The 256873-nt window shown below is 38.6% G+C and overlaps 2 protein-coding genes and 1 non-coding gene across 6 annotated transcripts in view; all 3 read left to right on the forward strand.

Moving 5' to 3' along the window:
* The window catches only part of RFX7 (regulatory factor X7), a 141072-nt gene extending 98462 nt beyond the window's left edge, over positions 1–42610 (forward strand). For 2 of the 3 annotated variants that reach the window (XM_043471879.1, XM_043471880.1), the window contains exons 6-10: positions 29160–29276; positions 30573–30657; positions 31767–31974; positions 34911–35206; positions 36407–42610. In XM_043471879.1, the coding sequence (XP_043327814.1) occupies positions 29160–29276; positions 30573–30657; positions 31767–31974; positions 34911–35206; positions 36407–39691 (3991 nt within the window). In that variant the 3' untranslated portion in view covers positions 39692–42610. Of the gene's footprint in view, positions 1–16226; positions 16514–29159; positions 29277–30572; positions 30658–31766; positions 31975–34910; positions 35207–36406 lie in introns of those variants that run through there. The other variant, XM_043471882.1, reaches the window with a different exon arrangement.
* A 54216-nt stretch (positions 42611–96826) lies between these two features.
* NEDD4 (NEDD4 E3 ubiquitin protein ligase) lies at positions 96827–229434 on the forward strand. 2 transcript variants are annotated; one of them, XM_043471894.1, is made up of 29 exons: positions 96827–96975; positions 112312–112385; positions 118543–118621; positions 118714–118752; positions 133550–133603; positions 177875–177925; positions 179566–179627; positions 182383–182485; positions 187226–187392; positions 189869–189986; positions 190073–190240; positions 194825–194890; positions 197978–198097; positions 199583–199786; positions 201238–201318; positions 201545–201599; positions 201699–201757; positions 202789–202854; positions 207303–207532; positions 208251–208372; positions 216057–216127; positions 217612–217707; positions 218090–218163; positions 218436–218496; positions 222118–222177; positions 222258–222365; positions 223087–223183; positions 225794–225866; positions 226449–229434. In XM_043471894.1, the coding sequence occupies exons 1-29, from the start codon at positions 96931–96933 to the stop codon at positions 226549–226551; spliced, it is 2706 nt and encodes a 901-aa protein (XP_043327829.1). In that variant the 5' UTR covers positions 96827–96930; the 3' UTR covers positions 226552–229434. The 2 variants fall into 2 exon arrangements, with proteins under 2 accessions (XP_043327829.1, XP_043327828.1); XM_043471893.1 differs by lacking the exons at positions 96827–96975; positions 112312–112385; positions 118543–118621; positions 118714–118752; positions 133550–133603 and adding an exon at positions 142132–144302.
* On the forward strand, positions 152709–152840 carry LOC122444445. Its single transcript, XR_006270278.1, has one exon. It is a non-coding gene; the product is annotated as a small nucleolar RNA SNORA72 (small nucleolar RNA).
* Positions 229435–256873: the final 27439 nt, after the last annotated feature.

Below are 256873 nucleotides of genomic sequence, written 5' to 3' on the forward strand. Positions count from 1 at the left end.
GGGTTCTTCATTTCTTCCTTTTCTAGTTGCTTTAGGTGTAGTATTAGGTTATTTATTTGACTTTTTTCTTGTTTCTTGAGGTAAGCCTGTAATGCTATGAACCTTCCCTTAGCACTGCTTTTACAGTGTCCCATAGGTTTTGGGTTGTTGTGTTTTCATTTTCATTCATTTCTATACATATTTTGATTTCTTTTTTGATATCTTCTATGACTTGTGGGTTATTCAGAAGCGTGTTATTTAGCCTCCATATGTTTGAATTTTTAACAATTTTTTTTCCTGTAGTTGAGATCTAATCTTACTGCACTGTGGTCAGAAAAGATGACTGGAATGATTTCAATTTTTTTTTAATTTTCCAAGACCAGATTTATGGCCCAGGATGTGATCTATTCTGGAGAATGTTCCGTGTGCACTTGAGAAAAAGGTGAAGTTGATTGTTTTGGGGTAAAATGTCCTATAGATATCAATTAGGTCTAGCTGGTCCATTGTGTCATTTAAGGTTTGTGTTTCCTTGTTAATTTTCTGTTTAGTTGATCTATCCATAGTTGTAAGTTGGTGGTATTAAAGTCTCCCACTATATGTGTACTATTGAATTTCCTCTTTCATACTCGTTTAGTGTTTGCCGTACATATTGCGGTGCTCCTATGTTGGGTGCGATATATATTTTATAATTGTTATATCTTCTTCTTGATATCCTGATCAGTATGTAGTGTCCTTCCTTGTCTCTTTTCACATCCTTGTATTTGAAAGTATATTTTATCTGATATGAGTATGCGACTCCTGCTTTCTTTGGTCTCCGTTTGCATGAAATAATTTTTTTCAACAGCCCCTTCACTTTTAGTCTGTAATGTGTCTTTGTTTGGGTGGGTCTCCCTGTAGAACAGCATTATAGGGCCTTGTTGTTTGTATCCCATTCAGCCAATCCTTTGTCTTTTGGTTGGGCATTCAAACCCATTTACATTTAGTAAATTATTATAGTTGTGGTCTCCTTGCCATTTACTTTGTTGTTTTGGTCCACGTTTATACAACCTCTGCAATTTCCTGTCTAGAGAAGATCCTTTAGCATTTTGAAGAGCTGGTTTGGTGGTGCTGATCTCTCAGCTTTTGCATTATCTGTAAAGCTTTGATTCTTCCTTTGCATTATCGAATGAGTTCCTGTGGGTTATTCCACTTTCATTACTTTCAGTAAACTCTGCCATTCCCTTTGGCCTGGAAGGGTTCTACTATTGAATAGATCAGCTGTTATCCTTATGGGAATCCCTTTGTGTGTTATTGGTTGTTTCTCCCTTGCTGCTTCTTCCCTTGCTTTGCTGTTTAAATTTGTTCTTGTTTGATCTTTGTTAATTTGATTAATATGTGTCTTGGGGTGTTTCGCCTTGGGTTTATCCTGTTTGGACTCTCTGGGTTTCTTGGACTTGGGTGGCTATTTCCTTCCCCATTTTAGGGAAGTTTTCAGCTATTATCCTCGAGTATTTTCTCATGGCCTTTCTTTTGTCTTCTTCTTCTGGAACTCCTATGATTCGAATGTTGGTTTCACAGTGTCCCATAGGTCCCTGAGGTTGTCCTCATTTCTTTTGATCCTTTTTTCTTTTCCTCTCTGCTTCATTTATTTCCACCATTTTATCTTCTACCTCACTTATCCTATCTTCTGCCTCCGTTATTCTACTCTTGGTTCCCTCCAAAGTGTTCTGATCTCATTCATTGCATTATTCATTTTTAATTGACTCTTTTTTATTTCTTCTAGGTCTTTATTAAACAGTTCTTGAATCTTTTCAATCTTTGTTTCCAGGCTATTTATCTGTAACTCCATTTTGTTTTCAAGATTTTGGATCATTTTTATTATCATTATTCTAAATTCTTTTTCAGGTAGATTCCCTATCTCCTCCTCTTTTGTTTGACTTGGTGGGCATTTTTCATGTTCCTTTACCTGTTGGGTATTTCTTTGCCTTTTCATCTTGTTTAGATTGCTGTATCTGGAGTGGGCTTTCTGTATTCTGGAGGTCTGTGGTTCCTTTTTGTTGTGGAGGATTAACCCAGTGGGTGGGGTTCGACAATTGGCTTGTCAAGATTTCCTGGTTAGGGAAGCGTGCGTCAGTGTTCTGGTGCGTGGAACTTGATTTCTTCTCTTTGGAGAGCAATGGAGTGCCCAGTAATGAGTTTTGAGATGGGTCTATGTGTTAGGTGTGTCCTTGGGCAGCCTGTATGTTGACGTTCACGGCTATGTTCCTACGTTGCTGGAGAATTTGTGTGGTATGTCTTGCTCTAAAACTTATTGGCTCTTGGGTGGTGGTTGGTTTCAGTGTAGGTATGGAGGCTTTTGGACAGTCACTTATTACTTAAAATTCCATGTAGTCAGGAGTTTTCTGGTGTTCTCGGGTTTGGGGCTTAAGTCTCCTGCCTCTGGATTTTAGTTTTATTCTTCCTGTAGTCTCAGGACTTCTCCAACTATACAGCACTGATAATAAAACTTCTAGGTTAATGGCGAAAAGATTCTCCCCCGTTAGGGACACCCAGAGAGGTTCACAGAGTTACATGAAGAAGAGGAGAGGGAGGAGGGAGATAGAGATGAGCAGGAGGAGAAAAGGGGGGACTCAAGAGGGGAGAGACAGATCTACGCAGCTGTCTGTTCCCAGAGTGTTCTCCGTAGCCCAGTCACCTACAAAGATTCATAGAATTGGATTGGGAAGAGAAGGGGAAAGGAGGAAATAGAGGTGTTCTGAGGTAGAAAACAGAGAGTCAAGATTGGGAGAGAATAATCTTCGGTTTAAAAATAGGGCTTCTCTTCTTTTTTTTTTTTGGTAAGGTTATAGTGCATTGAAAATGAAAATTAAGGAGTAGTAGAGGAGTACTAGAGGACTTTAAAAGAAATAAGAGAAAAAGAAAAATAGAAAATAGAAGAGAAAAAGGAAAGAAAAAAAAAAGAAAAAAAGAAAAAAAATTTTTTTTTTCCCCCTAATTAAAAAATCGTAGAAGTCTATGGAAATGAAAGTTAAGGAGTAATGGGGGAGTAATAGGGGATTTTAAAGGAAAATAAAAGAGAAAAAATAAAAAATAAAAAAAGGAAAAAAAAGAGAAAAAAAAGGGGGGGGGGGAATGTAAAATTGTATCTAGGAGTTTCTCTGGAGCTGCTGCGGTCAGTGTGGGTTCGGCTGAGTTTCAGATAGCTCCTCGTTCCAGCTTACACTTCTCGATATCTACAGGCCTCTTCCGGTGTAGTCAATGTTTCCTAGAGGGATTTTAATCTGTTGCACCAGTCCCTTCTGAAGCGGTTCCCTTTGTTTATTTGGCTTCTGTTTGCGGTCTCTTCAGAGCCTCATTTCCGCCCTGACACAGGCGGGCGGAGGTGGACTCTCACCCAGGTAGCCAGTTCCGTCGCGCTGCCGGGAGGGGCCGGCGCTGCCGGAAGTGGCCGGCGCTATGGGGACGGGCTTGGGCTGCGGGGTCGGGCTGGTGCTGCCGGGAGGGGCTGACGCTGCTCTCTCCGTCTGCGCTGCTCAGGCTCCCGGCTGCTCTATATGGAGCGCGCCCCGCGCTGCGCGAGGCTCCAGCCCTCGGGTGTTCCACAAAAGCGCGGAGCGAAAAGCTGCGCCTGCTCTCTGTGCCTTTCCCGTCAGAGCGGTCCAGGCAGCCAGGGGCTTGGTGGGCGCACTCTCCCCAGGTGTGGCGCGCCCCCTCCCTTCCACGGACACAGTTTCAGTTTCCTCTGGCGCCAGTCGGGTGCGCGCGCCTTCTGCCCTCCGCGTCCCCAGCCCCAGTCCCCGCCCGCGCCGGTCGGGTGCCTGCGCCCTGTGTCTCGCCGCGACCTTCCCCTACCCCCTGCCTCCTGCCTCCGGCGGGGCTGGGCCGGTCCGCAGCCTGCGAGCTCCTCTCTGGACCCTCTCGATCTCTTTGTTCTGCAAGCGGCCGGCAGTGTGTTTGGGCCGGTTAATTTACTCTCTCTCTTTTGGTCTCCCACAGTTCAAGTTGGCAACTCACAGAAGCTCCCTCCGATTGTCCTCAGGGCACTCAGGCCCGGACCCTACCCCAAGCAATGCCGCCCAAGAGTTCCCGGGACGGATCTCCGTCCTTAGCTCTTTTGTCTCACTTTTTATCTTTTATATTTTGTCCTACCTCCTTTCGAAGACAATGGGCTGCTTTTCTGGGCGCCTGATGACCTCAGCTAGCGATCAGAAGTTGTTTCGCGAAGTTTGCTCTGTGTTCAGTTATTCTTTTGATGAATTTGTAGGAGAGAAAGTGATCTCCCCGTCCTCCTCCTCCGCCATCTTGGCTCCTCTCCTCAAGGACATTTTTATCTATGAATATGTCTCATATTTCTGGCTATATTCCTTAGGTATGGATACGGTTGTTACATTTACCATTACTTTTTAATAGTGTGCAATTATAGCTTTGATTACTCCTTTGTCCCAAAATACTTAGGAACATTTTATGTGCTTGAGGGAGTTGGACTTTTTTTCTCCGTTTTTGCACTTAATTTCTAGTTATATTACCGGGTTGGCTGAAAAGTTCATTTGGGTTTTTCCGTAACATCTTACCCAATATATTGTAGTCAAAGAATGTGGCTCATTCAGTTTTTTATTTTTTATAATTGTTGAGGTTTACTTTCAGCCTAACACATTATCAGTTTTTATAAATATTTCTGGACATTCTCTTTTTTTACACTGTATATTAGCTTGTATTGATACACACTAAATCTACTTTGCTGTAATATTCAAATTCTGCAAAAAAATGCTTGCTCTTTTGTTTGTTTAATTAGTTGAGCACAAGTAGCGTGTAAATCTCTTACAAAAGTAATGTTTCTCACAATTTCTTATACTATTTTTAATGGGTTTTTGCTTCTGTCTCTTCAAGACAGAAAACATTCATGATTGTGTATCTTTATGAGAGTTAAAACCTGTTCTCAACCAAAAAAAGATCCTTTGTCATATTAAAAATGCATGTTGTGTTAAATTCTCTGATATCAATATTTGTAACCCATCCTGGATATCGGTCTAATATAAGTGTATATTTGTCCATCCTTTTGGTTTCACCATTTATATCATTTGGTTTTAGGCAGTTCACATTATTACATTTCTTAAAAGTTATAATCTAACATTGTCTGTGGTCTTAAAATCTGACTGATAGAAGAAGCTGGTGAATGAATCAGTCTCAGAACACTGGTGTTTGCACACAACTAGCAACAGAGATGGCAGCAACCACAGTTCCTGCTGCTTTTTCCTCCTGCATGATAGAGAAACACAAGGATTAACCTTAAGTACATTTCTTACAAAATAATATGCAGCCTGTTTTAGCATTTCTGAAAATCTGTTTGCTTTCATTCTGGGTAGAATCACAAATGTTCAGATTTATAAACTTGACAACTTTGGCTACAGTATTTTCTGGGACACAAATGTCCAAATCCTTTTTTTATATATATATATTTAATATTTTAAGGAACATGATTGTTTTGCTTTTCAGTTTGTATATAGTCATTAATGTTGTGATTCTTTTGTACTTACGCATCTAAGTTTGTAATTTCTATTGTATTAATCAGTGTAATTTAAATTCTGAGGACAACCTTGAAGTTAGATTCTAATAACATATTTAAGAGCTTTAAATAGTGAACATTTCATGAGTTAAATGGCATATAAATGTTCTCCACCTGCTTAAAATCTAGCTCAGACCTAAACATGTGGGCAGAATTTATAAATTTCTTAAATATATATTGTTTAATGTTAGATCATCAGTATAAAGTAAATGAAAGCAGATATTATTACTGCTTTATAGCTGAGGTCCTTATGATTCAGAAGTAATTGTTCTGGACAAATCTAACCAGGATTTCTGACCTCAAAGGTGAACTCTTTTTACATTAATCCCTATTAACTCTAGAAACTTGTCCCAAATGCTGTTCTGTTTAAAATTAAAAATTTTGGAGTAGCATTTTCCAAGCCGTAATTGTATTTTAAATATATTTAACTAATTAGAAATAGTAAACTAAAATGTAAAAGTGATCAGTTTCAACATTATTAAATGATGTTCTTATTTGACAGCTGAATATGTATATTAAATATACCTAAGACATAGACTGGCAAAAGATTTTTACCATTTAAATTTACATTAATAGTTGTAGTGTCTGAGTTGTTAACCTAAGTACATTGTCTAGCCTTTAAGTTACAACTTTTCAGGTGCAGTTTTATTTCATGCTTCCTTGGTGTGGCCTGTTTCACAGAGGAAGCCTTATCCTGGTTTTCTCCTTTCCCTATGTTTCCAGTGACTTGATTCTCAAGGGGCTAGTTGATAATGTGTCTTTCCTCTCCTTCTCTATGTTTCACAGCACTAGTCCTTTCACAGAGTGCTTATTTTTCCCTTCTCAACTTTTTACAGTAATAAGAGAAAGCAGTAATAGTACAGTGGCAGAATAAAGCTAGAATTATAAATACTATATCAGAAAAGGAGTTAGTTCTCTTATTTGATGCATTTGTAGAGAAGGCTGACTGGTCCAAAATTACGCCAACTGTACTAACACATGTTATAGTCATAACAAACAAAATCTCCTAATTTAAAATCAGTCCTTTCCAGTAACCATCCCCCTCCCCCGCCCCACCCATGGAAACTGCATGTTTATGAGCCCAGCTGTTCCATATCTTGAATCTTTTAATTATCAATTCATCACTGCTCTTACTACCTTAACTTTATCTGCTCCCAACATACATTGCATTTGTTAGGCACTGATTGCTTTTCTTTTAGCTAACACTATTAAGACTTCAACTTTACTACTCCTAAGGACAAATTAAAATAAAGTTTTTTAAAATAAATTAATTTGAGTACATTAATTCACCAAGCATTATATACACACAATCCCTACTGTCAAATAAGAGAAACAGACCAGTAAAGAAATGGGTGCAAAGAAAGAGTTACTAGTTCATCTTGGTGAATTGAAATCAGACATCACAGAAGAGGTGACTTGTATAAAAACTGAGATGTTTACCAAGTGGACTAGGGATTCAGAAAGGGCATTCTAGGTGGAACGTACAGTACTTAATGCACAGAGGCTTATGATCAGAGTTCAGGAGAAGATATCGGAGACCAGGCCAAAAAAGCTAGACTACTTCCACATGTAGGTCATACAGGGTCACTGAAAACTTAAGCAGTAAAAACAACATCAGCAGGAAGTGAGAAACCATAAAGTTAAGGAGAGAATTGGTATTTAGGAGTTAGGAATAAGAGCCCTCCAAAAATGAGGTACAATTTAAAAGAGAAACAAGAAACCATGTTGTGTGATAATGTAAGAAAAGAGAGAATTTTGAGAACGGAATTCACTCCAGTCTCCTGTGCCTCAGGCAGCTCAAATGAGAGGGAGACAAGAAAAAGTCAGTTAATAGGCCCACTCTTGCCAGAGCAGTTTCCGTATCTAGGGAATGAAGCCTGATTTCAGTGTCATGAAAGGTAAACAGATGGTAAGTAAAGAACTTGAGTAGAGACTTGTTTTTAAAGGGTTAGAGAAAGAAAAAGTAGAACTAGAGGCCTAAGGTAGTGAGAGCAGTTTCTTTTTAGGTCTCATCCATTAGGTATCAAGTTAATGTGCATATAGCACTATCCAGTGAACAGCAGTTGCAACAAGAAGAAGGAAGTCAATTTTTCTCCCGTCAGCTCTGTGATATCAGTAGGGATCCAGGCTTCTAAGTCCCCACTCCACCACCCGTAATCTTTAGTCTGGTTTTACTTGTGTTATATGCTGTGCTTAGTCACTCAGTCTTGTCTGACTCTTTGCGACCTCATGGATGGTAGCCTGTAGGCTCCTATGTCCATAGGGATTCTCCAGGCAAGAACACTGGAGTAGGTTGCCATGCCCTCCTCCAGGGCATCTTCCCAACCGAAGGATCGAACCCAGGTCTGCCACATTGCAGGTGGATTCTTTACTGCCTGAGTCACCAGGGAAGCCCAAGAATACTGGAGTGGGCAGCCTCTCCATCCTCCAGAGGGTCTTCCAAACCCAGGATTTGATCCCAGGTCTCCCGCATTGAAGGCAGAGTCTTTACTATTTGAGCCACCAGGGAAGCCCCTGGTTTTACTTACTGCCATCCAAAACGAGCTACTGTAGCTGAGGGGAGAGCTAAGAAATTTAGAATTTAGATGCACTGAGGAAGGGAGGAAAAGGTTGAAAATCACTGATTTATGTTGTTACTTACTTAAAATTAATCATCCTGTCTTCTGCTGGCTTTCTAAGTTACCATTTAAACATAGTGTTTTTCTCCCTCTTCCCAAATAGATACTTAAACAAAACTTTGCACTAGTCCTTGCTTATTATAAAACCACACTAATTCATTTATTTTTATTTGTAATAAAATACACACATAAAATTTACCATTTTTAAGTTCATAGTGTGGTCTTATTAAGTACAGTCACATTGTTGTTCTACCACACCACCATACATTCAGGGAACTCTGCTTGCAAAACTGAAACTCTTGCCCATTAAACGAAAGCTCACCGTTCCCTCTTCCTCCAGCCCCTGGCTGCCACCATTCTACTTTTCTGTCTGTGCGTTTGAAGCAGAATCCTACAGTATGCTCCTTTTGGAATAGCTTATTTCAATCAGCATAATGTCCTCAAGGTTCATCCATGTTGTAACATGTGTCAGAATATTCCATTATGTGTACTCACCATTTTGTTTTTCCTTTCATCTGCTGATGGGTACTTAGGTTGCTCTTCTACATTTTGGCTGTGATGAGTAATGCTTCTGTGAACATGGCTGTGCAGAATCTGTTCGGGGTCTACTTGCAGTTATTTGGGGTATATGCCCAAAAGTGGAATTTCTGGATCATATGGTTCAGTTCAGTTCAGTTCAGTTGCTCAGTTGTGTCTGACTCTTTGCGACCCCATGGACTGCAGCATGCTAGGCTTTCCTGTCCATCACTAACTCCCGGAGCTTACTCAAACTCATGTCCATAGAGTTGGTGATGCCATCCAATCATCCCATCCTCTGTTGTCCCCTTCTCCTCCTACCTTCAGTCTTTCCCAGCATTCAGGGTCTTTTCCATATGGTAATTCTATTTTAATTTTATGAGGAACTGTCATACTGTTTTTCATAATGACCACACCATTTTTTAGCTTCAGAATCAGTGCATAAATTTCCCCATACCTTGTCAACCATTACTATTTTCTGGAGGTTTTGATAGTGGCCATTTTAGTGGATGTGAGGTGCTATCACATTGTGGGTTTTATTTGCATTTCCTGAATGATCAGTGGTATTGAGTATATCTTCATATGCTTTAGAACTATTGCATATCTTCTCTGGCGAAATGTATTCAAATTCTTTTACTATTTATGAATTGAGTTATTTTTATGTTGTTGAGTTCTAGGAGTTCTCTATATATTGTGAATATTAACCTCTTATCAGATATTTTTTGATTCTGCAAATAGTATACAGTATGTGTTGATTATAACAAATTAAAACAGTCTGAAAATGAAGCATCAAATTAAAATATTTCTTTATTCACCCCTCATCTCACTATCTTCTTGAGATTTAAGTATTCCTAAAGCTTAAGTATTTAAGCTTTATCTTTCTATTCTCTTTTTCTGTATACATGAGTCCTATCAGTTATTCATAAGGTTTTAAGATTCAAATGAAACTATACTGTATATATTGTTCTTACTTTTTTATCACTAAGCATATATCTTAGGTAGCTCTCCTTGTCTATATATGTAGAGTTATTATGGTTTTTTTTTAACTGCTGCACAGTATTTCATAATATAAATATTCCATGGTTTGTGTCTGTGTCTGTGTGTATGTGTGTTTAGGCCTTTTATTGGTGGGCCTTTAGGTAATTCTGGACTTTTCTACTATTAAAAATGTACTCAATAGCCTAGAATTCAGTGTCTCTGAACTTGTGTATTTCTGTACTTCTATTGAAGTATAAACTATGATTGAGTCCTGAACATTGCAGGGGTTAGTAATGCGGACCCCAAGCAGCCAACAATCTGCTATAAATTTACACTTGGTCCTTCATATCCTTGGTTGTACATCTGGGAATTTAACCATCCAAGGATACTATAGTACTGTAGTAGTATTTATTTGAAAAATTATGCATGTAAGTGAATCCATGTAGTTTAGACTCAGGTTGTTCAAGGGTCAAAGGTACTTATAAGGGTCAAAAGTACTTACAAGCGTCAAAAGCTATAGTTTATGGATTTTAATTTAATTTTTGAATGATTACAATCATGATTATAAACCATAAAGCATAAAAAGTATACAAAGAAGAAATTCCATCTCATCTTTATCTTTCAGCCATCCACTTTCTATCCCTGTAGGCAACAAATCATGTTAGTTTCTTTTCTGTCATTCGAGCAATATTTTGTGATAGTGTACAGGTAAGCACTATTACAGATTTTTATTTCTGTTTTCTTTACATACCATCTACACGGTTTTTTACTTTGCAGTTGTTCACCCAGCAACATATCTGGAGATCTTTCCATAACAAAACATTAATTATTGTTTTAATACACTGGCATTTCTTTTTCTTGGGGATGGTTTTAATCACTGTACAATGTTACAAACCTCTGTCCATAGTTCTCTTGTCAAAACTCCAAGAGCCAGTGCTTTCTCTTGACAAAACTCTGTTACTCTTTGCCCTGCTTCGTTTTGTACTACAAGGCCAACCTTGCCTGTTATTCCAGTTATGTCTTGACTTCCTATTTTTGCATTCTAGTCCCCTATGATGAAAAGGATGTCTTTTTTTGGTGTTAGTTCTAGAAAGTCTTGTAGGTCTTCATACAACCATTCAACTTAGCTTCTTCAGCATTAGTAGTTGGGTAATGTACTTGGATTACTGTGATATTGAATGACTTGCTTTGGAAATGAACAAAGATCATTCTGTCATTCTTGAGATTGCAGCTAAGTACTGCATTTCAGACTCTTGTTGACTATGAGGACTACTTCATTTCTTCTAAGGGATTCTTGCCCACCGTAGAAGATATAATGGTCATATGAATTAAATTTACCCATTCCAGTCCATTTTAGTTCACTAATTCCTAAAATGTCAATGTTCACTCTTGCCATCTCCTGTTTGACTAATTTCAGTTTACCTATTATACAGAGTGAAGGCTCTTATAATAGGCTCTAAGTTAATCCACCTCATGAGAACTAACTCAAATGCATTCCTTTTTATAGCTGAGTAATATTCCATTGTGTATATGTACCACAACTTCCTTATCCATTTATCTGCTGGTGGGCATCTAGGTTGCTTCCATGTCCTAGTTATTATAAATAGTGCTGCAGTGAACCTTGGGGTACATGTGTCTATAATTTTTTTTTAATAACTTCTCTCTTCCACTCTTCCATCCTCACGAAGGAGAAAGCTTTTCTTTTTTCAAGGGGCAAGTTCCAACACAGGTCAAATACAGCCAGTAGGTGGGGTACACGTAGGACCACCACACAATACAAATAATGAGTCTTTGGGATGAGGCTTTGAGAGAGCTCTAGTTGTGTTGTATTTCTTCTGGCGGTCACCAGGCTGAACTACGTGTATGGTCTGTCAATTTTCAAGGCTACTGCTGGAGAATGGAGTATCAAACTAGGGTAAGTTAAAATTGATACAAAGCTGTTTCTCCATTGCTGTCTTGTAAATAAATTCTGAGTACCATTTTTCTAGATTCCGTATGTATGCATTAGAATAGGGTATTTATCTTTCTCTTTCTGACTTACTTCACTCTGTATAATAGGTTCTAGGTTCATCCATCTCATTAGGACTGACTCAAATGCTTTCCTTTTTATGGCTGAGTAGAGCGTGAGATGTTTGGAAAAAGTAACATGGAAACTTATATTACCATATGTAAAATAGATAGCCAATGGGAATTTGCTGTATGGCTCCGGAAACTCAAACAGGGGATCTGTATCAACCTAGAGGGATGGAATGGGGAGCAAGATGGGAGGGAGATTCAAAAGGGAGGAGATGTATGTATATCTATGGTTGATTCATGTGAGGTTTGAGAGAAAACAACAAAATTCTGTAAAGCAATTATCCTTCAATAAAAAAAATAAGAATGAAACAAAACTGTTTTGCTGAAAAATCAGCCATTTTTCTTGGATACGTACTTATCCATTTTCTACTATTAATGTTTATCACAATGCCTAGATCATAGGCAGCCCTCAGTATGTGGCAACAGTTGTTATTCAGAGTCTTCCACAATCCAGCATTTTGGCCTACTTAGTATAATCTCTATTTTGTATAAACGTCTCCCTCCTTTTTCCCCCTGTTCATCCTGCATCTTAGCTTTTTTTAACTTACTGAGATTTTAGGAGCATACCCTGCTCTTTTCAGGTTTTGTTCACACTCCTCTATGTGAAGTAACTGTGCCTCACCCCCCTCCCACACTAACATGCATATGATTAAATCTACTTGTTTTTTAAGGCCCAGTTTCAATCCACTTTTTTTCATATACCGTTATTTCTTCAGTGACCTAAGTTAAAATTACTCTTTGATCACATGACACCTTTTTTTGTATCTCTGTTATAGCATTCATTTACAGTGTTTTATGTAACTTTTAAAACATCTGCTTCATCGGCTATGCTGAAGTCTTTGACTTTGTAGATCACAACAAACTATGGAAAATTCAGACCACCTCAATTTTCTCCTGCGAAACCTATATATGCAGGTCAAGAAGCAACAGTCAGAATCGGACATGGAACAACAGACTGGTTCCAAACTGGGAAAGGAGTAAGTCAAGGCTGTATATTATCACCCTGCTTATATGCAGAGAGCATCATGTGAAATGCCCGACTGGATGAAGCACAAGCTGGCATGAAGATTGCCAGGAGAAGTATCAATAATCTCAGATATGCAGATGAAACCACCCTTATGGCAGAAAGAGAAGTGGAACTAAAGAGACTCTTGATGAGGTGAAAGAGGATTGGTGAAAAAGCTGGCTGAAAACTCAGCATTCAAAAAATGAAAATCATGGCATCCAGTCCCATCACTTCATGCCAAATAGATGGGGGAAACAATGCAAACACTGACAGACTTTATTTTCTTGGGCTCCAAAATCACAGCATGTGGTGACTGCAGCCATGAAATTAAAAGATGCTTGCCCTTTGGAAGAAAAGCTATGACAAACCTAGACAGCATATTAAAAGAAGAGACTTGACTTTGCAGACAAAGGTCTGTATAGTCAAAGCTTTGGTTTTTCCAGTAGTTATGTATGGATATGAGAGTTGGACCATAAAGAAGACTGAGCACCAAAGAATTGATGCTTTCAAACTGTGGTGTTGGAGAAAACTCTTGAGAGTCCCTTAGACTGCAGGGAGATCAAACCAGTCAATCCTAAAGGAAATCAATCCTGAATATTCATCGAAGGGACTGAAGCTGAAGCTCCAGTACTTTGGCCACCTGATGCGAAGAGCCAACTCATTGGAAAAGACTCTGATTCTGGGAAAGATTGAAGGCAGGAGGAGAAGGGGACAACAGAGGATGAGCTGGTTGGATGGCATCATCAACTCAGTGGACATGAGTTTGAGCAAGCTCCAGGAGATGGTGAAGGACACGGAAGTCTGGTATGCTGCAGTCCAGAGGGTGTCCAGAGGACTCGCAAAGAGTCAGACAAGACTGAGCAGCTGAACAACAACAACAAATGTAACTTGCATTGAGGTCTAACATTCACATAGGAAAGTACACAACTTGTAAGTATATAGCTAGATAAATTTTCCCATAGTAAGTATGTTCCTATTACTCGCTTCCCTATGAAGAAACTGAGCATCACCATCATCCCAGAGGCCCCTTGTGTCCCCTTGCAGTCACTACCCTTCCCACCATCTCACCCCAGCCATGCCAAGAGTAACTGCTCTCCTGTCTTCTGACACCGTGGTTTAGCTTTGCTTGTTTTAGAACATTATATGAATGAAATTATATAATGATCAACATTATATTTGTAAGATTCAGTCATTTTGCTTTCTGTAGTTTTGGTTCATTCATTTTAATTGCTGTTTGGAATTCTGTTTATGAATATCACAATTTCTTTTCCCATTCTACTTTGTATAGACATTTTTTTTAGTCACTAAGTCATGCCCAACTCTTTTTGTGACCCCACGGACTTCAGCCTGCCAGGGACCTCTATCCATGGGACTTCCCAGGAGTAGGTTGTCATTTCCTTCTCCAGAGAATCTTCTCAGCCCAGGGATCGAACCTGCATCTCTTACCTTGGTAGGCGGGTTCTGTATCACTGAGCCATCAGGGAAACCTGTGTATGGATGTTAGGTTTTTTATTTGCCTTTCCTTGATGACTAATAAAGTTGAGTGACTTTTTAATTTTTTTTTTCTTTTTGGCCCATTGGATATCCTTATTTGTGAAGAATCTATTTAAATCTTTATTTTTCTCTTCTATGTAATCATCAAAGGCAAGTAAATATATCATACCTCATTTTCTACTGACATGGTTTCTAGAAGAATGCCATACTGTTTACATCATAGCTATATATATTTTTTTAATTTGAGACTTTATGAAGCAGATTAAATCAGGAACTGATCAATGTTTTTCAGAAGGATAATGATGTACTGCTACCCATCAACATATATGTATTGAATACCCATTGTGTAAAACTCTACTTGCCTCATTGATGATACAAAGAACCACTCACTAATGTACTTACAAATCATCATCTCTATTCCTTAGTTTCTTCATCTATAAAATGGTGTGATGTTGGAGTTGTTTGGGTATTTTAAATATATACAACCTTGCTCCTATCTGAACTTACCCTTTTACTAAAATGATTTCAGACATATTTGAAACTATTGAAGAAAATTGTGATAAAATCGATTTGAGCAGAATAGTTAATAGTTAATAGTAATAGTTAATCAAGAATTAATTGAATCAAATCCCACTGCTTTAGTTTTTTTGTTCATTCTTAATCTGTATGCAGAAACTATATTTATATAATCTGAACATTTTATGTGAAATTAATTTAAAATTTAAAACCGAGACAATCTAGAGATAAAAGTAAGCACACCAATATAGTATGTACTTATACAAAGTGATATGTGTTATTTTGTAATTTAAAAAAAATTACAGTTTAATTTGACCAAAAGGATAATTGTTTTAAATAGCTGCTTTATGAACAGTAGTGAGAAATCAAGTCTTTCTTAAGAAATAATAAAAGCAGAAATATTTACTTTTTATTATTTAAAAAGTGACACAAATTTTTTTCTCAAACTTATTCAGGATTTATCAGTGAGTACCCTGAAGTTTATATTTTTTGTTAGTAATTTTAAAACTTCAGGATAATATCCTTAACATATCAATCATGATTCATCATGACTGAATCTTTTTCATGGGATTAATACCTAAAGTCATTTCAGCCTAAAGTCATTTCAATCAGTTCATGAAAAAGGAAAGGCAAGTTAGAAGGTAAGACCTGGTTAGTAAGGTCATACATGATCGTTCATTTATATATAAATATGATATATGTTTATATATCATATATATATGTTAATTTAACTCTTCTTTAAATTAGTTTTGTTGTTTTCAAACTGATATTTTAGAAAAATTGTTTATTATGTAGTTGACACAAAAATAAGATTTATCGGCTGAATTTCAAAGGTGATATTTGATCTTAGTCTAAGCTCAACTTAGTAATACTGTTTAACAGCTCTTAATTTCTCTCCAGGATCTAGACTAAAAGACAGTATAAGTAACCAGAGACTTATGCCTTGCTTTTCCAACTGTTCTATTCTCTGGGACACCAAATCATCATGTACTTTACACTCTGTACTTCTGCAGTGTTCTACGAGTGTTCATACTAAATGCCAGAGCCTGGTGGACTTTAGCCATGCCTCAGGCTCAGCTGTTTATCATTGTTCTGCCCAGAAAATAAAACAATAAGAAAAATAAAATCTGTTTATGATCAAGATTAGGCCCTTTCAAAGAGTTTTCTTTGTAGAGATCTAATTGCACCTTAAAATTACTGGAGGATTTCAACAACTATAAAACTTTCAAAGGCTCAGGCTAATTAGATGTTTGACCATATTACTTTTGCCTTATTTATGTGTTAGCTAGCAAATATATCATTTTCTTAATACTTGTAAGGGAGTATAATGCTACTATGACTTTGGGACCTTTCTAAATTTCCATATCTTTTATTGTCATCTGTAATACATAAATGTTAATAATACTATAGGTCTTGGTAAGGAAAAGGCTTTTAATAGAAATTAATACTTTTTAATAAATTCTTCTTTATAAATATTAGAAAATTTTCAGTGATATAATTTTGGTTGCTTTCCAAGCATTCAGTTTGCTTATACTCAGTAGTTAGTAATAAAAGCTTTTATCTGTAAGATGAATGGATTAGGCTGGATAACCAAATTCCAGATTCACCTCTGTATGCAAGTTTCTCATCTATGAAATGTGTGTAATAAAAAATACCTGGGAAATAGTTCAAGATGGTGAGGTGTAAGGTCTTGAACTCACCTCCTCCCATGGACATATTGAGTCTACAGTCTAAATGGAATAATTTCCTCTTTAAAAAACCTAAAGACTGGCTGAGTGATGACTACAAGTCACACAAATAGGAAGAAAACCACAGGGAAGTAGGTTGGAGAGGCTCGTAAACCCCACCAACCTTCAATATGGAGGGAACTCAAAACCTAGAGGTTCTCATAAGAAACAAGGGTTTCTTGTTAAGAAAGGGTTTCTTATAAAAAAGGGTTCAAACCCACATTGGGAAGCCCATGTTTTAAGACCTGCACCCTTAAGAGACAAGCCCTCAAAACATCTAACTTTGAAAGCGAATGGGGCTCACATCCTGAGACCCATAAGACTGTAAGGTTCTGAGTAATGGCTATTGGAGGGCCCACACACTTGGACTCACCCGCCCCAGGGTTCAGCTCAGAGGCAGTCTGTCTTGACTTAAGTGAAAGAGGGTCACCTACTTACATTAAAGTATCAGCCTGGGGGCCAGACATCCAGTTGAAGACACATGTAGGAGACAGCTGGAACACTCTCTGAGGACGGAGACTGGCATGTGCTATCTTTGCCCTCTCCCTTTGGTCTGTTCCAGAATACCAGTTATCTCCCAGAAGGAAGCTGCTACATGTATCTGGTTCCCTGATTTTTGTGACTTCTGCCCAGGAGACACACTTCTTAATCGCCTACCTCTGGAGGCAAAGGGGAGCTTGTGTTCCTGGTCCAATGGAACTATAACAGTCATCCAAAATGGAGATTATACACTTGTCTGGCACCCTGATTTTTATAGCTGCTGCCGGAGGAAACATCTACATAGCATGGGATGGGTGTCAGTGGGGCTTCCAGTCCTGGGTCCCACAGAACTGTAACCGACAGAGAAAGAGTGCTTTCATAGCTCCCACCTCCAGGCACAACAACAGTCACAGACCCAAGAGCTCGGTTTTTCTGTGAAAGAGACCTGTTACCCGGCTGTGATGGCTGCAGCCTGAAGGTGTAGGCTTCTAAGTAAGTGTGCATCTGGGGACTGATTGTAATCCTTTTCAGAGACATCAGAGCGCTGGTGCTGTCTTCGTGCTCTCCCTCTTCCACACTCCTGAGTGCCAGTATGCCCCCAAGGGGGGGTTTACTCACATCTAGCAGCCTGGGTTTTGTAGCTCCTGCCTAGGGAATGCTGCTAAATCAACTGGCTCTGGTAGTCAGAGGGGCTTGCATTCCTGGGCTATTTCAATGGAATATGGCAGTTGGAATGATAATTCTTGGTGAAGTACCACCCCCAAGACACTGCACAGCCAGCAGACTTGGGCACAGCCCCCCAGTTTTTCTGTGAAGGAGGCTTTTTTGCTCTGGCCCAGGGGGCAGGCCTCAGGTTTGGCGTATGTCTAGTGGCCTACAGAGCTACCCAAAAGGAACAGAGGTAATCTCACCTCTTTCCCTCTGTCTTGCTCCAGCTCACCAGTGTCTCACAGAAGAGTGCTTATACTCTTGTCAGGAGCCCTGATTTTTACAACTGCCCAGGGGACACCTCCAGATTGCTTGGCTCTGGTGCCAACAGGGCTTATGCTTGTGGTCACACTGGACTGTATATACCTGCATACTTTTAAAAGCTGCTTCTGAGGGTCTGACTTCCAGCCAGCCTGATTTTAGGTGCTGATATCCTCCCCTGTGGGGCCCTGATAGGTCTTGGTACATACTTAAGTAGTGGGAGTTATTAAAAAATATAATAGACCACTTGGACAAGTACAAAAGTTTAAGGGCCAAACCAAGACCTAGGACAGGGTTGAACAAGTTTCATCTCCTGTACTCCTTCAAGACTGGGCGGATGGTGGTTTCATCTACTGCATAGAAACCATCACAGAGTCAAGCAAAATAAAGAAGCAAAGGAATATGTTCCAAATAAAGCATTAGGTAAAACCTCAGCAAAAAACCTTAATAAAATGGAGATAAGACACATTAAAATGTCAAAAGTTAAATACAAGGAGAAAATCTTAAAAGCGGCAAGAAAAAGCAACCAGTTACGAATAAGCAGACCCCATAAGATTATCTGCAGACTTGTCAGCAGAAACTTTATAAGCCAGATGGGACTGGCACATTATATTCAAAATGCTGAAAGGGGAAAATTGCCAATAAAGAGTACTTTACTCAGCAGAGTTAGAGAGGAAAGTTCGTGGTGATAAATGCCTACCTCAAGAAACAACAGAAGCCTCAAAAAACCTTACTTTTCACCTCAAGAGACTAGTTAAAGAAGAACAAAGCCCAAAGTCAGTAGAAGGAAGAAAATAACAAAGATTAGAGCAGAAAAACTGTTAGCTAGAGTCACCAAGAGAAAAAAAGAGGAGTCAAATAAATGACAGCAGAAATGAAGGGGAGATAGTACAACTGATACCACAGAAATACAAAGGATCTTAAGAGACTTAAAAAAAAAAAAAAGAGACTACTTTAGACAGTGACATGCCAACATATTGAACAACCTAGAAGAAATGGATAAATTCCTATGAACATACAACCTACCAAGGCTGTGATCATAAAGAAATAGAAGATTTGAACCAACTAATTACTAGTTAAGGAGATTGAATCAGTAATCAAAAACCTCCCAAATGTTCTACCAAACATCTAAAGAAGAATTACTACCTATCTTTGTCAAACTCTTTGAAAAAATAGAAGAGGTGGGTAGAAACTTCCAAATTCATTTCATGAAGCCAACATTACCCTGATCCCAAAACCAGACAAGGATGCCACAAGAAAAGAAAATTACGGACAATATTTCTGTTGAATATAGATGTAAAAATTCTCAAAAAATATTAGCAAACTGAATTCAACAATGTATTAAAAGGATCATACATGATCAAGTGGGATTTATTCTAGAGATAAATGTTGCAGGGTCAACATTCACAAATCAATCAATGTAATACAACACAAAGTGAAGGATAAAAATCATATGATTATCTCAGTAGCTACAGGAAAAGCATTTGACAAAAATCAACATTCATTTATGATGAAAAAACTCAACAAAGCAACGGTGAAGGAAATGTACCTCAACATAACAGAAGCCATATACAACAAGCCCACACCAATGTCATACTCAAAAGCTGCCCACTCTTGCCACTTTTATTCACCATTGTACTGGGAGTCTTAGCCCATGCAAGTAGGCAAGAAAAAGAAATAAAAGGCATCCCTATTGGAAAGGAGAAAGAAAACTGTCAACGATTTGCAGGTGAAGTGATATTATATATAGAAAACCCCAAAGAGTCCAACAAAAAACAATTAAAACTAATAAACAAATTGAGTAATGTTGCAGGGTTCAAATGAATACACAAAAATCTTTTACATTTCTACACACTATCAGGGCTTCCCTGGTGGTTGAGTGGTAAAGAATCTATCAGCCAGTGCGGGAGACACAGGTTTGATACATGATCTGGGAAGATCCCATATGCCACAGAGCAACTAAGCCTATGCCCCGCAACTGTTGAACCTGTGCTGTAGAGCCTGGGAGCCACAACTCCAGAAGCCCACATGCCCCAGAGCCTGTGCTCCACAACAACAGAAGCCGCTGCAGTGAGAAACCTGTGCACCACAGCTAGAGAGTAGCCCCCGTTGACTGCAACTAGAGAAAAGCCAGTGCAGCAACAAAGACCCAGCACAGCCAAAAATAAATAAAGTTACTGTATTTTAAAAAAAGCTATCAGAAAGCAAAATTAAAAAAACAATCCCATTTACAGTTGTATCAAAAAAGAGTAAAATATTTAGGATTACATTTAACCACCAGTGTTCAGGACCTGTACACTGAAAGCTACAAGACATCAAGGAAAGTAATTGAAGAAAACACAAGTAAATGGAGAGATAGTTTGTCCTCATGGGTTGGAAGAATTAATAGTGTTAAATGTCTGTACTAATCAAAGCAGTCCACAGATTAAATACAATCCCAATCAAAATTCCAATAGCATTTTTCATAGAAATGGAACGAGGAATTCTAAAATTTGTGTGGGACCAAAAAACACCTCAAGCAGCCAAAGCAATCTTGAGAAAGAAGAACAAACCTTCAGGCATCATACCCCCTGATTTCAAACTCTATTTTGTAACAATATGGTATTGTCACGAAAACATATAGTTGAATGAAGCTGAATAGAGAGCCCAGAAATAAACCCACACATATATGGTCAATTAATTTACAACAAAGAAGCCAAAATTATGCAATGGGATAAGGACAGTCTCTTCAATAAATGGTGTTGGGGAAACTGGAGAGCCTCATGCAGAAGAATGAAACTGGTATTTTATACCACACAACAAATTTCCTCAAACTGGATTAAAGGCTTGAACACAAGACCTAAAATCATGAACTCCTAGAAGAAAAGATAGGTAGCAAGACCCACTACTTCTTTTTTTTTTTTCAATGTATATATGTACCACATCTTTTAATTAATTTTTTTTACTGAAGGATAATTGCTTTACAGAATTTTGTTGTTTTCTGTCAAACCTCAGTATGAATCAGCCATAGGTATACACATATCCCCTCGCTTTTGAACCTCCCTCCCCATCCCACCCCTCTAGGCTGATACAGAGCCCCTGTTTGAGTTTCCTGAGCCATACAGCAAGTTCCCATTGGCTATCTATTTTACATATGGTAATGTAAGTTTCCATGTTACTCTTTCCATACATCTCACCCTCTCCTCCCCTCTCCCCATGTCCATAAGTCAATTCTCTATGTCTGTTTCTCCATTGCTGCCCTGTAAGTAAATACTAGAGTACCATTTTTCTAGATTCCATATATATGCATTAGAATATGTTATTTATCTTTCTCATTCTGACTCACTTCACTCTGTATGATAGGTTCTAGGTTCATTCACCTCATTAGAACTGACTCAAATATGTTCCTTTTTATGGCTGAGTAATAGTCCATTGTGTATATGTACCACAACTTCTTTATCCATTCATCTGTCGATGGACATCTAGATTGCTTCCATGTTCTAGCTATTGTAAATAGTGCTGCAATGAACAATGGGATACATGTGTCTTTTTCAATTTTGGCTTCCTCGGGGTATATGCCTAGGAGTGGGATTATGGTGGTTTTATTCCTAGTTTTATTTTTTTTTTTTTCCTAGTTTTAATTTTAAGGAATCTCCATACTGTCTTCCATAGTGGCCGTATCAATGTACATTCCCACCAACAGTGCAAGAGCATTCCCTTTTCTCCATACCCTCTCCAGCATTTATTGTTTGTAGACTTTTTGATGATCGTCATTCTGACTGGTGTGAGGTGATATCTCATTGTAGTTTTGATTTGCATTTCTCTAATAATGAATGATGTTGAGCATCTTTTCATGTGTTTGTTAGCCATCTGTATGTCTTCTTTGGAGACATGTCTGTTTATGTCTTTTCCCCACTTTTTGATTGGGTTGTTTGTTTTTCTGATATTGAGTTGCATGAGCTGCTTGTATATTTTGGAAATTAATCCTTTATCAGTTGTTTCATTTGCTATTATTTTCTCCCATTCTGAGGGTTGTCTTTTCACCTTGCTTATAGTTTCCTTTGCTGTGCAAAAGCTTTTAAGTTTAATCAGGTCTCACTTGATTACTTTTGTTTTTATTTCTGTTACTCTAGGAGGTGGGTCATAGAGCATCTTGCTTTGACTTATGTCATCGAGTGTTCTGCCTCTGTTTTCCTCTGAGAATTTTATAGTTTCTGGTCTTACATTTAGGTCTTTAATCCATTTTGAATTTATCTTTGTGTATGGTGTTAGGAAGTGTTTTAATTTCATTCTTTTACATGTAGCTGTCCAGTTTTCCCAGCACCATTTATTGAAGAGGCTGTCTTTGCCCCATTATATATTCTTGCTTCCTTTTTCAAAAATAAGGTACCCATAGGTGCATAGGTTTATTTCCAGGCTTTCTGTCTTGTTCCATTGGTCTATATTTCTGCTTATGTGCCAGTACCATACTGTCTTGATGACTATAGCTTTGTAGTATAATCTGAAGTCAGGAAGGTTGATTCCTCCAGCTCCATTCTTCTTTCTCAAGACTGCTTTGGCTATTCAGGGTCTTTTGTGTTTCCATATGAATTGTGAAATTTTTTGTTCTAGTTCTGTGAAAAATGCCATTGGTAATTTGATATAGGTCACATTGAATCTGTAGATTGCATTTGATAGTATAGTCCTTTTCACAATATTGATTCTTCCTGCTCAGGAACATGGGATATCTCTCCATCTGTTCATGTCATCTTGTCATCTTTGATTTCTTTCATCAGTGTCTTACAATTTTCTGTGTACAGTTCTTTCGTCTCCTTAGGTAAGTTTATTCCTAGATATTTAATTCTTTTTGTTGCAGTGGTGAATGGGATTGATTCCTTAATTTCTCTTTCTGATTTTTCATTGTTAGTATATAGAAATGCAAGTGATTTCTGTGTATCCTGAATCACTTGTGTGTACAAGTGATTTTGTATCCTGCAACTTTGCTAAATTCACTGATTAGCTCTAGTAATTTACTGATACTATCTTTAGGGTTTTCTATGTACAGTATCATGTCATCTGCAAACAGTGAGAGCTTTACTTCTTCTTTTCCAATCTGGATTCCTTTTATTTCTTTTTCCTCTCTGATTGCTGTAGCTAGAACTTCCAGAACTATGTTGAATAATAGTGGTGAAAGTGGACACCCTTGTCTTGTTCCTGATCTTAGGAGGAATGCTTTCTGTTTTTCACCATTGAGAATAATGCTTGCTATAGGCTTATCATATGCAGTTTACTATGTTGAGGTAGATTCCTTCTGTGCCCATTTTCTTAAGAGATTTAATCATAAATGGGTGCTGAATTTTGTAAAAAGCTTTTTCTGCATCTATTGAGATTATATGGTTTTTATCTTTCAGTTTGTTAATATGGTGTATCACATTGATTGATTTGCATATATTGAAGAATCATTGCATTCCTGGAATAAACCCAACTTGGTCATGGTGTATGAGCTTTTTGATGTGTTGCTGAATTCTGTTTACCAAAATTTTGTTGAGGATTTTTGCATCTATGTTCATCAGTGATATTGGCCTGTAGTTTTCTTTTATTGTGTTGTCTTTGTCTGGTTTTTGTATCAGGGTGATGGTGGCCTTGTGGAATGAGTTTGGAAGTGTTCCTTCCTCTGCAAGTTTTTGAAAGAGTTTTAGAAGGATAGGCATTAGCTCTTCTCTAAATGATTGATAAAATTCTCCTGTGAAGCCGTCTGGTCCTGGGCTTTTGTTTTTTGGGAGATTTTTGATCACAGCTTCAATTTGAGTGTTTGTAATTGGGTTGTTCATAATTTCTGTGTCTTCCTGGTTCAGTCTTGGAAGATTAAACTTTTCTAAGAATCTGTCCATTTCTTCCAGGTTATCCATTTTATTGCCATAGAGTTGTTCGTAATAGTCTCTTATAATCCTTTGTATTTCTACATTGTCTGTTGTAACCTCTCCTTTTTCATTTCTGATTTTGTTGAGTTGATTCTTCTCCCTTTTTTTCTTGATGAGTCTGGCTAAAGATTTGTCAATTTTGTTTATCTTCTCAAAAGACCAGCTTTTAGTTTTATTAATCTTTACTATTGTTTCTTTCATTTCTTTTTCATTTATTTCTGTCAGATCTTTGTGATTTTTTCCTTCTATTAACTTTAAGGGTTTTTTGTTCTTCTTTTTCCAGTTGTTTTAGGTGTGAAGTTAAGTTGTCTATTCAGTGTTTTTCTTGTTTCTTCAGGTAGAATTGTATTGCTATAAACTTCCCTCTTAGAACTGCTTTTGCTGCATCCCATAGGTTTGGAGTTGTTGTGTTTTCATTGTAATTTATTTCTAGAAATTTTTTTATTTCCTTTTTGATACCTTCAGTAACCTGTTGGTTATTTAGAAATGTGTTGTTTAATCTCCACGTGTTTGTGTTTCTTACAGTTTTTTTGTTGTTGTTGTAATTGATATCTAGTCTCATAGTGTTGTGGTCGGAGAAGATGCTCAATATGATTTAAGTTTTCTTAAATTTACTGAGGTTTGATTTGTGTCCCAAAATGTGGTCTATCATTTGGATAAGACCCACCTCTTGATGTGGGTCTTGGTGATGATTTTTTTTAATTTGACAGCAAAGATAGAATTTTTTAAAATCAAAGATAAACAAATAGAACTACATTAAACCAAACAGCTTCTGCACAACAAGGAAACTATCAGCCAAATAAAAAGGCAGCCTAGTGAGTTGCAAGTCATATATCTGTTAAGGGGTTAATATTCAAAGTGTATAAAAAATCATTCAACTCAACAACAACAAAAATAATTTGATTTTTCAATTGGGTAGAAGATATAAATAGACATTTTCCAAAAGAGACATCAAGATGAACAAGAGGTATATGAAAAGATGCTCAGCATCACTAATCATCAGGGAAATGCAAATCAAAACCATAATTAACTATCACCTCACACCTATCAGAGTGACTGTTAGCAAAAAGACAACAAATAACAAGCATTGGTGAGGATGACAAGAAAATTGAACCCTTGTGTGCTATTGGTGGGAATATAAATTGCTGCAGCCACTATGAAAAACAGTATGGAGGTTCTTGAGAAATTAAAAATAGAACTACCATGTGATCCAACAATTCTGCTTCTGGCTATATATCTGAAAAATGAAAACACTAACTTGAAAATGTGTGCACTGCCATGTTCACTGCAGCACTGTTTGTAACAGCCAAGATATGGAAACAGCCTAAGTGTCCATCAGTGAGTGAATGGATAAAGAAATTGTGCATATACACAGCAGAATATCATTCAGCCTTAGAATGAAATCTTAGCATTTGCAGCAACATGGATAGACCTCAAGAACATTATGCTAAGTGAAGTAAATCAGACAGAGAAAGACAAATACAATGTGATCTCCCATACATGTTGCAACTAAAAATTCTTTTTAAAAAAGCTAACAGATAGAGATAATTTATTGTTGCTTGCAAAAAGGATGTTCGTAAAGGCTGAGAAAGATGAGTAAAGTGGGTCAAAGGATTGGAAAAAAAAAAAGGCATTTTGAAATCATGCATTAAGTCAGAAGTAGATGCCTTGAATTTGTAGGAGTCCATAACCCAATTAGAACTTTTGGTACACAAATTGAAAGCATGTTCTTATGAAGAAAAACAGTTGGACTTTATACCATTTCATAAACCTGTAATGGTATTCTCCTTTATTTTCTACATAATAATATACAGATTATCCTTTCATCAGTCTTTTTATAGGTAGAAATGTGTCATTGCAATGAGACAGCTTAATTGTACTCTCGGGGCTATTGTCACCATCCTCATTAACTGGCATTTAGGCAGCGGTGGCTTAGCTGGTGAAGAATCCACCTGCAGTGCAGGAGACATGGCTTTGATCCCTGGGTGGAAGATTCCCTGGAGAAGGGAAAGGCTTCCCACTCCACTATTCTGGCTTGGAGAATTCTTTGCAACCCCATGGACTGTATAGTCCATGGAATTCTCCAGGCCAGAATACTTTATGTATCCTATGACTGTATTTTGCCACAAGTCTTTTATGATTTTCACATATATTTTTGTACCTTTAAACAATGTTTACTGTTAACTTACATAGTTTATTTGTAAATGGTATGAATAAACTTTAAAGATAGACTTGCTACTGAATATTTTGAGTGACATGTTGGCCATATTAAATGTTAGGCTTAATTTCAAAGTCTGTAAACCATACTTTAAAAAAAACGGTAAAACAAAAAGAAAAATCTGATTTCAAGAATGGCATTAGACTGTAGTTATCCTGTGAATAGGACATTCTCTGTGCCTTCCCCGTTTTTTGAGTCCTGCATAAATATAATCTGATGCTGAGTTAGGTGTTAATTGACACCATATCTTGCTTGATCAAACTGCAGTTAGTTATGAAGCAGGAAAACAAGATATAAACTAACCAAGATCTTGACATGGCCTAGAATGACCTATGGTGTGTTATATAGCCCTGGTTTCAAAACTGAATAAGTAGGATAGCCTGTAAATGGCTCAGACAGCAAAGAATCTGCCTGTAATGCAGGAGGTCCAGGTTTGATCCCTAGGTCAGGGAGAACCCCTGGAGAAGGGAATGGCTACCCAGCCCAGTATTCTTGCTGGGAGATTTCTCTGGACAGAGGAGCCTATAAATACTTAATTATTGATATATTAAAGAGTCGTTGAATATCTGGAACTTCTCAGTAGGGAAGAGGCTGTAATAATGAAATTCTTTTTCTTTGGTAATTAGAACCACTGAAGATTGGTTAGACCACCCCACAATCTAAAGCTCTCTCTCTCTCAGGCAAAGTGCTCAGATACCCATTTGAGGATAGCAGTTTCCATACCTGGCAGGAAGTTGAACTATGCAACCGTTTGAACTCACTTCACAAAGAAATTGATGACCTGTTCAGGTGTTGTTATTGTTACTTTCAAATTGAGGCACTCTGTTTTCTCTTTGATGTGTAAGATTTCAAAATGTAGTGTTGAATCATAAGTAGTTTTATACCCAACATTGCCTTCTGTTTGATTCAGAAGGTATAATTTGAGCTGTTTATATGTCTCCAAAGTACGTTTTACATTTATCTGCTAAACAGTATTTTAAAGGTAAGTTCATTGTTTTAAAATTTTATTCTCCCAATGAATTCCCCTCTTCTAGTGGCATAAATAAGAGTCAAAAACCAGATGAAACTGGATGGTCACATTCTGAAATCATAGTCAGGATTAGTTCAATTTGACAAGCAAATTTTGCATCGGCCATCCTGACACTTAGTTTTGCCAACCTTCTGCCAAAGTAAAAAACTTTAGTGTACTAATACAGTGGAAAAAACATCAAAACCTCAGTCACAAAAGGAGGATAGAATGGATATTATATATCTCATTAGACTCATTTCTTTCTCTTTATATGGTTTCAGGTTTTTTAGGCCCACCTGCCAGTGCTGTCATAGGAGCCAGTGGGCACTGTTTTCTTTTTTTGCTTCATTTGCACATTGCCTTAATGTGTTTTTTTAAGGTTTCTTGTCATTTTAAATATGACATACTTACTAAGTCATATTTAAAGTCATATCAAGTTATATGTCATATTAAGGTTTAATGTGACTCTTCAGTCTTGTTCCTTGTTCTAAGAATACAGTGGTGAACCAGATAGACATGGTCACTGCCCTGGTTGAACTTACAGTCTAATGGAGGAGACAAACAACAAATAAACTAGCTGTTACATAATTGAAAGCTAGGAGAATAAAAGATACAAAGTACACAGATAAGGAAGGTGGTGAGGGCAAGGCAGGAGAGCGCTGCTTTGGATAGGGGAGACAGAAGAGACCCTTTCAAAGTCATACCAGTCTGGAACTTGAAGGGTAAGAAAATATTCCAGGTAGAGGAAACAAGTATCAAGGCCCTCAGTTGTAAAAGAGCTCATTCACATTTTCTTTCTGTTCTCGTTTAAATCATAAAGATGACTGATTTAATTTGCTAGTGAAATGGTTATGATTTGATGCAATTCATTTATCTAAATTGTCAGCTCCCCAAAAGAGTCATTGCTTCACTTTGCGCTTTAAACCTTGGCCCCTGAACCACTTGGAGCATCACATTTAGTCTCAGCTTAAATATGATGTGTCTAGTATTCCTTATAGAGGGAATTCGCAGTACCTGTCAGCTCCTTTCCCTTCTCCCTGCTCCTCAGCGTTGTTGAGAATGCATCTGCTAGGCACCTCCGCTCCTTCCCCTAGCCCCACCCACTACAGGAGTGGGCGGTGCTCGGTGCTGCAACAGGGAGGGTGCAAGCAAGAAAAACACCAGTCTTCAGACCTACCCATTCTCTCTGTTGAGGCTCCCACCCTTCTCCTGAGTCTCTACCAATTTGACTTCAAGTTCAGGTCACTTCAAAGATGTTGCCAGCATACTCAGCCATGCGCTACAAGAACTCAAGTCCCAGTTACCACTATATGCTGCCCAATCTAGTGGATCTTCTTGTTTATCCTAAACGTCTCTCCTTGGATCTCTACCACGTGACTTCTTCATCAAGAAGATATATTGGTTGATTCTGAAATGGGGAGTGAGCAGGGAGATTTAACTGAGTTCTTTTGCAATTCCTCTGACTCCCTTTTTGGTATGCCTTTGGTAGCGGTTCTCCCAAAGGCCAACAGGAAATGACCTTTTCCTGCTGCTGATCTGGTGAAGGAGGAATTGGTCTTCTACCTAGGACTGGCAGCTGTAGAGAAAGACAGAGTACCTGATTCTAGTAGTAGTTAAGACTTGACTTGTTTCCCTGGTCCCAACTTGAAGTTACTGCCTTATTAAGTACATTTTTCTTGGCATTAATAGGGGTGGTAGGGATGAGAACACTGTGCCTTCATTTTTTCCCTTATTGATAAAATGAGAGTGTTGGTATAGATGATCCCTAAGGTTCCTTTAGTCATAATATATCATGTTTGTAATATAAACCATATAGTAGTAGTCTTGTCTCTGTCTGACACCCATAATGTTTACATTGGAAATTATTCCAGTATATGAGCTTGAGACATATGTGGAAACACAGAGCCCAACTGGTTGAGTGTTAGTTTCTGCAGTTAAAAGCAGTAATACTGTATGCCCTGAGGATGAAACAAACTAACTAAGCCTGAGTTAGTCTTTAAAGAAGGATGAACATGAGTCATTCACTGTAGTGAATGACTTGAAGATGTGTTTCTTCACTTTGGCATAAGGGTCAGATTTGACTGAAATGACACTGTGCTAATATTATCCTGAGTTCTGTTGCTCTCTAAATTGATCCCTCCTTCTCTTGCAGGAGCTATTGTGACAATCTTGGTTACCATCCATTAAGTGCTGCTGACTTCGGGAAGATCATGAAAAATGTCTTTCCAAACATGAAGGCACGTCGTCTGGGCACAAGAGGCAAATCTAAATATCCTTTACCAGTTTGATTTTCAGTGATCTCTTTAAGTTCTCACTTATTACTGAACATCTGCTGTTGTAGTTCAACTAGCAACTATATTTAGAAATAAATTTAAGTCAACAAATATAAACAACTCAAAAGTACTTAAAATAATTGTAAATGTTATTCTCCCAGCTATTTATCACACTGCAATAACAAATGGTGGTTATTAGGATTGTGATAGATCTCACCTTTCTCTGTCACTGTAATGTGTCCTTAATGGTTTGATCTTTTTTCCTTAGTAGTGAGGATTATCAAGGTATACCATAGGACATTGAAAATTATATCAATAAAAGTGGAAAAAGATGTTAGCTTATCATCTTTCCTTCCTCTACCTTAGAAACATAGGGCTCTTCCTGGCGATATATACAACATTCAAAAAAATTTCTTGTGGAACTTGGACTGGAGGATTAGTATTATCTTTAAACTGTTTTTCATACAGTCATCTAAAGGCTGTTTTAAAATTAAAATCAGGGCATAGAAAAGGCACCATAGGAGCAAAGAGAAGTAAGGAAATTAAAATTAAGACTTTATTATAAAGTTCTTCTTACCCTTGGAAGAAGATTGTCACATAGAGGGTTAGAAATCCTATTAGAAATACATCATTTCTCTCTGCTTAGCTGTGGGCCTCTTTCAAAGCATGAAAATTCTTCTGTGGAGGAGATGAGAAGGGGAAGGGGAGAGGCTGCTTTTCTAAAATGACTCCAGGCAGGTGCTCTTTACACGACCTGCTCTTTACACGACCTGCTTGTTACACGACCTAGTCTTGTTTCCTGAGTGCAAACAAAAGTGTCTTGGTGTGTCATTGGCATGTTACAGGTGATAATCCTGTGTGTTTCAGTGGAAAAAGAGAAGTGAAAAGGTTAAAGCCCTTGTGACACTCTTAAGAGTTGTTTTTGTCCCTGTGCCCTGGCTAGAGTTTCCCTTCTCTCTGCCAGGTTTCCATCTGGATATTCCTTTCCTTCTGACCTGTTTGTTACTGGTGGCTGGCACAGCTTATTAGGAACATTTATTCATAAAATTTATACCAGATGAGAACCATTTTGTTTCCTTTAAGATGGCAATATTCTATAAGAACTGTTGCAGTTTCAAAAGAGTAAAGGTTTCCTGAGTTTCTAATATTAAAGTCTCTTCCTGAAGAACTCAGAAAGTAGATGGTGTCTCGGGCTGATTTTATTCTCATTTCATATATGATTGCTTTCCAAGTGCTAACTATATAAACAGTTCATTTAATGTAGAGTACTTTAGACCTTGACCATTTATTACATATTGCTACAGTGGACTAAGAAAAAAAGCTTTTGTTCATATGCCAACACTGCCCAATCTTGATTTTCACAAAACTGGAGATGGGGTAAGAATTTCTGCCTTTTATTTTTAATAAGTAAAATTGTACCTTATTATCAACATCGAAATGCATACTGCATAGTCTCATTTGAATAAACAAACAGCGGTCATGTGTTTGGACTATTTGGTGCATGGAATTCTCCAGGCCAGAATACAGGAGTGGGTAAACTGTTCCCTTCTCCAGGGCATTGTCCCAATCCTGAAATTGAACCCAGGTCTCCTACACTGCAGGTGGATTCTTCACCAGCTGAGCCACCAGGGAATCCCAAGTAAAATTGTACCTTAATTATCAACATTGAAATGCATACTACCTAGTCTCATTTGGATTAAACCAGGGACCAGGAACTGCACCTTTTACTAAATAAACAAGTCAAAAAACTCAACAATGGCTGGAAACTATTAGCGTACATTACTTATTTCACATGTACTTACATTACTTATTTCTTGAAATTAAGGGGAAAAAAGATGGATCTAAAGTTACTGATTTGTAGATCTATCCATGGTGTATATTGTCAAATGGAGCTACAGAGTAACGTGTATAGAATGAATGTTTTCAGAGGAGAAAATATAGTTCATGGATAGTTTGTTTTCCTGATGTTAGAAAAGGCTTTTAGAAAAATTCAGATCTGTTATTCTTCATGTATGTTTAACAACATATGTTTAGATGTTATATTCACAATGCTGCTAATGGCTATGCACCAGTAGGTACAGGCATAGGACTCATATTTGCAAGGATCTACTTTTCTGCCTGCCAACACCAGTCACTTAGTACTGCTTTGACCTGACAGATTTAGATTATATCTTCTGATTAAGGGGCTTCACTGGTGGTTTATACAGTAAAGAATCAGCCTACAATGCAGGAGACCCAGGTTTACTCCCTGGGTCAAGAAGATCCCCTGGAGAAGGAAATGGCAACCCACTCCAGTATTCTTGCCTGAAGAGTTCCATGGACAGAGGAATCTGGTGAGCTACAGTCCTTGGGGTCACAAAAGTCAGACACAACTGAGTGACTTTCACTCACTCACTTCCTATGTATCTTGAGTGTGCTTCAATTTAATTTCTCTGAACTTTCTTTTTAAAAGCCTTTTTTTTTTCCCCCCTTTTTCTTCTGTTTAGTTGGAAGGCGCTGAACCTTCTGGGCAGCTTCAGAACATTGATGAAGAAGTTATCTCTTCTGCTTGCCGTCTTGTGTGTGAGTGGGCCCAGAAGGTGTTAAGCCAGCCATTTGACACGGTCTTGGAATTAGCCCGCTTCCTTGTAAAAAGTCACTATATAGGCACCAAGTCGATGGCAGCGCTTACTGTAATGGCAGCAGCACCACCAGGTACAAAGTTATTAACAAGCTGAAACTGACAGGGCGTTACTACATCTAGAGTTGGTGGTAAAAGAAGAGTTTAGCCATAAAACTTCTTTCTCTTTTTAGTATTTGTATATGTTCACTCTTCATTTAATACTAAATTCAGATGGGCTTATTGAGCTACCGAAAATAATAATAATAGTTTTTTCATGATACATTTTAAGTTACAGCTTTGTATGTTGATCTGCTTAACTATGAAACCATTATGCTTTGCCAGTTGTTATTTCATTCACTTTTCCATTGCTATTTTAAAGTTTAAAGAATATATGTATGTGCACTTTTAAGTATATATGTGTTTCTAAATTAATAAATATTACAAGTAAATAGTAAGGTTAAGTTTTTAAATTACTTGCTGAGACTCCTGTCCCCAAAACTAATACTTATAAATGAAATGATCTTTGGACAATGTGAAAGGTACCTAGTCTAACAAAAAGTAAATCAAGTGAATGAAGCATTATTATGAAATAACAAGAGTGACTTTTTAAATATGCATTCAAATGGCTGTTTTTATTCAGATAGGAACTCTAGAATTGACAGTTTGAGGACTGGCAGTATCATTAGAATAATGACTCCCTTGTAAGTTAATAGCTGTATAAAGTACCTGTTTTCATGAAATTTTTTAAATGTCTTATTTTGGTCATACTTTAATAACCTAAGAAAGAGTGAATAAATTTTGTTACTACTCTAGGAAATTATAACTTCTTTTAAAAAAATTTATTAATGTGAAACAGTAGATTTATCACAGTGAGGACTATAATTATACTCTTGAATAACTTTACTTTTTTATCTTAACTTCATTATTTTAGTAAGGAATCCTTTTCCTCTATGTTTAAGAAGCTTTAAGCATTTGTGGTATGTGTGTGAGATTGTTCTGTTCTGTCATTTTTTTTTGTCATTTGAGGACCATCAGTATGACCAAAATAGCCTTTTACAAGAGCCTCATAATTTTTCCTATCTCAGTTAAACCGGATGACTCAAATTGAAGAGTGCATGAGCAGCCTTATGTAGCTAGTTAGTTCACATCTGTTACCTCATTTATTCCCACGGCAGTCCTGTAAGATACATGATATTTATTCCCATTTTAAAGATCAGAAAAAGACTAACACTAAGGGAAGTTAAGTCCATCTGACTATTTGTCCACAGTCAGATGAGTTGTGGAGCCAGAATTTGAATCCTGATTTGTCTGTCTCCAAAACCAAGGTTACTCCTTTCCATAAGACTGTTCCTAGCTTCTGGCAAAACAGGTTCAAAAAAGATATGGGCCCTTCAACTTTCAGTGTCCCCTTTCTCCTACCCTACTGACACCCAGAAGAGGAACACGTTGAGGATTTAGGAGATATCATAGGGTAAAGAAACGTCTGTCTTCTTATTTCCCTCATTATTCACATAGGCTGACTGAAAAAAGAATGTTGAATTAATGGATTTTTAAGGTGTAAATGTGAAGAAAGGTATATTCTATAAATGAAAACACTGACAATCATATAAATAAACATTTGTATAAATAAATAATATATAATTTAGACATTTGTAATTTTTTGAAAGTAGCTTGGGAGGCTGTTCTGTTTAACAGCTGTGTCGTTACTCAGTATTTTAGAATCTCGCAATTTTGTTCTCAGCCACTGCCACTTTTAAAAATACCTTTTGTAGTGAATAATCTTCATCCTTTGAAGGTGAGTCTGGTTTTTTATAGTCTCCATATTAAGAACAGGTTGTATTACAGATGTCCTTTTTTAAGTCAGCTGCTTGGAACCCGTTCCTGCCCAGAAGCCCTGGCAGGAGGCGTCAGACAGAGAGCTTCGGGCGGTTGGCAGAGGCTCTTGGGGCGCAGGTGCTGAGCAGCCGGAGCCGAGGCTGCGGGTTGCATGGGAGCGGTGCGATTTGAGTTGGATTTGAGGGGAAAAATAGTACTTAGGTGATTAAAGGGGCGGTCAGAAAATGAGAGATTGTTGAGAAATGAGTGTGTGGGTGAGAGTTTACAGCCACTTTCTCTCCTTCCCGTCTCCCACTCACCAGGCTGTTGCTGTCCACAGGATGAAAAGCAGAACGTCTGGGGAAGGGAAGGGCAGGGCGTGCCCTCAGGACGGGGTGTCCTCCCCTGGCCTCCCTCCACTCTTCTTACTGACTCTGCTCCCTTTCTCTTGATCTTAGTGCCACTCCCTAGATGTGAAATGAGCTTTTGAAAAATTAAATTTATTACATAATCAGTTTTTCTTAAATTAAAATTTATCCCGCGCTTATTTTATCATTCCTTTTTCTCAGTGTTTCATCTTAACTACTGCTTGAAAAAGTTTCCTCGGAGACCCTTTTTTTAGACTTTATTAACCTCAGTCTTACTAAGACATTCTGCTTAATTTCTCCTAAGTCATACTGATATAATTGTATGAGTTAAAACTGTAGTACCTATTTTTATGAAATTCTTGTGGAATTAAAGACTTGTTTTCCCCGTGCATTTTTTCCTAAGATATAGATGGTTTCTGCAAATATGTATTGAGTGCCCCTTGTGGGCTGAATATTAAAATCATAAAAATACATGAATTTCTTAATTAGAGAAGAGGGGAAGGAGATTTTCTGACATCCACTGATAAAATGTAAAACATGTTAGCCTGGCACTGACTTGTCTTAACTTCTGCACATTAGTGATATAACTACTATTCTTTTCAAAATCTTCATCTGTTACTGCTGATTTAACTACCAAGCTGAGCCATATTTTAAGGTTCAGTTAAAACCATATTGGCAAATATTTATAAACTGTAAGTGTAATGTTAATGCTTTGTAAAGAAATTGTGAGTTAAAATGTCCTGGGTTTGTTGCTTTGTCCAGTAGATGGCTACATAATCAAAGAAATTGAACTGTAACTGCCTTATCTAAAGAGTATTTACGCTCTCCCTTCTGTTTATTTTCAGGAATTAAAGGAATTACCCAGCCTTCTGCTTTTATACCTACTGCTGAAAGTAATTCCTTTCAGCCTCAAGTGAAGACTCTGCCATCTCCTATTGACGCTAAACAGCAACTGCAACGGAAAATCCAGAAGAAACAGCAAGAACAGAAACTACAATCCCCTTTGCCAGGAGAATCCTCAGCAAAAAAATCAGAAGGCGCGGCAAGCAATGGAGTGACTAATCTCTCTAATGGGAACCCTGCAATCCTCTCTCCTCAACCTATCGGTATCGTCGTGGCAGCTGTCCCTAGTCCCATTCCGGTAATATCATTAAACAGCATTTGGCCTGACTGGGATGGTGGGAAGTCCGTTGTTTAATTAAAAGTAGCACAGGAGGAGGAGGCAAGCAGAGGTATAAATTCAGGTATAAACTGAGTTTGTGACCACACAAAGATTTCACTTCAATCGGTTGTCTTTTATTCAGGATATACGTTGTTGTCTACAAAATAAGCTATAAACAGAAGTGAAATTACAAGACACATAAGTTTGCACATAATCAGTCAGAGATATAAGATAGGAGATAAGTCATTTTCAGAGTTGTTTCATCTCTCGCTCAGCAAAGATGACACAAATGCAGGCTTTTTTTTTTTTTTTTGGTTTAATTTTTTTTTTTTCTTTTTATCATTCAGATGGAACAAAATTGTAATGTGTAGCGGTAAAACATTAATATAGTCCCATCTCTGGCTTGCTGAACACGGGACCTCGGGCAAGTCTCTTAGTTACTCTGAGTCTCTCTTATCAACAAATCGAGGTCTTGGTATACTCCTTGCCTGTCCCACACAACTGAGGTTATGACGAACAGGCTTTTAATATGAGAGTGTATCGTGCTAAAGCAAGATGGTATTTTAGGTTGTTATTTGTGATACTATTAGAAAGATATTGTATCTTATTTTTTTCTTGTTCTTATCATTATCATCGTCATCATCCTGTCATTAAAGCATGGAGTACCTGGGAACCATTCTCTTGCACTGATCATTATACAGCGAACTGGGGAAGGCGGTAGTTTTATCTGAGACCTTATCCACAGTGGTTTGTTAGTAATGTCCAAGGTCAGTCTACATATAAGATAGTCTCCCCTGTGAGTGAGTCATCTTGGCACAAATTCCAGTTAGTTACCTCTATATTAAATAGTTGTGATAGTTCTTCAGATTTTATCTCTGCTCCCTATAACCTCCTTAAAAAAATCATTGTTTTAGCAATGTGAAGTTTTTTACTGACATCTTAATATTCTTCTTACATATCATTGTATTTGTTAACTATATTACACTGTGTTGCATATAGTGTTTATTTATCTGGTCTAAAAGAATTCTTGTCTAACATAGGAACTGTTTTTTTTTTTTGTTTTTTTTTTCTTTTTAGTGTTACATGTATAAAACGCCTCGATACTAATGAATTATATGAATTGCTGTTTATACTCTGGACTTGATAAATCTGGTATTTTTGTTTTCCACCTTTTAACAGGTCCAACGGACCAGGCAATTGGTAACTTCACCAAGTCCAATGAGTTCTTCTGATGGCAAAGTTCTTCCCCTCAATGTACAGGTGGTCACTCAGCATATGCAGTCTGTGAAACAGACACCAAAGACTCCTCAGAACGTCCCGGCCAGCCCTGGCGGGGATCGTTCTGCCCGGCACCGCTACCCTCAGATCTTACCCAAGCCAGCCAGCACCAGTGCACTCACCATCCGCTCTCCGACTACTGTCCTCTTCACTAGTAGTCCCATCAAAACCGCCGTTGTGCCCACCTCACACATGAGTTCTCTAAATGTGGTGAAAATGACAGCGATATCCCTCACACCCAGCAGCAGCAGTGCCCCTCTGAAACATTCTGCCTCAGCAAACAGTGCTACAGGGACAACAGAAGAAGCGCGGACCATCCCACAGATCAAGAATGGTTCTGTTGTTTCACTTCAGTCTCCCGGATCCAAGACCAGCAGCACCGGGGGACCCTCTGCCGTGGAAGTCAAAATGGAGCCTGAGACGTCATCAGATGAGCCTCCGATACAGTGCCAAGAGAACTCTGACGGGACCGACATGCCCAAAACAACACCTGGTGCCCTCTCGGGACAGAAAAGTAATACAGATGGAGCAGTACAAAAACCTTCCAATGAAGGTGTCATTGAAATAAAAGCAACTAAGGTCTGTGACCAGAGGACCAAATGCAAAAATCGCTGTAATGAAATTCTACCAGGCTCTTCAACAGGCAATAATCAGAACACTGTCACTCTCTCAGTTGCCACCCAGAACTTCACTTTCACCAGCACCAGCTCACCGTCTAATGGTGACTCAATAAATAAAGACCCTAAATTATGCACTAAAAGTCCAAGAAAGCGGCTCTCTTCTTCACTGCAAGAGTCCCAGGTGCCTCCTATAAAGAAACCAATTGTGGAACAGCTGTCTGCAGTTATCCCAGAAGGTCAGAAACCAGGCAATGTTAAAAAGGACCAAAAGGTTCCACATTCAGGGAAAACAGAGAGCTCAGCAGCAGGTGCTCAGATTTCCAGCAAGGTCTCAACACATGTCAACTCACACATAGTGTCAAGTCAGCCCGTGGATTCCTCTGCTCTTGTTACCAGCGATTCAGCTTTAGAACAGCAAGCCACACCATCATCATCTCCAGATATCAAAGTAAAGCTGGAAGGCAGTGTCTTTCTCTTGGACAATGATTCAAAATCAGATGGCAGCTTTAATCCAAATGAGTGGCAACAGGTCACTAAGGATTCTGAGTTTATATCTGCCGGCTGTGAACAACAGCAAGATATCAGTGTTATGACAATTCCCGAGCACTCTGATATCAATGACTTAGAGAAGTCTGTTTGGGAATTAGAAGGAATGCCACAGGACACATATTCCCAGCAGCTGCATGGCCAGATCCAAGAATCTTCTTTGAATCAAATACAAGCACAGTCTTCAGATCAGTTACCTCTACAGTCCGAACTGAAGGAGTTTGAGCCTTCTGTTTCCCAAACAAATGAAAGCTACTTTCCTTTTGACGATGAGCTTACACAGGATAGTATTGTAGAAGAGCTGGTGCTCATGGAGCAGCAGATGTCGATGAACAACTCTCATTCTTATGGTAACTGTTTGGGAATGACCCTGCAGAGTCAGTCCGTGACTCCAGGAGCTCCAATGTCGTCTCACGCCTCCAGCACCCACTTCTATCATCCAATTCATAGCAATGGCACTCCAATCCACACCCCCACCCCCACCCCCACCCCCACCCCCACTCCCACCCCCACCCCCACCCCGACCCCCACATCTGAAATGATTGCTGGGTCGCAGAGTCTGTCACGGGAGAGCCCTTGCTCCAGGCTGGCCCAAACGACACCTGTGGATAGTGCTTTGGGAAGTAGCCGACACACACCCATCGGTACGCCACACTCTAACTGCAGCAGCAGTGTCCCTCCCAGCCCCGTGGAATGCAGGAATCCTTTTGCATTTACCCCAATAAGCTCCAGTATGGCATATCATGATGCCAGCATTGTCTCAAGTAGTCCTGTGAAGCCAATGCAAAGACCCATGGCCACACACCCTGACAAAACCAAGCTTGAATGGATGAATAATGGGTATAGTGGGGTTGGTAATTCATCTGTTTCTGGCCATGGCATTCTCCCAAGCTATCAGGAACTCGTGGAGGACCGTTTCAGGAAACCTCACGCTTTCGCTGTGCCTGGGCAGTCCTACCAGTCTCAGTCCAGACATCATGACGGTCATTTCGGTCGTTTGACTCCTGTCTCTCCTGTGCAGCATCAAGGTGCCACTGTAAATCACACCAACAAACAGGAGGGTTTTGCAGTCCCTGCCCCTCTTGATAATAAAGGAACTAATTCATCTGCCAGCAGCAACTTCAGGTGCCGGAGTGTGAGCCCTGCTGTTCATCGCCAGCGTAATCTTAGTGGAAGCACCCTCTACCCAGTATCTAATATCCCCCGATCCAATGTGACCCCCTTTGGAAGTCCAATAACCCCCGAAGTTCATGTTTTCACAAATGTCCACACAGATGCATGTGCCAACAACATAGCTCAAAGAAGTCAATCAGTTCCATTGACAGTCATGATGCAAACAGCCTTCCCAAACGCTCTTCAAAAGCAAACGAACAGTAAGAAAATAACCAATGTTTTGTTGAGTAAACTTGATTCTGACAATGATGATGCTGTGAGAGGTTTGGGCATGAACAATCTGCCCTCCAATTACACCGCCCGGATGAATCTCACTCAGATTTTGGAAACATCCACTGTCTTTCCGAGTGCCAATCCGCAGAATATGATCGATTCCAGCACTTCTATTTATGAATTCCAAGCACCATCTTACCTCACCAAAAGTAATAGCACCGATCAGATCAGTTTTTCTCCTGGGGATAATCAAGCACAATCAGAAATTGGAGAGCAACAGTTAGATTTCAGCAGCACTGTTAAAGACCTGTTGAGTGGAGACAGCTTGCAGACCAGCCAGCAGCTAGTAGGTCAGGTAGCATCTGACCTCACTAATCCTGCGTCTGACTTCTCTAGCGACATCAGGTTGTCTTCTGAGCTCTCAGGCAGCATCAACGATTTGAACACTCTAGACCCAAATCTACTGTTTGATCCAGGTCGTCAGCAGGGACAAGATGATGAACCTACACTGGAAGAATTAAAGAATGACCCCTTGTTTCAACAAATTTGCAGTGACTCCATGAGCTCTATGACTTCATCAGGTTTTGAATGGATAGAAAGCAAGGACCATCCTACTGTTGAAATGTTGGGTTAAATTGTGTTTTATAATATGTAGCACACTGTAACTAAAGACATATGTATTGTATTTGTCTTAATGGAAGTGCCTCCCGCAGCAGAAACACTTACTATTAATTGTGACATTTTAAAAAGAGTTTGCTGCCGAAGTGGTTTCTTCTTCAGTAGGAAATGGTTAGACTCGCCTCAGTTCTTACCAAGTTTCTGAAAAGAGTAGGCTGTAGAAAAACAAATATTAGGTTTTAAATTTTGTAATGTTCCCCATTTAATCACATTGTTTGTTAGTCAACAAAAGAATAACCAGCTTTTACAAGAGCAGTCTAGATCTTTATTTTGTATAAGTTCATTTTATTTCATCGGTTGATCTGCACAGATTTTAGAGGAAACTGTTGATTTTTAGGTATAGGATATTTTGTTGTTGTTGGCATTATCTTTTTAAGTATGAAATCATAGCTAAGGTGAACTGTAGACAAGAAGGTCTTCCTTGAAACAGGGATAATATTCAGGTTATTATAAGTATTTAGGCTTGAAGCATAGAGCTACTGTAGAATGAAAAAATAAAATCTCTGTAGGACTTTCTGGGACTTCAGTACCATTTGCACCGCAACGAAGGGCTTAAATAGGAGGAAATAATGGAAAATTAAATATTAATATAAGGAAAGCAAAAGCTGCACTAAAATTATTAAAAGGAAAAACTAGTAGCCATTTTTGTTTGTGACCTTGCGTTAGTCTTCTTTTAAATGTTAGTTTTAATGTGGAGCTACCACAGAGACACGCACCCATGCAGGCACGTGTGCGCACACACACACACACACACACACACGTAAACAAAGCAAGTAAGTAATGCGAAGTGTTATAATTTAATAGAATAAATGCAAGCATGTTAGAAGAATATCTTGTTTTATTATCTGGTTAGTTGAGATAGGAAAATTTAGAAGGAAACTAAAAAGCATTTTCTTAGTTTCATCACAATATGTCTATATGCACATATTAAATTCTATTTAAGATTTATTTTGAAGGTTTGTATTTATAGTATTCTTAAGTCCTCAATTTAGTGACTGGCTCCTTCACTCCTCCTGAATATAGAAATGCAGTTTGATCATGGGATCCCTTTGAAACACAAGCAAGCAGGAGAGAGATGACACAAAAAACTGAAAAAACAATAATATTTCACCACCCAAGGTCCGAAGTCACAAATCTTTATCTCTGATAAAACAAAGGGGGGATATCTAATAGTACTTGAAGAAGAGGAGCATTTTATAACATGCTTAATTTATTTATTGTGATAACCACAATTGCAAAAAGAAGCACTCAGGATTTGTTTTAGAATGTTTCTCTCTTATAGCTCCCATTTTGTTTTGTGAATAATTATTTATGAATTTCATGCTGACACAAGTCTTCTCACTAGTTGACAGCTCCATTTAAGTGAGTTTCAAGGTTAGTTTCAAATAGACTTAAAAATTTGCCATTAAATTTTTAAAGTTGTCCTTAAACCATTGCTCTGCTACCTTGAACCTAACTAAGCTTTCCTTTACCTTAATTAATTAGTAAGCCAATCAAAAGACTACAATCAATGAATATTTAACAAATGTGATGAAGAGTTTAATTTAATAAGGTTTCATTGTTCAAATAAATTTGCAAGGTAGGATATTAACATTTTGATAAATAAATGGTGCTAGGGTTGGCTCAGAGGTTTATATATTGATATGTCCTAGTTACTGACATTTGTGTGTTTGCTGTTATCTTGATTTAATGATCTGTTAGATATTTTTTCTTGATGCTAGTTATTTCTTCACTGTACATTGAGACACAGCACTACTGCACACCAAAGTATGCAATGCCCAAAGGAAACTGTGTGATTTCTTTTAACAAATGATGGGAGCCTTTCTATATGAGATACTCTGAAAAGGAGATTTTGAGGCCATTCTAATCCCTTGTTTACATTATTAGCTTCCTACTAATATAAAAAATAATGGGAATCTTTTTTGATAAAAATATAAAGACTGGAGGATTTTTAACCCCCTGTACAGTATTGCAGCAAACACTTTAAATTTGGTTGAATTCGTCCAGCAAACTTTCTGGGGTTCATATATTGCACTAAATTTGTTGAACCTGTGGTAGGCACATCTCTTAGGATAAATGCAACCAATACAGTCCACAGATTAAACTTTTTAAATGTGTTTCATTATGAAAAGACAAAATGTCATCAAAGTGACAGATAAAATTGTCTTATGTAGCAATGTGCATTAATCTCAATGAGATATTTCTATTTCTTATTCTCTTACATGAGAATATTACAGCAGGAAGAATTAAGTTTAGTTTGCTTCACCATGTTAATACATGATCACAAAATGTGCATGAGTGTTATTGACTTATCTTGTACAGTACTAGGTATTCCTGTAACCACTTTTTTTTTTTCTTGGCTGTATTGAAACTGGTTCAGTGTTAACCAGACAAACATAGTTATTCACAAGTTATTTACTTTTTTATGTTTGCTAATTCTGCTTAGTTATTGTTGAATATGTTCTTTTCTCAGATTATTTTCATTGTTTTGACGTTTTAAACATTTTGCATACTGTTTATCATGATAAGACTTCATGAAGTAAATAATTTTGCATATAATTGCAATAAGCACTGACTTTTGAACTGAAAAGAAGGAAAGTGTTTTTTTGTGCAGTGCATCAGAGGTTCATATAAGAGTCTTGTACTATAATGTGCTTTACTACACCATAAATGACAAAAACAAGCCCTGTTTCATGTTTTCATTTAGTGCAAAAAGTCAAGATTTCCCCAGTGTTTTGTTGTCTGTTGTACCTGCTGAAACTACAGTAGTTGAATATTGCAGTAGCATTTCAGTTCTCTTTTTTTATTGAAAGTGCTCAAAAATTGTTTTTTAAATGTTTTCAAAAACAATTAAAAACATTTTATATTAAACTGACTGGATTTTAAAGTGGTTTATGGAATCTATTTTATGTAGAGCGCATGTCATTTTGTAAACAGGCCTGAAGCACTTCTTCCTTTGATCTCCTGAAAGTTGAGGAAATTGGTGGGGGGGGGGGGGGTGGAATCAGCATAAGGAGGAGCAGTGCTGCCAATATAGTCTCTCTCATTAATCCAGAAGGCTATATGGATCTTATCTTGTTCATCCAAACTCTGCTGTTCACTTACGATTTTTTACTGATGAATGATACATGACAGAGTTTTATGTTGTAACAACAAGAACAACAAATCTTTCCTTTTGTTCATTGACATAAAATGTTTGCTTTAAAATGTTAGTCTGTGGTATACCTAAATATAGGTATTTGGGGATCTTTGAATTGAAAAATAATAGAAAATTGAGAAAATTTTAAAGCACATCTGTGTCCAAAAGCATTATAGGCATTTTGGTCAACCAGAAATACAAAGTGATAAGTGCACTGAACTTGTAAGCCAGAACTTGAGCTCTAGGTCTGGAAGCAAGAAAGACCACCCATAAATTTCAAATCTAAAAGAATAAGAAGCCACCATCTGACTTGAAGTTTCCTAACTTTTGAAACTAAGATGCAGTTTAGATGCACTAACAACCAGTGCCTAGGACTGTAACTTATACTGTAGCCAGGTCTTGCCTGAGCCAGAGCCTCCTTCTTTGTGAAACAGATCTGTGTAGGTCTTCAGTAGCCCCACTCTCACCACAGGACCAGAGCCCTGAGTGTGGACAGGTGGCAGAAGCACCTGTCATAAAAGGCAAGAAGAGAGTGGAGATTGGGAAGGGAAGAGGAGAAGAGCAGGAAGACTCATAGGAGCCTGCAAACCAAAATTCTAAAGTACTTGAAGAAAATGAAAAATCCTAAGGAAGACAGCAATCACTCAAGGTAAAATAAAAGTAATGTACTCTCTGTATAGTTAAGTATTTAGGATTCTCAGTAATAAAGGGGGGTGGTATAATTTTTGTATGATCAAGAATAGGCAAACAAAACAGGAACCAGTGGCTATAATAAACCAGTGAGGCATTCTGGAGGAAAAAGTGTTACGTAGTACTTGAGGTGCTTTTGGCTACAAGTGAGAGAAAACCTAACAGTGGATTAAGCCATCAAGACATTTATCTTCAGCTTAATAAGAATTTTGGTGATAGGAGGTGCTGAAGGTTCATTCAGTGACTTGTTTTTCTTCTGTGTTCCATCAGCTTCAGCGTTGCTCTTCTGTGTTTGTTGCCTCATGGTCACAAGATGGGCTACCACAGCTCCAAATATTTTACCTTCATACATCCCAAACAAGGTGGTAAGGGCAGCTCTCAGCCTTTTATCAGAGAGAAAAAGAAAAACTATTTCCCAGGCTCTCCCATTACTCCCTCCCACTCTATCCCCAACTTAGTCTTATTAGAAAAAAAAAAAAGGTCAGAGACCTACCCTAAAACTAACTAGCTAAGATTCTTGATTCATTTTTTATAGCTATGGGAGGGGCCTATTTTCAGGAGCATGTGATCATCCACCTAAAATAAGTCCCATAACCTAGAGAAGATACAAGGGACTTGCGATCTAGTGCCCACTCTTGAGAGAAGCTCACAGTCTTGTGAAGAACTAATTGTGTGTTCTTTGAGAAGTGCCAAATAGAAGTATATGTGACATTCTATCTGGAAGGAAAATGGGGAGAATTCATACTCTGAGGATCCAAGAGCTGGGCAAAAGAAGGTCCTTCCTGTTAACTAGGGCAAAATGTTAACCTGTGGTTTGCCTTCCCCCTTAGAGAAAAATCAGGTATTATTGAATATCATAAATGCAAATTGCCTCAGTACCTGCTACTGTCATAGAAGACCAAAATTTTGATTTTTGTTAAAGACTATAGAGATTTATTTTGACATATATTGCTATAAATGAGTTTTAAACAATTAGAATTACAGATTTTGTGGATGGGATAATTTATCAATAGTATATAATCTGAAATTTTTAAAAAATATGTGTATGACCAGCCCTGGAGCTGTAATCTGCTCATAAGTTTAGAAAGGGAAAAACAAAAAGACTATGATTTTCTAGATCTTATGTCTAAGAAGTACTTGATTTGGGAGAGAAAGGAAAATAATTTTGTAAATGAAATACATCATGAGAATGGTATTACTACCATATATAGAATATTTTCTTGCACTAAACTGTGTGCTAAATACTTCATGAATATTTTGGTTTTCTCACTGTAACAATTCTGAAAGAATATTGTTTTTTGAGTGAGAAAATTTTAGCTCAGAGATCAACTGGTAGGAGTAATAGCTAATAATAGGAAAAAATGTAATTAACTTGGTTCCAAAGCCTAGTTCTTAACTATGACACTATAGCCAAAGATACTTCTTCAAATTACCTGCTGTAGTAGTTTGATTTGCTGGCTTCTTTGAAATGTTCTTTCTGGCTTAAAACTAAGGTTGATTTTTGTTGGAATTTTCTTTCTATGTAACTTATCCTTATATTTCTTATACTTCCTTTGCATTTTTGTTTTGGGATTTTGCTGTATTTTGTGACTTTCCTCTAAACAACGAGTTCCTTTCCCTTCTCTCTATCCTTGGAAATACATGCCTTCATGTATTGGAAATCAAGGGAGAAGTAAGATTTAAATAGAAAATTTTATTTTGCACATAACCTTTCTAGCATGTCTTACCAGGTATACCTAATCATATCTACTTTAAAATCACTTTTTAAATGTCACCAGGAAATAAAAACTAGACAAAAAATGTTTTGTTGAACAAATGATAAATTGCCTAAAGTATGTCAGTGTCTGTGCTGGGAGTTAGAGAAAACGTCTGCCATTTTGAAATTTTATAGTTTGATGAGGAAAAGATGCACAGTGAACAGGGTTGCAGGATGCAGTCACTGTAGCAGAGACTGCTATCTGCCACTAGCACATTCTCCTAGCCATCTGCACAAAAGACATTTACCAGCTTCCCTCATAGCTAAGTGGAGCCACTTACCAAGTACTCAGCCAAAAAGATAGCATCAAAAGGTTTGCCTGTTTCTTTGAAGTGTTCCTGCCCTCCTTCCTCTCAGCTGGCTGGAGTGTAGATAGGATGACTCCAGTAGATAGAATTCCAGTATCTGCAATAAAGCCACGTGGGAAGATGATGGAGCAACAAGATAGAAAGAGCCTGAGTCCCTGATGACTCAGGTATCTGCTCTGCTAATCCTGACTGTTGGCTCTGGGTGTGTGTTATGTGAGGGAGAAGTTTCTTTCTGAATTTTCTGTCACACAATGTAAATGCAAATTCTTACCAACAAAGCCACTAGAGGATTTTAATGAGCAGCAGTGGGGAACGTTAGATTAGCATGGAAATCACTACACCATCTTGGGTTCCCCTGCAGAATGGGTTCCCCTTGCATCTCCTTTTCACTGGAAATGGTAATTCAGCAGAGAAAGAATACCCTGGTTTAGCACAGATTTGAATATTGTTTCATAACTGTACAAAAAAGAATAAATCTAGGTGGATTCTAAGCTGCTTAAACAGCTAAAGAAAATTAATGGGTTGAACTGAAAGGCAATATAGCTTTCTGGTTATTAGTGTTAGACCTAGGTTTAAGTCTCAGTTCTGGCAATTATATCCATAACCCTAGCAAGTTATACGAATACTAGTGATGATATCCATCTGGAGAGCATTTTCTAGTGGTGTGCCACGTGGTTCTGGCCTGTTTGCTGTTTTTGGCAACATCTTGAATGAAGACAAAAGTTTTACCCTGGCAAATACTGTGGAACAGCTTGCTAAATGTATGTTCCAACCTCTTCCTCTTATGCAGATCCTAGAAAAGCCCAAAACATTTTCTAGGCTTCCTCACAGCTTGGGCTTTGGATATGAATTGCATTCCTTCTATTAGAGGCAGACTTGCAAGATTTGGAGGATAAAAATGAAACAGAAGCAATCCTCCTACCCATCTTTGGTGGTTTTCTTGCAAGCAAGCTTGTAGTAACAAAATCTTTTAAGAGCAGTGTTCTAGAGTCCTTTCTTGAGATTCTTCAGTTCAGTTCAGTTCAGTCCCTCAGTCGTGTCCGACTCTTTGTGACCCCACGAATCACAGCACGCCAGGCCTCCCTGTCCATCACCAACTCCTGGAGTTTACTCAAACCCATGTCCATCGAGTCATTGATGCCATCCAGCCATCTCATCCTCTGTCGTCCCCTTCTCCTCCTGCCCCTAGTCCCTCCCAGCATCAGGGTCTTTTCCCATGTGTCAGCTCAGCTCTTCACATGAGGTGGCCAAAGTGTTGGAGTTTCAGCTTCAGCATCAGTCCTTCCAATGAGCACCCAGAACTGATCTCCTTTAGGATGGACTGGTTGGATCTCCTTGCAGTCCAAGGGACCCTCAAGAGTCTTCGCCAACACACAGTTCAAAAGCATTAATTTTTTGGCATTCAGTTTTCTTCACAGTCCAACTCTCACATCCATACATGACCACTGGAAAAACCATAGCCTTGACTAGACAGACCTTTGTTGACAAAGTGATGTCTCTGCTTTTTAATATGCTATCTAGATTGGTCATAACTTTCCTTCCAAGGAGTAAGCTTGAGATTCTTAGATATCAAGAATACTTAGGTATCATGTTCCAATGCCAAGTCACAAGTTCTGTGAACATCAAGATGCAGTCAAGTGGTGGCAGTGATGGTAACAGTGTCAGTATCAGCAACTTCCTGGTCTGGCTTCCTGATCTCCAGTGATTCCAGGTATGAACTCGTTTCCCCAGTGGTCCCCTCTACCATGTTCTGAGAATCATTTCTGGAGACACAATCTAAAGCTTGTTCTTTCATTTACATAGAAACACCAAATTCCCTGCATTAAATAGTTTTCTGCTTAAAATACCTAGAATAAACATTTCCTACACTTAGCCTTGACTCATAAGCCTATAGGCTAAGAGTCATGAACACTGAGATCGAGATCTAGTTCTGTCGTTCTTTCCCCTCTTTGCACTTGATGAAGAATAATGAGCCTCATCCTGGTATTTCCCAGAATCTTTTGTGAAGTTCAGTGAGATATGACAAATGTCTTGTAAACACTAAATATAAGCTATTATGATTGTTATAAATGCCTACATAAAAGAACAGATGTTTACCTAGGAGTGGGGAAAGTTCTTGTCCTTTTTAGCACTAAAATGCTATGTTTTACTTGAGCGCACACACATCACATCTGTCAGGAGGTAAAATAAGAATGTATATCCAGGCAAAGGGCTGAACTTTGAATTAGGTTATGTGTTGTAAGAAATAACCATTAACTTAATTTAAACCAAGTTGTTGTCACTGGAGCATGTTTAATTGATACCTACTTTAAATCACGATACCTTATATTTAGATTTCATGTGTTTGAAAAACACAGAGTGTAAATGTCCTACACAAATTCACCCCTAGTCAATATAATCTCTTTACTTAATCTTTCATAATTTTACATTACCCTTACAACAGTTCTGAAATGGCTGTCTCAAAAATTACTAGTGATTTCATAATTGGTAAATCCTGCAGCATTGTTCTTTGGTTTCTATGATTTTATAATTCTTATTCACTTCCTACCCAGAACCCCCAGCTGCCCATCTCGCTCAAGAATCAGCTTCCTCTGCCTATTGGTTAGGAATAGGAAACCTTCCATGTTCTATCATAGACTTTTCTTGTCATTTCAAGCCTTCCTACAGCTTTTCCAGATAGCTTCCAAATTTAAATTTTCAGATTTGACCTCTCCCCGACTTCAGTCTTAAAATTCAATACCCAAAATTGAAATTCACTCTCTTTTCCCCAGCCCTTTCCTCCTAGCATGTTAACAACATTACCATCATTGCAGTCACCCAGTTGAAAGTTCATGTGCCCTTTCAAATTAGTTTCCAAGTTCTATACCTTTGAGTTTCCTATCTCCTTGTTCTTTCCTTTCCCTCCTGATCCTGCTGTGGTACATGGATTCATTTCTCACTTGAAATACTTAATTATCTTTCACTTTTCTAATAATTTCTGTACTGTATCACCTTTGAAATCCTTAACTAAGCCCTTGATATTCAGAAATCAGTATTCTTCACATATATAAACAATAAGCAGCTAGAAGATATGATGCAAGAGGAAAACTTTGTTTGTTTGTTTTTTTCCATTTATTTTTGTTAGTTGAAAGCTAATTACTTTACAATATTGTAGTGGTTTTTGCCATACATTGACATGAATCAGCCATGGACTTACATGTGTTCCCCATCCTGATCCCCCCTCCCGCCTCCGTCCCCATCCCATCCCTCTGGGTCTTCCCAGTGCACTGCTAGCAACATAAAAGGTAAAATATCAAGTCAAGAACCTAATGGGAAACATGCAAAATTTATATAGAGAAAATTTTGAAAACACTTTCACTGAAAGACACAAGATAGACTACAGCAAATGAAAAGAGAAAACCATGTTCTTAGATAGAAAAACTCAACATCATGAAGATAACTGATAAACTTAACATGATCCCAACAAAAATGTCAATCTCCTTTTTCTAGAGTTAGATACTTTGAATATATACTTAAAATAAGAGTGTAAGTAATTATACCCCCCTAAAATCTTTAAAGAAGCAATGTTTGAGGGGTTGACCCTCCTAGGTATTAAATATAGAGTCACATTCTTGACTGATTGAATATGTATATGGATTTCCCATCTGGTACAGTGGTAAAGAATTCACCTGCCAGAGCAGAAGCCGCAGGAAACAAGATCACCTGGAGGAGGAAATGGTAAACCACTCCAGTATTCTTGCTGGGATAATCCCCTGGACAAAGGAGACTGATGAGCTATCCGTCCATGGGGTCACAAAGAGTTGGACACAACCACATGCACATAGGAATTTCCTAAATCCCTGTAAGTAAAGTCAAACAATAAATGACAAAGTAGGAAGAGATATTTATAACCCATACCACATACAAAGGAGTAATGACCCCAATATGGAAATAACTAAAAATGGGGGAAGAAGGAAAGCCAACAACCACATAGAAAAATGGACAAAAGATATGACTAGACAGCTCACAGAAGGAAGAAATGGTCCTTAACACTAAAAAAAAAACAAAACAAAAAATTATCAAACTGATTCATACTCCAAGAAATGCAAATTAAAACTATGCCAAATTACCCTTTCTACATTTGAGGCCATCCTCTTTCAGAAACATAGTGGGGGCACAGGCATTCAATATTGTTTTCTTGCACTTTTTTGTAAAATATCTACTAGAGAATGAACTTCAAATGTCCAAAGGACTAGAGATGTCAGCCTAAGGACTGGTGGTGAGCATTAAATACCTATTTACTTGTAAAAGAGGGTTAAAGAAGAAAGCATATACTATATACTGCCTATACACTCTGAAAATGTCAAAAGAAAATGGAGAGAATGCATATAAACTATTTTTAAGCTGTTTCAGTAATACTGGTGGGGGTAGAATGGGTGATTTTGCTGAGACTGTTGTGGGTATAATACATGACCATGAAAACTGTAATTATGTGATATTCTGTCATTCTCTGGTCTCTAAGAACTTGAATTCTCAGAAGAAAGGCTATACCAAGGTAAGATAGAAGATGTTAAGTAGAAACAATGCAGTCCTGACTTGCGTTGGAAATACCAGTGTGAACTCATGGAATATCTTGCCATGTGAGAGCAAGGAAATTATCAAATGCTGCTGAGGTCATGTCAAAAGGACAGAGAGCCAAATTAAAGAAGCTGCCACTGCCAAAGATGGAACAATTTCAGCTCAATAAGGATAGTAACGTCAGTGAATTGACACACTTAAGATGTTTAAATCCGTGAGATTTAATGATCCTAAAAAACTAATTGGTCACCTTTTGAGGGTGATAGGCAAGCAACTTACTATTTTAAAAATTGAATAGAGGGAAAGAATCTTTATCCTGTCCTTCCTGTGTGAGCTCTTTTATTGTTCAGTCGCATCTGACTCTGTGACCCCATGGACTACAGCATGCCAGACTTCCCTATCCTTCACCATCTCCCGAAGCTTGCTCAAACTCATGTCCATTGAGTCAGTGATGGCATTCAACCATCTCATCTTCTGTCATCCCCTTCTCCTCCTGCCTTCAATCTTTCCCGTCATCAGGGTCTTTTCCAATGAGTCGACTCTTTGCTTCAGGAGGCCAAAGTATTGGAGCTTCAGCTTCAACATCAGTCCTTCCAATGACTATTCAGGATTGATTTCCTTTAGGATCGACTGGTTTGCTTTTCTTGCAGTCCAAGGGACTCTCGAGAGCCTGGATAATCAAATAAAAATGAGAGGGGGCTACTCTATACAGAAATATTCTAGATAATAAATGAAAGAGCAATAAAATTGGAATATCATCATTTTGCAATCCCTAATGAATGGATCTCGACAGTGGGCATTGACAGCTACTAGTATCACAAAGAGAGAAATTAATAGACATCAAGAGGAGAAGGGGGCAGCAGAGGATGAGATGGTTGGATGGTATCACTGATTCAGTGGACGTCAGTTTGAGCAAACTCTAGGAGATGGTTAAGGACAGGGAAGCCTGGCATGCTGGAATTCATGGGGTCACAAGGAGTCGGACACAACTGAGTGACTGAACAATAACAAGATGTGCCCAAATACAGAACACTATCCAGGAGAAGGCAATGGCACCCCACTCCAGTACTCTTGCCTGGAAAGTCCCATGGACGGAGGAGCCTGGTAGGCTGCAGTCCATGGGGTCGCTAAGAGTTGGACACGACTAAGCGGCCTCACTTTCACTTTTCACTTTCATGCATTGGAGAAGGAAATGGCAACCCACTCCGGTGTTCTTGCCTGGAGAATCCCAGGGACGGGGGAGCCTGGTGGGCTGCCATCTATGGGGTCGCACAGAGTCAGACACAACTGAAGTGACTTAGCAGGAGCAGCAGCAACATCCACAATTAAGTAGCCTTGCCTCCAAAAATTAAACTGAAATTTAATTCTCAGTAATTAATCTAATTATCTCTAAGTCTCTGTACCCAGTTACCAATTTACAGGAAATACATAGATCATGAAACACTGCATCATGGGAATACAATCATTAAAATCCAGAGTCTGGGACACTACAGATGAAACAGTTGAGTTTCTTTAACAAATAACTTTAAAGGGGAAAAAAAAAATCCACAATTGATTAAAAGAGACTATAGATTAAAAGATTTTTTTAAAGTCATATTAAAGTTCAGAGTAAATTTTAAAAATAGAAGAAAGTTAACAATAGTGTTTAGGGATACACATTTGGGTGGTAAAAGTAAAGAAAAACAAATGATTATCATAAAAATGAGAATAAGTGAAAATATAAGTGGATGGCTTCTGGGTAGCTGCCAAAGTTTTATTTCCTCACATAGGTAGTCATTAAAAATTATTGCTTATAATAATTTATGAAGGTATTATTTATTTTATGTGGCTTTCTGTATTTATTTTGCACTTTTTAAAGTTATTTTTTAAATACTAGTTTGAAAATTGACAATTATAAGGAAATTTGCCTTTCCTATGTCAGCTGTATTTATGATAACCAAATTGTCCAGGGACACAAGGAAATTTTTACCTTAGTAAAAACAAGTTTGCCTATAATTGTTCAGTCTGGGTATGAGGTTTATAGAGATTCATCGTTTTGTTTGGTTTTTGGTATATGAACATTTTTCCATTTAAAATTTTTTTCATGACTCTCTCTTGTATTAAATAGGAAATTTAAAATATAGAACTCAAAGCCCAAGCTCTTTTGGATGGCATTCATGGCATTGCACAATCAGCTCCTTCAAATCTCATGAGCTTAAAAGAGGTCTGACGTAGATTCCCAAGGGAAAATTAGGGTGCTGTTTCCAGAAGAAGGAGAATCAAAGCAGGCAAAACACAGAACACATGCCCACCGCTGTTCCCACTACTTTTTGAGCTTCATCTTCCAAAATGCATGTAGCCAAACAGAACCACGTGCTGTTTCCTGAGTTGAGCGCATTCCTATACCTCTTAATCTTGCTCAGGCTTATGTCTGTATTTTTTTTTAACTGAGTCGTACTTTCCTTCAAAATGCTTCACAACTGCCATCATAGAGGAAACCTTTGCACACATGCCTTTAAAATAAGAAGACTCTGGTGCTGGATTCATCCTCTGTGACAGTATTCTACTTTGTGTGGGCAAATGTGTGTGTATCCATGTGTGCATGCGTGCTCATTCATGTCCGTCCCTTTGCAACCCCACGGACTGTAGCCCACGAGGCTCCTCTGTCCATAGAATTTTCCAGCAAGAATACTGGAATGGGTTGCCATTTCCTCCCCTAGGTGATCTTTCTGACTCAGGGATCAAACCCATATCTACATCTCTTGCATGGGCAGGCAAAATTCTCTACCACTGAGCCACCTGAGAAGTCCATGTATATCCATAGCCCCCACTAAATTGGAAGCTCCCTGAATGACCCTTTCACTGTATGTCTCAAAGCATGGAGCCCAGTGACCTGTCTATACCAAGGGATCAAACCTTGTTGCCTAACTGAATGGACACTAGTGATTTTCAGATTGAGTTTCTCAACAAGGCACAAAGTGTTAGTAAGCTAATCTGTCTAGTGAAAGCTATGTTTTTCCAGTAGTCATGTATGGATGTGAGAGTTGGACCATAAAGAAAGCTAAGCACTGAAGAATTGATGGTTTTGATCTGTGGCACTGGAGAAGACTCTTGAGAGTTCCTTGGACAACAAGGAGATCAAACCAGTCAATCCTAAAGGAAATCAACCCTAAATATTCATTGGAAGGACTGTAGTTGAAGCTCCAATACTTTGGCCTCCTGATGTGAAGAGCTGACTCATTAGAAATGACCCTGATGCTCGGAAACATTGAAGACAGGAGGAGAAGGGGACAACAGAGGACGATATGGTTGAATGGCATCACTGACTCAATGAATATGAGTTTGAGCAAACTCTGGGAGATGGTGAAGGACCCGGAAGCCTGGTGTGCTGCAGTCCATGGGGTCGCAAAGAGTCAGACACGATTGACCAGCTGAACAACAATAACAAAAAAGAAACCATCATCCTTTACAACAGCAAATAAATGGAAAATTAATTATCTAATATTTCCTGCCTATTTAAAGACATTGGATATTGTTTTAGTTGAAGTACCAGATAGTAGATCCAAACTGTCTATAGCCAAGATGCCTGCTTTGAGGTCTTCAGGGGTAGACTGAGATGTATTTGCTTTTGAAATATGTTAATTTCTTTGCCAACCACAGCAGATGGTCACTCTTACTGCTTATAACAGAAATTTAACTGATTTGACAATAGCCTTATGGTCTTTCTGGTAGGACTCCAAATATTTGCGTTAAATGAATCTTTGGTTAAACTGTTTTATCATGTGAGTCTGTATGGTAACATCCTCAAATCTACTGAATTTAAATAAGAATATAGCATTTTTATAATTTCATTTATATTTTTATGATTGGAGTCTACTATAGTCTTTGTGAAATTACGCTACACAAATATAAAATTTCTTAAATTTAATAATCCCTTTTTAAATGAAAGTCTTGGCATAGGCTTGTGTCTGCATTTACAAATCAGAATTGCTTCTCTCTCTTGTCCAGGTGAGGTGGTCCTACATATGGAAGGACCTTTCACCTATGGGAAAGAAGCAGGCAGCACATTCACTGAGTACTATGGCAGATACCTTCATTTAACTTATTCCAAGAAAGACAATATCAGTTTGGGGCTTTGAATATAACTGCAAAGTGAGAAACTAGCTCCTCCTGCTTGTCCATGACCTACTAGCCACCCACAAGAACTGCATACCCAGTATTCCTGACCTTCAGATCCTGATATCGCAGAGAAGTTAGACCATTCCCTCCTTGTTCAGATGGCAAAACAGGGTTTGGAAGGGTGGGAGAAAAGTGATGAGTCAAGATTAGAACTCAGGCTACCTGGCCCTTGACCCAGTGCTTTTTCCACAGGGCCCCTTTGAGAATACGAAGCTGCCTGGGGAGGTAAGACTGGTTGAGTTAACCCACACTTACAGTTCACTGTTACTTGCAGCTAAAAGCACCCTAAACCAACATGCTTCTCTTACCCCAGGTCTCTTTCCTCCACACAACTCTATTTCTGTATTTCGACCTTTCTCCAACCATCTTTGTAATTAGTATTAAATGTAGAGAATGTGTAAACTGTGAGTGAGGACAAATCCTCCAGCAAAGTGACTTCTGTTAAAACAAACTCACACTTGTTTCCTTACCTCTGTCCCAGAGGCAGAGATACCCAGCAGGATGGTCTTCCTGAATGGATTTGCCTGGCTGTAATAAATCTGGGGGTCTCTAGGACTGGGAGACCCTACAGCTCTGCCTTGACAAAAGCCTCCTGGTCCCCTGCCCCAACAACCACATCATTGATTCCATTGCTCACTGATGAGTAGGCTTTGTGCTGAATGATTTTGGCCTCCTGGCTCTGATTCCATAAATGAATGCCGTGGATATGACAGCCCCAAACACATAATAGTCTTCTTTGAGTTTTGGATAGAAAATATCATACATTGCTTTAAGTTTGGACTTGTTCCTAAACCTTCTAAATCTTCAGGCTCCTTGATACCAGGAACAAAACCATATTTCTTCTATATTCCCCCAAAGTATTTCTCACATGGAAGATATATAATAATTTAAAGTCCCATTAATTAAATTCTGCCAACAGATGAGCAGCTCCCCAGACTGATAACAAAGCCAGGCAAAGTGCTGTCAGCATTTCCCAACTCCTGCCTTGAGCTATAATTAGCAGGGAAATCAACAGGAGGTATGAGAGCATGTTTTCAAAGCTGAATGGAAATCAATGGGGAAATGACTGGCTTTACAGAAATCTGTTCCACATACAAAGTTCCAGGAATATCTTAAACTAAGGTCTGCTGCAAGTTAAATGCAGCATCTAAATAACCTTCAGATTATCTAGCCAATGACATTTCTAGATGATCTTTAAAATGCCTCCCATCATATCTCTTTCTAAAAGATGTAGGAAAAGTAACAATAGATTAGTTCATAGTTGTGAATATTTCTCAGTCTTTCCAATGCTCTTCAGTCCCTCAATAATCTACATGTAATTTTAAACTTTTTATTATGGAAATTTCAAAGTAAGTAAAGAGAACAGTGCAATGAACCTTCACATACCCTCAGCCCAACTTAAATAAGTATCAGTTAATAGTCTGTTTCATTTTATTTGTCCTCTGGCCCATTCCCCCATATTTCCAGATTATCTTGAAGCAAATCTCAAGTATATCATTTATTTTAAATATTTCAGCATTCTGTAACCATTGTTAAGTCCAGTTCTCAAAAAAACTTTTCTGGATCACTCATGAATTTTAGTAGTCAATAGTTGTTCAAAACCTTGACACAGTTTCTGTAAAAATAAACATATTTACTTATAAATTTTTTACACTTGATTTAGTTAGGGCATCCATTTTTCCATACATTTGTTCATTTGTCATGCATTCAGAAATGTTGTTGGGAATTCCCTGACATTCCAGTGCCTAGGACCCTGTGCTTCCACTGCTGGGGCCACAGGTTTGACCCCTGGTCAGGAAACTAATATCTCGCATGTCACATGGTGCTGCCGGGGGGCGGGGGGGAAATGTTCATTAAGTATTTAGTATGTATTGGATCTATTTGGAATTTTGGGAATACAACTATGAACAAAGCAGACCAGAATTAGAAAATTCGTAAACAAGATTATTTCAAATGTCAAGAAAGAAAGGAACAAGGTAATGTGATAGTAATATGATTGGATGGGGGCGAGGGGAGGTGTGACATTTTGGCTGAAACCTGAAGAATAGAAAAGAACAACGGTTTGAAGACTGGATATAGAATGATCCAGACAGAGGTTTAAAAAAATACAACGAAACAGGCAAGGAAGAGATTTCTGTGTCAGGGAACAGCAAGGAACACAGTGTAAATTCAGCACAGTAAGCAAGGGAGAAATTGGTCAGACATAAAGAGTGTGGTAGACAGTGACCCCCAACCAGTCACCTCTTCCATTGTTCATGGCCTTGGAGTCCACTCCCACGTAGACTCCAGACTTGACCCTGTGCTTTGCTTTGGCCAATGGGACATTAGCAAGCATGATAGGCGGACACTGGACAAGCACCTGCCCACTGGGGCTCGTCCCCTGGGAACCCTCTGGAAGCTAGCCACCATTGCTGAAAAGTGACTTGAACTAGACCAGCAAGTGATGAGAAGCCACATGGAGACACATGCTGGAGGATTTGTGTTCCCCTTGGACAGTGCAGTCCCAGTGGGCTCCTAAAGGAATGTGATCACATTCCTGCAGGCAACCCACAAAGTCAAGAGAAAAAATCATTGTATTTAGTTCTTATATTTGAGGGTGGTGATTTACATGGCAATAGAAAGCTGAAACGGAAAGTAGTACCTGGAAGTGGGGTGCTGTGGTAACAGAAACCTATAGAAGAGGTGATTTTGAGAGTGAGCCGCGGAGGAAGACTGGAAGGGTGGCCGAGGCAGTGAGGAAACTTAAGGCTGGAAAGATGATCATCTGTGTTGTCAAGAAGGGGAACAGTTGGTAAAACTGATGCCTATGCTAACATTTAAGAGAGAAAATGTTCTTAATGAGCTTGTGGGTGTGGACAAAGGAAGCTTCCAAGCAGAATGCCCAAGGGGCGAGCTTGCTTCTTCTAGCTAGCTGCCTGTCATAAAATATGGGAAGGAGGAATGAATGAGCAGTTCAGTTTTCAAGCAGAATTTAGAGAAAATATGACCTCAGGCTTGCTGGTTTGGAAAATAAGTTCTTTCTCTATCCCAGACTCTCCTGACCCCGAGCATTCTCAAAGTAATAAATGGCCTTTGGATACTGCCAGCAAAATGTGATCTTAGTTGAGATCAAGTTGAGGGTGTAGCTGTAAGACCTATTTTAAGACATCAGAGCCCAAAGTGGGGAAAACCCATCCCCAAGAGAGCTGTGGTGTGGACCAGAGTGTGACTCTGCTCTAATGGAGTAGATTATAATTTAATATACAGAACATCCACAAGAGTTTTAAAGGAATTGTACACACTTGGGCTAAAGAAACAAAAACAATTCAAAATGAAGAGAAAGAGATCTCTGGGACTTGGTGAGACCTCTGGTGGTCCAGTGATTAAGAATTCGCCTTCCAGTGCAGGGGACATGGGTTCAATTCCTGGTCAGGGAACTAAGATCCCACATGCCACAAGGTAACTAAACCCGTTCCCCTCAGCTGCAGACCCCATGCTCTCTGGAGTCCTCACACCATAACTAGAGAGAAGCCCGTGTGCCACAACTAAGACCTTATGCAGCCAAAAATAAATGAATAATTTTTTTTTTTTTTTAAGAAAGAGACCTCTGGGCACCCACCTTTCCACGAACAAGAAGCAGACTGAAAAATCAGCCTCAAAGATGAACCATTTCTCATGGAAAAGGAAAAAAGTTCTCAGAGGGCAGAGCCAACAGCCAAGAACAGTGGATTAGGGGAAAAGTGAACCCATTAGAGAGTTCACAAACAAGATCAATTCAAATGGTAAGGGAAAAAAGAGAACAAGGTGATGTGATGATAATTTGATGGGGTGTGGTGGAAGAGGGAGCAGAAACAGGCCCCAGTCAGGAGACAGTCCCTTCTTCTGGAGCCAGGGAAACTGCTAACATAGGCACAGTCAGCTTAGAATTGCTAAGGACCTGTGCAGGCTACGTGCCCTCCTGCTGAGAACGAGAGCATCTGCTGTTGTTATCTTATCCCTGTCTCACCAATTTGGGGTTGGTGGGGAAGGGTTGGTGATGGAGGCAGACAACTTGAATTTTCAGCTCACAGGTCTCCAGACTGAGGAAAGCCACACCCAAGCAACCTCATCAAATCCAGACCTGACCCAAGTGATGATATTCTGAACCCTGAGCAGCTGCCATCCTGGGTGAGACTCCAGGAGGTACTGGAAGAGATAAATGTGTTTTGCATAAGGGAGAAATGCAGATGATTTATGGCCAGAAGGTAGACGCTTAAAGATGGCCACAAAATCTTTTCTGTTCTTACATGGAGACTGGGCATGTGTTTCTCCTCCGCTTGAGTCTGGGCTGGTTTTGTGAGCGGTTGCGACAACTAGAATGAAGAAGTGATACTGGGCCAGGTCCTACAAGTCTGTGCAGCTTTCACTTTGCCCTCTTAGAGTCCCAAGACACATGGAAAGAGGTTCAGCCTCCCAGATGGGGATACTGAAAGGGGCCTGGCTAAAAGAAAACAGTTTCTCTACTCACAGCACGTATGATACAAAGTGTGTAGGTTTTCCACACCAAGCAGTTCTCCCGCTCTCTGTGGACACCAGTTGGTGTCCCACAGTTTAATTCAATTCTGACACTAGTAATCCAGAGTTAGCTTACAGGTTAAGGGATCAGTCCTACGAGGCTCCCCCCACCTTCAGGTGCAGATAGTGGGTCCCTGGGTTACCCACACTTCTGTCCAACTTGGATATGAATCAGGAGTTCCCACAACCTTCTCCTTGGGTTTGATAAGTTGCTGTAATGGCTCAGAACTCAGGGAAACACTCTGTTTATGATTATTGGCTTATTATCAAGGATATTGTAAAGGATACAGATGAACAGCCAAAGGAAGAGGTACTTGGGGTGGGGTCTGGAAGAGTCTTGGATACAGGAGCTTCTTTCCTATGAATTTGGGGTGTGCACCCTGCTGATATATGGGGGTATTCACCAGCCTAGACATTATCTCAACACTCTATATAGCTTGGTCATTTTATGAAGGTCCCATTTTATAGGTATAATTGATTAAATCACTGGTCACTGGTGAATAACTCAGTCTCCAGCTTCTGTCCTCTCCATGGAGGCTGGAGGATGAGACTGAAAGTTCCAGTCCTCTAGTCACATGGTTCCTCTGGTGACCAGCTCCTATCCTGGGGCTTTTGGCCACCAGTCATCTCATTAACATCAACTCAAGCATGGTTGCAAGGGTTTTCTTATGATTAACAAAAGACCCTTTTCTCACCACATCACTCAGGAAATCACAAAACTTTTAGGAGCTCTGTGACAGAAACTGGGACAAAGAACAAATTTAAGTCTTATTTTATCACAGTGTCACACTGGCCAAGTCTTTGATGCTCCAGCTGTCACAGTGAGATACCACACTTGTGGGAAAACTTGTCTTGAATTCCCAGCCATAGGCAAAGAACTGTCCTACTAAGTCCAGTGAACCCAAATTGTTCAACTTTGAGTCAGTGCACAGAGGCTCTTTTAAACCACTAAGTCTTAGGATAGCTAGTCACAAAGCAATAGATGGATGCAACAGAAATATAGTGATGATAAAAATAGAGTTACCGTATGACCCAGCAGTCCCACTCCTGGGCACATAACTAACCATAATTCAAAAAGATATGTATACCCTGATGTTCATTGCTGCACTGCTTACAGTAGCCAGGGCAGGGAAGCAACCCAGATGTCCATCAACAGAGGAATGGATAAAGAAGGTGTGGTACGTATATACAATAGGGTATTACTCAGCCATAAAAAGAAATTATACCCTTTGCAGAGACGTGGATGGACCTAAAGATGTTCATGCAGAGTGAAGTAAGTCAGAGAAAAACAAATACTGCGTATTAATGCATATATGTGGAATCTAGAAAAACGGTACAGATGAACCTATTTGCAAAGCAGAAAAAAGACACAGACCTAGTGAACAAATGTAGGACTATCAAGGGGGAGGACGGGGAATGAAATAAATTGGGAGATGGGGGTTAACATATCTACACTACTACGTATAAAACATGAAAACCTACTACATAGCACAGGGAACTCAATGCTCTGTGGTGAGTTAAATGAGAAGGAAATGTTTTTTAAGTCACAGCTGGTAAGTATAGCTTTCCCCTGCTGTAGAGTAGCAGCTAGCACACATTGTAACGCAGCTGTTCTCCAATAAAAGGTTTTTAAAAAAGAAATATAGTGATGAACTAAAGATAGCTCAGGTTCTTGAGGGCTCCTCCTTCAAAAGCTGGAGGTTTCGCCTGGGCTAGCTCACAGGACTGCGTTCAGCAGGAGGGTCAGCTGGGCTGGAAGGTCCGAGACGGCCTCACTAACAGGACTGGCCGTTGGCTCTCCTCCCTACGTTCTCCCTTCTTCAGTAGGCTAGCCCAGTCTCCTTACATGGTGGTCTCAGGGCAATGTTCCCAGAAGGAAAAGCCAGGAGCTGCAAGGCTCCCTGAAGGGGAGTCTCTAAGGACTTGCAGAGTGTCACTTCTACCACATTCTATTGGTCAAAGCAAGTCCAACAGTCAACTCAGATTTAAGAGATGGGAGAGAACTGAGCACTTTCTTTTCTCACCTTACTGATGTGAAGAACTGCAAAGTATTGTGGTCAAGTTTTTCAGTCTATCATCATATCATAAAAATTTTAATCAAATGCTGGCTATTTGTGCTTAGGAACAGAACTAGCATGACTGTATACAAAATAACATAGATGACATTTTAAAATTAATCCTATGAAAGCCTTATCATTATATTTTACTTTAGCCCTCATGTCAAAACCATTTTAACTTTCTTTTTTTATTTTTAGAAAGCCAATTAAAAACAAAAAAGATACCCAGTACTAAAATAGGGTCTCCAAATTGTTCTGTGAGTTACCAAACATTTCCTCAGGTTGTCTTGAAATCATCCTGCATGGACCCCATCACTGATGAGGGCTGTTCTCCCTATGAAACCCTTTTAAGCCCAGGGGAAAGAGAATAAGAAGAAAGTGGAATGTTAAAGCAGCCATTAGTTCAAAATTCTGTCAGGTAAGATCTCTAGAGCATTGGGTAGGTCCTGATCTACCAGAAATCCTATTCTAAGAACTTCTGTTAAAAACCTACATTTCAGTGTTAAGCTTAGCTTTTCTGGACTTGCCCATGAGTATTAATAGTGAGAAGCAAATCTTGTAAAGAATCCTTTAGTTCACAAATTCCACAAATATGGGTTTGCTAAACTAGAAGAATCAGAGAACATCTGCATTTATTCCAAGATATTTAGGTCATGGGTGAGAAAGCAATCATGACACTTATCTAAGCCTGATAAAGGAAACTTACCTGTTTACATGAATCTATATGTTTGTAGCATCTTTTATCATCCAGAGAAGTTTATTGGGCAAAGGGTTTTGATCAAAAAATGCTACAAGAGAGTGCCATGTCTCCCTAAGAAGTAATACCGTGCATTCCTCAACAGAGATTAAAGTTGAAGCAAGTTGTGGTATCGATGAAGCAGTCTTTTTTGGTAAAATAATTTAGAGAAGGCAAAAGTTGCATGCAGCTTTTTAGTTCTACCACTAGATGGAGAACTTGTCTTCTTAGCAACACAGGACAGCCCTCTCCAGTGCCTTGTGCAAAGCCGATGTTAGGCCCTCCAGATGATCAAAAATAAGATATAGTTGATGTTCTAAATGTCCTAGTAGTCTGACAGGGATAAGACAAGAACTCGAGTCTGTATTTCAAAGCAGAATATAAATGTCAAAACACAAATGAGAAGTTCGATGTAAAGGCAAAACAAAGTTAAAAAACATTAGCAGAAGATTTTTGGGTGAGGTAGCATTTGAATTTTAAAGTTCAAGTAGCCTTTCTACTAACTGAGGTGGAGAATGCTGGATAAACAAATACAGAGGTGGAAAAGCATGATAATGTGTTCTTGGAACACCAAGAGATAAGACCTGAGAGGTAGTGTAGGGCTTGAAGCGTGTGCTCAGTCGTGTCCGACTCTTTGCGACTGCGGTCCGCCAGACTCCTTTCTGTCCAAGCAATTCTCCAGGCAAGAATACTGGAGTGGGTTGCCATGCCTTTATCCAGGGGATCATCCCTAGGGATTGAATCTGGGCCTCCTGCATCAACAGGAAGATTCTTTACCATCTGAGGGTAAAGGGAAGCCTGGGGGTTATATTGCTTTAATGCAAAGTGGAAGAGATTACAATTAATTTAACCAGTGTTAGAGATGCCCCAGGTTCTCTCCAGTGGCTCAGATGGTGAAGAATCCACCTGCAATGCAGGAGACTCGGGTTTGGTCCCTGGGGTGAGAAGATCCCCTGGAGAAGAAAACGGCAACGCACCACAGTATTCTTGTCTGGAAAGCCCCATGAACAGAGAAGCCTGGAAGGCTACAGTCCATGGGGTCGCTAAGGGTCAGACACGACTGAGCAGCTAAACAGCGGCAAGGTTCCCTGAGGCGTGAACCAATGAACCAGGCTCTGCTCTTCCACATTCCTTCCTTTGGGTGGAGTCAGGACTCGCTTTCTCCCACACCTACAGACCTCCTACCTACTCGAATATACATCAACAAATGTGTTTGGTGGTACTGAAAGTGAGAGAGAAAAAAATAAACCCAAATTCATTTTTCCTGTTTTTCCTCTGTTTACTAAAGAAATTCATGTTATTATTATTTTGGCTTTTTTTCCCTTTAATTTGGCTTTCCACTAAAGAATGTATCCCCTCATGGCTCAGACAGTAAAGTATCTGCCTGCAATGCAGGAGACCCAGGTTGGATTCCTGGGTCAGTAAGATCCTCTGGAGAAGGGAATGTCTACCCATTCCAGTATTCTTGCCTGAAGAATTCCATGGTCAGAGGAGCCCGGCAGGCTACAGTCCATGGGGTCGCAGAGAGTCTGACAGCGACTAACACTTTCACTTTTCAAAGAATATATATTTCATGTGATGAAAATACTCAAAAGAATAGCTCACTTTATGAAGGTAACTAAAAATATCCACAAATGTTACTTAGTTGAGGTAGATTATTTGAAAACAGTATATACTGCTCCAAAGTATAATACCCACTTAGGACAGAGATTGCAAACTGGTGAATTGGAGTTCTATCTAACCCAAGATATATTTTGTTACATTTGCAGAACAGTTACTTTTTTTTAGTTAGTTGATATTATTTTACAAATCATGAGGTTTTCATATACAATCTTGATTCCTAGCTTCTCTTCAAATATTGTAACATTTCACAGCAAGGAGTCCCCATTCTCACAGGGCAGTCACTGGAGCTGGGCAAAAACCACCTCTCCACTCAGTAACACATTCCTTTCTAGTTTCCAGGTATCCTCCTCCCTTCTGTAATACACAGGATCTTCTTCCCCTTTTATGTTACCAGTTTGGCCCCATAGATACTTGATCTGTGTAATCTCTAGGTCTGCCCATTTGGATCTGCACATTTTAGTATTTTTGTTGGATCTGTCATTACCAGTCATTATACACTGATATTCTCAAAACTCTTTCCTGCATCTACATTTTGGCCAGTGTATAAAATTTATTTTATTACAACTGAGCATATTTGCCATCACTTCATTAAGCTGAGTAGGTTGTGTGACTTGATATTGAATGGAGTACAGTCTTTAAGAAAGAGGTAAGAGACAATGTGTAGGATCCAGAAAGATCACATAATTAATGAAACAGCTGAGAACTTTGCCCCAAGAATACATAAGGGCAGCAAAAAATGTCTATTCAAGTAGCAATACAATGAATTTAATAACTGTGGATGCCTTGGTGGTGAGACATTTTGAAATATATTAATGTGTTACTTAATTCTGTACTTCTTTGGCTATGCCTTTTCCTCTAATTTAGACTTCATTTCCTTGAGAAAGATTAAGATTTTTTTTTTTTTGGAATGCGAAGTCATTGTTCAATCTTGAAGCCCATTTCAGAAGCAAGAGTCTCGAAAGCCAGGTGTGCAGTCAGGTTCTAAACAGGAAAACAGAAACCCTTTTAAGAACTTACAGTAGAAAAAAAATTGACTTAAGTAATTGGGTTCACAGGAAATGGAGTAGGGGAGAAGCCAAGGCTAGATGGTGAAGTCACCCAGATATGAGCAACATCAGCAAGACTGGAGGGACAAAGAGAGGCAATGGTCACAGTAGGAACCTGGCTCCTCAGTGTCCACACACCAGTTATGAAGGCCAGCCGCTGGGCTAGAACAGGGTTTTGCACAGTTTCATTTTCATCTTTCAAAACATTCTCTTTAAAGCTCTAGACCCAGAGCATGGAGGGCTAAGTTTGGAGTTTTTAATATAAACCGTAGGTTTTAGGACACGAGGTGATAGCAATTTCCTGTCACACAAAAAGGCAATAAAAACCCTTCCTGGCTTGAGAGGAGCTTGGAGAAAAGACCAAGGAACGCAGGATTCTCGAGCTCTGTGAATGGGAACAGGTTGGGATAAAGAACCTCAACTTGAAATTCCTAGAGCTGTGGGTGCTCACGCACTATTGTCTGTCTGGAAGCTTAGAAGGACACCCCCTTACAGGATACCCGACACTAACAATAGGGTAGCAATGTGGGGGTGGGGTGTTTAGGCAGAAAAATAGCCCGAGGTCGTGGTTTTCTGTGAGTTTTCTAGAGTTATGTGTGTCCTGGACAAGATTCAGAGTCCACATGCCTCCACGCAGGATGTAGCAGCTGAGAGGGGCAAGACTAGATCCCACAGCCCTCGAGGAGGGAGGCCAGGGCGAGTCCCACAGGTTTCCAAGCAGGTGGTGGAAGGACCACAGACGAGGGGCTCCAAGAAGTAGGTGGCTAGCAGTGCACCCAGCAGAGAACAAGACACCTTAGCTGAGCAAGGTGTCATCTTGGGCCAACAAGGGGCAGAAGTGGGCAGGTCTGCAGGTCGGTCAGACACTCCTCTCCAGAGCACGGTGCTGCCCCATGAACCTGCCCCCTGTCTGCAGAGCACAGGGCAGAGGGCTTTGAAAAGCCTAGATATGGAGTTTGACTTTGAATGAACTAAATTTAAATTTTGAATTGTTTATGTAGGGAGAAAAAAATATAATTTTCCTTCTAAGTTCTCAGTGGGGCCCTTATAACAAAAGATAGATTAACAAGAGAAAACAAACAAGTTTATTAATGTGTATATCATACATATAACACATGGGAGACCCCAGGGATGAGAAACTCACAGGTTTGATTAGAACTTTAGTTTATGTAATATCTTAGCAAAGGAGCAACCACTTTTAGAGAAATGACAAGAAAAAGAAGAAGGACCTAGAATCTCTAGAGGTGGCAAATTGTAGGAAGGCAAGTACACAGGAAACTAATGAGGCTTGGGAGTGAAGTTACCACGTGGATGACCCTGGTGTCTCCTCCAGGCTGACAGGGTCTGAAGTCTCCAGTGATTAGCATTTGTCCTTCCTGATAGAGAGGGGAGGAGGGACACCTGGATAAATTTATGTCCTGCTTGTCGGCAGATAGGAAGAGGGCAGGGAGCTTTTTTTCTTTCTTTCTTTTTCTTTTTTAAAAAGAAACTATTTCATAGACAAATAGCATTTAAAATTTTTTTTTGAGGTATGTTGTTGTTCACCACTCTGTCACATCTGACTCTTTGTGACCCCATGGACTGCAGCACGCCAGGCTTCCCTGTCTTTCACCATCTCCTGGAGTTTGTTCAAACTCATGTCCATTGAGTTGATGATACCATCCAACCATCTCATCCTCTGTCACCCCCTTCTCTTCTTGCCTTCAATCTTTCCCAGCATCAGGGTCTTCACCAATGAGCTGGTTCTTTGGAGTGTCAAGTGGCCAAAGTATTGGAGCTTCAGCTTTAGCATTAGTCCTTCCAACAAATATTCAAGGTTGATTTCTTAGGGATTGACTGGTTTGATCTCCTTGCATTCCAAGGGACTCTCAAGAGTCTTCTCCAGCACCACAATTTGAATGCATCAATTCTTCTGCACTCAGCTTTCTTTATGGTCCAGCTCTCACATCTGTACGTAACTACTGGAAAAATAACTGACATTTTAGTTTCATAGCAATGATTACAATATTTATATATACTGAAAAATGATTATCACTCTAAATTCACTTAACATCTATCCCCATGCACAGTTACAAAGTTTTTTCTCTCATGCCTCAAACTTCCAAGATCCTTGCTGTATAGTATATCCTCAGGACTTTCCTTTTAGCTCATACATCTCAGTTGCCGTTAGCTCAAATAGTCCTAATGTCTATGTGTCATATTTGGAGGTGGCATATCCTGCCATATTCAATTATTTTTCCAAAAGAGATGAGATTTTAAACTGGAGATATCTGAGTTACCTTAAAGGGGTAACTTAGGATGCAATGTTTTTCCACCATTTGTAGAAATGAGGGGCTCTTTCTATTTTTATTTATTTATTTATTTAAAAATTTTTTTTCTTTCTATTTTTAATGACAAATAAAGAAGATTACATTTATTTGTATATGAGTCATGATAACCATAAACTTCAAACCTATTGTGAAGTGTTTCAGGCAATTTTTCTGCTCTGGAGTTTAACTGCACAGACTACACATACACACGTGCACACACAGACATGCACACATGCGCACGCACCCCTTTGCAGTCCTTCTATGGCCTTCTTTGTTCTAGCTGAATCGGCCTTTCCCCAAAGCAGGGAATACCGTTCAAATGGATGGAGAATCACTGGGCAACAAGTGTCAGTTTTGGAAAGAAAACAAATCCTGATAAAAAATTTCCAAGTATCATTCAACATTTCAAATCGTATCTTCTAGTGAATTAACCATGGCCCTCACAAAGACATTTATCCTCATCTGAATGTCCCCACTTCAGAAAGTTGCTGTGTAGATCCTGTTTCATCTCTCTTCAAAGCCCTCTAGGTTTACCTGGGTGGACTTGGTCTTAAATAAAATCCTCATATTCCTTCACCAGTGGCTTCTTTTCTTACTCCCACTGACCCCACCTTGTAGGAAGTTTTGGCCATGATGTGCGCAGAGCCTCCTCTGATGGGGGATAAGCTTCAGACAGGTTTTGAACAAGGTACCAAGTGCAGTAGTGCAGGATGTGCATTTTTGTCCTTGTCTGAATGTCTGGCATCCCCTGTAGGGTTGTACATAGTGGTCCTCGCTTTCACATCAATGAAGGTAAGTGGTTATCTTTTCTTAGAAGCAACCCCAGTCCCTCTTCTCCTTGCTGGGGGTTGTGTCTTCCTTGGCTTGTGGCTGAGAAAGGACTGTGGGTGTTTTCCTGAGCCAAGACTTTGCACACATCAGTATACCCCTGCTCTTGTCTCCTCTCTGTCTTCCCAGCACCTCCCAGGTCTGCTCAGCTCTTATGGGTAGCTTGTCTCTTTCTCCAAAGCCTAGTATTTCCAGATATCCCAAGTCTCCATACTTAGGGACTGAGTTGCTTTGTGATTTTATTTGGTGCTTCATGTCTTTATCTCTCTGAAAAGAGGCTCTGTTCTCAGGATTCAGAGTCCAAGAAAGAAGCTTTAAAGATAGTATCCCACCTTTTTTTTTGTTTTCTTCTTCCACCAGTTATCCTGTATCTGCCCTCACTTAACTCACCTGGCCTGTCACCCTGGGCCCAAGGAACTCAGGGATCTTGTCCAGATGATGGGGAGCCAGAGATTCAAATACATCATTTACATTCAAATACATCATTCAAATGATGTATTTACATTCAAATACATGTATTTGATGTATTTACATTTACAAATGATGTATTTACATTCAAATACATCAAATACATTCAAATACATCATTTATGCTCTACTGAGGCCACCCACAGTGGTGTGAGGCACTCTGCAGGGGTGTCCTCCACGGGTCCCATGTGAAAAGTGGGGTACAGGCTCCTGCTGTGACTACTGAACCAGACTTGGCCAACTTGCCCATCCTTGCACGTCTGATTGCTCCCCTAGGGACTGCTTTCTAGTAACCCCATTCAGGCACTTTAGTTTCTTTCTCTCCTCTTCTTTCTCTGATTCCTCTCTCCCACCCCTGGAAAAATTTCTTTGATTGCCCTGCCCAGGAGGTGGGGAAATGCCCAGGAGTCAGAGTGTTTGCTCCTACTTTATAGTTACTTTTTATAAAGCCTAAACTCTAGTCCCTGGTCACATTCCTAATTTGGAACCAAAAACCATTTTTCTGTCAGAAGCTTGGCTCATACAAATCCAAAATACTGTGCTTTCAGACTTTTACCAGGTGTGAACTTAAAAATTCTTTCTGTCCCTCAATTAAATTACTTGGATTATTTCTTTGCAGGGAACATCTGCCCTCATCAAACAGTGAATGCCATTATCCAACAGTGGAAAACTATAAAATAATTTTAGGAGCAAAAAAGTCCAAGGTTAATATCTCTAAACTCTTGTCTCAGTACAATGTTACAGATAAGCTGAGACTTCATTATACTTTGTAATTATTGCTGATTGTATGGTTTTGTTTTGACTCTGTATTTCTTCAAGAATGCCATCAATGGCTTTAAAAATATTTGATGAATCACTTCTTTACTGGTGTGTCTTGCAAGGCACTGTGGAAAGATGGATGTTAAATGGAGTCAAGGTCTAAAGGCTTTATCAAAATTTCTGAACTTAGAGAATTACTGATCATAAGTGGTTATTTCTTCTGATATATTTAACATCTCTTTATAATCTAATACTTAGTAAGAGAGAATCCTTACTTAAACTAGGAGATGATTTGCATAGGAAAAGACATGAATTCATTAATTATTGAATTAAAACTTGTTTTGGTAAATTTATGAGGTAATAGGATAAATTTAAGACTTTATTTAGTAGTCTGGTTTTTTCAGATTTTCATTTTGGCCATAATAGTTACTCATTGAGAAGAAGATTCTAGAAAGAACTATCAGTTTTTCTTCAAAAGGGTCTTTCAATAATCCATATAACCCTTTGTTTAATTAACTGGATAATTAAGCCTTGATGCATGTCTCCTGACCCTGTAGATTTTCCCCATTTAGTATCTGTGGCTGGTCTTGATTTCTTTCTGGGGCATGACCTAATGTTGATGAAGAGATAATGTGCCCTTAAAGTGTCTTTTCACCCTTGACAATTAATGAGAAAAATGATGTATTTACCAGATGCTTGCAAATTTTTTATGCATATTCCATTGTTTTCAAGCGATCATCTCAAACTGTGGCTCAACAACATTGTTAAATAGTGAAATATTTGAATTTCTGGGTAGATAATAGCCATTTATCGCAAAGATATCAAGGCTAGTTTAGGAAGAAAGAGTAACACACCTACTGAAAGACTGTTTTCTACTTCCCTTCTCTAGGTTCTAATGTCTTCATGGAATTATGTTATTGGGGAAATCTCTTTGTCTGTCATTAAGGAATTAGCTCCTGTATGGGAATTATTCTTGTTTAAAAATTGAAGCATAGTTGATTTACAATATTGTGTTAGTTTCAGGTATACACCAAAGTGATTCAGTTATACATACATTTTTTTCATATTCTGTCCATTATAGGTTATTATAAGATGTTGAGTATTGTTCCTTGTGCTATATAGTAAATCCTTGTTTGTCTATTTTATATATAGCAGGCTGTATCTGTTAATCCCATACTCCTAATTTATGCCTCTCCTTCTCCTTCGGTACCTGGAAATTTGTTTTCAATGTCTGTGAGTCTGTTTCGGTTTTGTAAATAAGTTCATTAGTATCACTTTAAAAATCCCACATAAAAGTGATCCCATATAATATTTCTCTTTCTCTGTCTGACTTAATTTACTCAGTATGATGATCTCTAGGCCCATCCTTGTTGCTGCAAATGGCAATTATATCATTCTTTTTTATGGCCGAGTAATACTCCACTGTATATACATACTGTGTCTTCTTATCCATTTATCATTGATGACATTTAGGTTGCTTCCATGTCTTGGCTATTGTAAATAGTGCTGAACTTTGGGGTGCATGTATCTTTTCAAAGTAGAGTTTTTGTCTTATCTGGCTATATGCCCAGGAGTGGGATTGCTGGATCGTATGGTATTTCTATTTTTACATTTTTAAGGAATTTCCATATTATTTTCCATAGTGGCTGCACCAGTTTGCATTTCTACCAAGTGTAAGAAGGTTCCTGTATGGCAATTATTCTTAGAGAGAGAACAATCTAGTTCCTTCTAGAAAGGAACAGGGTTACTTTTGGTATGGACTTTTCTTTTTCTGTAACAAGTAATGCTTCTTTGAGATATATATGTGTATGTGTGTGTATCTTTATATATTTGGGAGAATATTTCTATAGATTAATTCATAAAGAAAAACTTCTGTGCTGGGTAGTAAGCAGATTTTTTAATTTGATAGATGCTGTGAAATCTCCACAAAGCTCTGTGCCATTGGCAGTCCCAACACGAGTGTATGAGTGGCATTCCATTAAGGTGTGCCCTCTTTAAATTATTCACTGATAAAAAATAATACAATTTACTGTTAGCTGTGTATTATATCGCTTTCACCAAAGTAATATTAGTCCATAGTTTTAAAGTATCACATAACTATTGAAGGCATGTACCAAAACACAGTAGTCTCCTGCCCCTTCTCATCTTCTTCTTCTGTGCCTTACATGCAACTACTTAGGTGCGGGTGCATGCTCAGTCGCGGAGTCATGTCCCGACTCTGCGACACCATTAACTGTGGCCTGCAAACTTCCTCTGTCCATTCTCCAGGCAAGAATCATGGAGTGGGTTGTCATTTCCTCCTCTAGGGAATCTTCCTGACCCAGGGATTGAAACTGCATTTCCTGTATCTCCTGCATTGCGGCAGATTCTTTACCACTGAGCCACCAAGAAAGCCCACTTAGGTGTGTATCCATACACATATGGATGTATGTGCAGATATGTATATATATATATTATATATATATATGTTTTTTCACATATATAACTCAGATACTATGAATGAACAGTGCTTGTTGGTTGGTAGTCTTTACTTTAGAGCAAACAGGTGGCCAGCTGCCTTTATTATCATGTAGCCCCAAGGGTCAGTACCTATAGACATTTTTTTTCCTGAGGCTGTCCATCTTGCCATTTTCTGCCTGTGTTTATAAGACTGGTTATTGTTACTCTGAAACTTGGTAAGAAAGGAGAGCTTGATTTTCAGTACCTGGTGCCTCAGATGATAAAGAATCTGCCTTCAATGCAGGAGACCTGGGTTCAATCCCTGTGTTGGGGAGATACCCTAAAGAAGGGAATAGCAAACCACTCCAGTATTCTTGCCTGGAAAACTCCATGGACAGAGGAGCTACAATCCATGGGGTTGCAAAGAGTTGGACACAACTGAAGCATGTGTCCTAGCATGCAAGGATTAAAACACATTTATAGTTTCCTCTATTCCTATACGATATAAGAAATGGAGGATATGTGGATTTTGAATCGTGTGACACCCTGGGATAATCATCAAACCAACATATACTTTACCTGTTTTCTCTTCTGATCTCTTATTTATATAAATAGTATTATTAAATCCAGAACAAAATAATGAACTGTAAAAGATTTTTAAGACTTGATTATTTGATTTTATCTAAAAATAATCTTAAAATCCCAAATAATTAAGTAAATCCCATTCTTTAAATCCTAAAATGGTGAGGGGAGATCTTAGATGGTAACTCTTTTCTAGAAAAACACTGAAGACAGAGCAATCTGAAACAATTGCAGAAAAATAAAATTCTAATATAGTTAAAGGAAAACATCAGTTTCAGGATTAGAAATGGATGACCAGAGTTCTGAATTTACTGAGGTGTCAACCTCCTCTTTGTCACAGGTCACATTAGGCATGGTCTTTTCAAGAGTGAGACTTCCTGGAAGACTCGGGCGTGACCTAAGCACTGAAGGCAGATCCCTCATATATGGGTCTCAAAGAGAAGAGTCTCACATTTTTGCTTGTGTGAACTAAAGCAGTTACCTAGGATTTTTGCATCTGAGTTGCCTTGTCTGTAAAATGGGATGATTACCGTGTGGGAGGATTGTGAAGGTTAAAAGAATTAAACAGAGGAGTGCCCGGGCACTCCCCTAATCGTTAGCAATGATCACCTAGCACATAAGAAAACATGGAAACAGAAAAATACTTTTAAAAGGAGGGGGAGGACAGAATTAGCTAAAGGCCAAAAAGTCCAGAGTCCCTTCCTCTGGTTCTAAATTGTATTTCAATTCAGGAAATTCCAGGATTACATCAGCCCAATGAGATAAGCAGCCTGTCACCTTACACTGTTGGCCAGCACGTGATACTCTTTTTAATATTAGGTTGCTGTTCCAATATGAGTCACACATGTGAGCTCCAGCTACTTCTACAGATGGAATGGTGTTACGTCAAGGTACAGGAAATGAACTTTCTCCTTTTTTTCTCACCTTTAACCCAAAAATCATGTGGTATTTATTTCCTTAGTATTAACTCTACAATTAACTCTAAATTACCCGTGCTAGTAAACAGAAAGAATGATATGAATGTTTATGTGCTTCAAAAATCCCTTATAACTTATGACTTTTGTGTTTAGAATATTATATTTGAGAACTTGTATCTAAATGTTGTGGAAACAATGTGTCAAGCAAAACAACTCTTTCTGGAGGACTGATCTTAGAGAAGTCAGAAAATTGAATCCATTCTCCATCCCATAATCTGGTACAAAACCATGCTGTTTTCCTCTTCTGAGCTAGGATGCACTGTAGCATCTGAATGGACAAAACCAAAAGCCTAACTTGCAAGGTCCACTGTTTGGTTCACACCCTTCCTGGGGATAAGGAAGGATGTTTCATCATTTCTGACAGTTGAACCTAATGGTGAATAGAGCCTCTGTCTCCTTATTCTGGAAGAGTGTGTATAATAGAAAGAACTAACGAAGAAAACAATGCATTATCTATGAGTTTAAATTGCTTTTTTAGATGCACAAGTTGTATGCTTCATGTAATATGAAGAAATCAGCTCTTTGACAATCTAGCCCTGTGCGAACTCATTGAGGAGATGAATCCCCCTTCATTTTTCTGACAAAAAGAGGAAGGGAGGAAGCAAAGAATTACTTTAAATCAATGATATTTAAATACACACACACACACATATAGTTTTACGGAGTTGTAACATTTTTATTGAATGAAGGCATCTTTTAAATTCTTCAGTGCTTTAAATTTTCAAATTTCACACACACACGATTTCATATAATCCCATAAAACCCTACCCCCCACCTTGCCCCTCCACCCTTCCCTTGCGTCACTGGTAACCACTAGTTTATTCTCTGTATTAGAGAATCTGTTTATTTTTTGTTTTATTCACTAGTTTGTTTTATTTTTTAGAATCCATATTCTCAGATTGGGGTGGGGGATTAGTAGCCCACAGTAATTCTACAAAATAGAATTCAACAAATGCTGCTAGGCTTAGAAGGACAATTTTTAAAGTTTCTTTATAACACCTGTGTAGTAAAAGTTCTAGACTTTGGTGGGTATTTAAAGCTACTTATTTCAGCTTCATATTCTAGATGGGGACTCTTTTCTCTTGAACTTTAATAATAGCATAGATACTCCTGTACCAACTTTGAGTTGATTATATGCTGAGCATAACATTCTTCTTGCTCATTGATCACTGACAGAGAAGTGGGTGCTTCTGCCAAGAAAAAGATTGTTGTTCTAAGGTGTGACGACAGATCTGTAAAATCACAGTCCTTCAGTTAGATGGTTAATGGTCCAGAGGGCCTAGTTCTTCTAGACTTACTGGTCCTGCCCAATCATAGTGAAACCAGCAGAGGGGGGCTTTTACTCCAATAGCCACATGAGGCTAACCCTCAATAGCCAGGTGGTTCCTCTCGCCCTCCTGAGTGAGAGGAATGGAAAGCTGACCTCTGACAAGTGGGCAGACCCTGTAAGCCTCCCCTAGAGCCCTGCTGTAAGCTTCGACTGTCGAGGCAGGATCCAGAGAAAAGAGCACCTGTCAGGAACACAGTACAGCTGAGAGTCTGGCAAAACGCCTGCCACTTCTGCTGCATCCTGGGAGTGGCCTTGAAGACTATTGATACTGAATCACGAGTTGCTGGGAGTTGTCACTGCCCTCCAGGCAAAGTGCTTCCGGAGCACCCCTGCAGTTGAATGGTTGGGTTTATTGCACCTGCACAGGAGGAGACAACATCCCACGGCATGCGCCTCAGGTCTCAGTAACCAGGGGGCTTGAAGAGGCTTACTATAGGATTGGGGCTCAAGTTAGTTTATTTAAAAGAGAGTTTAGAGCTTGCTTTGGGTTAGAAAGGGCTGTAGGGAAGCAAGAGTAACTCTGTGACCGGAGATCTTAATAAATCATATCTGGAAGGAAGCAGGACTAGCATCAAGCTAAAGCCTTAATTGGTGAACAAGCAGCAGCCAGTCCTGTGAGGCAGGTTAGGGCATGTTTGGGTTGTCAGTTTTGTAGTTCGGACATGATATGGAGTGGACTTGTTTCTGCCTTGACCCACCTTGGTAGCCGGGGCCTGGTCTGATGTTTGTTCTGTGAAATTCTGTATGTTCAACAGGAGAACGCCAAGGCCAGCTGTGAGTGCCCAGCGTCAGGGGCTTCTCACCCCCTCCTCCCAGTCAGTCTGCAGTGAGCAGCGGAGTTCTGCAAGATCACGTGGGGTGACAGAAGAACAGGACTGTGGCTGGAAGGAGTGCCGGGCAGCAGGAGGGAGGCAGGAAATGACAGACAGGCCGCAGCCTGCCTGGAGGATGCACACGTCCAGGAGTGAGCTTGAGCCGGTACTGGAGACCTCAGACAAAGCGGGAAGGTGTATGTAAGGAAGATTCTGAGAGAATCAGCAGGAACTAGGGAAGGAGTGAATTCTTAGGCAGATATACTGAGGAATGAATTCTTAGGCAGGTATAACTAAGGATTAGGCTTTTTAGGATAGCTGAATTGGCATGATCAGTTCAATAAAAGTGTGTAATTGATTTGAAGGTGGAGATTTGAGCCTTCTGGTCTGATCTTTTATATCCTAGAAAATGTAGACTGCAGACCACTGAATGCTTTAAAAGATGTATTTGTTATTACTTTGCTGGTCTCAAAAACTTCATCTCCATTAGCCAGCTCATTAATCGTGAACTAGGTGTGTCACTCAGACCAGAAAATAAAACCACTGGGTAAACGGTGGGAGTGCCAGGTTTAGGAAAATACTAGAAATACACACATGCACATATAGTTGTAGATGGATATAGGTATAGATATAGAAATAGATCTCCAGTTAAAATTTGTATTTCAGATAAACAATGAAGATGCAATACTTAGGAATACTTATACTAGAATAAGTTACTAGTTGCTTACCTGAAATGCACACTTGACTGTGCTTTTCCTGTGTTTGATACGGCAACCCTAACTTAGGGAGGTTTGAACGACAAAACAGTTTAGCTTAGAAATGAGCTGGTGTCACCCAAATGGAACCAGTTGTGTGCGGCACGAACACCTGACTGAGGATTGCCATGAGCCAATCACTCACCTGACAGAATGGGGTTACCGAAGGACAAGGGAAGTTTTGATCCAGTAAAGCTAATTAGGATTATTAGCATCATTATTCAGACTTATTTTTTTGATATCTTTTATAACTTTCCATCAGTATGTTATTTTGATTTTCTTTCTTAGTTTGTTATCATCTTCTTAAATAATCCAATACGTATTAGCCATGCTAAGGTGCTAAGACATTTGTAAAATTAGTCTAAGTCCCAACTAGATCTAATTAAAAAGCATTACAATAAAGGTAGGTTTGAGTAGAATGACATATCATCTTCTGGGATATAAATGATTAATATAGTGGGGAACATAATATTCTTCCTAATGTAGTCATAGATTTAATATACTATAATTAAAATATCAATGGAAACCTCTATAGAAAATAGGAAACCACTTACAGAAAAAATAAATGGTAAGAATTCCAGAAACTATCTGTAGTGGAAAAGCAGTATCTTTAAAAATATAAAGTAAATATGTATTTTTAAAAATTTAACAAGCGTGAATAAAGGTTAATGATACAGAAAATGTAAAAATAGAACTAAACAATTCAAAGTTTTATGTAAGTGGCTGGATTTGACTCTCTTTTTCTTCTTTATAGCCCCATTTCCATTTCACGCCTCCACTTCTGAAAGCTAAGTTGTATGTCAAATTCTTTGTAACCCCATGGACTGTAGCCCGCCAGGCTCCTCTGTCCATGGATTTCTTCAGGCTTCTTGCTGGAGTGGGTGCCAATTCCTTCTCCAGGGGATCAAATTTGCGTCTCCTACACTGCAGGCAGGTTCTTTACCACTGAGCCACCAGGGAAGCCCTCACACATCAAAATGGAAAGAAATCCTTGGTAAGGCTTTGTACCAAAAATTGGCTGTGAGAAGCGCTCACCATCTGCAAAGAAAAACTTTGTCACTTAGATGCTTCATTGGCCAGAATCTGAAGGAGTGACACCTTCTCCCAAGATGTGAAGACCCTCAACAGACACCTCTGCTCCAGGGGTTGGTTACACAAGACCTCAGGGGTCTGACTCCAGCCTCTAGGACACAGCCAGGAAGGAGAAAAAGACCAGGACCCTAAGTGCAGGAGTAGGAGGCCCATGAGAGAAGAAAGAAAGTCCTAGATGTCCACCTAAGGGAGACCTGGATGAAAAGGTGACTCAGTAGGAAAAGCAAAGAAATATTCTGCATAATCTCTTGCACCACAGACTTGTGCCTCACACACAAGGTAGCATAAAACACTACTGTTCACACACACATGCTATCAAGAAAATGAAAATTAAAATGTGATCCTGCTATATTTACACATACCTTTTACACGTATTAGAATGGCCAAAATCCAGAACACTGACACAGCTGATGCTGAGGAGGATGTGGAAAACAGGAACCCTCATTCATTGCTGGTGGGACTGCTAAGTAGTATAGTGCAGTAATTTGGAAAACAGTTGGCATTTTCTTACAAAACAAAACATACTCCTACCATTAGATCCAGTAGTTGTGTTCCTTGGTGTCTACCCAAAGGAATTGAAACCTTACGTTCATGAAAAAACCTGCATGAGGATGTTTATAGCAGCGTTATTCACAATTGCCAGAACTTGGAATCAACCAAGATGTCCTTCAGTAAGTGAATGGATAGGTAAACTAAGGTATATGTCCCCTGGAGAAGGGAATGGCAACCCACTCCAGTATTCTTGCCTGAAGAATCCCATGGACAGAGAAGCCTGGCAGGCTACAGTCCATGGGGTCTCAAAGAGCTGGACATGACTGAGCAACTAACACATACAGACAATGAAATATTATTGGTGCTAACAGGAAATGGTTATCAAGCCATGAAAAGACTGGGAGGAAACTTAAATGCATATTAGTAAGTGAAGGAAGCTGATATGAAAATACTGCATACTCTATGATTCCAAGTATATGGCCTTCTGGAAAAGGCAGAACTACGTGTTTCCCCTGTGGCTCAGCTGGTAAAGAATCTGCCTGCAATGCGGTAGACCTGGGTTCGATCCCTAGGTTGAGAAAATCCTCTGGAGAAGAGAAAGGCTACCCTACCCACTCTAGTATTCTGGGCTGGAGCATTCCATTGACTGTGTAGTCCATGGGGTTGCAAAGAGTCGGACATAACTGAGCAACTTTCACTTCATTTCATGGAGACAGTAAAAAGATCAATGGTTGGTAGAGGTTGTGGTGAGGGAGGGAGGAATAAGCAGGACACAGAGAATTTTTAAGGCAGAAAAGCTATTTTATATGATACTCTAATGGTAGATATATGTCACTGTGTATTTGTCCAAATTCACTGAAGGTGTAACACCAAGAGTGAGCTCTAATGCTAACTATGGACTTTGCCTAATAATGATGCATCAATGTATATTTGTCAATTGTAATAAATGCATTGCTCTCATGGGGAATGTTGATCATAGGAAAGGATATGCATGTGTCAGGAAAAGGAATATACAAGAATCTCTACCTTCTGTTCAATTTTGCTGTAACTCTAAAACTGTTCTTAAAAAATAGTCTATTAAAAATAAATAAAGAAAAAAAGGAGGGAAAGAAAGAAGGTGGGAAGGAAGAGAAAGAAAGCAGGAATTTGGTAATAAGTCCATGGGCTAAAAGCCCCTACTTTAGGTCCAAAGATGATCATAGTAACAGAAACAAAAATAATATTTTAACAATACTAACAATGGGAATAAGCAGCATTTATTCAGAACTTACTGTACACCAGGTTCTAGTCACAACATTCTTCATGGGTTAATTCATTTTAAAGGATAAGAACTAACAGCTTGTTACAAAGAGAAACATAAAGAGCAAGCCAGGGAAATATTCACATTTTTAGTAAGTAAATAATACAAGTTAAAATAATTGTTTCTTTATGCCTAGTAATGTAGCAAAAGCAAATAAAATACCAAAGGTGGTATGGGGAAATAGGCACTGATAAATGGAGCAGCCTTTCTGACACTGGTGCTGTGCAACAGCTGAGGGCTGTCCTGTTGCAGGACTCCAGAGAGGACCACCTTTTCTACATCTCATGAGAACGGTGCCTCCTAGAACTGGGCATCAAAGCAGTCCTCGGCAAAACATATGCTCATTCAGATCTCTTTCTTTTTTTTAAATTAAATTTTATTATTATTTTTTTTAACACCAAAGACATTTTGTATCGGGGTATAGCTGATTAACAGTGTTGTGATAGTTTCAGCTGAACAGTGAAGGGACTCAGCCGTACATATACATGTCTCCATTCTCCCCCAAACCCCCCTCTCATCCAGGCTGGCACATAACATCTGAGCAGAGCGCCACGGGCTATACAATAAGTTTTTTTGTTGGTTATCCATTTTAAATATAGCAGTGTGCACATGACCCTCCCAAATCCTTAACTATCCCTTCCCCCGGAGAAACCATGAGTTCTGTCCTCTAAATCTGTGAGTCTCTTTCTGTTTCCCAAGTACATTCATTCGTATCATTCAGATCTCTTTTATTCTGGCAAGCTTCCTTTCAGGAATATGTTCAAGGGACATGTCTCAACAGAGGACAAAAATTTAACTGTGGGGGAAAAAAATGTATTCATAGTGGAGAAAGTCCAGAAATAACACAAGGGTAAAACAAACTGAGAAATATCAAATGGCTTATTCAAAATTAATGTTGGAGTGCTCCATAGATGAGTTATAAAGAGAAAAAGCATAAGGGAGCTAATAATAAATTTTAATTGTTAGCTTAGGTGGGTGATTTTAGAATAAGAGGAAAAATGTTTCTATACATAAAATTGATCCAAAAAGCTCAATGTGGCAAAAGAACATTATTTTTAAAGTCAGTATTTCTGTATTTATTCTGCAATAAACATTACTTTTGTCCTTCAACATCTGCTAGCCACATACAACAAGGGACATGCCCTCTTGCTCTAAAATTCTGTGATTCTATATGTATTTCTAGTAAGAGATACCAAGTTGTTTTTGTACTTTGACTAGACAGGTATAGTGTTTTAACCTCAAAAATATCTCCTTAGAAGACGTGACTTTATATTTGGCCTCAAAAATGAGTCAAGAGGAGGAGGAAGAGTTCAGATGCAACAAATTTATTTAACAACTTGCTTGCAAATTATTTATCTGCACTTGAATCTCTTCTCTATCTTTATTGAAAGATAAGCAAGTTTGTGCAGGTAGATAAGACCTTTAGCTTAATTTATAAGTGGTTTCTTGCAAACCCCTCAAGCCATTCATGCTTTCATTCACCATCTCTTAATAACTAAAGTGGAATGTTAATCTATATTTGGTAACACAATGAGAATTTTCTCAATGGTTTAGACATTTCAGGCCATTGTGCAACTCAGAAATAACTTCTTTGCCTTAGAAATGTGGCATCAAGAGAGAGAAGATAACATTACACACACTTGTACATAAACAAGCACACCACCATGCATTACCTATAGCATAATCTTCACTTTTTAAATAAAATATTGACCTTCTAATTGTTTTCCAACTTGTCTTCTTGGGTTTATATGGAGATAATGTTAATATTATTGAGGGAAGGAGGAGAAGGAGGCGACAGAGGAAGAGATGATTGGATGGCATCACTGAGTCATGGACATGAGTTTGAGCAAACTCTGAGAGACAATGAAGGGCAGGGAAACCTGGTGTGCTGCAGTCCATGAAGTCACAAAGAGTCAGAGATGACTGAAGACTGAACAACAACAAATGTTATTTTTATTCACATATTTGAGTAATTTCAAGTTGTAGTGTAGAAATCCTCATTTATAATAACTTTTACTCTATGTGTTATAATAAAGTAGAAGTAATTTCTTAACTGTCTAACTCAAATTCAATTTAAGGGATAGATTCTCTAATTCAGACTTAGAAATAGTTACGGTAAAATAATACACAGATACAACGTCCTTTATTTTTCCAGGGTACAATATAAAACATTTGGAGTTCAAATTGTTACCTTTCTATCTTTTTGGTAATCAGGCAAATATCACTTATAATCGTAAATGCTATTCTTATTAAGTAAAAACAAGTCATTGTAGGAAGACCATATTTTTATAGTAATCATTAATATTTTTTTCCAATCTTCACATTTTCACTTTATTACTCAAAAATACTTAATAACTAGAACTGAATGTTCTTTGGGTTTCCAGGTGGCACTAGTGGGGCTTCCCTGGTGGCTCAGAGGGTAAAGCGTCTGCCTACAATGTGGGAGACCTGAGTTCAATCCCTGGGTCGGGAAGATACCTTGGAGAAGGAAATGGCAACCCACTCCAGTACTCTTGCCTGGAAAATCCCATGAACGGAGAAGTCTGGTAGGCTACAGTCCACAGGGTTGCAAAGAGTCAGACATAACTGAGCTATTTCACTTTTCACTAGTGGTAAAGAACCCACCTGCCAGTGCAGGAGAGCTAAGAGATGAGGGTTCGATCCTTGGGTTGGGAAGATCCTCTGGAGAATGGCATGGCAATCCACTCTAATTTTCTTGTCTAGAAAATCCCATGGACTGAGGAACCTGATGGACTACAGTCCACGGGGTTGCAAAGGGTCAGACACAATTGAAGCAGCTTAGCACGCATGTACCTATGTTCTTTGTAAGTTTATTTTGAATTTGGGAGTGAAAACAAGCAATAGCATTTGCTCACAGGTTTTGTATTACAGAGTATTGGTAATGGCTTAGATATGGCTTATTTATTTGTGGAGCTGAGTCATATGTAAGGAGAAAACAACATAAAATTCATTAGTATAAAAATGTTATAAGGTAAAAATATGAGTGTTACATATGAACTTTCCTCCATTGTTGGGAAATATCTTTCATTCATTTAACACATAACTGTTGACTGGCTACAATATGTCCAGGGATATAATAATATACACAATTCCCATATTCAAAGAATTTCTATGTTAATTCAGGGAGAACTATAAGGTAATTTATAAGACAATGTGTTAGGTGCTGTAAAAGAGGTATGAATAGGTTTTTAAAAGAATGAAAGCCAACTGAAGTTAAAAAAAAAACAGGAAAAAATTGAGATCTGTGATTACACTGAAAAGATTGCAACTAAATTTGCATGGGGGAATTGTGATATGTGAGCTGGATCTTAAAAAATGAGTAACTACTTTCCAGTCAAAGAAAAGTGAGGCAGAAGGGCACAGCAGGCAGAAACACAGTGGGTAGCGTTACAGAATGGCAAAAGTCAGAAATCTTCCATGGCAGTGTTTAAAGAGTATCTCCTGCAGCTTTAAGGCAGGTTGTGATGAAAACAAGTCCAAGCTTTAAAGGCAAGAGTGGCAGCGCCACACAGGAGACTGAACACAGTCTCAACAGGTTGGTCATGCGAAAGTTAGGACTTAATGGAGAAGATGCTGGACTCAATTCTGTAAACGTTAGAAGGGGACATTTGGTTGGAAGAGTCTGAGAAATCTGAAACCCCATTATATTAAACCGAGTAATGGCTACCTGAAGATAGCAAGCCCTAATCCTTGGAATTTGTAATTGCATTACCTTATCTTGATGAAAGTGAAAGAAGAGAGTAAAAAAGTTGGCCGAAAACTCACCATTCAGAAAACTAATATCATGGCATCCGGTCCCATCACTTCATGGCAAATAGATGGGGAAACAGTGGAAACAGTGGTAGACTTTATTTTCTTGGGCTCCAAAATCACTGCAGATGGTGATTGCAGCCATGAATATAAAAGACGCTTACTCCTTGGAAGGAAAACTATAACCAACCTAGACAGCATATTAAAAAGCAGAGACATTACTTTGCCAACAAAGGTCTATCTAGTCAAGGCTATGGTTTTTTCAGTAGTCATATATGGATATGAGAGTTGGACTATAAAGAAAGCTGAGCGCTGAAGAATTGATGCTTTTGAACTGTGGTGTTGGAGAAGACTCTTGAGAGTCCCTTGGACTGCAAGGAGATCCAACCAGTCCATCCTAAAGGAGATCAGTCCTGGGTGTTCATTGGAAGGACTGATGCTGAAGCTGAAGCTCCACTACTGTGGCCACCTGCTGCAAAGAGCTGACTCATTTGAAAAGACCCTGATGCTGGGACAGATTGAAGGCAGGAGGAGAAGGGGACGGTAGAGGATGAGATGGTTGGATGGCATCACCAACTCAATGGACATGAGTTTGAGTAAACTCTGGGAGTTGGTGATGGACAGGGAGGCCTGGCGTGCTGCAATCCATGGGGTTGCAAAGAATCAGACATGACTGAGTGACTGAACTGATTGACTAATTTGGAAAAAGGGTCTTTGCAGTTGTGGTCAAGGATCTTGCAATAAGGAGATTACTCTGGATTATCCAGGTGAGCCCTAAATGCCATCACAAGAGAGAGAGGGTCAGAGGGAGATAACAGAGACACACAGAGGAGGCAACATAAAGATAGAACAGAGGGACGAGGCTTGAACCAAAGAATGCCAACAGCTGCCAGAAGCTGGAAGAAGCAAGGAACCAATTCTCCTCTGGAACCTCCAGTGGGCATGCAACCCTGCCAACACCTGGATTTTGGACTTCTGGTCTCCAGAACTGTGAGAAAATAATTTTATGTTACTTAAGCCCACCAGTTTGTGGTCATTTGCTATGGCATCCCTAGGAAATGAATTCACCTTGATTTCCCTGAACTCTCGGGACTGGCAGGTGCACTTCCCTTGCCCTTGCTAGAGGCCCCTCACCCAGAGGCCCTGCAAAGATGTTATGTGAGTCAGGTGCCTCTCAAGAAGATGTGTCTCCTATTCAAGATCCTAGTCCATCAATTCCTCCAGAAATACAAAGGATGGATTTTTGGGTTAGGTCGCAGCACAGTGTAAATAAGGAAATATAATCCCTGGAGGGGGAAAATACTATACACATTATCGTACCTCAAAGAAGCCAAGAGAGCATAAGCAATAATAGATCTTGAAGGTGTTGACTACAAAGGGTAGACTGTGAAGGCTGGGTGAGGAGAATTTATTAACATGCGCATGTTCTCCCCTTGCTCAGAGTTTAGAGTCCTGGATGTACCTGGTCCAGTCTTAATATGCTACTGAGATTGTTCGTTGGGATTTAAGCATGACTGTAGCATGACAGCAAATGAAAAAGAGGAGTCCAGATAGTCTTGGCAGACTTATTGAAGGCTCAGGGAGGGAGGAATATTAGAATTGATTTATAATTAATAAACTCACCAGAGAACTCACCACCCAACTGTATTCCCTAAGAGGACACAGAAGACCCATCACTAAGGCAATAAGGAATGCACTGGAAAGGGGGCTCCTGATGACTTTCGGTTCATTGGCTAACCTCCGTAGGGCAGGGATGGCAATCATAGGCATTATCATGAACTCTTATATGTTGTAAGAGTAGGGTTCTGGAAGAGCAGAGACCTGTGGACATTACTACAATGGGCAGCAAGGCAGCTGACCTATAGTGTTGTGTCTCTAAGAGTTAGACCCTCAGATCTGTGACCCAAAGGGTGGAAATGGGCTGGGCTCTCTAACCATTGTCTAAGTGACTCATTCGCAGAATTTGTGCTCCCTGCTCCCACAATTTAGGCTTTGCTGTATTCAAAGTCCTAGTTCCCATTATGGGGTATGAGGATGCTTCCTTGAGGAGACAGTAATAGGTTCCACTATCCCTGAAGCTATTACTGTCAATCACTTGGTCATTTTGAGCTTGTCATGCTAGTAGACAGATAAGGAAGTTATCATATAGGGCATGGTGGAGGGGTCAACTTTGATTGTTATGAAGAGCTGGTTTGGGGCTCTCCAAGAAAGAATATGTATAGAACTCAGGGATTTTACTGCAGCGTATCTTAGTACTTGCATGTCCAATGATAACTGTAAGCAGTCTGTTATAGCAACCTTGGCCTGATAAGGTTAACACAACTGATGGTTCACAGCCCTCGGGAATAAAAACCTGAGTCACCACCAGGCAACAACCCAGACTTGCTGAAGTGCCGGCCAAGCTTGGGGGAAATTAGACTGGGTGGAGAGAGATGATGAATATTAATTACAACCCTGAGCCAGGTTACCACAGTGGGCACTGCAGCTTATCCTACTAAGCCTTGTAGATTTCTTTTGCATGCCCTCATGTCCTCTGAACTAGTGTTTACTTCAGTCCCGCTGCAGCCACCAGCTGGGTGGTGACGTCATTGGGCAGTAATGCCCTTTGGTTGTTTAGCAGGCCTCTCCTGGAAATGGCAACCCACTCCAGTATTCTTGCCTGGAAAATCCCATGGATAGAGGAGCCTGGGAGGCTGCAGTCCATAGGGTTGCAAAGAGTTGGACACGCCTGAGTGACTTCACTTTCACTTTCCTTTTCTGCACCTGGGCTTCATTGCCACTCTTGCTCAAGATGTCACCTGGGGCCTACTCAGCCATCCTACATGCAAGCAAATCTGGAAAAGTAGGAGAGGTGACATCCTGCAAGACAACCCCTGTCCAGTGGGGAATGGATAAAAACTCCTTTCTTGGGAAGATAATTCTGAGTTATGGGAATTCCTTGGTGGTTAGGACTTTGTGCTTCTACTGCAAGGAACCCAGTTCAATCCCTGGTCAGGAACTAAGATCCTATAAGTAGGGCAGCACAGCCAAAAAAAGAAATTCTTAAGTATATTCTACATGGCTCTATGGCTCTTAGGGGGCCTTAGTGAGGCTGAGCCCCAAATCAACCAATAATAGTGATCAAGCTCAGTAACTAAAAAACCAGTGCATTGGTTTTACCTGCTTCCCTGTTTTACACTTCTCTGACCCTCACTTATGTTCCCTATGGTTCAGAAGTATGCTGGTCAATGTTTTTTTCTGGCTTTCTAGGGGGAAAAAAATTACCCTGGTTTGTAGCATTTGCTAGTTTCTATAGCTGGATAGGGACTTGCACAGTTGGTCCTTGGGAGCATGACCCCAAATAAACTACCTGCATACAAATCTTTGTCTCAGAAGACAAAGGTGGCTCCAGAAGGATGAAGAGTTACCTACCTGTCTGAGCCAATAGGCAGAGAATGGTTGGTACACTGACATGAGCCATGAATACTAATAAGACAACATATTAAAATGAGATTGGAGAGAGAAGAGTTCTATTAACTAACAAATTAGTGGTAGGAAAAGTGGTAGGGGGTAAGAATTTGAGGATACTCAGAAGTTTCTATTCTTTGATGCTGGGTAGATAGTAATGCAATTTCCAGACACAGAGAATATAGGGCAATGGCGAGTTCAGCTTTGTATCTATTAAATGTAAGAGTGTTTAAAGATATTCAACTAGAGTTAGCTGGTGAGAAGCACATGTGTGAAGCTTAGGAAAGAGCTAAGGGTGTGGAAGCTGTGCACAGTATTATTTTGAAATGTTATTGTTGATAATTACTTGTTATTCCTGGAATATCCTGCCTCCCCCTCTCTCTCCCAACCCAGGCAGCAGTAAGCAGCGCTTTCAGTATTTACTGCCCCCAGGGGAGGGCTGTTACTCCAGAAATGAAAAGAAAAAGATGAGTCAATGTTCAGTTTATAAGTTTCAAAATAAAGCTTTGAATCTCTTAGTAGAAAAAAAAAATAGACTGAGAAAAAAAGGTTTTTTGAGTCTCAAAAGCATGGAGTTTGAGTACCACTAGCTGAAGTTGATGACATTAGTGCCCAATATTGGTAAGAAAAAAATGATAAAAGAGCCAGTTTTCCTAACCTGAAGAGAAAGTTGATGATAAAAACAAGATATAGACTTAGAGTGTCTCTGAGAAAGGACCCTTTCCCTGGCTTGTATCCTCGCTGCTGAGCTATCTGTGGAGGCAAGGATAGAATTTCCTAGTAATGGTAGAGGCTGAGAGGCAATGTGTGCCCCACTTCCTGTCAGGACCCCTGTGGGATGGTCCCCCAGGCAGTTCTCATTGGGGAGCACAGCCTAGCGGCAAACAATAGCTGAAGTAGAAACGATAGCGTGTGATCTGAAAATATGCTGGAGTCCAGCCGCCAAGATTTGTCTCTCTAAAGTAGTAGGGGATAGCACGCAGAAGTTTCCACAACCCTAAAAGAGGGTGGAAAGTGATTGCAAGAGGGCCAGTGAACCAGAAGAGCTCTGAGAGCTGGGGCAAGAGCCAGGAATGATGGGTGACCACACACCAGCTAGAATTACAATACAAAGGGCTGGCATGAGAAAAACCAGACACCCTCCTGAGTGGCCACGGGCCACATGGAAGCTCCTCAAACTTAGATTCCACTCATGAGAGAATGGGGAGAAAAGAAAAATAATTATTTGATTGAGTTAAAACCTGAAAAGATTGGAGAAATCTGGAATGACTATATCTTTACACCTAAAATTTACTATAACTAATTACTGTAACTTAACCAAAATTTACCACAGTAGAAGATGAAAAGAAAAAAGAAAGTGTTAGTAATTCAGTCGTGTCTGACTCTTTGCAACCCCATGAACTTAGCCCACCAGTCTCCTCTGTCCATGGGATTTTCTAGGCAAGAATGCTAGAGTGAGTTGCCATGCTCTCCTCCAGGGGATCTTCCCCACCCAGGGATTGAACCCAGGTCTCCTACATCACAGGCAGATTCTTTACCATCTGAGCCACCAGGGAAGTCACACACACCCACAAAAAAGATGCTCTCAAAAGATACAAGTGAGATACAGAATACATTGTTCAGTAAAATCTAATGTTCATTTATGACCAATAATCTTAGTGAACTAGGAATAGAAGTGAGCTCCTTAACCAAATAAAGGCTAGGAAAAAAGATAAACCCCAAATGAAAACAAAACCTAAAACCCTGAAACAAGTATCATTCTCTTTGAAGCCAGGAATAAGACAATTAACGCCTGTTATCACCACATCTATTTGCTAGACAGAAATAAGATAAGAAAGAGTAAGATAAGATAAGAAAAAGTAATGCAAGTTGAGAGGAATGGAAAGGAATAAGCAAAACTGTCCTTCAAAGATGCTAATAAATGCCTATGTGAAAGTGAAAAGAATTATTTTAGATATAATAAAGTTGAAGAAGGTTGTTGAATACCAAAGTAAACATATAAAACTAAGTTCATTTCTGTACACCATCAATAAATAATTAGGGTGTGTAATAATAATATAAAAAGACACTACATTTACAAAAGCAAGGAAAACATAAAGTATGTTGGAATAAATGTGGTAAAATATATGCAAGACCATTGTGGAGAAAGCTGTAAAACTTTTTTTTTTTTTTTTTTTGTAAAACTTTTTGAAGGACATTAAGATTTAATTATTCTTTAAACTTTAGTTTTTAGAACTATTCAGATTTACAGAAAAACTGAAGACAGTGCAGAGAGTTCCTATCCATCCTATAGTCAGTTTCTCCTGTTACTACCATCTTGCGTTAGTATATTTAGTATATTTGTTACAATTAATAAACAAATCTTGGTGCATTATTATGAGAAAATAGAATATACGTCTCTGCCCCCAGTTCCTAGCACAGAGCTCCTAAAACTCATGTTATTTCATAAGTGATAAGAACACTAGGAACATCTCTTGTTCTAATATTGATCTTTGATCTCTGTTTCTGACACAAAGCTCCCGAAACCCTTGTGATTTCCTAATAGGAAATAGGGTAATAGGAGTATCTTTTGGAGAAGGAAATGGCAACCCACTCCAGTATTCTTACCTGGAGAATCCCATGGACAGAGGAGCCTGGCAGGCCACAGTCCATGGGGTCACAAGAATTGGACACAACTTAGCGACTAAAGAGAGAGAGAGAGAGGAATATCTTTTATTCTAATGATCCAACTCTGTGTGGGCTCCTGGATGAGGGCTGGGAGAAGGAAGAACGGCTGAACATGGAGCTAATGATACCATCACCAACTCAATGAACATGAACTTGAGCAAACTCCAGGAGAGAATGAAGGACAGAGGAGCCTGGTGTGCTGCAGTCCATGGGGTCGCAAAGAGTCAGATACGACTTAGCAACTGAGCAATAGGAGCAGCAATGCCTCTGTGGTGAAGCCTCCATAAAATTCCAAAAGCAGGGGGTTTGAAGAACTTCTAAGTTTGTGAATGCATCCGTGCTGGGAGGAGTCCCAGCTCCACAGGAACAGAAGCTCCTGTGCTTGGGACCCTTCCAGACCTCTCTTCATCTGGCTATTCATCTGTATCCTTGATCATCTCCAATAATAAACTGGTTAACATAATGTTGCCCTGAATTCTGTGAGCTGCTCTAGCAAATTAGTCAAGCCCAAGGAGGGGGTCATTGGAATCTCATCCATAGCCAGTCCATCCGAAGCATGGGAGATTACCCGGGCTTGTGATAGGTGTCTGACTTAAGAGAAGGAGACTAGTCTTGAAAGACTGAACCTTAACCTGTGGAGGGGCTTCCCAGGTGGCACATTAGTGAAATAATCCATCTGCCAGTGCAATAGACCTGAGAGATGTGGCTTCGATCCCTGGGTCAGGAAGATCCCCTAGAGAAGGAAATGTCAACCCTTTCTAGTATTCTTGCCTGGGAAATGCCATGGACAGAGGAGCCTGGAGGGCTACCGTCCATGGAGTTGCAAAGAGTCAGACACAACTTAATGACGAGCATGCAATCCTTGGAAACCTGTGGAATCTCTGGGTAGACAGTATCAGAAAGAAGCTAAATTGTAGGACACCCAGCCAGTGTCCAGGAATTGCTTCTTGGTAAGGGGGAGAACCTCTACACATTTGGTGAGCAGCCATGTCAGAAGTGACATGGTCTCTGTAAATGTCAAAGAGACACACAGGGGAGAAATGGAATAGGGAGGGACTGGATTTCCTTATGTAGGAAGGATTTTCCCTTTAACGTAATTGTGAACTAAAAGTCATACTTTCTTTAGGTTTTCTTTGTTCTTACCTACTGTTCTTTTTTTCTGTTCCAGGACCCTATTTAGGATACCATATTACACTATTACATTTAGTCATCCTGTCTCTTTAGGTTCCTCACAGCTGTGACTTTCCTTGTTCTTGATGGACCTTGGCTATTTTGAGAAGTACTCATCAGGTACTTTGTAGATTGTCTACTGGAATTTGTCTGATGTTTTTCTCACGACGAGCCTGGGACAGTTTTGGGCCTCACAGAGGTAAAGTGCTACCTTCATCCCATTATATCAAGGGTGTGTGTGTGTGCGTGTGTGTGTGTGTGTGTGTGTGTGTGTGTGTGTGTGCACACGTGCGCACGCGCACACACTTGCACTCAGTCACATCTGCCTCTTTGCAACTCCACTGACTGTAGCCCGCCAGCCTCCTCTGTCCATGGAATTTTCCAGGCAAGAATTTTGAAGTGGGTTGCCATTTCCTACTGCAGGGGATCTTCCCAACCCAGGGATTGAACCCACGTCTCCTGTGTCTCCTGCATTGGCAGGCAGATTCTTTACCTGTGTGCCACCTGGGAAGCCCATATCAAGGGTACATACTAACAACATCACTTATCACTATTGATGTTGACCTTGAACTCCTGGCTGAGGCAGTGTTTTTCATGTTTCTTCACTGTAACTTTCCTCAAACCTTTGGGAGAAAGTTACTATGCTCATCCTACACTGTAGCAGTGGTAAATCATGCTCCCTTTCCTTGAGGGTGGAGTAACTGCATAAACTATTTGGAATTTCACACAAACATTTGTCTCTTCTCACCCATTTATTTACTGAATCATTTATTTATATCAAAACAGACTCATGTGTATTTATTTTATACTTTGGGTTATAATCCAATACTACTTTATTTTGTTGCTCAAATTGTTCCAGCTTTGGCCACTGAGAGATCTTTGACATACCCCATAACTGTGGGTTTGAATTTTTCAAGCACTTCTTTACTTTCTGGCACTAAAAGATGCTCTCAGCTAATCTTTTTTTTTTTTTCAGGTCATCTTATATATTCCTTGCCCTGGTCCTAGAATCAGCCCTTTCTCCAAGGTGCCCTGGTTCCTTTCATTGGAGACGTTTGTTTACTTTTAACCAGCACAATTTCATTTCTTTAAAAAAATTTTTTTAAGCAATCTCAAACTTACAGAAAGGTTGAAAGTATAAAGACATTTTTTTTTCTTGTACCATTTGAGACTATTTTGTCAGTTTGCTATCCCATCACCTAATACCTTAGTGTGTACTTTTTATGAACATGATCATTCTCCTCTAGAGCACCACAGTACAAACATCATAATCTGGCAATTAATATTCATAGATTATAACCATTTAATCCTCAGATATACTCATTTTTCAGCCAATGTCCAAATAACGTCTTTCATAGCATGGAATTCAGAATCATGAGTTGCCAGTCTGCCATGTCTCTGTGATTGTCAGTTTTATGTACTAACTTAGAGAGTGTTTTTGGATGAGTAACATTTAAATTGGTAAACTTTGGGTAAAACAGATGGCTCTCTATAACGTGAGTGGGCCTCATTCAGTTAACTGAGGGCTTGAATGGAACAGAAATACTGACCTCCCCTGAGCAAGAGGAAATCCTCCAGAAGACAGTCTTTGGACTTCATATGCACCATTAACCCTCCTGGGTCTTCAGGCTACTGTCCCAAGGTCAGATTTTTGGACTTGCCAACCTCTGTTATAATGTGAGCCAATTCCTCATAATAAATTTATATAAATATATATATTTATATATATAAAATAATATATATATAGTATATATATATAATATATATATATAAAAAGGAACCAATATATCCTATTGGTTCTCTTTCTTTGGAGAACCCTGATTAACACAATTGCTTTCATCTCTGTCATTCTGGAATAGTTCCTCAAATTTCTTTAACATCTATGTCCTTGACACTTCTGAAGATTACAGGGCAATTATTTTATATTATGTCCCTTAAGCTGGATTTGTGAGATGTTTACTCATGATTAGATTCAGATTGGGCGGGAATAGCATTGAAGCCATGCTCTGTAGTTCTCATTGCTTCCTATCAGATTGTAAGATTTCTGTTTCATTCTAATACTGATGTTCACTTTGATCACTTAGTTACATTGGTGTCTTTTAGCTTTTCCCCTTTATAATTAATATGTATTTTGTGGAAAGATACATTGAATTCTGTAAAAATCTTACTTGCCAAACTTGGAATTTAATCATCTATTATAATTTACATTGGTGTGGACTCACAGTACTGGATTTAGTCATTGTATTATAATCTGTTGCTATCAATTTATTTTGGTGCTCAAGTTAGTCCATATTTGGCCAGTGGAAACCTCTTCAAGTTGGCTCCTGTGTCCTTTTGACATGTCCTCACATTACTTTCATTACTCCTGGCACAACAAGATGTCCCATAAAAAGACTTTCTAAACAAGACAGCATTGTTAATAATAGGCAAAGCAATAGGGAAATAATCATTCAAAAAAAAAGAAAGGGGGAAAAAGGGATGCACTGCCTCTCACTGAGGTGAAAAGTCCAAACTCCTTAACAGGGCACGGAAGAGAAACTTAAAGCAAGAAGCACTGTACTGTATTTGGGTTTTAGTGAGGAAAAACTTTCAGGATTTACTTCATTTAAAAAAAAAAACAGTATAATGGGATCAGACATTTAGCACCATAATTGCAAACTGACATTTTTGCCTTTGAATGTAATGTACCTTTGGGAAAAGATTAGTAATATCACTGGTACTTCATTTATCTTAAGTGATGCAAATTTTGAACCATTATTAAATTTCAGAGACACCATTGTAATTTATCTAAACATGGTGTAAACATTCAAAACAGCTAAATCATATAATAAAAGGTATTTATAAATTCAAAACAAAACCAGAAAACCTGAAATTGCGCCAATGTCCAATAACAGAAGAGTAATTGAGATAGAGTCATCCAATGAAATATTACACAGCAGTGAAAATAAATTAATTACCACAAACACATCGATGTGACTCCATCTCACAAATGGAATGGTGAGTAAAAGAATTCAAGTCACTTTATGATTGCATTTATGTAAAGAAGCAAAAATGAACAGTGCATTATTTAGACATACATACATCTGATGAAAAAATTTAAAAAAAACAAGAAAATGGTAAACATAGAATTCAGAATAGTAGTTATCTTTTGGTGAGTGGAGAAAAGGCAATGTAATAAAGACATGAAAGAGGTGAAAAAAGTTTCGGGTAATGTTCTTTTTCTTACAGTGGGTGATGAGTATATTAGTATTCAATTTGACTTTTATTTTTATAGTGTACCTATTTTTATAATCTTTGGTATGTACTCAAAATTTAGTTTAAAATGTTTCTACAAATTTGGACATGTTAGACAAAGTTCCTGTATTGTTAATATAGTAGTCACTAACCACAAATGACTATTTAAGTAATTAAAAAGTTGCACCAGCCACATTTCAAGTGTTGAATAGCCATATAAGCTAACAGCTACCACATTGGCAATGTAGATATAAAAGGTTTCCTTCCTTGTGAAAGTTTTGCTGGACCACACTGGACATAATGACTGAATCTGAAAACTCCCTCCCACGCTTGGATTTTCCCTTCAAGCTAGATTCCTGGAATCCAAGAGTAGAGGTGACCTGTATCTTGGGTACTGTCTTAAGTGGGATGCTTTACAGAAGTGCCCGGGATCCCCAGCTTATTCCAGAGTGGAACAGCCACAGTACTGTAGAAGCGATGCACAGGATAGGCTGGAGACAGGCCTCACGTCTCTGCAGCCACAGAATGATGTGGAATGGCCAGGGGCAGATAAAAGAGGTCGGAGGACCTGAAGGGCTTTGCATCTTTGAGCCTAAAGTTCTACAGCCTGAATACCAGAGACAGATGAGAGTGCTGTTTTCTCCATGGATGCTGGAGGGTGCTAGGTCAGAGACTGTTAATTCTCTTCCTAATCCATCCCTCCCTAGCAAGAGAAGCTCAACAAGGCTTCCCAGGGAGAAAAAAAAAAAAAAAGTCTCTTCCTGTCCTGTATTTGGATACATCCATGTGACTCAGATCTTCTCTCTGAGTTTATGTAGAAGGTTTTGTTAGCCTTTCTGAAAAGTAGAGCATGAAATCTGAACTCCAGTGTTTATTCCTTCCTCTGTCTTGTGGCCTAAAACATAGATGGAATGGTTAGAGCTTTGGCCTCTTTCTGGACTATGAGGATAAGGGCCACACTTTCAAATGGCAAAGAAGCTAGCTGTAAAGTACCTGGATTTCTGATGCTTTTGTGGAGTGAAATAGCCATACTTATCCTGGCCTCTAGGCCTCCAAGGGCTTCCGTGGTGGCTCATGGTAAAGAATCCACCTGCCAATGCAGGAGATGTGGGTTCAGTCCCTAGGTCAAGAAGATCCCCTGGAGAAGGAAATGGCAACCCACTCCAATATTCACGCCTGGGAAAGCCCATGGATAGAGGAGCCTGAAGGACTACAGTCTATGGGGTCACAAAAGAGTTGGACACGACTTAGTGACTGAACAACTTGACTTCCATATAAGGGAACAATATAACATCTATATTTAAATCCTACTAGTTGGGGTTACTAACAGCCAAATGTCATGGCAATGACAATGGCAAGGGATGAGGTAAACAGAGTTTAGAGTGGAAGAAGAGAAAGAAAAAATGAACCCCAAAGATCTCAAATATCTAGTATTAGAAGAGAGGCAACCAGCAGATATGAGAGAATTAAAGGAGAACTTTCAAACAAGACTTTTGTTGTATTCCTTATAGAACTAATAACCAACATTAAAGTACTTTTCATTCTGTTACCCTTGTTAGATCAGTTAACACCAGAATTTTTTTTTTTATCCCAAAGACATATTAAAAAAATAAAATCAACTGCAACTTCTGCCTTAAAATTAACATCACAGGGACAGATAGAGTCGTTGGTACACAAACTACTAGGAAGTCTTGACGAGGTTTATTGATTTTTCATTCATTTACTACTCCTTCATCAACTTGGAGACTCATGTAAAAAGAGATTTGAAGGGAGGATAGGTTCATGAACAAGAAATAGCATGGCGATACCACTGGAGGTTGCTAGAACTGCCTAGCCTTTCACTTGGAGGCAATCCCTAGCAGGAGTGTGAGGCTTGGGACAAATTATTATGCACAATACCGTATTCTTCCTTCATGCCTCTTACAGGGTTGTACACAAAGTTATTCAAGTCAAATCAACATGAACTTAATCGAAGGCAGGCTAGGTAGGCAAAAAGTCTACATGAGAATACCATGCACTTGAGTTGTATATCCGGCTGAAGAGGGGTTTCTCATTTCAAACAGCTTTCTTGACCGTAGCACTGGTTATTGGACCACCATCTAATACCACCGTCTCTATTTGAACTTCATTATCATTCCAGGTACCAGCTATACAGGGCTTTTCCTACCTTTTGACTGGGAAATAATAACTACTCTAGTTTATCATATGTCAGTTAATTAACTGCTTAATTAACTGCTTAAGAATCCTGCTTAATTCTTCATTATGATTTTGGATCCAGACAGAAAGAATAAGAAATCATGAGTCAAATCAGTGGTTTGGGGGATTATCTTCACTACTGTTACTAGCTATATGAGCTGATTCTTTACTTTATAAAACACTGGGATTGCTGGTTGATTTTATTACCAGTTTTAGGTTGTGTGTATCCTTCTCATCCATTCTTTAAATTTTAGTAGGAAGATGGAAGCTATTTCTATATCTGCTTGAAACCAAGCCCTGAAATGACATGAATGTTCTACTTAAAATATAAAAATGTGTATCAAGAAGAGATTAAGGAAAGTTATTTCTAAAATAAAAGGGCATAGTGAATACTGTCAGATTATTTTACTCCTAACAGACTAAAAAACACAAGTATGTGACAATTTATAAAATAGAAATTAATACTATTATAGCTTTTTAAATTTAGTTAAGTCAACAATTTCTGACCATTTTGGAATTCTGCACTCATGTTAATTGCCACTCTTTCTCCCTAATGCAGATGATAAAATCTGAATGATATATTGATGGAATTTTGATACATAATACAAACTAAATGGGTCCTGCCAAACATAAAGTCCAACAAAATCTTATATAACAAACCATTAATATGGGCTATAGTCTTATTCTCCTTTCTGCACTTTAAATTGTTTATTCTGAATTCCTTAAGGAAAATTTAAATTAGATTTTGAGATTCCAGAGTTTTGCAAATTTCTGCAACTGTAGGAAAAGGACTCATTTGAAAAGACCCTGATGCTGGGAAAGACTGAAGGCAGAAGGAGAAGGCGGAGACAGAGGATGAGATGGTTGGACGGCATCACCGACTCAATGGACATGAGTTTGAATAAACTCCGGGAGTTGGTGATCGACCTGGAGGCCCGGCCTGCTGCAGTCTATGGGGTTGCAAAGAGCTGGACACGACTGAGCGACTGAACTGAACTGAGGAAAAGGACAAGATATTAATCCTAACTTAGATAGTGAGCGCTTATCATTTTCCCCATTCCCTTTGGGGTGGTTTATTTGGTGAGGATCTTCCTGTGACTGTAGAAGTATAAAACCCATCAGATACGGCTGTAAAATAAGCATGATTATTCCATAGTACAGGAGGTCCTAGTTTATTTTCTCCCTTCTTCGCTACCTTCCACCGGCGCTGAAGATCAAGGCTTACTTAGCTAAGCAGATTTACAGGGTTAAGCCTGAAGGCTGGACATTATTGGCAGACCATATGACAAGAAATATTAATTGGTATAGTGTTTACAAATCACAGGGAATGAATTTCAGATCCTGAGTTCCAGACTGATGCGATCCCTACTAGCGTCCCCATTTGCCGCCATGCTCAGGCTGGGCTTTGCACAGGGGTCCCAAGGTCCAGTTGCTTTTGGAATCCGCAGCCTCAACCGACAAAATACAGGTCTGATTCTTAGCTTGTGGAGAGAGTGAGGCGGATCTCAGTGAGACGTGTTGCCGAGGAGAGCCGCAGCTTTGTTTCCCCGGGGAAGGGCAGGCGTCCTCCGGGCGCCACTGCCCCGCTTGGCGAAATGCCTGGGGGCTGCCTGGATCCCCGAGGCGGCGAGGTCTGGCCCCATCCTCCTGGCGGGGGGACGGAAGGCGAGCCCCCACACCTCCCACCCGAGCCCCAGCGCGCACGCTTCCCCACCGCGCGCGGTTCCCGGACCCGGAGCCTGTTCACGCGCGCCGCCGCCGAGGCGCCGCAGGCCCTCCCCGCCCCGCTTCCTCGTGTCACTAGAGCCGGCCGGCCGCTGGGGGCGCTGTGCGGCCTGGGGAGCGCCGCCCCCTCTTCCTCCGACTCCTCCCGCCTCCTCCCTCTCCTCCGCCTCCTCCTCCTCACTACAGTTCCCACTCTCTGGGTGGGGGCGAGCGCGTCCGGTTTGCAGGAACCTTTCGGAAATGGCAACTGGCGCGGTGGAGGTGTTCGGGCTCCCGGAGGACGAGGTGAGGGGGACGCGGGACTCCAGGCGGGCTTCCCATCGCGCTGCCCATCAACGGGACTGGAGGAGGGGGCGGCGGCCAGAGGGGCGGCTGTCAGCGCCCTCCTCCCTCTGCGCGGGACCCGGGAGCGCGCCGGGCGCTGTGGGGACCCCCCGAGACGGCCCGGCTCGCACAGGCTTGTGGGCGGGGGCGTTGCTTTAGGAAGCCGCATTTTCTTCTTGAGCCTGTGGACTCCACACCCCTCTCTTCCCTAGAACCGCCGCCTTCCTTGTCAGTTTCCTTCAGGAAGTGATGAGGAAGGGGCTAGGCAGCCCTCGGCCTGAGTGCGCGGGGGCACGCGCAGCACCCCGCCTGCCCCTTCCTGCCACCCCCAGCCGAGTACGCGTGAGCTCCTGGAGGGGGTGGGGCGCATTTCCCTGGAGCTTAGCATCCCGGCTGTTGATTAGCCTATTCTGGCAAAGAGAAGCCCTTTGGGCTTAACTTTATGGACTTTGACCTGAAGGCTTCCGAGAGAAGTGTCATTAGTTTTTTTTCTTTTTCTTCTGATATCCTTTTAAACTCTCTTCGACCAGATGAGGATGGGAAAGCAGGGAGATAGATTTTTCTCCCCCTTCCTATTTAGCAACAAGTGTCAAGTTTGGAAAGTTCATGCTCTGTTTCCCTGGTCTTCACTGGTATTTTACAGATGAAGCCAAAAAAGTATAAATATTTAAAAGGACTTGCCACAGCTGTTCAATCTTAAAATTCTGTGATTTGAGAAGGCAAAACTGTGTCTTATTAGCTAAATAACTTATGCTGGTTATGCCTTGTGCTTATTAAAAACAAGCTTATTTGTAAAGCGTAGTTCCATTTTAAATGAGATGGGGCTTCCCTGTGTTAATTGGTGATTGTCTCAAAAATGGGAATGGGTAGAAAATGAAAAGGATGTCTAGTCTAACAGTGACTGGTTAAATTTTGCTCACAAGAAATATAAGCATTCTTGCTGATTGAATAAGCTGTCACATGTACCTGTTATCAGGATTAGACCCAATTAACTGTAAATCCTTCAGCCTAATTTAGATTAATTATTTAGATTGTTCTAAGTGTTGTAATAGTGCTTTCTCTTGGTAACTTGGTATCTTCAGCCTCTACAAAGTATCTTTATGTTTCTCTTGAAAGTTTTTGGTTTATAGGCAGTGGGCAACTTGTTGATGCAAGCAAGTTATCTCAGAGTGTTTTGAGAATGATTATGTGATGCAATTAGAATTGAATTTCTTAGTTATTGCTACCAGAGGAGAAACAAAGAAGTGGTGGACAAATGGTGGCCTCTTAGCAGTCCTAAGGAAAGACTGTCAGTTTGTTATGGCTGAAGATAATAGTCTAGCTAATGTCCCATTATTGTTCTGTAGAGGAGATCAGAAGAAAATATTGCAGTGTTGAAATTGTGATAGCTTTCTTCTTATCAGATCTGTCTCCCTGCTTGCTACAATAAACTGCTCAAGGCAGATAATCTCAGACTGGCATCGAACTCCATCAGGCTGGCCTTGGACTTTCTTTCCCTGTTGTTGTTACTACTCAGAGGTAGGCTCTGCTAGTCCAGATTTCTCATCTCAGTTTCTTCCAGCAGAACCAATTGATCCTAGATATCATCTTGCCAGAGGTGTCATTCAGTCTGTTTCTCTCTCCCTCCATCCCTCTCCCCTCTTGGTACAGATCTATGTTTTCAATTATCTGCTTCTCACATCATTCTTCTTCCCAACTGAGATAAATCAAATTATGCCAGTTGGTGGGTGGTCAGTCAGCAGCGGGTACTAAGGGCCAGAAACTCTGCCCTTTGAAATGAGGTTTTCCTAAACTGGCTGAAGGATTTGTACTTCTGGGCACTTTCATGGTGTGGGGCCCACTCTGTTGGCACGGTGGGCGTCCTGGTTGTCAGCCTCATGACTCAGATTTCCCTCCTGATCTCTCTGTTCCCTTTTTCCTCACTGAGGAAGAGTGAGATAGGAAGATAAGAGACTTGATGATAAAGTGTCATCTTCCACTTCTTCCAGTGTAATTTGGGTTATTCATTCAACAGACACTTTTTAGCAGTCTGTTCTGTATTGTGCAGTATGCTAGGCACCAGGTACACAGATAGAAAAAAAAGCTGCGTCCGCCTGTTTTGTGAGAAGCTCATAGTCTGGGGAAGACAAAAATCGCTTGTATTCTGGTAGAGATTGCCATTTCATCACTATCATTTGCCTTTTATTTTCTAATCTATCACAAAAGTAAAAGCAGGCTTAGAAAATCACCCGCTCATTCCTTTTATTTTTTGAAGAAAAACATTGCAGCTATGTCATTTTCTAAAACTCACAGACTAGTCTTGAAGTAGGCAGCCCTCTGCTGTTGGTTATAAGTGAGATAGGTTTCCTGTGGCAGCAAAAAGAGATGATTATTTTCAATTAGAAACAGAAACAAAGAGAAAAATGAATGAAGATGGGATAGACGATGGTGAGAGAACTGTAATTTAACCAGTATATACTGGAGAGCCACTGAGTCACACTGTATGAGCATGTTAGTATACCAAAATTTAGGTCATTATAACTCTCTCTCTCACTTGTCAGTGAGTTTTAGCTCTTCTTCCAAATTTAAGTGTCTTTGAGTAAGAGATGGTCCTGGCTCCGTGTACAGAATTTTGTCATTAAAGTTTAATAAACTAAAAAAGTAGTGTATTTTATACCAAATTTGCTCTGACAACCTCTTTTTAAAAAGTATTTATTTATTTGTTTGGCTGCCCTGGGTCTTAGTTGTGGCATGCAGGATCTAGTTCCCAGACCGGGAATTGAACCTGGGCCCCATGCATAGGGAGCCCAGTCTCAGCCACTGGACCACTAGGGAAGTCCCTCTGACAGTCTCTTGGGATTAATAGTAGTAGATAACCCCCACCCAGCTGTGGTAAGTGGTGTGGTATGCATGGGGCCGGCCCCTCAGCATCCTTTCCTCTTCATTTCAGTGGACTGCCCTGTTCCACAGAGGCTAGAAAGCTAAACACTATGTTTCTCAGACTCTTGCATTTAGCCTTCCAGAAAGAGGTGGTGAAACAGTTTTCCCAGTGAGGTACCCCTATTTGAGATGGGGAAGGTGCAAATAAAGTGATGCTACATAACTTCATGTTTCTTTGGCTTTTTCTGCTGACAAGCATAGTCATATAGACATTGAGTTTTTCTAACAAAAGTCTTTCAGTGCCCGATAAGTTGTTTTGTGGGCATTGGTAGGAAATTACAGAAATAGTGGTGGTGGTGGCTTCCTGGCTTCTGGACGGATTATGTTCGTAAAGTCAGCAGGTCTGCTGGTGGCTCCTGATAGCCTTCCTTTCTCAGATGTGGCAACTTCCTGGGTAGGCCAGTTCTGAGGTGTTTTTGGGTCCTCTAAAGGCACAGCTTAGAGCCTACCTCTCCAGCTCTTTTGGAAGCACCTAATTCCCTGTATGAGCTTCTTTCTTCTGAAAATATCTAGAGTACCTTCTATTTCCTGCAGCTGAAACCTGACTGAAAAGGAAAAGAAAAGAAGGAAATAAAGAGGAAAGGATTGATTCTCCACTGCCAGTTTGGGAGTAGAGTTTGCACATATAGAAGAATGGATGTCTCTGGTGCTGACATCTATGACAGTAGGTAAGCAACAGGGTTTCTAAGAAGTGCATGTTCTGACACTTCTAGACCCACTGTCACTGAGCAGAAGCAGATCCTTCTGCCCTGGCATCCTACTGAGCCTGAGAACCGAGTGCCCAAACCTGTATTCACTGCACACAAAGGAGGAGCTGCACAGTGTACATAGCAGCCGTGTTTGTGTCTAACCCAGTACTTCACTTGTTCTTTCCATCACTGCTTTTTTGCAGTTCTTTAATTCCAGCATCATTCTAATTATTTTTTGTGGGTTTCCATAGGAACAAAGAAGTAGATAAATATAGTTCATTTTTAATAATTTGCTTTTTGATTATGTTAAACCAACTGATAAGTTGGAAGTACAGTACAAAGAACTCCAAATCCTCCTAAAGCAGATTCTCCATCTGTTGATATTTCACCATAATTGTTCCATAACCTTTTAATTGCCATTTTCATTAGTCTTTTTTTGGAACCATTTGAGGACAATCTGCAGACAGGATTCCCCATCACCACTAAATACTCTATTTTCCTAAAGGAAGAATGCTTTCCTGCATCACAGCCATCCAGCCCTGTAAGCTAGGAAGTCAACATTGGTATGACACTACCACCCAATCCACGGGTCCCATTCAGTCTTTGACCATAGTTCTAATAATTTCTCTTCTTTTGCAATCTAGGATCCCATCCAGGAGCGTATGTTGCATGTACTTTGTATCAGTTCCTCAGTCTTTCTTATCCTTAACAGTTTCAAGGAGCACAAGCTGTAAAACCTGTCAATGTTCCTCAACGTGGATCTGTTCACTGTTTCCTCATGAAGATGTCAAAGCCATGCTTTTGGGGCAGGAATTATCAAGTTAATACCACATTCTTCTCAGGGTATATCAAGGGGTACTTGATTTTGGCTTGTCTCATCATCTCATCATCGTCTAACCTTGATCACTTGGTGTCTGCTAGGTTTCTTCTTGGTGATGTTGCTGTTTTCCCTTTATAATTGATTGGTGTTTTGTGGAGGCATATTCAGAGACTGTGGTAGTACCCCATTCCTCATTCATCAGATCTGCATCTGCTAGTCTTAGTATCCATCCATGACTTCCACCTGAAACAAATGCTGCTGTTTTTATTTCCATTTTTATTAATTGATATTTTGTGTAAGAAGAATCTTTTCTTTCTTGGCCATTTGCTATCCATTTATTTATTTGTATCAGCACAGACCTGTAGAATCCCACCTATTCAATGGGTTGTAATTAATCTCTATCCTTAAATATTTTATGGCTCATACTATCTTGGTTTGGCCAATGGAAGCTCTTTCAAGGAGGTTCCTGTGTCCTTATGGCAAGTCCCCATCATTCTTTGAACTCTTCATTACTTTTCTGGCAGAAGATGTTCTAGCAGAGCTGAACTGAAGTTGCTCAGTCATGTCCGACTCTCCAGGGGAAGATGTTCTAGACTCCTTTTATATTTTGCCTGGTACAGCACTTTCTGGGATCAGCCATTTCTCCTAGAAACACTGGTTCATTCAGTAGGGAAATGGTTTTTAGAAAGGGCTTCCCTGGTGGCTCAGATGGTAAAGAATCTGCCTGCAATGTGGAGACCTGGATTTGATCCCTAGGTTGGGACGATCCCCTGGAGAAGGGAATGGCTACCCACTCCAATATTCTTGCCTGAAGAATTCCATGGACAGGGGAGCCTGGCGGGCTACGTACGGTTCATGGGGTCACAAAGAGTTGGACATGTCTGAGTGGCTAAAACTAACAGTGAAAATTCTGAGTTTCATTTTCCTCATTCTATTTACTTATTTGCTTAGTCCCAATTTACATATGTTTCTGGTATAAGTGATCTTCCAATCATGCAGGTGTGTCCTCTGTCTGCCACTTCTGCACCCTGCCTTTAGCTCCCTGCGTCCGTGGGTGCCAGTGGGAATACTGCCGTGTATGTCTCTGCTGTCTTCCTCTCTCTCCTCCGAGTCCCATTCCAGCGGCATGCTACTGAAGCCTCTCTATGTGGCCCCTTCCTCTTCTCAGTTCCCCATGCTGTGGACCTGCTGCTCATGCACCTCCATGCACCTTCCTGCTCCCCCCAAACTACCTGAAGCCTGCCGTTGATTCCTCTGCACCGGGAAGAGAAGAAAAGGGACTACAATTTTTTTTTTTTTAAACAGCTAACTGTCACCAATTCATATATCACATGGGAATAGAATCTTGGAGGTACCCTTTAAATACATCACTTAGGGAGAGGAGGGGTATAAAAATTGGAATTTGACTAGGTCGTAATTATGGCCCTGTCACTTACAGGACACCTGGCATAAGTTTTTGACATTTGTCAGAACAGGATATTTAAGTCAGCTATTTGCCTACCTCCTAGCTATATCTGGTATTAAGAATATTATATTCTACCACACCTGGAGACCTATGAGATTGCTGATTCGAATTGCTAAACTCACTGTTCTACTGAATCAATGTTACTGACTTCTTCCTTTTTGAAGCTTCCATTTAGTCTGTATTCTGTCCCAATCCTGTCAAAGTTTTAAGAGGATAAATGAACTGAAATGTTAAGAAATCTTCAGATAAATCCTGAGAGAAAGACACAGAACAAACAAATACAAAAATGTCTTGATGAGACTTTTGTGAAATAAATATATCTGTAGCATAGCCTCCTGGCCTGACCCAAATACTTGACTTCCCTTGAGTGAGCCATGTTGGAGTGATGAAAAGACTAATGTGGACAAACAGTCATGTCAGTATAGATAGATGCTTTAATGAAAATATCCTCCTCCAGGGTAAAAGAGTCAATTGAAATGTAATCATAGTTGCCTTTAATTGAATACATGCTATACACAGATCTCCAGATTCTGTGTTCTCTATACTTTGTAATTATCACAACTGTCCTCTGAAACTAGGTACTGCTATCTTCATTTTACAGATGGGAAATCTGAAATTATGATTTGCTCAAGGACTCAGTCTCAGTAGGTAGCAGATGTAGGATTGAAACTCAGAACTCTTTTGTACCAAAGTCATGGTCTTTCCTCTGTCCCACTGCAAATAGTCGCTCAAATAAAAGAAATTAACAGAAGAGATTCTTGCTCAGGAAGAGGATGAATGAAACATGTGCAGAATTAACTTGTATCTATTCCTCTGTTCTTCTGAATCTTCTGTCTTTTTTTTTTTTTCTTATAGCCTTTCGGTGGACCTATGAAGTACTTGAAGTCTGTATTTGCTTGACAAATACTTGTTGAACATTTAATATATATAAGGCATTTGAGTCAGACCATTTGGTTATAATGAAGGACAACAGACTTTGCTGAATTTATAGCCTAGAGGGAGAGAGGGTCATTAAATATATAATCACACATCAGTGTTTCATAAATGTTACGAAGGAAAAGGTGTGTAAGATAAAAGTATATAACAGGAAAAAAAGCATTAGTCTTATAAGGAGGAGGGGAAAGAATATGAGGAAAAGCAGAGGAAGTACACTAAGGATGGATAATAGTTAGCCAGGCAGGGAAGAGGAAACGCCTTCTAGGTAAACAGAAGTGCATGTGCAAAAGATGAAGTGGAGATGATCATAAAGACGCCTCAAGTGTTGGAGAAAGAGGGACGGTATCAGGAGTTGAATCTGGAGTGGAGAGCAGACCCCAGTGAGGCACGGCCTTAAGGCCATTTATTAAAGATTTTGTATGGGATCCTAGGGCTTCCCAGATGGCACTAGTGGTAAAGAACCTGCCTGCCAATGCAGGAGACATAAGAGATGTGGGTTCAGTCCCTGGGTCAGGAAGATCCCCTGGAGAAGGAAATGGCAACCCACTCCAATGTTCTTGCCTAGAGAATCCCATGGATAGAGGAGTCTGGCGGGCTACTGTTCATAGGGTTGCAAAGAGTCCAACACCACTGAAGTGACTTAGCACGCATGCATGCATGGGATCCTAAGTGCAATGGAAACTCACTGAATACCTGTGTTACCCTACACACACATCATCACCACCACCAACATTGCTATTATTTTTCTCATAATTTTTCCTCACATATTTAATATTTTATTTTTTTGTTATTTCTTCATTTCTTCCCATACCTCTGACTTTCCATCTGGGTTGAGTTTTTTTTCCGCCTGGAGTACCTTCTCTAGAATTTCTTTCAGTGAATGTTTCCTGCTAATGAACTTCATTGGTTTTTGTCTGAAAATGTCTTTATTTTACTTTTCTTTCCAGAGGGCAGGGAGGAGTACAATTTATCCATAGTGAAATGCGCATCTTAATGTACAATTTGATATACAATGATTTTCAACAACATGCATAGCCAAGTGTAGCTGACAACCCTATTAAGATGTAGAACATTTCCATCACTCCTAAATGGTTCCTTGAGTCTTCTTCCATTCAACTTCTCACCTTCACTCAGGCAACTTTTTATTGCCATGAATTAGTATTGGTCCGGAAACTTCATTTAAATGAAATCATACAGTATATACTTTTTGGTGTCTGGCTTCTTTTGTTTAATATTGTGTTTTTCAAAGTAATCATGTGGTTGTTTTAGTAGCTCATTGTTTTTATTGCTGAAGCTTCCCTGGTAGCTCAGCTGGTAAAGAATCTGCCTGCTAGGTAGGAGACCTGACCTGGGTTTGATTCTTGGGTCAGGAAGATCCCCTGAAGAAGAGATAGGCTATCCACTCCAGTTTTCTTGGGATTCCCTGGTGGCTCAGATGGTAAAGAATCCACCTGCAATATGGGAGACCTGGGTTCGACTCCTGGGTTGGAAAGATCCTGTGAAGGAGGGCATGGCAACCCACTCCAGGATTCTTGCCTGGGAAATCCCGTGGACAGAGGAGCCTGGCGGGCTGTAGTCCATGGAGTCACTAGGAGTCAGATGACTGAGGGATTAAGCACAGCACTCAGTATTCCACTGTGTGAATTTACCAGATGTTTATGCACCCTGCTTTTGATGGACCCTTCATTTGTTTCCAGGTTTTGGCGATTATGAATAAACCTACTGTGAACATTCATCTATAGATCTTTTTTATGGAAATTATATTTTCCACAAATATAGGATATCAACTTGATATGTTTTCTGCCAGACATATTTTATATGTAAATAAGCATTGGTATATGTGTGTGTTAAGTCGCTTTGGTCATATCCGACTCTTTGCGACCCTATGGACTGTGGCCTACCAGGTTCCTCTGTCCATGGGATTCTCCAGGCAAAAATACTGGAGTGGGTTGCCATTTCCTTCTCCAAGGGATCTTCTGACCCGGGGATCAAACCTGTATCTCTTATATCTCCTGAATTGGCAGGCAGGTTCTTTACCACTAGTGCCACCTGGAAACCCAGAAGCATAGGTATGGTGTAACACATTTTAAAGTAGTGTTGAGATGTAAGGTAATGATGAGTTTCTTTTGAGGGGAGGTTAATGATTGAATAAAAAAGTTACAGCTCTTAAATGAGGAATACTCTTGCAGCTGCATTAACTATAGCACTTCTCTTTCTTACCCTCATGCTCTTTACCTGCAGTTCTAAATTTTAGTATCCTTCATAATCACCTGCAGAGTTTGCTAAAACAGACCACTGGCCCATCAGTAGTCTATTTTCAATAGGTTCAGAAAATTTCAATAGGTTCTGAAAATCTGAGTTTCTAAAAAATTCCAATGTGATACTCATACTACTAGTCCAGGGAATACACTTTGAAAATCTCTACTGTCTCTTAAATCTAAGAATTCTGGGTATTCTAGTTTATTGTGGTCATTATTGCCAAAAACTCCTGAGGAATTTTGTTCATATGTAGCAAATATATAGCAGTCATATATATATTCCAGCATTACTAGGACAGACCTGATTTCATTTAGTTTTCAATAAAGATGATCCAGCATTTATATTTTCATTTATATTTATACTTTTGTAAAATGTTTCAAGTAAATTTGCACAGCAGAGAAGGAAAACTGCCATCAAGTCACAGGTTCCAATATTTAATTTGGAAAAAAAGTTATATTAAAAAAAGTTAAATCCCTCCCTCCTACCCTAGTACATTTTTTGTTATGTAAATATTCAGTATTTATATTATTACACTATGTAGATATAGTATTATTCACATCTGAACCATTGTACCATATTTATAATTATTTATTGTACATTTTTGTTTGCTTTCATTTTCTGAACAACTGTCACATATTAAGGGAATCCTGGCAGTTCAGTAGTAAAGAATCCACTTGCCAGTGCAGAAGATGTCTTCTGCATTGGGTTCAATCCCTGGGATCGGGAAGATCCCCTTTAGAGGGGGAAATGGCAACCCATTCCAATAGTATTACCTGGGAAGTTCCTTGGACAGAGGAGCCTGGTGGGCTACCATCCTTGAGATCTCAAAAGAGTCAAACATAACTGAGCAACAAAACAACATCACAAATTAAATTGCAAGCTGCCTGAAAGCTTTACAACTACTCACTGTGTTTGCACATACACACATATGTAATGAATGCTGTCCATTCCCTTTTCTGCATTCTTGTTAAAGACAGCTTCTTGCTATGTTGCCTTCCATCTGAACGGCTTGCACTCTACACCTGTCATATCATTATTGTCTGCAGGATTCCGTTGATCAGCATGGTGAGAATTCTCTTGATCTCTTTTCTGTGTTGGATCCAATGTTTTTTTTCACCTCTTGTCTTCCTCTTTCCTGATTTATTCTCATCCTTTGTATGAGTGGGCAGTTACTGTTCACTAGAGCATTTCACAATAGGGTTATCTGAACCTATCATTATTGGTTATCTGAGCCCTATCAATAAGTGTTATCTGAACCAATCCCATAATGGTGGGATTCTCACATACAGTATATACCCCCAACCCCTTTGACTTCCTCATAGAGAAGTCTTCCAGTCTTCTGGGCTCAAGAAGTGGAGGGGCTGGGAGCCCACTGTTTGTGAAGATTTTCCCTTGCTTTTAATTTGGTACCTTATTCCTACTTTCAGCTACTTCAGAAAGATTTGTTGTTAATCAAGAATTTATCATCCCCTACTGTTTGTCAAGTAATCTGCTGAGTTCTATAGAGGATGCAGAGAAAACATAAAGATGAGTTTCTTGGTCTTCAAAATTTCACAATTTTAATAAGCGAGAGAGACACATAGTTTATTGCCTCAGATACAAGATGGTATGTGATAGATGCTATGTAATTGAGCCTCTAACAAAGAGAAGGAAAATTCATATCAAGAGTTTCAGAAAAGATAGCATTTGGTCTTTAAAAAGTGGACAGGAGTTTTTTTAAGGAAAAAAAATTAAATTTATACCAAACCTTTTAAATTAAATTTTCAAACCTTTATCTCATTATTGTGGGTAGCTATTTTCATTGTTGCATATTTACTTTATCCATCTGAATTTATGATTTTATGGAGTTGTCACAGAATAGATAACATTTGGCAACTTGATTATTCCAATTAACATTATAATTATTTTCTGTCATTAAATAATATTAATAATTCAATTTTTAATGGTCTCTAAAGAATCTGCTCAGATGATATAGGACTTTTAACAATGAAGGGGTAGAGGATGGGGAAGTATCTCCCAGGCAGAGGGACTACAGCGTGTATAAAAATTCAGAGATAAGTAAACACAGGACATGTCTTTTTTAAAAAGTAGACTGGTGGGAGTGGGCCACGAAAGGAGGGGAGAAGGATGAAGAGGTTCACAAAAATTCTCCCAAGACCTTTGAGAGATGGAAAGACTTAAAGCTCTGGATTTCCTGTTCCTGGTTTTTATTTATTTATTTGGTGGGGGAGGTTGACAGAAGATTAAGGCATAGTTAATCACTGTTTTCATGAATTGTAGAGAAACTCTCAGCCTTTGGAAAGCTGCTTTTAATTACTGAAGCTGCCTGCATTGATAACACATTACCAGTTTGTTTCTCCCTGTCCTTGAAAAAAGCCACACATCTTTGCCTGCAATTTTCAACCTTTTCATTTCACTTTCAAAAATCAGTAAAGCTCCCTTATGAGTGAAAGAGGGGGAGATTCCAACTTTAGTGAAGAGCCCTGGTCTGCTTGAGGATAAAGTCTCTGTTTTGGTTAAAGAAAAGATGTTTCTTTTTTTTTGTCTGTTTTTTTACTCATTTGAGTACTACCTAGAATTCTGTTAATAGTACTTTTAGTGTCACGATTCTAAAGTTACTGAAGAGTTTGGTCTCTAGTTGCAACATATATGGCCTTCTTCGTTTTCAAAGATAATGTGGGTGTGATCTCTGATGGTGGATGTGATCAAAGAGAGCAGTGGGGACAATTTTTTAGCATAAACTTATAAAATGAAATTATATGAATGCAAATATGAAAATAAATGGTATTTCTTATTTAGTTTCCTGAAAGAATCTTAAATCAATGTAGCTTTACATCATTTAACCACAGCATCTGAAGTAAGTAGTTCTCATTTTTGTGGTTGTAAAATGCAAGGATAAAGTTTAAAAGTTAAATGTGTCTGTGACTGTAAGTTATTACCCCTTGGAATTGTTTTTATTTAATGCTTGCTACATTTCTTCAGGAGACTTCTGGGGGATAGTTTCAGTAGAGGCTAATGTAGGTGATTTTTAAGTCAGGAGATGGATTAACAGTAACAAATATGGATCAGCTTTTTTTTATAAGGGAATGATAATTTCTTCCCTCAATTAAGATCATATACAAATCACAAACAATTGTCTACACTTAGAAAAGATAAGATTATCAAATAACATTGTTTTCTGAGGGCACCTTTGATTATACTTTACCGCTTGAAAAAATTTGTATTTATTAAGTCATCCCTGAAAAGATATCTGATTTTCAGAATCAGTCTTGGGAATTAGTACCAACTTAATAGAGTAGCCACTTCCCATTCAACTAGTATAGGAAAATTCAGTTGTAGGGCCAATGGAATATTTTAATTGACCTAATTATTCAGTGACCTTCCAGGAAAAAATGGTAGTTCTGTAAATTTCTTCAGATTTTTGGAAATCAGTCCCCACAGAAAACAGAAATTTCAGTTTATGTTTTCCTCTCTGATTTTCAATTGCCTTTATTTCTGATACTTGAGGATTTCTCTTTTTACTTGCAAGATTGGCTGTGTATTTAATATTTGGTGATGGAGAAAAGTTATAAAATATCTAGTATCTCTAGTCAAGGATTTTTGTGTTATATGAATTTGTTGTCTGAGTTTTGTAGCTTTGAGGATATTTCTGTTATCATTTTAATTCACTGAAACTTCCAGGAGTGAGGGTGCTTCTAAGTATTTAGAAATGGAAGAAGACTGAAATAAATACCTATGAATGTATGTTATCCCCCATCCAGATTTCTCCTTAAAAAGGAACATGACCTACTACTTGCTGATGGGCTATTTTACTATGTTTTAGAATTTTTATACAGTTTTAAAAGGTTAGTTATTACAAAATATTGGCACCATTCCCTGTGATGTATAATACGTCCTTGAACCTATCTTATACCTAGGAGTTTGCTACTCTGCCACCCTTATATTGCCCCTCCCAACTTTTCCCCACTGGAAACCGCTAATTTGTTCTCTGTGTCTGAGCCTGCTTCTTTTTTTGTTATACTCCAGTGGTTGGTTGTATTTTTTTGATTCCACATATAAGTATATCATACAATATTTGTCTTTCTCTCTATAACTTATTTCACTTAGCATAATGCCCTGCAAGTCTATCCATGTTGTTGCAAATGGCAAAATTTCATTCTTTTTTGTGGCTGAGTAGTATTCCATTGTGTGTGTGTGTGTGTGTGTGTGTGTGTATCACATCTTTTTTATCCATTCATCTGGCTGATGGAGTAATTTTAGAATAGAACCAGTTGGGTTCCTCTCTGTTAGGCAACATTTATTTCACATTTGTTGATCTTATAAATGCTACTGTGAAACTGTTGGCCTTGTGTACATCAGTGATAGTTTATCTAGGGCTTATATCTAATAGTGAAATTCCTGGGCTATTGATTTAGAGCTTTCAATAGATATTGCCAACTATCTCTTCAAAATTACTCTCGAACAGTGTATTAGAGTTCTCGCTTGTGTTTGAATTGGCAGCACATACACTAGAGATCTTTCTTATTACTGGTGAAATTGAGGATCTTTTCATGTGTTTATTGACCATTCTGTATGATTTCTTATATTATGTTGTTTAAATATTACTTTGTGGGTGTTAGGAGTTCTTGATATATTCCAGATGGGCTTCCATGGTGGCTCAGTAGTAAAGAATCTGCCTGCAACGCAGGAGATGCAGGTTTGATCCCTGGGTCAATCTCCTGGAGGAGGAAATGGCAATCCTCTCCACTGGTCTTGCCTGGGAAATCCCATGGACAGAGGAGCCTGGTGGGCTACAGTCCATGGGGTTGCAAAGAATCAGACAGGACTTACCAACCAAACAAAAACAATATACCCTGGATAATCATAATTTGCACTTGGTATATATATTTTAGATATTTCTACTCTGTGTGTCCTGTTGTTTTTTCATTTTGCTCATGGCATCTCTTTTCACACAAAGGATACGTAATTTTAGTGTCAGATCTAACAACTTTTTCGATTAGAGTTTGTATTTTTAAAAATTCTTTCTTCAATGTCAGAAATATTCTAAAATATCTTAAGAATTTTTTAAAGTTTTCTTTTTCATTGTTAAAATTTGATATATCGGGAGTTTGTTTTTATATGTAGTATAACATAGTGATCAAATATTATTGTTTACTTCTTTACTCATTCTCACTCCTCTGTATGAATTTTAGAATCATTTGTTAAGATCTATGAAATAATTTAAGGAAGGGAGTTGGAATTATATTGATTTGTAATTTACTTTGGAGAAAACATATAATAATATTAAATATTTACTTCCATGAATATAGTGAACTTCTTCATTTATTTGTATTTTCCTTATTTTCTTTACTTACAGATTTTATCCATAAAGGTCTTGACATTTTTTCTTAATTTTGTTTCTCTGTATCTAACAGTTTTGCTTATTTGTGAATTTTTTAAATGTGTATTCTGTCTTATAGTATTTTTACCCACCTTTTTATTTTAAAAAATTTCAGATCTTTGGGACAACAAAACAATAGTGTAATTGATTACCCATCAGTCAGATCCACAAATTGGCAACAGTTGGTTATTCCCTTTACTTCCATATACACACACATTCACTCATGTTCAACTTTTTATTTGCTGAACCATTAAAGAGTGAGTTGCAAACTTTATCTTACTTTATCCCTAAATACTTCAATATGTATCTCTTAAAAATAAGACATTCTTACTTAAAACCTCATCATGCTATTATGATACCCAAGAATTTTAATGTTTCATACATTAAAATATGAATACATTATAGTTTTATTTAATATATAGTTTATTGAATGGCATTTTAAAAGTAATTTTACCTGTCTAAATAATTATTATAAATGATGTGAACTCTGAATTTTGTGTTATCTTATACCTAGCAAAAGTGGTGAATCCATATAAGTTCCAGTAATTTGGTTTTGGATTTTCTTGGCAACAATGATACATTTTTGCTCATTATAATAATTTGACTCTAGCTTCTTTGGGTTTTCTTTGTAGATAATCCAGTCATTACAAATAACAATACAATTTTTATTTTTCTCTGTATACTTTTAGTCATATTAATTCCTGAAAAAAGATTCTTCCAATTAATTTTAATATCCTGTTATCTTATTTGGTATGTATATATTTAAAGATATGTGTCTTAATTAAGTTATACATTACATGAAAATAAAATATAAATTTTTGTATTTTAGGAAAATTCCCGAATTGTGAGGGTAAAAGTTATAGCTGGAATAGGCCTTGCCAAAAAGGATATCTTGGGAGCTAGGTAAGTATAAGTTGGGCTGTAATTTTAAAACTTTGTATTAATTAATTAATTTTTTCTAACTTTGGTTAGATGAAAAATTGAGGGATATTGTTAGTAAACTGTTCTATGAAGTTGGTTGTAACCAGTTGGTGGTTTACCAAATTCCTTGATATCTGAATTACAGAATATGTGAAATTAGGCAAAGGTATAACTCAGAAAGGTAGTTACAAGGTACATTAGTGAGTTCTGTTTCTGGGAATTAGTAAAATTCTGACTGACTAATCCTTTATCAGTTAACAACCATAAACTGTGAACATATTACTGAAAGCAGCAACTTAAAGGCCGTGGAGAGTGCAGAGCAGGTAGAGTCTAGTGAAGAGTCCCTGTTTGGAGGTGGGAGTTGCACTGAGTGAGTCTCCAATTTATGAATTAGTCTGAGGTCACATGGAATCAGAACATGGAAAAATCATAATATTCATGGCCTAGGAAATCAGAAGACTTAATCTGGAGAAAGCATAGAGTGGTGAGGATTCTGGAATGGAAAGAACTGGAAAGGAGATTCCCAAACCATGTCTACTGTCATTCCTTGCTGACCCTGAATCGCACATATGATAGCAGATTGCAGACAACTTAACTAAGGACAAAAGATCAGAACAGAGACCAAGGGTGCGGCCCAAGAAACAGAGCTTGTGGTTCTTGTCCACGTAAGGTAATTAATTACATGATAGATTTAAATGAAAACATAAATTCTCATCAAAGAGAAAATGCAGCACCCACAGTCTCTACAACTTAACATTTATAATGTCTAAGATAGAATCCAAAGCTATATAATCTATAAAAAAACAGGAAAATGAAACACATTCTCAGAAGAGGAAAAATATGCGCTCACACAAGTCAAAAGATTGGAAATCTCAGGAATAAACTAGAAACAATAAAAAATGAAAATTCTAAAACTGAAAAATATAGTATATTAAATTAACATTCTTAGATGAAGTTAACAGCAGAATGGAGATGAAGAGGAAGAATCAATTAAACTTAGAGGTAGAGCAATAGAAATTATTTCTCAGCAGGAGGTGAGAGAGAAACAGATTAAAAAAAAAATTTAAATGAACACAAAGAGAGCCTCAGGGACTTGTTAAATAATACCACACAGTCTAACATACATGTAATTGAAGTCCTAGAAATAGAGGAGAGAGAATGAGGCAAAACACTGTTTTAAGAAATAATGGTCATATTTTTTCCAAATTTGATGAATAACACAAGTTTATAGTATCAAAAATCACGGAGCAGGATAAGTACTGAGAAGAACATACTGAGGCACATAATAGTCATGCTGTCGAAAGCCAAGGATAAAGGACTGACAAAGGACTCAGAGAATGACAAATTATATACAAGGGACCTATAGTTCAATTGACTACTGACTTCTCACCAAAAACCACAGAGCCCAGATAAAAAATGGGACAATAGAATAACTGTCAACCTAGAATTCTCTACTATATTCAGAGAAAATATTCTTTGGTGTGATGACAAAATAACAACATTTTCAGATAAATGAAAACTTTGAAACTTTGTCACTAGCAGACCTGCACTCTAATAAAATCTAAAGGAAGTTCTCCCAGGTAAAGAGGGTAGATAGCATATGGAAACTCAGATCCTTACAAAGGAATATAGAGCATCAGAAATGGTAACCATCTGGAAACATCTGAAAGACTTTTTGCTCTTTTCATCATAATTTTTTAAAAAGCATGCCTGTTTATATCACAGCTTATTGTTTTTTTTTATTATCTTATAGATGGAATACACATAATGATTATTGCATAAAGGACAGGGATGGTATGTGTTATGAACTTTTTAGTAGAATGTAATATATTAAGTGTAAGTGGAATAAAAAGTAGAAGTGTATATTGCAATACCTAGATGAACTGCTGAAAATTAATGTAAAGAATTATAGATTAAAAAGCAATCAAAATTTTAAAATGAGATTCTTGGGAAAAAAAATACTTAAAAGGCCAGGAAAAGAACACATGATCAAAAAAAAAAGAGCGAGTGAAAAGGGAAAGAAAGAATAGAAAACCAGTAATAATTTGACACACCTAGATCTAACCATAACAATTGCATTAAACATTAATGAACTAAGGTGAACATGAGGTAGAAGTTATTAGAAAGGGCTGAAAAAGAAGACCCAACTAAATACTGTCTATAACTGATGCACTTAAAATACAAAGACACAGCTAAGATGAAAGAGAAGGGATGCATATGCCATACAAACAGTAAGCATTTGATGACTAAAGTGGAGTTTTGAATGTCTGATAAATGGATTTCAGCACATGGGATTTTTCTTATGAATATAAGATTTGTTCAGGTCAACCTCTGTCATATTAATACAGTCCAGAAAAAAAAAGCAGCATGATCATTTCAGTAGGTGTAGAAAGTGCATTTGTCAATATTCATCATCCTTTTATGATAAAAACTGTCAACAAACTAATAATAAGATGCAGAATAGTTTAACATCTGAAAGTTAATTAATATAATATACCATATTACTAGAATAAAAGGAAAGCAATCATTTCAATAAAAACCGAAAAAGCATCTGACATCATTGAGCACCCATTCATGATGGAAACTCTTAGCAAACTAGGGATAGATGAAAGTTGTAGATCTGATTAAGGTTTTCTGTGAGAAAGATAGTAGCTAACGTTATGGCCAGTGACGACAGTCTGAATGCTTTCTGCTTAAACTCATGAATGAGAAAGTTTGTCTGCTTTCACATTCAGCTCAACATTGTGCTAGATATCCTAGCCGTGCAATATGACCAGGAAAGGAAAAATAAATACAGACTGAAAAGGAAAAACTTTTTATTTGCAGAGAGTCAGATCATGTACATAGAAAACCCTAAGGAATCTACAAAAAAAAAGCTGCTAGAGCTAAAATATAAGGCCACAAGATACAAAGTCATTGTACAAAAATTAGTCATATTCTTACATCTTCTAAAGGGAACGACAGAGGATGAGATGGTTGGATGGCATCCCTGACTCGATGGACATGAGTTTGAGCAAGCTCTAGGAGTTGGTGATGGACAGGGAAGCCTGGAATGCTGGGGTCGCAAAGAGTTGGACACGACTGAGCGGCTGAACTGAACTGATCAATCAGTTAACAATTGGAAAATGAATTTTTAGAATTTAAAATTCATTTAAAATTAAAAACTTAGAAGAAATAACTTTGACAAAAGATTTGCAAGTACTGCACACTGAAAACTACAAAACATTGCTAACTAAGGGAAATTGAAGAGCTAAATCAATGGATAAACATTGTCATATTCATGGATTGAAGATATGTTATTGTTAGAGTTGTATTTCTCTCCAAATTGAGTAGATTTGGCTCAATCCTAATAAAAATCCCGGCACTTTTTTGAGAAACAGATGAACTGATTCCAATATTGTTATGAAAAGTCAAAGGACACAGAATAGCCAAAACAATTTTGAAAAAGAACATAGGCCACATAGGTGGAGAATTTATACAACATAATTTCAAGATTTTCTATACAGACAATCAAGACAAAGCAGCATTGGCATAAGAGTAGCTATATTGTTCAGTGGACTATAATAAAGAGTGTAGAAGTACACACACTCCCCCCACACACACGCATACATATGCACATGTATGTGGTCAGTTGCTTTAAGCATTAAGGTAATTCAAGAGAAAGGATAATCTTTTAAATGCATGATACTAGAAAACTGGTTATAGGTGTGGAACAAAATTAAGCTCTGTCCTTATCACATATAATATAGAAAATTAATAAGAGTTAAAATTAATAAACTTCTAGCAGAAGACATAGGAGAAAATATTTGCTCTACTGAGTTACACAAAGATTTATTAAATAAGACTCAAAAAATATGCACCATAAAAATTTGAAAGAAAAATGTTGAAACAGACTTCATTAGAATTAAAAACTTCTGTTGTTTGAAAGACACAGTTGAAAGTGAAAGTGATAGTCACAGTCCTGTCCAACTCTTTGGGACCCTATGGACTCTAGCCCGCCAGGCTCCTCTCTCCGTGGGATTCTCCAGACAAGAATACTGGAGAGGGTAGCCATTTCCTTCTCCAGGGGATCTTCCCAACCCAGGATCAAACCTGGCTCTCTTGCATTGCAGGCAGATTCTTTACTGTCTTCTGAAACACTGTGTTGTTTGAAAGACACAGTTAAGAAAAGGAAAAGGCAAGCCACCGATTGGAGAAAATGTTTTCAAGACATGTATCTGACAAGCACCTTTAATTCACAGCATATAAAAACTTCTTATAACTTAGTAATAATATGATAAAATGGCCAATTAAAAATGGGCAAAATTCGTGAACAGATATTATCTGTGAACTATCCAGGTGGAAGTGTCTAGCTGGGTTGTGAGATCAGGAATATATATTTATATTTGCATTTATGTTTTATATTTATATTTGTGAGTATACAGTTAGTTGTTAAAACCATGGGTGAGATTTTGAAGGAAATATGTAGAGAAAACAAAAGAAAGAACCAGAAGGGTCTTGTGTCATGAAAGCTAAATGAGATGAGTTTCAAGGGGAAAATGGTCAGTAATATCAAACATATAGAAAGCCAGCAAAATAAGTGACTAGAAAGTGTTAATTGTTTTAGCAAGATTGGTGACTTTTCATGGACTGGGTCTGAAAGAAAGAGGTGGAAGCCAGATTATAGGGCTTTGAAGACCACTGGCTGTTGGGGAAACGAAGGAAGGGAGGTTGTAGGCTGTCGTGGTTGTGAACAGGGTCTCTGGAGCCAAGTGCTTAGTTTCAGTCCTCACTGTTCCGCTTCCGAGCTGTGTCGTTTGGGATGAGTTGACTTTTTTAAGTCAACTTAAAGTTGACTGTGTTTAAAACAGATAATAACCATACCTGCCTCATAGGTTGTTATCAGGATTCCAAAAGTTAATATGTATATATATAAACCATTTATAACAGTGCCTGACGCAGAGTAATTGCTGCATATGTGTTAGTTGTTATTTGTGTCGTTATTATTACAGATTTTTCACTTGTGAACTTTGACTGAGACAGGAAGAAAGTCTAGTTTGCTTTGCTGGAAGCATGAAGGAGAGTCAGGGAGTGGAGGAGCTTAATGACATTTATATGACTGGAAAAACCTAAGTCAAAATAGATGATGCAAGGCTCCAGAGAAGGTGGGAGGACACTAGACAAGGGCGACTGGGTGAAATACCTGAATCATTGAAGCTGGGGTAGGATGGACTCTGATAAATACCAGGATGTTGGGAGTACTGTGATGCCTTTGATTTTTGTTAGCTAAAGTAAGAGTGAAGGTTGGATGGGGGCTTCCCAGGTGGCGCTAGTGGTAAAGAACCCACCTGCCAGTACAGGAGGCATGAGAGACACGGGTTTAGTCCCTGGGTCAGGAAGATCCCCTGAAGGAGGGCATGATGACCCACTCCAGGATTCTTGCCTGGAAAATCCCTTGGACAGAGGAGCCTGGCGGGCTACAGTCTATAGAGTTGCAGAGTCGGACAGGACTAAAGCGACCTAGCAGCAGCAGTAGCACCAAGCTTGCAAGCGGAAATGGGAGGAGGGAGTTGGTGGTGGAAAATAGTGGGTACTTGGGATCCCCAAGGGACATGAGAGAAATTTGACCATGGAAAAGTAAAATGTCAAGTCTTTTGCTTTGCAAACCTGAATATCACAAGGATTTCCTTCTCCATGTCTCTTTGTACAAGGGTTACCTGGCACACAATTATTTTGAACTCAAACACTTTGTCTTTATTTTGTAAGAAGAATTTATACCTGTGAGATAACTTGAAACTACCTTGAGGTCTTACAAAGCTATTCTTGAAAATCATTGGATTAACCTTCTTAACCCAGAAGAAGAAGGCATGTAATACAAAATTAAACAAAATTTCAAAAATATTAAGAGGTTGGAAATAATTGAATTGTGATTAAAAGGTTTTCTTTCTAATTCTTTGTCTGTTTCTCTATCATAGCATTTCAGCTTTTTAGCTAGATACTACAATTACTATAATTACTTACCCCTGCCTAAGGAACCCTTACTTTTAAGTGTAGAAAATAATTGTAGAAATTGTTAACAAGGAAAATTCTGTAATTTTTGTAGTTTGAGTAACCTGAGTTTGGGAATAAATAACAATTAAATTTTTAAAAATTTTAACAGTGATCCTTACGTGCGAGTGACGTTATATGACCCAATGAATGGAGTTTTTACAAGTGTGCAAACAAAAACCCTTAAAAAGGTTAGTATTTAAAAATTTTTAAGTATATGTTGTTTTATTTTTGTATAATGAAATATTGAAAAGTTAGTTATACTGTGTTTATTGTCTTTCAGACTTTGAATCCAAAATGGAATGAAGAAATATTATTCAGAGTAAGTATGCATTTTATTTCGTTATAACAACAAAGACTTTTTTTCTCAATAGTTTAGAACAATAAGTTCTCACAATATTCTAAAATGTATCTGACAAGAATTTGTTAAAATTTAAGCGTTAAATCTAGGTATCCTCATGATGAGATGGCCTTGGAACCATTTATTTTATTATGAAAAACATGTGTAAGGTAATGAGACAAAGGATGATTGTAAGCCTGAATTATCTTATTCTAATTTATTTCTGATGGAGAGACAGTCTTATTCCAATTTTGCAGATTTTTGTGTTTTTCCTTAAAGATGATACAACATTTGTGTTTCTCTTAGTCATTTACTATATACACTGATCCAGACAAGAGATGATGAGAGCCTGCCAACAAGTGGATCTATTATACATCCTTCATCCACATTCCTGCCTTCTTCCTCACCCCACTTCACTGTCCCATAAGAACAAACTCCAGCCTCCCAAGAGGACCCTCAAACTGACAGGGACACATGATGTATATGGGAACAGTGATTTAAATAACTATGGATTGCTCATCAGAAACTGAGTTGAAATAGCATAATTAAGGTTGTAAAGAAAAAAGAATGATCAGCTCAGAATTCTGTATCTAATAAAAATATCCTTCAAGAATGACAGTGTATTAAGGTATTCAAAGCTGAGAAAAAATAAGAGAATTACACTTGGAAAACTAAATACTCTTTTTCTAAAACTAAAGCTAAATACTACTTCTCTGGTAGAATAAGTAGACCAAAAAATTCAGTAAAGATACAGAAGTCCTGAGCAACATTATCAAATCAGTTTTACTTAATTGACATTTATAGACCTACCAACAACAGCAGAACACATGGTCTTTAAAATTGCACACAGAATATATCCTGAGTAAGCTGGGCCAAACCCCAAATCTCAATGATGTTAAAATAATTTAAATCATGCTAAGTATGGTCTCTGACTGTAATGGAATTAAAGTAGGAATTAGTAACACAAAAATAACTGAAAAATCCCCAAATATTCGGAAGTTAAACAACACACTTCTAAATAATACAGGAGTCAAGTAAGAATTCTCAAAGAGAATTAGAAGATATTTTATTAGAATGTAATAAAAATACAGCATCAGTACATCCCTGGCAGTCCAGTGGTTAAGACTCTGCACTTCCCCTGCAGGGGGTGTAGGTTTGATTCCTGGTTGGGAAACTAAGATCTCACATGCCACATGATGTGGCCAAAAAAAAAAACCACCAGCAGCAAATGGATAAAGGAGATGTGGTATACAAGGAATACTCATGAATACAGTGAATACTCAGCCATAAAAAAGAATGAAATAATGCCACTTGTAACAACATAGATGGATGGACCTAGAGATTATCAAGTTGTCATACTAAGTGAAGTAGTCAGAAAGAAAAGACAAATACCATATAATATCACTTCTATATGGCATCTAAAATATGATACAGATGAACTTATTTATTGTTTGTATCTGATAATCTCAGACTCCTAATTTAGGGGACCCTTCCCCACCCCTAAATTAGGTGTTTGAGATTATCAGATACAAACAATATATATATAAAACAGATAAACAACAAGGTCCCACTGTGTGGCATAGAGAACTATATTTAGTATCCTGTAATAAATTTTATCGGAAGAGAATATGAAAAAGGGTATATATGTGTATGTATAACTGAATCACTTTGTTATACACCAGAAGCTAACACAATACTGTAAATCAACTCTTCTTCAGTAAAACCAAACCAAACAAAAACCCAACAACATCAAGGTTTGCAGGATGCAGCTACAACACTGCTTAGAGAGAAATATATAGCATTAAGTTATATTGAAAAAGAAGAAAGGTCTTGAACAATTAATCTAAGCTTCCACCTGAAGAAACTAGAAAGTAGCATCATTATAGAACCGACAGACTTTAAATGGATAAGTAAGGGATGTTATGAACACTTCTGTGCTTGTAAGCTCATTAACTTAGATGAAATGGACCAATTCATTTAAAGACATACCCTACTAAAATTTTAATAAGAAATAAATTACCTGACAAGTTCTGTTAACTCTTAAAGAAATTACACTTGAAATTAAAAACCACCCAATAAAGAAAACATTGATACCAGGTAGTTCCACTAGTTGAATTCTACCATGATTCTAAGGAATAAATAATTCCAATTCTATGCAGTGTCTTACTGAAACTAAAAGAGGGACTTTTCCCAATTCTTTCCTGAGGCCAGCATTATTCTGATACCGAAACCAGACCAAAGACTTTATAAGAGAATTAAAACTGCAGACCATTTATCCTCATGATCATAACCATTCTATGTTAAGTTTGTTAAATTGGGTCCCTTCCATTCTGAAAGGGCAGTAATTTGTTCTCAAATTACTTATGGAAATGGGTTTGCCTTTCCTATCTGCAAAACCTCAGCCAGCACAATTATGTGGGTGCATACGGAATATGTGTTCATAGGGGTGGAATCTATGCAACATTTCATCCTTTTAGGGGACCCAATTCACAGAGAAGGAGGTGCAAGAATGAGCCCATGACCATGGATCCATTAATCACATGATCTACCACACCATCTAGAAGCAGGCACTGGAATGGCCTACTGAAAGCACAACCCAAGCACCAATATGGAGACAGTACTCTGTAAAGATGGCATGCCAGTTTAATACTTAAGCCAGAAACTTCAATATGAGCTGTATTCACAACAGAACGTATACACGGTCCAGGAACAAAGGAGCAGAAGTAGGAGTAGCCCCACTTACCATCATTTCCAAAACCCACTGGAGGATCCCTGGAACTCTGGGCTTTGCCAGGTTAGAGATCCAGGTCCCCAGAGGGAGCACACACCTTCTAGGGGACATACCAAGGATCCCATTCAACCATGATCTACACCTGCTGCCGGGGCACGATGGACTCCCTGTATCCAGGAGCCAGCAGGTGATTGAGGCTGTTACGTGGTTTCTAAGGGACCAATGGGAGAATTAAATGAGCTCATTATAGGAATCACTCTATATCCTTTTAAGTATTTAATGGTGGTACAAATCTATGATATTCCCACTAGGTTGCCATATTTTTATTTGCTTTTTTAAACAGCTTTATTAAGATACAATTAACAATTGTGTGCAATTCAGTGGTTTTTAGTATGTTCACGGAGTTGTTCAACCATCACCAAAATCTTAAAACATTTTCATCACCTGCAAAAGAAACCCCATACCCATTGTTACTCCTCATTTCCCCCCAGGATCTGCCCCCTTTCCCAGGCAATTCCCAGTCCACTTAAGTCTCTTAAAGAGATTTGCCTATTTTGGACATTTTGTTTAAATGGGATTATACAATATGTGGTCCTTTGTATCTGGCTTCTTTCACTAAATGTAATGTTTTCAAGGTTCAACCATGCTATAGCATGTATCAGTACTTAATTTCTTTTTATTGCCAAATAATGTCCCATTATATGGATAGCCACACTTTATCCATGCATTGAGTGGGCATCTGAGTTGCTTCCACATTCTAGCTGTTACGAATAATGTTGGTATGAACATCTGTATACAAGTTTTTGCGTGGACATCTATTTTCATTTGGGACTTATATACCTAGGAGTGGGATTGCTGGGTCAAAAGCAGAACTGCCAAAATGTTTTCCAAGTGGCTTTACCATTTTTATATTCCTACCAATAGAGTATGAGAGTTCTCACTTCACATCCTCGACAACACTTACTATTATCTGACTTTTTATCACAGCCTTCCTAGTGGGTGCAAAATGATATTTTATTATAGTTCCCTGATGGTTCATGATACTGTGAATCTTTTAATGAGCTTATTGGCCAGTTGTATATTTTCTTTGGAGAAATGTCTAGTCAGGTCTTTTGCCTGTTTTATAATTAGTTTATTTATCATTTTGTTATTGAGTTGTCCTGCTGCTGCTGCTGCTGCTAGGTCGCTTCAGTCGTGTCCAACTCTGTGCGACCCCATAGACGGCAGTCCACCAGGCTTCCCCATCCCTGGGATTCTCCAGGCAAGAACACTGGGGTGGATTGCCATTTCCTTCTCCAATGCATGAAAGTGAAAAGTGAAAGTGATTTTGCTCAGTTGTGTTGGACCCTTAGCGACCCCATGGACTGCACTCTACCAGGCTCCTCCGTTCATGGGATCTTCCAGGCAAGAGTACTGGAGTGGGTTGCCATTGCCTTCTCTGAGTTGTCCTAGTTCTTTTTATTTCTAGATACAAGTCTCTTGTCAGATACATGATGTGCAAAAATTTTCTCCCATTCTGTGAGTTGTCTTTTGAATTTATTGATAGTGTCCTTTGAAGCACAGAAGTTTTTCATTTTCATGATGTTTGGTTCCTTGTGCTTTTCTTGTCATATCTAATCAATATTGTTCTAATTTATTATCTTCACTGGAGGGAGGACAGTTTCAGAGGCTTCCACTTGGCCTTCTCAGTATGATCGTTCTTATCCCACAAGCCGTAGATGCAATGTAGTAGTGGTAGTGAGTAGATCGGACTTCCAGTACACTTGAAAAATAGAAAAGTGACTTTTGGGTGGATCCACAGAACCAGTGAACTCAGTATAAATTGAACATTAGTCAGGACCCCGTTTGTAATCAGGTCCCTTTAAGTCCTGCATTTTTGTTTTTACATTTTGTTTTTAGCTGTGCTGGGTCTTTATTGTGGCACATGGGCTCTTCGTTGTAGTGTGCAGGCTTCAGTTTGTCTCGAAAAATCCATAGAAATTTGGAAGTTAAACAGCATATTTTAAATAAGCCATGACCAAAAAGGAAATTATAAGGAAAATTAGGAATCTTTTTAACTGATTGGCAATGAAAACATACCAGGATATGGATGAGATAAGTGCTTAGAAATTTGCATCTTCAAATGCTTTTATACAAAAGAAAAAGGATATAAAATTGATGATCTAAGTTTCTACCTTAAGCAAAAAATAAAAAGTAGAGGGAAGAAAATAAGAATGGAAATCAATAAAATAGAACATGGACAAAAAGTCGAGCAAACAAATGAAATTAAAGATAGTTCCTTGAAAAGATTAAGAAAATTGCTACATCACAGCAAGCCCAAATAAGAAAGAAAACTCAAATGACCAGAATCAAGGAGAAAAGGAATCTCAAAATGTGGGTAGAAATAAGATAGTATGGATATCTGTTAGAGGAATTAAAATTATGCAAATTTTAAATTTAAAACTGTAATGAAAAATTTTCCCATTATTTTTTATGATTTTGATTTCCTATTAAAAAGGATATTTGAAAGTCAGTGGTAAACTCTTGAGTTAGAGATATTACCACAAAAATAAGAAAGACGACCATTTGAAAATGCACACCAGGCTTAGGACTCTATTGCCTTGTACTCGTTTCTTTTACCATAATTTCATGGTTACCAAATGTTCTAGCCAGTATTACTTTATTCTGGGATCATGCATAGGTCATGCATTTATTTTAATCATAAATTTCCAAATTTATTGTGAGGATAACTAGATAAATTTGTGTGGATCAATGCTAATTCATCACAGCTAGCTATAGAACTGAAAACTCATGGTGATTTAGCACTTGCTGTACAAAGGACATAATTATGTGTGGTTTTCTATTTTCTTCTTTGTCATTTCATTATTTATACATAGCACAAACTGTTTTCCACTGAGTGTATTCAACAGAGAAATAACTATTGAGATAACATAGTATAGTAAAATCTTGGTTATCTGTCATTCAGCCGAATGGAAATTGTGACCACAAGTTGAAGGGAGATTTTATATCTTTTAGAAAACATCAAGTTCGAAGAAAGGTTTTTTTTTGTGGAGAACTCTTGTTGTTTAGTCACTGGGTTGTGTTCCGACTATTTGTGACCCCATGGACTGACTGTAGCCTACCAGGCTTCTCTGTCCATGGGATTTCCCAGGCAAGAGTACTGGAGTGGGCTTCTCCAGGGAATCTTCCCGACCCAGGGATTGAACCTACGTCTCCTACATTGGCAGACTGATTCTTTACTACAGAACCAGAAATGTTACTGGTAAATTAATAGACAGGATGACTCCAAATTGAAGTTAACGTTCACTTGCAAAGTACAGTAAAATCTGCACGTACAGTTGCTCACGTGAGACCAGGAGAGGCGAGTTATCAGGAGGGAAAACAGCCTGACACGTTAGGGAGCCATATGCTCCTTAGATGCTCTGTGCATCAGCATAGCATAGGAGCCTCTGAAAAAGGACCACTGCATTCCCTGCACACCCATGATGACCAGTTTGTATCTTTGGTATTCACACACATCTTGTTATATGTACATAATGTGTATATGTTCATGCATGTATTAGTATTACGTTACAGAAGCAACATGTATACCTTAGATATTTTTATAAAAATAAATAAAAATCAGCTGTAATTTAATTTCCATAAAGCCACCACTAATTGTATGATAGTCTGGTATTTTTTCCTATGTATTTTTATCCATATATTTATCCTGGCAACCCACTCCAGTATTCTTGCCTGGAGAATCCCAGGCACAGAGGAGCCTGGCGGGCTATAGTCCATGGGGTTGGAAAGAGTCGGACACGACTGAGCAACTTAATACTCACTCACTCACAGTCCCTACCCTCAACAAGGCTTACTGTCTGCTGTGGAGCCCTATGAACTAGTTTCTCAAAAGTCTTACCAATGTGCTGAACCGTGTGAAGGGAAAACAGGGTGCTAGTGAGTGAATGTCAGGGATATTAGAGAATTTAGGGGAGTCCCTAAGTGTAAAGTATTTAAAGTAGGCCCTTCGTAGTGTATCATTTAGGATGCTTTCAGCTTCCAGTAACAGACTCACTGTAACAGCTAAAATTGGCCTAAATGATAATTGCATTTATTATTTATCTTCACAAGAAGCAGGCGTAGAAGAGAAGTAGGGACTGCAGCAGCTGAACGGGGTCATGTGAAGCCCAGCTTCTCTGAGATTCTCTTGGCTTTCTGTCCTTGGTCACAAGAAGCCCTGCAGCAGTTCCAAACGACATAGCCTCTGATGATGATGTCCAGAGATAGACCCTATCAGTCTCCTTTAAAAAGTGAAGAACCCTTTTTCAAAAGGTTGCCTGGGAGACTCATATGTCTTGGGCCAGAATTATGTTGTGTGCATATTTCTAACCCAGTCATGGATAAAGAGAGTGGAATTACTGGGAAGCTTAGAGGAATCAGAAGTAAGCTCATGGGAGGCGGGGTAGGGGGAATAGCTGCTGGTATCCCTGACCCACATTGTCATCCAGTATTTCAATAAAATCAGAGTTCTGTTAGCTAGGAAAAAGGATGGGTGACCCATTAATAAAGCACGAAGTATAGTATGGGGCTTCCCTGGTGGCTCAGATGATAAAGAATCTGCCTTCAGTGCAGGAGACCTGGGTTCAGTCTCTGGGTTAGGAAGATGCCCTGGAGAAGGGAACAGCTACCCACTCCAGTATTCTGGCCTGGAGAATTCCATGGACTGTATAGTCCATGGGGTCGTAAAGAGTCAGACACGACTGAGCGACTTTCACTTTCATAGTATGGTATAGCCATATAATGAAATCCTCATCAGCTGTTTAAAAAGAGACAGATGTTTATGTATTGGTAGGGTGTTCATTTCAAAATGTACTAAATGAAGGAACAAAGGTACAGAACATTGTATGTATGATTCACCTATTTGTGTAAAAACAGAACAACTCTCTCATATGCAGGTATTTGAAATAATACTTCTGGCAGGACCTAAGAAACTGTTCACAGTATTTTCTCTGAGGGTGGGACAAAGATGAAAGATTTATAATTTGCTATACTATGTATCTTTTTTTACTGTTTGAATTCCCCCTTCCATGGCTGTGTATCTATAATTTGTTTTTATATTTGTTGATAAGAAATAACTATATAGAGAAACAAAGTAGAAAGACACAAAACATGTACATGAAAATGTGAAGATACTTTCTATTTATAAAATGCTGCAAGCATTTTATATGCTTATAAAAATACTTACCTAGTTCATGTAACTTTTTACACAGTTTTTAGTTTAAAATCTACTTACCACAGATGTTCACACAAAAACTTGTAGATGAATGCTCATAGCATCATTATTCATTATAGTAAAAAAGTAGAAATAGCCTGTAGATCCATCAACAAATGAATGGACAAAGAAAATAGACAAATGAATGGGATATATACATACAATGAAATATTATTCAATTATAACAAGGAACGATGTAGTGACACATGCTACAACATAGATGAACCTCAAAAATATTTAAAGACCACATATTGTAGGATTCTCCTATGTTAAATGTCTATAGTAGGCAAATATGTAGAGACAGAAAATGTATTAGAGATTGTCTGAGATTGAGGAAGTTGAGGGGAAATTAGGAGTGACTGCATGGGCTTCCCTGGTTGCTCAGTTGGTAAAGAAGCTGCCTGCAGTGTGGGAGACCCTGGGTTCGATCTCTGAGTTGGGAAGATGCCCTGGAGAAGGGAATGGCTACCTACTCCAGTACTCTTGCCAGGAGAATTCTGTGGAGAGTATAGTCCATGAGGTTGCAAGAGTTGGACATGACTGAGCAACTTTCACTTCACTTCACTAGCAGTGACTGCTGACAGGCGTGGAATTTCTATTTGAGGTGATGAAAATGTTCCAAAACTGTGAGGGTAGTTGCATACTCACTATGCATATACTAAAAACCATTGAATTGTACATTTTCAATGGGTCACTTACATAGTATGTGTATTATATCTCAATAAAGCTTTTTTTTTTTTTTTAATATACTTGCTTTGGTTTTTTCCTGCAACCACCAGCATAATTTCCAGGAACGTTACTTTAGATTGTTTATGAATAGCAGAGAATAAATTGACATTTATCAGTACCTTTATCCTTCTTTGAAAATTTGGTTACTCCTCTGGTGTTTTTTTTTTTTTTTTCTTTGCTCTTTTGTCCATTTATAGACATATATTTTCCCACAAACATCACAATAGTCTTTATTTTTGTTTTTTCTTATACCTTTCATTATGACCCTATAAACTGTTTTTTGTGACCATAGCTTTACTCCTATTTTTAATAGAAATTTAAAAAATAATCTCATCAAAATATTCACACATAGCTTAAAAAGATATAGTGTAAAGAAAGGGGCTTATAGTGAAGAGCAGGAGACTTTGGTGCCTGCTCCTTAGCCCTCCTATTCTCGCTTGCCAAAAGGAACTGCTCTAAACTCTTTCTGTTTGTCATTCTGGTCATTATTCCCATTCTAATGAATAGTTCACACATCCCTGTCCCAAATTGACCTCCAGCTATGATAGATGAGTAGATCACCAGCTTATGTTTGCTTTCTGTCCATGGTCACAAGAAGCTTGCCACGATTCCAAACATAGCCTCCCATGATGATGTCCAGAGGTAGACAAGGGAGAATTTCCCCCATCGTGTCTCTTTAAAAGATGAAGAACCCTTTTTTGAAAGTTTCCCCAGACTTGGCCCCTCATAGGAGTCTAGGTTGGAAATGGTTTTTCTTCAGGAACTTAAAGCCATTGTTTTATCAACATTGAACATGGTATTGCTATTGAAAGGGCTGATTCTTGTTCCTTTGGGGGTGATCCTTCTCTCTGTGAAAAAAACTTATGATTTATCTTTATCCTGGTGTTTTAAATTTTCAAAGTATTATGCCTTGTGTGTGCAGTGTCATCATATTGGGCCTTTGATAAGCATTTCAGTTTAAACACCACTGTTTCCCTTCAGTTCTGAAGCTTTTATGTGAATAATTTCTCTAATAATTTCCTTTCCTCTGTTTATATGATTGTTTGGAGATTACAGCTAGTTGGATGCGGGGTCACCTAGACTGACTCTTACCTTTCTCAGTCAAAATTCCTCATGTAAACCACAGAACGCAGAAAATGATTCGAGTGGCATTTTTCTCACATATTTCAAAGATAACTTTATCCAGTACCTTCCTGGATATATAGGAGAGAAATCAGTAGGTAGCATACAGTAAATGTCTTAGGACAGGAGTCAGCAAACTTTTTCATAAAGAGCCATATAGTAAATATTTTAGGTGTCACACAGATAGGAGGCAAAAAGTAAGGCTGCTATGTAGGTACTTTGATAGCCATTTAAAAGGTAACCATTTAAAAATGTTTAAAAAAAAGAAAAACTGTTTTATGGGCTGTTAAAAAAATAAAGGAAGCAGGTGCCTAGTGGGATTTGGTCCATAAGCTGTAGCTTATTCATCTTCTGTTTAGGGCATTAGGCTTAATTTTTCACTGACTCTGTTCAGAAAATCCTCTTTTTATTTTCTCTCATATTTTCCTTCAGCTTAGCTTTTTGTTCTACATTTTGAGAGATTTCTGCAAATTTACCTTAGATTGCTTATATTTGAATTCAGCAGTCATTTTTAGTTGCAACACCACTCCATGCCTCTTAATATAGTGTCCTATTTTTGTCTTATAGATTCAAGACTTCCATAGATATTTCTAAGGAATCACCTTACAGTTTTTAAAGGTGTTTACTTTTGTTTCCTAAGTATTTTTTTTCTTTGGGGACAGTTTTTCTGGTTATACATCTGTGATCTCTGCTAATATAGTTACACTTAACAATGACACAATAGAAAAATCATCTATTGCTTCTATATATGAAAAGCACAAACATGGAACAATTATATTTTTAGTTATCATTTATACATTACACATTAAAACTGATGGTTGCATTATTGTTGAACCTCTATCTGAAATCAAAGAGGAGCTCTTTCATAATGTGTGTGTGTCTGTGTGTGTTTAGAGGTTTAGGTGCCATATGAATATTCTCTCATTAGGGCCATTGACCCCTTTGCTTCAACTTTCTGTTCTTTTGTTTTCAGTTTCTTCAGAAGCCCTGCTTCATTGCTTTCTTCCCCACTTCATCTCTTCCAGAAAAGTGTTGATATTGCTCGCCTGCCGGTGGCCCTCGCATGTGCATATGATCTTTGCTGTGTTGCTTTTATGCTGATAGCTTGTGGTGAATGATGCCGGATTCGTGATCTCCAAAGATTTAACTTCGGGACCAGGGACCAGGCTTAGTCACTCAAGCGCTTTGGTGTAGCAGAGTTTTATTAAAGTATAAAAAGGGACAGAGAAAGCAGAGATCTTACCAGGCCCACTCCCACTATATATACATTTTAAGATAACAGGATTAGTCAGAAGGTTTTCAGGAAGGAGAAACATGTCCTCAAGCAGGATACATTATTGTTATATAATCCTTACTAAGGAATGTAGAAAAAAACATTTGTCCTTTCCTCCTCCTTGAGAATTCCAGACCCCTGTCTCTGCCTTGAGAGCCCCAGATCCCTTTCTCCTCCTCGGGGACCCTGGATTTCTTAACAATTGCCTAGGAATTGACTGTCAGTGCCTTTTACAAATTCCTTTGTTATTATGAAAATAAGATCTCAAGGGGGAGAGGATTAATGTTTGTGTTTAAGCTGTCCTTCTTGATTTAGAATTCTCAACCACACATTTTAAATTGTATTCTTGCATTTACCGTGTGCCTTTGATATATAAAGTAAACAAGTGTTTTATGGTGTTTTTATAATTCAGTAGGCAGCTATTCCTGGAGGAGGAAATGGCAACCCATTCCAGTATTCTTGGCTGGGAAATCCCATGGACAGAGCGTGCTACAGTCTATGAGGTCACCAAGAGTCGGACACGACTTAACTGAACAACAACAGAGAGCTATTATGTACTATTAACTTCAAAAATGGAAGGATGTAGTCAGTTTTCTAACAACTGAAAATGAAGGGGAGTGACTGGGGAGGTAAAACTCCAGAGTGGAGCTGACATTTGAGCTGAGGCTTGAACAAGGGGTGAATTTTGGACTTGTCGCGCGGAGAAGGTATTGCACATGGAGTGACCTTCGCATGCACACAGGTGCAGATCAGAAAGCTCAGTAAGCAGTAATTAGATGTTTGTTGTGGGACTAGAGCATAGGGTGTTGGTGTATTTGCGTGGGCAGGGGACAGTTACAGGACACGAGGCTCGAAAGGCAAACTGGGCTCAGGTCGTGAAGCTCATTCTGTGCCCAGGCATTTGAATAATTTTCTTTAGGCCACCGGGAGTAGCTTTTGAATACAGCAGTAAAGAAGGCCTAAATTGTCTTTCAGATAAGTCACTCCAGTTACAAAAGGAAAGATAGATTTCGAAGATAAGACAGTTGAGGTAGAGCCTCCTGCTAGGAAGCTATCAATTATAGTCTGAACCAGGACAGCAGAGGCCTGTTCAGGTCACATCTGATATCTGTTGTCTTAGCAGTATTAAACATCTCTACTGTCTACCAGGTATTTTGTTAGGCATTGAGACTTTTTGTTTTTTCTTTTATAATATTTTTCATGGCCTTCTACCCTGTTCTCACTGGGACCATCAAAGGCAAAGCTCTCAACACTTCATGCCTGAGTTACTACAGCCACAGTCTCTGTGGACTTCAACTAATAAGAACGTTTTTATGGTAGAAAGTCTTAAGAAAAATTTGGTTATTTAGGGAAGAGCCAGGCTGAAGGCACTGATACCCAGAAAACGAATTAAAACTTGATTGGTATGGGAGAAAATTAAGCTTTCAAAGGAAAAGAGTAAAATGATGAAGATCACATGTAAATATTATTTTGTGAGTGATACACAAAATAAACAGGACTAGAGAGAGACCCTGATTTTCTTAGAGCACACTCATTCTGCCCCCATGCCTTTCTCCCCTTTGATCTCCTTGCTGTGAGTATTCTCTGTATTTTCTTACTCAAATTCTTCCCATCTTTCAAGTCTTAGCTCAAGTGTCATCTCCTCCCCCAAATTTCCTCTACATCTTCCTAGAAAGGATTATTCTCTTACACTGTTTTTCTACCCCCAAGGCATCAGTTCAGTTCAGTCCCTCAGTCGTGTCCGACTCTTTGCGACCCCATGAGTTGCAGCACGCCAGGCCTCCCTGTCAATCACCAACTCCCGGAGTCTATTCAAACTCATGTCCATCGAGTCGGTGATTCCATTCAGCCATCTCATCCTCTGTCGTCCCCTTCTCCTCCTGCCCCCAGTCCCTCCCAGCATCAAGGTCTTTTCCAGTGAGTCAACTCTTCGCATCAGGTGGCCAAAGTACTGGAGTTTCAGCTTCAGCATCAGTCCTTCCAGTGAACACCCAGGACTGATCTTTAGGATGTACTGGTTGGATCTCCTTGCAGTCCAAGGGACTCTCAGGAGTCTTCTCCAACACCACAGTTCAAAAGCATCAATTCTTCGGTGCTCAGCTTGCTTCACAGTCCATCTCTCACATCCGTACATGACCACTGGAAAAACCACAGCCTTGGCTGTGGCTTCCACCCTCATTGTTCCTGCGTGGTTACACTATGCCTGCAGGGGTGCCAAGCTCCTGTCCTCACCAAGCTCCACGCCGAAAGAAGGAGTACAAAGGGCATAAGCAACCGCTCTTCCACTGAGTCAGCCCCGTTTAAGGAGCTCTCCCAGAAGCCCCACCCAGTGACTGAAGCTAGGTTGGCCTCTTTAGTCACCCCTAGGTGCAAGAGAACTTTTTTAGGGAATCTTACTGAGAGTTTCAATGTTGAACAAGTCCAGAGGGCACTGTTCACACAGAAAACAATACATGAAAAAATGGAGTGTTTTATGTTTTTATCTGGGTGATGATGACATGGTAAACATGTATGAAAGGTCATCAAGCTGGATATTTAAGATTAGTAAATGTTATCCTTTTCTGAATTTGTTATACTTTTCAATTAAAAAAGTTAATGCCTCTCTTCCCCAGAGTTGTGGTGACCCTAGGCAGATTGCTTCAGGTATAATTAGGATTATGTTATCAGAAGGATTTAAGGAAGAGCAGATATTGGTCTGGGTATCTCAATATCCTTGTCACACGTATAGGACTTTTTTCTGAAGGGTAGTAATGCTTTTGACATATAAGCCAGAGTTTTAATATATTTCAGTGTTTAATGTGATTTATCATAGTGAAAATATGAACTTAAATATAAGAATGTTCTATACACCATCTTAACCTCTGGTATAAAAAGTTATTAAAGATTTTCTTTTTGTTTGATATTTAGTAAATATTGTTAATAACTTGATGTTGAAACATTTCAGCAAAAATAAAAGCATTGGCTTTGAAAAATAAAATATTAATACTATATGTTAATTTTTACTTGTGCTGTAAGATATAAACAATAAGTGAAAACTCAGTGTATACTTTTTGACTGCTTAGGTATTTTATATAGTAGAAGCAATATTGGTTTTATCAAGTCAATACTGCAAGGATTCAGAACACTTGTTACCATAAAGTCAACATCCATTTTGACTAGTTATAACCTGATAAATAAAAAGTGAGTACATAAAATGAATAATACGTTAAAATCCCGTCTGTATTTTTAAGTGCTTGCAAATATTTAAATTTTTGAAATTGTGTCTTTTATTGTATTGTAGAAAAAATGGGAAAATAAGAAACCAAATTCACTTTGTTGTTATGGTAAAACTTAGAAAATGGTTGACATGTGATGAGTCTTGGCTTTTGTATTAAGTTTCACATGTAATTTAAAATACATTGTAAGTAACAGGAATTAGGAAATGGCAATGTTTACAAGCATTTATTTCTTGGTGTCTGTGGCTTGATGTTCACTTCTTTAAAAATTAAAAGTAGAGTTGATTTACAATGTGTTAGTTTCTGGTGTACGGCAAAATGATTCAGTTATACACACAAACACACAGGTATGTGTGTGTATATATATTCTTTTTCATTGTAGGTTATTATAAGATACTGAATATAGTTCCAGTGTTCACTTGTTTTTAAGCGAAGGTTATTTTTTCCTTACTTAGGTTCATCCTCAGCAACACCGGCTTCTATTTGAAGTGTTTGATGAAAATCGATTGGTAAGTCCTACCGTACAAACATAAACTGTGAAGCAAGGGTATACTTGAGTAACAAGCAAAAGTAGGCCGGGAATCTGTGAAATGAGAGATGCTTTTGAGGTGGTTATGGAAAGACTGAGCAAAGTGGTGGATGGAATTTTTTTTTCCTCCTCTTTCCTGGTGCTACTCTCTACTCTTCTCCCTGGCACCTCTCCTGATTATCAGTTCTCAGCAGATTTCAAGGTCTCTCATGGCAGGAGATACAGAAAAGTCAGCTTCTTGGCCTGACCTTCCTGCACACTTATGCTGGTACCCTGGTTGATAGTCCGAGGCTCAGGAGCCTTCCCCTCTGAGCTCCGGTAGAGATCTTGAGGTTGCCTGTATCCAGTTATGACATCCCATCCTCTCCCTTATCCCCACCCTTCTATTGAATACGAAGGAAACCTCTCTAACTCATGAAGTTAAGTTCTCTAAAGAATAGCCAGTGTTCAGAGAGACAAAAAGCAAATATAACCTGATTTTATTTTTATAAAAGGATAGTTGTGATTCCTAATTTCCTAATAGACTGTCTTGAAATCCTACCCTCTTCCTAATTTGTCTTGGAACTGTATTTCAAATCTTTTTAGCATTTTACATTTACATTTTAAACCTGTAAGATTTGAATATTGAGACATAAGAACAGTGTTATATGGTCAAAGCTTATCAATTACTAAACAGAAGCACAACAAAAATTAAAACAGTTTTATTCATTTTGTAGCTAACATAGAAGCTAGATTTTTAAAAGAATCTATTTTTAGTGTTGGACTATATAACACTTGGTGTTATAGATGTGATAACTGTACTGGTAACAGAAGATACTGGAGAAGGGAATGGCAACCCACCCCAGTATTCTTGCCTGGAGAATTCCGCGGACAGAGGAACCTGGCAGGTTACAGTCCATGGGGTCACAAAGAGTCAGACACAGCTGAGCTACTAAGCATAGCACAGCACAACTGAAGATATTTCAGATGAAGTCATTAATTAGTACCATTATAGGCAAAGGTACTTTTTTTGCAGCCAAGGGAGACTTGATCACTAACTTGGCAATCTAATTTTGTAAGGCTCAGTGACAGATGTTGATGATTTGCTTATCATTTGGTTAGTCACAGAGCTTTTTATTTTCTGTTTGTATTTTTGCCTTTTTAATAATAAAATGGAGATGTTTTCGTTTTTTCCTTCTGTTGCTACAGATCTGTTTGCCTTCTAGATAGGACCAGGTGAAATTTAGTATTGGTGTTTTGTAATCATGAAATAAACATACAAAAATATGTATACTATAATATTTATCTTAAATAATAAGACAAATATCTGTATGTTTATTATTCAACTTAAGAACTTGAACATTACCAAAATCTTCAAAGCATCCTTTAACCCTTCCAATAGCACCTCCTTTTTCTCTCCCACAAGTAGTAACCACTGTCCTGAATGTTGTATCTATCATTTCTTTGCTATTTAAAAAATTTTATCATGTATATATGTATCCCTAAAAAACATAGTGGTTTCCATTTTCATATTTTTGGATTTACTAAAATGGTAGCACTGTGAATACTTTCCTCTGTGACATGCTTTTGGCTTAATGGTATATTTGTGAAGTCAATCCATAAGAACATATTTCACAAATGCATAGTTTTCCCTTCATCTGCAAATGCTGTAATACCACAATTTATGTATTTATCCTCCTTAATAGATATGAGTGTTGTTTCCAGGTTTGTGCTATTATCAATTGATAAACATTCTTGCTGTGTTTCCTGATACACATGTATGATTGTATCTCTAAGATTCATATTTTGGGCTTGAATTGCTGGTCATGGTATTACTGTGTTCTTTTTCCTGTTGTTCGTGATACTGATGTGACTTTCTCCCTGATTCTTGGGCACATCATTGGTGAACTGTTTTATTTGAGTTATTTGCATATTGTACACAAGGAGGGATAGCTCATGCTGATGCTTTCCACCCTGCTTATAGTTATCTAGTCTTTTTGCTAGTAATCTTAGTACAGTGTGACTCCTTCATTGCCAAAACTAATATTTGTCATGCTCTGATCAGTGCATTAACACTCCTTGAGCATTTACTGTGTATATGGTATATACAGAGTGTCATGATATGTCAAAAAAAAAAGCATTGCTTACGATAGTAACAATGGAATATTTCTAAAAGCAAAAAGAAAATAATGCATTGATCAGCATATTATAGATCCCTATACCAAAGAGTCAGAATTCCTTGTAGTCCGACTTGTATTTTGGTATATTAGCTTATGCTGCTGCTGCTGCTAAGTCACTTCAGTCGTGTCCGACTCTGTGCAACCCCATAGATGGCAGCCCACCAGGCTCCCCTGTCCCTGGGATTCTCCAGGCAAGAACACTGGAATGGGTTGCCATTTCCTTCTCCAATGCATGAAAGTGAAAAGTGAAAGTGAAGTCACTCAGTCGTGTCCGACTCTTAGTGACCCCATGGACTGCAGCCCACCAGGCCCCTCCGTCCATGGGATTGTCCAGGCAAGAGTACTCTAGACAAATTATTTAATCCTTCTGAAGATATTTTCCCATGTTTAAAAAATAGGGATAACAGTATTTGTCCTACCTATCTGATAAATACATTATGAAAATAAAATGAGACAGTAGCTATCAAAGCCCTTGAAAGTTTTTCATCATTAATATAATGTGTGATTTAGAGTTCATGGACTTATGCATTTACGGCTGTCTGATATCACATTTTGTGTGTTAATTACAGTATGCCATTTTGGGCATACATTGTGTTTAGTACTCTGCTATGCATTAGAAATTAGAAATGCTATGCATTTTCATAAGAAGCTCACTTTATAAACAAAAGGGAACAAGAAATAATTAAGAGTGGTGCACGTCATTGTAATACGCGGATTTGTTGCTGGTCCCAGCAGGTAATTGAAGGGTACAGATTACCTGAGATGTCATAGAAACTAGAGCCATTGATGTAATAACAAGCTTGATTGTGTAGCAGTAAATTGACCTGTGCACTGTAAATGCCATATCTTCTCCTGTAGCATTCACAACTAAGTTAGAGACACATCCTTTCCCTAGCAAGGTTCTCTTTAGAAGGGTATGGCAAAGAGCAAATATACTTTAAGGAGAAAGAATTTCTAGTATTATGGAAAATGTTTGCAATATAAGTGATATTTTTTCAGCCAATTTTAAGAACCTGGGGATTATAAACTATCATAGTTTGGTAATGGTGTTGTTGAGGGTGATGGGACATTTGAGAATGATGTGCCTTTGAATTCTGCATGTACCAATGCGAAAGTTAGTGCTTCTGTGTCACTCAGTTCAGTTCAGTCGCTCAGTCGTGTCCGACTCTTTGTGACCCCATGGACTGCAGCACACCAGGCTTCCCTGTCCATTACCAACTCCCAGAGCTTTCTCAAACTCATGTCCATTGAGTTGGAGATGCCATCCAACCATTTTATCCTCTGTCGTCCTCTTCTCCTGCCTTCAATCTTTCCCAGCATCAGGGTCTTTTCAAATGAGTCTGCTCTTTGCCTCAGGTGACCAACGTATTGGAGTTTCAGCTTCAGCATCAGTTCTTCCAATGAATATTCAAGACTGATCTCCTTTAGGATGGACTGGTTGGATCTCCTTGCAGTCCAAGGGACTCTCAAGAGTCTTCTCCAACACCACAATTCAAAAGCATCAATTCTTCGGTGCTCAGCTTTCTTTATGGTCCAACTCTCACATCCATACGTGACTACTGGAAAAACCATAGCTTTGACTTTGTGGACGTTTGTTGGCAAAGTAATGTGTCTGCTTTTTAATATGCTGTCTAGGTTGGTCATAACTTTTCTTCTTCAAGGAGCAAGCTTCTTTTAATTTCATGACTGCAGTCACCATCTGCAGTGATTTTGGAGCCCAAGAAAATAAAGTCTCTCACTGTTTCCATTGTTTCCGATCTATTTGCCAGGAAGTGCCATGATTTTAGATTTTTGAATTTTGAGTTTCACTCTCCTCTTTCACTTTCATCAAGAGGCTCTTCAGTTCCTCTTCACTTTTTGCCATAAGAGTGGTGTTATCTGTATATCTGATGTTATTGATATTTCTCCTTGCAATCTTGATTCCAGCATGTGCTTCATCCAGCCCAGCATTTCTCATGATGTACTCTGCATATAAGTTAAATAAGCAGGGTGACAGTATACAGCCTTGACATACTCCTTTCCCAATTTGGAACCAGTCCGTTGTTCCATGTCCGGTTCTAACTGTTGCTTCTTGACCTCCACACAGGTTTCTCAGGAGGCAGGTAAGGTGGTCTTATATTCCAGTCTCTTTAAGAATTTCCCACAGTTTGTTGTGATCCACACAGTAAAAGGCTTTAGTGTAGTCAATGAAGCAGAAGTAAATGTTTTTCTGGAATTCTCTTGCTTTTTCTGAGATCCAGTCTCTGATTCCTCTGCCTTTTCCAAATTCAGCTTGAACATCTGGAAGATCTCGGTTCATGTACATTCTCGGTTCATGAGAATTTTGAGCATTTCTTTGCTAGCGTGTGAGTTGAGTGCAATTGTGTGGTAGTTTTAACATTCTTCAGCATTGCCTTTCTTTGGGATTGGAATGAAAACTGACCTTTTCCAGCCCTGTGGCCACTGCTGAGTTTTCCAAATTTGCTGGCATTTTGAGTGCAGCACTTTAACTGCATCATCTTTTAGAATTTGAAATAGCTCAATTGGAATTCCATCACCTCTACTAGCTTTGTTTGTAGTGATGCTTCCTAAGGCCCATTTGACTTCACACTCCAGAATGTCTGGCTCTAGGTGAGTGATCACACCATCATGGTTATCTGGGTCATTAAGATCTTTTTGTATAGTTCTTCCATGTATTCTTGCCACCTTTTCTGCTTGCCATCTTCTGCTTCTGTTAGGTCCATACCATTTATATCCTTCATTGTGCCCACCGTTGCATGAAAAGTTCCTTGGTATCTCTAATTTTCTTGAAGAGATCTCTAGTCTTTCCCATTCTATTGTTTTTCTCTATTTCTTTGCATTGATCACTGATGAAGGTTTTCTTATCTCTCCTTGCTATTCTTTGGAACTCTGCATTCAGATGGGTATATCTTCCTTTTCTCCTTTGCCTTTAGCTTCCCTTCTTTTCTCAGCTATTTGTTTTCTCCTCAGACAGCCACTTTGCCTTTTTGCATTTGTTTTTCTAGGGGATGGTCTTGATCACTGCCTCCTGTAGTGTCATGAACCTCTGTGCATAGTTCTTCAGGCACTCTATCAGATCTAATCCCTTGAATCTATTTGCCACTTCCACTGTATAATCGTAAGGAATTTGATCTAGGTCATACCCGAATGGTCTAGTGGTTTTCCCTACTGCCTTCTGTTTAAGTCTGAATTTTCCAATAAGGAGTTCATGATCTGAGCCACAGTCAGCTCCCAGTCTTGTTTTTGCTCGCTGTAGAGAGCTTCTCCATCTTCGGCTACTACCCACGGTGACACATTTGTGTCACTACCCAAGAGCTGTGTCTGCACACACCCAGCCCCTGAAGCCTTAGGAGACTCCTATATTTCGTATTCTAGGTGGACATGCTGTGCATCTCAAGTTTAGTGGTTGTATTAGTCAGGGTTATCCAGAGAAACAAAACCAATAGGATATACGTACGTGCACACAGAGAATGAGAGAGGGAGAAATAATGAGGTGGGGAGGATTGATTTATTTTAAGGCACTGGCAGGTCTGACGTCCGTGAGGTGGTACTGGCAGGTTGCAGATTCAAGTAGCAGTAAGGCATCTGAAATCTGCAGGGCAGGGCAGCAAACTGGGAACTCAGGCAGGGTTTCTTGTTACAGTCTTAAGGCAGCATTGCTGCTTCCAAAAATCTGTCTTTTTTCTTAAGTCCTTTAACTGATTGAGATCTACTACCACCCACTCCAATATTCTTGCCTGGAGCATCCCATGGACAGTGGAGCCTGGAAGACTACAGTCCATGAGGTTGCAAAGAGTTGGACATGACTGAAGTGACTTAGCACACACGCACAACTTACGGAGGGCATTTTGCTGTATTTAATATCTACTTATTTAAATGTCAATCACATCTAAAAAAAATAGCTCCATAGCAACACTTGGATGGGTGTTTGACTCAAAACTTAGCCAAGTCAACATGCGCAATTAAGCATCACAGGGGACATTGAGCTTCAGAGTTGTAGTCAATGATTAGTAGAATCCTGAGCTTGTCCATAGGGGTATGTAATCACATTTATTTTCTGTGTAGATAATCGGAAACTAAAGATCTCAGAATGTGGGGTCCTGAGCTGATGTCTAATCCTAAAATATGATCTGTTTCATTCTAGAATATAAAATGCTGTCTGATTTGCATAGATTCCTCCCAGGTGAGGTCTGCTATCATTCCCCAGCTCTTCTCCCCTTGAGGTTAGGGTTGATACTCCTCTGTTGGCATCTCTTTGGCCAGGAGGCTACATCTTATCCCAGGTTCTCCAGGCTGTACACAGAACTGCTCTATTAGTGGTACAGATCCTGTGCAATCCCAGACCAGAGCCAGTAATGCACTGTTTAACCTTTCTAGAATTGAAACGCAGCCTAGAGTACAAGGAAGTGCATTTGATTTTCTTACTTTTCCTTGGCTGAAGCCCTCTTTGCAAATGTTTCAAGCATTCTGCCTTCTTGTCCAGCTGCAGTATTTTGATATTTCTTTAGAAGTAGTAGCTAGATCCATCCACCATCCATCCAGCCTCATCTCTGGTGTTACTTGGTGCTTACATCATTCCAGTGCGATCTCAGGAGGATCAGAAGATATGCCTAGTTGCAATCCTGGAAGCTTGAAATGTAGTTAGGGGACATGAAGCTGATATTTATAGTGAAGCTTACTGTAGCTTTACTATAAGAGAAAGAGAAAATGCTTATTTGATTAATTATTTTATATTAACACCCAAAAGAGATTTGCTTATTAACTGGAATTTTTAGACTACAGGCATGAGTGGTTGATCTCATTGATTAGCTTATTAGAAATAATCCATTTATTGAGTCATCCCTAACTTAATTCTAGAAGGTAAGCTGAAGTTTTTTGAAGGCATAGTGAAAAGATTAGGACTCTTCCTTCTATAAAGAAAAAAAGAAAGAAAAAAAAAAAAGAAAAAAAGATTATAAGGGAGTATGTACTGAAGTCTATAAAATCATAATGTAGATTATACCAAACCGAAACAGCATAACAATTTTATTACTAAGTTTACAACGGTACACATTCTAAAACATAGTAGTATCTCATTCTAGTCAGAAATAGAATCTAGTAAATTCCATATTTCTGTTTTGTCCTGTCTTAATTGATTAAAAACACTTTAGAAAATTATGATTGAGAACAGATCTATCTTAAGTTTTCTTTTTTAAACAAAGTGCAAGTATATGTTTTACATATTTGCTTTTACTTAGGAAAAAAAAACTTACTTAGAAAAGTACAACTTGGGTGTAGTACTATGTGGTGTAAACAACTGAACTATTTTACTTTTTACTTTCCTATGAATGAGCCAGTATATATTTATTACTGGAGTTCTAGCTGTAAAATTCAGGTAAGAAGTTTAAATATACCCTAGAGTATTATTTAAAAATAAATGTGTTTCTTTCAAATAGAATTCCAACCTTGGTCTATGACATTTAGGGGAGAAATTAAAATATTAAACTTTTATTACCTAGTAAACTGAAAATAAAGTAAAGGTTAAATAAATACAAAGCAGAAAAAGAAATATATATACAAAATCACAACGTCTAAAAGAACAAACAGTTTACTGTTCTGTCTTGTGGGAGCTTTATCGGCAGTAGTAAGTAATTCCATCTTTAGGTCAGTGCTAGTACTCAAAAATGTAAACAAGTATGTATTTTGTCTATGTAAAGAAATATGCCATATGGTTTATACTTCTTTATAGATATCAAACAACTAAATGAATTGTTTCAATGCACCAGTAGGGGCCAGCAAAGAGCTCTTAGAGTTTTTCAGAATAGAGTTGGCATTGAGATATGTTTATTTGATGTGTTAAATCCTTTTTAGACTTCTTTACTTACCACAACACTCTCTTAAGTGAATGAATTGCATAGACAGTGGAATAAAATATCTTGTGTGCTCAAACTATATTGGGGTATAGTTTTTCTGTCTAATCTGCATATATTTTTAATGGAATGTTTGCTTAGGCTATTTCTTGGCAGAGTTTTAATAGTCAAAATATAAATGGAATCATTTAAAGACTGTACTGCTTGGCTGGAAAGGCCTTAAAATTACAGGAGAAAATGCTTGGTGACAGCTTCTCACAAACGTTTTTTTCTCAGACGTATGCTCAATTTTTGCAATAGAATTACTAGGCTAATTTTGTATTTCGATCCTTCAGCTTTCACTTTTTATAAGTACGTAGTGTTTTGGAAACTAAAATATTTATCTGTTTGGTTTAATGCTAAACTTTTAATTCACCCCCAAAGTTTTGGTATTTCCAAATATATACAAACATTTGAACTTTCTCCTTTTAAAAATATTAACAGTCTGTATTCCTTTCTACATTTACTAAGTTGACTGGATTCCTAGTATGGCCACTATTTGGAAATGCAATCCTTGATTTGATACTCAATTACATGGAGTTTCATTCCTACCAACTTCCTGTAATTCTATCCCTATGGGTAAAAATATTAGTGGTCAAACTCTGCTGGAGAAAGTATAGGCACCGTGATTCACAGAGTTAAATGTTCATTTAGTAGAGCTGGAGTGAAAAAAATACTGTTTCAACTTGAAATGCTAGAAGATTGTTGTTCTTGTGTTACTCATTCATGCAAATTGGAGAAGGTATAATTGAAACAAGGTTGGCAGTGTTTGAGGCAGTGTGCTGCAGCTGAGCTCAGCTTAAAGGTCGCTGGAAATCAAGTGCTTTGTAAGTGAAGGCATTTTGACTACAAGCGATTCAAGACATTTTGGAAACGTCAGTCTCGGGAATGGGCCGTCTCTTTCTTTCTATGCTATCTGGTCTTTAAGGTTTTACTTAGGATGAAGACTACTACTTCTGAGCTCTTTCAGGCACCACAAATGATTTTTTCTTTTGCTGCAGTGCAGCTGCTTCTAGCCTGTCTACCGACAGAGATCTTTGTTATGACTCTCAGCCCTTAACATGTTTGGAAATGAGAACAAATGGCACAGAGCTTACGATTGCACTTTGCAGCCAGAAGAAGCAATACTTATCCTTTGTCAGAAGCCTCCGGAGATGATTTGGATAGCAGCATTCACATGTGCTTCACGAGACCAACCCGGATTTCAGCGGCGAACGTGGTTCAAATGAAGCTGACTCCCAAACAGACTGCACTAGCTCCGTTAATAAAGGAAAACCTTAAGTCTCGGGAGAGATCATCTTTTCCTTCACCTGAAAATGTTCATAAAAAGAGCAGCTGTCTGCAGATATCATTACAGCCAACAAGGTACAGTGGATGTCTTCAGCCTGGCAGTGTCTTAGCTGATGGTGATGATGCTTCGTTTACTTGTGTCTTAAAGGATGGCAGTGCTGTGGTTGATAATGAACTGAATGCCATGGGTGGGGGTGACCTCTTAAGCAGTCCTGCCCTTTGCAGTGGTAGCCTTAGTAACTTCTCAGCCAGTGAGAATGGGTCTTGCAGCAGCAATGGTAGTGATTATGGGTCCTGCACAAGTATCACCAGTGGAGGTTCATGTACCAACAGTATCCTCAGTGACAGCAGTGGTTACACTTTTCCACCAACTGATGATACCTTTTTTGGTGGGAATTTATCTTCTGACAGCGCCTCCAACAGAAGTGTGCCAAACAGGAATACTACTCCATGTGAAATTTTTTCAAGAAGTACAAGTACAGTTCCCTTTGTCCAGGATGACTTGGATCATGGACTAGAGATTATGAAATTGCCAGTGAGCAGGAACTCGAAAATTCCACTAAAACGTTGTTCATCCTTAGTCATTTTTCCTAGGAGTCCTTCAAATACCCCACCAACTTCTCCAACAAGTACAGGTACTCTTCTAAGCAAAGGATCCTATCAGACCTCACACCAGTTTATTATTTCTCCTACTGAAATTGCCCACAATGAAGATGGCACTAGTGCTAAGGGATTTCTTTCAACAGCTGTCAATGGACTTCGGTTATCCAAGACAGTCTGTACTCCTGGAGAAGTAAGAGACATACGACCTCTTCACAGGAAGGGCTCATTACAAAAGAAAATCATTATTGCAAATAATAGTCCAAATCAGACTGTCTGTGAAAAGCCATCTGAAGGATATTCTTGTGTTTCACTGCATTTTACCCAACAGAAAGCAACTGCATTAGACTGTGAAGCAGCAAATGGTGATTGTAAACCAGAGATGTCAGAAACTGAGCTTAATTCTGACCCAGAGTTTATTAAGCTTATGCATAGGACATCTGCATGTTTACCATCTTCCCAAAATGTAGATTATCAAATCAGTATCAATGGGCAGTTGGAAAGACCAAATTTACAGATAAACAAAAACCATGCTCTTTTACAGAGAAGTATTTCATTGGGGGGAACTTATCCAAATGCTTCCTGTTTATCTAGCCTTAAGCACAATTGTTCTAAGGGGGGACCATCTCAATTACTCATAAAGTTTGCATCTGGAAATGAAGGTAAAGTTGATAATTTAACAAGAGACAGCAACCGAGATTTCACAAATGAACTACCTAATTCTTTAAAGCATTCTTGTAAGGTAAGTTTCCTTTGGTTTTGGAAAATGTTAATTTATACTAGGATAGTTCTGTGAAGTATTTGGTAAAATTTATTATAACTTGGCTGCTTTATATATTTTCTTGGTCCTTAGCTAGCAAGTACTTCGTAGTCATGAACTTGATATTTGTGACTCTGAAAAGTGCCTAATAGTTTTTCACTGTATTTGCTATTTTATCAGCATACAAAATATGCATTTAAAAAAAAAACCTTTCCAAAGTGATTTAAGCCATAAAACATTCTGTAGCATAGCAGGCTTTAAATAATAATTTTTTTTTAATAGTTTATTTTATAATACTTTTAGTATATTTTCCCCTTGAGTGGCATGGTGTTTTAAAGTCTAACTCTGTATTTCATTCTTATTTTCAAAAATGCTCATTTAGTATTCTCCCCTCTTTAAGCATTATGAAAAAAAAGTAAAATATAGAAAGCCACTTAAAGTATTAAACAGTAAAAAGTCGACTTAAATGTGAAACTTTTCTTATAAGTGAACATAGAGAAAATATTTCTTTGAAATACATATATTTATTTGATCATTGATAAAAACTATTATACTGAATGTTTAAAGCAGAGGAAAAATAAATGGTATTTGCATTTGTATATACCCTTAACCACAGGAATTTTGTTCCACCCTGTTTTTCTTTAGCTACCAGTTAAGAGTGCCTTCTAAAATGTAACTCATTCTTCTGACAATATTGAACTCTAAATGTTATATTTTTAAATTTGGTTTCAATTGCTAGGCATTTCCTGCTTACCTTATTAATTTGTTATTTGGGTAATTTTGCTTTATTATAGTAGTAATTTAACTCCAGTGAATCTTAACCAAAACAGTTTTTTAGTATAATTTGGCCTTTCCAAAGTAGTTGAAGTGTTTTGAACTTGAATAGATTTTAAAAATTTCTGTGTTTGGAAGATCTTGCCAGATTTTAGGAAATTAAAAAAAAAAGTATTTCTGACTAAACCAATTCTAGATGACAGTACATAATAGTTTGAGGCAAAGAAACTTATCTGCTTATCTGTGTTTATATAACACTTACTATCAAAATTAAAGTTTTTTTAAAATTTCTGGGCAAATAAAGTATTAAATATTTGCTAGTTTGTTTTCTCTCTTTTGAAATCTGATGAATATAATTCTTATTACCAATGCCCAGATGTTAGTATAAGCAATTACTTTACTGAGGATGAATAAAAATCACATTTCATATTCTGATGTATGTTTTAGAATTATTAATTCCGTTTGCAAAACTTTTAAAACACTAACTGTTAGGAGATTATAATCCATTCAATTATTTTGTCTCCTAAAAAAAGCGATTAACTGATACTGTGAAAAAACACATCAGTAGTTTGCTAATTGAATTACATGTACCTTGTAAATGTATTTTACGTTTAATGAAATAATTAACCTGAAACAAATAATTGACCTAGAAATATTTATAGAAATATTCTTTAAAGAATTGATTTTGTGGTAATATTATAGTTTGTTGTTTTTGATACTTTTGAAAAAATGGTCTTTTTAATGTTTTTAAATTAAATTTGACTGCCTTTTGTGTGGCTAAAAGATATACTTTCACTGGTTTTTCTTTAAAATTGGGTAAGCTAACGTAGACATATTTTGTGACAGCCGAATGCCTAGCTTTCTGCAGATTCTATTTTTTGCTAGATTATTCAATTATAAAATAGTTGAAGTGTGTTGTTTGCTGGAAAGCTTTAAGTTGTTCCTCCTCTTAATGTTTATTAAACAACTTTTTATATAATAATTGTAAACAGCATAGGACCATTAAACAACACATGCTAGATCTAAATTGATCTAATTGATTAGTGGTAAATTAAGGGCTTGTTTTAGGAGGGAAATAGTAATGTTGTTTTTTCTAAACATAGCAGTGACAACAATAATGGGGTTTTAGAAATAATCCTGTGTTTATCAATAATTATATATTAATCTAATTATAGTGGTATATTGTAACTCACTTATAAATAAACAGCTCCCAAAATATTTCCCATGACTCCAGTTAGTCTGGGTTAGTATTCTGATATGCTGAGTCTGGATTCACATTTAACAAGTTGATATTAGAGTAGCATTTAGTAATGTCAGCTATCTGTACCCAGCAGCCGTGAAATTAAATCACTGCTTTGGTCAGGGACCCTGGTTTCTAAAACATGAAGAGGTCTACAGATTCTTTTCCTCTGTGTTTAGCGTCCAGTCTCTAGCAGAATAGTATCCAGTTTCTAACTCTATAATCAACAGCTCATTAATGGCTAATTATTTAAATCTAGTGAGAACTTTTATTTGGATCTACAACTGGGTTCTGTGTGTTGTTTACAATTTAGAATGAAGAAGAGACTTTGTAATCTGCATGATCATGTTTATTTCACTTATTTGCCTTCAAAGAATGTACCACTAACTGGCATGTATTTATTGTATATACTTTTTGAGAGGGAGTATTACTTTTGTAAAGGCTTTATAATCTGGAATAAGGCATTTATTTGATATTTTAACATTGTGTGTATTATCAGCTTGATCAAGAGAGAGATTAGGTAGGTGAGATGGTTTTTATTCAGTTAAAAAAATTATCATTAGATTTCTAAAATCTGTGTAATAGTTAGTTTACTCTGTTATTGTTTCACTTTCCCCTATGTTTTTAAAATTTCCTGTGTTGTTAGGATGCTCAGAAATTTCATTGCCCTATTATTTTAAATACTTTAGCATTTGCCCTAGCTTGTTAATGTCTTCCATTCTTCATGTATATGCATATTTTTATCAGAAAGTTTGGCTTTACATTTTTCTTTTTATTGTAAAGGTTTATGTTTATTTTCTGTTATTTAATCTCAGGTAAATTGCTTAAGCCTGGTATGGTAGAACTTTAAAAAACTGCCTCAATTATTTCAAAGCCTTTAAAACTAATCTCAAGATTGTACGTTTCAATAATATATTTAGTTGTTCTTCCCAAAATAACTGTTTTAAATATACACTATTTTCAGTGTTCCATTATTTTCTGTTCTCATTTTATTAACTTTAGCAGAATATTTGGAGACATTTGGTTAAATTTATTTTGAACACTTAATCTTTCCTATAAAAATCAATATAGTTTATAAATGTTGACTCTAAAACTGTGATGCAACAATGTTAATGACCAGTTTTAGAAACTTGGTAAGAATATGTGCTTGTACATGTGCATTTCTTAGAACTGAAGAACTAAAATACTAATTTCACGGTGGTTCAGGGAGCTAAATTGTTTCCTTCAGAAATATTTTGTATTTCTCTGGAGGTGATTCTTTAATTCATTCATCTAGCACATGTGTGAGTGCTTCCTCTTTGCCAGTCACGGACTCAAACTCTGAGAATAAAAGATAATAAAGCACAATGTCTTCCGGGGGGGACTCCTATTCTTCTTAGAGACATATTGGTAGACAAGAAAAATCTCAGACTCAAATGTGATGTGCTGAAATAGAGCTGTATATGAGAAAGTGAGAAAGATGCAACAATGTTTGTCTGAAGGAGAGGACTGGGTTGGTAGTCAAAGGCTTCACAGGGGTGGTGACATTTGAGCTGAATCTTAATGGGTGAGTTGGAGTTCGCCAGGCAGAGAATCAAGGAGGATATTTAGGGCAGGGATTCTCAGTCTCAGCACTTTTTTGTTGTGGAGGGCTGTCCTGTATCTTGTAGGATGTAAGCAGCATCCCTGGTGTCCATTTACTCAATGCCAGTGGCATCATCTCCCTCACTGTCACAATCAAAAAATGTCTCCAGACATGGCCAAATGCCCCCCAGGGGCAAACCTGACTGATGTTGGGACGCGCTGCTGTAGGCAGAAGCAGCCACATGTACAAGGCTGGAGATGTGACAGAACCACGCTGTAAGTAGTTCAGCGTGACTGGAGTAAGCAGAGTCCAGGGTTGTGGTAGGAGATGATAACACTAGAAGTGGGTGGGAGTTCCATGGCGTGGAGCACCTCATGCTTAAGGAAAACAGCGTGTCTCCTGCCGATAGACAATAGTTAGGTGACGGGAAGTTGGTATTGAGAGTGTAGTGTGCTTACTTTGTGTTTGTAGATGATAATTTTTTTATGACACCATGGATTATAAGTGAATTAAACTTTTCTTAACTTGGCCAGCCAGGTGAATAGTGACATCATGAACTAAGATGGGGAATTCAGGAGAAGGGGCCAGATTGGGAGGGCAAAGAAGAAACCATGAATCATTAAGTTTTTGTCCTGAGAAGCTGCCCCGGTTGTACCGCTGTCCAGTAGGGTAGTTGGAGATATGGGCTCAGGCTTAGGAGAGGAGTGAGAGCTGGAAATGTAGCTTGGGAGTTAAGCGTCTAGTCAGACTTCGGTAAGGATGGACTGGAAAAAGCATGAAAGTGAGATGGGAGGAGTGACATATCAGAGTTCTGGGGACTACTAACTTGGGAGAAACAGTGGAGGAGGAGATAAAACGGAGACTAAGAGTCACCAGAAGGGCAGAGAGGCCAAGAGAGCTTAGAGGCCTGAAAGCCAAGAGAGTGGAAAATTCAAGGTGGGCAGCATACAATGCCATGGAACTTATGTATCCATTGAATGTAGGAGGTCTTCATGACTTTAGTAAGAGCAGGCTCAGGAGAATAGTGTGAAAGCCTGGATGAAAAAAGGATGAAACAGGTAAGGAAGCAAAAACAGGCATAGCTTGTTTGCTCAGTGTTACAAAAATAGTCATGAGTTAGTGTAGGCAAGGTTTATATTTAATGGCTACAATATAGAAGACACAGTGTTAGGCAGATATAATTGCATAAGACAAATTGTCTATTACAAGAATATTGCAGCCTGTTCTCTAGGAGAAAAAAAGTTCTGTAGCTCCCTGTTGTTCCACCTTAGAACAATAGAATAAGTGAGCACAGGCAGAGAAAACTGAAGTGGAGAGTCAGCAATATGAAATGAAGGGAAAAATTTAGGAGTGAAAATGTGAGATGGCCTATGAGTAGGCATAACTCTTGGTGAACAGCATTATTCAAATTTTCTCCTGCCCCTCCCTATCACCAAAAATAAGACAAAACAAAAATAGAACTTCTAGATAGAAAACAAGTCAGGGTTTAAGGCTGCTTCCTAGAAACTACGTGGAGAAGAGGCACCTCTGTCTTGCTGTCACCTGCTTCTTCCAGAACATGGAGCCCACTGCAGCTCCATGTTGTGAGGCCTGGCCCTTCTAGATCCTTTCTCCCCTTACAGGGAACAGGACAGACGAGAAGAGGCTAGGATCAGAGCCTTTGTGGGCAGAAGGGTCTTGGCAGAGTCCCTGGGGGTGGCCTGCCAATGTGTTGAGGTCAGGAAGATGGTTAGCAGAACAAATGAGTTCTGAGAAGAGCATCCAATGATCTTGTCAGCATATCCACAAAATACCTGAAATCTTGCTCAAGTGTGTGGTTGGGTATTCTTTGTTGGCCAAATGTGAGACTGGAAAGCTATGCTCAGGTAAAGACCCAACATTGAGAGATACAAGAAAGCCTTTCAAAACAAGAGGTGAACCCATCTGTGCTTGTTCAGTGAGATATTGGGGGGAAGCTCTCAACACAGCAGCAGTTGTTGGAAAGTAATTTTACTTTCACTGAAACTTAAAAAACCTGTAAAATATAACTAGAGCAGCTCTGAGAACTTGGAAGGGCAAGAAACTGGCATGTTTATGTACCTCGTAACCCAGTTCATGGATGGGTCATAATATAGAACACCTTGACCAAGAAATCCCATTGATGTTTCTAGTGAGGTTCTGGAATATCTGGGGGTGGGGGGAGGATCAGGCTTTCTCTTGATTTAGATGTATTACATCTAAGATAAAACTGTAACACTGTAAAACATTTTGTGATTTACTGTAATAGAAAAAATATTACCAAGCAAAAAGAAGTTTATATCAAAGATATTGGTGGTACAAGGGGCAGTGTCTTTAAATGCAGTTGTTCATTAAATACAGAAACATTCTTAACTGAATTTTTATCTTTTGTCCTTCTTACCAAAGCTGAGTATAGCATTTTATGATATAGCTAAAATAATATATCTAGGACTGCTCCCTTTTTTCTCTCTTTTCTCTCAAATGTTTATTGGTAAGCTGCCTTCTAATGCTTTAAGTATTGCAATTAGAGAATAGTTCATTAAGTCATCGTTTGGACTACCAGTTTTCAAATTTTCATGTGTGTGTACATCTCCTAGAAATCTTGTTAAAAGGCAGATTATGGTATAGTAAGTAGGTCTGGGTGGGGCCTGAGGGTTCTGTATTTCTAACATGCTTCTCAGGTTATACCAATGCTGCTAAAATTCCTTAAACACACTTTGAGAAGCAAGACTTAAGACCATTAAAAAAAAAAATGAGAACAATAATGCAGTTCATAGTCGAAATATCCAGCGAGTCTGTCTTCCACTGTTGCATAAAGAAGAACTCTATGTATACCATGGTCAGGGCTAAGCTAATTTGCAGGGCGTTTTAAATCCACTTGGACATTTACACTAGTTATTGGTTGAGACCACGTAATACAGAAGAGATTGTTTGGACCAAAAGCCATTCAAGAGCTCAGTTTAGGATACTACTGAGAATGTTTGAATCTTACATTGGCTTATGTAATGAAATGAAACACCATCTGTAACCAGTGCTTACAATGAGTTATCCTTTTGATAGATCTGTAAGGAGAAAATGAAAAAAATTCTTTATGTGTAACTTTGTGTGATGCTACTTAAAAGTATACATTCCTTCTTAAGCATAAATTGATATATGAAAATCTTAGGAACTGATCTTCCATTGGAGCAAGTGAAGACATCTTATTGGTAGCTGAGTTTTTATGGTCTTCATGGCCTAAATTCAGGAAGCCTGTGTGTGTGTGTGTTTAGTCACTAAGTCATGTCTGACTGCAACTCCATGGACTGTAGCCTGCCAGGCTCCTCTGTCCATGGGGTTTCACAAGCAAGAATACTGGAGTGGGTTGCCGTTTCCTTCTCCATTCGGGAGAATAAAAGACGTTAAATATTTCAAGTAAGCAATGAGAAAAATGGAGCATAGCAAGAAAAAAGTTGAAGGTGGGGAGATAGGCAGGCAAGGAGGCAGGCAAATGTAAATTTTTTAGAATTGATTGAATCTAGAGAAGGGGTTAGCAAATGAGTAATCTTTTCTGGGCTCTCATTTACTAGAATATTCCCTAAATCAGAGACTGCTAGATCCTTAGTACCTAGAACAGTGCATAGCTCAAAATAAACACTCATTAAGTATTCATTAAATTAATGACCGAAGCCAAGGGACCCTTTGTAACGGGTTAGAGATGACTGTAGAATCTGGTAGGTGACCAGAATCTGAGGGTGACCAGACAACCTTGCACAGACAGATAACCAAACTGGGATATCTGAGGGATGACTGTAATGCTGAGTGGGAGCTTCTTGGTGCTTCATCCTCGGCTTGAAAGAGTGGCACTCTTAAATGAATACCTTGTCCCTGGGGTGGATGCCAATGGAATATTATGATCGTGACTCAAGGATTCGTTTCCACACTGGAGTCTGATTCATAGCCTACATATTCCACTAACTGGTGCCGTAGAGCTGTGTGTCTGGGTAGAGGCTCAGATCAAGTTTTCTAAAAAAGAAGATGGAATGGATCAGAAGTTTTAAGAATATTTAAACCCAGGTCATTTGATTAGCTTTAAGTTCATCATTGTTTAATAAAACGACTTCATTTCAGACTTGACGTAACAGCTGATTTCTCACCATTGTTCCTGGGGTTTTAAGTAGCTGTTTTAGCTAAGAATGACTTTTACCTTTTGTACCAAGACTGAAAGACTGAACCCTTTAAACGAGTCTCAGAGCTTAATGGAAACTCAAGTCATCTTCTAAGCAAATGAGTTTAACAAGTATTTATCAGAAATAGAATATGTGCCTACTGTGAGTGGCAAATATTATTCCTGGCTTTGAAGAGTTTGTACTTTAGATGAGAAGACAGCATTATCTGTTTAAATAAAGAACCAGAAAACAACATAATATATAATAAATGTTCATATGCCTACTTCAGGCAGGTGAACACCTGAACTCTGAATTATGTGATCGTCTATATAATTTTTAATTAATTCAAATTTTTATCAAGATGACACAGGTGCTTGTTTTAAAAATCAGGTGTTTTCTCATTGAAGATTTCCTTTCTGCCTTTTCCTCTTGTGTTCCCTCTCCCCAGAATTCCTATTAGCCCAAGTTTGTCCATCTTGGATTGATCTTATAATTTACTTTTCTCTTCTGTTCTCTGTTTCTTTGCCTCCTTATTCTGCTTTATGGAAGATTTCCCCCAAGTGTTCCCTTCTCTTTAATTTTAAAATTTTGGTTGCTTTAGTTCCTTAAGTTCTATCTTGTTTTCTGATGATTCCTTATTTTTATTCTGGCTTTAGAAGTGCAGTCTCCTGCAAATATTCTTGCTGTTCTGATTTTGTAATAATCAGGGCAGGCTAAACATTTGCTATATTAAGACCATGCATGTGTCCCCAGACCTAGTTCTTTGCCTAGGTCTGGTTTTATAAATACTGGTGATAAACCAAGTCTGATTTATATGACGTATCTTGTGTGGGAATTGTCTGTGACTCTAGGTATCTGATCAACCTTGAGAAATGGTAGCACAGCTAGTGTGATAATTTTTGAAGATAACCATTGCTAGTTTGATGATTACCAGTTGCCATTAAATGAGTTGTAAAAATTAAAAAATAAAAAAAGAAGTGCAGTTTCTTATTTCTCTGAGAATATTTTACTTAAGGCTTTTTCTTTTGAGTTTTGTTATGGGTCCTACATTGTGTCTGGTTCCTGTGGGTCACTTTGCTGCTGTTGTTTGTTTCTCTTTGTTATTAGATGAAAATTTTCCTCCAGGTGTCTGGTGAACCTTGGCCGTCTGTTCATATTTGAGAGTGAGTCACTCTGAAGTTATCTGGAGGCTCTGTAATTGGGTGAGGCTTTTCAAATGGTAAGCTTCATTGTCAGGAGTCTTCTAACTGTCAGTACCTGGAGGCTTGTCTCAGAGGTCAGTTTCTCCAGAGAAGAAACTTGCAGTGATTGCCCAGTTATGTTTCATAGCTGTGGTGAGCGATAAACTAGGAATGGAGGTGATTTGTTTCACAAGTTCTGCAGCTAAGTTAATTCAAGGTAAATCATGCCTTAAAAGTGATATTTACTTATCAAATTCTTAAGATACTAATTATACTTTAATTAATATACAGTCCATAAGGTGCCTGATTTGCATAACTATTGTCTGAAATACATTGTGTATATATATTCTAGAAGGGTCAAGATGCTTCCAGAAAGACCAGATTTAAACATCCTTTATAGTAGAATATGTGGTTTCCTTAACACATCTCCCAACTTCTTATATTCTTGGCAATATATTTAAATGTAAATGGAGATGCCTGTCCTAAGAGGAAGAGGATAGAGCTGTAAAAACTGTATTTCGGTGCAGACAGAAGGGAAAGGAGACCAGAATGGCCCCTTGGTGGAGTAGAACATTGGGTGCTCACTGGCATGCCAAAATCTGAGACCTCAACTATGATTGTTGTAACTTGGACAAAATTCTGATATATTCCTTTTTTTTTTCCCTTTAAAAAATAGACTTTGTTTTAAAAAAATTTTTATTGGGGTATAGTTGCATCACCAACTCAAAAGACATGAATTTGAGCAAACTCCAGGAGATAGTGGGATAGATGAGCCTGGCATGCTTCAGCCCGTGGGGCTACTGAGTCGGACATGACTTAGCAACCGAACAACAACAGATAGTTGCTTTATAATGTTGTGTTAGCTTCTGCTGTATGGCAAAATGAACCAGCTATATGTTTGCTTATGATATGGTCTTTTTTAAATTTTTGATCCAATATCTGCGAAAGGTTGAATCAGTCAACATATCATGTTATGTAGCACATTTCAAAAAACTCTCTGAGTTAGTGATTATCTCCATGTTACAAATAAGAGAAAAACATCAGAAAAGTTAAAAATTATTTAGTCAGGATCATAAGTCAAATAAATGTCATATTTGGACCAAAACTCAGCTCAGTTATGTATTCTAGAGCCCTTTTCTGCATTTCTAACCAGGAAGACTTCATTCCACACTGCAATAGGGGAAATCTACAAGATAAATAAAACTGCTTGGGGAAGGTTATTCTAGTAAAAATAGCATCAGAAAGGACAAAAAGAGAGTTGTCTAAAGGAAAATTTCCACTTAGGCTGACTACTACCTGATGAATAACTTCAACTCTCTGAAGAACAGATCGAGTCCTGTTCAAGTCCAGATCAAGTCCTTTTTTCTTGCCATTGTTGAGTGAAAGTGAGGTTCAGGGATTATTTAAGCGTATTTCTAGAGAACCAGTTTATCTTTCAGACTTTTCCTTTTCTTCTGAGTTGTGACCCAACACTTATGATTACTTTCTTCTTTCTGATTCATTTTATTGATCAAACAATGCATTCTGTGTGTTTCTACCTCCAACACTCTTTTGAGTTTTATTTCTCTTCAATAACTATTATATCATAAACTACCTAAATCATGGTAAACCATATGTCTTTTTTTCCCAAATATTTTAGAACTTTTTATTGTGGAAAATTTCAACCCACGCACAAAAGTAGAAAGAATAATGCAGTGATCCCCCATGCATGCCCCCCAGTGAACTCTCAATTTCCGTAGTTACTAACATCTTGTCAATCAGGTAATCCATCTTTCCCCCTCCTTTTTAAATTAATTTTTATTGGAGTATAGTTGATTTACAATGTTGTGTTAGTTTCTGCTAAGTGAGTCAGTTATACATACATATCTATACACTCTTTTTTAAGTTCTATTCCCATATGGGTCATTACAGAGTATTGAGTAGAGTTCTCTGTGCTATACAGAAGGTTCTTACTAGATATCTGTTTTATATATAGTAGTGTGTATATGTGAGTCTCAATCTCTTAATTTATCCTCTCCCCCCCCCCCATAACCAGAAGACTGTCTTCTACATCTGTGACTCAACTTCTGTGCTATCTGTGTAAATATGTTCATTTGTACCATTTCTTTAGATTCCACATGAAAGTGGTATCATACAATATTTGACTTTCTCTGTCTGACTCACTTCACTCACTAGGACAGTCTCTGGGTCCATCCATGCCACTGCCAGTGGCGTTATTTTGTTCCTTTTTATGGCTGAGTAATATTCCATTGGTACCATGTCTTCTTTATCCATTTTTCTGTCAATGGACATTTAGGTTGCTTCCATGTCCTCCCCTCCTTTTTTTTTTTTTTTTTTTTTTAGTAAATCCCATACATCTTATAATTGTACCCATAAATACTTGGAGTGGATCTGTAGTGGAGAAGGACCGTCTAAATATACAAAGTACCATACAGTCATCATTTTTAACAAAATTAACAATAGTTCTGAACTGTTTTGATTGGCTCTCTTTCTAAATCATCTAGGTCATTTTAGTATTGACATAGCTCTCTCCATTAACATGTGTCTATCTAATTCTTCATCTATGTTATGATGTTCATTCACTTTGGGGCTGAGTGAACCAATTATTAGGCATAGGATTTTCTATTTCTTTAATCAGATAATTTTTGATAATATGTTTGTTACCAACATGATTGAGGCTGTCTTCAGAACCTAAAAGTAAAGTTAGAATTAGGACTTAGAGCTGAACACCTTACCTCTACCTTAATTACCACAGAGCTGCCTTGAGAGTTCAAATATCTGGGATACCTACCTTTCGAATTCCCTGGGAGTGTGAAAATGTGCTCAATAGTGAATTAGCTGTATTAATTCCTCTTAAAGCTTCTCTGCATCTTAATTTCATGTTTAGGGAATGAGAAGGATATGAAACTTGGTGAAGTTGTTTTTAAGATTGGAAATTTTTTATCTGTTTGGCAGATAGTTGGTGCTCAGTAAAAAGTGACTATTATTGTTTGCCTTATAATATTGTTGTGAGAGTATATGAAGGTGCACTTTAAACTATAAGGTGACACAGTCCATAACATAATAATTGTTTTTTATATGTACAATCTGAATCATATATAAATCTAAGAATCCAGGTTAGCAGTTAAGTAATAGGAAATTAAAAGAAGCTTGCTCCTTGGAAGAAAAGCTATGATCAACCTAGAAAGCATATTAAAAAGCAGAGCCATTACTTTGCCGACAAAGGTTCATCTAGTCAAAGCTGTGGTTTTTCCAGTAGTCATGTATGGATGTGAGAGTTGGCCTATAAAGAAAGCTGAGCATCGAAGAATTGATGCTTTTGAACTGTGGTGTTGGAGAAGACTCTTGAGAGTCCCTTGGACTGCAAGGAGATCAAACCAGTCCATCCTAAAGGAAATCAGTCCTGAATATTTGTTGGAAGGACTGATGCTGAAGCTGAAACTCCAATACTTTGGCCATCTGATGCTAAGAACTGACTCATTTGAAAAGACCCTGATGCTGGAAAAGATTGAAGACAGGAGGAGAAGGGGACGACAGAGGATGAGATGGTTGGATGGCATCACCAACTCGATGGACATGAGTTTGAGCAAGCTTCAGAAGTTGATGATGGACAGGGAAGCCTGGTGTGCTGCAGTCCATGGGGTCGCGAAGAGTTGGACCTGACTGAGTGACGGAACTGACTGAATAGGAAACACAGGAAAAGAACACATTGAAAAGTAGTGTGAAAATACAGACTAGAGATCTGGGGAAGCATTTCTCTCTAAGGCTCTAAATCAAATATCAAGATATATATTTCAAATGAACACAGTTTTTCCAAAGCCCTGTTACAAATTAAAGCTCAGATCTTTTCACTTATTCTCAGTTTTGACTGTGCATATTCTTGGAGGCAGAACTATGTCAAGACTTATTCAAAAGAAAGAAATAACTCAGCAAATTAATAGAAGAAGAGAATTGAAATCTAGAAAGGCCTCCAAGTGGACCAGAAACGACTTTTTATGCAGTAACTGGTAGTGCTAAAGAAAGTGGTCCTGTTATTTTTTCCCCCTCATTGAAAATACTGACTCATAAAAGACAACCTTACTCATCTTATGACATTGACAGAGTCAGCTTCTAGCCCTAAGGTGATAGATTCCTTCTGTTCAATTTGTAGACTAAACAATTCCAGACCTCTCAAAAGGTGTTTTTTTAAATAGACTTTATTTTTTTAGAGCTAAAAGTTTTAGATTTGTAGCATTAGTGAGCAGAGGTACAGAGATTTCCTATATTCCCTACCCCGACCTATGCAGCCTCCTCCATTATCAGTATTCCCCACCAAAGTGGTGCATTCATTACAGTCAATCTAGTCCATAGTTTAACTTAGGGTCCATTCTTGGTGGTCTGTATTCTGTAGGTTTGGACAATTTTATAATGTCATGTACCCACAATTATAGTGTCATACAGAGTAGTTTCACGGCCCTAAAAATCCTCTGTGTTTTGCATCTTTCTCTCCATCACCTGTCCCTGGAAATCCATAATCTTTCTGCTGTCCCTATAGTTTTGCCTTTTCCAGAATGTCACATAATTGAGATCATACAGTATGTAGCCTTTTCAGTTGGACTTCTTTCACTTAGTATTAATAATACTCATTTAAGTTTCCTTCATCCTTTTACATAGTTTGATAATGGCTTGGTTTTTGTTTTTTTCAGTGCTAAATAATATTGCATTGTCTGTATATACCCTGGGCTTCCCTGGTAGTTCAGTTTGTAAAGAATCCACCTCTAATGCAGGAGACCCCAGTTCAATTCCTGGGTCGGGAAGATCCGCTGGAGAAGGGATAGGCTACTCCCTCCAGTATTCTTGGTGGTTCAGCTGGTATTCCATTGTCTGTATATACCTTAGTTCATTCACCTACTGACGAACATCTTGGTTGTTGCCAGGTTTTGGCAGTTGTGAATGAAGCTGCTGTAAATATCTGTGTGCAGGTTTTTGTGCAGATGTAATTTTTCAGCTTCTCTGGAAATATCCCAAGAAGTGTGATTGCTGGATCATATGGCAAGAGTAAGTTTAATTTTTTAAGAAACTACCCAGATGTCTTCTGAAATGGCTCTATTAGTTTTTAATCCCACCATAAATGAGTAAGAGTTCATATTATTCCATATCCTTAGCAGCATTTGGTGTTTTCAGTGTTCTGGATTTTGGTCATTCTTATATGTATGCAGTGTTTCACTATTGTTTTAATATGCATTTCCCTGATGGCATATGATATGGAGTGTCTTTTCATAGGCTTACATGCCATCTGTATATCTTCTGTAGTGAGGTGTCTGCTAAGGTCTTTGGACCATTTCTTAGTCATGTTATTTTCCTGTGGCTGAGTTTTCAGCATTCTTTTTATATTTTGGATAATAATCCTTTATAAATGTGTTCTTTGCAAGCATTTTCTCCCAGTCTGTGGCTTGTCTTTCATTCTTTTGACAGTGTCTTTCAGAGAGTAGAAATTTCTAATTTTACTGAAGTCCAGTTTATCAGTTACTGTATTTCTTTCATGAATCATGCCTTGGGTATTACATTTAAAATGTCATCATCAAACCCAAGGCCATCTAAATTTTCTCTTATGTTATCTTATAGGAGTTGTATAATTTTACATTTAGGTCTGTGAACCATTTTGAGTTAATTTTTATGAGGGGTGTAAGTTCTGTATCTAGATTCATGTTTTTTGCACGTGAGTGTCCCATTGTTTCAGCACCATTTGTTGAGACTGTCCTTTCTCCATTGCTCTTTGCTCTTTGTCAAAAACCTACGTATTTATGTGGGTCTATTTCTGGGGTCTCTATACTGTTCCACTGATCTGTTTGTCTTTTACCATTGGCACACTGGAATATTGTAGTTTTACAGTGAGGTAGTATCAGTCCTCCAACTTTGTTCTTGTCCTTTAATATTTTGCTGGCTGTTCTGGGTTTTTTGTGTCTCTATATAGTAAGCTTTAGAATCAGTTTTCAATAGCCACAAAGTAACTTGCTGATATTTTGATTGGGATTGCCTTGAATTTATATGATATTTTGACAATATTAAGTCTTCCTATCCATGAGCATAGACTCTCTCTCCATCTATTTAGTTCTTCTTTGAATTCATTCAACAGAGTTTTGTAGTTTTCCTCATATAGATCTTGTATGTATTTTGTTAAGTCATTTCTTAAGTATTTCTTTTTGGGGAGTGCTATTGTAATTAGCACTGTTTTGTTTTTTTTTTTAATTTCAAATTCTACTTGTTCATTGCTGATATATAGGAAAACAGTTGACTTTTCTTTATTAACCTCTTATCCTGTGACCTTGCTATAATTGTTAATTAATTCAGAAGTTTTTTTGTCATTTTTTTAAGACTAATTTTCTACAAAGATGCTCGTGTCATCTGCAAATAAAGACAGTTTTGTTTCTTCTTTTCCAATCTGTATACATTTTATTTCCTTTTGTTGTCTTATTATATAATCTAGGACTTCAGTACAGTGTTGAAAAGGAATGGTGAAGGAGGACATCATTTACTTGTTCCTGATCTTAGTGGGAAAGCATCTAGTTTCTCACCAGATAGTGTGATGTGAGGTATAGACTTTTTTGTAGATGTTTCTTATCAAGTTGAGTAAGTTTCCCTCTGTTCCTAGTTTATATCATGAATTGATGTTGGTTTTTGTTAAATGTTTTTCCTGCACCTATTGATATGATCATGTGATTTTTCTTCTTTAACCTGTTGATATGTTGGATCACATTAACTAATTTTTGAATATTGAAATAACTTTACAAACTTGAGCTAATACCACTTGGTTGTGGTATATAATTCTTTCTACACATCATTGGCTTTAATTTGCTAATACTTTTTTGAGAATTTTTACTGTTATGTTCATCAGAGATACTGGTCTGTGCTTTTTTTTTGTATATAATGTATTCATCTAGTTTTGATATCAAGGTAATGCTGGTTTCACAGAAGGAGTGAGGAAGTATTCCCTTGATTTTGTCTTCTGAAAGAGTTTGGTGTAATTATCTTCTGAAAGAACTGTATAATTTCTTTCTTAAATGTTTGGTAGAATTCATCAGTGAATTCCTCTGGGCTTGGTGTTTTCTGTTTTGTTAGGTTGTTAATTACTGATTTATTTTATAGATTTGTTAGGTTATTAATTACTGATTTATTTTATAGATATAGGCCTATTCAGGTTGTCTATTAATAGTTGCTTTAAGATATCACTTTTTTACGAATAGCATTGTTTTCATTTAAATGAGCTTATAATATTTGAAGACATTAAAATAAATATTTAGTGAAAGTCACATTGTAATTTTATTTTTATTTTATTTTTTATCTTTAGGAATCAAATAACCTCCCAACAGTTATCTCTACTTTTTAAATGTTTTCAACAAAAGGTTACTTTTACAAAAGGAAACATATCCTTGAAGCCCATTTATCTTGATATTAAAATATTTGGTTGGCAGTTTTCAATAAGGTAAAAACAAAGTAACTCACCATTGTAATTTCACATTTATCTGGTTACTCTCTTTAGGAAATTCATAAAAACTAAATTTTATAGGATTCATATAAGCCATTCAGTTTTGTCCATCTAGTGTCCATCTTATGGCTATTCTTCCCTTTAACTTAAAAAAAGTATATATTGATATTTGGCTCTTAGGATTTTAGTTAGCTTTCTAAAATTAATTTGGATATCATCTGAATTATCATTTGTAAATTTTATCAGACAGGTGATAAAACTGCTATAATGTATTGATGGAAACCAATCAACTCTCTTTATTCAAAATGTATAATCTGAGTTTTCCCAAGCTTCATCAGACACGGGGTACCAGTGCAGACAAGATAGCAGTTGCAACCCGAGTTTAAATGACTTAGCAGTTCTCTTCTGCCCACAAAAGATGCAAGGCAGCTATGAAATACTCTTCAGTATGGCTAGAGTTCCCAAGAGATGGTTTCCACGCATTCCTGAATACTAGTGCTGTCGTCATTGCTGCTATATTTTCAGGCATTTTCGCTTTGGGGTACTGCTACATTCTACTGGGATGCAGTTTCTCCTTCTTTTCTTAGGGTGACTTCTAAGGAGCTTTCTTAAAAAGCTTAACTCAGCCTTTCCTCAGGTATGATGAGCTAACCTAATAATAATAAAAAAAAGGAGTCCTGATTCCAAATACAGTATAGTGGAGGAATCAGTCAACTCAGGGAATACTTATGAGTCCCAGATAAAGAACTAAAATCAGTCATGAAACCAGAAAGTACTGCTTTACTGAAAATTCTTCCAGAATGTCACTGTTCAGTACAGTAACTCCATATGGCTAGTGAGATATAAATTAGTTTAAATGAAATAAAATTTAAAATTCTTAACCTCATTTGCACTGGACACACCAAGGCCCACATGTGATTAGTGGCTACTGCATTAGATGGCATAGGTACAGAATATTTCCTTATTGCAGAAAGTTCTAATGGACAAAGTTCCTCTAGAATATTACATCTCGAGCTACAAGCCATTGACACCTCTGTAACTTTGACAGTGCTCCAGTGTACTGAGGAAGGTGCCTAAAGCTACAGTGCTTGGTAGCTGATACAGGTGAAGGAGTGAAACCACATCCCAATGGCCTTATTTTTCTCTGCTAGTACCTGCCTAGCTGTTCAAGAAGAAAAATTTGGTTTTAAAGAAATCCACTGAGTTCTTATTTTCTAAAACAACAGTAACTAACCCACATCTTCTTCCCACTACCCCATTTTCACTGATACATTATTTTCTTCAGTAAACATTATATGAGCTTTTAGCTCTTGGAAAAACTTTAAAATCTATTTATAGATCCGCAAAAGTACACTTGATCAGATAAATAGGTAATCAAATTATAAGAATAATCAGTTTCTACTTCTGAATCATGAAAACTTAGAGTTGTTTATTTCAAAAAGTGAATATTATTAGAGAAAACATTTCATCCTACCACTGTATGGATACTGTTGTACCAAGGTTTACTAAAAAAAGAAGAAGAGGAAAAATATTACGGGGAATCATTTGATAGTTAATTATTTTCTTGTTCTTGAGAGCTATTTTTGGCCAGTCCCTTCAGGTTTTGTCCAAATGTCTTCATTTTTCTGACAATCAACCTTTGAAAATATTTGCCAGCCACTGTGTATTTTTTGTGTTTAATATTATTTTAATACTATTTGCTGATGATTAGGGAAAATGCGGTTGAAAGAGCAGATCAAAATCAAAAAGCAGATTTTGCTTTTTAAATGTCTTTTGTTGTGAAACACAAAAGAATAGAAGACATCCTCCCCACTTTTGATAGGCCTATCTTAGCACGGCAGTCAAATAACATATAAATATATGTATATAATGATTTGAACTGTAGAAGAGTTGAAATGATTGTAGCTTCAAGGCTGTTTGCTCATGAATCAAGGGAGTTTGCAGGAGGAAACTTCATTCAAGTAGTCTACAAACTGAAAACTTTGATATATTCTGAATTGTCAGCCATGTTCTCCAAACTCACTAAGTACTAACTGTTGTTTAATACACTGAAGAAAAGTATTTTATACAAAGTTAAGGGATTTGTAAATTTCAGATTTAATTACCTTTAAAGATGATTAAATCAGAATCTGGAGCAGTTAACCTAACAATGAGCTAAATAACTTCTTAGCCGTGTATGGCATTGTAGGCCCAGTACCATAGGGCAAAATTTAGGAATTATTTTTAACCTTCTTTTTAAACATTGTTTAAACATTCTTAGATTATATTTAAACTATTAAATGGGGTAGTTTTATCTGAATCTAAGTCTATGTAAGTTGTGAATTTCACCTTTCATGGATATATTTCAATTTGAGGGTATTGGGGATCGATTCTACTTTTGTGGGACTTGAGTAATAGAGACTCAAGCCTAAATACACTGTCTGACAAACTTTACCATCTATGCAGATTCCAAGAGATATATTCCGTAGGCCAAGGATGGGAGCGTAGCTTCCAGCCAATAGAGGGGAAAAAAGGTCAGAACAGTTTGGAAAGGCTGAGGCCAAGTGCAGGGAAAAGTTTGCACCCCGTCTTTGTGAGGAAGACAACCTCTCACAACTGGAAGAAAATGTAGTTCAATCCCTGGGGTAGAAATGATCCAAAAACATAAGCCATAGTCAAAGCAATGAAAAACACAGGCAGGGAATCAATAAACCAGACTAGAGGCCGGGCATTACCAAGTTATCACACTGATAGTTAAATTGAAGTCCAGGTTGAGGAAGACAGTCAGATTGCTGAAAGTGGAATAGGTCATTTAACCCTTTTCATTACTGCTCCAACACTGTTCAGTGTAATGATCCTCTTGAAATGGGCAAGCAGGAATTGAGTCTATTTCCTGAACAGGCAAAGGAAATCTGATACTATCTTATTTTGATATCATTGTATTTCCTGTCACTTTGCTGATTTAGATTCATAATGCTAGAACTATTACTCTTTTCTTCCCGGTGAGTTCTCTCCACATCAGAGAGTACTTCTTCGGATCTAAAGAGTTAGTTTTTTACAAAGGAAGAATTAATTGATGTAAAAATGACATAATTTTCTAGTAAGTCTGGCCCATTTCAATTTTTAATGCTAATAATTTATAATTTATCTCTAAGTATTACATACCTATAAAAGCAAGGTACGTTGGGATATAGCAAAGAATAAAAGTTTTCCTTAATCTCTCTCTCATATACATCCATGGAATTCTGTACTTTTCCTTTACATTTTTTACACATGTTTTAATTATGTGTGTCAACATGTAGGACTGTACCTCCATGAAATCAAGAACATTTTCCACACTTAGTATGGAGCCTGACTATAGAAGTCAGTCAGTAACTTTGTTGACCTCATAGAATTTATGATCTAGTTAGAGTAGAAGAGAACTCTAATACAGATGTTAAAAGTTATAAAGTAGAGTAGAACTGGGCTTCTCTGCTGGCTTAGTGGTAAATAATCTTCCTGCTGGTGCAGGAGACGCAGGTTCCATCCCTGGGTTGGGAAGATCCCCTGGAGAAGGAAATGGCAACATACTCCAGTATTCTTTCCTGGAAAATCCCATGAACAGAGGAGGCAAAGAGTCGTTCACGATTTAAAGACTAAACAACGAGAGAGGAGAATTACAGAGAAGGAAATGAGCAATTTAATCTCATAAAGAAACATTTGGGGATTGATATGTACACACTATCATAATTAAAATAGACAATAAACAAGGACCTACTGTATAGCACAGGGGACTCTGCTCAAAATCTGTAATAACCTAAAATGGGAAAAGAATTTGAAAAAGAATTGATACATGTATATATCAATATACTGAATCACTCTGCTATATGCCTAAAACTAGCACATCAACTATAATATAAAATAAAAAAGATTTCAATGGCGTTGAACAGGGCCTCATAAGGAGATAGGATTTTTTTTTAATTGGAGTATAATTGCTTCACAGTGTTGTGTTAGTTTCTTGTGTACAACGAAGTGAATTAACTATACATATACATACATCCCGTCCCTCTTGTACTTCCCTCCCCACTCAGTCCCACCCATCTGGATCATCACAGAGCACCAAGCTGAGCTCCCCATGCTATAGAGCAGGTTATATCTATCTTACACGTGGTAGCATATATACGCCAATCCTAATCTCCCAATTCATCCCACCCTCCCCTTCCCCTACTGTGTCCACATGTCCCTTCTCTACATCTACGTCTCTGTTCCTGCCCTGCAAATAGGTTCATCTGTACCATATTTTTAGTGATAGTTCTTTATTTATTTACTGTTTTAAATTTTTTGAAGTTTATTTTTAAACTGGAGGATAATCACTTTACAGTGTTCTGTTGGTTTCTGCCATACATCAGCATGAATCAGCCATAGGTATACATATGTTCCCTCCCTCTTGAAACTCCTTCCCATCTTCCGCCACATCCCATCCCTCTAGGTGGTCATAGAGCACCAGTTTGTTCTCCCTGTGTCATATGGCAAATTCCTCCTGGTTCCCTATTTTACATATGGTAATTTATGTTTCTCTGCTGCTCTCTGTATTTATCCCACCCTCTTCTTGCCCTGGTGTGTCTACAGGTCTGTTCTCCATGTCTGCTACTCTCTTGCTTCCCTGCCAGTAGGTTCACCAGTAACATTTTTCTAGATTCCACATACATATGTTAATATATGATATTTGTTTTTCTCTTTCTGACTGACTTCAGTTTGTAAAACAGGCTCTTGGTTCATCCACCTCATTAGACTCAAATTAGACTCAAATTTGTTCCTTTTTGTAAGCGAGTAATAGTTCTTTCTGTGTATATTCCACATCTTTCTCCGTTCATCTGTTGATGGACATTTAGGTTGCTTCCATGACCTAGCTATTGTAAATAGTGCTGCAGTGAACATTAGGGTACATGTGTCTTTTTGAATTATGGTTGGTTTTCTCAGGGAATATAACCTGTACTGAGATTCCTGGGTCATATGATAGTTCAATTTTTAGTTTTTGAAGGAAACTCCATACTGTTCTCCATAGTGACTATATCAGTTTACATTCCTACCAACAGTACAAGAGGGTTCCCTTTTCACCATACTCTTTCCAGGATTTATTGTTTATAGATTTTCTTGATGGCAGCCATTCTGACTGGTGTGAGGTGATACTTCATTGTAGTTTTGATTTGCATTTCAGGAGATTGGATTTATATAAGCAGAGGGAGAAAGAAATTTTCCAGGAAGTTGAAGGGAATTTGAGAGGGTAAAATACTGGATTTGTTCGGCACAAGCTTGAAAACTCAGTTGGGAGTCTTGTATTAATAGATAAGACTGATGACCCAATCAAAAAGTGGGCCAAAGAACTAAACAGACATTTCTCCAAAGAAGACATACAGATGGCTAACAAACACATGAAAAGATGCTCAACATCACTCATTATCAGAGAAATGCAAATCAAAACACAACGAGGTACCATTACACGCCAGTCAGGATGGCTGCTATCCAAAAGTCTACAAGCAATAAATGCTGGAGAGGGTGTGGAGAAAAGGGAACCCTCTTACACTGTTGGTGGGAATGCAAACAAGTACAGCCACTATGGAGAACAGTGTGGAGATTCCTTAAAAAACTGGAAATAGAACTGCCGTATGACCCAGCAATCCCACTCCTGGGCATACACACTGAGGAAACCAGATCTGAAAGAGACACGTGCACCCCAATGTTCATTGCAGCACTGTTTATAATAGCCAGGACATGGAAGCAACCTAGATGCCCATCAGCAGACGAATGGATAAGGAAGCTATGGTACATAGACACCATGGAATATTACTCAGCCATTAAAAAGAATTCATTTGAATCAGTTCTAATGAGATGGATGAAACTGGAGCCCATTCTACAGAGTGAAGTAAGCCAGAAAGATAAACACCAATACAGTATACTAACGCATATATATGGAATTTAAAAAGATGGTAATGATAACCTATATGCAAAACAGAAAAAGAGACACAGATGTACAGAACAGACTTCGGGACTCTGTGGGAGAAGGTGAGGGCGGGATGTTCTGAGAGAATAGCATTGAAACAAGTATACTGTCAAGGGTGAAACAGATCACCAGCCCAGGTTGGATGCATGAGACAAGTGCTCAGGGCTGGTGCACTGGGAAGACCCAGAGGGATGGGATGGGGCGGGAGTGGGGGATCGGGATGGGGAGGGAGGTGGGAGGGGGGATCGGGATGGGAAACACATGTAAATCCATGGCTGATTCATGTCAATGTATGGCAAAAACCACTACAATATTGTAAAGTAATTAGCCTCCAACTAATAAAAATAAATGAAAAAAAATAGATAAGACTGTAAGGTAGATCAGAAAAACAAAAATAGAAGACCTAAGTCTGTCTGGAATCCCTATCCAGATGAGTGCTTGTAGCCAACCTCAGCACAGGGATGGCGCTAAATGTTTTGTTTTGTTTTGTTAATATTTAAATATTTTATTTTTAAACATTTAATTTTGATTTTTAAATATTTTAACACTTTTAAATGTTCCTCACCAGTTTGTAAAATACCTTTGTAAAACCCATCCCATTGACTAATACATTTGTATAATGCCACATGCTATTCAACATTCTTGGAATGTCACAATGTATACTAGTAAAGTTCCTAAAGTCCTACAGGAAATAAACTTTAGAACTTTGTTTAACCAAGTATTCCCCAATAATGTGACCACCTCTGAAGTCTTTTAGTATCCAGCAGATCCTTTATTCCTCAGAACACCCTTGGGAAATGATGTCTCTATGATAGCAAGCCTTCAAAGATTTTGAAAAGAGCATTGCCATCATTAGAAAATATGTTTTTATTTGTACATTTTAAGCCGAAAAGAAATGCAGTTATATAGATCCCTGACTCCTTGTGCTTTTTTTAGAGGGTTTCTCTTCTGTGTTATCTCTAAGTGCTAGTTACATTGTGTGTTATCTTAAACTTACCAAGTCCATTTGGATGTAGGCAGGATAAAAACAGATAAATTTAAATGCCCAGCTCATTCATTTTCAGCTGTTATCAATCACTGTTCACTTGTCCTGGTTTTCTCCAGAAATTGAATTGAATAGAGATGTGGTTCTCTAGGTGTGACTACTGGATTAGCTGTGTATCACTTAAGAGGGAGGAGGCAGTGATCTGGCTTTAAAAAGCCCTCCAGGTGATTCTGACATTCTGAGCTTTGAAAACTTCTTGAATGGACTGACTCAATCTGAAGCTTTGGAAAGTCTCTGTTAGGTTGGAATCAGAAGCATCTCAGCTGCTTTCTCAACTGTCAACAACTTCATTGATCCATTTTAAAAAGATGATGTTAGTTCATCTTCTAGCACTTAATTCATTTTCAAATTAAATATCTGAGATTTTACACAGCTCTTTGGTTTCTTAGATTTATAGTCAATGTATCTTTCTTAACATTGACAGCCATTTGCTAGCTGCTCATTTAGACTACAGGTACAGTTCTGTAGAGAATATTAGCTTCCATCTTCTCAAATGTTTGCCTTTTTTCTTTCCCTGGTAGCTTGGCAGACATTCCTAGAAAGAGAAGAAGTAGTATCATAATTTATTGAAGCTCAAAAGAATGAATCTCTGTGTCTATTTTTAATCAAGAATGAATATTTTTCTCTCTGAAAGGAAGATCCTTACCCCTTTTATGAGTTGTCTATAATTCCTCATTGAATTATAACTTTATATATTTTGTCCCCTTATTTTCCTTTGTTTAGAAATGCAAATTCAAAACAATGGGAAAAATTGATGAGCCCTTGATCTTTTTTGAAGGGGGGAAAGTTGTAATAAATGCAAAACCTTCTTCACTCCTGTAGTTCTCTGGTTTAGGGACATACATACGACATAAATTGCTTATGGAAAGTGGGTTAGATATATTAAAATTTAATTTTGAAAATTATTATAAAATCCTGTTTATGCTTGATATGTAGTACAACCTGACAACTGTTTACTCCTGCTTTAGATTCCTTCTCTTCTGTACCATATGCTGTTTATTTAATTTTTATTTTGTAATTAATTTTTTTTAATATAGTTGCTCTTCAATGTTGTATTTGTTTCTGCTGCATAGAAAAGTGAATCAGCTATACGTATGCACATATCCTCCTTTTTTTTTTTTTTTTTTTAATTTTCTTCCCATTTAGGTCACCACAGAGCACGGAGTAGAGTTCTGTGAGGTATACAATACTGTAGTTTTTAAATGGTTTTTGTTTGAAAAGCCTCACAGTAAATTACAAACTGCATTTCAAAGGATGTAAAGATAGAGAAACAGGTCAAGGTAAATCTTCAGCTTTCACAAGTCTGTGATGATTCTAGAGTGCTCCAAAGAAATTGAAATTTAGAGGAGGAAAATTCAAAGTGAAACTGGTTTAGGCAGTGGCTTCCCCGGACTCCCTTCCTACCCCCATCTATTAGGTTAAAATCCCTTTTAAAATGTGAGAGTTGCTAAAGGCTGTAGGATGCAAGCACTGAAATTTTCAAGCGGTGTGAAGCTATCATCAAAGAACAAGTACAGTTTGTGTCTTAGAGTTAAATCTGCCAGACAGGCTGGCTAGCCAGAGCAAGTCACGAGTTTGGTGCGGTGAGTGTTTGCTTTAAGCAAAGACATCCAGTCTCCACAGTGCTGTGATTTTATAGCATAGATCAGATTATACTGTTTGTTTAGCTAACAGCATTTTCCCCTCAACATACTAAAAATGATTAAGTCAATAAATCTTGAACTTCCAGAAAGATGTGTAAAATAAGCAGATCATAATATAGAGTGAGTCAGTATGTAAGAGGGAAGGTAGAAACTGTAAAAAGTGAAGGAAACAGCAATTCTACTTACTAAGATTTGTGTTAGAAAATAGTTAAGCTGAATTTAGCATAATTTTCATAATCCTTGTTTAATTATAATATTTAGGATGTGATATACATTCATGTAGTATGAATTTTGAGAGTAAGGATATTCATTAAAAATAATGGTTTTATAAAATTTTGAAAGCAGGAAATATATGGTTTCTTGTTTTTTTTTTTTTAAAATACTGTAAATGAGTCCATTCATAAAAGTTCTGCTTATTTTTCTCAGAGATTCACATGTGTTTATATCCTCTATGTCAAAATATTGACTTTTCATGTGTTCAAATCAAGAAAACATTTATCCTCTTAAGATAAATAGTGGAATGAGAGTTTAAATTTTACCTTATGTAAAGAGGTTTTTAGATAATTTCACTTTTAGTGTCTCAGGTTCAGAGTTTTAAATTCTACTCTTCTCTTTTATGATTCTGAAATAATTCTTGACCTGTTGACTTAATTTAAATAATATAATCAATCATGGCTTGAGCATTTTATAGATAGAAATTTGTTTCTTTTTCACTGCCTGCCCCAGTTAATTTTTTTGAGGCTATTAGTGATCTCTGCAGAAGAATCATGACATTTTCACATAGAGAATTTGAAAGGTGCTGTGTGAAGGCTGTAGTTATTGAGCAAGATATTCATTTAAATGCAAACTATCTTAAATCTTTTATCTTGATCTTATCTTTGAAAACTTACATGTGCTTTTCAGCTTACTCAGGACACTACTTCCTTCTGTAACATCCAGTCATTGAGATCTGCTTCCATTTCAGATTAGTTCAGGTTAGTTTAGTGTATTATTAGAAAAATTATCTTGGATATATACAAAAAATTATAAATACAGCTTTATTTATTGAAGCATTGCTTGTGTATGTATGCTCAGTTGTGTCCAACTCTTTGGGACTCCACCAGGCTCCTCTGTCCATGGAATTTTCCAGGCAAGAATCCTGGAATGGGTTGCCATTTCCTATTCCAGGGGATCTTCCCAATCAGGGGATCTTCCTGACCCAGGGATCGAACCCACATCTCTTGTATCTCTTGCAATGGCAGGTGGATTCTTTACCACTGTGCCACCTGGGAAGCCCTGGGCAAAAGACAGAAACAACCTAAATATCTGAACTAACTAAATAAATTTCAGTATTCCATACACTGGCATATACTATATCCCCATCAAACAGGTAAAATATCTCTTTGTGGACCAAGATTGGATAAGGCATTCAGGATATTGAAGAGCAAAAAAGCAAGGTACATAAAGAGTGTATCAGAGATCACTCTGAATGGTTTCAGACACACCAAACACAAAAAATAACAGCTATTTTCTCTGGGTGGACAGAGTGTAGAGTTAGATGGATGGAGGCTAGGAATTTTTTTCTTTTAATTTTGTACCCTGTGTGTGTGTGTGTGTTGTTTTAAAGTGAACTTGAAAAATCATCTTGATTATAAATTGCTGATAATAGACTTGCTGATAGCTAAGTCTGAAAATTGAAACTATGTTATATTTAATGACCAGGTGTAAAGTTCATTTTTAGTGATTAAAATGTATGATTGAAATGAAAAGTTGGCTATTACAGCAGAAAACTTTGGCTCTGTTGCTTGGCTCTGGTTTAAGGAAGTGATTCTTCCTTTAATATTTTGCTCTGTACAGTAGATTTACCCTGGGAAGTTATCTGTAACTCAGATTTAGTAGAAACACTTTTTAAAGCCAAGTATTCTTCAAAGCTATGACACTTTAACATACCTGTTTTTAAAATTCTGACTTCTTTTTATAACGTTGGGTTCTTGTAAAGCTGAGCATTCAGCTGCTATGCAGGTTTATCAAAGTTAGTAAGTTTGTCTTGATAAACTTAGAGCCATGTATATAGTTCTAATTGAAGTTTTGCAAAAATAGCAATTTGGATTTTTATCTTTTAATATTACAAAAATTGTTTTAAGAGATTAAAATTTGTATCTTTAGATATTGGAAAAAGTGTTGTTTGCTGACTAAATTGTACCCTAGATGGTTGTTTAAAATCACCTGCTGTCCTAAATTCTTTCTCAGATTTTCAGACATTCTTAAATGACTTCTGTTTTACCAAATGCAAATTTACTTTATGAAGTGAGCTGTATGCAGTTCAATATAGGAAATAATTCTTACAAAGAAATGCTTGAATATTCAGTTTGGAACAATTGGTTGGCTAGGGAAACATTAATGAACATCACAGACTGACTTGCCTTCATAGGAATGAATTTTAAACTATTGCTTTTTCTTTGTAAATGGAAAAAGAACCTCTAATTGTCCTATATTTATAGTAACCATATGTCCCAGACTTTCCAGGATAGTTCCCAGTTTTGTATTCTCCATCGCCTCAGACCATGCACATTGATTTTTAGTTTGGAAAATGTGTTCATTCTTCCAGTGTTAGAAATATGGTTCTTTGGGATCATTTCATTTTAAGTAGATGTTAAGAAGCTCATTTTAGATCACTTCTTTTAAAGAAGGAAGATTTGTTGCAAGAACTCTCTAAAATGCATTTTTATATATCAGAAATACTTGAGACAGGGAATGTTTCAGGATGTGGAATTTTTTGCTCTATGCTCTTCTTCACACAGTGCAATCAATGAAAAAAGGAATGTGGGATAAGATGTTTTCTTTCTGTCCCACAGTGACCAGGCACTGCCTCTGTAATGGAGACTGAATCTCTAGGAAAGATTTATAATAAGAAAGAGGTTTTAAGAACTAAGGAGCACAATAAACACATGAAAATGTGCTCAGCATCATTGATCATCAAGGAAGTGCAAACAAACCTTAATGAGGTATCACTTCACACCTACTAGGATGGCTGTATCAAAAAGATAATAATAAGAATTGGCAAGGATATAGAGAAATTAAAACCCTCCTATAGTACTGATGGGAATGTAAAATGTGCAACCACTTTGGAAAGTCTGGCAGTCCCTCAGAAGATTAAAGAGTTACCATATTACTCAGAAACTCTACTCCTAAGAATATACCCAAGAAAAATGAAATCATGTGTCAGTACTAAAACTTGTACTAGAATATTCATAGCAGTCTGATTTATAATTGCCAAAAAATGGGAACAGTTCAAATTTAATCAACAGATAAACAATATGATATATCCATATAATGTAATATTTAGCAATAAAAAAGGAATAAAGTGCTGATAATTTGCTACAACATGAATGAACCTTGAAAACATTTCTTATAAGTGAAAGAAGCCAGTCATAAAGAACCTCATGTATAGGACTTCATTTATGTGAAATGTCCAGAATAGGTAAAGCCATAGAGACATAAAGTAGATTGGTGGTTGCCTGGGGCTAAAGAAAGAGGAGGGAAATGGGGAGTGACTGCTGATAGACATGGATTTTCTTTTGGGGGTGATGAAAATGTTCTAAAATTGATTACAAACTTTAAGTGATTGAATTGTATAGGATGTGAATTATATCTTAGTAAAGCCATTGTTTTGTGTCTTTTGCTCATTGGTTGAGACATTCTGTTTTATAGCTGTGGTTCTCAACCAGGGACAGTTTTGCTACCCAAAGGACATTCAAAATACCAGGAGATATTTTTGGTCATCACAACTGATTGAGGAGTGCTATTGGCATCTAATTGGTAGAGACCTAGGATGCTGCTAAACATCCATCAGCGCATGGAACAGACCCCACAGCAACAAAAAGTTTATCTGGCTTATATTGTCAATAGTGCCCATGTTAAGAAACCCTGTTCTCTGTGTGTGTTACTCTAGTGATAAGTGACCACATCAATGTTTTTGAAGCACTAAAAGATCATGAATCATCAAACAGATAGATGCTCACTGAATTCAGTTTACTGTGGAAAAGGCTATTCAGTAAGACTGAATCCACCAAAAATGTTTTGTTTCTTTACCTGGTTAAGCCTAAACCTAAGTTAATTAGATAATTCAGTTAACCAAAATATTTTATCCCTCAGTTATCCTGATTGAGATTTATCTGTATTTTGTTGTGTTTTACTTTGTTATTCATAGCTTCTTAAAGATCAAATTTATGGGATATAACATCTGCTTGCCATAAAAACAAAAGAAATATACCACAGCATAGCCTTGAGGGTATCACTAAAGGCAACTTGTCCATTTCAAAAATTATCATCAGTTCATGTACAAGAATAGGAATATGCCCCTAAACTAAGCTAACTTGCTAGGCTTCCCTCTTCAGTCATGCTCCTTTAATGGAATGTATCTATTTGGAATGTCCAAAGACAGGTCCATGGTAAAGGGAGCAGGGATTTCACTATAATATCTAACATTGCAAATATAATGGCTAACATTTATTGAATTCTTACTGCATACTATGTATTATGCAAAGTACCTTGTGTATATTAAATAATTTAATTCTCACAAAACCCTGTTAGAGATTCTTCTTTCTTCTCTCCTGTCTTGAATCCCCTGCATCTTTCCTTACCATGTTGTACTCCCTCATTTTGGCAAAATATATCTTCCGTTACCTTAGAACACCAGTGTCTTTATTCTGCTTTCATTATTGGAAAAGATATTTTGGCTGGGTATAGAATTCTATACAGGATACATTTTTTTTTTTTCTCTCAGAATTTTGAAAGCATTATTTCTTGTCTTTCAGTTTGGAGTATGATCTGTTTTGTATCTCTCAAAGCTCTTGGAATTTTTTTATCTCTGGTGCTTTGAAATATCACAGTGATGTGCCTTGCTATGGGTCTTTTCTTCAAACATTTTCCTTAATACTCAGTGAGGCCTTCCACTGTCAAAATTCATTTTCTTGAGTTTAAGGAAAATTTCTTAAAATGCCTCTTTGATTATTCCTTCCCTGTATTTTTTTCTCTCTGGAATGCCTGTTACTTAGAAGTTGACTTTTAGAATTTATCCTGTGATATCCTTACTTGGGGAATTCTGCAGTCTTTTTCTTTGGTGTTTTAGTTCTGCTTTCTGAGAAATTTCTTTAACTCTATCTTAAACGTTTAATTTCAGATAATGTTTAATTCCCAAGAGTTCTTTCTTGTTTTTTAATTGCTTCTTTTTTTATAATTTTGTATCCTGTTTGCTAGATGTTTGTCTCTTATCTCCAAGAACATTAATTAGTTTTTCTCAAGTATTTCTCCTGCAGTCTGACTTAAATTCGTATTCATTTGAGTCCCTTCTTGCTGCTGTTTTTCCGATTAGGTCTCTTTTTTTTTCTTGTAATAAACTTTCCTCAAATATTTAATCATCTTTAACTGTCCATAATGTGTAAGATTCAGGGTTTTTGCCTGCTGATATGATGCATTGAGAAGTGCACAACAGCATTTTTATAGTATTCTTACCAAAAAAATGCATAACCTAAATTCAACCATGAAGAAACAATACACAAACCCAAATTGAAGGATATCCTATAATTAGCCAGTACTCTTTTAAAATGTCACGATTATGGAAAACAAAGAGACTGAGGTACTTTCCAGATTAAGAAACTAAGGAGACATGGCAATTAAATGTAATGTATGATCCTAGATTAAACCCTGGACCAAGACTAGTAAGATAGTTTGTGAAATTTGAGTAAGATCTGTAGATTAGTTAATGTTATTCCTGGTTTTTTTATGCAACTCAATAACAAAAAACAAACAATCCAATTTAAAAATGGACAAAGGCTACAAATAGATGTTTTTCCAAAGAAGACATACAGATGGCCAACAGACACCTGAAAACATGTTCATTATAACTGATAAGAAAATGCAAATCAAAAGTATAATGAGGTATATAATCTCACACACATCATAATGCTTGTTTTCAAAAAGACAATAGCAAGTGCTGCCAAGGATGCAGAGATGAGGAACCCTTATGCACTGTTGGTAGGAATGTAAATTGGTACAGCCACTATGAAAAACAGTATGGAGATTTCTAAAAAAATTGAAACTAGAACTGCCATATGATTTAGCCATTCCATTTTGGGGTATTTATCCAAAGAAGAAAAAAATACTAACTTGAAAAGATACATGCACTCTCATGTTCAAAAATACACACACACACATACCCACCCACACCCACACCATAAAAACAGAATTAAATCTTGCCATTTGCAACACCATGGATGGACCTCGAGGGCATTGTGCAAAGTGAAATAACTCAGAGAAAGACAAATAATGTATGCTCTCACTTATATGTGGAATCTAAAAACAAAACAAGCAAAAACCAAGCTTATGCAGAACAGATTGGTGGTTGTCAGAGGCAGGGGATGAGGAGTGGGGTAAATCGGTGAAAGGAGTCAAAAGATACAGACTCACAGTTTTAAAATAAATAAGTCATGAGGACTTACTGTACAGCATGGTAACTATAGCTAATAATACTGTATCACATATTTTAAAGTTGCTAAGAGAGTAAATCTTAAAAGTTCTCATCATAAGAAAAAAAAATCTGTAACTATGCTTGGTGACCAATGTTAACTAATTTTGTAATGGTGATTATTTTGCAATATATACAAATATTGAATCATTATGTTGTACATCTGAAACTCATATAATGTTGCATGTCAATTATTCCTTAATTAAAAAAAAATTAAGTATGTGGATGGATACATTCAAGAAAGTCTCAGAGAAGTTACTTAACTTAATCCTAGTTCCCCTGGTGAACTAGGATTGGAAGGGGAGGAGCTAGAATCAGAGGGTCAAGGTTTTCATTAGCCTGCGTGTGTGCTAAGTTGCTTCAGTTGTGTCCGACTCTCTATGACCCTATGGACTGTAGCCTGACCCATCTCCTCTGTCCAAGGGGATTCTCCAGGCAAGAGTACTGAGTGGGTTGCCATGCCCTTCTCCAAGAGATCTTCCTGGCCCAGGGATCAAATCTGCATTTCTTATGTCTCCTGCATTGCCAGACTGGTTCTTTACCACCAGTGCCACTCATAAACTTACTTTAAATCGATTAAGATTATGGGTGACAGATATTTACAGTCTGTTTTATATATATATATATATATATATATATATATATATATATATATGTTTTTTTAAAAATTAAAAAAGCTTAAGAATAAAAGATTGAATAAACAGAAGGGTTAATATTTCCTCTAAAAAGGGTTTGCCTAGTTTTGATCATTGTGTTACAGTTATGTGAGATGTTAATATTTGGGGAAGCTGCAAAATTTATTCTGAAAATATTTTTCTGCCTTACCTTCTTTCTCTGTCTCTCTCTTTTTCTCTTCTCTTTTCCTTCCTCCCTTCTCCTTTCTGGAACTTCACTACCATATATATTACACTGCTTGGTATTTTACCACAAGTCCTCTTTTTTTATATTATATAAATTCTATTGATGTATCTTCAGGTTCACAGAACTTTTCTCTAGTCATTTTCAATCATATGTTAAGCGGATCCACTGATCTTCAATTCGTATATTGGATTTTTTAGTTATATATGGATTTCAAGCTATACATTTAACTCACTTTTATAATTTCCATTTCATTTTATATTTTTAATTGCTTTTATAGATTCCCCATATATTTGTTTATTATGACCTTGTTTTCCATTTTATGTCCTTGAACATCTCTGTAATAGTTACTTTAACTTTCCTTTCTGCCAGTTCCAAGATCTGGCTTATCTTGTTGTCCATTTCTATTAATTACCTTTTGCTTCTGAGTCCTATTTTTCTATTTCTTAGTATGTTTAGTGACTTATATTGTATTTGGACTGTGTAAGTGGCACATGATGAAGACTTTGAGTTTGATCATCTTTCCGCGAAAAGATTTTTGTTGTAGCAGGTTGGTGACTGAATTCTAAATGCTAGCTTCCCTAGGAAAACATCAACTATGAAATCTATACTGAATCCTTTCAGCCTTTAGGAATTTGGGTAGAGTTTATACATAGATCTAGAGGGACTCTCATGGCTTCTTCCTTTTGGGAGTTGTCCCCCTCACTTTCCAGTTAGACTGTTGACTTTAAGTTTTCAGACTCCTCAAATGAGTAAGATTTCAGATTTCTCTTTGAGTCCCAGTCATTCAGATGAATTGTGGCGTATTGCCAGGTGAAAAGCCACGTAAACAGGAATCCTACCGAGTACAGTTCATTCTTTCAAGGACTGACTTCTTTTTAGTTTCCGCTTGCTTTTGGTCATTCAGTGTTGCTTTCAGATAGTTGTTTAATATATTTTCAGAGTATATAGTTATTATCTTCAGAAGGCTCAATGTAATTTAGTCTATTCTGCCATTACCAGAAGTTGTACCGTATCACCTTTTATTTTCCATTGATTTTTTCATAGATATTTCATAGGGTTCAACAAAGAAACACAAAAAAACTTCTATATATTTTTATGAATGATGACAATAGATATCAAAGTTTTCCAGAAATATCAAGCATATTACTAATGTTATTTTTTTTTTTCTTTTGTAGACAAGAGATGATTTCCTAGGTCAAGTGGATGTTCCTCTTTATCCATTACCGGTTGGTATAGATGTCCATGATTTTACTTTTTATGTTTATTCTTTTTATTTTAATAAATCCTTAACAGATACACAGTATAGTAAATGTAAAAATATGATTTGTAAAATGTGTACTGCTATTAATTCTTGAGCCTCTTATTTTCTGAAAATATCTCAATTTTCCATTTTAATTTGAAGATTCCCTTATATGAACCCCAGTAAGAAATAGAGATGGGAAGGGAATTTGGGGGAGATTGGAAATACTATATGTATGGCTGGATCACTTTGCTATGCACCTGAAAGTATCACAACATTGTTAATTGGATATATTCCAATATAAAATAAAAATTTAAATTTTTTAAAAAAAGGCCTAAATGAACTTAGAAGGTATGACAAGAGCCTGAATTAAAAAAAAAAAAAAAGAAAGAAATAGAGATCCCCTGAAGTTGGTTGACATCATGAAAGCATTGTTTGAGGAAGATCAGTTTGAAAATATTTTACTGAAAAACTAGACTGAGGAAAGCTTAGTTTCACAGAAAGAAACTGATAATTACAACAACATGGGCATGAAAGTGAATCTGGACCAAGCATATAGCAACAGAAGGGAACAGATTCAGGAGATATTTCATTACATGATATTATTGGACCAGGAGCTCTAGTTGAAATAAACAAAAAAGCAGAAAGTAAAGATAATACATGTTGAACTTGGGAGATAAGGGTGGTATCTCAAGCAAAAAGAGTAGGCAGAAAGCCTTTGTTTTTTTAAGATATGGTAAGTTTATTTTTGGCCATATTGCATAGCAGTAGAAAACAAGAAAAATGAAACTTAAAGCAGGCAACTGAAGAGGTATAAAAGTAAATTGTGTAGGGAAAAGGGTCTGGAAGGATTGAGAGTTATCACTGCTGAGGTAACTGCAGAATCTCTGAGAAGGATGGACTGTCCAAATGAGAGGGATGAAAGCTTTGAAGGCCAAACACTGAAAGTTCATCAGTGCAGTTCTGTCAGGGGAGAAAGGGAAGACAGACCAAGAGAATACAGAAAAGAACCAAGTGAAATGTTGTCATGAGAATTTAAGAGTTTCTAGATGTAATGGGTAGTTTAACAATGTCAAATGCAGCGGAGAAGTAATGAATAATAAAAACAAAGGACTGTTGAACTTGTTAAGAAAGAGAAGTAGTAATTCTTGATCAATCTTTTCAGATGTTTATTGTCTCTCTACAGTCTTTAGACATTGCAAACTTTTAATAATGAATTTAATTCAGTCTTATTTTCCAAGCTGCTTACTTACTTTCTTTGTTCTCCTAGAATTGCCTCTGTGGTCTAACCATGCCAACATTTTATTGAATACATATTCCATATTCTTTTGGGGCGCAAACACACTAACCACTCTCTAGTGTTTTTCTGCTTTCACCCTCCTTTTGGCTTCACGAACACCTGCTCAGATAGTTTTATACTGACTTGTGCTGCCAGGAGCAATTCCGACAGTGCAGGAAAGTGAAAGTACTGTCAAATCACCAATTGTAACCATTTAATAAGCTAAATCTACTTTTTTCTGACTTCTAACTTCAGTTATGCCTTAGGTCATAGTTTATGAATATTCTTGAAAAGTATAAATTTTTGTTGTTATAGATATATCTTAAAAACCCACTGTTTTATTCTAGACAGAAAATCCAAGAATGGAGAGACCATATACATTTAAGGATTTTGTTCTTCATCCAAGAAGGTTAGTAAATATAAAATAATAGCTTATGAAGGTTTTTTAAAAATATCATTATACTTTACAGTAGCCTCTTTGGAAAATCAGTTTAAACCTTTGTAAATAAGCTACTTTTAAATATTAGTTTTTTAAAGCTTTGTTGCTGTTTCTGATTAAAAAGTAATTTCTGGTGATTTAGTGGCTCGGACTTTGCCTACCAATGCAGGGGGTGCAGGTTTGACTCCTGATCAGGGAGCTAAGATCTCACATGCCTCACAGCCTAAAAACCAAAACATAAAACAGAAGTAATATTATAACAAATTCAATTAGGGCTTTAAAAATGGTCCACATCAAAAAATCAAAAAAAGTTATATATGCACAGTACAAAAATTCTGAAAATGATCATACCCCTTTGGGAAGGACTTTTCCCCCTAATATTTATCAGACTAGAAGAATGAAATATGTCATTAATTTATATGTATTTTATATCTTATACTGTGTGTAATTTTGTCATACTGTGTTTTGAAAAATTGCAAACATCAGTTTATCTAAGAAAAAATACCTAGGGAGTTCTCTGGTGGTCCAGTGGTTAGAACTCCATACTTTCACTGTCATAGCCCCAGTTCAGTCCCTGTAGGGGGACTAAAATCCCCTAAGCTGCGTGGCACAGTCAAAAAAAAGAATCCAACTTGATACGAAAACATTTTCAAGGAAATGTAACTACATTTTGCATACTTTCGTTTAAAAAAATTTCAGAAAACTCAAATATTTAGAGAAAATAACATGAGTAAAGACTGTAATTTAAAACTCAAATAGCATGTTCATAATTCCATTTTCCTAAACCAAATTACTTGATTTTTGTCAAAAACTTTTAAGTTTAAGCTTTAAATAAAACACCTTTTGATCTTCTGTACCACATAATCTAGTAAAATCTAGTTAAGACATGTATGAGAATTTACTGACAAAAAGGTCGAAGTAAAGCCAAAGAAGGACATCTGTGCAAAACTATTTGTTTTCTCTTTAAAACTAGAAAATGCAAATGAACTTAGTAAAATTTTTTATTAAAAAATGTAAATATTCATTGTAATATAAATTTAAATAAAGGGAACAGTGGTCTTTGTGTTCGTATTTTCTGTCTATAAGAGAAGTCACATTTAATTTCTGTAGAAGTCGTGCAATGTGAGTCCCTTTTCTTGCTTTAATTTTGAACTGATTGTGACATCTGTATACCAAGAATAACTAAATAGTTCTTCTCTTATTTGGTTGCCCTAGTAACCTGCTTTTCAATTTGTTGAATGCTTTCTGGTGTCTTTATCTTTAAAACACTATAACAGTTTACATCTTCTGTCTGCACTGGGTATTGCTGCAAGTGCAGAAAGAGTTTTATCCAAATACATTCTTAGATTTTTTTTTGAACATCAATAGATTTAAACCCACAGGCTTATTATCTGGCTGGAAAAACATAATAAAACCTATCATTGTAGAGAAACTCTCCCCTAAAATATTACCTGAGTAAGTTTTCTGTATCTGTCTTTTATAAGAAGTCATAGAGTGTTCATACCCCCTTGACTATGGAGACACGAGTCACATTAGTGGTCTGGAAAATAGCATCAGGGGGTTTACTGACCAGTCAGGGAAGGACACTTTCCAAATCCATGAGAACTGTGCAGAGAACAACTAAAAAGAATAAGAGTGGCATAGGGGAGTACCTTTTGAAGACAGGAGCAAAGATTAGGACTCTTATGTCTTATTACATAACTGAAATCTATAAAAATTATTCAAAAAACTGATATATAAAGCCATGACAAGCAAGGATTTCCTGAGTAAACAGAGTGCTATTATAGAATTGGTGGGAGCAATAGACAGAGTTAGGTCTTAAGTTAGAATCTTAAGAAAGACAGTTTTTTTTAAAAAAATTGAATGAGGGGACTTCTCTGGTGGTCCAGTGGTTAAGACTCCATGCTCCCAATGCAGAGGGCATGGGTTTGATCCCTGGTCAGGGAACTAAGATCCCACATGCTGTGGGTATGGCAAAAATAAATTTAAGAATTTTTTTAAATTAAGTATTACTACTGTGGGCAGCAACCCTTAACTTAGACAACTCATTTTTCTAAGAGGTGGTATGAGATACAGTATGACAGTAGATTAGATAAATTACTATATGACAGATTCAAACAGCTGTCAAAGACATTAGGGTTCAGATAGTTATCTGACCTTGCTCTCTACTTTTCTGTTATCTTATACAACATGGCTAGATTATTATCCCTAAATCACGTCTGTGAGGATGCCTTTCCCTATCCTCCAAGTTGTATGCAAAATAAAATTTAAAAGTTCTGCTTCACATAGACATCATCAGTTGGACCATTCCCACCTCCTTTATATACCCTGTAATTCAGCCAGTCTCAACTACTTCCATTTCCTTAACTGCACCCCCGGTTTCCCATCTATTTCCTTATTTTTGCCCTTTTCTCTACTCTTATGCCTTTTCCTGACTGCCATAGATCAAAATCCTCCCCAGTCTTCTAGCCCAACTCAGATACCAGCTTCTCTTTGAAGATCTCTCTGATCTTTCACTTAAACTTCCACAGTTCCTTATTTATCTCATAACAATTATTTATTTATGGATGTTTCTTTTTCTCCACCATCTATTCCTTTTTCTTCTGCATTGAAACTTGTCTTGAATCTCTCCTAGTAAGCTAGTAGATGTTCAATGAACTTTTATTGAATGAATGATTTTCTTCTTAGTGTTAAAGTTGTGTGAATTATTATTTTCTTTCTACAGTCACAAATCAAGAGTTAAAGGTTATCTGAGATTAAAAATGACTTACTTACCTAAAACCAGTGGCTCAGAAGACGATAACACAGAACAGGCTGAGGAATTAGAGGTGAGATTTTATAAATATTTGGTTAAACTAAGAAGAAAAACATCCAATTTCTTATTTTACTATACTCTAAAGAAAAAATAACTACTTAATAAAGTTAAATGTGTGCAATAAAAATTACTTCCCTAGACATTTGTTTATTTTACCCAAGAATTTGTTAAACATTTCTTTCCTCTAAGGATATTTCTGTGAAATGAATGGCCATTACTGATGGCATTCTTAAAGCTTAAGGAATAGAGATTACAATGTTTATGAATGAAAGCATTTGTTGTAATTAAGTCATTAACTGTTTCTAGTTTTCAGAGTTTTCTAAAACCATGTCATGTGCCCCCTCTATTAAAGTAAGAACACAATTTATTGTTTGAAAGTTAAATATATGGAAAATTTGAAGATGCTAATTAGGAACTCCTTTATGAAATGTAATTCCTGTTACTTTTCCTATCATGGTTGGGGTGGGTGTGGGAGGGCTCATAGAAAAGGAGACTAAGAGAGAGAGAAAAAAAATTCAAGTGATCTAATAAAAAGCCACATTAATTGGGGGCCAAAAGAAGGTAACTGTCTTCATGGGTGACAGGATAAGAGGCAGTCCAGTCAAGGATTTGGGCAGAGTCCCATGCATTTGGGGTAAGTGAAGAAGAGACAGAGAACATGTATTTGGAATAGAATTGGACAGGGACTTGGAGCCTGGAGTCCTAGTCGCAAGCTCTGCTGTTTGTGAGCTGAGTGACCATGTGAGCCTCAACCTTCTCTGGACTTCAGGTTCTTCCTTTGCAGAGTGACAGGGTGTACTGCTACCCTCTAGGGTTTCTTCCAGCACAAAAAGTTCGTAATCTGAAGAGGGAACAAAAACATTTGCCCCTTGAGGTTCCCACTTAACAAACATTATCATCAGAAGGTAGCACCTTATTCTAACCACACTGACTGCACCCTTGCTGTGGCATTGGTTTGCTTTGGAGGGGTTGTGTGTATGCCTCTTCTCAGGAGTCCTGCTTTTGTGATGAAGGGACTGCTAAAGTCTCCAGAAGGACTGTCAGGATGAGGGACCGTTCCCCAGGGCTGGGCTCTGCATCACACACCCAAACATCTTGAGAAAATTTGATAACAAGCAGTGCTTTTGAGACAAAGATTCCTGGGAATTTTTTTTTATATGCACTAATGAGATTTTACTTTGTGGGGGAATCTATAACAATAGAAAGAAAGAACTTTTTTCTTTGAATAGTTAGCCTTATTACTCTGGTGATCAAAGAAACTTAATATCCTCTCTCACGTCTAATGCCCTTATTTGATACCTTCTTTTTTTCTTTTTAGTTTTTCTGTGATGTGTCATATAATAATCTTTTTTTTTTTAATTTAGGAATTTATTGAGTTGAACTTTCTCTCTAACTGGCATTTTAGTGCACAGGGAAACCTGAATAATGGAATTCTGTTTGAAATGAAGGATGTCTGCTATAAAGAAAGAAAATTCTTTATTTAGTAACTTAAAAATTTTTAACAGCATTTCATTATTTGGTAACCTGCTCCAAGTTTTGCCCACACGCGTGTATCACAGGTACCTTATTCACAGTTCAGTTTCTGTGGGTAGAGCTGCTTCGCTTCATTTTGTGGTCTCATGTCTCAAGTTTGAATTCCCTCAGAATGCACCTTATAATTTCAGTAGATGTAAGCATGTAGGAGTTTATTTATGAAAGGCCCTAGGAATTCAAACACATGAATCTGTGCTTATTTATCTTTTGTGTAGCTAATGACCAGAGAAGTCTTGTCTTTGACATCTGGTTTGTGACTGAATATATAAAATCCTACCATTTAAAGAAAAGAGTTGTAATTTTCAAAAGAGGCTCACTCTTAGGCAGTGTGTACCCTGGTAGGATGAAGTTTGGTAAAGTGTGACTATAGTACATAATTATGTAATATTTTTTTTGTACCCCTTGTAACTTTAGGTTTAGCTCTATGTATTTTATGTGATTGCTACATAATAATGTTTGGTGTACCTCTGAATCCTTTCTTTTTGACCATCTTTGACTGTTAAATTGTGGGCAGTTGCACGTTAGCTTTGAGGTTAGTAATTAAGTAACATACATTGATCCTTAGAAAATTATTTTGTGAAGAATAGTAGCTGATACATGTTTAATAGGGAGGCATTCTATACTGAAAATGAAAACCCATTCTTTCTAAACAATGTTCATATTTAGACATGGGTAAACAAATGGGTAACTATGCTTCTTCCTTGAACTGAACCAGGTTTTTAAAAAATAAGCCCTTAATTAAATTAGTTTTTTTCCCCTCCAGAAGTTTACTTGCGTAACATAAACTCAATAAAAAGACCTTTAATAGAGAAATCTTTTAAGAAGATTCTAAAATATTTTTGGTACCATTTTCTAAGCTCTGAATATTTTTATAATCCTTTACAGCAGTAGGGAGGACCTTTTTATTAATGAATTTTATTAATCTGTAGAAATATAATCAGTAACCATATTTTAAAAAATTGGTCCTTTTTTTTCCAAGAGGTTGAAATATAAAAATTCAACTCACATACTTTTAAAATTGAGACCAGAGAAATAAAATGTGATTTGGTATGTACAAGACTGATTTTTAGGTATATAGTTCTTCTATCATGATCATTTAAAGGAAAGGAAACAAGAGAGAGGAGGAAGGTAAACACAGATGGAGAGGAAAGGTAGAGGGAAGGGAGAGAGAATGGAGTTCCTGGCAATAAAAAGAAGGAAATAAAATTAGCGAGATGTCAGTTCCTACAGAAGAGATAAAAGGAAAAAAAAAAGAATGAGAAAGAGAAGGAATCTGTTTTACTTCTCATCCATATCTCTTTTCCTGGAATAATTTTGTCTGTCTTCCCCTCTCCTATGCCTCACCTTCCATTCCACCTCAGTCTATAACCCTCTCCTTGGAACTAGCCAAAGATCAACCCTGCTGCAACCTTATCCTGTTCTGTCTGCTGCCAGAAAACGATCGTTTTCTTCCCGAGGTCTTCCTGACCCTTCCTGTTCAGACCCCACCTTCCAAGAGAGAAGAATTCTCTTCTGTCTTCTAAACCATCAACTGGCTGGCACAGCAGTCCTCCAATGCTAGATCCCCAATGTCTAGGGGGAAAAAAAAAGACTCTATATATATTAAGGAAATTAGTTTTTACCTGTTATTATGGCACCAAATATGTTCCCCAGTTTGTCTCTCTCTCTCTTTTTTTTTTTTTTCACTTTTATTTAGTAGTTTTTGCCATGTACAAATTTGGGGGATTATAATCAAATCACTCAGCCTCTTAGGCCATCTGGGTTTGATGTCATACTTAATGGATTTTTTACTCTTAGAATATACTTTTTTAATATCCCTAGATTTGTTCTAATACATTTTGGTTTTACTTTGTAACATTTTAAATATTGCTCAATCTGTAACATTCTGGTTACAAGGTATGAAGTAGCAGTCCAAATAATTTTTCCTTTTTTTTCCTAAGTAATTTGCTTATCTTCCCACAGATTTGAAATGCCTGTATCATAAACTGAATTCTATAAATTGGATTCTCTTTCTTAGCTTTCCAATTATATTAATTAATTGTGGTTTATGGTATGTTTTATCTGATAAAGTTTATCTTCACTCTTTTTTGGAATTGTGCCGATTATTTTTGCTTGTTTTTGTGTCTATTTGAATTTGAAAATTGCTTTGTCATGTTATTTTAAAAAATCCATGATGTAGTCTTATTTAAATCTTGACAACTTTATAAATTAACTTGGGGAGAATTGATGTCTTTGTGAGGTTAAATCTCCCTGGCCAAGATCACATTGTCTTTTCGTTCACTCAGGTCTTCTCTTGTGTACCTTTTAGGAGAGTTTTCAAGTTTTCATTCATAGTTTATTTATGCTTCCTAACCATATCGGTGTTTAGCAGAACCGTTTCCTGACTGCCTTCTCTGTTTTGAGGTTTCTTGTATAAAATCATGTCATTAACCCTTGCTACTTTTTTCAAATAATTCCTTACTCTAACTACCCTAGCTAAGGTTTTTTTGTATGTTTGCCGCTCTCTAGGCTCAGAGGAAATTTCCAGTGCCTTCCTAGCATATAAACAAAACAAAACTTTCTTTCTTTGGCTGTTTTATGACTTGACCAAAATGCCATTCCATGGTCCAGAGGAGAAAGAGAAAAGTCAGACCAGAGAATCATAATGTCTTTTCAATCACCATTTCTAAATCATTTGCCCTTCCCTACCATGCCTCTACATTTTTGACCTTCATACAGCACTTTTTTTCAGGTTTCAGAGAGTTATTTACTTCCACAATTAACAAGGTGCTTGCTCTCTGAGAGAGACAATGCCCAATAAGACACGATCCCTGCTTATAATTTAGAGAATAGTGTAAGGTTGAACTATGCTTCTCCATTTTTTAGTGTCTTCCAATGCTGTTTATTTTAAAGTTTTCCAAGTCCTTTTTCTCCTATTAGACATGTTTTAATTTTTTCAAAAAAATTTTAAAAAAATTAAATTCAAGCAAAATCTAAGTGTTATCATTTTTGGGAAAAAAAAAAAAAAACAACCTTCATTATCATCAGATATTCCTTTTAGGTGTTAAAAGTTGACAGTGTGCTCATTCTGTCTGCATAGTTTATGAAACTGGGTTTGCTTAAATCTCTTAAAATTTCCTCTAGCATAATTTATGGGCTTTCCAGGTGGTGCTAGTGGCATTAATTTATAAGGTTAAAAAAAGTTAAGCGTAAACTTAATTGTCACCATTCTGTTTTTCAGCCTGGCTGGGTAGTTTTGGACCAACCAGATGCTGCTTGCCATTTGCAGCAGCAACAGGAACCTTCTCCTCTACCTCCAGGATGGGAAGAGAGACAAGATATCCTTGGAAGGACCTACTATGTAAACCATGAATCTAGAAGAACACAGTGGAAAAGACCAACCCCTCAGTACGTGCTAGTGACTTTTGTGTTTGTAATCTGAATACATTTTGACCACTGATTTTCATTTTGAAGTCATGGCTCAAATGAATTCATAATAGTATGGGAATCCAAAGACTGCAAGAATACTAGGATTTTTTTTATGGCGCAGGGCGTAAAAAGTGCTATCATAGGTGTTTCTTTCTTAAAATGATTCAATAGTATTAAAAAGTATTTGAATTACAAATATCACCCTTCTGATTGCTTCTTTAATTTTAATGAATTGTCAGTTATTTCTGTTTTAAATTATTAGATAGCCACAAAAGGAACATTTTTCTTTCTAGACTGATTTAGAAAATCTTGGAGATTTTTTAGTTTGTTACTAAAATATAATTAGAAGTTGATTTCTACAGCACAGTGTTTTTAAAACAAATTATTTATAAAATATAAAGGACTCAATAATAAGTTCTATTGTTAAACACCCATTTACCAGTCTGGTGAATGTGTACATAATTTCTGATGTATCCAAATCAAGGACAGAATGGCCTTTCAGGCATTCTGATTTATGTTTCCTCAGTGATATTTTTCTTTTATTATCATCAGACTGATATTTATAAAGGGGGCTTTCCAGGTGGCACTAGTGGTAAAGAATCTACCTGTCAGTGAAGGAGATGCAAGAGATGTGGGTTCAGTCCCTGGGTCGGGAAGATCCCCTGGACTAGGAAATGGCAACCTGCTCCATTATTTTTGCCATGGAAAATACCATGGACAGAGGAACCTGGTGGGCTATGGTCCATGGGGTCACAAGGAGTCAGACACATGAGCGACTGAACACACACACGTGGTTCAAGCACTTTTTTTCCCTTAATTTTGGCTGCATTGGGTCTTCATTGCTGCACACACAGGCTTCTCTTTTTCCAGTGTGAGGGCTGTAGAGCGCGTGGGCTCAGTAGTTGTGGCGCTCAGGCTTCTCTAGTTGCAGCATGTGTCCTCTCTATTTGTGACACACCAGCTTAGTTGCCCTGGAGAAGGCAATGGCAACCCACTCCAGTACTCTTGCCTGGAAGATCCCATGGACGGAGGAGCCTGGTGGGCTGCAGTCCATGGGGTCGCTAAGAGTCAGACATGACTGAGCGACTTCATTTTCACGCATTGGAGAAGGAAATGGCAACCCACTCCAGTGTTCTTGCCTGGAAAATCCCAGGGATGGCGGAGCCTGGTGGGCTGCTGTCTATGGGGTCGCACAGAGTCGGACACGGCTGAAGCGACTTAGCAGCAGCAGCTTAGTTGCCCACGGCTTGTGGAATCTTAGTTCCCCGGCCAAGGATTGAACCTGTGTCCCCTGCAATTGGAAGGCAAATTCTTAACCACTGGACCACCAGGGAAATCCCCAAGCACTTTTGTAGACGTTTTCTGTTCTCAAATGCTTCCAAAGCATTTTTGCTTGTGTCACAGAGGTATTGATCTCTGTAGAATGGCATACAGATTACAAGACTGAATGCATGATAAAATTCTGAAACATCTTGTTGTATACCTCTGTATTGTGGCAAGCCTGACTTGAGCAGAGTCACATTTCTTTCACTGTGGTTGATGTTGCTTTCAGCCAGCAAAAATCATTTATTTAGGGGGAAAAAATGTATGAGGCATTCCCTTAGGACCAATATGTTTTCTCCAGCAACTGTACAGCAAGAATTGGTCTTCTGAATATCCTGGGCTTATGTGGCATTAGATAAATTAACAGTAATCTTGTTATTAAATACTTATACAAAATTCTTGATCTTACGGTCTGGCTATATTAAACATGACTAGCTAGAGTAGTATAACTAATGAATGACTGCGGAAAGGATATACAGTCTGATTTACCATGCCTTTCCTAAATTCAGACACTCCTTTACTACTGTGCTTTTTCAGAACAGGCCCATTACTGTATATGATAAAAAACATACCATTTAATCTATAATCTATTATGTTTTTAATTATAGTGTCCTTATACTGTCTTTCCTTCTGCCTTCTACATTCATGCATGGGAAACTAGAGGGCGGACCCTTGGCTTGAGACCAGTTCTGGAAAATGTTACTTTCTAATTCATGAAGATATAAATGCAACTCTTAAAAAGCTTCTGTTTTATGAACTTTCTAGAGCTACTTCAGATTTTACTCTTTTAATAACATGGTGAAATAATAATATAATAAAATTACTTATGCAACACTCAGGTGTTCATTCATTCAACAAATATTTTTGAGTGCCCATACACAGGAGACATTTTCCTAGGTACAGTGATGAAATATTATGCACGTTACCCATTTTGACAAAAACTTTTAACTCCATAAGGTACTCTGAGGGTACTGTTGTGCCTACAACTTAAGCTGAGCATGTTGAACTAGCCTTTGGGTCCAAACAATGAATTCTGATCTAATATGGATACTTTCTAAATGAACACAGAATTTTTAGCTATCATTTTAACTCTCTTCAGGCGTGAGTGATGGCTTTTACATTTCTAATGCAGGGACAACCTAACTGATGCTGAGAATGGTAACATTCAACTGCAAGCCCAGCGTGCATTTACTACCAGGAGACAGATATCTGAGGAAACAGAAAGTGTTGACAACCGAGAATCTTCTGAGGTAGAAATAATTTTCTCATTCTTGTTGATAGATATATGTTATGGCAATTGATTCAAGTATGTAGCTTAAGCTTCTGTTCATTTTAGAACTGGGAAATTATAAGAGAAGATGAAGCCACCATGTACAGCCATCAAGCCTTCCCTTCATCTCCACCATCAAATAACTTGGATGTCCAGACTCATCTTGCAGAAGAATTGAATGCCAGACTCACTGTTGGTGGAAATTCAGCCAGTGGCCAGCCAGTATCCAACTCAGTAAGATGCTTCTTAGATTTTGGTGGAGCTTCAGGATTTTATATTTTTATATATAAATATTATATATGTATTTTATATATAAATAAATGTGGACTTCCCTGGTGGCTCAGTGGTCAAGAATCTGCCTGCCAATGCAGGAAATGTGGGTTTGATCCCTGGGTCAGGAAGATCCCCTGGAGAAGGAAATGGCAACCTGGGAATATTCTTGCCTGGGAAATCCCATGGACAGAGGCACCTGGTGGGCTACAGTTCATGGGGTTGTAAGAATCAGACATGACATAGCAACTGAGTACACACACACACACACACACACACACACACGTTATTCCATTCAGTATTTAACCTTTGCATAAAATGTTGTCTTTTTTTTCCATTTTTGTTGAGATATAATTGACATAATACATTGTGTTAGTTTAAGGTGTAGAACATAATGATTTGATCTATGTATTGCAAAATTGTAAGTTTAGTTAATATACAACACCTTGTGGTTTTTTTTCTTGTGATGACAAAATATTGTCTTAAACTGCACATAATAATGTGTTAGGGACTTTTGTATTTTACAGTATGGCCATTTTCAAATATCCCCACTAACAGTATGGAGCAGAGCTGTGGAAAATCCAAATGGTCATTGGAGTCTAATTATCCATTACATAAATCAATGCCCTCAGCCACAGACTATTAGGAACACACTTGTAATTGAACAAGTTGAGTTTATTACTCATTTCAGCAAGGGAATACAAACCATGAACATCTCGGTAATAGTATGTTATGAAAGACTTAAAGGATTTCAACTTGTGTTAGGCAATTTTCAGGAGGGTTTAATGAAGCAGGACCTCACATTGGATGCTATCAGGAAGCAGGGATAATTCTGTGATGTGGTGTCTTAAATCTTATCTGTAGCAAGGCTAAAGCTATGATTAGCAAAAAGCAGCAGTCACTTGTATCTGCCAGGATAGGGAGATATTTGGTATCTTGTGGTTTGGACAGTGTTCATGTTTTGCTATGTTTAGGCATGATTACAAAGTAGTCTTGATTTTGTCTTGAACTGTGCTGATGAGTGCCAGGCCAAGTCCTGGGTGCTTGGGGTTACTCTTCTCCTTTTCAGGGATACCACACATGTCACCAACACACATGTGAAAAAGAGCTGATATACTTTGACTAAACAAGGAGATAGATGACCTTCTCACTTCAGCAGCCACTATAAACTTGCTATCTCTGGGGTCCAGAAGCCAGTATTCCAACATACACTGCCCTGATCGGATCCTTGTGGCTAACTCTCTCATTTGTATCAAAGGAGACATTTCAATGGAAGACAAAGAAGTGTTCAAGGATATTGTGGTCATTTCCTTTTGGAATTCTGCACTTTCCATTCCATTAGTAAATATGGAGGGCTGACTATGGTTTTATGCTGGTTAAAATATCTTTAGAATACAGTTCACCCATCTGTTTAAGTATTGCCCATGGCTGCTTTCACAGTAAATTAACAGAGACGATATAGTCAACAAAAACTACTTACTATCTGGACCTTAACAGAAAAATTTGCTGACTTCTGTTTTAGCACCTTTCTCATGATGCTTCAATGTAGACAGTTCTATGTAAATGCCTGTGTGAATATCCAAGAGCAGATAGGCCTGCCTGCTCCCTTCCCCTCCTTTCTTCCATCCATCTATCTTCCATTCATGTCATTTCATTTTTTTGTTTGAAGAGTGGGAAAGATCAGTCAAAGACTTAAAGGATAAACTATATTGATTTTTCTGGTGACATCCTATTCTCTTTCCTCCTGTTATTTTTATTTTTTTAATTACTAAAGTAATAGGTGGCATCTATACAACGGTATACTATGTAGTCACTGAAAAGAATGAAGTATCTTTGAATACATATGTTGTATGGAACAAAGAAATATTGCTCAGTGGAAAACTGAGGTACTGAGCAGTGTGTTTGATGTGTTACCATTTATAAAATTATTTACATGACAGAATAAATATGTGTATTATATTTCTTGAAAACTAAACTAGGTAACCTTGCTCAGCTCTAAAGAGAAAAACATGGTGAGCAGAGCATATATCTTTCGTACCTTTTGAATTTATTAATTCAAAAAAGTTAATTTATTATTTTTAAAGTATTGTATGGTCATGGTTAAAAATTGAAACAGTACTGAGGTGTATAAAATAAAAATTAAGTTTTCCATCTTACCTCTGACATATGCTCCATCAATTGCCATTAATGGTTTGGCATATATTGTTTTTTTTTATTTACTTTATTGAAATATAATTGATTCACAATGTTGTATTAATTTCTGGTGTACAGCACAGTGATTCAGTTATATATATATACATATACACACATTCTTTTTCATATTCTTTTCCATTGTAGTTTATCACAGGATGTTGAATATAGTTTCCTGTACTATACAGTAGGGCCTTCTTGTTTATCCATTCTACATTTAATAGTTTGCGTCTGCTAATCCCAAACTCCCGGTCCATCCCTCCCCCATTCTCCTCACCCTTGGCAACCACAAGTCTGTTCTCTATGTTTATGACTCTTTCTGTTTTGTCGATAAGTTCATTTGTGTTGTATTTTAAATTCCATGTGTAAGTGATATCATATGGTATTTGTCTCTTTTACTTAGTTTGATAATCTCTAGGTCTGTCCATGTTGCTGCAAATGGCATTATTTCATTCTTTTTTATGGTTGAATAATATTTCATTGTGTGTGTGTACATGCACATACACACACATGCACCATATCTTTTTTTGTTTTTATTTCCAATTGAAGGATAATCGCTTTCCAGTATTGTGTTGATTTCTGCCATACATCAGCATGAATCAGTCATAGGCATACCTATGTCCCCTCCCTCTTGAACTTCCCTCCCACCTCCCATCCTGTTCTCTCCCCAGTGGTCACAGAACACCAGTTTGAGCTCCCTGAATCTTACAGCAGAATCCCACTGGCTGTTATATATGTGATAGTGTGTGTTTCCATGCTACTCTCTCCATTCGTCCCACCCTCTCCTTCCCCCTGCTCCTCATGTCCACAAGTCTGTTCTCTGTGTGTGCATCTCTGTTGCTGCCTTGCAAATAGGTTCATCAGTACCATCTTTCTAGATTCCATATATACATGTTAATAGTCAATATTTGTTTTTCTCTTTCTGACTTACTTCACTCTGTATAGTAGGCTCTAGGTTCATCCACCTCATTAGAACTGACTCAAATGCATTCCTTTTATGGCTGAATAATACTTCATTATATATATGTACCACAGCTTCTTTATCCATTCATCTGTCAGACATCTAGGTTGCTTCCATGTCCTACCATTGTCAGTGGTGCTGCAGTGAAGAGTGGGGTACATGTATCTTTTTCAGTTATTGGTTTTCTCAGGGTATAAGTGGTTTGGTATATATAGTCTTAAACATTTTCTATGTGTGCATAAAGATGCATGTACACATATTTGTATATCAGTTTTTTTAGCCTGAGATCATCTTGCACACACTTTTTGATAACTTATTTTTTATGTACTGTATCATAGACATTGGACCATTTCAGTAAATATAGAAGTGCTCTTTTTATAACCACCACCAACAAAATAATCAAATGGCATTCCCTTGTGCAAGTAACCCTTAAGCTGTTTCTCCAGTTTCCTTCGATGGACTTCAGATCGTTTACAGTTCTTTGTTATTGGAAACAATCCTACCGTGGCTCCTCTGAATTAAGCCCTACGTATATTATAAATGTTAATGTCATTAAGTAACCAAACTAAAATATTTCAGAAAGTGACAGCAGCATGCATATAAAAGCACAGGAAGGGAAAAATACTGGATTTCTAGGAAACAAGTAATCTTGAATGTCCAGAGGGTGGCTTGTGAGGTAAGAGGGCTGGAGTCAGCCCTGGAAGCTCACCCACATTGTGTTCTGTGCTGTAGATTTTACCCTAGTGACGGAAGAAGTCATTGAAGGGCTCTGAGTGAGAGAATGGTGATGAAATCTGTGCTGCAGAACGCTCTCTGGCTGCAACTCGTGGTATGGAGGGCAGATTTAAGCAAAAAAGACTTGCAGCAGTCAAATCTGTTAGGATGTTGCCACACTTAATAGTCAAAGTGACAAGTGATGAGAACTTGAAATTTTTTTTTAAAGTGCAAGGGAAATGGATTTGAGAGCTTGCAAAGAAATAGAATGTGTAGCATCTGGTGACTGAGCTGGCCATAGGAACAGGAGGGGAGAACTCAGGGGACTGACTGATGTTTGCCTGGCGGGCAGCTGCTGGCCTCCCAGGCTGCCCACTGAAGACGAGGAATACCTGAGAGGGAACGGTGTGGACAGGGGAAAACTGAGTTCAGTTTTGAATACAATAAAGGGCTCTCTGTTAGACATTCAAGAAACGGTGTCCAGGAGACGGTCTAGGACTCAGGGGGAGAATTGTGAGCTGGAATTTGGAAGGTGTTTGGTGTTGAACGAGGCTGAGAGAATCTCCATGTGGGTGGAGTGGGTGTTCATTTTTCTTCCCCATCACACCCACCCCACTACCTTATCTGCCGTTCAGAGACAAAGCAGAGACCTAAAGTTATCTTGTCCTTTTTTTTTGTATAAGAATCATTCCAGCAGAAGAGGCAGCTTACAAGCCTATACTTTTGAGGAACAGCCTACACTTCCTGTGGTAAGTTTTAGCCCCTCCCCTCAATCCTCAATAAAAACATAAGACTCAGCAACTTTTTTTTTTTTGAACACTGAATATGAATGTTTGCTCCAGCATAGTATCTGGGCTCTGGGGGATGAGGTTGGGGGAGGGGAATGGGATAGGTAGGCCCTTTAAAGACAAAACCCAGAGAACTGTCTCTCTCATAGGGAGAAAGCCAAGTCCCCACATGCCAGTGGCTGTGGGTGGCCTTCAGGCTTGGCAGGTGAAGGGCTGTGCAGGCTGGATGTATTGCATACTGATCAGGACTGTGGCGTCCAGGGGCCTCTGCCCTGTGCCCAGCCTGTGTGTCCTGCAGCTGTTTCTGTCCCAGACATGAAGCTACATCAGCAGCCGGTCACATGGGCGGGTGTGCACATGTGTCGGCAGGCTCAGCAGCCAGGATGGAGTTTGTCAACCCCCTTCTCAGTCTTGTTGTTTTCCAGGCTGCCAAACCATCCACTGCCTCTTCAGTAGCATCTCTAGCCATGACCTTGACTAGAGCTTAGACTTCATAGCTTCAGGCCTTTTAGTCTCCCAGCCTCCATCCTCTTTCTGACTCAGCTCTCACCTGGGTTCGAACCCTGGGTTGGGAAGATCCCCTGGAGAAGGGAACAGCTACCCACTCCAGTATTCTTGCCTGGAGAATCCCATGGACAGAGGACCCTGGTGGGCTACAGTCCATGGGGTCACAAAGAGTCGGATAGTACTGAGCAGGTTTCACTTTCACTGCTTTGAGTTCGTCTCTTCCTTATATGGGCACCACTTATTTTTTTAAACTAAATGTAAATGTCCAGGCTCCCAGCTCCTTGAGCCTCCCCTATCCCTTAGCCACCTATGGACTACCCCACCACCACCACCTTTATTCCTGCCTGAGCTCTTTCTTCCAAACACGTTCCTATGAATTCTCTCCCTTTTCTGGGTATGTGCGTGTTCCACTTCCCCACTTGGAACGGCCACCTCACTTTTTTTCTACCAACAGTTTGTGATTTTGAATGGCAGCCTATATATTAATTTTGGAAAGTGGGGGTTGTTTTCACTTTTATGGGGGTTCCAGCAAAGGAATTCACAAAAGGCCTTGAATTGGCTGATCCTTCTAGAAAGGTGGCCCTGCACCAAGAGAGGAACATGAGCACTTTGCAGAGGAAAGAGGTGGGGGCACCCACCTGTGCATTTGGCCCAGTCAGTATCAACCTTCAACACGAAGGTGGATGCCACAGAAAGACTGCCCTCCCTCACCTTCCTCTGCCTTAGTGCCCCATGTCTGGCCATCTCCACTCAACTTATTGTTGTTCAGTTGCTCAGTCGTGTCCAACTCTTTGCAACCCCATGGACTTCTCTTTCCTTCACCATCTCCCGGAGTTTGCTCAGACTCATGTCTGTTGAGTTGATGATGCCATCCATAATGCCATGAGATGTCATCCTCTGTCCACTCACCTGGAGCCACTTAAACTGAGATCCCTAGGTGTCTCTCCCGCTGCATTTCGCATTGTCCTCTATACAGTGAAACTGGTGAATTTCTGATTCACTGACAGGCAGCCATCCAAGAAACAATTTTAAGTGTACCAAATGAGCTACAGAATCTAGAGATGATTTACATTTTGTGTACTGGAAAAGCTATTCCCATGCCTTTTCCTTCTTAATACATTGATTAGAGATTTGTTTGCTTTCACAAAGCTTTCTTAAGGTATAATTTACATACCATAACATCCACCCATTTTTAAGTACACAAACAAGTTTTAGTAAATTTATACAGTTGTGCAAACATGACCACACTCAAGTTTGAGAACACTTCCATCACCACAAAAAGTGTTCTTAATCCTAATACCTACTCTTAGGTGTAGAGTAATACAGGTCACTACTCGTCTGCTTTCTGTTGCTAGTTTTGCCTTTTCTAGGAATTTCATGTAAGTGGAATCATACGGTGTGCCATCTTATGCATCTGGCTTCTTTCACTTACTACGATGTTTTTGAGATTTATCCATGTTGCTACATGTTTCAGTAGCTCATGATATTCCATCATTGTAGATGTGTCTACTATGTCCCATTGATCTACTCACTAGCTGTTAGACATTTGTAATGCCGGGCAACTTTGAATTCCATTATTTTATAGACTCAGAGCTCATTGCAACTGTCAGCAATGTACATCTACCTCTGTGTATCTACAGAACAGTGTATCTAGTGAACAGACTAGTGGTCATAGTTTTTGTATTAATATGTAAGACACATTAGGGAACCAAGCCAAACGTTGTAGAATCTAATCTAACTTAAAAGACAATAGGAAAAAAAAAATACAATAGGAAGGTCAGACCTGGACTGTTTTCAGTAAACCTGGAAAAATAGACCTCTTTTGTTCATTAGCAATAAGCTACAGTAATCAGCAATTCCCCAGCCCTCACAGAAACAAAGCAGGGGTAACTTTTGACTTGGCACATATGGGTGATGATTTATGTAGTTTGACTACCTGTGTTCAAATCTCAGCTCCATGATAGCAATGTTATCTGTTAGGAATTTACTTCCATTTTCTAAAACTTCAGTTTTCTCATAAGTAAAAATGGGCCAGTAATATTGATTATCTCATTAAGATTTGTGTGGAGGTTAAATGACAGGATCGGTGTGGGAGCAGTATGTGGTTGTTACTACTCTCATGTTGTTATCACACGCATCATTATTGTCTGTTCTGTGTTTTGTTTTTTTTTTTAAGTGAAATGCTGTGCACTTTAAAATATGGTTTAAAATATGATTCATTATAAAGAGGGTTATCAGTGAAAAAGGAGATATGGTCCTTTAAAAAGGATTCTTTCTGGGAGCTTTCCTGGTGGTCCAGTGGCTAAGATTCCATGCTTGCAATGCAGGGGACCTGGGTTCAATCCTTGATGAGATAACCGGATCCCACATGCTGCAGCTAAAAGATCCTGCATGCAGCAACCAAGATCCCGTGTGTTACAGCTAAGACCCAACACAGTCAAATAAATAAAATAAATATTTTTAAAAATAGTAGTGATAAAATACAATAAATAAGAAGGATTCTTTCTTACTAATATTAAATTCTGTTATTCTTCACTGTAGCTTTTGCCTACTTCATCTGGATTACCACCAGGTTGGGAAGAAAAACAAGATGAAAGAGGAAGATCGTACTATGTGGATCACAATTGCAGAACTACTACCTGGATAAAGCCCACTGTACAGGTACCCTGCAGTCTGTTCATTATGGTGTTTTCTTAGGTAATTTAAACCATCATGTTTCTATGGGAGCTATTATAATACATCAGTGAGTAGTAGGTGCTGGATGCTTCTAATTATTTTCTGATATTGGTGCTATCTGTCGTTTGCTGCAGATCTCTAATACACATGAGTCATTACTGGTTATTAGGTAAAACAAGTCCATTTGGGACTAGGAGGACAAAGTAAATGATCTGGTCCACTGGGTAATTTTGTAATTGGAATGGTTAAGATCATTATTTTGCTAAAAAATAATCTTGGTGATTAGCATCTATCAAAGAACTTTGTCATAAGGACACTCTGTCCTTGGCAACAGTTTGCCTTTTGTATTAATAATATTTCTTTGTAAGCATTTAGGAAAATATCACCATTTCTCTTGAGAAATTTTTTAAAACTGAAAAGTACAGGGAATAACATAATAAGTATCCATTTTCTTAACATCCTGAATTTACCACTATTAACAGCTCACCGTATTGGTTCTAGATTTTTTTTTTAAAATAAAATCTTACAGAGAAAAGATTTTATCTTTTAACCAAGCACTTGGCCCCACTACTCAGAGGGAACTATCACTGTGAGCTTGTTGGGAATTCTTCCTGCCTATTTTATGTACTTGCTGCTAAGTCACTTCAGTCGTGTCCAACTCTATGTGACCCCATAGACGGCAGCCCACCAGGCTCCCCTGTCCCTGGGATTCTCCAGGCAAGAATACTGGAGTGGGTTGCCATTTCCTTCTCCAATGCATGAAAGTGAAAAATGAAAGTGAAGTCGCTCAGTTGTGTCCGACTCATAGCGACCCCATGGACTGCAGCCCACCAGGCTCCTCCGTCCATGGGATTTTCTAGGCAAGAGCACTGGAGTGGGGTGCCATTGCTATTTTATGTACTTAGTAAAGAGCTAAGAAATGCAAAATATTATTTATGTCCATGTGTCAAATTTAATAAAGATATTATGTAATTCTAAATATTTTTTTTGCTCACTATTGTTTTAAAATCCTATCATGTTGGTTTATATATAGATCTAGTACATTTTTTTTAGCTGCCTTATATTTTATCACAGGAATGTATTACATTTCAGTTATCCATTTCTGTAGTGGCTATTTACCATTTATTTTGTCTACCCACCATTTGAACCCATTTTTGTGTGTGGGAAATTCCCACTCAATGTGAGCCTTTGGGGTGAGCAAAAACAACCTTTTCTAGTTGTCACTGCAGCTTTCCTTGCAACTAGGGTTAACAGACTGTTAACCGCATCTTACTGCTCAAGAATTAGCTGAAAATTTTTAAATTGTTTTAAAAACAATCTTTGACAAAGCACTTTATTGGAGAAATGAGCCTCCAGTCTTTAGGCCTGTTTAGAAGTGTGTGCGCTGTTTGCAGATTCAGTTACCTTTTTAACCACAGCTATTTGTGTGCTCTCTATAAACATTACTACATAATTGAATTAATGTGCTAGGCCACAGTGGAGACCGGTCAGCTGCTGTCAAGCCAGGGTTCTTCTGCAGGCCCTCAGCCACAGGCCCCCGCGAGTGATGCAGCACAACAGGTGACCCAACCATCTGAAATGGAGCAAGGATTCCTTCCCAAAGGCTGGGAGGTCCGGCACGCACCAAACGGGAGGCCTTTCTTCATTGACCACAACACCAAAACCACCACCTGGGTAACTTCAGTGGTTTCCAGTTTAAATTTGTAATAACAGTAACAATCACTTACATGTAGTTGTTGATAATCTTTATAAGTATACATTAATATGGGCTTCCCTGGTGGTTTGGATGGTTAAGAATCTGCTTGCAATGCAGTAGAGACCCAGGTTTGATCTCTGGGTCCAGAAGATCTCTTGGAGAAGGGAATGGCTACCCAATCCATTCCTAGTCCTTATTTAAACGTATGTTGAATTCTTAATAGTATTATTTCTATTTAGTATATTTATACCTATTTTTAATATTGGGGGGGGGGATTGTTAAAGAGATACATTTATTTCCTGTTTGCAGTGGGCTTTTGTTTTGTTTTTGGTCATGCCACATGGCTTGTGGGATCTTAGTTCCCCAAACAGAGATTAAACCCATTCCACTCTTCAGTGGAAATGTGGAGTCCTAACTACCAGAGAAGTCTTGTGTTTCTTGTATTTGCAGTTTTTAGCTCCCTAGCCATAAATGCCCAGGAAAATATTTAGTCATAATCATTTCCCTTTATGTGAGGCCTCTAGTTCCAAAGTGCTTTTGAATCCATACCTCATAATATCCAGAAAGCCTTATGAGCTAAGTAGACTAAGTATTTTTATTTTAAGATAAGGTTTAAAGTTGTTGAGTAGTTGGTTCACCGCTAATAGAAAAACTACTGAAAATTATCAGTAAATGCAGAGATTTTTATTAATAAATTGTTTAAAAGTTACCAATATGCCTAAATTGAAATTATTTAATACATTATTTAATAAAACAATATTGAAATGATAATATATAAATAAATCCAAATAAATTAAATTCTGTTCTTTCTTTCAATAATTTGAGTTGCCTTTAATAACCTTTTTGAGCTTACCTTCTTATCTCTTAAAATTAATAAATTATCTAATAAATTATCACCTTAGCACCTGTATAGGTACCAAAAAGCACATTCAAGGCCTCAGAAATAACACAGAAAAAAGCTCCAGCTTTATGTCCACTGTTATACCAGTTTTTATTCAGAGAAGAGCCCTGTGTAGTTACATAATCCTTAAAGCATGGGCAAAATACTCTAAATGGTTTTTGTGAAAGAGCAAGTAAGTTAATACGGATCCTCCTCAAGATCTAATTGAATTTTTTTTAATTTTTAAATTAAATTTTTTTTTTTTTGCCCATGCCACACGGTATGTAGAATTATAGTTTCCCAGTCAGGAATCAAACCCATGCCCCCTGCAGTGGAAGCATGGAGTCTTAACCACTGGATTGCCAGGGTCCCTTAGAACTGAATATTATAGCCTATGAATGAGAGATTTTAGATGAGAACCTATTATTTCATTGAGTAAGCAAATGAAAGTGAATCCATTGATATTAGAAAACATAGTAACAGATTCACTTTCATGATTTTAAAGTTTGTGTGTGTATATTGTTTTCTTTATTTACTCTACCAAAAAAGGAAGATCCAAGACTGAAAATTCCAGCTCATCTGAGAGGAAAGACATCACTTGATTCTTCCAGTGATCTGGGGCCTTTACCTGTAAGTTTATAGAACTATTACCCATCTAACTTGACTGTCTCAAACATTTGTATTTCGAAATACAGTAGTTCTTTCACAGCTATAATTAATATTATTGTTTAAGTGTTGATGTCCTCTACTAAGAATGGAATATACAAATTAAATCAACCATATAACCAATACCATTTTTCTGCCCATACACTGAAAACCTGTTCCTAATATAATTGAAATATGTTCTTCATTATAGCCAGGATGGGAAGAAAGAACTCACACTGATGGAAGAATCTTTTACATAAATCACAGTATGTGCAATGTGATTTTTTTTCCATTACATTATCTTTTGTAATATCAAATTTTGTGCATGAGAATAAAGAACCTCTTTTTTTTCTCCCTTTCTTCAGATAGTAAAAAAACACAATGGGAAGACCCTCGTTTGCAGCATGTAGCAATAACTGGACCAGTAAGTCTCTTTGTATCATCATCCTCTGATGGGGTTGTCCTCTTACTTGTCTCTTCAAGGACAGATGATGAAGGGTATAGCACTAAATAAAGGTGTTGAGAGGAAAGCACATTTGCAAATCTCTCCTCTCCCCACCACCCATACGCCCGGTCTCAGTTATTTGAAAAGGGCATTTAAAGTAGTTACCTCTACTCTACACAACAACCTTGGGATGCCAGTGAGCCAGAAAGTTAACTCAGTAAAGCTAACTCAGCAAGGCCGCTGTGCTCAGACTGGTACTTGAAATAATCTGAAAAAAGAATGCTGAATCCTCAGTAAATCAGAGAGGAACCCAGAGTGTATCTGATGAGAAAGCCAACAGTGCCTTGTCAAATCAGGGTCATGTCTTGAACTTTTTGGTTGAAATCATTGTAAATACTGGTATATAAGACATTCATATTTAAAGTACAAGTATTACCATGTATGATGTTTATACTACTCTTGAGTCAGATTAATGATAGGAAAATAATTCTCCTCTTTTATATAGCTTCTTTTTCAGATTATAATTATTTTCTTATTCACAAAAATAAGTAAAATTGAAGATACAGTTCTTTCAGATTACTCTTGTGACTCCATGTTTAGTCTTTTAATGGATAAAAAAGGCAGCTCCTCAGAGTTCAAGGAAAAAGTACATTTTTCAAATTGTTCCTTTAATGGAGAAATCACTTTGAAAGTCTCTTTAGAAATGGAAATTTTCATTTCTAATATTTCTTTACTTGGAAGACATTTCCTGTTTCTGGCCTATTGCATTTCAAGAATACTGCATGATGAAAATTGCAGCCATAAGAATTGCTGGATACAATTTTATCTTAAACAGAGAAAATTTTTTAAGTTTTATATTTCTTTTTCTTTGAATTAAACTTTTCTTTCCAAATATTCTCTTTTAATGCCTTTAACTTATGTTCATAAAATACCCAGAGGGGAGTTTTTTAAATTGTTCCAGAATAAAACAACTTAAAGCTTCTTTATTTTTCCAAAATTTTTAACTCTAGGCAGTGCCCTACTCCAGGGATTACAAAAGAAAGTATGAGTTCTTCCGAAGAAAGTTGAAGAAGCAGGTTAGTGATACTTATAATGAGTTCTTAGGAATGTTTGTCATATGGACTGAAAGCGTGAGAAGTACATTTGAAAAAGTAATAGACAGTTTATTATATATGAACAATTTTGAATAGCTTCTTTTAGGGAAAGGGTGCTTATTTTTTTAGTAGCTATAATATATGATTAGAGTCTAGTTATTTTATGTCTGTATGTTTCAATATGCCTTGCAATAGAGAAATGGTTTTAAAAATTTGCTTTTGAAGAAATCTAACTAGAGTTCCTCCTGGGTTTGTGGGGTTTGGGTTTTGTAGAAACTGAGCAAGAGTAAGTCAGGAGATTATCCTGTGGCCTAGACTTTGCTTGTGTAGGAGGACTCTGGATTCTGCTTCTGCTTGGACTGCTGTTTTCCAGTGTTAGTCACTCATTCTTTACAGCTTCAGGTATAATATATCTCTGCATAATTTGAATGTACGGCTGTGATTGGAGCAGTCCCCTTGTTGTTTATCTCCTTTTGCTTATCAGATATATTCAGAACACTTTTTCCATCACCACAAATTCAATGTGTTTGGCACTAAATCTGCCCATCTATTTCATTGCTATGGGTTATGACTGTTTTTTTAAGTAATTAACTTTTTTAAATTGAAAGAGTCTTTAAGTTCCATAATGCTTTACAGTTTTCAAAGGTTTCATACACATGGTTTTATATAATTCCATAATAACCCCTTTCCCCCCACCTGTGTATTGCCCCTCCCACACCCATAATCACTAGTTGGTTCTCTCTCTCTCTGTGTGTATATATATATATAATTTATTTATTTATTTTTGGCTGTGCTGGGTCTTCGCTGTTGTGTGGGCTCTTCTCTAGCTGTGGCGAGCAGGGGCTTCTTTCTCCTCATGGCAGTGCGCGGGCTTCTCATCATGGTGGCTTCTCTTGCGGTGCCCTCGGGCTCCAGGGCACAGCGGCCTCAGTAGTTGCGGTTCCTGGGCTCTAGAGCACAGGGTCAGTAGTCGCGGCGCACGGGGTCAGTTGCCCGTGGCATGTGGGACTCCCAGGACCAGGGATCAAACCCATGTCTCCTCCGTTGCCAGGTGGAGTCTTTATCACCGAGCCCCCACGGAAGCCCTGCTGTCTGTATCTGTGAGGGATGACCGTTTTTTAACGCCTTTCTGATTTGCTCCTGCGTCTCCCCTTGCCCTGCAGTTTAGGAATATGGCCACTAGGTGGCTACATTGGGTTACACTTCCTTGCCTTCCAAGCTGGAAGCCTGGTTTTCCAAAGATTCAAGATGGCTTCTGCTGCCACAAATTTTTCTCATCCAAAACAGGACAAAAATGAAATACAGTACTTATTTAGTGCAAATATGCCTTAATAAAATCTTAAAATATCTTCAGTGTTTTAAACTCATCTTTAATAATAACCTTGTTTTAAAATTGCTCTGGAAATTTGTTTTCTACTTCTTAAAATTCTTTGGGATTCTAAGTCTGTTTTGAATTACTTATATGGTAAATATTTTCACTCTTAATGACAAGACACTGGTGGAATAGAAGTATTAGCTTCTCCATTTGCCAATATGAACACTTATAAACATGTTACAGTGTCTAATGGTTGATATTCTCTAAGCAGCAGGTCACAGAACACAAAACCATAATGAAAGTGGTAATTTTTATTGAGTTCTGACCACATATTGGCATTTTTATTAAGTTACATGTATGATCCCTGTGTAATCTCTGCAATAACTCTATAATGAAAGGACTATTATTATCACATCTTAAAGTTGAGGAAGCTGAGGCTCAGAGAAACTAGGCAGTGTGATCAAGTTGCATGGTTATTAGCAGCAAAGCCAGGTACAAACCAAGTGGTGCTATGCCAGAGTCCATGCTTCTGACTCACATGACATACCAGATTGGGGATTAAGGGAAGAAGTTACCCAGAATGCAAGAAAGGTATATAAGAAGATGAAATTATGAAAGAAAAGATTAAGAGACATGAAGCTGTTCCAGAAGAAGAGCCTGAGGAAGAGGCTGAGAATCTGAATCCTCAGTTTAACAAAATGTCCCAAGCAGGATTTAAGAAATAAGATTCCTGTCTGGACACATTGCATCACAGCAGAAGAGCAGAACATCAAGGCGGAGATAAAAATGTGTGAAGCAGTGCTCCAAAGCCTTGAGCTGCCTTTATCCTTTCCCTCCACCTCATCCTTAACATGTCATTAGTTTGGATTAAGGGTGGCTAATCATTATTGAGATCACTGTGTGCCAGGCACTGTGTCAGCACATGCAATGCGTTGTCCCAGTTATTCCTAAAACAACTCCCTAAGGGTAGATACTTTTATCGTCCCTATTTTTTAGATGAGGTAATGAAGCGTTAGGAAAGCTGAAGCCAGGACTTGAACACAGAGTCACCTGACTCCAGAACCCATGCATGATCCACCACTCAGCTCAGATGTGGAAATTGCTCCTATGGCCTCCCTTCTGTAGCTGTCGCTCACTCAGAGGGCCCATTCATTTTCTGTCACTCAGGCTGTTTCAGGGGTCTTTCACTGACCCGTGTGTCTTTTGTCTCCCCTCGTGTGTGCTTAGCTGCTTAGTCATTTCTGACTCTTTGCGACCCCATGGACTGTAGCATTCCAGGCTCCTCTGTCCATGGGATTTTCCAGTCAAGAATACTGGAGTTGGTTGCTATTTCCTCCTCCAGGGGATCTTCCTGACTCAGGGATCGAACCCCAGTGTCCTATGTCTCCTGCATTGCAGGCAGAGTCTTTACCCGCTGAGCCATTGGGAAAGCTCCATTGAAATACCTTTTAGATCTGATGGCGTCATCCCCTGAGAACATAGCAAGAAGCCTGATCCTGCGACTCCCTGCTCAGCAGTGCTTCTTAGGCAGCCTTCACACTGTCTACACTGCGGCCTCAGACTGCTTCTGCAACTCCTTCTACTGGAATCCCTTCTCTTCTTCCCCTCCCCCTTCTGTACCATCCAGCTCTCAGATGGCTGGGACTCTTCTCCCTGCTTGCTGTTCCTCAGTCCTTCTCTCCCTTTCCACCCCAGCCAGGATGTTCTCTCGAAGCCTCCTTGGTTGTCTCACTTGTAATTAATAGCTCAGTTTTATTTTTGCCTACAACACTTTGCTTCTGTTTCTATTGTTAGCAATTTTTCTGCTCTTTTAAATCTCGGAATTAGTAACATTTACATTTGTTTCTCACACACACACCAGATTATAAACTCTCTGAAGAAGTGACCACACCTTATGCCATGTTTTCATTCCCTTTTCCTCCCATCTCTGGCCCCTTTGCAGTACCTACCTAGCATGGACCTGGCCCAGAGTGGGCCTTGAGTAAGTGCTTGTTGAGTCACTTAGCTGCACTAGTAGTTTGCCCACTGTCTAAAATTATAAAATTGCTTTTCTCCAGTTTTACCAGTTTTTTAAATTGCATAAGCAGCAGAGGAAACTGTTTGTGGTTTACTTCCTCTGCTGCTGACACAGAGAAGAAGTATACCATACTTCAGTTGCAGCCCTCAGCCTCAGCAGTTGTGGCACATGGGCTTAGTTGCTCCACAAAACTTACATTATACTTATATTGCTTATCTAAACTGCTTATATCATTATGTTCCTAAGGGCTTTGCATGTTTCCTAAGTATTTTGTGAGTGAAATTGATTTAGAGCTAGCCCTCTTTCCTTTTCTTGATTCTACAGAATGTTGGTGGCATGTTTTCTTTTCATGGTTTCCACTGGAACATTGCACACAGAGTACTCAAAAATAAAATATTCAGATATATTTCTATATAATTTACAGTAAGGTCTGCCTAAAAGCATAGTTATCTACATTTGTCATATAAGCAAATTGTGTATAAAAGATAAGTGAGGCGATGTAGCTCATTCATTAAGAACAGAGGCTCAGAAGCTAAGACTTTCTTAACTTGGATCTTTAGTTTCTTCATCCATAAATGAAGACAATAATAGGTTCTTCATAATGTTGTTATGAGGAGTAAATGAGTTAACCCATTAAAATTCTGGGAACAGTGCTGGCACAGTCTGTCAAAGTTAGCACCTGTTAATGAGTGAAGTAAACCGCTCCAGAGAGGAAATATGGAGGCCAGGGGAGAACCCTAAGCTGACAGGCAGACAAGTATTGAAAGCAGGCAGTGACTTGACTGTCAGTCACAGAATGTCTTTCTTGGATCTTAAAGTGGAAATGACTGCTCATGAAATGCCTTCATGTGAGTGTTACTGTCACTATCAGTAGCTGCTTCTTCAGATGTGAAAATGAGAAGTCTTTGTTATTACGTGACCAGAGAAAATGCATGAGTTCTTTAATGCTGTGGAAGGAATACAAGACAATATACCTAGGCCTGTTATCCCTGAAAAAAGATCTTGGGCACAGGAGTAGAATACAGTGAATTTTATAATGTTCATGAGAGAAATATGTGTTGAACTGATTTAAACAGTCTCTCTTCTCTGAATTTTCAGAATGACATTCCAAACAAATTTGAAATGAAACTTCGCCGTGCAACTGTTCTTGAGGACTCTTACAGGAGGATTATGGGGGTCAAGAGAGCAGACTTCCTTAAGGCTAGACTGTGGATTGAGTTTGATGGTGAAAAGGGACTAGATTATGGAGGAGTTGCCAGAGAATGGTTCTTTCTGATTTCGAAGGAGATGTTTAACCCTTATTATGGGTTGTTTGAATATTCTGCTACGTAAGTACCTTTACAATGACTGTGTACAGAAAAAAAGAAAATCACTGTTTTGAAAATAACAGAGTGACGTGATGGGAGGGAAATGTAAGTCACAATGCTCCAGAAAAGGGGAGAGGGTAACTAATGTTGTTTCAGAAATAACTTTTAAAAGTTATAGTGAAATATATATAATACAAAATTTACCATTCTTATCATGTTAAATGCATTCGTTGTTGTGCATCACCACCATCTACCTCCAGAACTTTTTCATCATCACACACTGAAACTCTGTATCCTTTAAACATGATCTCCCCCATTCCCTGGCATTAACCATTCTACTTTCTGTCTCTATAAACTGGACTGTTCTCAGTACCTTGTATAAGTAGAATCATACCGTATTTGACCTTTTATAACTGACTTAACTTCATTAGCATAGTGTTCTCAAGGTTTATCCATGTAGCAGTATGTGGTAGAATTTCCTTCCTTTTGAAGGCTGTGTAATATCCCATTATGTGTCTGTACCACATTTGTTTATCCATTTAGCTTTCAAAAACATTTTAATTGTTTCCACCTTTTGAACAAAATGACTATTTTTAAAACCATTAAATCCAGTGGTCTAATATGGTTGTAATAGAGTTGAACAACTGTAAAAAGAGGGAGACGATTTACAATTACTTGTCATGTTAAAATTTTTATATGAAATATAGAAAGGAGCATTTAAATGTGATTATCTTTACAGGGATAATTATACCCTACAGATAAATCCCAACTCTGGATTGTGCAATGAAGATCACCTCTCTTACTTCAAGTTTATTGGTCGGGTAGCTGGGATGGCGGTGTATCATGGCAAACTGTTGGATGGTTAGTATTTTTTTTTAATTGGAGGATAATTGCTTTACATGTTGTGTTGGTTTCCACAGTACATCAATGTGAACCAGTCGTGTGTGTGTGTATATATATATATGTATATATATATCCCCTCCCTCATGAGTCTCCCTTCCACCCAACCCCCCATCCCACCCCGCTCAGTTGCTGCAGAGCTGAGCTGAGCTCCCTGTGTTATACAGAGCCTTCCCACGAGCTATCTTATTTTACACATAGTGGTGTATAATTACCATTACACATTAACATTAACCATTACACATGGTAGTGTTTTTTTTTTTCTTTTTATTTATTTTAATTGGAGGTTATTTACTTTACAATATTGTGGTGGTTTTTCCTATACATTCACATGAATCAGCCATGGGTGTACATGTGTTCCCCATCCTGACCCTTCCTCCCACCTTCCTCCCCATCTCATCCCTCAGGGTCATCCCAGTGCACCAGCCCTGAGCACTGTCTCATGCATCCAACCTGGACTGGTGATCTGTTTCACATATGATAATATACATGTTTCAGTGCTATTCTCTCAGATCATCCCACCCTCGCTTTCTCCCACAGAGTCCAAAAGTCTGTTCTTTACATCTGTGTCTCTTTTGCTGTCTCGCATATAGGGTCATCATTACCATCTTTCTAAATTCCATATATATGAGTTAATATACTGTATTAGTGTTTTTCTTTCTGACTTACATCACTCTGTATAATAAGCTCCAGTTTCATCCACCTCATAAGAACTGATTCAAATGCATTCTTTTTAATAGCTGAGTAATATTCCATTGTGTATATGTACCACAGCTTTCTTATCCGTTCGTCTGCTGCTGGATATCTAGGTTGCTTCCATGTTCTGGCTATTATAAACAATGCTGTGATGAACACTAGGGTACGTGTGTCTCTTTCAGATCTGGTTTCCTCGGTGTGTATGCCCAGTAGTGGGATTGCTGGGTCATATGGCAGTTCTATTTCCAGTTTTTTAAGAAATCTCCACACTGTTCTCCATAGTGGCTGTACTAGTTTGCATTCCCACCAACAGTGTAAGAGGGTTCCTTTTTCTCCACACCCTCTCCAGCATTTATTATTTGTAGACTTTTTGATAGCAGCCATTCTGATCAGCATGAGTTGCAGGAGTTACTTGTTAATTTTTGAGATTAATTCTTTGTCAGTTGCTTTGTTTGCTGTTATTTTCTCCCATTCTCAACTCCTGCTGCTCAATTCCAGAAAAATAAATGACCCAATCAAAAAATGGGCCAAAGATCTAAACAGACAATTCTCCAAAGAAGACATACAGATGGCTAACAAACACATGAAAAGATGCTCAACATCACTCATTATCAGAGAAATGCAAATCAAAACACAGCGAGGTACCATTACACGCCAGTCAGGATGGCTGCTATCCAAAAGTCTACAAGCAATAAATGCTGGAGAGGGTGTGGAGAAAAGGGAACCCTCTTACATTGTTGGTGGGAATGCAAACTGGTACAGCCACTATGGAGAGAACATAGTGTGGAGATTTCTTAAAAAACTGGAAATAGAACTGCCGTATGACCCAGCAATCCCACTGCTGGGCATACACACTGAGGAAACCAGATCTGAAAGAGACACGTGTACCCCAATGTTCATCTCAGCACTGTTTATAATAGCCAGAACATGGAAGCAACCTAGATGCCCATCAGCAGACGAATGGATAAGAAAGCTATGATACATATATACAATGGAATATTACTCAGCCACTAAAAAGAATGCATTTGAAGCAGTTCTAATGAGATGGATAAAACTGGAGCCCATTATACAGGGTGAAGTAAGGCAGAAAGATAAACACCAATATATTATACTAATGCATATATATGGAATTTAGAAAGATGGTAATGATGACCCTATATGTGAGACAGCAAAAGAGACACAGATGTAAAGAACAGACTTTTGGACTCTGTGGGAGAAGGCGAGGGTGGGATGATCTGAGAGAACAGCATCGAAACATGTATATTATCAAGTGTGAAACAGATCGCCAGTCCAGTAATAAAATAAAAATTAAAAAATTTAAAAATATATATTTTCTCCCATTCTGAAGGCTGTCTTTTCACTTTGCTTATAGTTTCCTTCATTGTGCAAAAGCTTTTAAGTTTAATTAGGTCCCATTTGTTTATTTATTTTTTTTTTATTTCCATTACTCTGGGAGGTGGGTCATAGAGGATCCTGCTATGATTTACATCAGAGAGTGTTTTGCCTATGTTTTCCTCTAGGAGTTTTATAGTTTCTGGTCTTACATTTACGTCTTTAATCCATTTTGAGTTTATTTTTGTGTTTGGTGTTAGAAAGTATTCTAGATTCATTCTTTTACAAGTGGTTGACCAGTTTTCCCAGCACCACTTGTTAAAGAGATGGTCTTTTCTCCGTTGTGGTCAGAAAAGATGCTTGAGATGATTTCAATAGTCTTGAATTTACCAAGGCTAGATTTTATGGCCCAGGATGTGATCTATCCTGAAGAAGGTTCTGTGTGTACTTGAGAAAAAGGTGAAATTCATTGTTTTAGGGTGAAATGTCTTATAGATATCAATTAGGTCTAACTGGTCCATTATATCATTTAAAGTTTGTGTTTCCTCACTAATTTTCTGTTTAGTTGATCTATCCACAGGTGTGAGTGAGGTATTAAAGTCTCTCACTATTATGGTGTTACTGTTAATTTCCCCTTTCATACTCGTTAGCATTTGCCTTACATATTGCAGTGCTCCTATGTTGGGTGCATATATATTTATAGTTGTTATATCTTCTTCCTTTGATCATTATGTAGTGTCCTTCTTTGTCTCTTCATGGTCTTTATTTCAAAGTCTATTTTATCTGATATGAGTATTGCTACTCCTGCTTTTTTTTTGGTCTCCATTTGCGTGATACATCTTTTTCCAGCCCTTCACTTTCAGTCTGTATATGTCCCTAGGTTTGAGGTGGATCTCTTGTAGACAGCATATATAGGGGGCTTGTTTTTGTATCCATTCAGTCAGTCTTTGTCTTTTGGTTGGGGCATTCAACACATTTACATTTAAGGTAATTATTGATAAGTATGGTCCCATTGCCATTTACTTTATTATTTTTGGTTCAAGTTTATAAATCTTTTCTGTGTTTCCTGTCTAGAGAAGATCCTTTAGCATTTGTTGGAGTGCTGGTTTGGTGGTGCTGGATTCTCTGAACTTTTGCTTGTCTGTAAAGCTTTTGAATTCTCCTTTATATCTGAATGAGATCCTTGCTGGGTACAGTAATCTGGGTTGTAGGTTTTTCTCTTTTATCACTTTTAAGTATGTCCTGTCATTCCCTTCTTGCTTGAAGAGTTTCTATTGAAAGATCAGCTGGGGATCCCCTTATGAGTTATTTGTTGTTTTTCCCTTGCTGCTTTTAATATTTGTTCTTTGTGTTTTATCTTTGTTAATTTGATTACTGTTTGTCTTGGCATCTTTTGCCTTGGGACTCTCTGGGTGTCTTGGACTTGGGTAGCTATTTCCTTCCCCATTTTAGGAAAGTTTTCAACTATTATTTCCTCAAGTATTTTCTCATGGCCTTTCTTTTTGTCTTCTTCTTCTGGGACTCCTATGATTCAAATGTTGGGGCATTTGACATTGTCCCAGAGGTCTCTGAGATTGTCCTCATTTCTTTCTATTCTTTTTTCTTTTTTCCTCTCTGCTTCATTTATTTCCACCTTCTATCTTCCACCTCACTTATCCTATCTCTTCTGCCTCAGTTATTCTCCTGTTGGTTCCCTCCAGAGTGCTTTTGATCTCAGTTATTGCATTATTCATTATTGATTGACTCTTTTATTTCTTCTAGGTCCTTGTTAAACTTTTCTTGCATCTTCTCAATCCTTGTCTCCAGACTATTTATCTGTAACTCCATTTTGTTTTCAAGATTTTGGATCATTTTTACTATCATTATTCTGAATTCTTTTTCAGGTAGACTCCCTATCTCCTCCTCTTTTGTTTGGCTTGGTGGGCTTTTATAATGTTCCTTTACCTGCTGAATATTTCTCTGCCATTTCATCTTGTTTAGATTGCTGTGTTTGGGGTGGCCTTTCTGTAGGCTGGAAGTTTGTGGTTCCTCTTTATTATGGCAGTTCCTCCCTGTGGGTGGGGTTGGACGAGTGGCTTGTCAAGGTTTCCTGGTTAGGGAAGCTTGCGTTGGTGTTCTGATGGATGGAGTTGGATCTCTTCTCTCTGGAGTTCAGTGAAGTGTCCAATTGTGAGTTTTGAGATGTCTATGGGTTTGATGTGACTTTTTGGCTGCCTATATTTTTGTGCTCAGGGTATGTTATTGTGTTGTTGAAGAATTAGCTTGGTATGTCTTGCTGTGCAACTTGTTGGCTCTTGGGTGGAGCTTGGTTTCAGTATAGGTATGGAGGCTTTTGGATGAGCTCTTGTCGATTAATGTTCCCTGGAGTCGGGAGTTTTCTGGTGTTCTCAAGTTTTGGATTTAAGCCTCCTGCCTCTGGCTTTCAGTCTTATTCTTACAGTAGCCCCAAGACGTCTCCATCCATACAGCACTGATGATAAAACAGCTAGGTTAATGGTGAAAAGATTCTCCACAGTGGGGGACACTCAGAAAGGTTCAGAGAGTTACATGGAGAAGAGAAGAGGGAGGAAGGAGATAGAGGTGACCAGGAGAAGAGGGGGAGTCGAAAGGGGAGAGAGCAATCTATCCAGTAATCAGTTACCTATTTGCTCTCCACAGTCTGGAACACTCAGAGAGGTTCACAGAGTTCCATAGACAAGAGAAGAGGGAGGAAGGAGCTAGAGGTGACCAGGAGGAGAGGAGAGGGGGGTCAAAAGGAGAGAGACCAATCTAGCCTGTGATCAGTTCCCTAAGTGTTCTCCACAGCCTGGAACACCCAGAGAGATTCACAGAGTTAAGCAGAGAAGAGAAGTGGGAGGGAAGAGATAGAGGTGACCTGGGGGAGAAAAGGGAGAGTCAAAAGGGGAGAGAGCAATCAAGCCAGTAATCACACTCTTAAGTAAAAATGTACTGAATATTGGATTCTTAAAGGTACAGAAATGATTCAGTTCAGTTCAGTTCAGTCACTCAGTCGTGTCCAACTCTTTGCGACCCCATGAATCACAGCACGCCAGGCCTCCCTGTCCATCACCAACTCCGAAAATTACTCAAACTCATGTCCATCGAGTCGGTGATGCCATCCAGCCATCTCATCCTCTGTCGTCCCCTTCTCCTCCTGCCCCCAATCCCTCCCAGCATCAGGGTCTTTTCCAATGAGTCAGCTCTTTGCGTGAGGTGGCCAAAGTATTGGAGTTAAAGCTTCAGCATCAGTCCTTCCAATGAACACCCAGGACTGATCTCCTTTAGGATGGACTGGTTGGATCTCCTTGCAGTCCAAAGGACTCTCAAGAGTCTTCTCCAACACCACAGTTCAAAAGCATCAATTCTTCGGTGCTCAGCTTTCTTCACAGTCCAATTCTCACATCCATACATGACCACTGGAAAAACCATAGCCTTGACTAGACGGGCCTTTGTTGACAAAGTGATGTCTCTGCTTTTTAATATGCTATCTGGGTTGGTCATAACTTTCCTTCCAAGGAAATTGGAATTGATAACAAATACCAAAAAGTAAAGATTAAAAATCCAGAGTAGAGGTTAGACTCTCAAAATTACAATATTAAAAAAACAAAACAAAATCACAAAAGTTATAAAAATATACATATATGAAATTTGCTTTAAAAATAGGGTCTTTTTTTTGCAAGTTAATAGTAGATTTTAAAAATTTAAAGGAGTAATAAAGAACTTAAAAGTAAAAAAAAAAAAATTAAAAAATTATAATAGTAGAATATATCTAGGAATTTCTCTGGAGCCATAGAGGGCAATGTGGGGTCAGTTCAGTTTCAGATAGTTCCTTGTTCCAGCTTATACTTCTTCTCAGGGTCTATAGGCCCCTTCCAGTGTATCCAGTGCTAACTACAGGGTTTTAATCTGTTGCACCTGTCACTTCCAAAGCGGTTCCCTCTTCTTTGTTTGTTTCGGCTTCCTCTGTTTGCATGTCTCTTCAGTATCTAACTTCTGCCCTGACACAAGGGGGTGAAAGTGGTCATTTATTTAGGCTCACTTGTTCAGTTGTGCTGCGGGGAGGGAGGAACACTGCCATCAAATATCACTGGCGTGTGTGGGGAGTGCTCTCAGTGTCTGGGCCACGCTGGGTTTGCCCCCGCTCACCATATGTTTGCTTTCCCCTTCTACACTGCTCAGGCTCCACGTTGCTCTGGAGGGGAACTGTCTAAGGCGGGCCCTAGGTTGCGTGCACTTCCCAGGTCTGAGCCACTCAGGTTCAGGTTCTCGGGTACTCCACAAAGGCACAGACCTGGTTGGGCCTGAGTTTTATGCCCTTCCCAGGTCCGAGCCGCTCAGGTGACCAGGTGCTTGGCGAGCGCACACTCCCCAGGTGGGCGGTGCGTCTTATCACCTCCGCGTCCCAGCCACTCGGTTTCCCGGGGGTGCAGCGGGAGCGCTGCCTCAGGTGTGCCCGTGTGTCTCCTCTGGGGAGCCGATCTCTGGCTGCCACCCTCCTTGTGGATGTCAGCTATCCAGGATCCCAGGAAGACTTGGTTAGCAACTGGGAGCCTGCTCACGGTTTGGTAGAGGATGCCGTCTCTGGGGCCAAGTTTTCCCCTTACCTTCCGGCTCTGGCTGTCGCCGCCTGCCTCTCTGCCTCCGGCGAGGGATGGGCCGGTCCACTGTTGGCTAGCTCTTCTCTGGTATTCACTCAGTCCTATGTTCTGTGAGCAGACATGGCAATGCCTTAGGTTAGAGCTTTTTACGGGAAAGTTCTCTCTCTCTCTCTCTTTTTTTTTTTTCCTCTCTCTGGCTATCCCACAGTTTGGGTTGCCATCTCGTGTTAGCTCCCTCAGATTGCGCTCAGGGCCTTCAGGCTCAATCCTTACCCAAAGCAATGCAGCGCGCGCCTCCCTGTTCAGCCCCCACTTGCTGGTGGTGGACGTGAGCCTCTGGGCTACTTCTCCGCTGGGAGTTGCAGTTAGGCGCGTAATCTGTGGGTTTTATTTATTTATTTTTTCCTTCCAGTTATGTTGCCCTCTGAGATTCCAAAACTCCCACAGACCCGCTGATGAGAGGGTTTCCTGGTATTTGGAAACTTCTCCTCTTTTATGACTGTCTCCCCGAGACGGGTCTCTGTCCCTAACTCTTTTGTCTCTCTTTTTATCTGTTGTCCTACCTCCTTTCAAAGACCATGGGCTGCCTTTCTGGGTGCCTGGTGTCCTCTGCCAATGTTCAGAAGTTGTTTTGTGGTATTTGCTTAGTGTTCAAAGATTTTTCGATGAATTTGTGGGGGAGAAAGTGGTCTCCCCATCCTATTCCGCTGCCATCTTAGTACCACCCCTGGGTAGTGTATATGTTTTAATGCTACTCTCTCAATTCATCCCACCTTCCTTCCCCCACTGTGTCTACAAGTCTGTTCTCTATGTCTATGTCTCTATTCCTGCCTTGCAAATAGGTTCGTCAGTACCATTTTTATAGATTACGTTTATATGCGTTAATATACAATATTTGTTTTTCTCTTTCTGATTTACTTTACTTAGATGGTTAGTATTAAGCATAAAACTTTTTGGTATGTAATTATCTGATTTCTTTTGCTTGGTAATCATTTTAAATATATTTGATTTTTTGCAAGGTTTTTTCATCCGCCCATTTTACAAGATGATGCTGCACAAGCCAATAACACTTCATGATATGGAATCAGTGGTATGTCTTTTTCATTTATCATATAAACTATAATTTAACAGGCAACTGAATATTTTAAAGACTTTTTAATGATGAAGAAATCAATAGATGTTCCAAATATAAATGAACATTTCTCCCAACATTTTATTTTGAAAATTTACTAACATATAATAGAGTTGAAAAAGTTTTACAATGGATATGTATATATCCACCACCCAGATTCCACAATTGGCTTTTTATCCATACTTACTTCATGACATACCTATCCACATGTCTGCTCCCTATTCATCAATCCATCTTGTTTCTTTGATGCATTTCAAAGAAAGTTTCAGGTATGAGTAAATTTCTCCCTAAATACTTCAGCATGCTATATAAAATAATTTTATATGTCTCTTGTGTCAGTATTTGAATTGTGATCATTTGTGATGAATGACATGTTTTCAAACTGGCAGTCCAAAGCAAAGTTTTGAAATTAGGCTACTACAGAGAAACAGAAACCCAAGAATTAAATCCTTGACTATAGCCTTGTAACCCATGCTGAATAGCATCATATAACATGTAGAACACATAGATTCCAAGACCTCTTCCATGGTACCAAGTACCTTTCTTGTGACATAATATCAGTGTGAACATTATGTGCATGAATGCTTAGTTGCTTCAGTTGTGTCTGACTCTTTGTGAACTATAGCCCTCCAGGCTCCTCTGTCCATGGGGTTCTCCAGGCAAGAATACTGGAGTGGGCTGCTATGCCCTCCTCCAGGGGATCTTCCCAACCCAGGGATCGAACCTGCATCTCTTATGTCTCCTGCATTGGCAGTTGGGTTCTTTACCATTAGTGCCATGTGGGAAGCCCATAAACAGTATATTTCTTTATAAATCATAACACCGCATAGTTATTGGAGTTGAAAAATTAAGGTTCTGTATTTAAGTTGAGATTTTTCTTCAATTTAGGGTCAAGTATAAATAGCAGTCTCCTCATAGTTACTTAAGCATTTCAAACACAGTCTCATTGGCCGTATGGACAGATGCTGAGAGCCTCTGAGTATCATGGAAGTTACTCAGATATATATCAGATATATATCTGATATATCTCAGAACTGACCCTTTAACTGGATAATAAAAATCTGTACCTCCACTGCTTCCAAACAGAAATAGACTTCTAAACTTTTAAGCAGGCACCATGCTATTGATAAATGCTTTTTTTTTTTTGGCCACACCCTGTGGCCTGCTGGATCTTAGTTCCCCAACCAGGGATGGAACTCACACCCACCTGCAGTGGAGGTATGGCATCCTAACCACTGGACTGCCAGGGAAGTCCCAGTATTTGTATTTATACTCATGTACTTACTATTCATTTCTTTTTGTAATGTGTGTGTGTGTGTAAAAGAGATCCATCTGACCTTATCATCTTTTGTCCAGTTATTCAGACTTCGGCTACTTTTTTTGCAGATTCATGTATATTCTTTCTGTATACAAATTTTAAATATGCAATTTATCCCATCTAGGATAGTGAGTATTACAATTCATTAAGATGGATTCTTGAAAATGATCCAACAGAATTGGACCTCAGGTTTGTCATAGATGAAGAACTTTTTGGACAGGTTTGTAAATTTTGATTTATTTAAATGGTACATAAATTGTGAAGCTTTAGAACTTAAGTTTAATAACTTAAGCAAAATTTTATAAATTTAGACCTTAAATAATGCATGTACTCAACACATTTCTGCATTCTATTTTAAAATTTATTTTCCCATAACAAAAGCTGTCTCTCAGAAAGAATTTCTGCTTCTTTGACTTTTGACTCATTTCATATGTATTTTAATAAAACTAATATTTCAAGTTTCCTTAGCTTTTTTTTTTTTCAAGTTTCCTTAGCTTTTGAGTGGATTAAATTTAAAACACCAGGCTTCTTGTGTAACTGTAATATGTATACTTTATTTTTTTCACTAAAATAACGTATCAAGGTATCATGCTTAATTTCAGACACATCAACATGAGTTGAAAAATGGTGGATCGGAAATAGTTGTCACCAATAAGAACAAAAAGGAATATATTTAGTAAGTATTTTGTTATACTTTACTATTTTTAGTAAATACTTTATTGGAAATAATTTTGTACTTTCTGTGAAGATTCTTTGTATCTTCTTTTTCTTTCTCTAGAGTCAGAGTCTCAATATTCTTTTCTATAAAAATTCTATACTTTTACTCACTCATTCTGTTCTTGCCTTGGGCTTAGCTAGTCTTTATTTTTTGTTTCTAACCAGAATACCTGTACCTTAACATCTTTTCTTATTCCCTGTGAAAAAGATAAAATGTTTTATTTCTTCTAGTCTTGTAATACAATGGCGATTTGTAAACCGAATCCAGAAGCAAATGGCTGCTTTTAAAGAGGTATTCATTTTCTTTTGTTTCCTCTTCTGTAGTTTCAAAGCACAGTCCATATCATATCAGAGAAAAGGGGGACCTTATTGTATCAGAGAAAAAAGTAGTATGTGATTTGCTTTTTAAATCCATTTTAAATTATGTTTTCATACTGAAGTAAAGTGTTACTTGCTCAGTCGTGTCCAACTCTGCAACTCCATGAACTGTAGCCCACCAGGCTCCTCTGTCAGTGGAATTCTCCAGGCAAGAATACTGGAGTGGGTTGCCATTTCCTTCTCCAGGGGATCTTCCCCACCCAGGGATGGAACCCAGGTCTCCTGCATTGTAGGCAGATTCTTTACTGTCTGAACCACCAGGGAAGCCCATGTTTTCATACTGAAGTGAAGTGAAAGTCACTCAGTCATGTCCGACTCTTTGCAATCCCATGTACTATACACTCCATGGAATTCTCCATGTCAGAATACTGGAGTGGGTAGCCATTCCCTTCTGTAGGAGATTTCCCAACCCAGTGATCAAACCCAGGTCTCCCACATTGCAAGCGGACTCTTTACCAGCTGAGCCACCAGGGAAGCCCAAGAATACTGGAGGAGGTAGCCTTCCCTTCTCCAGGGGATCTTCCTGATCTAGAAATTGAACCGGGGTTCTTGCATTGCAGGTGGATTCTTTACCAGCTGAACTAGCAGGGAAGCCCTTGTTTTCATACTAACAGAGTATTAAATGAATAGATGTTGAGTTAAAAAGCAGTCATTCCAGAAGTCCATGCAATAAACAGTCCTCCATAACATGGATTCCCCCTCACCTTTTATAGTCCCCTCCCCTCACCTTAATTAAACATAGGTGAACAAAGGGACAAAAGTCCTAGAGGGATGTGGAATATATCAGCAGGCCACAAACTTTTTGGCCCCAGGGGCCAGTTTCACGGAACACAATTTTTCTGTGGATCTTGGGGTCAGGTGGAGGGATAATTCAGCAGTAATGCAAGTCATGGAGAGTAGCAGATGAAGCTTCACTGGCTCGCCCACCCCCACCTCCTGCTGTGTGGCCCAGTTCCCCAGACCAGCACTTATTCATGCCCCAGGGGTTGGGAACCCCTGAAAAGTGAAAGTGTTAATCACTCATCGTGTCCAACTCTTCTCAACTCCATGAACTGTAGCCTGCCAGGCTCCTCTGTCTACGGAATTCTCCTTGCAGGAATACTGGAGTGGGTAACCATTCCCTTCTCCAGGGGATCTTCCCAACCCAAGGATTGAACCCAGGTCTCCTGCTTTGCCGGCACATTCTTTACCATCTGGGCCACTAGGGAAGCCTCTGGGAACCCCTGGAACATGCCGTTTATGTCTTTTCCTAAATGGGATCATGCCATACATGTTGGTTTGTGACTCCCTTCCTTCTCTTGTCAAATACTTATTGGAGGTGTTTTACATATCAAGATATATAGTGACCTTTCTTTGTAGCTGTATTTTATTCATAATGTAAATTCATAAGTCACTTAAAGTTCCAAATTGATGGACATTTAGGCTGTTGCCAAGGCACTCATTTCCTAAGCTAATTAAAAGTCTTCTGTTAAATAGTTATCACACACTTTTTCATTTATTCGATACTGAGCACTGACCATGTGTCTGGTGCTGTGCAAGGCAAAAGGACATAGGTCCTGTCGTCGAGGAGCAGAGAATCTAAGGGTGAAATGGACCAGGGGAGCTCACAGTACTAGGTGAGCAGAGGAGAGGTAGAAACGAAAGCGGGAAGAGGTGGGGGCAGGGGCATGCGAGGGGGACAGGGACTGGCCAGCCAGAGAGAAGAAGGACATGCAGTTCCAAGCAGAGGGAGCGACACATGTCAAGTCTAGTAATAAGACAAACTGGGCACACGTTAGAGAAAATACAAGCAGTTGTACTGGATGAGAGGGTGCAAGTGTTAATTGCCCAGTCATGTTCAACTCTTTGTAACCCCATGGACTGTAGCCTGCCACGCTGCTCTGTCCATAGAATTCATCAGGCAAGAATACTAGAGTGGGTAGCCATTCCTTTCTCCAGGGGATCTTCCCAACCAAGGGATCCAACCCAGGTTGCCTACATTGCAGGCAGATTCTTTATCATCTGAGCCAACGGGGCTGCAAGAGGCAAACTAAGTCTGGAGAGATGGGAGGAACCTGATGATGAGGGGCCTATTTGTTGGGTGTTTTCTCTGAAGTCCAGTGAGGAAGGAAGGTGGCATTAAAGGCTGTTAACAATAAAATACCAAGATTCAAAGTATATTTTGCTCAGAGCTTTCTGGAAGTGGTATGAATGAATAGTAAGCTAGAGGAGGGTGAGACAAGCAGCAGAGGCTAGTGGAGCAAGTGTTGGAATCACCCCAGGGGAAATGATCAAGACAGTGGGAACACAGCTGTGCATGCACATGAATGATACTCAGGAAGAGAGAGTTATAGCTCAGGGTGACTTAAAGGATGGAGGTCTGGGGACTATCTGCTTTCTGTAGTGGAGCTGTGGACTAAACAAGATGGAAAATTCAAAAGAATGGTAAGAATGGTGCAAGTGGATGGCCACACATGAGGATGTGGGAACACCAACATTTAAAGAATGGACAGGAGGAAAGGAGACATCAGAGAAAATCAGCAAAGGCAGAGACATAAGAGGAAAGCCATCAACAGCAGACAGAGTTTTGAGAACAAAGGTATTGTCAACAATATCATAGTATAGAGAAGTCAGATAAGATAGGGAACTAGAAAGTATTCATTAGATGTAGCCACAAAGTTGTCTTTGACTTTCTCCAGGACTGTTTCAGGGAAGCATTGGTGAAGAGGTCAGATTACAGTGGTTGAGGGATAGATGAGGGGGAGCAAGTGGATTTGGTGATGTGTAGTAACACTGTCCAGAATGTGGGTGTGAAGAGAAGAAAGAGGGATTTGCTTTCTTATTTTGTTTTGAATGAGATATGGCTTGAACAAATTTAGATGCATCAAGAGTGAGTTAATAGGGACTTCCCTGGTGGTCTAGTGGTTAAGACTTTGCCTTCCAATGCAGGGGGCACAGGTTCCATCCCTTCTTAGGGAACTAAGATCCCACATGCCTCATGGCCAAAAAACCAAAACATAAAACAGAAGAAGTATTGTAACAAATTCAATAAAGACTTGAAAAATTATCCACATCCCCCAAAAAATCTTTAAAAAAAAAACATGTGCTAGTAAAAGTTTAGTGAAGACATCCTTGGGGAAACAAGTGAAGCACAGAGAGGAAGTGGTCCCTCTCTCCACAGCAATGGGGACAAGACCCTCATGGATGTTGGTGCTAAGTTGGGGTGCAGAATGTTGAGGGGAATTCCATCTGGCAGAGCTGCTTTTATTTTCTCTCTCAAATAGAAATCATCTGCTGTAAAGAAAGGGTGACATGGAGAAGAAGGAAGCTTGAAAGGTGTGGGGTGGTTTGAAAATAGCCACTTTGAGGAATCAATGGGAGAACAGACATGTGTACTTTCTTGCTGACATTGAAATGTCAGTTAAAGAGCCCATGAACCGTGTGGTGGTAGGAATCTGTGTGGGTACGGGATTTCTCTAGTCCCACCCAGATGCTGAAGTGTGAAATTGTCCATTGACCCTACTAACTAGGGTTTTAAATATATTCTTTCTTCTAGGGATTTTTTGAACTGATACCACAGGATCTCATCAAAATTTTTGATGAAAATGAACTAGAGGTAAGAAATATTGCTCTTAAAATAGGACTTTTGTACCCCTGATTTTTCTTGTCTACAGTTTGACATTTCTTCTTATGTAGCTTCTGATGTGTGGCTTGGGAGATGTGGATGTGAATGACTGGAGAGAGCACACAAAGTACAAAAATGGCTACAGCATAAATCATCAAGTCATCCAGTGGTTTTGGAAGGTAATAGAAGGCTTGCATTTTCTTAAGTTATTTCTTGATAGATTCAATCATATTTACCTATACTAGTGGATCACATGTAGATAAGACAAAAAATATATTGGATTGGCCAAAAAGTTTGCTTGGTTAGGGAATATGTTATTCAATTAAGTTGTTGGTGAAAATGAAAAATATGTTTTTAAATTTTACTTTTAAACCGAATGAACTTTTTGGCCAACCCAGTATATAGCCCCCCAAAAATTTTTTATTTTGTACTATATACATGTACCTCCATACATACTTATTTGTAGATAAGTAAAATGTAGTAAGTGGCAGTGTGACCTGAGATCAACTCTTGGTTCCTTACTAAAAAGAAGGATTCTTCAAGGGAACTTGTAACCTGCAGTGTATTTTCTGGGACTCCTATTTGGCTTCTTGGAATGTGATAGAGAAATGTGTATGCCAGTAAATACAATTTTTAAAAAGCCACATAGTCACATCCAAGAGGAAATTTTGTCACTGTGTTAGGCTATAACCCCATTCTAAACAGCTACCATGAAGCCTTGGAAATGGGGTCTCAAGAACTTTGTAAACTACTGTAAACATAACTTGAAGTAAAGGAAACATGCAAATTTCATAAGTGATGATTCAGGCTCTAACTAAACTCTGGTAACATATTTTTCAGGGTAGTTTTGTTAACATTTTTTCCAGTGATGTTCCTAAATGCTGCTTTTATTTTATGCAGGCTGTTTTAATGATGGACTCAGAAAAAAGAATACGATTACTTCAGTTTGTCACTGGCACATCCCGTGTGCCTATGAATGGATTTGCTGAACTGTATGGTATGGATTTTTCCATAGATCATTAAAAAATGGAGCTGATGCCAGTTGTCTTTTTCATGACTGACTAGTCTTCAGTCTTCTTTCATGTATACAAATATTTAATTAGTTAAAAAGAATTCATAGTTTTAAATGATTACAGTTAGATACACCGCAGAAGGTAAAAATATATGTATACACCTTCTATTTTGTTGTTGTTTGTTGTTCAGTTGCTAAATCATGTCCAGCTCTTTGCAAGCCCATGAACTGCAGCGTGCCAGGTTTCCCTGTCCTTCACTGTCTCCCGGAGTTTACTCAAATTCATGTCCATTGAGTCAGTGATGCTGTCTAAACTTCTCATCCTCTGCTGCCCTCTTCTCCTTTTGCCTTCATCTTTCCCAGCATCAGGATCTTCTCCAGTGAGTCAGCTCTTCCCATTAGATGACCAAAGTACTGGAGCTTTAGCATCAAAGTACTTCAGCTTTAGCAGAAGTCCTTCCAATAAATAGGCAGGGTTGGTTTCCTTTAGGATTTACTGGTTTGATCCCCTTGCAGTCCAAGAGACTCTCAGTGAGATAGCAAAAGAGAAAACTAAACACAGGAAATGATTCAAGTTACTTTCCATTCTTGAATTTTAAATTTGATTCCCACTCTGTATTCTGTTACAGAAGAAACATTGCCTGTGGTGTGATGGTTTAAGATAGACAGCATATAAAGTTCCACAGGGTGTTAATAAGTGTATAACAAAATACAGAATATATCATAGTAGAATACATTTGGGGGAAAGAATGGAATAAACAAAGTTAAATATTCTGTTTATTGGAATGGCATGTACTTGCTTTTAAAGACACCAAGAAAAACAACTCTTTCAGAGGAGGTATAGCCAAGATCGAAGCCCTTCTATCCCCTCCTTGGCCTACGTGGTTTCCTTGTTAAGCTTAACTGAACACCTGTTTGCAGAACCTGTCAGGCAGCTGCCCCTTCTCTCCCAAGGAGAAGGATGAGACTCAACAACATGCTCATTCCCCACCTGACTGGATTTGTCTTTCCAGTGGTTTCCCCTGACTTACATTCCATTCTCTCCTCCTGCTCTTTAACCAGTTAGTAGAGAAAATCAAAGCAGGGCAGGCAGCCCCTCCATCTCCAGCTCCCCTTATATGCAGCCCAGACCTACAGTCACCCAATGATGGCATGCACTTTTTGGAATTTGGAGGAGATATTTCATATACTGGCTTCCCTGGTGGCTCAGATGGTAAAGAATCTGCCTATGATGCAGGAGCTCCAGATTCGACCTCTGGTTCAGGAAGATCCTCTGGAGAAGGGAATGGCTATCCACTCCAGTATTCTTGCCTGGGGAATTCCATGGACAGAGGGACCTGGCTGGCTACAATCAATGGGGTCGCAAAGAGTCAGACTCGACTAAGCAACTAACACACTATCTCATACACAGGTCCAGAGTTATTAGTGTTAGACTATAAATTCAAATTCTTATGGATTTACAAAAGAAGTAGAAGTTGCTTCAGAATGTTAATATTACAATACAGTATTATCTAGCCAATAAAAAGTATGTTACGGGGACTTCCCTGGCAGTTCATGCTTCCACTGCAGGGGTTTGATCCCTTCCACTCGGGTTTGAGCCCTGTTTGTGGAACTGTGATCCCAAATGAAGTGTGGCTTAGCCCCCCAAGAAAGAAGTATGTTACATTTATATTGGTTGACTTAATAGGGAGTTTTTCAAATGGAGTGTTCAGGTGAGAGAATCAAGAGGCAGGAAAATATATATGATTCCATGTTGCGGAAAATACAATGACAGAAGTACTGAAATTTTAACGGTAGATATAATTGTGATGGGTGATGTGTGAACAGCAGTGCTTTTTGAGAAAACAGTAACATGGGAAATAGTATTTTTAGTACTGCTTCTGACAGTTATACTCTCACACATGTGTTTGGATATGAGTCTGAGACATAGAGAAAAGTATGGAAGGTGACTCATCGGGTTGTTAGCATTGATGACCTGGGAGGTTGGAGGATGTTGAGAATTGCAAAAGGAATAATTGAGTAAAACTCCAAAGGAAGAAAAAGTTTCTCAGAATGTTCACAATAAGAGAAAAATGTAGCATGTATAAATGATCCCATGCACATAAAATTCTATACGTATGTATATGCAGAAAAAGATTAATGATAGGATGTTTACTTAGATTTAACAGTGGAATTTCAGGTAATCTTTACATCTTTCATTGTATAATCTACTGCAAAAAAATAAATCAATAGAGAAAAATAATAAAAAAAAATTAAAGCTATTTTCAGTGGCACTCAAAAAAAATGCCCATTTTCTATGTACCTAAGATAGAGGTGGTATATGAAAATGCAGGGCTGGGAAACAGCAAAAGTCCTGTTAGACATGCCCCCCAGGTCAGAGTGATACCATGACCACAGACGAACTGATAGGAGTCCTCATTTCATAGCTGGACAGTAAAGTCATGAGCCCAAGACAGTATTATTTCTTTTGAATTTAAAGAAACTAGATGAATTATCTGTGTGTTTTAAGTGCTGCATTAGCAAAAGTGAGTTGTGAAATGTTCAGGAGCTCCTATAAAGGCTAAATGAAACCAAAGTAACTTCTCTTTCTTATAGGCTCAAACGGACCACAGTCATTTACAGTTGAGCAGTGGGGCACGCCTGAGAAGCTGCCAAGAGCTCATACCTGGTAAGCAGTTTCTTTGACCCTCGAGAACCAAGTCTTCAGAGAGAGAAGGTCCTCTCACAGTCTAGACACAGAAGGTCAGGTCCTCTCACAGTCTAGACACAGGTCTAGTTCCCTCTATTTCGTGTTGGTGGCAGATAAGGAGGTGGGGAATGGGAGGGAGAGGATGGAGAGACAGTGAGACTAACTCAGGAACAGGTGTTTCTTTACAAAGCAGGCTTGGGCTTTAAGTCCAGGTTGCTGAACCCTGGAGAGACACATCTGAACTGTTAATGATATGTTGCCTCCATCACATGAATGATAAGCCATTCCACAAAGGGCTAGAACATTCCCTCTTGAAGTTTCAAATGACAGGAACCCAGACATTTGGAGGTCAGGTTGGAGGTGAGAGGTTACCACCAAGAAGTCATGAAGAGAGTCCATACCTTGAGTCCAATCCTAGACCTTCCTTCTCCCTGAGGAGAAAAGGTCTTTTCCTGTTCTTGGAACATTCAGTCACAAATAGCTGCACTGTGAATAGCTGGCCCTGGGAACTTTGTCACCTTTTCACTGTCCGTCATAACCAGCCTCTCTCTGTTCTTTCAGCTTTAATCGCCTGGACTTGCCACCCTATGAGTCATTTGAAGAATTGTGGGATAAACTTCAGATGGCCATTGAGAACACTCAGGGTTTTGATGGCGTTGATTAGATTTCAAGTAACCATTTATGGTGTTTTACTGCCACTTTTTTTTAAAGCAAAATCTTGACTTAAAATTTTCCAGGGAACTACTAATCCTTGGCCATTGATGCTTCTCAGATATTGGAGAAAATCATGTCAACAAATTAGAAGAAATAGTATTGACAACTTTTCCATTATTTCATTCATTTTAGTAATGTGTTGCATTTACATAGTTGTTTTGTTCTATTTTGAGTTCACACCCAAGGATTTAAGCCCTGTATGCCTGAAATTGTGTGTTTTGTCCTTGGATTTACCTCTTTTACAGTATTTGCCAGGCAGTTCTTTCTTAAACTACTGAAATGATAACTGTGAATACCTGTGATAAGTGTCATGTGTGAAAAGTGTGATTTTTTTGAGAAGGAGAACTGAAATTTGGGGGAAAAAAACTTCAATACTGAGTACACGACAATATATTCAGTGCTGCCTGCAGCTAGTTATTATTTTTTAGACCTGCCTACTGCACATGCAGTAACAGGTTTTTGTAAAAATCTTGCAAGGTGTGTTACCTATATTTTCAGTCAACTGATTCATTTACAAAAAGCTGTTTACTTCTTCATTTTAAAAGTATTTGGCTTTTGTTAGTACACGGTTTTACTAAACAAGGTAGTTCATAGGACATGTGAAGCAAATTCAGATTTGCAAAGGTTGAAAGGTATCAGTGCCTCCCTCTTGCCTGTATATCCTATGGCTCATTGATAAAGCCATTATTCTTTACTGTTTTCATTTAGTTAAAAGAATTCCTTCTTCAAACTAAAGCTCGACAAAGCAGTATTCCTAAATATGCCTTGAAGAACTAAGTTAAATGTATAATACTTGCCTTTACTAGTCATTCTTTACACTTGCACAATTATGTAGTACTTATATGTTTACAGGGTTTATTATGTTTACAGATTAAGCTAATTTCTGTAGTTGCATTTTTATATTTTTAGTATTTCACTTTAGTCAAAAAAACCAAATAATTTGTTAAAAATTACCAAAGAATAGTTACAGTGCATCATTTGTATTAAATTTATTACCATGTTTCTTATGCTTTTTAAAAAACTGTTTACTATGAAAATAATGTTTTGCTATAAATCCAAACCTCTTTAGGCAAAATGCTAAAGATAGACTTCTACTTTAGCTAAATAGAAGTACATAAAAATCCTGTGCGTGCATTCAACAAAGGTTTACTGAATGCCTGCGATATGCATAGCTCTGTCTAGGCCAAAGGGTGAGAGTTGTCAGCTTCAAAGAAATCCATCCCCATCCTCAAGGAACTTAGAGATGTGTAAAGGAATTTTGAAATAATCAAAAGTCAGGGTGAGCAGAATAAGGCAAAAGGGAAAGTGTTTTAGTGCACCTGCAAAGGTAAAGTGTGCCAAGGCTGTATTTATATACTTTATACCTGTATTGGAATGATTGTATAGAAAAATGCTCTTGAAAAAAGTTAAAGCTATTTCTCAATATGGTATTTTGGTGATTTAGGGATAATTGTAAATATACGTTATGAATCTTCTGAAATACACACACACACTCTAAGAGGTGTAAAAAGTGTATCTGGCTGCTGGTTACAGTTTGCTGGGGTCTAATGCCATGTGTACTTTTCAGCACCTGGTAGCGATCTCATAAGTGACAGAAGCAAAACCACTTTCCAAACATCACATCAGCAGCCCAGCTTAGAGAAAGTAATTCACAGATCCGTGCACCCTCTGTCTTATCTTCTGTGTTAAACAGCTTTCAGGGGAAACACCCTGTTTTTATCACTTACCAAATGTTTAAACTGAAGCAACAAAGTTCACCTCTCTGGGTTCCTGGTTATTCATCTGTCAAAGGAAAATAACCATGCATCACACTCTCATTGTCATGTAAGATTGTTGTCGCCAGTTCCAGAGAGATGCCCTGTAAAGTCTCATACAATCAGAAGGTACTTTGTGCCGGCCTTCAGATTTTGTCAAATCAGGTGTGAACATGAACCACACTCCCAAAGAGAAATCTCTTCATTTAAATATGAATTGAGTGCTAACAGACAAGGCAGGATCATCTCTGGTATTGAATATATACAAATATATGTATACATATTTTTATCTGTATATGGATCTTACCATCAGAATTCATTTTCTCCACATGAGCAAAGTAATGTTAAGATGGGCCAATGCATTTTGGAATGTTCTCATTATGTAGAACTGAACATGAAAACTGCTTTTGTTAAAAAAGGATTTTACCACATGTTTGTTTAAATATCACTTTTGTCAAATATGGCAGATATCAGACCTTGAGAAAATATATAGCTTGCTTTTCATCTGACTCATTCACTTGGATGATTCTGTGACTCAGATAAAACAGCGTGTTAATAAGACCAGACACTCCCACCAGCACCCAGCCACAGACCAGCATCTGCTTCATTTTCCAGTTATGCAGTGATGGTCTGAAAGGAGCCTGTATCAAGCAACACAGCCCCTCATCCCAAAGAGCAAAGTATCTCAAAACGCATTCTACAGCTGGAAGTAAATAGGGTCATTTTCTTAAAGCAAGGATGTCATATTTTTTTAGAACTTATAAGCACATAATTTTAGCCTATATTTTCTCTGTAATCAAACAAATTTTAATGGACATAAAATTGTATTACAAATGCATTTCATCCTAATTTAAATGGTTTTATTTGTTTTCATTTTTTATTTATAATGCTGAAATTCCAGAGAATTATCAAGTCAAACAACTCTTTTGAATTATAAGCCACTTGACATTGTTTTCTAAAATCTTCTCATATGGGAAAAATATTACCAAGATTAATGTATCAAAATTTATTGCATACTTTAAAATATAAAACCATTTTTAAAAATCTTGATACCATAAATAAAGTTCTATTCTAGCAAAGACAAAAACTGTGACTTATTTTTCAAATAGAACTATTTCCAAGCCATTATCCTTGGTGATAGCTCCTGATACAGTTCTTTGCAGCAACACAAAGAATTCTCAAAATGACCTTGAATTTATAGCAGATGATGTAGCATGATTATAAACTCAACCGCAGAGAATCTCCACTTTACAGACAAGTCATGTTCCCAAAATCTGGTTGTTAGTAAACTATCCAGAAGACAATATAATAGTATAAAATGGACTAGATTTCAGACTTGCTATTCATTCAAGATGAGGACAATAAAGGACAAAAATGGTATGGACCTAACAGAAGTAGAAGATATTAAGAAGAGGTGACAAGAATACACAGAAGAACTGTACAAAAAAGGTCTTAATGACCCAGATAACCATCATGGTGTGATCACTCACCTTGAGCCAGACATCCTGGTGTGTGAAGTCAAGTGGGACTTAGGAAGCATTACTACAAACAAAGCCAGGGGAGGTGATGGAATTCCAGCTGAACTATTTCAAATCCTAAAAGATGAGGCTGTTAAAGTACTGCAGTCAATATACCAGCAAATTTGGAAAACTCAGCAGTGGCCACAGTACTAGAAAAGGTCAGTTTTCATTCCAACTCCAAAGAAGGGCAATGCCAAAGAATGTTCACACTGCCATACAGTTGTGCTCATTTCACATGCTAGCAAGATTATGCTCAAAATCCTTCAAGCTAGGCTTCAACAGTACATGAACCAGGAACTTCCAGATGTTCAAGCTGAATTTAGAAGGCAGAGGAACCACAGATCAAATTACCAACATTGCTGGATCATAGAAAAAGCAAAGGAATTCCAGAAAAACATCTGCTTCATTGACTATGCTAAAGCCTTTAACTGCATGGAAACAAATTGTGGAAAATTCTTAAAAAGATGGGAATACCAGGCCATCTTACCTGCCTCTTGAGAAATCTGTATACAGGTCAGGAAGCAACAATTAGAACTGGACATGGAACAACAGACTGGTTCCAAATTGAGAAAGGAGTACGTCAAGGCTGTATATTGTCACCCTGCTTATTTAACTTATATGCAGAGTACCTCATGAGAATTGCCGGGCTGGATGAAGCACAAGCTGGAATCAAGACTGTTGGGAGAAATATCAATAACCTCAGATATGCAGATGACACCACCCTAACGGTAGAAAGCAAAGAGTAACTAAAGAGCCTCTTGATAAAGGTGAAAGAGTAGAGTGGAAAAGCGGGCATTCCAAAAATGAAGATTATGGCATCTGGTCCCATCATTTCATGGCAAATAGATGGGGGAAAAATGGAAACAGTGACAGACTTTATTTTCTTGGGCTCCAAAATCACTGTGGACTGTTACTGCAGCCATGAAATTAAAAGACGCTTGCTCCTTGGAAGGAAAGTTATGACCAACCTAGACAGCGTATTAAAAAGCAGAGACATTACTTTGCTAACAAAGGTCCATCTAGTCAAAGCTATTGCTTTTCCAATAGTCATGTATGGATGTGAGAGTTGGACTGTAAAGAAAGTTGAGCACCGAAGAAGTGATGCTTTCTGACTATGATGCTGGAGAAGACTTTTGAGAGTCCCTTGGACAGCAAGGAGATCAAACTAGGCAATCCTAAAGGAAATCAACCTCGAATATTCATTGGAAGGACTGATGCTGAAGGTCCAACACTTTGGCTACCTGATGCAAAGAGTCGACTCACTGGAAAAGACCTTGATGGTAGGAAAAATTGAGGGCAGGAGGAGAAGGCGGCGACAGAGGATGAGATGGTTGGATGGCATCAGTGACTCAATGGACATGAATTTGATCAAATTCTGGGAGATAGTGAAGGACAGGGAAGCCTAGTGCGCTGCAGTACATGGGGTTGCAAAGAGTCAGACCTGACTGAGCAACTGAAGAACAATTCATTCAAGAGGCCTGTCATATAATGTATTTGCAACATTGTTTCTATGAGAAAAGGAGTTCCAGGTTTTAATTCAGAACTAAGTGTCTTTTCATCCTTCCTCTGGATACCTGGAAGGGAATCCAACACCCAACCCCTATCAGCGCTGGGAATGTATTGTTCTAGCCCTGTTTCTGTTAAAATCACGACTGTAGTTTTAATCTGTGGGGTGCAGACCCCTTTCCTCCATGTTCCCACCCTTCCAGGGCTAACCAGCTCAGGCAGTAGCTAGCCCTCACCGTGTCTCCCTGTACAGGAAGTCCTTGCTTTGCTGTCCAATGTGGCAGACACGTTCCTTTTATAAAGGATATTGAACTGTGTTGTGGGCTTCCCAGGTGTAATGGTAAAGAATCTGCCTGCAGTTCAGGAGACCCGGGTTTGATCCCTGGGTCCAGAGGATTCCCTGGAGAATGAAATGGCAACCCACTCCAGTATTCGTGCCTGGAAAATCCCATGGACAGAGCCTGGTGGGCTACAGCCGATGGGATTGCAAAAAGTCGGACACAACTGAGCAACTAACACACACAAACTAAGTGTTAGAATCTCAGGACCTCATTCTGAATAGTGGGCTTCAGTAGATTCCTGTGTATTTTTCTTAAGCATTAAAACTTACCACTAAATCAGCCGCCTGTTTGGGTTCTCCCAGTCTCTTCATCTGCTAGCCATCTTATACAGTCCATCCCTCCTACACCTATGCTCCTTTCTAGTAGACAAATCTGATCAGATTACTCTGCCAAAACCCTTTGAAAGCTCCCCAGAGGCAGAAGCAAGGAGCCCAAACCTATTGGCATGAAATTCAGTCTGTCCCCAGCTTAATGCATGAGTTCCACCTTCCATTGTACCCGACTCAGGCACCCTCCTCTCCCCCCAAACCGGGATATCCTCCAGTCCCTAATCACTGCAAGTTTCTCTGCAGCTGTTAATGTCCACTTGCAAAATCACTCCTCCTTTTGGACCAGTGCAAGGGTGCTGTGGCCTTGGCGTTTGGTACATAGTAGCATGAATTGCATTGTTTCGCTTTGCTTTGTTTACATAATTCTCTCCTACACACTTGGGCACCTTGAGAACAGGGACTTTGTATACATTTTTAATATGTTCACTTCCCAACACATAAATACTTGATAAACATGACTACAGTAAGTTCCCTACATGCAAATGAGTTCTGTTCTGAGAGCATATTTGTAAGTTCACAATTTGTTCATATGTCCAACAAGTTAGCCTAGGTACCCAGCTAACACAATGAGCTATATATACTGTATTATAATAGGTTTATAGTACTTTTTACACAAATAATATATAAAAACAAACACAGGCTGAGCACATACATATGCATCCTTAGAAGCTTCCTTATTATATAAACAGACCATCGCTGATCTTTTTGTTTGTTTGAAGGATTGGTATTCCTTCCAGTGAAGTTATGTTCAGGATAGTGTGTGTGTGCATGCTAAGTCTCTTCAGTCATGTCCAACTTTTGCAACCCCATGGACTGTAGCCCACCAGGCTCCTCTGTCCATGGAATTCTCCAGGCAAGAATACTGGAGTGGGTTGCCATGCCCTCCTCCAAGGGATATTCCTGATTCAGGGATAGAACCTGCATGTCTTTTAAGTCTCCTGCAGGTGGGTTCTTGACCACTAGCGCCACGTGGGTGCAAATCAAGTGAAAGTGAAAGTCGCTCAGTCATGTCCAACTCTTTGCAGCCCCATGGACTGTAGCCTGCCAGGCTCCTCTGTCCATGAAATTCTCCAGGCCAGAATACTGGAGTGGGTTGCTGTTTCCTTCTCCAGGGAATCTTCCCAACCCAGGGATCAAACGCAGGTCTCCCTCATTGCAGGTGGATTCTTTAACATCTGAGCCACCAGAGAAGCCCTAGCCAAAAGCAGAGAAAGCTGTTCACAGCCCAGAGCTGTTGATGATTTGCTGGCTCTCAGTCTCCAGGGAGGAGAGGGGTGGGAGAACCTTCAGATGCCCTGGGGACTGAAAGGCCAAGAGCAGGCACAAAACTCTGGAGCAGAGTGTTCTCCTTGGGAAGCTAACCAGTTGTTAAAGCCGTAACTGTAGGCTGTTGAGGATCAACTGTAGGCTGATCTGAATTCATTGTTCAGATTCTGATTTAAGTTCTCTTATGAAGAATAATGACTATCAAGGCACACCCTATATCTGCCTGAGAGTTGTTTTTTCTTTAATATATATATTTTATAAATCAGAAACTCAAGTATATTCTCTCCAGTTAGTAAGAAGTAATGAGCACAGTGAGCTAAGGATAATCTGTTTAAACAAACAAGACTTTCATGAATGCTAGACTTAAAAACAGAATCCAGATCAATGATGTGGTTAATACTACATTACGGGGCATTAGGCCAAGTGTAGCATAAACTTCTAGACTTGAAGACAATGAAATAGCTCAGTGGGATGACCAGAGTCTCAGTGATGAAGACTGAGTAGCCAAGTACATTTGCTTTTTCAGTATTTCTCTGTATTGTAATGCTGTCATGCTTATGAATAAGTGTTGATGTTGTATGATTTTAAGCTATGAGGAATTCAGTGTTTTATTCTTCAAAAGAAGTGTGAGAAGGGAAAAAAGAAAGCTCTGTTAACTCAGTCACTACTAGAGCTCTGAATATCTGTGGTTGCCCCTGTGAATCAGTTTACATACTTTCCCCATTGCCATCTGGGAACAATGTGGATAGAAATTTGGGGTGTATCAACAAGACATCTAATTACTCATTTAAGCCAGGGATGGAAAAAAGGGAACACACAGCATACACTGCAAGCCTTTGGAAGGTATATTAAGACATTTAAGACTGAGCCAAGGTCTAGTCCAGCATTGTCCAATAGAAATATAATACAGTTCACATTATTATACAGCAGAAACTTAACATGGTAAAGCAATTATACCTCAATTAAAAATTTTTAAGAAATAAATATAATGCAGGTGACATATAATTTTAAATTTTCTAGTAGCACATTTTAAAAAGTAAAAAGAGGTAAGTGAATTTGACAGTAGTAAGATATTTTAATGAAGTATATCTAAAATATTAACATTTCAACATGTAATTAACAATGTTTTTTTATCATCTGATATTAAGTCTTCAATATACAGTGTGTATTTTATGCTTCCAGCACATCTCAATTAACAATGACCATATTTCACATAGCCACAAGGGGCTGGTGCTATGTATCGGACACCACTGGAATCAGTGGGCCTGGGTCATGCTTCGACATCACAAAAAGGAATGAAGCAGCAGCTAAGAGTGGCTCACCCAGGGAGGTGCTAAATTAGCTTACTTCCTACAGGCAACTCCAGTCGTGGAAGAAATTCCTCTAAGAGAGCCCAGTGCCAAAAACTAAGCAGCATTCCAGATCGCCAGTCTGTGCCAATTCCCAATTTTACATTTAGGAGCTTAAGGATGGCAGTCTGGCTGAAAGGGGAGCTGTATCTGCACTGTGAACAGTCTCCCCACATGGATTCTGTCTGCTAGGGATGGCTTGGGAGAGATCCAATGCAGATTATGGGAAGAGAAGCCAAAGCCCCAGATCACACCTGCAACCTCCTCCCTAAAAGCTGAAGTTGCCCCCTGACAGTGATGCTGAAAGTGCCCCACAATGAACGTCCTGCATGCTGTGGGAGAAAGCAAACGTGTGGAAATCACTGGCAACCGGCGTCCATTGTGAAGCACTGGGTCTAGGACTTGGGAAGAGCGTGACAGAACAGGGAGAGGGGGATGGGGAATGAGGTGATTTATCAGAAACTGCCAGAAATGGGGAGGGTGGTGACCAGACTAGACAACTGGGAGGACAAGGCCACCGCAGAGGAAGGAACTCCATGGGGTCGCACGGGGTCACCTGGGGGAGAGCCTCTGCGACCTTGGGAGGAAGGCAGAGACTGTGGGAGGGACAGCTGTTTGTTTTTCCTGCTGCAAGGAGAATAACAAAATGCTATCGGGAGAGCTAATAGGCTGCAGATGCAGAACTTCTGGCTGAGCGCTCAGGTCTGTGAAAGGCTTTGAACTGGAGCCAGCCCTCCCATTTTCAGTGCGTGTGGCCTGTGAAAAAGAAAGTGAAGTAAAACAAAGAGACTCGCCAGAGATAATTAGTTACTCCTAGCGGATAAAACAACAGATATGATACTGGGCTGGAGAAAAAATAGGGGTTTGATTGTGAAAGGGACTTTTGTTTGATGCTAAAGAAGTTGATTAACACTGAGGAAGCTATTCAGAAGTGACACGTAAAAGGTGTATGCTTTGGTATGAACTTTAGAAAGCTAGCTCTGCCTTTTTAAGGGTAGCAAGCCTGGGGTCCAGTGCTAATGTGGAGAGCAGGTGAGAGATAGTAGCCAAGGGTTCAGGTGTATGGAGTGAGGTGGTGCTGTTGTTGGGCAGGGAGGATCCTATGAGTACGCTGACACCTACTCTTACACTTGAATGGGTGCTGGTGCCCCCATTGGTCTACCACATTGACTTTCCATGTGGTGACATCAGAGGGGAGGCTGCTGGTAGGCACTTGTGGATCTAAAGGTGGGTAAAGATTTGGAGGTTATCAGCAAATAGTTGGGAGCCTGTGAGGGGATCATATTACATGTGCAGCAAACTAAGAAAGCTGATACAAATGATCAAACATCACTTTTTAAAAAATTACATTCATTTTTAATTGATGATTGCTTTACAATATTGGTTTGATTTTTGTCATATATCAACATGAATTAGCCATAGGTGTACATATGTCTCCTCCTTCTTGAACTTCCCTCCCACCCCACCCCTCTAGGAGAACAGATTTGTGGACAAGTACAGGGGAGAGGATGGAGAGGGGGAGATGAAGGGCAAGAGTAGCATGAAAGTATATATGCCAACATATGTAAAATAGGTAGCCAGTGGAAATCTGCTGTTTGACTCAGGGAACTCAAACATTACTTCTAAAAAATTCCATTGTCAGATTTTACTGGACTAACATAAGCTAACAAAGCAGAGGAAAAGTCTACAGCTAATACTATATATGTTGTATTTAAAACATCAGTTTTACATTTTAGGTTATACCAAGAAAAAACACTGGCTGGCCTTTGGCGTCATTCAAACAAAAGTAACCACATTGATGTTTAATATCTGATTATAATTTTTCCCTAAGAGTAAGTTTCTTTGTCAAACATCACTTCTGATAATTAATAATTTTTATTATACTTTGTGTTTAATGGAATAAGTGGTGATTGGGAGATTATAACAATACAATCTGTAGTGTGAAAGTGAAAGTCCCTCCCTCCTGTCCGACTCTTTGCGACCCCATGGACTATACAGCTCATGGAATTCTCTAGGCCAGAATACTGGAGTGGGTACTCTTTCCCTTCTCCAGGGGATCTTCCCAACCCAGGGATCGAACCCAGGTCTCCTACATTGAAGGCAGATTCTTTACCAGCTGAGCCACAAGAGAAGCCCCAATCGGTAGTGTATATCTAGCCAAAACCAAATTTTAGGTTTTTCTTCACTCCTTGTTAGGTATTCCAAGACCTGTAATTATTGCCAACAGTTTTTTCTACTTGGTGTTGATCTTCCTCTTTCCGGCAGGCAAGAACCTAATGCTTACTGATGACCTGGGCTCCCAATTGTCCCTCAGTCAGGCCACATTACTCTTTGCTCGCTTCCTTCTGAGGCCCTTTATGGTCCTCTTCCTGGAGCCCTGGCACCTGTGGGTAACGTCTCTGATGGGAGCCACCTGAAATCTCGCGAGGGTGAGCGAGACCCCTTCCCCGCTAACGTTGCGAGCCAGATAGGCCATGGGGGGGAGGAGTAGGGAGCACGCGGTCTCCAACCAAGGGAAGACGCCGGAGAGGAAGGAGGGCCTGGCAGAGGACTCGGGGCCGGAGACTAGGCGCTGTGGTCACCAGGTGATCTGGATGGAGAGCAGATAAGATAGCAGTCGTGGAGGAAGAAGAAAGCCCCTCCTCTCCCCTTTTACCTCGTCACTCGAGTGAGCCCGCAGCACCCCAAGTGAGTAAATTTAGTTCCCTTGGGACTGACCTTCCTCAGGGTGAGCGTCAAGGCAATTGGATGAGCCCCCCCAACACCACCACACACACACACACCTGTTTGCTGATGCCTGAAATTATTTTAACAGCAAATAAGACCTTTCACTTCTGTACTTAAAAGAATTGAATTACAATACAAAGGACAAATATTTCCTGACCCATATGAGTTCGTAGTGAAGTATAGGGGACTAAGGTGAGGCCTGTTCAGTAATGATGGAGGTTGGGAAATGGCACGCCTCCCCTGAATGGAAAAGCTCTGAAATGGGAGGCTGGGGTTGGAAAAGACCGGTATTCACAGCCTTGCCTGTTCCTTTGGGCTGTTAACCTGAAATCGATCGAGTCCAGGAGAAACCGGGCGGGGCGGGTGTAGGCGTGCAGAGCCCCAGGGGTGGGTGGCCGTGTTGTCAGCTGTAATAGGGGTCGCTACTTGAGTCATTTCATCTGCAAGAGATCGAGCTCAGAACTCCTACGTGAGAGAAACATTTCACAAATCGCTGCGCCGCAGAATGCTTCCAAGTATTGAGTTACTGAAAAGATGCTTACTATTCATGGGCATGAACTCAGAGAACAAATATGCTCACTCCAAAAGGGACAGACATAAATGTGGGGTTTTCTTTAATTATATTCGTTCCTAGTTAAATATAACAGACACTGCTTCTCCGAGTGTCTAGAGAATCTTTTCCACAGTGACGATAACTTTTCCCCTTTGACTTAACCTCTTTCTGCATCTCGGTGTCCCCTGCCAGCGGTGCAGGGATGGCCTCATTCCCAGGACTGCCTGCTGGGTTATGGGGCTTGGAAGTCTTTTTAGCAGTGGGACACGGATTCCTCAGCCCTTTAAAAATGATCTAAGGTACATACAGATGTGGTTAAAATAGTGACTCAGCCACTAAGTGAGTGGATATCTTTTCATCCATGACAAACACGTCTGAAAATTATATAATTGTTTCCTCACTTCCTAATTAGGACACTGAAAAGTTCTGGAACAGTTCACTGGAGCAGTCTAGGGAGGCCCTTCCATTCAGACAGCACTTTTCCTCTTTAATGTATTTCCATGTTCATTGTCTGCTTTGATTCAACGCTAGTAAAGTAGGCAGGGCACATGTCATTCTGCTCACTTGACAGACCAGAAAGATAAAACACGACAGGGCAAGGGTTTGCTTTCCTCCCAGAGTAAATTAGGAGCAGACTTGGATCTAGAAGTGAGGTCAGCCACGTTGGGTGGTCTCCTGACCCCAGCTTCACACAACTTCAGACCCTTGTATCCAGGACTCATGAGCTCACCTGAATCTCACTAGGCCTGAGTCAGGTGAGCTGTGGAGGTACCCCCTCCACTAGGTTATCAGTCATCCAGCCAGCACCCTCCTCCCTCCAGATAGGATGGGGGATGGACCCTGAACCAGGGATTAGGGCAGGAGAAGCTTTGCATTTGTTCAGGTAAGGTTCTTAAAGTGGAACTTTTAGTGAACAGAATTCTCCAAACAACATTTCAGTGATAGACAAAATTTTCTAAATAGTAAAACATTACTGTTAATTAGAAATTAATATGTCAAGGTGCTTTGGACTTAAAACATGACACTTCACTCACAGAGGGGCTTTGCTAATCATCCTGTGGCCACGGTGGCAGAGTCAGGGTCTCTGTTCTGTCCCTCTCAGACCTTTGTTCTGTGTCTTGATCAATTCTTCTCTGTCCTCTGTGGGTATGTTTGTGCATGAGGATAGAAAGGGTAGATGGATATGTATAAATTCGCTGCAGTATATACAGGGCCTGATCTATTATGAGGGCTTTGCTATCCTGCCTGCATATCCCTACACACTTTCTTTCTCTCCCGCACTCTGTTCAGCAAATTTTTGCCTCAGATCATGGACTCCATTGGTTATACCAGCCTCCCTCTCCCTTTCTTCAAGAGATAGACGCTGTTTATCTTTCCCAAGAAATTTTATGGTTTAGGTGGGAAAGATCTTGCTCCCTGCAGAGCTCTGAGAGGAAGATCCAAGAAAGAAAATAACCTTGTATTTCTGGCATTTCCTGGCTGCCCAGAGCTTTCCTCTACAGCTGACATTGATAAAGTTTCATCAAAGACATTAGTCGATCAGGCTACTGGCTTTTATAACGTCATATTAGCATTTAAGATATTGGTCTTTTTTCTGCAGAGAATATGACATATCTCTACTTTGCATGTTATCAGATTGCTAAAAACTCAAAACAGCCCCTACAGTAATTGATAAGTGATTTTTAAAATAGAATTTGACACTCCTGACAGACACAAAAGTATTCTTAAACAGACACCTCCCTGTTTTTGCATAGGATGATACAACATCATAAAGATGTCATTTTCTCCTAGGTTAATTTAAAAAGCTAATGCATACTGACAAGGTTTTTTAGGCAAATTGATAATGAAGTTCACATGCAAAAACAAAGGCATCAATAGCCAGGAAAACACTTGAAAAATACCAACTACTAGAGATGACTTACCCTACCAGATATTAAAGTATACTCTAAATCCTGTGTAATTAAAAGTGTAGTAGTACCACATGAAAAGATATATTGACCAGTAAAATAGAATGCCCAGAAATAGATCCAAAAATATATGGAAAGTTAGACATTAAAGATGGCATCTCAAATCATGGGGTATAGATGGATATTTTAATAAATGACACTACAAAAGCCAAAAAGTGAAAAAAGCCCAAATGTCCATGTAATGGATGGATAAACAAAATGTTGTGTACTCATACAATGGAGTATCATTCAATAAAAATGAGATACTGATATTTTCTATAACCAATAAACCTTGAAAACATTATGCTAAATGAAAGAAGCAAGTCACAAAAGACCATTATTGTATGATTCCATTTATATGAAATGTCTACTATAGGCAAATCCATAGAGACTGAAGTTGGTTAGTGGATGCCTAGGCCTGGGGATGGGGAAGAATAAGAGTGGATGCAAGGTTTCTTTTGGGGGTGATAAAAACATTCTAAACTTAGACTATGTTAATGGTTACAAAAGTTCCTTAATATACTAAAATCATTGAATTTTACACTTAGAGGGTAAATTCTATTGTATATTAATTTATCTCAGGGTGCTTTTAAAAGGGACAAATGATCCAACAATCCAATAGAAAAAATGAAGATATTTTTCAAATATATGAAAAAATGTTCAAACTCACTCAGAAATGCAAATTAAGCAACACAGAGATGCAGTTTTCATCCATCATATTAGCAAAATATCAAAATGTATGATGATCTGTTCTGTGGGCTGTGGGAAACAGGCATTCTCACACATTATTGGTGGAAATCCAAACTGCAGAGAGAATTAGGCAGTAACCTAACAAAACTACACAAGGAGTTTGACTCAACAACACCACTTTTAGGAATACATCCTGCAGATACACTTCTAACAATGTGAAAATATATGTGCACAAGGTTACTCATTGCAACACTGCTGGTAGTTACAAATCTAAATGCTCATTTGAAAGATTAATTGAATCAGCTATGATTCATCTAGAAAATGAAAATCCTAAGCACTCTAGAAAAGAATGAGGACGACCTCTATAAAACTGATATGATTTCCAGGATATACTGTTAAGTGAAAAGAATAACATGCCCAAGAGCATTTTTAGTATGTTATCCTGCATGTGAGAAAGAAGGGATATAGGGAAAATATATAAATATTTGTTCTTTAATACACAATCTGAGGAGAAACCAAAAACTGAGGAGACAGATTACTGTTACAAGTTCAGTTGTGGTTCCCTGGACTCCCACTCCTGAAAAGATATGTCAAAGTCCTAACTCCTAGGACCTCAGAATGTGATCATGTTTGGCAACAAGTTCCTCCCAGATGTAATTAGTTAAGATGGGGTCATGCTGGAATAAGGTGGGCCCCTAATCCAATGTGACTGGTGTCCTTCTAAGATGATGACCATGTGAAGAGAGAAACAAAGGGAAAGCAGCATGTGGAGATGACAAGCATCTGGAGCATTGATAAGGGAAATGTGTCGGTGAGCTAAAGAGCATCAAAGATCACCAGCAGACCATCAGAGGCTAGGAAGCAACAAAAGGTATTCAGAGGGAGTTTGCCCCTGCCATAATCTCCATTTTGGACTCAGAGCCTCCAGAACTGAAAAGATAACTTTTTATTGTATTAAACCAGTCAGTTCATGGCACTTTTGCATGGCAGCCTTAATTACAGTTCTCTACAGGCTGTAGGTGGGGAAAGGGTTGAAAGAAGGGAGGAACTGGACTGGGGTCATGGGAATAAGGAGAGAGCATACTTCTCTGAATAGACCTTTTTACTATATATATATATATTTAATTTATTTGGCTGTGTCAGGTCTTAATTGTAGCATGGGGATCTTTAGTTGTAGTTGGCAGCATGTGAACTCTTAGTTGTGGCATGTGGAATCTAGTTCCCTGACCAGGGATCAAACCTGGGCTCCTGCATTGGGAGTGTAGAGTCTTAGCCACATTCAGGGAAGTTCCTGAATGGATCTTTTTTTGAAGCTCTAACTCAGAACCCTTGTAATGTTTCATATACCACCCCAAAATAAACATTTAAAAATCAAGATGTGGGGGAACACATGTGGCATTCAGACAGTAAAAACTGAACCTTACTGAGGTAAAAATAACACAACTCCACTGAGGAGAGGAAGGGGGGAAAGGAATAACTTAAATAACTTTGTAGAACAATATTGTAGTTGGATACCATAAGGTTAAATACAAACTACATACAAACTTTGTACTCTGGTTTTTAAGTTTTTTTCACAGTGGTATGAGTTAGCAATTCTGAAACTACTGTAGGTATATATTCAGAATTGAACAAATAAGTAAATATATTGTAAATATTGAAAGTCACATTTCTCAAAGCTAGAAGAGGCTCTAAAGGAGTGAGTGGGTTAAATTTGGAGGCATTCTAATAAATCATGGTTTGTAATATATATAAATATAGATAGAGCCATCCTTCTCTACTAAAAAGAACCAAGGTTCCTTAGAGAAAAAGTTGAATCCAGGGTTGGGGCAGGGAAAATTAAAAACTGAGCCTGGACCATCTTGCAGTTACAGAAAATAAGTTCTCAAAACATCAGAAGAACCAAGGAGCCAACCTCATGGCTCTCTCAACAGTAAGAGTGGAACAAATTGAGCAAGAAACTGATAGTATTGTATTACAATCTATAGAAAAAATATCCATGAGTCTGTATTGATAAAAATAATTGAGTAAGTAAAACAGTGGTAGCAGGAGACAGCTCTTCCTCACAAAAGAATTTCAATGAATTAATGTGAGAGGACTTAGAAAATAAAAACTTGGTTAGGTAAACATCATAGTGATAATTGTTGCAGGCAAGGCTCATACTAATCGATTCTGGAGTTTAAAGAGAAATGGACATTTGCATATTCTTAAAACTATTTCCTTGGAGAGAGTAGTTACCGAGAGGAAAATAGTAACTTTTGGAGAAGCCCTGCATACACCATCTTAACCAGGTGATCAGGGTTAACATCACCAATTGATAAGTCATGTTGATATCAGGTACCTCTGATTCAAGGTAATGAGAAGGGCATAGCATCACTCATGATCTTCTTGTCAAATGCATAGCTTCAACCTAATATAATAAGAAAACATCACACAAACCCCTGCAAAACACTACAAAATAACCCTTTAAAAGAGTCAAAGTCATGAAAGACCAGGCAAGACTGAGAACTGCACAGATTGGCAGAAACCAAGGGTGCATGACTAATAAATGAATTATGGGATCCTGGATGGGTTCCTGGGACAGAAAAAGGACAAAAGTGGAAAAACTGGTGAAATTCAGATAAGGTCTCTATTTTAGTTAATAGCATCATATCAGTGTTAACTTGCTGGTTTTGATCATGTGCCATGGTGATATAAAATGGTAACATTAAGGGCGGCTAGATTAAAAGTATATGCAAAATATTTGTACTATTTTTTACAACTAAGTTTAAAATTATTTCAAAATATTTAAGGAAAATGATGTAGTTTGAAATGTTTATCCTCAATCTTACCCCCAAGTTTTAGTTATTTACCATCATATGTATAAATAACATTTCTGCTTGTATTCCTTGATTTACCAATTTTACACTTTACCTATTTCCTGCTATAATAAATGATATAGCTCATTTTTTTTTTCTGTCTCCTACCACTATAAAATCCTAGGAATAGTTATATTCCAGTTTTCAGTTTCTCTGTTGACCCATCGCTATGGCCTGAATGTCTGTGTCCCCCCCAAATTCACATGTTGAAATCCTAACCAAAGGTAATGGTATTAATATGTAGGTTCTTTTGGGAGGTGATTAGGTCATGAGAGTGGAGACCTCATGAATGGAATTTGCTCTTATTAAAAACTACCCCCCCAAAAAAAAAATAAATAAAAATAAAAACTATCCCACAGAGCTCCCTTGCCCTTTCTACCACATGAGGATACAAGGAGAAGTCCAAACCTGGAAGAGGGCTCTCACCAGACCAGGATGGCACCCTGATCTGAGACGTCTATCCTCCAGAACCGTGAGCAGTAATTTTCTGCTGTACATAAGCCACTCAGTCTATGGTATTTTGTTATAGGAGCCAGACAGACTAGGGCAGCCATACTTGAAACTTTAAATACAATAATATCTTTATCTCTTCCATCTTGGCTTCCTATCAATATCCCTGCTTTTTTCTCCAGCTTGGCTTCCTCTCTTTCCTTTCTCCTAACTCAGTTCACCTAACTTTTAGTTTTGTATTTTCATTTCCTAACAGTGGATCTGTTAGTGTATCTGTCATTTCCTAACAGTGGCTTAAAGCTTAACATTCAGAAAACTAAGATCATGGCATCTGGTCCCATCATCTCATGGGAAATAGATGGGGAGACAGTGGAAACAGTGTCAGATTTTATTTTTTTGGGGCTCCAAAATCACTGCGGATGGTGACTGCAGCCATGAAATTGAAAGACGCTTACTCCTTGGAAGGAAAGTTATGACCAACCTAGATAGCATATTAAAAGGCAGAGACATTACTTTGCCAACAAAGGTCCGTCTGGTCAAGGCTATGGTTTATCCAGTGGTCATGTATGGATGTGAGAGTTGGACTGTGAAGAAAGCTGAGCGCCAAAAAATTGATGTTTTTGAACTGTGGCATCGGAGAAGACTCTTGAGAGTCCCTTGGACTACAAGGAGATCCAACCAGTCCATCCTAAAGGAGATCAGTCCCGGGTGTTCATTGGAAGGACTGATGCTGAAGCTGAAACTCCAATACTTTGGCCACCTCATGCGAAGAGCTGACTCATTGGAAAAGACCCTGATGCTGGGAGGGATTGGGGGCAGGAGGAGAAGGGGACGACAGAGGATGAGATGGCTGGATGGCATCACCGACTCAATGGGCATGAGTTTGAGTAAACTTCGGGAGTTGGTGATGGACAGGGAGGCCTGGCGTGCTGCAACTCATGGGGTCGCAAAGAGTCGGACACAACTGAGCGACTGAACTGAACTGAACCATAATTTAGTCTTCTTTGAACAGCCTGTTAAGTCCAGTAACTGAAAACCAGTAAGCAACAATTATATTATTATGACCAGGTAAATATTATTCATTGCTGAGTCACACAGTGTATGTATCATAATTGAATTTCTTTTTGTGCAGCTTTCTGTTTTTCCTGGAATTTCTCAGTAGCTTTCTTTTCTGTTCCATTAGTTGTCTTTATCATATTCCCAATTATTTCCAAGCTCTTCCTAGCTTAAGTATTAGGTCTCCATTTTCCCTGGAGACCTCTTTTCAGGGATTTCTGGCTTCCTGCTCAGGTTGGAAATGCTTGCTCTAGAAATCTCTGGGATCCCTTGACTCCTCTCCTAGATTGGTTCCAGGACCTTCTAGGTCTTATTTTTACCTCAGTGTACTACCTCCTTTTTTGAGAGCCTGTCTTAGTAAATTCCTTAGAAACTGTGTGAAATAAATTTCTTGAGTCCTTGCATGTCTGAAAATACCTTGGTTTTACCCTTGTATTCAAATGATAGTTTTGTTGAGTATATAAAAGTTGATCATTTTTTTCCCCTCAAAGATTTTAAGATCTTTGTTCCACTGTCTTCTGTATTTATTGTTAATATTGTCATTCTGATTTTTGTGCTTTTGTTGATGTTCTATTTTATTTGCCCCTGAAGCATTCAGCATCTTCTTCATTCTCAGTATGGTGCACTTTAATGTTATATCTAGATCTGAATCTATTTTTTAAGTTTATTGTACCAGGCACTCAGTGGACCATTTTAATTACAATGTACATTTACATTGTAACATCATTCAGGTTTAAACATTTTTCTTATATTCTTCCTTTCATAATTTTCCCCCTTCCGTGTTCTCAGTTTGTTCTTTCAGAGACTCAGGAGACAATTTGGTCCTCAATTGGTTGTCTTTTCCCCTCATTTTTAGTGTCTTTCTGGGTTTTTTTGCATGTTAATGTCCTTGTGTCTTATTTTTGTGTCTTCATGTTGTTGGCATCATGTTACTTTCTGGGAGAGTTCTTTTTGTTTCTATAATCTCTATTGAATATCTGTTTCCACAATCATATTTTAATTTCCAAGATCTCTTTCTTGTTTTTTTCCTTTTAAAATAGCATCCTATCCTTGCTTTAAAGGCATGGTTTCTTCTCACATTTTTCTGAAGATATTATTTACAGTTCTCTTCTGTTTTACTGAATTACTTTTGTTTCCTCTGAAACCAAGTTTCTCTATTTGTTTGGCTCTTTTGTTCATGTTGTAATTTGAGCCAACTGTCTGGCAGTCCTTGGATTTCTGTTCTTGTTTGAGAAAGAGAGACTTAAGAAATTGTGTGAATGGGAGAGGCCTGTCAATCAGCAAGTGAGTGAGCAGGAAGCTAGCTGTCCACTGGGCAGTCCCTAAATGCTAAATCTAGAGCTGCTCAACTTCATTAGAAGAGAACTTCTCATTTAAACTTTTTAAAGTTTTTTCCCCTAGGGAACAGATTGCAGCTTCCAGGGGTTGTGTGTATAGACAGGGGAAAGATGGTAGGACTCACCTTCCTCCTCACATGGTTTGGTGCAGCACAAGTTTCCAACCTGGGTTCAAGTCCTGGTCCCCTTCCTGGGCAACCTTGGTGAGTGACTGCAACATCACAGGGCCCAGGCTTCTTCCTACTGCAGTTCCGTCTAGGACACTACCTTCAACCTCAGCAAGGTCAGGTGGTAAGGGCAGTCGCAGAGAAGCGTTCTCTATGTGGCCGTAAGCCTGCGAGGCCAGCTCTATAAATAGCCACGGTGATTACAGAGTAACACTCCTTTTAAATGCTTGCACTTTATAGCTTTCCATTCAAAACAGTCCTGGCCCCCATGTTTAGTCTCTCCAGGGGATAGCTATAAAGGCCACCTTGTTTCACAGCTAAGGAGAGGTTACAAGGCAATTAAAATATTTTTGGCTCTTCACTCCTGTGATGATTATCCCTGTGTGGTGGCAACCACTAGAGTATTCCTGCCTCCGTTACCCACGAGGAACTCGACAGTGCAGCAGCAACAAGCCGGACTAGAATTAAGAGTCTTAGCCTGAAACCTTCCTGTGGTTTTCAGAGATTTTGAAGTAAAAGTCAGAAATAGTGATGTCTCTGGGACTTCCCTGGTGGTCCAGTGTTTGAGACTTTGCCTTCCAGTGCAGGGGGTGTAGTTCAATCCCTGGTTGAGGGGTTAAGATCTCACATGCATCATGGCCAAACAAAACAAAACAAAACAAAACAGAAGTAATATTGTAAAAAATTCAATAAAAACTTTAAAAAATGGTCCACATTAAAAAAAAACCCAACATAAAAAAACTAGTGATGTGTCTAATTGCGATAGCCAGGCAACTGCCACTTACTTCAAGATGTGTTTTTCTCCTGTAGGAATAGGATTAGATCCTTAAGGAACAGAATAGATACTTCTTATGCTAGAGTGATTAGATGCTCAAAACTCTGTCTGTTCTTCAGACTACTGATTTACATTTACATACTGATAAATGTAGTATGTGCCTGTGTGCTCAACTGATCAGTTGTGTCCGACTCTTTGCAACCTGATGGACTGTAGTCTGCAAGGCTCCTCTGTCTGTGGGATTTTCCTGTCAAGAATACTGGAGTGGGTTGCCATTTCCTTCTCCAGAGGATTTTCCCAATCCAAGGATTGAACCTGAGTCTTCTGCATCTCCTGCATCGCAGATGGATTCTTTACTGCTGAGCCGCCAGGGAAGCCCAATAAAAGTAGTCTTTGTACACATAAATGTATGTTCAGAGCACATGGAGATATTTAGGTAAATACAATGTGCCCCATCTAATAGCTCTGAATAACAAATAATGATGATTATCCTGGTCATAAAAATTATCATTATGTGGAAAGAGTAGCTGTCATAATCTTAAAAATGACCCTGACACAAGCAGCCTGTTCAGTGTTCAAAATCGTGATTAACTCCTCAGAGCATCCACACAGGGCAGGCTAGACAGGTGTCGTTACCACCACCCCTGCGCCATACAGCTGAATACACAGAGACCTAGAGAAGTTCTAGCAATACTTAGTAATCAGTTCTGTATTAGGCTCATTAGACGTCAAATACTCTGTGTAGTCTGTCTCCCTCAGGCTTGGTGGCCAGTGGACAAAAGCCCACATTACACACCTGCCAGTGCTCTCTGCACCAAGCGATGGAGGCTGGTGTTGAGAGTGCTTGTTCCTGAGGTATAGATGACAAAGAGGAGAAGGAGAGAGAGGATTTAGAATGTTAAGAATTCTCCAACTCAGCAGGAACAGATTCTGCAAAACTTTTTTTTCCCCTCTTTCTCTCTCCCCTGACCCCAAAGAGCAATTATGAAAAATATTTCCAGGAAGGAAAATATTAAAATGCAAATTAAATACAGTTGTGACTGTAAATTACTGAATAAAAATGCCAGCACTGTGTTTAAGAGTCCAGTGTAAGCATTGAGGACTACTGGTCATGAGGCCAACGGAGCTGACATGAGATAGCGTAGGACCACAGAGATAATCCAGTCCAGATCCCTCATTTTACAGATGAGAACACTGAGGCGGAGATGGTTAGTGAATTTTCCCAATGACTGGAGATAGCATTAGTACTGCAGCCAGCACAGGGCTGGATACAAAGCAAGTACTTATATCCATTAGGAAAGTGTTCAGTTGCAAAGAGTAGAGAATTGGCTTTACAAGTTGGTTTTTCTCAACATGAGTCCAGAGGTAGGAGTGCATGGCCTGGCTGTTCCTGGTCCTAAACAAGAAAAATGAGCCTTGCACGTCAGCAGCCGATCTGCCCAGAGGCTGGGTAGAGTTCTAGGTCGCAATGTGACCAGAGAAGGGTGGCCTTGTTAAATGATGAGAGTAACCAAGGATATTTAACTTGAAGAGGAGGAACTGTGGAAACTTAAGAGAACAGGCCCTGTATTGCACAAGAGGTCAGAATTAAGACCAGTAGTGCAACTGTTAGATGACCAATAGGATTGGACAACAGGAATAATCTTTTTTAATTTTTTTTTATTTGACTGTGTTGGGTCTTACGTGTGGCATGTGGGACCTTCACTGTGGCACATGGGCTTCTCTGTAGTTGTGGTACTCAAGCTCAGTAGTTGGAGCATGCGGGCTTAATTGCTGCACCAGGGATGGAACCTAAGTTCCCTGCATTGGAAGAAAGATTCTTAACCACTGGACCACCAGTGAAATGCCAGGCATAGTTTTAATGATAAGCACTTACTGAAAATTATCTGCCTTTGAAAACAGTTTCTTAGACACATTCATGGAATTGGAGGGGGTGGGGGTTGGATGCTGCATGTTGGATCGGGGCGAATGAAAGAGAGCTTAGGAGGGAGAGAAGAGTCAACAGCACTGAATGGGCAGATGGTCTCCAAATTCCCTTTTGGAACAATCCATTTAGCAAGGATCTGTTGAGTTTCTACTGTGTTCCACTGAGGAACCATATTTTCCAAATAAGAAGCTGGTCTGACATTTACGAAAAAGCTAAGGGAGAGAACAGGGTGTCTGATGAGTGTTACGTACTGTCTTCTCCGGAACCACTTGGTTCCTCCAGATGCCAGGGCTCCCAGTACCCCCTCCCTCTCCAGAGAACCGGCTGTTTTCATCCAGGCTCTCAGGGCGGGTGAACAGGGCCAGATGCGTAGTTCAGTAGCAGCATTTTTTCCAGATACGCTGGAGCCTGGGTTTACTGTGTCGCATGAGATGCCCACGTGTCTGCAAGACAGCTGGGAAGTATCAGAAGGTAGTGGGGAGCTCAGTCACTCATCTGCCATCTCTCAAGGCTTTCTTGCCCTCGCTCTTCTCACCTGGAACATGAAAGAGTATCTTCCTCCCAGATTTGCTGTGAGGAAGTTCTGGGCTTTTCATAGTGCTCAGTCCTTGGTAAGGATTCAACAGGTGTGGTTCATGTCGTTCCTCAGCTCTGTCACTGGTTTTGTCCGGTCACTTTTGCAGACGTGGGTATCCTGTCCTTTACATCGCGGCCAGGTTGGGCTGGAACAAGCCCGGGGATTCCCCCCAGGGCTGAACCGGCTGGTCCTCAAACAAAATGGCCGCCGCGCTTTCCCCTCCTCGGCCGGGAGGGCATCTCTGCCAGGAGGGGGCACCACGAGCTCATGTTTCCGGCAGAGACGTGGCTGACCATTTGGTAATCGCCCCTCAGCATTGCAAGGAGCCTGAAAATTCGCCTATTTAATAGCTGCCTCTACACAGACTTTTAATCACGGTGCTGATGGTGTGACTGGATTTCCCACTCTTCTACTTGCTTCCAGATCAAAATCATCTTCCTGCGGACTGTCCTGAGTATTTACGAAAGGGGTAAAGAGAGACTGTGGCAAGGCCAGCTTCCCCGCTGTGGTCTTTCCCTGTGCTCAGAAGCACAACTACAGACTCCAGGGAGCATGTACTGTGGAATTACACCTATAATAAGCCATTTGCATGCTATTCAGGAGCACAAATGGCCACTGATGCTGACAGTTGCCTCATTGTCACATAGAAGATCACAGATAAGATTTTGAACCCTCACAACTCTGGCAGTGGCTAGGCTGGAGAGGTCCAGAAAAAGTGGTTTAAGGGGGTCTTCTTGGGTTCCTGTGAGCAGGATCAGTGTTGTGAAGACTGAGGAGGACTTGAACTAAAGGCAAATAGGGCCAAAGTCTGGGCTTCCCATGTGAGGCTAGTGGTCAAGAATCTGCTTGCCAATGCAGGAGATGTAAGAGGCCAAATTGGATCCCTAAGTGGGGAAGATCCCCTGGAAGAAGAAATAGCAACCCACTCCAGTATTCTTGCCTGGAGAATCCCAGGGTCCTGGTCAGGGGAGCCTGATGGGCTACAGTTCATAGGGTTGCATAGAGTCACCCAGGGCTAAAGTCTTAAATTTGTCGTGGGTTTGTTAAGTGAATTGAAGAAGGAAATTCCTCAACTCTCTTCCACTCTGTGACGTTTCTCAAGAGGAGAAAGAGGAAGGAAGAAAAGAGACAGAATGGGAGGTGGAGTGAAAAGAAAGATTAATTATGTGAAACAGTTAATGTTCAATTAGATTATCCTGCCTTTTCCCTCTTAAGTGCATAACTTTAAGCTTTAGAAAGCAGAAGATATATAAATGTTTTATTTGGTCTTTGCTTTGAGCTCTTCCTGTCTCCTGTACATGTGTGAGCACTAAACATGTATTTGGTTGGCAGGCTGGAAAATTAACGGGCTAAATCAAATTATTATGTGGACTGGTTTTGACCTTTTGAATGTTAGGTTGTCAAAACTTTCTTCTTTGGGGTACTAGCCTCAACTGAACATTTAGGATGCATTCATTTTGAAAAGGAAAAAATTATTTTCAGACCCCATACAAGATTCTTTTATCATTTAAAAAAGATATGATGATTCCTCATTTATGGCAAAGGAAGTGGTGCAAACAGAACAGGTGTCTCTCTGTTCTCCTTAAAAATTTTTTAAATTTAGCTTTTATTTTATATTGGGGTACAGTTGATTTACAATGTTGTGTTATGTTCAAGTGTCAGTTATACATATACCTATATCCATTCTTTATCAGATTCTTTTCCCATATAGATTATTACAGAATATTGTGTAGAGTTCCCTGTACTATACAGGAGGTCCTTGTTGATTATTTATTTTATATATAGCAGTGTGTATATGTTAATCCCAAACTCCTGATTTATCTCTCCCCACCCACACTTGCCATCTTTGGAAACCATAAGTTTGTTTTCAAAGAATGGGTCTGTGTGTGTTTTGTAAAAAGTTCACTTGTATCATTTTTTATATTCCATATATAAGTGATATTATTATTTGTCTTTCTCTTACTTCACTTAGTATGATATCTAAATACATTCATGTTACTGAAAATGGCATTATTTCATTCTTTTTATGGCTGAGTAATATTCCATTGTGGGCTTCCCTCATAGCTCAGTGGTAAAGAATCTGCCTGCTAATACAGGAGACACGGGTTTGAACCCTGGGTTGGGAGGGTCCCCTGGAGAAGGAAATGGCAACCCACTTCAGTATTCTTGTCTGGGAAATCTCATGGACAGAAGAGCCTAGCAGGCTATATCTTCCATGGGGTCACAAAGAGTTGGACATGACTTAGTGACTAAACAACAACCACAACAGTACTCCATTGTATATGTGCACCACATCTTCTTCATCCATTCACCTGTTGATGAATACTTAGATTGCTTCCATGCCCTGGCTATTGTAAATAGTGCTGCAGTGAACACTGGGATGCATATATATTTTTGAATTATGGTCTTCTCTGGATATATACCCAGGAGTGGGATTGCTGGATCATGTGGTAGTTCTATTCTTAATTTTTTAAGGAACCTCTCTACTGCTCTTCACAGTGGCTGCACCAATTTACATTCCCAACAACAGTGTCAAAGGGTTCCTTTTCTCCACACCCTTCCCAGTATATATTATTTGTAGATTTTTTGATGATGGCCATTCTGACCAGTGTGAGGTGATACCTCATTATATTTTTGACTTGCATTTCTCTAATAATTAGTGATGTTGAGTATCTCTTCATGTGCTTTTTGGCCATCTGTATGTCCTCTTTGGAGAAATGTCTTGTTTAGGTCTTCTGCCCATTTTTTCTGTTGGGTTGATTTTTTTTTTTTTTGAGCTACATAAGCTGTTTGTATATTTTGGAGATTAATCCTCTTCTGTTAGAGCTAAACTGTAAATCTTGTGAAGCAATCATTTTTCTTCATTACTACCAAGTGCTTTGTGTGTGTGTTTGAAATTTACATGAAAGAACCCATGTCTTGAAAGACTGAAAGTCTGTTGAGGTTGGAGAGGTGGAATGGGACAGGGGATGTGAGAATGATGGTTCTGCAGTGTCCAGTATTGTGTGGACTTCAGTGGAGGCTTGTTTTTTTTCACTGGGCTGGGACAGAAGGGGTTGCTACATCCTGGAACAGTCCCTCCTGCTCTTCCCCCCATACCATCTGCAGAGTGGAGCAGGTGGTGTGTGGTTGAGTACACTAGCATGGTTTCATCTGTTGTTGCTTACACGAGGAGAACCTTCCTGTTGAGGTTTTGGCTTTCTCCTGTCTAATGAATGAGTCCTACTCTAAGATCAGCCTCTCATGTTGCCACTGACAAATGAACTCTGTTAGAGGATTTTGCAGCAACTTTAAAAAATATCATCAGTACCATGCTGCATCCTTGCAAAATGCATTTTCCTTCTCTTGCTTAAAAGTCACACTTCTAGTGTGCAACTGCCTTATATGACAGCATATAAAAAGCAGAGATTTTTCTATTTTGAGAAGCATATCCAGTCAGATTTCTGACAAACTGGAAGATGCTTTAGGTCCTATTTCCTTTTTGGGGACTTTCCCAGAGTGTCAAATAATGAGCAGGGGGCCAGTTCTACAGGCTGTTCTGAGGGGTGGTGCTCTATTAAAATGCATTTGAAGTGAGAAGAAACTAGCGTTTGCTGGAAACACACTGTAAAGGAAGACATTTAACACATGATATGAATTCTTTCATTTAGTCCTCACTTCAGTGTATGAAGGTTTTCTTAGGTAAGGAAACAGGTTCAGAGACAAGGAGTAATTTGTTCTGAGTCACCTTGCATGTAGGCTTTAGAGGGGAGTTGAAATCTAGGTTTGTCTGACCAACCGTGGTGCTGTGTTGTTACTCCATGTTAAGTTGATTGCTATAGAAATGCAAAATGTTATTTGTCAATCATTTCTATAGCACATATTTTATACTAAGCACTGTTTTGAGTTAGAGCCTGAGCTAGGGTGGTTGTGGATAGAGTGACTGCCAGAACCTGGAGGAATGGGCTGGGGAAATGGGTTCAGGGGAGTTGTCAAAGGAAGCGTCAGTAGCACCCAAGGATGATTCATTGTGGGGTCTGAGGCAAGGAGGGAGCAGTCAGTTTTGGTACCAGGGTTGGATCTGTACCAGAACATTATTGCATATGAATTCAGAGTAGCCTGAGGTTGAGGAAGATGATCCCCCTTCCTCAGGCTGTACTGCTGTAAGCTTTGCAAAAGGTTCAAGAAAACATTGGCCCAGAGGAATGTAAAACATAGATGTGTAGACCAGCTGAAGTGAGTTTTAGGCCCAGTTGAATGTTGTCTTGGCCACATTACCTTGAAGCAGTGAAGTTCTCAAGAATCTGGCTTTCACAGTTAAGAGCTCGCTTCACATTTCCATTTTTACCTACTTGATATGTGACCTTGCACCTCAGTTTCCTCATCTCCAATAATAGCTGCCTTTTAGGGTTATGGTAAGGATCCAGTGATATCATTTACAAGATCTCTTGGTTCAGTGCTGGCCTGAGTTCTGCATATTATACATAGCACCTCTGGGATTTCACGTTCCTGTCTATCCGCCTTCCCTGACATTTCCAAACTCTCCGTCTCTATCTCCCCTCAGTCTGAGACCATATGCAGATCTTCATCTTAATACCAAAACAACAACAAACCAAACAGATTTTCTCTCCACTGCTTTGTGGTGCTACCCTCCTAGTTCTCCTGGTTGTTCCTCCAATCTTCCTCTTTTTTTTTTTTTTTTTGTAATTATAGAGGTATAATTGACATACAGCTTTTCTCCAGTCTTCTTAAAAGAGGACTCATGGGCTGCTGGTTCCAAAAAGCAGAGACATGACTGTTGCATATGTCTGAACCCCTGTGTCTAGCGAAGTGCCTGGCATGTAGCTGGCACTCAAATATTTGCTGAATGAATGACTGACTGTCTCCATTTCTTCATTCGCAACTTGTATCCTTACAATGTAGCTGCTTGTCTCACCACTCTTCTAAAACTTCTCTTTCCAAAATTACCTCTGACTTAATTACCAAAATCAGGGCTTGTCTCTTCATCCTCTTGTCTCTGAGCTCTCCCTAATGACTGCAAGTCTTTAATCTACTTTGGAGTATAGTGAAGCAAATCTGAAAGTACTCCAGAGGACACAGACAAGGCTAGGCTCTCCAGTTTCTAACTTATCTACTTGGTTAGCAGTATCCTTTGAAGTCTTCTGAGGTCATGTCTCTTTGATGGGGGTGAGTGGCATAAGACAGTGAACATCCCGGAAGCCATCTTCCCTGATCTCAACAGCTGGAAACAATCTCCTCCTCTTCTCTGACATGCTGAACTAAGCTTTATCTGTGCTTCTCTAATGGAACTCTTTCAGTTTTGAGTTATGGTTCATTATAACCATATCTGTGTCACCTGCTACATTTACACCATCTAATGGCAGGAACTGGGCTTTTTCCTCATCTTCCTATCCTACTCAGCCTATACAATTAGATAGTACAGATAGGCAATTTGAAAGAACTAGGGACTTCCCTGGTGGTCCAGTGTTTAGAACTCCACACTTTCAGTGCAGGGTGCACAAGTTTGAGTCCTGGTTGGGGAACTAAGATCCCGCATTCTGTATGGCATGGACAAAAAAAAAAAACAAAACATGAATGACTTAATTTAAATTTTTTTTCTTAAAAAAAGAAAGAACTAATGGTGGAAAGAAGAGGAGGTGACCTTAAATGACTACAGAGCTCCTGCCCATGGAGGGTTTTTATAATAAGCCTTTCACTCGTGTTAAACTGAGTAAAGCCCTTTTTTGTCTTAGCCCTGTGTTGGGTACAATTGGAAGGATAAAATAGAGAATAACACTGAGAGCAGAGACCTGGCTTATAGTCTAAGAACAACAAGCTATACATGAGAGATGTTAAATAGCAATTAAAAAGTGCAAGAAAAAATACGAGAACAACAGGTTAAGAACATATTGAAATAATAAGTAGCGACTATATGCTAGCTATGTGTTATAGAACTAGTGGGGGCTGGGAGGAGAATCTCTGAAGTTGCAGTGATGAGCGGCAGTTTCTAGAAGACATTGGGATTATGCTGAACTCTTTGGATGACTCCATTCAGTTTTCCACAGTCTTAGATAGATATGTCCTAGCATTAATCCCATTAGCATTAATCTACAAGCTATGGGTCTTGGGTACTGTGCTCTTTAAAGCTCAGGTGGTTCCACTGCAGTAGGATGGTCAAGAGTAAGAGCTCTGGGTCAGCAAGATCTGCATCTGCCTGGCTGGGGGCCCAGGAACACGTGTTCTCTCTGATCTGGTAGCTTGCTGCAGTAAGAGGAGTTCAGTCCAGTCTCTAGTATTTTTTTAAATGTCTAAATGTCATGGTACTGTCTTCCCCCAGAAATATTTCCAAAATGTAAACAGTATAAATGCTAATTGTCATTAAGTTCGAGCCACAGCTGGGCTCAAGAGGATGCAAGGGTGAACTTTCTGGGCTGTTCTTGGCTGACAAGAGACGCCCAGTGCCTGTTGAGGGCGGACTTTGCTGCTGGCCCCCTTTTTCTCCTCCAGGGTCTCTTCTCCCCTGCTCCTGCAATGGTGCTGGGTAATCAGAAACACAAATCAGATGATTGTACTCACTTATTATCTGATTTGTTTGGGGTCTACTCCATACTTGTTTGAGGCAAAGTTTTCCAGTTACTAGGTAACTTGACCTTTAATCCCACCAATTTTAAGTTAAAGGTTCTTTATTCTACACTCCATCATTTTACCAGCAATAGGTTTTGTTCAGTTACACCCATGTAGGGCATCCTCAGTTTTATGTATACATCTATCAGTTCAGTTTAATTGCTCAGTCATGTCTGACTCTTTACAACCCCATAGACTGTAGTATGCCAGGCTTCCCTATCCATCACCAATTCCTGGAGCTTGCTCAAACTCACATCCATCAAGTTGGTGATGCCATCCAACCATCTCATCCTCTGTTGTCCCCTTCTTCTGTCTTCAATCTTTCCCAGCATCAGGGTCTTTTCCAGTGAGTCGGTTCTTCCCATCAGGTGGCCAAAGTATTGGAGCTTCAGCATCAGTCCTGCCAATGAATATCCAGGATTGATCTCCTTTAGGACTGACTGCTTGGATCACCTTGCAGTCCAAGGGACTCTCAAGAGTCTTCTCCAACACCACAGTTCAAAAGCATCAATTCTTCAGCACTCAGCTTTCTTTATGGTCCAAC

The sequence above is a fragment of the Cervus canadensis genome, chromosome 6 (genome assembly GCF_019320065.1).
Source record: "Cervus canadensis isolate Bull #8, Minnesota chromosome 6, ASM1932006v1, whole genome shotgun sequence".
Lineage (NCBI taxonomy): Eukaryota > Metazoa > Chordata > Mammalia > Artiodactyla > Cervidae > Cervus > Cervus canadensis.

Coding starts and splice junctions, on each gene's coding strand:
- NEDD4 (XM_043471893.1), top strand. CDS start 142,752: ATGGCACAGAGCTTACGATTGCACTTTGCAGCCAGAAGAAGCAATACT. Junction 216,128..217,611: donor TTCATGATATGGAATCAGTG/GTATGTCTTTTT, acceptor TATCCCATCTAG/GATAGTGAGTATTACAATTC. Junction 217,708..218,089: donor ATGAAGAACTTTTTGGACAG/GTTTGTAAATTT, acceptor GCTTAATTTCAG/ACACATCAACATGAGTTGAA.